General features: G+C 39.7%; 7 protein-coding genes and 2 long non-coding RNA genes across 19 annotated transcripts; 4 read left to right on the plus strand and 5 right to left on the minus strand.

Annotated features, from left to right (window-relative positions):
• Positions 1-353: 353 nt before the first annotated feature.
• On the minus strand, positions 354-20,517 carry LOC100708777 (canalicular multispecific organic anion transporter 1). Its single transcript, XM_025897625.1, has 32 exons — positions 20,048-20,517; positions 18,320-18,496; positions 17,628-17,768; positions 17,409-17,546; positions 17,104-17,226; positions 16,642-16,697; positions 16,304-16,559; positions 15,985-16,172; positions 15,498-15,675; positions 15,119-15,373; positions 12,777-12,842; positions 12,500-12,637; positions 12,215-12,361; positions 12,051-12,135; positions 11,866-11,932; positions 11,541-11,667; positions 10,760-10,936; positions 10,262-10,429; positions 9,853-10,036; positions 9,482-9,617; positions 9,237-9,339; positions 8,932-9,151; positions 5,799-5,953; positions 4,746-4,901; positions 4,462-4,661; positions 4,219-4,345; positions 4,001-4,102; positions 2,891-3,034; positions 1,812-1,970; positions 1,556-1,722; positions 1,109-1,303; positions 354-681 (listed from the first exon to the last, which is right to left on the minus strand). Exons 1-32 carry the CDS (start codon positions 20,090-20,092, stop codon positions 552-554), a joined length of 4,710 nt encoding a protein of 1,569 aa, XP_025753410.1. The 5' UTR covers positions 20,093-20,517; the 3' UTR covers positions 354-551.
• A 2,329-nt stretch (positions 20,518-22,846) lies between these two features.
• Positions 22,847-29,588, minus strand: cutc (cutC copper transporter homolog (E. coli)). 2 transcript variants are annotated; one of them, XM_003441197.5, is made up of 9 exons: positions 29,431-29,588; positions 29,161-29,239; positions 28,850-28,909; positions 27,507-27,716; positions 24,878-24,913; positions 24,530-24,663; positions 24,380-24,407; positions 24,179-24,284; positions 22,847-24,031 (listed from the first exon to the last, which is right to left on the minus strand). In XM_003441197.5, the coding sequence occupies exons 2-9, from the start codon at positions 29,228-29,230 to the stop codon at positions 23,920-23,922; spliced, it is 756 nt and encodes a 251-aa protein (XP_003441245.1). In that variant the 5' UTR covers positions 29,231-29,239; positions 29,431-29,588; the 3' UTR covers positions 22,847-23,919. The 2 variants fall into 2 exon arrangements, with proteins under 2 accessions (XP_003441245.1, XP_005474220.1); XM_005474163.4 differs by having other exon boundaries at positions 29,344-29,504.
• Positions 29,589-29,748: 160 nt separating this feature from the next.
• Positions 29,749-35,382, plus strand: cox15 (cytochrome c oxidase assembly homolog 15 (yeast)). Its single transcript, XM_019366841.2, has 9 exons — positions 29,749-29,949; positions 31,110-31,291; positions 31,392-31,514; positions 31,654-31,840; positions 32,424-32,591; positions 32,714-32,795; positions 33,658-33,811; positions 33,959-34,073; positions 34,157-35,382. The coding sequence occupies exons 1-9, from the start codon at positions 29,875-29,877 to the stop codon at positions 34,286-34,288; spliced, it is 1,218 nt and encodes a 405-aa protein (XP_019222386.1). The 5' UTR covers positions 29,749-29,874; the 3' UTR covers positions 34,289-35,382.
• LOC100709045 (Kv channel-interacting protein 2) lies at positions 35,097-141,743 on the minus strand. Of its 8 annotated transcripts, XM_025897818.1 has the most exons (10): positions 141,473-141,743; positions 140,899-141,263; positions 40,140-40,238; positions 39,282-39,406; positions 39,086-39,155; positions 38,645-38,715; positions 38,327-38,434; positions 38,009-38,113; positions 37,812-37,874; positions 35,097-37,557 (listed from the first exon to the last, which is right to left on the minus strand). In XM_025897818.1, exons 2-10 carry the CDS (start codon positions 140,969-140,971, stop codon positions 37,510-37,512), a joined length of 762 nt encoding a protein of 253 aa, XP_025753603.1. In that variant the 5' UTR covers positions 140,972-141,263; positions 141,473-141,743; the 3' UTR covers positions 35,097-37,509. The 8 variants fall into 8 exon arrangements, with proteins under 8 accessions (XP_025753603.1, XP_005474216.1, XP_025753602.1 ...); XM_005474159.3 differs by having other exon boundaries at positions 140,899-141,743; XM_025897817.1 differs by lacking the exons at positions 140,899-141,263; positions 141,473-141,743 and adding an exon at positions 86,381-86,806.
• Positions 141,744-145,298: 3,555 nt separating this feature from the next.
• Positions 145,299-145,819, minus strand: LOC112842052 (uncharacterized). The gene is made up of 2 exons (XR_003213644.1): positions 145,547-145,819; positions 145,299-145,452 (listed from the first exon to the last, which is right to left on the minus strand). It is a non-coding gene; the product is annotated as an uncharacterized LOC112842052 (long non-coding RNA).
• Positions 145,820-153,094: 7,275 nt separating this feature from the next.
• LOC112842051 (uncharacterized) lies at positions 153,095-154,147 on the plus strand. Its single transcript, XR_003213643.1, has 3 exons — positions 153,095-153,255; positions 153,853-153,915; positions 154,020-154,147. It is a non-coding gene; the product is annotated as an uncharacterized LOC112842051 (long non-coding RNA).
• Positions 154,148-202,389: 48,242 nt separating this feature from the next.
• Positions 202,390-204,555, plus strand: LOC109204711 (uncharacterized). Of its 3 annotated transcripts, XM_025897814.1 has the most exons (4): positions 202,390-202,880; positions 202,929-203,094; positions 203,225-203,507; positions 203,594-204,555. In XM_025897814.1, exons 1-4 carry the CDS (start codon positions 202,652-202,654, stop codon positions 204,224-204,226), a joined length of 1,311 nt encoding a protein of 436 aa, XP_025753599.1. In that variant the 5' UTR covers positions 202,390-202,651; the 3' UTR covers positions 204,227-204,555. The 3 variants fall into 3 exon arrangements, with proteins under 3 accessions (XP_025753599.1, XP_019221807.2, XP_025753600.1); XM_019366262.2 differs by having other exon boundaries at positions 202,390-203,094; XM_025897815.1 differs by having other exon boundaries at positions 202,390-203,507.
• A 32,313-nt stretch (positions 204,556-236,868) lies between these two features.
• hps6 (HPS6 biogenesis of lysosomal organelles complex 2 subunit 3) lies at positions 236,869-242,656 on the plus strand. The gene has a single exon (XM_005474158.4). It carries the CDS (start codon positions 237,271-237,273, stop codon positions 240,064-240,066), a length of 2,796 nt encoding a protein of 931 aa, XP_005474215.1. The 5' UTR covers positions 236,869-237,270; the 3' UTR covers positions 240,067-242,656.
• Positions 242,657-244,181: 1,525 nt separating this feature from the next.
• prom2 (prominin 2) lies at positions 244,182-260,247 on the minus strand. The gene is made up of 25 exons (XM_003441087.5): positions 260,123-260,247; positions 258,336-258,481; positions 257,211-257,522; positions 256,120-256,184; positions 255,585-255,790; positions 255,293-255,413; positions 254,793-254,856; positions 254,573-254,662; positions 252,596-252,792; positions 252,075-252,149; positions 251,658-251,721; positions 251,392-251,548; positions 251,153-251,305; positions 250,950-251,073; positions 250,753-250,841; positions 250,011-250,095; positions 249,738-249,875; positions 249,575-249,643; positions 249,396-249,488; positions 249,237-249,290; positions 249,027-249,107; positions 247,979-248,047; positions 247,775-247,864; positions 247,520-247,632; positions 244,182-247,411 (listed from the first exon to the last, which is right to left on the minus strand). The coding sequence occupies exons 3-25, from the start codon at positions 257,443-257,445 to the stop codon at positions 247,363-247,365; spliced, it is 2,481 nt and encodes an 826-aa protein (XP_003441135.1). The 5' UTR covers positions 257,446-257,522; positions 258,336-258,481; positions 260,123-260,247; the 3' UTR covers positions 244,182-247,362.
• Between the last annotated feature and the right edge of the window lie 3,863 nt (positions 260,248-264,110).

Here is a 264,110-nt window from a genome sequence, read left to right on the forward strand (position 1 = left end):
TGAGTTTCCTAGCACAGACCCGGTTTTTAAGTATAATCCACAAATTTTCAGTAAGGTTGAGGTTAGGGTTGGGAAGACCATTCCCGATGCTTAATATTAGCATGCTTTATCCATTCCAAAGAAAATTTTAAGAGATGGATGTAAGTGGATGCAGTGGCCTAATTAGTATTAATTGACTTCTTTATTTGATTTTTTAGTTCCTGGATATTTCATACAGATGTTGTGGGAATGATCTCACACAGGCGAGATGTTTGCATGTTGCTGTCATATAAAAATACAAATAAGTGCACAATCATAAACTGATAATATTGTGTCAAAAAATTGTTTTTTTTTTTAATTAAAACCAGTTAAGAATGATTTCAGAAAGAAATTTTATTTTTCACACATAAAATGCGTTTTCCCTGTGTTGTTCCCTATAAATACAATATATATGTCAGTGTTTCTTTACATAAAAGTAAAATCCAGTCTTCACAATGTAACCTACAAATAAAACACATGCACAAAAAAATTGTGACCCTAAATCTTCCCTAAAAAAACAGTATAATTATAGATTATAAATTTGTGTTGCTTTCTAGTGTTATCCCAGCATCCTTTGCCATGGCGTAGAAATGGCCTTCTTTTTCAAGCAGGTTGCTCGGCGAATCAAATTCCACTATTTTTCCAGCATCAAGCACCATTACCCTGTTGGAAAGAAGCACAGGATTTAATAGTAGCCCACTGAGAAAAAAAATAGATCGATTTCCCGATTCAAATCGATTTTAATTTGAATAATGCGATATTGATTCATTAAATCCTGAAATCTGTTTTTTAATATAAATGTATTTTCCAGAAACTCCAGCTTAAAGCTTACCAAACTATTTCAACAATTGCCATAAAGCTGAACAGCAAACAATTAAAGAGCAAAGGGATTCCACAAAAAGGTGTACATGTTGTCAGGTGCTGAAAGACGATATTTTATAGATTCTGAAACTACAGATTTTGTCACTTTGACCAAAATTCACTGAGCCAGCAGCAAAAGAAGACCAAATTTATGCTTCATGTTAGAAAAACATTGTCATGAATTCCAAAAATTCTATCCAAAAATGATAAGGGAAAAGCTATAACTCACCTAGAGCTGTCCATGATACTGTGCAGGCGGTGGGCGATGGTAAGGACCGTGCAGTCTGAGAACTCTTTGCGGATGGTGTTCTGAATCAGGTTGTCTGTCTCCAGGTCAACAGCTGCCGTGGCTTCATCCAGAATTAAGATACGTGACTTTCTCAGGAGTGCTCGAGCCAGACACAGCAGCTGCCTCTGCCCAACACTGGGAAGATCGTATTAAAGCATTGATATCTTAAGAGAGTTTATGCACAAAGCACACAAGGAACTCATGTGTATATGAAAGTTTATACATGCATGGTTTTTGAAAATTGCATTAGGTTTAGACTAATGAAGTGTGGAAAAGGTATACATCTAACAATGTTTGCAGTTTATGTGCCAACATTCACTAGGTTTGAGTTTCAAGTCATCATTTTCAAATGACCACAGAGGCCATATTGTTAATTTTATTACCCACCTGAGGTTTTCTCCCCCTTCTGCCACTTCATGCTGTAATCCTTCCTGCAGTCCTGATACATAACTCTTTAAATGAGAGAGCTCCAGCACTCTCCAAATCTCCTCATCGCTGAACTTGTCAAATGGATCCAGATTCATCCTCAGTGACCCCGAAAACAAAACGGGATCCTGTGCACATGGGATTAAAAATGTCAGTGTATTTTTTAATAATATACTTAATTCTTTGACAAGGTTATTGTCTATATTGATGTATATACCTGTGGTATAATCGTGAGTCTGTTTCTCAGGTCATGCAGGCCTATTTTAGAGATATCTACATCATCAATGCGGATGCAACCTTCAGCAGCTTCAATAATTCTAAACAGGCAGTTGGTAAGACTTGATTTCCCAGCTCCTGTGCGACCAACAATACCGATCTGAATGCAGTGAGAGAAAACACATAAGATCAAAATAACAGCTGGCGCATATTTGAAAAAAGTTTTCATAAACTGTTGTGACAACAGGTTAAGAAAAGGCATTAAACATGTCATGTTAAAATAAAAAAAGGCAGCTGGTATTTTATGGATGGTATAATTAATTCTGCTGACTGTTGATAGTTCCACAACATAAGATGCTACATCTTGTTCTTTTATATGTTGTTCCAATACAGACTGTCTTTTCTAATGTGTACTTTGACTTCACTGTATTCAGGGTGTTCACATTGTGTTCACTTCACATTATCAGTGTGTCATTTGACATTTTATCTTAAAGATAGGCTAGTTACACATTTGGATAGCACAGTTGTTTATAGTATAGAGTGATGTACAACTAAAGACACAAGCTGACAGTTTACATTATTTTTTACTGTTTGTTTAAAATTAATTATTGTCATCACTGTATGTTCTGTGGCTTTTTTTTCTTGAGTAAATAATTAATAGACTGGACTGTAAAACATCAAAAAACTAAAGTACAGAATGTCAGTGCTTTACAGGTCAAAGTTACATCAAAATACAAATTAATCTTTTTCTAAAATCAACTAAAGTAAACTTAAAGTCTACCATCTGTAAGGTACACTTGAGAAATCGCTATTATTTTTAAAGGCTAGTGAAAGAGAAAAAAACAAAGCAACCTCTATCCAACAAACAACATTTTTTACAGTATTTGAATCTGTATCTTGTGTGAAAAACACATTAGATATTGTTGTCTATATCTTGATCTATTTGATAAGAGGTTATTCTGTAAATCATTAACATATTAATAAATCCTGCATGAACTTTATACATGCATGCTCTCTCTCTTTCGCTTTGTCTCTCTTTCAGATATGCACGCACACACACACACACACACACACACGCACCTTCTCAGTGCTGTCGATGTCACAAGTGATTCCATGCAGCACTAAATCCAATTCAGGTCTGTAACGCACTTTGTAGTTCTCAAATTGCACTCTTCCTGCCTCTGGCCACTGCTGTGGGGGCCGAGTGTCAGTTACCCAGTCAGCCTGTAACAACAAACACAAACAGAATAAATGAGTAATAATGGAGACGTTATCAAGACTAGCTAAGATAACCGCTGGAATATGTCTTTTCTTTAATTGAAGCACTCACATATACATACAAAGATATTATAGTAATATCAAAACCTACATAAACATGCATTAAGCAACAAAATTGCAACATTATACTTGAATTTGAATTGCCACATATTTAAACACTTGTAACCTGTTATTGTAATGTACATAACAAAGTCATAATAAAACAAATGTTGCCAATACAAACAAAGTCAAATTTCTAACATAGTTTTTTAAAATAAAAAGGCATGTTATACAAGTCTGACCTATTAAAAGATTGACATTATTTGACCTTGAAGAGGAGATCAGCGTTCCAAAGTAACTTGATATTTAGAGTCCCCATTATTCATTCCCTGTATACCTAAATGTTGTCAGTACAATCAGTGGCAGTAGCTGTGGTGTTTATATGGTAGTATTATATGTTGACCATATACACCAAAGATTCTAAGACTTTTTGTCCATTTTCAACCAATAAATCATTAAGTTGTCCTTGAAGACCTTGGTGGCCGTAACCAAATTTGAGTGGATTGTTAACATGATCCCACTGTAAACTCAAACAACAAAGTTTAATCAAAATTCAGTCAATACTTTCCAGCTGTCGTGTTTACAGACAGAACGGCAAGCATGTAAATGCTACCAAAACACATAACCTCTTTGGCGGAGGTAACAATGTGTCACTATTCAAGATCAGCAGCTAAAGCCCAGTGCACATGTGCGATATTGTACTAAAATGTATTATTATTATTTTTATTATTGTTGTTATGTTTTTATCCCTGTTGCATTGTGGGGCTTACAATGAACTAACAGCCTGAAGGAATCTTGAAATTCATGCCTTATTAAGATAACAGTAGAGTTTGATCTAATAAAAAGAACTGTCATTAAAAAACTTCTACATACCTCATTCTCAAGCTCAGTATATTCACTCACTCTCTCCACAGCTACAATATTGGTCTCCAGCTCTGAGGTCATCCTAACCAACCAGTTGAGGGTCTGGGTTACCTGCAGAACAGTGTAGAATAGAGGTCAGTATTTACATTATTGCTGGATTTTAGTATTACCACAAACATAAACAGTGATGAAATAATGATAAAAGTATGAGTGTTTTAGTGACTCACATTAAGGGCATATGATATAGACAAGCCAACCAGGCCACTGTCAATAGAATCTCTGGAAATGACAGCAAACAGAGCAGAAAAAAACACCACCAGGTTTCCAACAAACTCCAGACGTATGGCCAGCCATCTGTTGAGTAAACAAACCCCAAAAGTATGCACAAAGAGAAATGTTAGGGTTAGTTTTATGAGCAATTTACATCACATGCTTATTTGTGTTTGCAGGTACACTGTTCAATATCTGACCTGTTAGACACAATCCACGGGTAAACGCTTTTGAGGTTTTCATCTATAGTTACTTCATTGTGTTTAAGAAACCTGTCTTGATGCTTGTAGGCTCTTATCACTGACAGGCCGGACACCGTCTCACCAAAGTGAGAGTATATCGGTGAGCGAGACACCGAGTCCAGTCGGCGCAGTTGTCTTGAAGTGGCGACATAAAAGCGCTAGGTGTAGAGAGGAAGACAAAACAAAATCAGTTTCCTATTCTTAGTTAGTTAGGCAAATCTTCTTTGCCTTGTTTGGCTTACCTGTACGAAGAAGTAGATCACTGCCAAAGGAATGATGACTATGGCAAAGAAAGGAGTTGCCAGGCAGATGACAAATAGCGTCCCCAGTACACCCAGAAAACACAGGAGCCAGGAGCGGAAGGAATTAGGAATGGCTTCATCTATGGTAAAAATGTCCTTTAGGACAATAGTTGGAAAGTTAGTATTTATTAAAACACAAGTCAAGTACATTTCTATCAATAGTGCATGTAAAAAGATCAAAAGTAATTTTAAAAACGGTGAGATTATAAGTGTAAATAAAAGGAAAAAAGTGTTAAATAACACAACAAAACACAATACCTGCTGAAATTAGGAACTTGGTGCAAATGTCAATAAAAGGAGGTGTTTTTTGTGGGGGTTTTTATGGTTTATTCACCAACTTTTTTGTGTACTTTGAAATTTGAGGCAAAATTGGTATATAAATATATATCAAAAGCTAATATAATTTTTTTTTAATTTAGCTCTTAGTATGCAGTGGGTGAGCTATCTCTGTTGATAAATAGAATATAGTAAGATCAAACTGGTCAAAGACTGCTCAGCACACTGGAAGAGAGAAGGTTCTAGAGCTAGATGAAATCCTAAAAGCAAAGGTTTTGTAAAAGAGTTTAAAATAAGTACAAGGCGATCATAGTGGGTGGGTAAAACAAGATAAGAACACAAGACCTTTGGTTTTTGTTAGATAGGTTAGATATAAACCCTGTTATATAAACTGAACTATGACTTGTGACACTGCTTTCAAGCTACTCAGAATACATTAAAATAATCTAATCCTGATTTTTTTTGTACTCTAGTTTCTACTAACACCTGTACCAATTCCAGACAGACCAGGGTACATTTGTGTATACTTGAGGAGGCATTTGAGAAGGACTGTATGCAAAAGTTTAAGCAGAACTGGGGAACATTCCACTTCCACTATTAATTTTGAAAAATGGAATTAATAAATAATTGCATCTTGTACTTGTAAACATAAAAGCCACAGGATGAGAAAATAATGGAATGATTAAAAAGTGAAAAAAGGTGAAATACAAACGCTACCTTTGCAAAGCGGTTGACCACTCTTCCAATAGGTGTAGTGTCAAAGAAAACCATGGGAACTCGCAGGATGTTGTTAAGCAGTTTTGAATGCAGGATACGAGATGCATCGACAGAAGCATTTGCTAGGAGCAGTGTGCCGAGGAACACAAAGAGACCTGCAGTAAAAGTAAGAGGGTTTCTAAATTACTCTATACTCTTCACAAAGACAAATCCACTTTGAATGGAACATTAAACATAAGACTCAGGTGTGCTTTTTATGCCATTTGCAACAATTACTTGTGCAAATTCTAACTGTCTAATGTTAACTGGATTGGACCAAGTTTGAAAAATCAGAAATTCCTAATGACAAAGTTTAGCTTGTAAAAAAGGGACAAATAAAATGACGAGGTACAAAATTTCAATGTACACCTGAGTCTGTCTGTCTTATGCAGAGACAGTTACCTTTGTACATCTTAAAACTATTAACATGATCCACTAATTACTGCTGAGGAAAGTGCTGAAAATATACCCCTGCCTTTAATATTTCAGAGAATAATTACTGTAGCTGTGTTCTCTTTTACTCTGAAGAAAAAAACACACACTCACAGACACCCACTCTAAATCCTCTTTACACTAATTACCTGTTAGCTAAATACTTAAGAGTTCCTAAAATTAGGCACCACGTTAGCACCAGCATTATTCTGAAATGTTGAATAGGGCTACATCATTGTATCTTTTTCATTATGCTTTATCCATCACTGAAATCTAAATGAGATACTTTATGGTTTAAGTACTTGAAGAACTGCAAGCCTTCAAGTCCTACTACAATTTGCAAATATTATGCACATCACTGAATAATATTTTAAGTCCAGAATGTGCCAATAACTGTCTGCTGGAAAAACCCAAGTATATCAAGCATATGGTAAGCATAAGACTCTGTTATTGAGAAACAGAGTCAATTTAAATCATTATAAAACATGTTGCACATCGACTGGACACCATGTTCCTTTATTATTTTAATATCCAGTCAAACTGAAAGAAAATCTTTAAGCAGTATAAAAAGAATACTGTTAAAGGACAAATAAAGAAAGAACAAGAACATGCTTTAGGAATTATGTGTTACGTGCTGTCCCCTTGTGTTTGCTTCCACTTTCCTTCTCTCCTCCTCTGTGCTCCTCTCTCACCTTTTTCACTTATGTACTCCTTCTTTCTCAGATGTGTCCGCCCCTGAGCTTCTATTTAAAGGAGGATAGAAAAGGCTCTTGCTGTCCTTCACTCAGCCCAACCAGCTCTTTAGCATCTTTCCCAACCCATCTTTCCCAGTTTTTTACACCATGAGTAGTTTAGCGAAGGAAATTCCAGGTCTCTTGCCTCATTGTGTTGCTTCCACATCTTTGTTTCTTTCGGCCAGGCCTCCCGACCATTAGTTTATTTTATTTTCTGTTTAAATAACACAGCTGTTAGTGAGAAATTGAATCTCGGGTGTGGCATGCTCTTTATGTGAGTTAGATTATTAAATGAGAAAATGAACAGACATACGGTCTGTATAGCTCGCTTAATAAAATATCATATAGCTGCAAGAAGCCAATGGGGATCAAGAAATTAAGCTGGGGACAGTTGTCATGGCAACTTGATCTGATCATAGCATGGCTGTAGGAAAAAACAGTCTTTGATAGGGGCAACAAGACCACAGGATTTAAAATTGAATACCAAATGACTCATAGCTTTAATACCCCGACTATGATCTGATTGCCTCATTATTACATTACTGAAAGCTTTGCATTGTTATGGACAGATTGCTCAATAGAATAAAATCCATAGACTGATGATAAGCTCACTGACACGGGTTTTTAAGAATTAAGAAAATCAAATATAACGAAATTCACAGGAAGTCATTTGGCTCAGAAGTTACATGTTATACGTTGAACTGATGGGAAGGCTTAAGTGCTAGAGGTGAAGATTTAATACAAATCTCTTGATTTGCTTAAATAAATCCAAATATGATAAAGAAAGAGTAGAAATTATTATGACTGTCCATGCATGTGTTAGGATCCTTTAAGTTTGATGGTTTTGGCTTTGATTTTTATTTTGGTTTTGTGAAATGTTTTATGTTCTAGTCCTGTGGTATTCTGTCTTTTGAGTTTAAGTGTACTTCCCTTGACCTCCCAAGTTTTGTTATTTATATTCTTAGTCCTTAGTTCTGTAACTGTCTTAGTCTCCTCTTCTGTCCTTGTTCAAAGGTTTTTGTCAAGGTCATAGTGTATATCTGTTTATGTTCTCCGTTTGTAATATTTTGCTATCCTCTTCCTCTTCTGTGGTCCTTATCACGTCTCCCTTTCTCTCTCTGTGCTCTGTCTTTGTGGTTGTTCTGTTGGTTGTCCCAGGTGAGTCTTTCAGTCATGTCTTTGCGTTCTGTTACTCTGTTTCTGTGTCAAGTCTGGGTCTCTGTCTTTGAGTTTGTTATATTTTGTGTCTTATTTTAATGGTCCCTTGTCTCTTTTGCATTATGTTCAGTTTTGCTTTCTGTCTTTCGTCACTTAGATTCCTCCCAGCCCTGACTCCCTCCTGTGTACTTATTGTCTGAGTCTCCCTCTGGTAAGACCAGTAAGTGTCGGATTCCCGTTTAGCTTGTGCTTTGGTAGTTTTGTATTTTACTCCCTGAGCTCCCGGTAATAAAGCTGTTCAGAGATTAGTCCTGTCTCTGTATCTGCAATTTGGGTCAGCTCTCTGCCAGCCACACACTGACACATGACAGCATGGGCCCCAAAAACTCTGATTGCTGTAAGTCTGTAAAGCTCTGCTATATCTAAATGACTCTGTACAAAAACAAATCTGCATCAGGACAAAAATTATGTTGATGCATAATGTGTTTTTGTCATTTTACCCCAAAGTTTATGTCTGAAGTTGTCTTTTTAAGATATCCCTGACAAATCATTAAAATGTACTCATTTATACCCATCTAGTTCTTAAACATGACCTCCTGGTTAAAACTATAGTACATATAAAAATGTTTAGGTTGATATAAACCATGATAATAATGATTGGATCCCACATTTTACTGTGGGGAATTTTCCTGTATCCAAGACATACGGTTCCTTGAAGTTAACTTGCATGAAAATATTTGCAAATAGAAAAGGAACGACTGTTCAGTTACCCTGAGCCACTCCAAGAGCTCCGAACACTCCCACTCTTGTGTCCCTCTTCCAGGAAGGGTATGTCGTGTTGTAGTACTCCACAGAATCACCGGTCCAGTCACTCAGCCACAGATTTTGACCGACGAAAGCAGCGGTCTGGATGAAGTAAATCACAAAAACCATGGCAGAATATCCCCAGCCCATGGCTCGCAGGTACTGCAGGAACACTGCAAGCTTCACCTGGAAATCAGTGGGAGACGGCACTCAGGAAACAGGCTATCATTTGTTGTAATCATGTGATAGTTGTACAAAAACATTATGTTACCTGTCCTGTTTCCATAGTTTCCTTCTCTATAAGCTTCTGGCCTTTCTTTTGTTCATCAGCATTTTCAGATTTTTTTACTGAAGTATTTCTTCTTAATCTGACACTAAAAAAGGTGAGAAAAAATGATTTGGTAAAGCATGATTAAACGATCATATATTGTCCCTACATGCTGCACATACTGACAAATACGCTACTTGAGACAAGCTGTTTCCCTGGTTTCACTTATAACTTTAACAAGCTCCTACCTGCCATTGCGCTGGCTGCGGCGGATGCTGTTTTCTCGCTTCAGTGTAAGAGAAACAGTGTCCTCCAAAGCACTGTCAGGTTGGGCATCGTCTCCATCTGGGATGAGATCAAAGTCTTCTGCGTCCTGGCCCTCTCCTAAAATAACAATATACATGGGTTTTACATATATGGCAGTAATTTATGGCACTTGGGTTAAATGTGTGAACAACATCAAAACAAACTTTTTGTCATTGTAAGAGATGGCAAAACAAAATTTAATTCATTCATATTTGTGATGTATAATTTTAGCATAGGTTTTGGTTGTGCAACTAAGAAAATATATAATGTGTGCAGATCATGTTGCTAATATACTAAAAAAGGTTGTAATCACCTGTTTCTGAATTTCTCTGGTTGCTCTGCTCGGTGGCATATGTGTCGAGAAACTTAGAAAAAGCTCCTCCACTGGCACGAAGGTTTTTATAGGATCCAATTTCAGAAATGACTCCATTCTCCAAAACCACTATTTCATCCACGTAAGGCAGGAAGCTTATGCCATGAGTCACCAGGATACGAGTCTGTATGGTCAGAGATTGCATTGCAGATAATTTCCAAAAGGTCCATTTATGAATTTTTAAAAAAAGTTTTGTTTATAATGTTATGTTATAAACATTAATGTTCTGATATTTGTCACCAATGCTAAAAATATACCTTTGTCAACACCATAAATTATACCACCATCAAATAATAGCTATTTTAATATGAAATATTTAAAGTTGATCACAAAACGAGCAGTCAAGCACCTTGTTTTTAAGTATTCCACTGGGTCCAATAACTTTTTCAAAGAGATGCTTTCCTACATGAGAGTCCACAGCAGACAAAGGGTCATCTAATAGATAAATATCAGCCTGACTGTAGGTCGCTCTGGCTAAGCTCACACGTTGCTTTTGACCTCCTGAGAGGTTGATACCCTGAAAAGAGAAGAAAGGAGCAGAAGAGAGAAGAACAGCAGAGACAAAAATAGGTTAAAAGAACCACACAGAGCTTAATTTTAATGGAAAAAAACTTTTCCTTCAGCACCAGAACAACATTTCAATATAGCATTAACCCTGTAATGTCAAGTGTATCATATTTGATACATGAGTTTTTCAGACCTCTACATTGTAAATATAATTTTTTTTCCCTTCTAAAAATATGACCACTAAATATTTTACATACAATATAAAACCATACACACAATCTCTATAAAGATAAAAATGTTTGTGTAACCTAAAACCTGAACAATTCAAAGTTCAACTCACTTTCTCTCCGATCTCAGTGAGGTCTCCTCCAGGCAGCAGCTCAAGGTCTGGGGCAAGAGCACAGGCCTGTATGACGTCTTTGAACCTCTTTTCCTCATGAGGAGATCCAAACAAGATATTATCCCTCAAAGTGGCATTTTGAATCCAGGCTTGCTGTGGCACAAAAGCAAGAGAGCCCTGGAAAGAAACACAGTGAAACTCAATTGCTGACGTCTAACCACACTGTTATCTTACCATAGAAAATTTGGCATTCATACTGTTTTTCATCCAGAACAAATGCTACACTTGCTAGGAGGAAAAAATATCTGAACTAAAGATACTTGTGTAAGAAAAAAAAGACATACAAGAAACTGGGATTACATTTCTCAACCTTTTAAAGATTTAAAAACATCCCCAGAACTAATGGGTTTCCTTGAAATCTTAAGGTCTGTACATTTTAATAATTTATGTTTTGCTTTTTTAAATATCTTTGCTCTCTTTAATAGTTTAAAAACTTTAAAAGTTTTTTGCTGTTGATTGTATTCTGTTTCTTGTTGACTATACTGACCGTGTACATCAATTCCATACTTTTACTCATCAAATAAGCCCAGAAAATCATTGAATCAACAATGATTCAATGATTTTGGTTTTGTAAAATGTTAATTTCAGGCTCTTCATTTGATACACTAAAGAAAATAAATTTCAGTATTGCTCCACTCATGCTTTGTTCTGAATTTTGTATTTTACATATTTTTTTGTTTGTTTTATTTTTTTATTGATAGAAACGGAAAAACGGCATTACCTGAATATTGATAAAACCTTTGGTACTGTACATCTCTCCAAGGAGGGCTGACATGAGAGACGACTTTCCTGACCCAACAGCTCCCACTACAGCAACCAACTGACCAGGCTTAATGTCCAAATTCACACTGGACACACATAATAAATATGGTCATTACTGTAAAAACAGTAGAAAAAATACAACCCTGTTTTGTAAATGCTTGGAACACAGCGTACCTTAGCCTTAGCCTTAGTTTGAATTTAGCCAGACAGGAAAAACTTAGCCAATGCTAACGAAACATCTGAAGAGGTTAAATAGTAACTTTTGTTGAACAACACAGACATACTCTTTCAGCAGAGGCTTTGCATCTTTTTCCCAAGCAAAGGAACCATCACATACGCTCACAGCAGTGTCTAAAAAATGAACACAGACCAAGACAGAGCTTAACAGATGATCTGCACATGTAATAAACTGTGACTAAGCTTCAGTCTTCAGCTGTAGAACAAGTGCAAATTCTAATGGTGAACATACTGAAACTGGGGTCTTGGCGCACAATGTCACTGTCGATGTCTTCCCCTGCCAGAAACTTCTCCAGGCGCTTCTTAGACACTGCTGTCTGAAAATTCAAAGAACAGGTTAAGTGTGATTTTATCACAGGCTTGATACGTGTGCCTCCTGTAGGTCTGTTCACTTACTTGCACAATGGAAGCAATGAGCATGGGCAGCATGGCAAGAGGAAATCGTAGGATGTTGAAGAGAGAGATGGAAGTAAAAGCTTTCTCGGCAGTTAACACATTATCCTTGCTCACACTAACAAATACTGCAAATGTGGCCAGAGAAACCTGCAAGTACAGACAGTTTAGGAAAAAAGGTTGTTTAAGATAAGATAAGATAAGATAACCTTTATTAGTCCCACACGTGGGAAATTTGTTTACCATTTGATTCTAGTCTCTACAATGACATCCTTTCACAGAACTCACCAGAGCTGGAGCAGAGCTGAAGATAAAGGTAGAGACGGATGTCAGGTAGGCAAACTTCTTCATGACTTTTAGTTCTTCCCCTCTAATGTCTTCCACCTGCTTCTGGAAGGATGGCTCCCAAGCATACAGCTTCAGAATCTGGTGAGAGACAAAAGAAAAAGGTCTTATGTGTTTCTGTACTTTTGATTTTGTGGCTCAAATTACTGCTTGCAGTTTCATGAAGCATCAAAGCCTTACATGTAAGGAAGGCATGAATACACTGAACAAAAGAGCTCACCTTGACCCCATTTAGAAGTTCATTCATGATTTTCATTCTCTTATCTTTAAACTTCATGTTCTCTATCTGGAAAGAGACACAATGTAGCTCATGTTAAACAGGGAAAACAGAAAATTAACAAAAATACTTTGTACTATAAATTTCAGAACACAGTTAAATTAAATAATTTGAACAGCAATTTTCCAACATTTTTTTAAATGTTGCCAGTACTGCATATACACCAAAAGATTGAAGATATCAATAATGCAGACTTTCAACTTTAATTAAGAAAATTAAACATTAAGTGTTTGGAAATTAAAGCCATTGTTATTTATTGTAATTTAAAGTAAACAAAAATTTCAAATATAAGGATTTTTTTTTTAAAATAAATCGACAATCATTTTTTTAGTCCATGGATGCTGAAGTGTATAACCCATGGACATCACCAAATGCTTTATTTCCTCCCTTGAGATTGTCTGCCAGGCCTTTCCTGCAGCCATCTTCACTTTTTTATTGCACTGCAAAAACTCAAAATCTTACCAAGAGTATTTGTCTTATTTCTAGTCAAAATTATCTCATTACACTTAAAATAAGACAGAATCAGCTAAAGGGCAACATTTCAGTAAGCTAAAGGAACTTGTTTCAAGACAGTAAATCTTAAAACTAGACAATTTTCACTTGTTCCATTGGCAGATTTTTTTACTTAATACAAGATATTTTAGCTTGAAATAAGTGAAAAAATCTGCCAATGGAACAAGTGAAAATTTTGCAGTGTGTTTGTGAGTCTGTCTGCCTTCATCTTTGTCTTCAGTGGGTGAAAGCATGCTCTATAGGGGTGAAAGCAGGTGACTAACTCGGCCACTGAAGAATAACCCATTACTTTGTCTCTAGAAATTGTTGAGTTGCTTTGGGTCATTATCCATTCGCACTGAACCGGTGTCAGTCAGTCAGTTTTGCAGCATTTCTTTGAATCTGAGCAGACAGCATAGCCCTGTATACCTAACAGTTCATCCTGCTACTTTCATGACCAGTCACATCATCAATTAACACATCAATAAACAGTAGCAACCCAGTCCCACTGGTAGCTATACATATCCTTGCCATTGTCTCCATCATGTTTAGCAGATTTCTGTTTCTCTACTTCCTCATTTGATTTGCCATTTTTTGTAAACTCTCTTAACAGTAGACTCTGACAATCAAAGGAGCTTGCAAAGAAAAGTGTCTGGACTTCTTTAAGTTGCTTGAAAGAAGTCCAGACGCTTTTCTTTGCAAGCTCCTTTGACTACGATGACCTGGATGACTGAGAACCTTCACAGACTCTGACAATCATACACATACCTCCATCAGAATGTTCTTGACTTGGTTAGTTTATTGAAGCTTTTTTTTCTACCCAAGGAAAAACAAATGAAGCTTATATGGAAGATTATTAAGGAACATTTTTAGTCACACGTCTGTCTGCTTCCCAGGTGTTTGGTGGCTAATCAAAGCTTTACATCACTTCCACTTTCTCACACTGTCCAGCTCATTGCTGACATCACTGGTCTAGTCCAATCATCTTTCAACACCTCTATGACTTAGGTTCCACCCAAGCCTCCATCTTCATCTCTACCACCAGCTTCTAGACCCTGGTGGGTCCTGCCATAATTCCTATTACCACTGGGTTTCCATTCTTCTGTGACTGACTAATTGCTGAATAGCTTAATGAAATCCTATATATCAATAAATAATGTTCAGTTTCTTCTAATGAACTCTGCTTATTGAACGATCATTTTAATACTGCTATGCTTACTCTGGGCCTCTGAAAATGGGGACTTTAAAAAAGGTTGTAATTCCTGAACAGTTCATGCAGAAACTTTGTTAACACTCTTGACTTAAACCTGAAAGTCTGCTGTTCAATAAATGGTAAAATGGTCTGTATTTGTATAGCGCTTTACTTAGTCCCTATGGACCCCAAAGCGCTTTACACTACATACAGTCATCCACCCATTCACACACACACACATTCACACACTGGTGATGGCAAGCTACATTGTAGCCACAGCTGCCCTGGGGCGCACTGACAGAGTCGAGGCTGCCGGACATTGGCGCCACCGGGCCCTCTGACCACCACCACCAGTAGGCAACGGGTGAAGTGTCTTGCCCAAGGACACAACGATCGAGACTGTCGGACCTGGGGCTCGAACCGGCAACCATCCGATTACAAGACGAACTGCCAACTCTTGAGCCACGATCCCCCCAATAACATCTCAATTGTGGATTTAAAGTCCACTGTGGTGGTGTACAGAGGTAAAACTACAAAAATGTGTGTCATTGCTCAGAAACCTATTGAATGTACACACAAAGGATTTGGCAGCTCTGCTAACCTGGATTTTTCTGGCCTTGGTTGCCAAAAATCCATTGATTGGAACCAATAACACCATGACTCCCAGTCCTGCCAACACAGAAGGTCCTAACTCCAGCCACAGGAAAACAATGGATATGATGATCTGCAGAGGGCAGGACCACAGCAGGTGGATAAAGTTGGTCACATCATTGAAGCGCTGGGCATCTGCTGACATCAGGTTCACCGTTTCCCCTACTGTTGATTCCTTACGAGTGTCATTGGACACCACTAATGCCTTAGAAAAAGGATATAAAAGGCATATCAGCCAAAAAGTGGGTATTGCGTAGCATTCGATTTTTTTCACACTAAAGTCAAACAAAGGTCATTCTATCACTCCCGTTTTGTTTTTTGTTTTTTACCTTTTTGTACACAGCAGCCATAAGTGCAGTGCGAACCTTCATTCCCAACACAAAGCAGCGCTGGAAATACTGTTGCAGGGTCAGAGACTGTAGCAGAGCCACTACCATCAGCAACACTGCATACAAATAGCCCTCCCAGACATGTCTGGATTTGTCCTGAGTGAAGGAGACCATCAATCTAGGGGAAAAAAAGATAACTTATAAATATAGCATCTCAACACTTGCTACTATATTTCCTTCACTTATTTCCTGCTTCCATTTTAACACTTATTTAGCAATTTTCTCTTTTCATTCAGGCACTCCTGTTATCAGTTGTTTAAACAGATCAATGAATAGTGAATAGTTAACCCAAAGGCTTTGACAATGTTGATTTTAAAAAACCTTCAATGACAGCTAAATGGATTTATTAAATGGGCAACACAAGCAACGCTGTTCTTATGTGTTTCTGTACTTTTGATTCTGTAATATTTTGTAATACTTTACTCACTTAAGGAGCTGAGGACTGACAAAGGTTAACACATCTTGCACAAGTTTGAAGAAGGCAGATTCAATCAGAATCCATTTAAAGGTCTTGTAAAGGGTGGGAATCAGCCATGAATTGGGATAGTTCTCTTCCTCCTTCTTTTTGTCCTTTTTCTTTTTCTTCTTTTCATCTTCCTTCTTCCCCCTTTCCTCCTAAAAGAACAGATTGTTTAAGCACAGTTGATGAGATTTATTCAGAAAAAAACATAGTGATGTTGATTAGTGGTGTGTAGCTCAATATAGTGTACATGTGTGTGGAAGTGTTTTTGTTTGAATGCTCTCACCATCATTAGTACATCCTGACTGACTCCTTTCCCCAGACCACTGGAAAGGCCATTTTGCTGTGGGTCTTCCTGGGCACTGTCTCTGGTTTTAGCTGATTTCTTTTTCATCTTGTTCTGGAAGCGGACCCTAGCTGCATCCAACTCAGGCTTCATGAAATGCTGGAAACGCTCATTGATGAAAGCAGTGCTATCACTCTCATTCAGATCCCACATGTCCTCCTGAACCAGAGGTTGTTTGTAGCCTTTTAAAACCATACTGTAAAAAACAAACAGAACTTTGAAGACACGGAGCACACATGTAGATGATGTTAAGATTCCTATACTGACATTAATGTTACCTGTTTAACCAGTTGAATGTGATTCTGCTCAAAAATGGTGCACCTGCTTCAGGATTCTGTGGATAAAAAAAAAGGTGCAATATATCATATTTAACCTCCTAGGACCTGGCCTGCACATATGTGGACATCACATTTTGGGTTGTCTAGACCAAAATACTAAATTTTGCTCTACAAGGGCCTGATATCCACTTACAAGGACATTATACTGCTACTGTTCTATTGAAATTTAAAGCAAATGTCCTCTTAAGTGGATCTCATTTTTCTCAGAAACAAAAATCAAGAAAAAAAAAAATCTGGTAATTCTTTGTTTTTACATTCATCAGGTCCCAATCAGCCTAAATAGCAAAGAAAAACTGAAAATGCATGACATGAAAGAGTTCAGGTCTTAGGACGTTAATCTATGCTTATGAACTTAACCCTCTGAAAACAAACAAATAAAAATGAATAACAAATAAAGGGTACCTTTTTTATAAAGTCTTTAGCTTCTGGGGGGATATCAGCCACAGTAGAAAGAACTAGTGCAATCAGTTCAAGCCCAAAAGAAATGTAGAAAAGGCTGAAACGTGGGACATCACGGACCTCGCCCTGAATACCAAAAATGAGAGAAAGAAAAACTTTAAAGGGTCCCGAAGAAACAGAAAACAGTGTGTTATGGAAAATATGGAGAGCTAAAAGTCAATCATATCAAGTTATTGCACCATGTCTGAGTAAATCTACTATTTGCATTCTGCTTTAATTCCAACTTGATCAAATGTCTTCACTCATACCAGTCTGAGAGCCTCTCGTAGGAGGGTCTGGAAAGGAAAGATGTCACACACTACAAGGAGTAACCAGAAGAGGAAAAGAGAGGCAGAGTCTATTGCTCCTTCACGTCGTAATCCTTCATGGCAGAGCAGGACAAGGATCTAACAAAGAAGACACATCACAACATAAAAAACACATCCTTTCAAATTTAAATAATTAAATATAAAGGTTGCTCTATTTACCCATGTGACTGCAAATAAAACTGGATTTGCGTAGTATACACCAGCATTTGTTGAAGATTGGTCACTGTTTGGACCAAAATCTTCTCCTAGTGTGACTCCCAGGTGTGCTATGGCCGTCAGGAACAACAGAGACACCACAAGCTGAAGGAAGAAAACACAGACCAGACAGGAGAATAAATCATGTTATTCCATTAAAAAATGTCTTTTCATAGATTTTAACCAGTACTGTGTTTTTATGTTTTCATGGGAAAACAAACTGAGTTCTTCCCTTCAAAGTTTTGGAGAACTGATAACAGATGCCTGCCTTTATGCTGAAAATACAGAGTGCAGGAATGACACATCTCTTTGTTCTTCTGGTGTGAATCTCTTGGCCTTTCCATGCCAGAACAGCACATACACAGTATATGCATTTATAATAAACTCACAGACCTAATTGGAGAATTTCCCCTGGACGTGTTTGTACAAAAAGATGTACAAACTTTAATTGCTGAACCTTATCTTACATTTACCTTCTGAAAAAAAGCATTTAAAATGTGGACAGAAAAGACCATTTTTTTTCCATGTTAAGGTCCAGAATGCAGATGTGTGGTGTGAACACGAAAAACATTTGAAACCAAAAAACAGGCAGCTGGGTTATAAAATTAAGCATTTGTGTTTTTGATGGGATGTCTTAATCAGAGAGTATTTCTTACCTGTTTGCAGATGTAAAGCTTGGACAGGTGCTTTGTGTTTACTTTTGGCCTTCTAAAGAGAGCCACCAGGTGCCACGGGACAAAGAGCCACAGGAAGCCCAGAGGTATCCAGACAAGAACTGTCTGTTCCACACATACTGGGAGGTCTGGGTCTGGTCGCTCCAGATATGAAGCATTCTGAAGGGCACATACAAACAAACACACATGCATAACAAAATCCTGCTGCCCTTCTAAGGCAAATCTCATCAATCTCCTACCAATATTACACCACAGGGACAGACTCAGAAATGTAATCAACAGCGATTAAATCCTAAGTCCCTGCTAACTGCTTGGTGCAGATGTGTAATGTGCACTTCTGGACTAGAGAGTGATGGAAGGAGCTGAATAATGAGGACTGTAATGTGTCACGAGAACAAAAGACTCTGAGAGTGTAGGCGTTTCAAAGTTTTCTAAAAGCATGACTTAGCTTTTCAAGTGGTCCTCCGTCAACCAGTTATTAGGAGAAGCCAAGTTCCCTAACACAGTCTTAATACCAGCTCTAAGATGAAATATGGGGGGTCTAGCGGCTGTGTGTGTTTTTATTTTCTGGACTGCATGGTTTGATATTTGTTAGTGTGAAGGCCTTTTAATGTGTGCAATCGTGTGTATGTTTTATAAGCAACATGGATTCTTTAATAAAATTCACTCTGAGGAAAATAAAATGTACACTGCGGCAGTAAAAGTTTTGTTTTAAATATAGCCTGCCTTTCCGTTTATCACAGATTAAAACGTTTAATGTGTACAATTATTTTTTAAAAAGGCTAGAAATGGTGAGTGGTTTAACTATCGTCAGACCAAACAGTTCAAACTGGAAGTATAACATGGAAGCTTGTGTGAAAAAAGCAGCAATCCTTATCATCTGAGAAGCTCGGACAAGAAAAAATGGAACATTGTGTGTTTTCTTTTTGAAGGTGGCTAATAGCGATACATAATAACTCTTTTAATGGCTAATGTATTACTGTATTAACGAACTTGTCTTTTGAAGCAAACATCATGTGACTGAACAGACACATATCTGAATGTACTTTAACAAGTGCTTTTATTTAAGAATCTATAATAACACAGAATTAAAGCTGTGGCTCAGTCACAGGTTACGTCATGTCCTAGTGATTACTGCCCTGTCACATATTTACTATGTGTAAAGCAAAGGAAATGCTGATGCTGCTTATGATAAAATTCTGTATAAAACTTAATCATTTCTTTTTCTGTATTCTTGGAACATCCCCTTCATGCGTCCTATGAAAAATAGGAAGCATGACCTTCTATAATGATAATAATGAACAGCTGTTCATTATTGTGTAATCTTTCTGACAAAGTCTTCAATGTATGCTGCCTTTTAATCTGTCTCAAATGGGTTAGATTTTCTCTCTTGTCATACAGTAGCATAGAAAGAAACACAGAAAGGACTCCAAACATCTGGCTACACTATGACATCAGCAGGTTTCTGGCATGATGTTTTAAGATATTATTGTGTCTATCTTTTGCAATTCTCAACTTATTTTCCAGACAATTTACTTTGTAGGTTACTAAACATATGTGTTTGCATCAGCTTATTGAGTGTTTTTTAATCTCAAGAGGCTAAAAACACTGGAGGCCAAAGTAAATCAATTTACCTAAATTCTTCAAGTTTTCTTCAATTCTTCAAAGTTACTTTTTTACTTCTTAGTTATTTCTGTTTGTTAAACTCACCCAAAAAATGGACCCACAGTACTCCTCCAGAGCTGCCGCACACATGCTTTACAGTGATGGCTTCAGTCGACCTCAGCTGACTGGAAAACCCGACTCCTCTCACCCTCTGCTCTGCTACTGCTGCGTTTGACTCAAATACTGCTGCTTTCTCCTCTGTCCGCCCACACTCCACTGACAATTACAGGATGTGGTTGTGAAGGACTTTGATCCATGAGGCTTTTAAGCTGAAAGAAAAAGTTGCCTGTTCCCTCTGCAGAGAAAAGACAGTTATAGTAGATTGGTGTAAAGAATAGAAGAAGAACTGATAGTCGTGTCCTGAATGCTGATTTCTTTCTTTTTAGGCAGACGTTCTTTAGTTGGATAACAGTGTCTTCAAAAAGTCTACTACAGCTCTCCTAATGAGCCAGTGAGAACATTCAACAGATTTAGCAAAGTCATTGAGCATCGAGCTTTGCACCAGCACAAAGACACTCCTCCACACTCACGTGTCTGAAGTTCAACATTTCGTGCAGATGGGTTTCGCACAAAAGAGAAGGTCTTGCATAAGTTTTACCATGCAGTTTTTGCAGTGTTGGGGGACAGCCCACCAAAGGGCATGTGTTTCAGGAAAGGGAGGGAGTGGTCTCATTAGACCCCTTTTCCTGTTATGTTTCCACTTCTCCTCAGCACGTCTTCAGTCTCTTCTGAACCGAGACTCGTTTGTGGAACAAAAGTCAGATTCAATCGGATCAAAAGCAATTTGATTAGATTTGGGTAGTCATGCATTTGAATGAGGCTGCTGAAGGTTGAAGCTGCTGAACTGTAAACAAGCTGCAGGCTGTCAAACTGCTAACTAGTGGAGCTGTTTCTTTCTCGTTTGCAGTATTTGTGTCCCATTCTGATCAGGGTGCATGCTCCAAAACCAAAGAGCAATGTAAGATTGACGATAGATTAACTTTCATTGTCTGTGCTCTGCAGAACTTCTACTAAAAGTTGAGAGCTTTTAGTAAAAGTTTGTGCTTCTGTCAGTTGTGTTGATGGACTACTTTTGTAGGAGAGAATTTATTCTAGGCACCAGAGACTCAATCACCCATAAAATGAAAAGAATCATCACTGCTAATAAGAGTGAGTCTGTCTACATAGGAGGGAAAAAAATGCAACTGCTTAAGATTAAGAAGAATCAATAGGAGGTTTTGACAAATCAATAGAAGTTATGTGTTATGCAAACCTCAGACACTTCCCAAGAAAGCAAGAGAAAACACAAAATCACTTTTGAACTTCACCTCTGTACATACTCCTAACCATGCTCACAACTAATGGCAGACCAATAAACAACTTGGTAAACAAGATTATCAGTGAATTTTTCAATGGAGATTTCCTAAATTGCAGTTGCAGTTAAATGAAGAATCAGCATGACACAGGGAAAGCACGTTAAGCAGGGAGGTTATTAAAGTGCGTGACAACACACAAGTGTGTGTGAGTCTTTAACTGATTGCCATGGTCCTAAAACTGGTTAATTATTAAAATGTCCGGTAACATCACATGACTCATTGGGTGTAAAGCATCAAGGACAGCTATGTTACACGTGAAAACAACTCATGTACGTCGTTATCCAGTGTTTATCCAATTACAGGACTTGATTTTAAGATATCTGTACAAAGGGTAGGACACTCACAGCAGGAAAAAAAAGATACAGCTTTTTCAGAGAAATGGTAAAGCTGAGTGTAACAGTTTTTAAATATGATAAAAGTAAAACCCGGAGATGTAGATGAATATTTGAATAAACAAACTCTTCTCTGACTTCAAAACTTTTCTGGTTCCACTTATATATGTACATATATACACACATATGATTGTTTTATCTGTCATCAAAACTCAGAATAGCTTTCCTTTATACTGACACTTAGACTAAACTATTACCAAAAATGTATTTTAATATGAATAAACACTCGGTACTGCCCTTATAATAGAGGATAGAACGTTTTGTTCACTTGTCAAAAACTTTATCTTTTTATTTTTTGTCTCTGACCAGACGCCAGCAGCTGATAAGCAAAGATAAGCCAAACAAAAACTGAATAATAAAATGTCTGTGCAGTGTGTCAAAAGTCAAATAAAAACAATTAAAGAAACTAGCTTTTAATATTTCAACCAAGTCAAATTATTTTAGGGAAAGCTTATCGTATTGTGTATAATGCAAAATATATATTTTTTTAAAAGACAGAAGATGTAATCTAATATGAAAATTGAGGCACATCCATGAGGTAGGTTCCTGAATTAATTGAAAAGTCAGATGTCCTGGTTTTCATCACAGTTCTAGTTTGGAGATCATTGCAGTGTTTGGATATAATAACAGACTGCAAAGTGAACAGCACATTCATGGTTTTAAAGCTTCATAACAACCCAGTCAGAGCTGAAAGTGTAGCATGCTTCTCTTAAAACATACAAACAGACCTGTATAGCATGACTTGTTGCAAGTTGCTACGCGTTAGTATAAGTTATTAAGGCTTCAGTCATGTTTCTAAAGTGTTGTGAGAGTCAAAATTCTTCTTTGTTGTTGTTTTTCATGTGTTTCCACATCATATTTTGTGGCTTCACAGCATAGTGCTTAACATATTTAACACAGAATTGTATTTAAACACAGCTTATAAGTTATATTTTGATTGTATTTATTTACTTTTTTGGCTCGCAGCAGTTTGATGTTTCAGATATTTACAAAGTCAATTCAACCTGGCGTGATGAAATATGACTATTTAACTTCTTAACCTTACACCCACTGACCTTCAACACAAGTGTTAATAAATAACACAAAGTAAACCTAACTGTTGAAATGTCTTTTATTGCATCAGGACCAAAGTAATCAAGTCACATTGTTTTTATTGAAAAAAAGAAGAAGAAGATGAATATGAACAGAGAAAAAACAAAAACAGGAAGTCACAACTCTGCATTATGTATCACTTTAAATGGGGAGTTATGTAAAATGGATATTTTGTTTTGCCATTTTAAAAAGCAGTTATCTTTCATTAGGAAATAATACATATTTTCAGTGTAGAAATCAACTGTAGTTGGACATACATGGGGGCATTACTGTGGCAATGTCATTTGTCAGTGTGCAGAGAGTTGTGAATCTGTTTGACCTGGATATGTAGTCTGTTTTATGAATGCCTTTAAAAAAATAAAATAAAATAAAAAATCTGTTAAGATGTGAGACCAGAGGTTCATGACTGTGTAAAATAACAGTTTGTGCATACACAGATCATCAAAACAAATCTAAAACTACAATGAAAAGTTTTTACCTGTGTAAAAGACTCAATATGTGAATTATACACTAACAACAAAAAAAAGAAGAGTACAAATGGCCTTATTATTATTGAAAACTTTACAAACTACACATTTTTTCAGCTTTTTACCGCTTCTTATACTCCTCACAGCTGAGTGGCTTTTTAAACATCTCATATTTACAGAATCTTTTACACATACACCCAAAAAGTGAACTTTTACAGATTTGTGTACACATCTCCTGTATGTTTAAATTATTAACACATTTTAGCAAACCTGTTTTCCAAATCCTATAAATCAGACTGCACATCCAGACACATGAGCAGTTCTCTATGCACATTATTGGATGATATCACTAAAGAAGTGCTCCCATATATAGACATTCGCTTTACATCATATTATTCACAGATACTCTGAGATGCACTAATGTCTTTTCTCTCCAACCCTACAAGGACTGATTCATTGGTGATTTTATATCTTAAAAGAAAAAAAACAAAAGGCAGAGCTTTCTGGCGATTATGACATTTATTTATGGAATTTAATCAGTACACATCAGTATTATTACTCATGATTACTTTTGAGGTATATTTTTTCAGTCTATCATGACTGTTACACAGTCACAAGGTATTTTTGGCTATTGCGTTTAGAGTTCGGACTTTGCTCACATCTGCCACCTTCAGGCCGTACTCGGGTGCTGAGAAAGAAGCTCCCATTGAGACGCAGGTGTTCCTGCACAACGTGAAGAGAAGAGAAGAAGAAGAGATTTATAAAGAAAAAAAAATGATTAGATCGACATGAAGTTGCAAGAAGTCTCCTAGTGCATGCAACCAAAGGGACAAATCCCACCTCTCGCCTGAGACTGGAAAATAAACACACCTGAACTTCATTGCAGATTCTCGGCTGGAGCGGGCTGAGCAGTGAAACTCTTGAGCCCCTGACCCCTCTAATATTCTCTGCAGGTTCCTTTCTGTGATACCTCCTCCTGTTATTAAAACAAAAACAGTGGCAGTGAATAAATAAATAAGGTTGTAAAAATACGCACATAAATAACAAAGGAGCAATGGCGGAGGCACTAACCTGGCATTATGATAATTCTGCCCTTAGCCTGTTGAGTAGAAATGATGTGAAAATTAAAGGTTTTATGAAAGATCGAGAACAATAACCTAGCAGCTATTAGAGTTTCATATGTCTGGATGTAAAGAAAGACATTCATATGGGTCCACGTACTTGATCAACAAGCCGTTTAATGAGAGGCAGTCCCTCCAAAGCGGAGCTGTCACAGCCACTAGTCAACACACGCTCGAACCCTAACGATATCAGCGCCTCCAGAGCTACTGCTGGGTCATGAACCATGTCAAAAGCTGCAGTAGGATCATGATTAGTGTCATAATAAAAGCCCAGGCTTAATAATATATCATTAAGACGTTCTATACCTTTCCGGAGCTATACCTGATAATAGCATTATGCAAGGCTTTTATTCCATTAAGAATTTGTGATGCTTTTTAAGTGTAACTGTAGCTGAAAAGACTTTTAAAAGCTTAAAGGTGAAAAGCACTTTGAAGGAGAAACTTTTACCTCGGTGGAAGGTGACAGGCAAGGGACGGGCAGCAGCTAGTGTGCAAAAAAGTAAGAAAACAAAAGAAAGAAATGGAAAAGTACAAAATGTCAAACAAAAGTGCAAAACTGTGAAATACGACTTGTATATTTTCCTACCTTTATGAAAGCCATCACTCATAGCCAGCTGTACTGCTATACTCTATATCAAAGATTGTTGGCTTCACTTTTTTGTACTGCATATTGCAAGTAACAATACAAGGATGGTGACAAAAACTTGAGATAATATACAGTGTCTGATTTTTGGAGGTTAGCCCTACCATGTTCTGAGGTCTCAGTAGGACCTTTGGAAATATGATGACCTCATGGTGCTGGTTGATTTTGCTTAACATGGGTCACAAATATCTTGTGGAGATGTAGTGCATTTCCTTCTCTGGACAGCTGACATATGACGGGCTAAATAAAACCTTGTGTGAGATTAAAACTGGACTACCAAGCCTGCTTCAACATGTATCATCATAACAAGCTGTGTCCCATAATAAATTATCTATATTTGCATAGTAAAAATACAAATATTGGATACTCAAGCCTACTAGATCAAACTCTCTGCACTCCTGACAACCTGTAAAATTTTCCTCTTTCACAAAAACAAAATTACTGAAACAGCCTGGTGTCTGTTTCAATGTTATCCCTTGACTAATGGCAAAAATACAGTGTCCATCAGCTGATTGGATGATTTGAACTTTTCTGGTATGCTTTTACATACATGTGAATGGGTTATTCAGACCAAAACAATGTAATTTAATGAATGTTTTGGAGGTAAGTGAAACAGTGTGCAGGAATTACATTCAATTGTTTTGCACACTATCATGTCTGCACCTCCTAATACAGTTTCCGGAAGATCTTTTGTTGATCCCTTAATAAATAATTAACTCAAGTTAAGGTCAAACGCTCATGTTTAGACTGTAATTGCTTTAGGCCTTGTAAAATTATTGGTATTCTTTTTAAGTGAAAACGTGAAGAATGAAGGGTACAGAAATATTGGCTCTTGTGTGTTTTGCCAGCTTTTTCAGAACTTTACAATTTAACAGCAAGTTCATGTTTATTTTTACTTTTTGTGGCTAAATAAAAGGTACCACACTGAAGGAAATGGAAGGAAATCTCATGTGACATGATTAATATAGAGACACAGTCCCGATCAAAAGTTTAAGACCACTTGAAAAATGGCAACAATGGCCTGTTTCAGTTTAAGCGTTGTTTTCAATAAATTGTAATCTCAAATAAATGTTTTGTCTCACACCCATTTCTTCTTGTTGCATGTTGAAGCTCTACTTGGAAGCTTGTTAAGACCCAACCATGCAAAATACGATTTTTTTTTGTGCTATTTTTCAACTTTTGATCGGGACAGTATTATTGTTCTGTCTTATCACTGAAAAGTGACCAAAAATCTTGGACATAGCAATTAAATTTCTGTGGCTTGTACATTACTGTGATAATATTTTGCATTTCTGACTTGCATTTCATTTTTAGGAAAGAATATTGAAGTATTAGAAACAATCTGGGGATACTATTTAGAATAAATCACAAGTCTCTACAATATAAACCAGAAATATTTAATTTTAAAAGAAGGCATGTTTTTGTGTACTTTTTCTAACGGTTGATGGTGTTTCCTCAATCTATCGAACTGATAGCTATAATTCTCATAACTATTGGTTTATTTTTAGTGTTACTCTATATATTCTGTCTGGCCTTTTCCTTTTAAAGCATTACCAAGTGCTTTCATCCTATGGGGGGAATAAACGCGCTATCTGTGTTTGGATTGCCTTAAACCAGATACAATCACCTTTGATGGCTCTAAGGTCAGCATACAGCAATGGTGCCTCTCCAAAATGGCGAACATTTGGTCCGACATTTGGAAATGTAGTTGGCACCTTGTAGGTGATTGTTCTTTCTTGAAATGGGTTTTTAAAAAGGCAACCCACAGCTAGCAGCCGAGAAGGAGAATAACATGTGAAACGTCTGAACAGCAGCACGCTTCTACCCGCACTCTACGTCTGTCAAGTCAGATTAACATCCATTTTTGACTTGCTGTGCAGTAATAAAGATGGATTTTGTTCACCATGAAAAGCGACTTTCATCTCAGCACACCTGTTTATTTGTCATTTCTTAGCTTTCCACGTGTGCAGCTGGCCTTTTGTAACCTTGTTGCTTGTATGGCCACCGATTTACTCATCATGTTGTCAGACCACCACTAACTCATACTAAATATGGCACCTCTCACAACAACATGCTTTAAGTCATGTGAGAGCTCTTTTGTGAATGACATAACACTGAAATAGCAAACAGCTCCTTATTATAAGTGACTTATTATTTTTCAGCCCTCACAATTTTGAAATAATTTATGAAAGAGCTATATTGCATCTTTTGTTGGTGATGTGAATCATCCTTAGATTTAAATGTAGTGACTGAACGCTTACACATGATTTTGCTTCAAATTGAATGTGAGAAGGAACAACCTCACATCCTGCATCTTTTCAAATGTTTCCCTTCTGATTTAGTGGAACTTACATCACTGAGAGCATCCTGCTCATTGTTATTTAGAGTTCTGTAATTGCTAACAAATCAGGCCAAATATATAAAGAGACCATACCCAATAACTCCATGCAGAGCTCTGCATCCACCCGTCCATCTTCTGTCAAGGCACCCAGAACTAGTCCATCGGCTCCTTGGCTCTTCATAAGCTCTATGTCCTTCCTCATCACCTCCACTTCCAGGTCGGAGTACAGGAAGTCGCCCCCACGAGGGCGTATCATTACATAGATGGGAATTTTGACATACTGCTTCACTACATGTAGCAGACCTGCAGTAAACAGGCGGAATTATGTGTCATGCAACAAATGCCCAGGCTTCGTATATAAAATAGGATAATGCTTAGTACAGACTATGGACTACTGAAGTCATAGTCAATTGGGTTCAAGTTATAAAGGCATTATATGTATTAATATGAAACTACAAATCAGAGGGTGGAATAAAATTGTTCAACAGTGGTTGCAGTATTGGATTAAAGAGTAGGTATGTATATTACACATTCATAATAAACTGGTATGGTACAATATAGGGGAAGCAGTGGAAAAGAGAACGTCAAAAGTAATAAAAACCAATAATAGACATAACAGCTGACATAACATCCAACATGTCTATGACTTTATCCCACCAAACTGAACCAGTGTGACCTTTAGAGACATGATGACAGCAAACCTGCAGAGAGGGCGGTAAGAACGGCAAGGATCTACACACTTTTCTTCCATGAACTGGGCTGCAGTCATATAGAAAGAAACTGCTTAGGAAGGTTTCTAACCAATTGAAGTGTGTCTAGGTGGCATAACAAGAGCCAATCGAGTTCTCTAAATACTAAGAAAAAGTTTGTATTCTTTTATTTTACCTCCCTTAGCAGAGGCCGCACTGGAGCATGGTTTATGAAAGAAAAAGACATAATGACATCCCATAATTCGAAGAGATGCACTACCTGACTATTTTTAAAAACAAACATAGCCATAATTAACAGTTAACACATTAACTGTGTATTTTTATTCTATTTTATGTCATAGTCTGCTGATGTTTAGAATTTTTAAAGGCTATATAAACCCCCAGGTGACCTCTAAACATCATACTCCTACTTTTGAAGTAGAGCTGCGTGTAAGAACAGTCAAATTCTATGTGCATCCGGTTCTTTTTTCCTAAGTCCTTATTAAATCTCTTTTTCCATGGAGGTCATAGTAATGTGATCGGGAAAGGGTAGGAAGTCTTTTTGACCCAAGCCTTGTCTGTTAAATAGTATTTAAGGATTTTCCAGAAGATGGCAGTAATGCAACTTGGCAGGTTCCAGTTGACTAAAACCTGAAAGATGTGCTGGTGCCTGATGCGACAGCTTTTTTTTTTTCTTTTCTTTTTTTGCTAGGGGTATATGCAGATGCTAGAAGAAATCCTGCTCACCTAGACTCGGAGTGAGCCCACCCTCCAGAAGACTAGAGCACAGCTCAAGTCGACCCGCACCTGCCAGGACAGACAAGTTCAGATTACACCTATATAGACTTTTACAGCCTGTAATCTTTGAGGAATTAAATAACACTGCATGCCAATTTAATACTCATGGCAGAGATATGTCTGAGCTAGCACTTCAATATTATGCAACCTTTAACTCTGTTTTTAAGTAGAACTGCCTGTGCATGACCTCTCTAGCAAGCACGCCATAGTGAGTTTAGTAGTACGGCATGACAGTGTTCACTACTGTTCACTTTACTGACCTCCTCGTTCAGCATTGACAGCAGACTCCACCGAGTCCACGCACACCTCCATTAAAAAGCACTCTGCCATACTGACAGTCTAATAAGAGACAGAAATACAGTTAGTGAGCAAACAAGATTACGTGAAAACTCCTCAGTTAACACGTTCATTCATCTTTAGGTTTTAACTACTACTACAGCTACCTGTTAAATCCACGTCTTATCGACTCATGGAACCGTATCAGTCGTTTATAAACGATATGAAGTCAGGTCATGTTTTGTGAGACTTACTTCAGCTCATACAGCTAGTCCGTAGATCACCGTTTTCCGGGTCGTTGAATTCAAAACACGCGATTAGACGGGTGAGAATATATAAACGTTTTAAGATGTATTACTGGGCGATATGAGCCGTATATCCGCCCATGCAGGATACGCCTGAAAGTAAAACAAGCCCCCCTCCCCCCAAACGTTCTAGTCTGTGGAATATAATTTTGAAAGCCAGGTATATTTTTTAGATGTATATATATTTAATTTATGTTGAGTATGTTTTATTCCTGACAAAGAAAAAAAACATGCATTTTATTTAGTGAGTAAATTTCTTGTGACGTCAGAAGGTCAAAGTTGAAACTGGCTGTTAGGAAACCAGCCGGGTGACAGCACAGTAACAAACGTGCTGAAGCTTTTGCAGCACTGTTGGATAACTTCAGCACTAGCGACGAGTCTTAGAGCACAGAGATGTTAATTTCGTCGTTGCGGACAACGATTTTTTGCGGGTGCAGAAGTGCTGGAAAGGGCTTTCAGTACAGCACCGTGAGTATGACTTGTGTTAGCCGCTAATTTTAGCCAATAGCTTAAGTAAGCATCATTGATAAGCACTGGGAAGGTCACACGCTGCCAGTAATATACACAATATGTCACATTACACATCTGTCAGCTCCTCTTTGTTCAGCTTTGTTTTTAGTATTTGTTTGAATTAGTTAGGACAGGTAACACTAGCCGTCTAGGTGTACTCAAGAGTAGTCACGTCCGCCAGTTAACTTACATCACCCATGTCTAGGCAATGTAAACTCTTAGATAAGCATTTGAGCTGAAAAATAAATTCAGAATGGAAGAACTGATATCATAAGCCCTTTAAGAATGCTTTTGATTTATCAGTAACTAAATTTCCAGAAACGATTGTGATATCAAATTCAGCAAAACCGACTTACTGCCTTTTTTTTAAAGCTTGAAGTAAAGTAGGTTAATTAGGTCTTACATGTCTAAAACTATAGAATCACCTTACATGGGTTGTGCTTTCGTAATTTGTTAACATGCTGCTTATATGTGTGTGGTGCACTATATAGGAGGACAGCTAGACACTGGTGAGGTGTGGGGTAGCAGTGACAGATGGGTTCAAGGTGGTGGTGTCACAGCATCCAAAGCCACAGTGAAGAAGAAAGTGCAGGCAGTCGTGGATGTGGGTGGAGACCAATGCCAGGGGTGATTTGTGACGGATAAGATAAAACTTTATTAGTCCCACACGTGGGAAATTTGTTGGGTCACGGCAGAAAGTGCAAAGTTACAAGCAGCAAAAATGAAGAAAAACAGTTGAATAGAATGAGATAAAAAGAATAACATGCAATATAAAATAGAATAAAATACTATGTTTCGTCAGACAAATTACACTTAGTGGTATTGCACGTGTGTGTGTCTGTCTGTCTGCATATGTGTGGTCATCTGCAAAGTCTTTGTTGTGGAGTCTGACAGCAGATAACAGGAACAGCTCCGGCTGAGCAGACAAAATTAAAGAAGAAAGGTTGAGATGGGTTGGACATGTGCAGAGAAGGGATAGTCGATGTACTGGATGAAGGATGCTGAGTGTGAATGACATTTAAAATGACATTTTTTTTTATAATAAGGTAAAGTTGAAGCTTTAATGCTTGCGTTGTCCACCATCATTTCAAGCCCGTTCTCTCCTTTATTTACATTAGCGTTCACCGCTTCGAAAATGGCTCTTGAAGAGAGGTCACAGCACCGTCACAGTGGAGGGAGGAACGTCCACTTCAGCAGCAGCTTCTGTCCCCAGTGCAGCCTCAAATCGCATAGTGGGTCGATGGTTACTTGGCTGCAGTGGACTGGTGGTTGGGGCTATTGTCTTGGGTGGTGTCACAAGGTACATATATTTTAAAATTAGCATTTCTGTATGTACTACTTACTCACTGAAGTACTGTTAACAGGCATTTACTACATTGCTGTATTTATTTTTTAATTAGACTGACAGAATCTGGGCTTTCCATGGTTGATTGGCATCTGGTGAGAGAGATGAAACCACCACAGTCAGAAGCAGAGTGGGAAGCTGAGTTTTCAAAGTACCAGCAGTTTCCAGAATTCAAAATGTAAGGTCCCGTTTTTCAGAATCACAGTACATAAAGGCCTGATAAATTTAATTAAATGTGTCTCTGTGTTATGTGTTGTTCTGGTCTCGACATGCGACAATTAGTTAATTTGGTATTATTATGTGTTTTGTTTGTTTAGATTGAACCATAACATGACTTTGCCAGAGTTTAAGTTTATCTTCTACATGGAGTGGGGACATCGTATGTGGGGCAGGCTGGTTGGCTTGGCATACATCCTCCCCACTATTTACTTCTGGAAAAAAGGATACTTCACTCGCTCCATGAAGGGAAAAGTGCTGGGTCTTTGTGGATTTGTCTTCTTCCAGGTAAGACACAGCTGTGGAAATGAGAAGATCACTGGAAATAATCATTACCTCACGCCTGATTTAGACCTCTGCGGTGCATCTTTGTAGAGCCTACATCATAACCTGCATAAGTAGCCATTGGTAAACTTATTTGTCCCTCAATGCTTTCTACCTCTTTGTGCGTTCTCTCACTTACATTCTGATACTTGCATCTTGTTTTCACACTGACATTGCTGACATTTGTGAGTCCTTATATTTTATGCTATAATTATCATTTCGTATATTGAGAAGTTAATCTCTCACTGACAAATTTAAAAACACTGGCGTAAAAGTAGCCAGAATTGTACAGAAGGAATCAGCTGTAGTGAACAGGCCAGTCACATTAGTTGTGGTCTGCGTCGTTAGTTTCAGATGGGTTTTGGATTTACGTCAGAGCTACAGTGTAGACTTAAAACTGAAGCATGAATTCCCAGTCACTTGTAGCTTTTTTTTTTTTTCCTTTTTCTTTAAATGGGTTGATTGTACTAATATTTAATGACTGTCACCATCAGGTTTATTATAAATGTAAAGTAAGGAATGTGTATACATGTGTTTGTTTTGTCAGGGCCTTCTGGGGTGGTACATGGTGAAAAGCGGGTTAGAGGAGAAGCCCGAGTCTCATGACATCCCTCGTGTCAGCCAGTATCGTCTGAGCGCTCATCTCGGTTCTGCCTTGTTGCTCTACTGTGCCAGTATGTGGACAGGGCTTACTCTGCTGCTGCCAGCTCACAGGGTACAGAGGGACTCTCTTACCTACAGAAAAATACAAATGATAAATTCTGGAGAAATGTAAAGTGAAACAGTCTTTTTCTTTTCTTTTTTTTTTTAACTTGAATGATGGCACCTTTTTCACAGATGGCAGAAACCAAAAAACTCATGCAGCTCAGGAGGTTTGCCAAGGGTACTGGTGGACTCGTGTTCCTCACTGCTCTTTCAGGTACTGCTGGATCTTAAGTGAATTCAGTGTCACAAATGGGGTCACAGAATCTGTCTACCAAAGTGCTGCTTTCAGTCTCAAGCCACTTTGGGGAAACAAAGTGAACTACCTGTAACTACAGCAAAATTGCACAGAAATTTCCTCAAAAAAGCAGGATGTTAATAGTGAAGACAGCCATCATAGAAGCATAGGTGTTCTTTAAAGTGGCACTTGTTCTGACAGAACATAGGAAGCTCTTGGTAAATGGCAATGATGCTAGAGGAGCAGTTAGAATTTGACATGTGCATATGGTTTTCAGTCCCGGAAGAGTAGGAGTCCACAATACATCCTCAAAGTGTTCTGCTTATTTGCGTCTGTGCAAAGCACAATATGTTACATAAAATTCTTGAACTGTAAATTCACAACAAGACTGACTAATGAATACAAGAGTGACAGTCACTCAGTCATTCACGGTAACTCACAACTGACTCCATTAGAGTAACTCTAATTGTATATAGTGTAGCATTTCCTCTCTGCACAGGTGCATACTATGCCAGTCACCTCACTGTCTGTATGAAGCTTCACACTTTGACTCTGAAACTTATGGTTAAAGGAAAGACATTTGGGCTGGTACCCCATGTAATGTTTTTGGGATAAAATTTGAGTACTGTATCTTGGCTTTTGGTAAATGTTGAAACAAAAAGCTTATTCACCTGGTTTGATATTAATTGAAAGGTCTTTAGTAAAATTGGCTCTTAGAGGGCAAATGGGTTGAGTGGTTGTGCAGAAAAGTAAAGCTATGTAATTAAAGGCATTACAAATGTGGTTTAATCTCTATTCGTGGAGATGTATTTGAATCATTTATGCATGTACCTTTACACAGGTGCCTTTGTTGCTGGTTTGGATGCTGGGCTTGTTTATAACTCCTTCCCTAAGATGGCAGATAGATGGATTCCTGATGATCTGCTGGCCTTCTCTCCGACCCTCAAGAATTTCTTTGAAAATCCCACCACTGTGCAGTTTGATCATAGAATTTTTGGTATGCTATTATAGCTAAAAAATGTTGGCATTACATTGTTATTATTCTAATTAAACACAATTTTTCCAAGTTATATAACTCTTTTAGATTGATGTGTAATGAAATGTTAATATGTACCCCTCAAGATGTCTTTTTCTTTTCCCAGGGGGATTACTTCTCTGACTGCAATTACAGGCCTATATCTGTTCTCAAGGAGAATGATGCTTCCCAAGAGGGCTAAGATTGCCATCAGCCTCCTGGCAGCAATGGCCTATACACAGGTAGGCTGGAAGACACTGTAATTGCTATACAAATAGGTCCATTACCCTTCAGTATAAACAAATTGTGCTTTTGTGCTTTTCAGGTTGCACTGGGTATCGCCACGCTGTTACTTTATGTCCCCACTCCGCTGGCTGCAACTCACCAGTCTGGCTCAGTGGCTCTTCTCTCGCTGGCTATTTGGGTTCTGGCAGAGCTTCGCAGAATGCCCAAGTAAATTTCTGCTGTTTTACAGACAAAAACCTATCCCTGGTCGCTGCAGGTCAAAGTTTTAAGAGGCAGTAGTGAACTCGGCATTGAGAGGAAAAACATGAAAAATGAGAAGAGTTCTTTATTTAATGATGGACTTTTCTGTATATGCTGAAGCATCTGTCCAGTGGGGTTTGTCAGCCCCCACTTAAAAAGCTCAAACAATGTCACCACTGCACATTGCAATCTTTTTTTTTTTTTTTCCCCCAATCATGAGTAATAGAAAATACAACACAAGTTAAACTTTATTTAAATAAAGATAATATTCCTAAAGAGAAAAACAAAATCACATTCATTAAATTCAGTTTTACTTGAGATTTTTTCCACCGGTCATCCTTGCCCCACTTGCTGTGCTCATGATACTTTACACAGGAGAGTCATTAAAAAAAAATGCATCAAGGCCGTCATCAGGAATAGACTCAAATGACTGCAAAAGCTTGTTGCTGTCAGAAGAAACCAACTTGTGAAGTGTTTTGCTGTGCCGGAAATTTCACCAGAACATGCAAAAAACAAACAAAAAAAACAATAAAATTTTCAGCTTTAATAACCTGACAGTTGAAGGCTGTGTACATGGTTTGGAGTCAGCCGGTTATCTTCAGAAATGTAGACTGAATTACTGTTTTTGTTGACGTTCACACTTTTAAAAAGATTTTGGTTATGAAATTGTCACATGGTCGGGTGAATCTGCATAGATACTACTGCCTGTTAGTGGAAGGAGACCTGGCTCCTGGGATGGTTTGTGTAATTATGTATATTTAAGTTGTAAACGTTTCCTGTTGACATTATGATGAATCATAATTTGAAAATTATTATGGACATTGCCTATTTCCCTTTTTTTGGACTTGTCACAGATGTGGAAAAAACAGGAATTTATGATGACTCTCCCAAAGCACTGAAAGTGTACCAGAATGAACAAAAGCAGGTCCTCACTTAAGCTGATATACACTGTTTTTTTTCCTGCTGTGACAGGTCAAAATGTCAAACGTTATTGCTACAGGTACTTTATCTCACTGAAAGGACTTATTTTAATAAAGACAATTTATGTATAGTCTGATAAATTCACACGCCAGTCCATTTTGCATAGTAACTGTGTTTTTTGTTTTTTTTTATTATCTCTGTACAAAATATACACATTTTGAATATGTTATGCAACCAGTTTAGGCTAGCTAGACAGTCAGTACCACGGGTTAGTAGGTTTTCATTGTTCTAGACACAGTACATGCGGGTATAGACAGGTTTTCCTTGTGTTTGGGGAAAAGAACACAACTGTGGGCAGGAACAATCGGAGCCAAACCATTCTTCCAGAAAGTATAAATGTAAAAACTGCAGAACATAAAAAAAATAAGAAATTGCAGGGTTGGAAGTGCATATTTAACCAGGGCCGTTAGTGCACCCTTATAGTGTGCTCTGAGAGGAAGGAGACGTTGGGTGAGTGGGGAACATTATTGCTATTTCATGTTTGTTTCAGCTTTTAAGACACTTGCACCGATTTAATTACGGCCCGAGTGCCTTACATCATCTTACATTTGTGTTGCCTAGTTCTAGTGTGAAAAGAAGCAAATAAGTGGTTGCAAATTGCTCTAAAATAATTAATCTGAGCCTAATGGATGGGTTCACAACCTAAAATTGCACTTGACAGCGTGCAGGTAAACTACATGTAGTCTACCTCTTTTATCTCTGATTGCCCCTTGTCCAGCTTGATACCCAGTAACTCCCTCTTTCTTCACCCACAGGTGGGCTAAATGTCTTACCTTAAGTGGCTTTATGTACCTTTTTAATTGATATCTTCTCTTTGGTGTTAGAGGGAGAATAAGTGAACAATGGGGGCACAGAAAAAAGAAAACTGCTATCAAACCTTGTCTTGCACTTGCTATACACAATCACTTTATGCCTCCTTGAAATGGAAATAGTCTGATTTAATACAAAAAGGGTGTGGAGACTGTTGTTTTTTTCAAGTGGTAGAACCTGTGACAACCACATGACATTTCAGATTACAAGAAGTTCACAAATACAATCTGCAATCTAATAAACTTCTCTTTGAATGTATATTCATAGACTAGTACGATTGTGGTATGTCATTCCCATGTCGAGAGAAGCTGCTAGGGTTAAAACGGCTCATTAAATTATAGTGCAATCCCCACATTGTACAGCCTAATATCACACCACTGGGAATGCTAGAAAATGTACAACAGTCAATAGACAACTACTGTTAGGATTGTAATAGTTTGGAAGGCCGGGAATTACTCTACCAAAATCCTGTGAATGAAGGTGGGTGTTGTGTCACAAAAGTCTTACATTTGTAAGACAGATGACATCTCCTTCTGTTACACATGCACGCACACATACACAAAGGGTGAGGCACCTGTGAATGACTAGGACAGCAGACAGACGAGCAGACTTTGGAGTATCTCTGTAAATACATAATTAGATATTAGTGACATCATCATGCTATATTGAAATCAGTCCCTTGTGGAAAAGAATGCGTTCGGAGCTCCCTCCGTAAGACGGGATCGCTCGGATCACCAATTTGTTGGTTGCTCCCTCAGGAAGTGTCTTTTTCTCTCTTGTCCACCAGGTGGCCGTAGATTCATTTCTATTTTTATGGCCAGGAAATGAGCCATGAGTCTTACGGCTCCAGGAAGGTGTTACCCACATGCACAGAGGCAGGATCAGGTTCACAATGCCATCTCTCAGCCATCACGGAGGAAAGGGGAAAAGTGATCTGAGATCAGGGTTTAGGGAGAGCATCCTTCTTCTGAGTTCAACCAATAAAAGGCTGTGATAGTCCCTCCGTCAGCAAGAGCAATAAAAGTTCAAATAAAACAGGCAGGGGCTGGTTGGGTGTTAGGTGTGCAGGTGGCTGTGAGCCCACTGCTTGCTTTCTTTCTCTGTGTCTCTGGGATGAAACGTAAGGTTCTGCATGATGAGGATGGGCGCTGGGGACACTCCTTTGTTGCTTGGAGGAAGCCACTGGGGGGTCCAGTTAGAGGGAGGGGGCCCTCTCTGTGTCCTCAGGACTCAGCTCTCAACAGAGACACGAGCACAAGCTTGCAAGTCGGGAGACAGCCACACACACACAACACACATGCAGTCAGACTCTTTCTCTCTCTCTCTTCAATCCCGAGTCCTCTTACACACCCACGCACACGTACCCCTCTCTGGTGCCAGTGTCCTCACTGGTCCAGATGTTTAGATGACATTGTCAAACAGCTGCATGGACTGCATGATGTTCTCATCCTACACAGAGGCAAGAGATGTGCATAAGTTTATGTGCAATTTGTGGTTTTATGGAGAGTTATGTTCAGAAAATAGTTCTTGGTCAGGTGCAGTGATTTCCTAGAAAGAGCAAGACTAGATGTCTCCCCTGACTTTCTTTATGCTACAATTAGCTCACTCTCCAGTTGTAGTTACGTGATTAGCGTGGTGGGATTCTAAAGAAGTGCATTTCCTAAAATGTTTTCAATACTCCTTCAGGATTTGGAATGGTCTACCTTTTTGCAAGACTCAATGAATTCATCTATGGTTACCACCCCATCTTTATTCCGGTCCATTTTCTGAAATGAAAATACAACAACTTTTTGGCTAACAGCATCGTTGTTTTCCCAAAAACAATATTGGTGCCATCAATATTTCTCTGCTTTTAAACAATCATTAAATGAGGGGGAAAGAAAACATTGCTATGTTTGACCTGGAAGAAGCTCTCCACATGTTCTCTTGGGGCATCGTCCTGCATGGTGGGGTATGTGTATTTCCCCATCATGTCATAGATGGACTTCATGATGTCCAGCATCTCCTGTAAAGTGTATGGAGAAACAGAGAAAACAGTATTGAGAATTTCCAATAAAAATGATTTTTTTTTTTTCATTGTGTGATGGAAAATGTCATGGATAGATATTCTGACAGAAACCTCCATATACTTGCAAAATACTGATAATGAGTAATCATCAGCAAGTAATTCAAAGGGACCAAGAAATCAACAAATCCAACACAATCACATGTGTGTTACCTCTTTGGTGATGCAACCATCCTTGTTCAAGTCATAGAGGTTGAATGCCCAGTTTAACCGGTCATTAATGGTCCCTCTCAGGATGATAGACAGGCCAAATACAAAGTCCTGCGACATAAGCGGGAACGATTTCCTGCATTGTGTTATCTTTACTTAAATGTTGACACAGTAAATAAAGCCAAACCTTTATCACAGCCTAATCTGGGTGTACAAATACATATTTGTGTGGAAACACAAGTGATGACAAATTTCAGAAGAGCGCACGTTTTCCTTTATTCCTCAAAAGAAGCTGATATGTAAGAATAGAATAGAGCTTACCTCGAAACTAACCGAGCCGTTTTTGTTCGTGTCGAAGGCTTCAAACAGGAAATGTGCATACATACTTGAATCTGCAAAGGTAGAGACTTACAGTAACCCGTGTGCCCTCAAAACATGTCTTTGAACAGCTGCGATTAGCAGCAGTCTAAATATAGAGTAGATATAAAAATAATTTCAAATACAACTGGAGGCGAGTGGTTAACATTTCATCAACCTAAATATTGTGAAATGAAAAATCACTTTGCCTCTCCGCAGTGCACATACCTCAGTCCAGCCGAGTAGACTTAGAGTAAGATAATTATATTCGCTTCACTGTCATGACAAAAAGCTAAATTAACATTAACAACTGTTGTTTGAACTTTTATTTTTAATTTAATTTTGAAATAAATTAAACTACTGGCACTGTTGGACCTCTTCGTGCTTATTGTTGGGAGAACTCACCTCCCTGAGGGAAGAACTGGGAGTAAATGTTCTTAAAGTTCTCCTCATTTACCACACCACTTGGGCACTCCTGGGAAAACAAATAAAGAAAATAAATTTTTAAAAATGTAAACTCATTAATTCCCATCTTGCACAGGATATGCACACATGCAGCTAGAACCCCTGTTTTCTTACTGTCTTCTGTAACCAGACCTACATTTTTGAAGCCCCTGTAGAGGACTTGGAGCTCCTTTTTGGTAAACTTAGTTTGCTCCTGCAGCTTGTCCATGCTTTCAGGGCGATGGCACACAGTGGATAACTCAAAGTCATCTTCCACGCTGTCTGTGAGGGACAGATAAGTTTTAGTTAGCATCTACACCACATTAACCCCCAATGTAGCCATGACCTGGCCAAGATATCTAGCTGAAGTTATCAAATGGATCTTGAGCTTATCATAAAGTTTAAATCTTATACAGAAGACATGGAGAACATTACTAATTATTGTGATATTTTAATTAAACATAAACACGATTTTCCATACATGGCTGTGAGATTACTAGCGCTAGAAATTTCCACACATCTTTGTAGCATCTTAAGTATTATCTGAAAAGCTGAAGCAAACTACAGACAACGAGTGGCCTGTGAGGAAGTGGAAGAAGAGGTTTATCACTCATAAAAATGGAAGAGACATTTAAAAAGTTCAAAGTAAAGACACTGCCAGATATTTCTTATTCCATTTGCATTCTAGCTGGAACCTATTAGCTTTCACCTGACTTTGACCTCTGTACTGTAAACCAGGTATTTCTGGTATATAAAATACCAACACACACACATTCCAGTACCCAAATATATGGCACACGCCTCAAATCACAAAAAGAAAAACAGCTCTGACCCACAATCCACAACACCAGATAGTTGTAGAGTTTCTGGAGTCTGTAAGGGTGTATGTGGATTTATGTGTAGCCTGAATGTTTTGATGTGACTTTATCCACACAAGCGTCTGCGCCAGTCTTCTCAACTGACTAAAGAGGCAGGTAGGAGAAAGCAGAGATGTATAGAGTGAAAGAGCACTTGCTTTGACTGATTGAGGGGGTAGTCGAAGGCTTGCAGCACGGCAGCAGTTTGAGGAATCGCTGCTTTATGGTTTTTTTGCTTTGGCTGGGGGAAGGGTTACCTGAAATCACCAACCATAGCACAAGAGTTAGATACACATACACGCAAGTCTGTGATTTACACGCACACACATGCCTATAAAGTCATGCAACGGACAGATTCAACAACAGACGGATTCATGCTGCTGACTTGGCTTAGCAAAGGGAGACCACCAACTTCAAGCTGTAGATAGTACCACCTGCACTCAGTTTCACCCCAATAAACACACAGTTTACCCCATAAGACTGACTTGTATCACGGTGCCATATCCAGTACACTGACTTTAGAAATATTAGTGCCGAGTATACCAATTCAAAACATAAACCAGTATTGTACTCACATTCAGCTTAAACAACCACTTAATGGTAATGGAAAGCAATTTGCAAGAAGGGTGTACAGAAAAACAACCTCAGCCAGAGCCCATAACATCTACCAGAGATTGTTTTGTGTGTCACGAAATGAATATTAGTAGACGCAAAACACATTGGCACGGATAAACCTGGGTACTTACTGCAAAGAGGTCCACATATCCCTTTAAGGAGGACCCCAGCAGTCTGAGGGATGAAGTAGGACATGATGGACTGAAATCCAACACAACCACAGCACCCCCACTGATTTATCTCACCTTTGTTATGTCTCACACTGTTATCTCTCTGCTCTGTGGAGCAGGGGCTCTGGCCCTCCTGACAACATGTGGCTCTGCCATCATTTGCAACCAGAACAGGCAGAGCCCACTCTCCAAGCATACCAGATTCTCCTATCGAGCAGTCTCACAGAGGCTCAGCCATAGGCACAAGGGTCTGCTTGTGGGCAAGTGTGGGGTTTTTTTGCAAACAGGCTCATCAGCTGACAACAATGCAGACGTAACAATCAAATGCTTCACGACCAGTGAAATGTGCAAAAATAAGTCAGAAAATGTCCAGTGTAACCCACAAAAGATTAATCATGGAGTAAGTGGAGCCATAAAATGAATGAATAAATTAATGACCTTTATGATATTTTAATATCTTAACTTCCAGAAACCTTCAGAACAGCTATTAAATGGACCTTGAGATGAGTGTTTCATTACCTACTTGTAATTTCTTCATAGACTATTGTTAGTCTAATTAACAGTGTGTATCGCTCATTATAGTTCATCATATTCAACATAAATAGCAACTATAGGTGTCAAAGAAGTAACGACAGTGTGCAATACATCAATTTGAAAGAGACAGTAAAGAAGCATACCAACAATGTATGAACACTAGTTACGCCTACATTGTTTTTAGTGCTCCAAAATCAGACATTTTTTGTTATTATAACACTGAAATCAACATATCAGTACAGCAAAATGCTAAATCATAACATTTCTATGACTGGAAACTCTCTTGGGTAGCATTACAGATTACAGTTTGAACTGATCAGCATGCGTTATACTGATATGAAGGCCAAAACAGAGACACAAACAAACAGAAATGAACAAAAAAAACCGCTGTGATATCTACTGCCTGTGCTCCACACGGAACACTGAGTTTTAAATACTTGTGAGACCCATAAAAAGCCAAATCTGCTGGAGACTGTCAGTGATTAGATGTGCTTGTTTAGAGACACATTTTCCTGGCTCCCTTTTAAAGCCCTCGCTCCATCTTTGTTATTTTGTCTGTATTTTTGTCCTTTTCTGGCGTTAAAATTTCTTGTTGTGATGTCTCAGTAAATGTGCTTTAGATGTCATGGCTATGATTCTCCTGAAATAGAGGTATTTGATCTCAGAGGCATTAACCTGAATATGCACACATATCTATCTATCTATCTATCTATCTATCTATCTATCTATCTATCTATCTATCTATCTCTTTTTAATATCCTCCATACTAACAGAGTCCTATGTCAAAAACAAGTAGGTTACTCCACTCCTTGAGCTACTGAAGACACGTGATCAATTTGTTCTCTAGCCTTTGAAGTTGAAATTGTTTTTTGAGTGGCACTGACAATGAGACCAGAACTTCTTTCATTCTGGCCTGAGTAGGCAGAAAAGTAAAAAAAACAAAACTGTGTTCCTCGGTTATTGTGCAGCATCACGATGCTCTTACCCAGCATGCCCTGTAGTGATTGTGCAATTAGAGCGCAATAGTTTCCCTCAGGGCACACTGACAGACCATCACAACACTTCAGGAAGTAAGAGAACAGCTCTATTTTTAGTAAAATGGCAGCAGCACATTTTTGGCAATATTTAGTAACTTTTGAAGAAACTTCATAAACTCGAGAACTCTGAGGATTTTCTCAAGGAATGCAGAAAATCACGTGTAAGCCCTGAAACACAGGGAAGACAGCAAGCATCACGTATACACTGTACTGCTTAGTGTCTGTGAAAGTCCAACACTGGGACTTTTAGTTATGATCTCCAGGAGTGAAGCAGTGCAGAGCTACATTTTAAAAGTGGTTCGGTTAGTTCCCCAAGCACCTTTAGTTTTAAATGAGTCCGGGGACCTTTACCTTTACTTTCCACTTCTCCTTCGTCTTTTTCTTCTAAACTGCAATCAAGCTGGTTAGTAAGGTTGGAGGCAAAAGACCACCAAAAAACAAAAGAGAGAGAGAGAATGATGCTCAAAATCAGTGCAGCAGAGGAATTTCCCAAAATGCCTCCACTGTTACAGCCTTGCTGTCTGGTAAAAGCTTGACTGTTCCAAACAGCACAGTCCCAGTCTGCCATGCAGCCTTAAAAATGTGTGGCCTCAGGGTGCGCTGGTGGCACACATTTCACATAGCTGCAACCTGCTGGTTTAATTCCTTTATTGCATATAATACCCCTCTGTCTCCCTCCCCCATTCTGTATCTGCTTCACTACTGTACACCATCTAAAAATGTTAAAATGCCCTAACCTGCTCGCCCAGACGAGAAAAAAAGAGAAAAGGAAATCTGCACTCTTTAAGCCGAGGCGTAGACAAGCATGAAGACACCACCAGGGTGGCCTTTCTCAGACTTCCTAAAACTCTCCCTGGAGCTTTGCAGTGTCCTCTCCAGAGAACACTGTAAAGCTCTTCATGACGAACAAACTGAGTTTCACTTTAAATCAAAACAATGAGAATATTTTAAAATGCAGGTCCTCATCGCATTAATAAATGTCACGTACAGCCTGTGGCTGATTATAATGAACGAGCTACTGAATGGGCTGCAGTTCTAATACTTTGAACTTATATGTGACATAGAGAGACACAGATACACCAAGCATACACCAAACCTCATAAAAAAGATCTCTCTTTCTCTCTAGCTATCTCTCTCTCTCTCTCACACACACACACACACACACACAGACACACACACACACAGACACACAGACACACTACACAGGACTGTAAATGGGTGTGACAGACAGAACAGCTAGGCAGTGAAAGAATTAGGCTAAAACTACTTCATGTTAACCTCAAACACAGAAACACACCATGAATACACATGCAGACGCCTGCCTCTCCAGGTAAGTGTTCTCTTCCAGCTGTCCCCTGACTATATTTATCAATTTAACCCTTTCCGTGCCTCTGTTTTTCTTTTGAATAATTTCTCTTACCTGTCATAGAAATGTCGATGAGCCCCAGAAAGTGCATCAGTTTGAGGGAACTGCAGACCACCAGGAGGATACCCACAGTCTGCAGCCCCTCCACCTCCCACTTGTCTTGGAAGAACAGATGCATCCTTCCCCCCCTTCCTCTCCCTCTTTTCCTATCACCAAAAATCTTTCTCTTGCCTAGGGGCAACCGTGCCCCCCCCTCAGTTTCCAGCCCAGAATGCAATGTCTTTGTCTTCAGTCTCTCCTCTCAGTCTCCAGCTATATCCCGGCGTTCGGCCATCCTAACTCCGCACAGCTCCCCACCCGCTGTCTTCACTGAAGGTAGATTGTTATTCTCCTCGTTTCTTCTTCGAGAGTGGTAAGTGCGTGGCAGCAGGAATTTCGACTTGCTACTCCACCCCCACCTCCTCTGAGGCTGTCAAAGGTGGTTTAAGTTCCAGGTGAACTTCGGACAATGCACTGTGTGTGTCCTGGCAGGTTGGTGGCAATTGTTTTCTGACTCTCTCTGGTTTTCTTGCTACTGACTCAAACTCTCTGTTCTATCTGCCTGTCCTCCCTCTCTTTCTTGCCTTACCTCCGTCACTCTCCTAGTGCTGTGTCCCTCCCCATGCTTAATTGGGTCAGTGATGGAAGTGAAGGGAGGAAAGAGGGGGATGAGAAATGGAGGCAGGGGAAAGGATAGAGTAGTACTACTTGTAGGTAAAGAGGGGAAACAGAGAGGGGGAGACATGCGAGAGATAGATGAGAAGAATGAATGGAGAGATGAGAGGGGAAGAGAGGAAGGGAAAGGAGGGACAAGAAGGAATGGTCAAAGACAAATAACGATGAGAATAGCAAATGCAAATAAAACCCAAAACAAATAATCACTCCAAAAGAGGCAGCTATGGGAAATGGAAGGATAAATTTAGGCGGAGAAGAAGCAGGAAAAGACTTAACATAAGGGAGGAGAAAAACTGTGACGACAGAGTGGCAAAGCATCTGACCCAGCAACGACTGTGGACAAACTCACAGATGTGACAATCTCCCCTGAGTATAAAGTCAACACACAAACACACAGCCTGGAGGTGAAATCTGGCTATCAAATATTGCATTTGAACTCCAGCACAGCGTGGAACATTTCAGCTGGGATGGGATCTATTGCTGTCACATCTGGCACACTGACATCCAAGCACAGACAGACACACTGAACGGGAACTAGAAAAAAAACAAAAAACAACACCCTCCCCCCAGAAAATAATGGATTTGATGTACCAGAGTGGATAGGAAACTGATTTAGACACTTAACCTTTCAACAAGGTGCACAAGGCATGAGTGAGTACAACAGGTAATAATGTTATGAGCCTTCTAAAGCACAGTGTATAAGGGATACATGATCAAGGAAATTATATTTCTAAGTGGAATTGAGATATCCCAGCTGAACTGATATTGGATCCAGTCATGACCTTATTACTATAAGTGGATCTGTTATTGGCAAGATGCGGCCAATCCACACTAAAGTCATTTTCTTCGTTTGTCAGTGCAAAAATTGACTGTCTGTACTGCTAAACCTGAAATTAAGTAACACCTACAACTGATTACTGTGAGTGCTGGTAACAAGAAAGACGTACTGAGGCATAAGAATTGCAAAAAGTCCTCCAAATGAAATGACAAAATACGTAATTCATAATCTTGTTCCACAACAATGCATTTCTACATTTTCTAATAAAAAGCTCCTGTCAGCAGGGCAACATTATTATTTGTTTTCTTATTTCAGTAACAAATAACTGCCGCAAAAAAATTTGTTTTCTTAACTGCTACATGGTTCAGATGTTAAGAGGAAAAGTGCAATATATATTTAAATACAATAACTACTTACAGATAGAGAAGGCTCATGGTCATGGCTAGGAAGGAAGCAATATTAAGTTTTTATAGGAAACAGGATGAGAACAATGGTCTTGTGATACCATGAACCCAATCTCAATGTCCACACTCAAAGACTTGCAGACTTTGAAGTTCGTTACAGCTAAATCTGTGAGGCCTTAGGGCTATCCCACTGTCAAACAGTCAGGTGCACAAAGGCTCTTTGGCAAACATTTTGAGTCCTGTTTGCATACTGCATTTGTGCAGACTGTGCCTTTGCCAAGTTCATTGTGATTTCACTTTAAACACACTGTTGCAGAAAGAAAGAAGAAAAGCAAAGTTTATGTATTAATCTTTTTTTATTTTTCTTCTTTTTTTTACATTTTTGTTTGATGATGAAGTTTGAAAAAACTGATAAATTATTTACAATAGCTTCTTCTCTCCACTCTTCAAGGTAGGAGACAGGAAGATTTCAAATGACAGTTAAAGTACATAGTTGATAACTTGCGTTTCTTTGCCAAGGCAGGCAAGTGTTTTGGGAAAGTAATGTCATCTACTCACTAATCCATTCACTAGTGCTATACAAAAAGGCAACCGAGTTCATGTTCAGTGTCAGAAACTGGGCAATCACTGTCAACTAATGTTTCCATTATTCTAAAGCAGACATTTAATTTGTGATGTCAAGAAGGGAACAAGTGTTCATTAAAATAAATGTCTTCACAGGTGCTGTTCTATAAATAATCTACATAACGCATTGTACGCTCACTGGATACATCATTAGGTGCATCTGTTCAACTACTTTAAAATGGAAATATCTGATCAGCCAGTCACATGATAGCAATTCAGCGCATTTAGGCACATAGATATGGTCAAGACAACCTGCTGAAGTTCAAACTGGCCATCAGAATGAGGAAGATTTAACTGACTTTGAATGTGGCGTTGTTATTGGTTCCAGATGGGCAGGTCTGAGCTGTGTACTGGAATTTTACCACACAAACACCTCTAGGGATTACAGCAGGGATGCCAAACTCATTTTACACTGAAGGGCACATAAAGCCCACTTTGATGGGACTTAAGTGGGGTGGTGATGAGTGAAACTCACCTTTCAGTCTTCACCTACACATTTAATCCCTGAGATATCTTAATATAAGATAAAGAAGGGCAATCTTAACAGTACATCTCAGTTTTTCTACATCATAAATGTGTAAATTGAGAGAAAATCAGCAGGAAAAATCTGTAAAACTTCTAATAATGAAGTTCAAAAATGTATGCCCGCTTTCATATTTTCCAAAGCCGTCCAGTGGGAGTCGTTGCCAGGCCAATTGTTGCCCACAGGCCTTATGTTTGAAATGCTGGTTTAGACAGAATTGTCTAAAAAAAAAAAAGAGTAGATATCTAGAAATGCCATGTTGATACCAGAGGTCAGAGGAAAATGACCAGACTGCTTCAAGCTGATAAGAAGCTAAAGTAACTCAAATAACCATTTGTTACAACTAAGGAGAGCAGAAGAGTGAGAGAGAATGCAGAAGAGCATCTCTGAAGACTTAACACATTGAACCTTGAAGCAGATGGGCTACAGCAGCAGAAGACTACACCATGTACTACTATTGTCAGCTAGGAACAAAAAAACTGAGACTCATCAAAATTGGACAACAGATGGCTGGAAAAACATTGTCATGTGGTGACTCTTGGTTCCTGCTGTAACATTCAGATGGTTGGATCAAAATTTGGTGTAAACAACAAGAAAGCATAAATCCAGCCCGCCTTGCATTAGTGGTACAGGCTGCTGCTGCTGGTGTAATGATGTGAGGGATATCTTCTTGCCACACTTTGGGTACCTTAGTTGCAACATAATTCACTACCTGAGTATTGTAGCTGACATACCTTTATAACCACAGTATACCCATCTCCTGGTGGCTGCTGCCGCAGTCACAAAGTTCAAATCATCTCAAACTGGTTTCTTGAGCATGACAGTGAGTTCACTGGACTCATATGGCCTCCACAGCCACCAGATCTCCATCCAACAGATCATCTTTGGGATGTGATGAATGGGAGATTCACAACATGGACGTGCAGTCGATAAATCTCCAGCAACTGTGTGATGCTGTCATGTCAATAAGGACCAGAATCTCTGAGGCATGTTTCCAGCACCTTACTGAATCTATGCCATGAAGAATTAGAGCAGTTATGATGACAAATGGGGGTCCAGCTCAGTACTAGTAATGTTTAGTTAATGAAGGGACGGTGAGTATATTAACTTACAAAGAATACGCAACATAACTTCCTAAATACTGTGATATAAAACTTTCAAATACAGTCAGGAGTCAGAGTCAAATCAAGGATAAAAGTGCTACAGATCAAGGCTGGTCATACCTATCTGTCATTATCTCTTACCTACAGTATTATTATCCCTGTCATATAACAAGACTTTGCTTCTCTCCTCCATATTTGTTCAAACATGACGGCTCTGTGAGTCCAGGAATATTCTAAGGCACTGACTTTTGATCTTACTGGTGCAGTTGCTTCTAATAATGGTAACAAAGTTTAGCTTGCTTCACTGTTGCACTGTTTGTATCCCCGTATGCACTGATTTGGTGACTTGTAAGTCAAAATATGTCTAGACATCCAGGTAACTGTAAAATCAGAGCGGGCTAAATTTGGTTGAGAAGTGAGGTTTTTTGTAGACATCTGAAATGAATGCAGCACATCCTTTGTTTCACCAGCATTTCACATTATATGTTTTCATGTAGCGCAGAAAAAAATATGATTATGCTTTTATAATAAAAGTTATGCAGAACTCAAACAGGAGTTTGCATTTACTAAGCCAGGCAAAAGATGAGAGGACTCAAATGCAGGAAACCAGCAGATAATTTTAAAACTGAGAGCTTTTGACATGAAGAAGTGCTGATTTGATTATTGCTGCTGAAAAACTGGGAAAAAAATCTAATTAAAGAGCAGAAGTAAAACCAGCTGGGTTGAGTGATTGATGTGTGATTTCAAAAGAAAATAAAACGTAAGCAAACAGAACCAACTAACAGCAACGGCAACAAAAAAATAAGACTTCTCTGTGAATCATTTTTAGTTTTAAACTTTTAAAGTACATTTAAATGACAAATTCACACTTTACATGACAATGCCAGGAGACACTGCAATTGTTTCTTGTCAATGACGGCCCTTAGCGACCAATTACCAACTGACGCTGCCATCTCTCGAGCCAGGCCATTACCACGGCTTAAAACAGAATGGCTTTCACAACGTATCTAACAAGCTGCAACTACAATGGCTGGAAATGAAGCAAACTGTTAATTTTAATGAATTTTCACTTTCAGTTTGACACTGCCTCCACTCTAGCTGTAAATTTGGGAAGAGATTTCATCTTCCAAAACCATTTTCTTGGGTCCAACATAGACACCTGAATCACAGCTCCTTTTTCAGTTGATACTCATCCTCTGTAATTACAAAAATCTAGTTTTAAGAAAGGCTCAGAGCAAGAAAAAAAATTAAAAATTAGACTACTTCTTCCATCTTCTTCGTATTACTCCTCCTTGGGTCCTTGTATTGCCTATTCATTAATCCTCCCACAACGCTCGGTGGCCCGATCATTTTTCAACTGAGAAGCTGTTTCATGTCACCGTAGAAGATGAATCAATTACCTTGGTGAAGTGAAGGGGGTTAAATGGGCTGGACCCGGGGAAATGCTTGCACTGATTTTGGAAATCATTTTGCTAAGCTTTCAGGAGGCTTTAAGGTTTGAATGTGTCTCAGATGGCCAATGACTGAAAGCTATGATTGAAAGTTCACTCGCCTGCTGCTATTCCCTGGCCCCTAAACGCATCATGTCAGTGATACTCCCACCACCACCACCAATGCTCACGTATCGATGCTCAAGGAGTTATGCTTTGAGAACGTCTGGATGCAAATTTGACTAGAATTTGATACCTGTCCATGTCGTAGCTAGACGAGCCAATATTATCTTTGATGGGGTTATTTTATTTTTATTAGCTACTGATAGCTTCAGGATGAGGTGGAAAGTTGGATTTACATATACTTACAACATACTAATCTCCAAATCAGTCACACTGTGAAGCTTCTCTGCATTTAAAAGTTTGGTAAACAACAAAATCCCGATTAAGCTCCTCACACAATAATTGTCACTTCATTTTTAATCAGCTGAGGTCTTTGCAGTCGGTGTCCAACAGAGTGTTTCTGTTTGTTTGGAATCTGACAGTCTGTGTGATATAATTAGCAGGGTAGTGGTTATCTTAGATACTGCTCCTTTTTTTTATCCCCATCTTAACCATCCATCACGTCTGAAGGTGTTTAAAGGGCAGTTTGAGAAATCACAGATGAAAGGGTTTGGGGTTTTTTTTTTTTTTGCCTAAATTGGTTATGTGTCATACAAACAAGAAGGTTGAGCTCTAATGCATCCCGAGGGATATAATGACAAACATTTACTTGGGAGAATTCTAATCTACAATAAATGGTGACACCCTCACACATGCGTGCACACTTAGACTATAATAAAATGTTGGGTTAATCAGTCTTACTTGATTAGCCTCTGTGAGGCATAGTTTGCCCGAGGCCAGACACACCAAGTAATTGAAATACCTCCATATTTAGACGTCTACCTGGGCAATTATTCCTCTCAAAACTGATTAAAATGTCTAAGAGAGTGCAAGGGGGGAGGGTAATATGTGTGTGCGAAAGCGTGCAGCGAAGGAGACACAGAGGAGGTCATTGACAAATGGTGCTCAAAATTGGCTAGTGTGTTTCCAATTAGATAAGTGAAATAAGAGATCCATTTGCATAGATCATTAGCTTTTGAGGATATTTTTAATACGGCGATGGGGGACAAAAACAGATTCTACTGAAGCCGAGTCCTTTCAGTATAAACTACAGAGACCAGCTAATGAACAGTTTTCTTTAGAAAGTGCACACAACCCGGTGACACAGACGGATCAAATATGTTGTCTGTTTGGAGGAAATGAGACGTACTAATTTATGTTTTTGGGAAACATCAGCAGCATCCGAATGCTAAGTTTGGGAGTATGTCTTTTGTGTGACATTTAATGATAGGGACTAAAGTTAGGATCAACCAGAAAAGCTTGATCTGTTGCAGTTTATGTATAATAAATACATGATGAAAGTGCCAAAAACTACTGTAAGTATATAACTAGTCTTAGTTGTTAAATGATCGTGTGTAGGTTAAAAAAATTTAGCTGATCTGTTTACAGCTCATTAAATAAAATGTGTTTAAGGTCTTTAAGGCACAAAATTGACCGTTTTTAATTTTGACAAACTTTAGATTGAAGCTATTAAGCGGCACACCTGTAGAGGGCAGTGCAAGGTAAGACATGTAACTAGCAAAACAGCAGTCAACAATGCTGTTCAACTCTTGGTATGCTCTTTCCTTGTTGCTGTCCTTGATTTAATCCAGCTGCAGGGAGCAGTTTGAGAGAAATGAAAGATCACAAGCTATTAATGATTTCCAATGCCATCTCTCTCTCTCACACGCGCATTGCCTGCAAGATCCGCGGTTGATATTATGGCATTGTCTAAGATCAAAGCAGCAGCAGCCCAAACAGCATTAAAGTTGTACTTTGAACCTTCTGACACTCAGCTTTCATGCCTTTTTCTAATGCATCCTGTGTTTGTGAGTGGTGTAAAGCAGTCAATCTAAATTGGGTTTGCATCGCTGACAACAATCCTCTAAACCTATTTCTATCAAGTCATAAAACCTCTGCTCTGCTGTTTCCTGCCAGGAGCCAAATCAGGAAAACATCCTGTGGGTCGATACAACAGAAAAAAAAGGGGGGAAAAAACTTCAGCTAAGAGGGTTGGAATCTCAGCACTCCAAAGGTTTGGTTTCAGCTGTGGAAGGATTTGTTTCTAAAACGACCACTAAAACAAGTCTTAAGTTTAAATTAGTGCCACAGCAACAATATTACGGAGCAAAACAAACTACTTTCTCAGCCAAACAACACATTACTATGCTGGAACACAAGACAGTGAAACATGTACTTTGAGGAAAGCTCAGCCAGCGTGCAGCAACTTACAGGAAAGTTATCCCAAATGCTTACTGGTATCCTGCCATGAATAAAGATCAAATTGGCAGTTAAATCAATGGCAGAACGACAGCAGCCTGTAGCCTTCTTCTGTTGTTATAGGACAGGGTAAATAATGTCTGTCCAACACAAAGTGTTTTATACTCGTGAATCCTGCTGCCAGGTTTCTGTGGCCTTGTTAATACTGTAATGTAAGAATAATGGCCAGAGAAATTTAAAAAAAGAGAAGAATAAATAAAGAGCTGTGCCATCAGGCAGATATTTCAATCTTTACTCCAATTTACATTCAGCCCATTGGGGTCAAAACCAAGCAAGACACAGTCATAAAACTTTACAGATGTGTGGCTGAGACCTGAATTATTCACGACCATTTGCCCTGATGGTTACCTCTTATATTCTAATACATGAAAGGAAAGTGCAGCTTTACCACAAGTAATGTCTGCAGCTTAATTAAGTAGTTTTAGGAGTAATTGTTCTTACCATAACCACAGCTTACTGTCTTCTATCCCAGCATAAGCATTGCCATCTCAGAAACCTATTTCTTATATTTTAACAGCGCCTGTGTTGGCCCGCTATATGGCTTCTTATACCAAAGAGCAGGGATGTCAAATTCCTTTTAAGGTGGGCCACATGCAGCCCATCTTGATCTTGAGTGGGCCAGACTGTAGAAAATCCCATTTCCCATTAATTTCCAGGTGCATTTTCAGTTTTTGTGAGTTCTTATTTTATTTATTTATTTTAGTGTGGACACATTGTAAAGAAAACTGAAATTTCTAGAGTAAATGGTTAAAAAACAGGAACTTTTCTATGATTTAATTGTTTAGCTCTCATTTCATTAGTTTGGTGTTGTATGAATGGCCATGGGGGAGGTCTTTATCCCTAGTGCAAGCTTTAAAATTTATGAAAAATACAGTTAAAAGTACAAATTTTATAGCCACCTTAAGATTTTTCAAAGATGTCCAATGGGCTGGATTGTAGTCTTTGCTGGGCCATTTCTGGCCCCCAGGCCTTATGTTTGACATCCTTGCCATAGAGCAAGATACAGTCTATTCAGCTGCTGCTTATCAGCTGGCAAAGCTACCTCAACAGAGGATCATCATTTTGTACTTTGATTCAAAACAATGCTACCAGGTTTAGTCTGTCTGACAGATCTGCTACAGCTGGGTGGGTGAATATTTCATCAAATATTGCTGGTTTCTTTTGTGCCAGAGAAACTGCTGAAGCAACTCAGAAAAATCAAATTCATCTTGAAAACAGCACAGCCGAACATTAACGGGTTAAGCTGCGCAGCGGAAAATGGTCTTCAGATATGAAGCTAAGCCGCGCTAATGCAAATCTTTCAAATTATAAAAAAATGACAGATTTTTTTTTCAAGGTTAGGTTTGTGTGTGTGTGTGTGTGTGTGTGTGTGTGTGTGTGTGTGTATTCATTAGTTTGTTCTCAATGTTATCATCTTTCTCCAGACGTGTGTCAGAGGAAGACCAACGGAACGTCAACAACTTCTGTTCTTTTATCCACAGAGCACCTGCCATACAAATACAGTCTCTCATTTACACACACACACACTTACACACACACACACACACGACCGCCATAATGAAATCAGGGGATGGGGAGCCAGAGAACGAAGACAGACAGTGACAAAAGCAGAGAGGAGAAAGAAAAAATGAAGAAAAAAAGAGAGATGGAGTGAGGGAAGGATGCAGAGGAACAGAGAGAGTTGCGTATTAAATATCCCCTGTCTGATCCTCCCGTGTCCCAGGCTCTCATCTTCTTCCTGGCTAGCCATCAGAGGGGCAGAGACAGAAAGAGGCTCAGACAAGGTCAACAAGGACAGGCTCCTTGATCCATGCTGCACGTTTTTTGCAGTTTATAAAGTTTGCCACAATCGAGATTATCCTTGTCCAAACCACTGATAAAGTGTCTTAACTGCTATTGTTTTAAATTTCTCCAAAAGAGCCCAATGAAAAGTCCTTCAACAATTCACTGCTGCAAAATATATGACTTTCAGATAACATTTTTAAATGTGCTCTTGGTCTGATATAATATAGGGATGGTCCACAGACCCTTATACTGGGTGTGAAGCAACACAACTTACTCTTAATGGACTGAATGGACTGCAAACACACACACAAACACACACACCCATCTGCCCTCATTGTAATTGCCCCTCTGTTGATAGGTAAGCTAATAGAGAATGCAGCCAGCATGTGTGTGTGTGTGTGTGTGTGTGTGCGCATGCATACGTGCCTGTGCTTAGACACAAATAGGTCTTCTGCTGACCGCTAAGCTTTTTACCTGCACTTATCCATCTCCTTCATGCTGTCATCATACTTTCTTTCCATCAAATAGACACACACAACCAAGGATCCTAGCCAAATGGCCAAATATCCTCTTAAGCATGAAAAAAAATGATTTGCCTAGCCTCACTGTAGACAGGAAGAGGATGTTGTTGTAGAATGGACCTAAGATATAGTGTTTACCAGAGAAAAATATGCACATACAAATATCTGACCATTCAGAGTATTAGAAACCTATAGATTATTAAATAGATGATCCATTATTATATAGTTTATAATTATACATTTAGTAAATGTATATGTTTTATTGTTATCACGTCCATCTTCTTTTGAGAAAAGTGTACTAGAAAATACAGTATTTACAAAATTTTTAAAAAAATCTTTTATGTCTTATTTATATGATTTACCTGTTAGTAATGGTAATATTGCACTGAAATGTATGTAATTGAGCAATAAGAAGCAGGAAACTGGGTGACATAATGTGGAAATCAAATCCTATTAAGACGAATTAGTAAGTGCATAGTAACTTACTGGTAACAATATAATATCCTGCTTAAAATTTTTTATTAGTACATTAGTACAAAGGCATATAAACCTTCATGTGGTCAGGATATTAAAGTATAAAAGCTTTTTGTTTTTTCCAGTTGTAGGTCTTTTGATGTGAGCAGAGCAGTTTACTCTTCTATCTATCTATCTGGTGGTGACAGTGAAGTGCCATTCATATTTAATAAATATAGATATGTTTGTCTGGTCTGAGGTTTTCAGCTGTAGAAATATTTTTATGAAATTTAGGAAAAACGTATAGTTTTGCATTTTGCAGCCCTGGTTGCTTGTTATTACAAATACATTATCATGTATTTCTATATAACTATAACATTACTCAAAGTTTGCTTTATTATATTTTTACACGGAATTTACATGGTATTTCTTATAAACTACCAAACATATTTTCAGGTAATAATCCACAGTACTAATCATAATATTTACATGGTTATCTTCAATGAAAGAATGCTGGAGACAGAAGGTGGGATTAATTCCAGCAATAAAATATCCAGTACTATTATATGTAACCTCATTTTAATGAGGTCACAACTGCTTTAAAGTCAGGTTATAAAATGTTAATGCACAGATGTAACAATTTTTTGGGTAGCAGTTTGCAATAGTGATACCAGGATATATTACTGTACTCTTACTAAATTTGTTTCCACAATATTATTTTACATTCCACATTATTTTCTATGTAACCCAGTTACATAGATTTAGGTGTAATATTACTGAGTTATAAGTATTGCTGATACAAGATATTATTTGGTTATTGCTTGATATTATTTTGATAGTTAATTGGTAAAAACCTGCTACATTATTTCCATATAGTAACATTCCACCTGATTGCTCAACTATTAACAATAATAACAATAATAGTGCAACCATACTGCTAACACTATTACTTCTATTACTGCTACTACTAAAGATACTACTAGTACTACTAGTACTATTATTGTTATTATTATTATTATTATTGTTATTTCAGGTTGTACCCCACCTCTTACAACCCTGAATAGGATAAGCAAAAGAAAATGGATGGATGGATGGAAATAATAGTAATAATGATGATAATAATAATAATAATAATATAGGCTGTGGATCAGCCTTGGATACTGCCCTCTATAAAGATGCAGCCATGGTTGTGAGGAAATTAATATTCCCTTACAAATTATTTCTTTACATGTAAAACACTGAATGTTTTATTCAGGCTATGCTTTGTAACAGTTATGGTCAGTTGCACAGAGTAGGTGAATACCTGGATGATGATGAGTTTTAAAAGATTTTAAGCGACGCAGCTAACAGAGGAACTGCAAAATGTAAAGTCTACTCCAAGTCTTCTGTCCAAATTGAAGCTCTGCTGTGATATTTCCCCTTGGATCGACCACAGGACTCTGAACAAAACAGTCCTCACATTCTTACTCAATTGTGCGCACCTCACCTCAAAAATCATCACATATTCACTGAACCAAAGTGAAACTAAAAAGTAAAAATGACAATCTCCAGGTTGGTTTGACATATGGTTCACATCCCACTGTTAAATCTGGTATAAATTGATATGAGACATTAAAGTATCAAAGACCTTGCAGAAGTGATGAAGCAGCACTTCAATATGTCCCTGACACCCGCTAACTCACCCAACCCGGTGCCAGGCGAATTTATTTGAAAATCAAAGGCTAAAAGAGGCTGTGGTGCATGTGGCAAGATGCCACACCTTTCATTCATGAAGCGAGTGAGTATATTACAGCACAAACAGCAGGCCCTAGCTTACTTACTATATAAATACAGGCCATTTTACTTGTAGGATATTAGTCACTGATATTCTCAGAGAAGCAAATCGGCGATAGAAATAGGCAGAGTAAATAAACTTATGTTTATCACAGGTGAATACTTGCACAGAGATTTCTTTTGTTTCTTGAATAAGTTAAAGTCAACACATTCTACTCAAAGAAAAAGGTGAAGGTGGGGGAAACTGCAGTGTTGATAAAAACTCTTCTCAGGCATGCTGCCATCCAGCACAGACCAGCACATCCCTTCAATTTCCACCTCATAAACTTCCAAAGAACACACTCCAGCCATTAGCCATTAGCTTTAAATCTATCAGAACCTTGTAAACTTCCCGACCAGAGTGCACTTCACGCATGCTGCATGCATCCTCGATAACAAAAGAGTTTCCTCTCCTTTTCTCCACAAAAGTATGCGCGTTTAGTTTGTGTATACGCGTTTAATCACCGATGGGTCAGTAGCACAGCTCATTAAAGTAATGAGAGTCACACAGTCTCCTTATTTTACTGGTCTCGCTCTGTCTCACCAGAAGATGACTCAGTATGGGTACAGCAAAATGAGTCTGGCAAGAGGGAGCAGAAAAAGAATTTGAACCACAATGAATATTTTATTTCTTTTCTTCTTTCTTATAAAATATCAGTTTTGGAAAATGGGGAAATAAATTTTACCTCATTTCATAATCTCATTTTTCTCCAATATTTCGCTTAATATCCTCAATCCCCACTGGTAGCTTAGCGAGGGGGTAATCCTGAGGGAGACAGGTACTAATGAGTTTAAATGGAATGGATACTTGATCAGTGGACACAGTGCATGCTGGTACCATAATCTAACTGTACTGGAAGTTGCATTTGGCATGAACATAGCACGCATACGCTGAGACTGAAGCTGGTATATCACATGCTCATATATGGTTTGGACCTAAACTCTTCAGTGATTCTGCAGATAGTCTGACTGATGCATTCATTCTGCCATCTGGACTAAGTTCCTCCATTAAAAAATTCATTAGCTAAAGTACTCACAAGGGAGTTGGCACACACGCACACACGTATTTATTAAGGCGGCTACTTTCCATAAACCATGGTCAAAATATGCAGAAGACTGATGTCCTAAGTATAATGGAAGAATAAATGGGATCTCCACCGTGTCTTTCTGTGTGTGTCTGTCTGTGTGCATGCTTGGTATGTAGAGTGCTGTGTGTAGATGAGAGGTTTCCAAGAGGAACTTTATTGAGATGACAGAGCTGTTGGCACACCTTGACTACTGGGTGCAGTCCAGCTGGTGCATCAGGGATGAAGAGTGTCTCCCTACAGTGTAGCATCCAGAATAATACACCAGAACTTTTAATCTGTGAAGGTTTTAATATTTAAAGCACTCAAAAGTGGAGTAGAGGTTCTTTGGTACTAATGCTGAGAAGAAAATCTTGTTAGAGTGCTAAAGTTACTTGAACTGAACAGAGCGCTGTGGGCAATGTGCAGAGGAAAAAACAAGCAAACAAACAAACAAAAAAACCCCCAGATAATAGGGATGCGAATCCCATCTGTCCTCTTGTCACCAACAGATGAAAGATAAGGAAGTGCAAACAACGTAAAGTAGATTGGAACTGGAGGGGAGGGGGGGGGGGGGGGGGGACAAAACACAGGTCACCCTGATAAGACAGGCCAAACGGGGCCTTGGTGTGTGGTGACAGCTCCTGGAGGTGAGCCAGAGAATATATTGACCTTTTTTCTTCAATAATAGGCAGGTCCTTTTGTATTTTGTGTTGTAAATGTATCTCTCAGTAAATATTACATTTTGTTAAAGTGTTAAACACCTTTAGTACTGCTTTGGTACAAATGATTCAGCGATCAGAAAAGCACCAAAATTTGTTTAGTGAAAGACGGATCTGATTCAGGTTTGTCTTTCTCAAATAAACCCAACAAGAAAGAACACTGACTTGAAAATGTTCAAAGAAAATGTTCCATATCTCCCTTCTTTATCCAACTATACATTTAGGTTTTAAGCTAATGAGAGTACAAACAGTAAGGCTGACATTCCCTCAGTGAGACAAGTGCCTCTACACTGCACTCAGACCCACTCTTTCCATAGTGATATCGATTAAAGGGTAAAAGCACACACCCCTGGGGCAGAGAGGCCACACACACACGCGGCTAAAGTTACTCTGAATGTGTGTGTGTGTGTGTGTGTGTGTGTGTGTGTGTGTGTGTGTGTGTGTGTGTGTGTGTGTGTGTGTTTGGGAAATGAGAGAGTGTGTTGCATGGCCCACTGTTGCACTCGTAACCCAAACCCTTGGAAAGCATTGCAGCTCATTCAGAACCAGAAGAAATGCGTGGTGCAGATAAAACTGTTCATGCGCTCACTTATAAAACGATACTTGTTTGTACATCAGAGAACTCAATTTGTTTATGTTTATATAATTATTTTTAATAGACAAAACTCTGAAAGAAACAAACAAGCATTACCTTCCCCACCGACAGGTTCGAACATCCCAAACTGCTCTAAGACTTTGATGAAGAGACCCATGACCAGCAGCACCGCAATCACCTCTAACCCGTCCAGATTCAACATCTTGAGAGGCCGCCCATATGTCCAAGTCAGGACGTGTAAACCTGTCCAGCTGTCCTCAGCCTGAGCAGTTTGTCCAACTTTAAGCTCAGCAGAGTTGTCTTCCACCGTCTTCCTCACTTTTAGTCACTTTGATGAAGTCCAAAGTGTTCTAACTTCAGAGGGATTTTACAAAGTGAGGTCAACTATAACGATAAGCGGCTGATAGCTTGGCTTGATGGGCGTTTCTCTTCTGTCCCCCAGAACCTTTCCTCAGTCCACCCCTCTTATTCCCCGGTGAAGGCCATAACCACTTAAGCTACAGGCTGTCACACAGAAGTCCAGAGTGTCCCAACTGTTGAACTAAAGTTCTTAGGGGGCTTTTTCCCCCTCCCTTCTCTTTCTCTTCTTCCAGGCCCCCCTGCCTGCCGAGTGATGGAATCTAGGGATGCGCTGCGCCTGCTAGTCCTTTGGCAGTGGTTGTCAGGAAGCAAGTGTTGTGAGGGGGGAAGAGGGAGTGAGTGAGAGAGAGGCGGCAGATAAAGAGAGGAGGAGAGGATGAGAGGGAGATGGCATAGAAAATGAGAGGGAGAGAGACAAACAGAGACAGATACACACACACACACACACACACACACACACACACACACAGCAAGGCAAATTGTTTGGGGGAGATGAGAGAGTTGAGGTATACCCTCCCTCTCTAGCGACATTACCTTCATTGATTTGCCTAATGTGGTTTCCTTGGTAACTGGGAGAGAGTGTTTAAAAGCAGATTTAAGTAATGGAAAGAAAACATATTTATGTTCACCTTAATTCATCTCAAATGTGTGTTTTCACTGTAGAGATTGCAGCATCTGTTCTGCAGACGTTGTTCCTGTCGGTCGATAGAATGTCTCGTTAACTTTTTTAATGTGTAGCTACAAGGGCTCAGATTTCTGGCTCTGGTATAGAAATCCTTAATGCTTCTATGAGAAGAATGTCAGTGTAATAATTCAAGGTACATGCTGGGGGGGGGGCATGTTATGTACTTTACAAACATGTTATGTACGGCACAAAATTAGCCTACATGGCAGAAGCGGTTGAGAAAGTTCTGCAAGAACGTCCCATTAGATTACTGTTAGCTATTTCTTTGACTTTAACTGTACTCAGGTAAATAGTAGACATGCTATAAATATGCTAGCTATTGCTATTGTTGAAAGGAAATGTTTGGGCTTTCTCTACATTTTTTTCATTGGTTATCATGTTAGCTTTTTTGCAACCTGGGACCTCTTTTGCTAGTTTGCCAATTTTGATATCCAGGCTTTGACTTCCTGTTCTATCCACGGGTCACAAGTTGTTTGCAAACTGCAGACAAATTTAAAAAAGATAAATAAAAAGTCAAATCATCACCAGACAATAGCTGCAGTTTCCCCCCCCCTTTTTGGCTAATTCTGCCGTGCCTTTAATCTCCACACAGGGTCCCTGTTCGAACATGACTTTTCAGTAGAACTTAGATGAACAATTGGCATAGTTGCTCATCCAGCTCTCAATCCCCCACACTTCAGAGTTTACTGTAAATGTGTGAAGTCCAGAAAGAGATAAGATTGGCTTTATTTCACAAACTAATGAGGATTAAAATCAATTGAAAATGACAAATGTGAGCTTGTCCTTGAGCACATATTGGGTGAAGACCCACTAGGTTACCAACACTGTAGCAGGAATAGTGATTCTTGTAAATTGTAGATGGACAACAAATGAATCAGCATGGCATGAGCTCATTGGTCCTTTGGCCAGATGAACTAACCACAAAGCTTCCAGTAATGAAAATCTTGTCCTTTGTTTCGAAAATATCCATATTGACATATCTGTTGATAGAGATAAATCTTTCTATAGAATTGTTTTGACTTGTGGTCACCAACCATGAGTTATCCATAAGTTAATCTTATATTACTAATGGCTGTAGTTCAAATGCTTCACACACAGTGGAGGATTTATGACAGAAAAATGTGTAAAGTGAATGAAAAAAAACCATCATAAATGTGCGGTAATAAAAAAAAATTGGCAGACTAATTAGCTCTTACTGCCAAATATTTGAGATCAGTTCTTGATCTTTTTTTTTTTTTTTTAAAGAAAGAACAACATATCCTCTTTCATAAGGACTTGCTCAGTGATTTGGTAATTGCATCACCCCAAAATATTCAGTGTTTGTCAGTCATCAGCTCAGGTTTGGATACCTAAAGAATCAACTTGAATCTGTGCAGGCTGTTACTGTTACTCACCATCTAAGTAAATTCTGCCCCACCCTGAATAAGTCCCAGAGAGGGTATCGCTTCACATTATGCTGCAAAAATAACAGAGCTGGGGGGAAACGGTATGTTGCTTCTCTGTCTTATTGTCCCACCGTGCTTCCCATTCTGTCTCTTTCTTTGGAAAGTGGAAGGGATGAGAGAGGCAAGACAGCAGCAGCAATGTGCAGTGTCTGTTTTTACTTCTGCTCCTGTTTCTCTTTCTTGACATTCCTGTTGCTACATTTTCAACTGGGCAGTGCAGTGGCATACCTCATTACTGTCACATAAACAGCGCCATCGTGGACATGGTGGGTCACACAAGCATGCACATTTCAGACAAGGTCACAGGAAACCTATTCTTGGCTGACGTCGCTTTTTACATATGCAGTGTCAAAGCCGAGAGACGCTTCACCACCGTACCTGTTTTTTTTTCTTAATTCTACAGCAGCAGTGTATAATTTGTATTGAAGCAGAGCTCTAATTGCAGACATGGTAAATGTAAACAGAGAAATATTAAACCACTCGCTGACAACAGAGACAGAGCGAGGGAGAGAAAGAAACCTGAGCCCGACTTGTTGGTTAAAAATGATTTCTCTGCCCACTTATATATTGAAGAGGTGCCATTCAAGGGGATAGATGGGGAGAAGTGAGGCAGGCTGTTACAAGACACGTGGTGGCAGGGGGAAGTAATGAGAAGTAAGAAAAGACAGAAACAGAACAAGAGGGTACAAAGGAAGGACAAACTGAGGAGCAGGAGTGACTGAGGTCAGATTCCTCTGTGTAGCGAAGTGCAGAGGGAAGAAGTATCTATTCTTTATTACCCTCCAGCATCTCTCGCCTCCTGGAGGATTTTTCACCTCATTCTGGCTGTCACCATAGAAAATTGGACCCGCAGATGTGTCCTCTACTCCTCCGCTATCCTCCTACCCTACTTTCTCTGCTATTTCTCATCAAATCTACAACTCCGAAGACTTTTAATTTCAAAAGAAAGGACGACCCTCTCAATCAAAAAGCTCATTAAGTTCAAAAACTCGGCGCAACAGGTCTCCAAGCTCCAAAATTAGAAGCAGTTAGACTTCGAGCTCCATCACACTACAGTGCCATCTACAGCTTTGACATATGCAAATACTGTATACTGCATCAACTGTTTTGCCACTATTTTATGAATGGTCATTAGAATAGAAAATACCCTTAAATGTGTCTGAAATATAAACAGCTGTTTTTATGTTTTTCATGTAATGTGTGACTGCTTTCTTTATGTTACAGTATGTGAATTGCATTTATTGATATCGTTTTGCAATTAAGCTTCTGTATTAAACCAAAAAGTATCTAGATATGCTCACGCTTCAGTTTAAGAGCTGTCCAAATGTTGTGCATGGTGTTCACAGCCCAGTAAAACCATGAAATAAAGGCCTGATCCATGCAGAAGTAAAATAGTCTTCTTCTCTCTGCAGAAAGGCTAGTATTAAGACAATGTAGACACATTTTCAACTTTCAATTTATGAACTAAATAAACGTCACATTAAAACTTCAAGACAGTCTTTGAGAACTTTTATGCATGTACACATATGGCCCATTAACTTAAAATGGGTAAGAAAATGAGAGATCCCACAAATATTCTGTCACGTTGTAGTTTACATATGTTTATGCATCTTCAAATTATAATAAAAGTGGACTAAACTGGTTTGATATGAACAAGAATAAACTCCATGCATGACTCACTAATCCATATAGTTAAAAAAAATCTCTATCAATAACTGTTTTTTTCACTAACCATTTGAAAGGCAATTAGTTGAATCTGCAACAATGTTAGAGAGATTAATCTATAAGATGATACAGCTTCTAGTTTGCTACTATAGATATGTAAATCTATAGAATATGAATATCATTTATGAAATAGTAGAAACTACAAATAGTAGGGAGTTATGTGGAGGACTTTGCTTAACAAAAACCTAATTTCCATACAGTCTTGTAAGTGTATGGTGCCTGAGGTTACTTTGTGTGTTCCCTGCTGAGACATCGCAGACTAATGAGACCTTAAAAGCCAAACCTTATTTGCTCTCTTTTTCTGGTATGAACCATATTATGAGAGGACTGGAATCACTTAGGTTTAAAAATAAATCACAAACTTCCCAGCCTACTATTGATTTTTCCAAATTTCTTCTGCTGCTAAATATACCGTGAGAGATGTTGTGAGACATAAGCACTGAGGGGAAGCTAGACAACTGATAGGCGCTAAACTGTGGAGAGTGTTGTTCTCATTTGTACTGATAGGTTTACGGCTTTTCTAATAGACTCGAGTGAATTTACTGACGTGTGTCATCGGTATTTATGGATTCTTTCTATATGTCAAACTTAAGACTCAGGGGAGTGTTATGGATGCGTGAGCTGACATTTGAGATCAGATCATCTCGGGGTACATTGATTGAAGGAATGAAGATTTATGACAGGCTACATGCTTATATTGCTCTTAAGGGCTCTATGGAGGTGCTTTGCTATATTGACCCTATCATGTATACATGACTATTGATCTCTGCATTAATAATGCTTGACTTAATATGCTTAAGAAAAAATACACACACAAACTTTTTTTGTTTCCACCTTTTTTAACATGTAAATATAAGTATAAACATAAAGTATGGATGTTTAATCACTATAAATTTGCCTGTATAACCAAACACGTCATCTTTTCTGTAACTGTCTTATTATGTGACAGTATAATCAGTAAAAATACTACACAACATCATTGAACAGGTCTGACTTGGGGGGGGGGAATATGGACGTTCTTAAATCCCAGATCAGCTAGACTGGGACATCTAGTGGGCACAAAGGGCAAAGATCAGGCTTTTTAATGCTAAACCAGACACTCATGCGGACTTTTAGGCATTAAGGGAAGAAGCATCACATTCAGTTCATTCTCCATTCAGTTACATTATCTTACTGTATAACATCCATGTAGCTAAATAATCGTAGCTTCTCCTTCTTTTTCATCCATTGCAATAATTAGCCCAACTGACACGCCCCTCACTTCCCTCATACTGTTAATATGTTATGCATGTTAGTAAAATTATAATACGTCAACAATGAATTACCAACAAATAGACTATTCTCCAATGCAACAATACCTCGCTGATTTCCTAAATCTCATTTTTGTTTTGTTTTATCTGTAACATTTTGCTTGTCATTAGCATGGAGACTAAATATGAAGTGAAATATCCATTCACTTGCCATTCCTACTAAATCTGCCATGTTAAAAGGGAATTCCAGTGAGCCAGAAATGCAGTTCCATAAGTACCAGAGCTGTAAATGGCCTGCACTTATATAGCACCCTATAACGGTAGCTATGATCTTCAAACCACTTTTAAAGTGTTTCTCATGTAACAGATCCTGGATTTTGGTGGGTCCTTTAAGTCTTTCATTAACCCTTCAATAAGTTTATGATACAGATTTCAGCTTGAAATAGCACCTTTAACAAACCAACAAATTTAGAGAATGGGATCTACAGAAATCTTTAAATCTTTCTTAGAGTGACACTCACCTTTCTTCATGAACAGCCAGTAAGACAGAGGGAATATGGAAATGAGGATGAATGCATAAAAACCTCCAATGCCCTCCTCGGAGTTGCTCATTATGACCAGTGACTGCAGAGCCCACATACCCAACACAGGTGGGCAATGTTTGGCTTTGTATTATGAAACAGCTGTTTTTTGTGGTAGCACAGTCATGTATCTCTTTCTTTCCTGTGGGCGTGACATAATGGTTTTTCCCATGTACTGTGTGCACCTATACACGAACAAACATGTCATCATACACCACCTGTTTTGATAAGGCATGTTTTTTTTCACCCTCAGGTTTCATGTACTAATGAAAAAGGTTAAAAAAAAAGACACCTACTCTCAATTACCTATTCAGCAAGAGTGAATGAGTCTCTCTATGTCTTTCATTTATGTCTAATATGTGCACTGACAGTGTGTTTTGTAAATTACCGTTGATGTATTATTCTCGTTATGCCCCGTGGCAACGCACAATGGATGTGGAACGGTGACAAAACTCTGCCAGCACAGTGCACAGGAAACAAGTGCAGCAACAGAAAATGGCAACACAGCTGATTGAAAACACAGAGATAAGAATGTAGGAAATTTCCAATTTTCAACTCTCCATGCAAAAACAAAAGTACAAAACCAGTCTGGTGCGCGCTGGTTAGAAATAAACAATGTATTATTTATACCATATCGTATTGAATGCAGAATGAGTGAATTTTCAGTTTCACAGTGCCGGCGAGCAGGTGCTGGATGGTGAGAAAACCTACTGGGAGAGAAGAAAGAGAATGGGAAAGAACGTTGTGGGGGGAAGAAAGGTAGACTGTGAGAGAGGAAAGAGAATTACAAAATATCGCAAAAGTGTGCCTTACTACTGGAAAGTGTGGGTGTACTGTGAGCTCATGGACTGCAAGAGGGAATCACAGCACAGAAACGTAAAATAATCAGCCACACACCTCCTCACTGGACGTTTTCAACAAAACAAGCGCAACTTCAAAAATCATCCACTAGAGGTCAGTGCAGATTAAAGTATTTATAGATATTTCAAAGCAAAGAATGCACACATGCCCTCTTGCACATAAAATAAAAGCTACAACACACTTGAATGTGTAACGAATGTTCTGGTAAGTGGATTTTATATGCCCTTCAAATGTTATTTACACACGCACTAACCAGATAAAAGCATGACGTTTTGAGTTGCTGCCAAATCATTAACATCACCTCATTAGCTTAACCTTAAAGTCAGCCATGTGTACCACATTACAAATAGGAAGACCAACTGTTTTTCCTGTAAATAACTTAGACTCACAGCTTTAATCTACCATTTTAAAAATAAAAGACCTGACCAGCAACAAAACGCAAAATAAATTCCTAATTACAGCAGGTTTAATACCTTCTCTGATATCTTCCCTGTTAAAGAGGTTGACTGCCAGTTGAATTCCTTTTTCATTACTTTGACTGACTCATACAGCCTAGGCAAGGACAAATATAATATAACCCATCTGGTGATATCTAAATGAATGTCTCATGGACAACAGGACAATAGGACAATGACAGCAAGCACGTGGAGCTGATGCCACGCTGAATCAGCAGCTAATCAAAAGGCACAAAATGATCCAACCTGTACCAAAGGACAAACCTGCCTGTACTGCACACGCAAAGCCCTGCAAAGTCACAGAGGGGGGATAGCGCACTATTGATGACCACGGATAAAAATGCATTAAGCGCAATCACATGCAAACACAGTGGATATTGGGAATCTTTACGTGCACATAGAGCATCTTTGTCTACGAGTCAATACGTGCAGCCGGTTGTTTACATCGGGAAATCACATATAATGTAGATAACAGACGAGAGGGGACGAGAGGAGAGGAGAGGAAGCCATGATTGTCTCAGACAGACAGGCCCAGTCAAATGCTCTATTGTGTTAAATCTGTCAACTGTCACCAAAGAGAACAAGCAAGAGAGAAATGGACTGACAGAGGGTGAGAGACATAGAGAGGGAGAGAGAAAGAAGCTGTCGTCATGGACACAACGCACAGCATCAATTCCCCAGGTCTGGGTTGAACATAAAGCCACACACAAACCGGCATACACACACGTACAACCATCTATTTTCACCCTGCCCCACGTATCCCTTAAAAAGGACACAGACAGGCATCCAATTTTATCTCTTACATTGTGCCAGTGAATATAGCACATACGGTAACACAGTCAGAAGCATGTACACAATGCTGCTTGTGCTTCATCACACACGGCTTAGTTTGTGAACCGCTGTCTCTCTGATATTACATTGTGGACCTGACAAACCATATTAACATGGCTGGGAAAGCTATGGCAAGCCATTAGCATTCTGCAGAGCAAACACACATACAAACTCACGCATGCAGACTGAGTGGTTATTTCAGAAAAGAGTTGAGCATCCCTTCCAGAGAGTAATTATTTCTAATCCTTTTTCCTGCTACTCTCCCATCCTTTGAGTAAATATACTTTACTACAGTTGTCTGAAGAGATGTCCAAATCCAGGCTAAATAAAACCTTGCAGTGTGAATGGTTATACTCCTAATCAGCCATTGTTTTCTAGATTTCTATGTTAATCTTGATCTCATTTATTTTCATGTGACCCGCTGTCTTCATAGTTAATTTGATGACAGTGCCCTAAAGTTTTAAAAGGCAGCCAAATTACCCCCATTTTCAATATGTAGACATGCAGTTGTCATTTGTCCCACTATCTTCTTCAGTAACTGTGAAAGTCAGTTCTGTTGATCATGGACTGTTATGTAAACTAACAAGTACACGATGTAAGGCTGTTGAACTTGTGAGCTCAACCAGTGCAATTACATTTAAAATCATTTTCAAGTAACAGGATTTTTTTTCAGTAACAAATAGTCCCAACCATTGGGCAAGTAAAAGAAATTAGATTTTTTTATGAGAAGGAAAAATCTGAATTCTTGAGACCAGCCACACGTTATCGGGGTGAAAAGTAAAGTGCCTCAAAGTGCTTGCTCAAAAAAATCTCCTGTTTCCTATGAAGTGTAAGTTTCTATAAGTCTGTTCATTGTGATATGATCGTTTATACTCACATCTTCTGATCACTTTGCTAATGCTGGCGTTTAAAAATAGTCCTGTCATTAGAGTAGAATAGAATGCCATTTATTGTCACTATACACATGGATACAGGGATACAGAGCATCTCCTACTCAGTGCAGGGGTGAGGTGCATAGTTCTGTGGCACTATACATATGAACATTATTCAAAAATATCAAATGTACAAATATTGGGGAAGAAAATAGTGTTATATATTTACAGTGTGGATTTAAGTAGATTTCAGGTTCCAAAAACAGGACTGTCTCCCTAATCAGGGTTTAAGTGCAGAGGCACGTGTCATAGTAAAATATGAGAGCTATACATAGATTAGTATGTAATTACATCTTCCAATAAATGTATGCATTCTCCTAAACTTGTGTTTCTGAGGGCACCAGTGTGTGAAAGCCACCTTGTTGCCACACAATCTTGAATACAGCGTTTTATATATGTGGCTAGAGACCCGCCACATGTGTCTCATGCCAATAGAGAGGAGACGAGAACATTAGTAGGCGTTCTAGTGTCGTGGAGGAAAAGTTTAATTCATGCCTGCATCTTCTGTTTATGTTTTTTAAATAACCTTTTTTTATCTTTACAGCTACTTTCATTAAAAACTTACTGGCAGGCCATTATCTGTCTTCAACCTTTAGTGGAAAATATATTCAACTCATTGGACTGCTTTAATGCTGCACGTAAAGTAAGAACAAACTTGCATGTAGGTGGAAAAAAAATTGTAGACAATGTAGACTTTTCAGCTATCACATTAATCAGTTAAGCATTTTAGAAATGTACACCTGGAAATTCTTCCGTGTACCACACAGCATAACATGCAGCACTTCAGTTGACTTGTGCTGGCACTGAATGAGACAAATGAGTTAACTCCAACTGAAAACCTTGAAGTGCACAGTGAGTAATCAAGTATTTCTCTTGACTATGAAAAATAAGCTACAGAGAGGACACAGACACAGTCACCTGATAAATCCATGCTGCCCCTTTTTCCCAAAGGCAGGTAGGAGCACAGGTCATGATGCGATGCACACGGTGGAGTGGGCCACAACAGCTATAAATAACTCCGAGAAGAATCAGATTTGGAGAACCGGAGGTGGGAACTGATGAGATCACACATACCCATATGTGTCGGTGAGCGTGTGTGTGTGTGTGTGTGTGCGTGTAAACATGCAACCGCACAAAAGGCCTGGATCAGAGGAAATGGAGATGGAGTCAGACTGACATCATGCAGACTCGCAGACAGATGAGCAGACAAAACAACGGAAAAGCAGCAGAACACAGATCAGGATCAGGCTGAAAGCATCACTGTGACTGAGAAGTGACACTGAGGTTACTACAGCTAATAAAAAACTGTAAAGGAGCTTACTGTAGTAATAAAAAGTATTACATTCATAAATGAAATCAGTGTTTATTGAACAACAATGTCCCTGTATTAACTGCAAATCAAAGTGGAATTGTACAAAGACAAGCTTATAGTTTTTTAAAAGTATACACTTCTGTATTTGAAGTGCATGAGTGAATTTGATAACACTACCACGTTTTCAAAAAGTTTGGACAGGGACATGTTTGCCACTGCATTGCATCACTTCTTTTATCGATGTCTGGAAACTGAGGAAACCAAGTGCTGTAGTCTTGAAAGTGAGACATCTTCCCATTTTTGTTGATACAGGATTTCATCCACTGAACAGTTCTCCTTTGCCATATTTTTCATTATATAATGCTCCGCGTGTGACAGGTCTGACCTGAACTTAAGCTGGTGCAGATTGTGCTTTCGCTGTGTCTTGCTAAAACTCAGAAAGGAATTCCTGAATAAGACATCATCTCAAACACAGCATATCACTCCAAACTCTTTATATATTGTTCCACATTAATGGTAGAATTTCAATTTCTGATCATACTAAACACAACACAGTTTTGCAAGCTGGACACAGATGAGCGGTTGCTGTTTTAGATCTTGTCTTCATTTTTTTCTCTGCACTGCAGTTTTAACCCGTGTTGAACATATATATTTTATATATCTTTTTCCTTCAGCTACCTTTGCAGCATGTTTGCTTTTTCAACAATTTTGTTTTACATTTTTGCCTCTTTTCAAACTTTTTGAAATGTGCAGGCACTAAAATGTTATTATTTCAAAAACATATACAATTTCTTGATACATTTCTTCTCTTGGTCGTATGGAGCTTCTAATATCACCATAACTTATTTATTCACTAAACCTTTAAGGACATCATGCGTTTACAGAGTAGTTTCCACAGTGACTAAACAAGTCAAAGATACCTGGTTTGATCCTGGGAAGCGACAAATGTCTTTGGGGTTGTTCACTCAGAAAACGAGTAAAGGAAGTGTTGCTAAGGCATCCAACAGGTGCCCATCAGGCTCACTATAAAAGAGTCCTCAGAGGCCGAGGCTCTCTGTTTAGGATAAAATCGTGTAACGAGTTTATTGTTGGACAATTTTAGCAAACAAAACAGACCAACAAGCATCAACCTCTTTGGGGTTGTGTCAGAAAGGGGATCCACCATATAAAACATCTTAAGACCCCTTAAGAATAAGCAGTCAGAAGTGTCTTCTTTATATGTCTCTATATAATAACACATGATGGGTTTTGTCTGCGTTCCATCTAAAAATGATTTGAAGGAGTTTGGCTTTCACAGTGCTACTAAGCCTTAAAGCCCAAGAAGACATTTAGGAGGGAGAGCTCGCAGTATTTTGTTTTAAGATGAGATTAAAAAATTGTGTACTTTATGGTACTGCCGACCACTAAGGGTGTAAGAGTCCCAGACATGATCAGACTTAATAAATGAACCACTTTTCACTGTCCTCCTTTATTTATACTGAACCTTGGTCCACTGCAGTGAAATGCCAGAAATTACACTGGCAATAATTTCCAGTAGGAAAGTAAAAATAACAACAAAAAAAAAGAACTTTCTGCAATTTTTTTCTTCATTTTTGAGCATCTGCGAGTGCAGCATGTGATCAGACAAAAGTTTTGTAAAGTTGTATCGGAATATGTCTTTGCTGAACCATGAAAATATCCAGCTATAAGACGACCACCTAGAAAGACACAAATGCACAAACACCCACCCATGCAGGCTCAAACACACACACACACACACACACACACACACACACACACACACCTAGAACTGACTGACAGACATCAAACTGATGCAGAGCTAAAAGATGACAGACAAGTGCCACTTGAGAAAATGACAGGCAAGTGAGACATTTACACTGATAGAGAGAAGAAGAGGGACACTGAGCACTGTCAGTCAAGAAGACTGGTGAGGAAGTCTCTTAGTGGGGTATGATATATTTATTTGTCTGTTAGTTATTTATAAAATGCTTTTTTAGTTTTATTTTCTACCTTTATTTGTCTAAAAGAGTCACAAATGCTTAAGGCTTTTTAAATTAACAAAAAAAGTAACTCTTTAATCAATGTGGAAATCAAGACTGTGATATAACTCAATAAATCAACCATCAGTTTGTGATTGTTTTACACTAGTCAGACAAGGCTGTGGAGTAAACATGCATTACACTTAGGGCTGCCACGATTAGTCGACTAGTCACGATTACGTCGACTATTAAAATCGTCGACGACTAATTTAATAGTCGACGCGTCGTTTGAAGCTTTGTAAGATCCCAAAAGACGCAGGAATAAGTAGTAGTATTTAAGAGTGTAATAACGGACTGAAACAGAAGATGGCAGCACTGCATGTACAAGGATGCCAGCTGCCGTTAACCCCGAAGAAGAAGAAACTGTGTCCCAGAATTCATAGCGCGGCCCAGCGCAGTTGTCAACAATGGCGGCAGCTAGTTAGTTTTAATATTACTCTTATTATTCTTTCTGGGTCACAAAATAAACGTTTAACATATTTTCAGGTGAGAATGTAGCTGTGTAAACCTCAAATATCTGCTTAGTCTATCAAGACACCACATATTTTCAAAAGCGCTCCGACGTTTTCGGAGACGTCTGTTACCCACCAGCTCGATAGCGAGCCGGGTTTCTAGGCTCATTAGAGTCGGCGAGAACACCGGACCCCCGGCAAATCGTTTTCAAACTCACCGCCGTCTTTCGCTGCTCAGGTTAAACATGTAATATAAGTCACTTAGATAACTTAAAAATGTTATTGTTTGGCTTTTTTTTTGTATTTTATTTGTTCCTGAGTAAATTGGTTTGGCTGAGAAATAAAGTTATAGTTTTTGCACAGATGAATAAACGTCAAGCAGACAACTGATTATCAGAAGTGTGAGATGCTCGAGAATATACTCCGGTGTCCTGTTATATTTTAGATAGCAAGGAGCAGACGGCTGAGTTTATTAAACTTCACTGAAACAATCTGCAAATTTCATTAAAAGTGTAATAAACTATCATCTTGTCTTTATTTTTAGTTAGCACATACCTTAAACACTTCAAGCTGTAAGCTAATGATAGTTATATAAGAGCAGACGCATGCTGGTGCAATAAGCTGTACATTTTACGTCCAATGGATGCATGATCTGATTAGTCGACTAATCGCAAAAATAATCGGTGACTAGTCGACTATCAAAATAATCGTTTGTGGCAGCCCTAATTACACTAAATGTTAATGTGCTCTGACATTCTGTGAAATTGATTATTATGGGCTGATGCTAAAACAAATTAATCTAAAAAAGTCTAAGCACAGAGACGGAGAGCGAGAGAAACATGATGTGTGAAAGATCTGTGCACAAAAATATTTAAAACTTTTAAGCTTGAGTATCACTTCGCTCAAACACACTCTTAGTGTCAAAATGAATTCTTTCCTATCTGCCCCACTTCAGTCAACCTCCAGTTCTTTCTTCCCATCCATCCACTCTCTCCTTCTCAGCCTCTCGCGCTCTCTCTCCCTGTCATATCGACTGGAGGTCAGCAGCACTCTCTCAAGGTCGTATCTGTCTGAGACCGACCCTCCTCATGCCCGGATGGCTGAGTGGAAGCGACAGCTCTGTCCCAGCTGGGGTCCATCAGACTTTTAGTGCCTCTGACCACCAGTCTCCCTGGTGGATAGCCCTGAAGTGCACCCTTTGTCCTCAGCGGCTGCTGTCTATTACAGAAAGTGTCACACAGAGACAAAGGAGGGAAATAGAAGGTTGGCTAGAGGAGGGATAGAAGAAATCCAACTAAATATTCCTTTAAATGACTCAAAAACAAATTTAACATCACATAAAAGAAAGATGCATTTCAACTTTGAAATTCATCCTTACAGACTCAGCACCACTGAATACTTATTATTATTGGCATCACTTTCCAAGCTCACTGATACGTGCACAAAGCTGTTATGGTGCCACCTCTTTGGTGGATGAGGTAAAGTTGTCATGTTTACTTAACTTTAAATTAAGTTTTTGGAGAAAATTTACATGATTTACAAAAATCAACTGATAATTAAAAAAAAATTAAAGCAAAAAGGCCAATTAATGTACCTGTGCTCAGATTCCCTTTGATTTATCTCACTATATGTTACAATAAACATATTTCTGGGGGGCTTCGAGGTGAATATTGATTCTCTTAGATCTTGTATTATGGACAGTTTTGTGATGTGTATTCATACTTTTTTTCAGACATTTTATAATATATTACTATTCAACAGGTTAATAGCAAACTTTAAAAACGTTCCTGGTGTTCTTAAAATCGTCAAATTCTGCTGCAACATCAGGTTTCGCTAAAAATAAAAATAACACAAAATTCTGTCCTTATTGCTACTTTAATTATACTTTGTTCATCTGTATATTGAAGAAAGAATAACACAAATGTTCAGGTGGATACTTCTGTACACTACATGTCTGTGAAGGTTCTCAGTCATCCAGGTCATCGTAGACTAAGGAGCTTGGAAAGAAAAGCGTCTGGACTTCTTTGAGTTGCTTGAAGACGTTTCACCTCTCATCCGAGAAGCTTCTTCAGTTCTAAGGGTCAATGGTGGAGAGTCCCAGATTTAAACCCAGTGGGAGTTTCCCCCCAAAGGGGGACAAAGGACCCCCTGATGGTCCTCTACCTAATCACATGAGCCAAGGTGTGAAAGTGGGTGTGGGTCCCAATCAGCCAGGGTTTCGGGTGAGCTCATTGTGAAACCTGGCCCCACCCTATCATGTGATTTCCTGAGGTCAGATGGCCCAGGATGTGAGTGGGCGTTAAGGCGTCTGGGAAGGGATCTCAAAACTGGATTATAGATGGCAGACAGTTGGTGTCGTAAACCACCGCCTCTGTTCAAAGATGGTCGCTCACAGTGGACAGAAATGGCTTCTTTCACTCCTCTTTCAAACCATCTGTCCTCTCTGTCCAAAATGTGAACGCTGGCATCCTCGAAAGAGTGACCTTTGTCCTTTAGATGCAGATGAACTGCTGAGTCTTGTCCCGTGGAGGTGGCTCTTCTATGTTGTGCCATGCGCTTGTGAAGTGGCTGTTTGGTCTCTCCGATGTAGAGGTCTGGGCATTCCTCGCTGCACTGTACAGCATACACCACATTGTTAAGTTTGTGTTTAGGAGTTTTGTCTTTTGGGTGAACCAGTTTCTGTCTGAGTGTGTTTCAGACCCAGCAACACACTCAGACAGAAACTGGTTCACCCGAAAGACTGGTCCTCCAAGGGACAAGACTCAGCAGTTCATCTGCATCTAAAGGACAAAGGTCACTCTTTCGAGGATGCCAACGTTCACATTTTGGACAGAGAGGACAGATGGTTTGAAAGAGGAGTGAAAGAAGCCATTTCTGTCCACTGTGAGCGACCATCTTTGAACAGAGGCGGTGGTTTACGACACCAACTGTCTGCCATCTATAATCCAGTTTTGAGATCCCTTCCCAGACACCTTAACGTCCACTCACATCCTGGGCCATCTGACCTCAGGAAATCACATGATAGGGTGGGGCCAGGTTTCACAATGAGCTCACCCGAAACCCTGGCTGATTAGGACCCACACCCGCTTTCACACCTTGGCTCATGTGATTAGGTAGAGGATCATCAGGGGGTCCTTTGTCCCCCTTTGGGGGGAAACTCCCACTAGGTTTAAATCTGGGACTCTCCACCATTGACCCTTAGAACTGAAGAAGCTTCTCGGATGAGAGGTGAAACGTCTTCAAGCAACTCAAAGAAGTCCAGACGCTTTTCTTTCCAAGCTCCTTAGTCTTCTGTACACTACTATAATAATCTATTGGTTACTTATGAGGTTCTCTTCTTTGTATGTTTAGTAAGCCTGCAGTGAAAGCATGCAATTTAACCTCAAGAAATAACGCTGTCCTAAAGGTAAAGGACCCAGCGTACATGTGCATGCAGCAGTGGGAGTGAAGCTGAGAGATCCCCGAGGCATTTAATAGCTATAGTTAGCTTAGATTTATCCACTGCTCTGATAGCTATAGTTAGCAGTAAATTTATCCACCTGCCAAGGGAAGTTGTCAACGAGGGGTGGGAAATACACTTTCATTGAGTTAGTTAGCCTTTAATGACTGAGGGACTGGCTGCAAAGAGCTGATTAGAAAATTAATTATTTATCAAAATACTCCTAAAAATTTCTCCTGAAAACTGAAAAAGTGAGAACAAGTCATTAAGGTGTAAATTAAATGATCTGAATTCCAAATCAGGCCTTCATGTATCAAGTCGTTATGTGTGAAGCCACGTCTGTAGCTTTTCACTTCATTTATGTACACTGTGTCTATTCATCGATTCATCAATCCCATGGGCAGCAGCAGAGTAACATGAAAAGTGTCCCTGCTTAATATTGGAAAAGATAACTACTAAGCATCATTTAGACTTCATTTTTTTTCTTTTTTTCTTGGAGAATAACTTACATTACTAAATAATGTAATGAATTATTCATTTCCAATGTGAATATTTCCATTCACTTTAACACTGCGAGTTTTGAACTACTTCACCCTCTGCTGACCTCCCTTCTGTCCTGGCCAGCATGGCTGTTGACAAAAACAGGACAAATGACCATACTATGACCATACCTTCAGTCTAATTCACTGCTAGCTGCTGAAACCCTTGTTACACTAAGCTCTGTGTTCATTTCAGTGTATGATAATGTCACAGTTAAATTTAAGCGCTTTGTTTTTTTAAATTTTTAATGTTCTCCTAAAGAGGGTATTTCCTGTTATTGCTGAGATTTAAGTGCAGTAAAGGGTATTATGGGATTTCCCTAGGGGGTTACACTGAGGCTCAACAACACAATCTGTCACTCTGTTATACATACAAGCCAGTGTACCTTTAAATGCTCATAAATTCAACAATCTAATCTCGATAAACAGCACTGACTTTCTATATGAGTGTCAAAATCCATCCATCCAACCATCCATCCATCTTCATCCGCTTTATCAGAGGCCGGGTCGCGGGGGCAGCAGCCTAAGCAGAGAAGCCCAGACCTCCCTCTCCCCAGCCACCTCCTCCAGCTTATCCGGGGGAACACCAAGGCGTTCCCAGGCCAGCCGAGAGATATAATCTCTCCAGCGTGTCCTGGGTCTGCCCCGGGGCCTCCTCCCGGTGGGACATGCCCGGAACACCTCACCCAGGAGGCGCCCAGGAGGCATCCTTGTCAGATGCCCGAACCACCTCAACTGGCTCCTTTCGATGTGGAGGAGCAGCGGCTCTACTCTGAGCCCCTCCCGGATGGCCGAACTTCTCACCCTATCTCTAAGGGAGAGGCCAGCCACCCTTCGGAGGAAGCTCATTTCTGCCGCTTGTATCCGCGATCTCGTTCTTTCGGTCACTACCCACAGCTCGTGGCCATAGGTGAGGGTAGGGACATAGATCGACTGGTAAATTGAGAGCTTCGCTTTTACACTCAGCCCCCTCTTCACCACGACGGACCGGTGCAGCGTCCGCATCACTGCAGCCGCAGCACCAATCCGTCTGTCGATCTCCGGCTCCCTTCTCCCATCACTCGCGAACAAGACCCCGAGATACTTGAACTCCTCCACTTGGGGCAGGAACTCATCCCCGACCCGGAGTGGGCACTCCACCCTTTTCCGGCTGAGAACCATGGCCTCAGATTTGGAGGTGCTGATCCTCATTCCCGCTGCATCACACTGCGAACCGTTCCAGTGTGAGCTGGAGGCCCTCACCTGATGAAGCCAACAGAACCACATCATCCGCAAAAAGCAGAGATGAGATTCTGAGGCCACCGAAGCGAAAGCCCTCCGCCACTTGGCTGCGCCTAGAAATCCTGTCCATAAAAATTATGAACAGAACCGGTGACAAAGGGCAGCCCATCACCCACCGGGAACGAGTCCGACTTATTGCCAGCAATGCGAACCAAACTCTTGCAACGGTTGTATAGGGATCGAATGGCCCGTAGCAATGGGCCAGACACCCCATACTCCCGCAACACCTCCCACAGGACACCCCGAGGGACACGGTCGAATGCCTTCTCCAGGTCCACAAAACACATGTAGACTGGTTGGGCAAACTCCCATGCACCCTCAAGTATCCTTGAGAGGATAAAGAGCTGGTCCAGTGTTCTGCGACCAGGACGAAAACCGCATTGTTCCTCCTGTATCCGAGGTTCGACTAGCGGACGAACTCTCCTTTCCAGCACCCTGGCATAGACTTTCCCAGGGAGGCTGAGGAGTGTGATCCCCCTGTTGTTGGAACACACCCTCCGGTCTCCCTTCTTAAAGATGGGGACCACCACCCCGGTCTGCCAGTCCAGGGGTACTGCCCCTGATCTCCACGCAACATTGTATAGGCGTGTCAACCAGGACAGCCCTACAACATCCAGAGCCTTCAGGAACTCGGGGCGGACCTCATCAACACCAGGGGCTCTGCCACCAAGGAGTTGTTTAACTGCCTCAGTGACCTCGCCCCCGGAAATTGGCGGGTCATTCCCCTCATCCCCAGACTCTGCTTCCTCCTCGGAAGACGTGTCAGTGGGATTAAGGAGGTCCTCGAAGTATTCCTTCCACCGCCTGACAATTTTCTCAGTCGACGTCAGCAGCGCTCCACCAGCACTATACACAGTGAAGCCAAAATCATTTGACATAATGCGTTTCACTAAACTTCCAAAATGCTCATAGTTTTTTGGTATAGATGTAAAAAAAACACTCCACATATTAATGTCTGAAAATAAGACACAACTGCCCAGAAACTACTCTGCTCAGCATTAAAGTTCATTTGACTACAAACTACACAGTCATGTATAATTATCATCATGGGAAGACAGAAACCAGAGGAAACACAAGAGTTAGAAGGATAGGAGACACACTGAGGGACAAAAACACAATTTTTACAAGATGTTTGTGTTGCCTAGAGATAATACAGACACAATTTTGTGTTGAGCAGGATTGGAAAAATACATTGAGGGAAGTAAATAGATACAAATGATTGATTCCTGTTTTCACTTGATTATGAGTGAGCATCTCTCAGTCCCATCCAAATATGCCATCTATGTGACAAAATGTACTTTTGGAGCGCAGAAGCATCTTAGCCATATTTGTATAATGCAAAAACACATTTTGTTATGCATCATTGAGCACAGTAGGACCCCGGTGAGCTTGATATACATTCATAATGGATAATTTATTACAGTAATGTATGCCTCAGCCTAGTAGCTACAAAATCTGCACGTTCAACAAGTATCGAATACCACAAAACATAACTAAATGCAGCAACAGTGTAAGTGTTTATTACATTAAATAGCCATTAACGAGCCTAAAATAGCCTCAATGGCCATTAGCCATATAGGCAAAAACTACTTTCTAATCTTGCTGCTCATACATGCCACCTCTGCCTCTCTACCCAGGAACTGGAACTGCTGCTGACTCCCACTTATCACTGGCTGTCTCTTTCTTTTACCACTTCTGCCAGTTTTTGAGCACTTTGTCATGTCACCACCTGCAGTGATTAGTTGCAGGCCTACAACCAGGCTGTGATAGAAATTGGCACTGGTGATCCGGACTGTTTGCAGACTTGCCATACTACCATCCTGTGCCATACTACTGATGAAGGTTTGGGGGTCAGGGGAAGTGTGTCAAAGGCTGCCCTGCTAGGAAAGCTGATCAATGCGTTGCTCGACACATAACTCCCTCCCATGATGTCCGCTGGCCTCCTAAGCCATCCATTTCCTTCTTGCTGCCACATACATCCATCTTTTGTTCTTTTTCTTTAACAAGCAATGCAAAACCTAACACGTAAACTCTAGATGAAGAATGAATTATGAACGTCTGAGAAGATGATTTAAAATACATTGTTGGTTCGGTCATGAAATAAACTCTAATCCAAGTTTTAGAAAAAGAGGATTAAAAATGAAAAAGCCCTTTCCTACAGTTCCTCCTCTTTTTGCCTACACACTGCATTGAATTTTCCTTTTCTCCTTTCTCCAACAGTTACTTCTAGTTAACCCCCCCTCACTCTCATCACCCCTCACTCAGACTGCTACTAATAGCGGTTTATTTTTAGCACATGTGAGGTGTGTGTGTGTATACACATGATGGATGAAGGTGATGTTTCACACCTTCCTCATGAGGGGGAAAAAGACGGCGGTGGCGGTGGATGGGATGAGTGGAGGAGAGGTTGAGGGCGAGGCAAAAAGCGAGCTCGTGAGAGGACACATGCAGAGACAGCTCTTACTACACAAAAAGTGAAGGATTGAGAGAGACATGGCTCACACCTAAAATCCCCACTGGTGCGGCACACTGATCTACAAGAAGCTGAAGATCAACAGGCCACGCTGAACCAGATAATAGTCTTCCTCACAGAGATGAGGGATGACAGGAGCAGCCTTATGGACCGTACCGTCCAATTAAGAAACAGTGCATTAGCTTAGGGCAAAAACTGAAATTTAATCACATGCCAGTTCCTGCTTCTCGTCTTTACGGTCAAATCTCAAGAGAAAGTTGGAGAGCTGATCAGAGGTGAGAAAACTCATAACCTACTCTGAATTATGCTGGAAGTGGATATCGAGGAGAGAAATGCAGATGGTACATCACCTGACAGGCAGAGCAAGTGAGAGCACTGACTTAATCAACGTTTGACGGAGCGAAATGTGAACAGCATGGAGCAGATTAGGGCTAAAACAGAGGGACGGGTGCCAGTAAAAACAAAGGATAAGAAAGCAAGCAACAGATACACAGAGGGATTATTCGGCATACACAGAGAGCACAAATAACTACAAACCAACTGTCGCTTTTCCTTTAATAACTTGATCTGGAATGCCACTGCATGTGCATATAATTGGCAGCACGTGTAAAACAGAAATGTAATTTTTAAATATAGCTCTTCAAAAGGGAACTTTTTTTCTGCACATGTTTCGACCTTGAACTTCCACAAGGAGTTTATTTTTAGGCCACCGTTTAATCTCTTTTCTGAATCTGCAAGTCAGGAGGTGTCAACAGCAGACAGAAACAGAAGCGAATAATCAGCACAAGCAAGTGAGAATTTTCACGTCTGGCGACAAAACGAGCCTGATCTTAAAATGGGTGCGAGTGCTGAGACGTGATAGAATATGTTCTTTCTTTTTTTAATTTTCTATTTACCCCTTATGATTTTTGTCGCTGTCTATCTTTCTTTCATCTCACTTTCTTACAGACCTTTTTTTTCCCAGTCAAATGACAAAAACACTTCTCACATCATGCACAGCAGTGAGTAAAATAATAATACCCTAAATGAAGTGGGACAAAATCTTGTCAGGGTCTGGATATATCTCTTTGTTTCTGCCCCACAAGTTATGTCTTCTGAGATCTGATGCTTAAGCACTACTTCCTGCCGCGTTTTCGTATTACCTATTATATGAGGCACGACCACGCTCTGCCTGGCAGAGGGTCTCCTTCACCCCACAGTTAAGCACACAAACAGGGGACTTTAGCTTGGAGTAAGATATACTTGTGGTAATGAGCAATTCCCTTTCCACTGTGAGTGCCATTACCACACGCTGTAATATGACTTAATGCTCTCTATACACATAAATATAGCAACGCTAAACCCCCTATAAGCACGTGTCACAGTTTGCCGTCATAGGGAGCCCATGGTTTTATTTATTATGTCTAAAAGTGACACACTGTGTCAATTTTTTATCAAAAGTTGGGGAAAGTGATGGACACGGGTGTAGCGACATTTTTCAAAGACAAAAGGGATGGTGTTAAACGTATAAGGTATAAATCCAAACCAAAAACTCACATAGTTCTCATCTAATCAACATGCTGACCAGTTATGACTTATCTTAAGCCTTTAAGTGTTGACTACTGGCTATAGTGGCTGCAAACAAGTCAGCCCGTGCAACTGCGCGCACATGGCCTGCTACCAGAATAACAGTATTAAAGTTTTCATAATAAAATAAAGAATGCATTGAAATTCAGCACCATTGCATGCACACAAATACACATGAAGCAATGCCAAAGCTCACACCAAGCATATTTTATTCATAAGTGAAAGGTTGATAACAAAATCTCTTTGGTCATGGCCACAAGTGGGTTGCAAAGAGAATCAGCTTCAAGGTATGAGAGCTGAAAAACAGAGTGTAAAGAAACGTGTGTGTGTGTGTGTGTGTGTGTGTGTTCCTCTGGGCATGCATATTTATGCACGTTCTCTTGGTGTAGAACTATGCATGCCTCTGCACGAAAAAAAAGGCGGAAGTGGCACGTAGAGGAAGAAAATCAGACGTTATTAATTAGACAGTACAAAGTTGTAATGGCTTTTCAAGGAAGATTAACACCAAGTTTCATTTGGAAAAATGTCAGAGCCCCTAACAAATGACTCATACTCTGGAAAAGGAAATGAATGTGACTATTTCTTGGTCACATTCATTGCACAGGATGCACAGGAAGTCCTTGTGAAAGTCTCCTGTAGTAAGAAAGGTGCAGTGGTGGAGAATGCAGTGTATGACATTAATAAGTTACAGGAAGCTGGTGTCTGCACGCGTATGATCTTGATCACCTTAAGAGAATTAATTTGCAGCAAGGTGAGGTATGTGTTGCTCCTCAGCGCACCAAACACATTAATCTTCAGACATGAAATATTGATTTAGGGCTGTTTATTACAACCTCAGGCAATTTACAAGTCAAAACATCGTGTTTGTGTACAGTTACTGTGGAGTAAAGCCGTTAGTGGGCAAGAAGTCATTTTTTAATTTGATGGGAACAAATTTGTTGTTTAGCTGAAACAGAACAACAATGCCTTCAGCTACAATTGAATGTATTCCTGTAAACAAGCTGAAAATACACTGATAACTAAGACAAAGTAGGTTGTTTAACAGTGTGATCAGTGAGCTATTGATAAGGCAATAGATCTAGACGCTTGGCAATAGATCTAAAGAGGGTTTTTTTCCCTTTTTTTAGAGAACACACAGCTATTGGTACAAATAAAAAAAAATTAAAGGTTTAAGGATTTTCTTCTACTCACTACTTCTTCACAAACCAACACATTTGCCTTAATTTTGTTTTCTAGATCTAGAGACTATTCGGTGGCTTGCTGGTAACCTCTGCACCAAAACCTCCTTGTGATTGTTTTAGTTGTAAGCAGATTGCCGTGGTCTCCTATAGGTTGCATGGAAGACACCGGCTTGTCTGGAAACACTAGCAATTTCCTCTTCAAGTTGTAGTGAAGCATGAAAAAGTGTAATGCCAAACTTTTGTAGGCCAATGCTCTCCCTTTCTGAGTTGCATCATACCATCCAGAGATTAAATGTAACTAAATGATCTTGCATAAAAGTTAGATTTGCAGACAAGTCTTCCATGTAAATTAATGACAACTGCAGCAACCTACTAATGACCAAATCAATTTGCATGTAGGTGTTTTGGTACCTACATGCATACCTCAACTTCTTGCTAGCGACCGCCAACAATCTCCAGCAACCTGGTGGTTAACAGGGATCAATGACTGGTCTCTAATCTTGAGCGAACTGCCAGAAACCTCCAGCGCTGTGCGTTCCTGTCATGTAATAAACACAACAATATTGTGTGGGTACTCCTTAACTTGAGACCTCTGGGGCTATCCTGTGGGACCACAAAAGGTTGGAAAGCCGTACTTTGGATTATGTGGGTTGTATGCTGACACCTTTGTGGAACATAATGTGAAATCTCAGTCACATAGGGATCCAGTTCAATTTGAAGGCCATCTCAGGACATTCCTCATCTATAAGACTCTTTAGGTTGCTGATAAACAGGGATGAGAATTGATAAGAACTTAGATTCCAATTCCATGATCGTTGTCACTTATCGATTTGTTTCCTTTATGATTCTCTAATCAATTCTCATTGGGTTCTCATTGGCTCTGCTTTGGGAGTCACCCCCATCTCTAAGCAGCATATCAAAGACATTACAGTTATGCAAATTAACTGCATGCTGTGCGGTCAAATGTTTGTGCACGTTGGTATTTCCCCTCTTTACAAGAAAAAAAATCATGTGAACGGGCCTGCTTAATGTATGCATTTTTATTAGGTGGTGCAAATAGGTTAGATAGTATTTAAAACATTTTAATTGCACAATACAGAGCTTGTCCCACTATTAGATAAAGGAACACAAACAAAGCTCCAGGGAAGAAGAGGAGAAAAGGACACACAGAAACACACGGACACATACACGCACACTAGAATGGCCTTGTTTACCTTGGAGAAGCTAATGAAACAAGCTAATTAGTGGGAAACGTGGAGTTAAAAAGGAGGGTGATTAAAAATGACTGTCATCACTAATGCATACACCAGCGTGGGCTAACAACACACAATCAGCTTCCTGACCCTTGTGTAGGTCTGTGGTTGAAGAGGCACAGGACTGTGATTAATTGACAGAACTAATTATAGACACATGAGTCTTTTCAGAAACATGCTGTGTGCTACCAGTAAGGGTATAAGCATAAAAAAATTAGAGTTTTTCCAAACATGGTCCAGCAAACTTATTCACTGAGGTGGAATAAAAACACCTATTAACCAGGGCTTTCTTAATGTCATCAGTCCTTTTCTGCATAAGTTAAATCGCTGCTAGGTTCATACACAGTTTGATAGCAGTGCAAAATCTGTCTCTCCATGCCTGACTTAAATGGCATGTCCCTCAGCACCTTGGCACAGCCAAAAATGCTACAATGCCCAAATACCAAACTATGAATGGCCTTGATGAAATCCCAATGTAGCACAGCCATTATACAGTTCAGCCCTTTCTGGCTCCCACTGCAATGAAGCAGACATCTCTCTTTTTCTCTCTCTCTCTCCCATTGGAACAGACACGCAGGAGCCAGTAGTCATGGTAACTCCATTCTGGGTAAACTTAAGGATGTGTATGCACACACACGCACACACACACACACACACACACACACACACACACACACACACACACACCGATTTTAATAAATACTTCATAGATGGGAGCGAATGTGCTTTGATACTGCAGTAGCTAGTTAGCTGGTTAAATAGTTAGCAGCTTCTTTTGCCAGGAGACTGTCAGACTGCATCATTTCCTAAAGTTGCTCTGTTTCTGTTTGTGCCTGTTTCAGGGTGCATGCACCAAACACATGTCTACTTCCGGACAAGTTTTGAATATCAATGAGTACAATTATTCCAACCTTTTCGTAACAAGGATGTAGACGGAAAAAAATAAGCACTTAAATGAGATTTGTTTCATTCCTTCAAACATTGTTACACCACTCTGAAAAGCCCTGGCGATACTGCTGTAGCAGAGCAAGTCTATGAGGGTAGTGTATGAGCCTGATTATCTGTTTACACATGGGAAGGGAATGTGGGTATGGGCTTGGAATGGTTACCACTTTTGCTGCTTGAGCCTATGATGGCTTTGTTTTTCTGACCATTGCCCCTAAATTGTATTTTGGTCCATGTAATTTCATTTTTTATAAACTCTGGTGGTAGTCTTCATTTCACGTTGTGTCTTATGAGTTGAATTTTAGCAACAAAAAGCGAATGTTTGTGCATGACTGCTGGAACAATACAAAGTTTGATGTAGTGTCTGTGCTGTAGTGCTTTGTTGGTAATTACTTTAGTTACTTTAGCAGTGTCTTTTTTTTCTTGCTGTCAACACATCCCAAGAAAACATCAAAATCACCAACGTGTTAGTCCATCTGTCAATGCTTTTCTATTTCCCAGCAATATCTGTGCCATTCATCCCCAAGCTTGTTTGTGCAAACTCAAAGGCGCAAACAGTATAATTAACAGCCACTACAGAAACTTTTACTATAATATTTGCCCATGAAGGGCCTCCAGCTGAGGACGTCAAGCAGACAACTAAGTAACAACCAGGTAACATTGCAGATACTGGCACAAGCTTTATTTTCAAGCTTTTTTTCTGATGATGTAATCTTTTGCATAGACATTTATGCAGCAATTATTAAACCTCAGAGTGTTTGAAGCATCCCTCAAAATCTTTATCAGCACAAATATTTGGTATAGTTTCATTTCCAGCAAAGTGTTTTTGTTGTGATGAACACACACTCACACATGGGTTACAACATGTGCATTTATATGTCTGTGCTTTCTCCACGCATGATAAGCGGCTGCATTCAGATCACGAACATGAAGCTCTGCAGTTGTCAAAGTCTGAAGAGATAACGAGGAGAAAAAGCAGAGGTGGAGATGAGCAACCCGGTTGTCAAATTAGCATTCACACACTGCTCTATTGACAAGGTCATCTAAACGCAGCTTTACCTCCACCCTCAGGATCAACTGCTGGGATTCAATAGAACCACCCTACTCTGTTGTGTTTTCCCCAAGGCAATGTGAGCTGCTGCTCAATATCACTCGCAAGAAAAAAAGGAAAATGGGTGTAAAGCTTAGCAGCAGGCTGTCAATAGGCAACATTATAAAGGGTGATTTCTGGAAAGGACACTCTTTAGCCAGCACTAAGCCCAGGAGGACAAAGAGTACGTGGATGCTAAAGAAAAAGGACCTTCTCAGTATGACGAAAAGAACTTGACTGCGCTTACATAATTTTATTCTAATCTCGCTCCCCAAATTAGCATTGTAAAGTTCTGTGCAACTGTGCAGAGAAAGCTAGAGAGGGAAGGAGGATGGGGATGGGTTAGCTGAGAGGTGGATGAAGGGCTGGGTAAAAGGCAGTGTGTGTCTTTCTTCCACTGAGAGTTTCTCAATGGAGGTGGAATGCCACATGCTTCCAGAGAGCAATCTGTTTGACTGCTAGAGAGCAAACAGGAGGAGACAGAAGGACAGAACTGTGAAGGCAGGACGGAGGAAAGCAGGGATTGAAAAAGCAGATTGAAAGAAGGGAAGAGTGAGTTCATTCAAAGCCAGCAGCTTTCTAATTCTCACTGTGAATTCATTATTGATTCTATTATTATGTGTTTGAATTGAACAAGCTTAAACAATGTATGCTCACAGGAACATACAGTACACATCATTGCAGAGGAACCATCTTAAGGGTCTAAGCCTTGCATGATCTTGCTGTCTAGAGAGGAAAAGAAAACACTTAGATGTACTATATACACATTCAAACCCTGCAAGTTCACTGACATGCTTTTAAATAGTCATGTTTAGGATTTATGCCACTGAGGAGTGCATTTACTCTTGTAGAACAAAATCTGAGCCACACACACAGACTAGTGACCTATTTGCAAAGATCTCAAAACACACATCAGCACCTCTGCTATAAACACAGCAAACTTTAACTTTAGACCATCTCCACCTGGCTGCTGCGCTCAGCAGACCCAGCAGCGAACCTCTGGGTGTGGAAGTGGAAGTTTTTGGATGCCTACCTTGGGTGAGCGTTCCCATGAGAAAGCGATAGAAATAGCGAGCCACCTTGGTGAGCTGCCTCTTGCACCTTTTCCTGCACTGGCTCATCTTGGTGCAGCTGAGGAGGTGGAGGTGATGATAGTGATGGTAGTATTAGTCGACTTGTCTGCCAGGGGAAACGAGCTCTCAAGGTAGGAGGGGAGGCACAGAGCACTGTGAGTGAGTGTGTGTTTAGGTGTGTGTGTTCATGGAAGTCTGACTGCCGCTGCTTCTCTTCTCCTCCTCCTCCTCACTCACCGCTTCTCTTTCCTCTCTCTGTCTTGTCTTCTCCCCTTTCTCTTCCTCTCCGTTCTTCTCTCCACCTGTAGGGCGCTGTCAATCAGCCGGCAGCACTCTGTCTCCTCCCCCTCACGTTCTGAGAAGCCCTTTTCTGGCCTCTCATTGGTTGGGAACAGAGTGTGGCGGAAAATTACGGACCAGCGCACATGTGAGAGAGTGTGTGTGTGTTTTTCTCTTTGTGTGTGTGAGAGGAGTATACTATAAGGAGGCCGGCTTGACTGGCAGGTGGTGGTGCTTTTTTTCTAGCTGCTTTTGCCACACATCTTATTGATGCTATTTATTTTCATGCATCTCCAGTCATGAAACGTGAGAAGACAGCCTGGGAGAGCGTGTGTACATCTGTGTATGTTTGAGCCGCTAGGAGGTTGAGTAAAGCGACAGAGAAAACTAAGCAAACTCATTAATTAGCATCGCACGTCACACTCCTCTATCTGCTTTCCTGCTCATTAATGATATTCGTAACAGTGAGAGGTAAGTGAAGAGGGCAGGAGCAAAAGGGAAAAAGTGAAGTTACATGAAGAGACAGGTAGGGAGGTGGAGATGGGGCAAATAGGGGAATGCATTAATAATATCTTCACTCCCTTCTCAGCGTGGTGCAATTTTAAAAGAGTGGAAAAGCTTGACGAAGGAGAAAGAGGCTTTTTGGACAAACACCAGCCCTCACCAGCAGTCGATGAAAGGATTATTATCTGGCGGCAGAGAAGGAGGAGAAGTGGGGAAGAGAGAGGAGGAGCTTTTAAATCCTGCGGGATTGAGAAAAGAAATGTATTTATGTAAAGCCTTTCTGTCTTCATCCTTATCATTCTGGCTTCCCTCCTGCAGAGTCGCTCAACAGGGCGACACACTCAACTCGTTTTCCCCGGTGTCACATATTTATTGTTTTGCCCTCTACAACTCCCACATTAGCCTGCTAAACTGCTGCCAATCCACCTTTATCCCCTCACTTTCTCCCTGATGCTGAATTAAGAGTGATTACAGTTACCTCAGCAACCCCAGACTCCTTGGATGTCTGTCTGTTCTTCAGGTCAGAAGAAGGAAAAAAAGAGAAGAAAATCAATCAAATGTCAGATGCTTCCTCTAAATGCCTGTGTCTTTTTCTGTCGGCTCTGTGATCTTGTCCTCGTTTAAAAGTCAAAGAGAGAGGTCAAAGTATAGAGTACAGGTGAGCATTTGACAGTGAGAGTCTAGAGCAGCTCTGACAAATAGTGACATAACCACGTAGTGCAGAAGGACCTGTTTCCCAGATTCTGAGCAAATGGACTTAAGAACATGTGGGAGAGCAGATGGAAAAGACTTTAAAAAGGTTTTTGGGACTCAGTATTAAATGGTCATATAAGGATTCTTACTACTTATTGGTTTTGACTCCTGGCTTCTTGGTTCAGTGATCTCTAATGGTTCAAGTAAGGATTATCTCTCCTATTTCTGAGTGTGTGCGAGCCTTCATAAATAACTGCAGACAGTGTGTGCCGACCGAGGTATACCATAAGAAGTTTGTGTGTGTCCTTAAACTTTCCAGTCTTGGTTCAACAGTGCTCTTTTCAGTCACAGGTGGCACAAACAGCTACTGAAAAATTTAATAATCTCCAAGCTCTGGATTAAGTCACAGTAACTGCCACCTCAGGTTTGCTTGCACTGACTGTTTATTTTGGTTTCTTTCTAAAAAAAAAAAAAAAGTTTGAATAAATACTTTCATTTATGTTATTAGAAAGAACAAGCAGTGCGATGGTAAAGTACAAACTGTGTCCAAGAAATAAACAACTGAATGAAGGTCTTTACACACTGGACAAGTAAAATGCATTCATGTAAATATTTCATCTGATAAAAACATGTTTCAGAATCACTTGTAATGCAGCCGTTCACAGCAACCACGTAATTTTGCAGGGCAAATTTGCAGCATTAAAATTTTTCAAACCAAGCTTGCTTTTTTTTTTCCCCCTTTAGACATTTTCAGATCCGAATAAACTGATCTGACCAATCAGACCACTGCATTTGGTAACAAGTATGCTGTAACTTAAAATGCGCACCGGTGGCAGAAATAGTAAAATAATACAAGTTTACCTCAGACACACAGCTAGGTCTACTGGCTCTCTAAAATTGTTTTTCTGCCTCCTCAGATTTGGTCCCAACTTTACCAAAAAGAGCTAAAACTGCCCAACTGACATCCTAAAATATACCCCCTGGATCAAAAAGTTCTCCCTGCTGCTTCCTTATGTAAAGATTGGATAAACTCAGAATATCAGTTAATTCATTTTCTTGTTTAGAAACATTAGGACCAGCTCATCATTGCTTGATATTGACTTCATTTTTTCCATGTTTTTAAAGACAAATTTTCTGTGAAAAGGCAATGCATTCAGTGAGTATATAGACATACACAAGTTTGGATCTAAAAAAATTCAGAATTTCACATGTTTTCTTAAAACATCTTCAGTTTGTAATGACCTTTATACTTCTAACACAACACTGACTCTTTGCAAGCATCTGCACAGATAGTAAACTAACTCAAAGCTGGTGAAGAACCCAGTTAAATCAGAGTGCATGCCAACCCCAGCCCACCTGAGCGGGATCTTCAACAGGTAACAAAAGCTGTTTTAAGCAGTCAGGCTTGAAGCCTCTAGTCATTTCTACCTCTACATATTTCATAATCTGAATCACTGTGATGATCATTTTCAAGTAGTTTGGATAGGTTTTCATGTATGTACTGAAATACTCAAAAGGAAGATCGCATTTGTGCCCTTCACTAGTGAATTCACTAATGTGGATTTGTGTTGCCATGTTGGACTGTAGCCTCAGGTTTATATTGTTAACTGGTAATTGTGTGACAATGCACTTCAGCTCATGCACGGAGTAATGCAAAACCAAGCAGCAAGTAATGTTACCTTCTCTGGAGCATAATTAAGTAATGGGCAGTGTTATTCTTAAAAAAAAGTAACAAGTAATGTGCAAAACATTACTTTTTGAGTATCAAACCCATCACTGGCTGTGAAACATTAAGTGATCCAGACTTAAGTCTGTAATTTCAGAAGCAAATGAAGATACCAAACACATATCAAGTATTGACAACAGCTAAAGTAACCAAAGAAATTCTAGTTGTAAAATTGTGAAAATGGTAACATGTTAACATCAAATCTTTAGAAAACAGATAAAACATCTGAGGTATCAGTGCTTGATTCTGCTACTGTGGGGAGGGTTTGTTTTGTTTTTAAACAGAGCTTAAATGTGTTTTGCAAGCTCTGAAAATTTTGTGTGGCAATCTGCAGTACTTTACACGTTAGGAGTGATTTTGACAATGAGCAAAACTTTGTTCCACCCCTATGTATGCTGAAGGCCTGGAACTCAGACGTTTTCATTATATGAAGGTCAAACTTTGCATAGCTTCACTGAATAGACTAAAGTTGTTGTCTGGGTAGATCAGCTGATTCTGAGGGGGTCAGGTGAGCAACACTCACTGATTTCCCATGAAATAAGATTATCTTCAGATAGTTATTGTATCTGAGCTAAATGATGGTCAGCAGGATTATAACCAATAAGATGACGATGATCCTTTTTTGTCTTAAATATAAACAGGCAGGCATGTGATGATCAAGACTCACAATGTGGACAAAAACCCAGGCTTTCATGCACACTGCTCCTCTCTCTAATCCTATAAATAATAGAGCCGGCTAGATTCTAGGAAGAAAGAAAGCAGCCTCTCATACACGCAGTTTAGCCTAAAAGTTAAAGAAGAACTGAAGCGACAGATTGAGTGATCAGTGTAGCTTGAAGAATTAAACATTAATTGCTCGATGTAACACACCATCTCCCGCCGCACATACACATACATAGACATACACATTCAGGGTTGCATGATCTGATAATGACAGGTTAAAGTTTAATAAAGCCAGCTTTTCTGTCAAGGGATGAAGGAAGGAAGAAAAAGAGACTAATTATGATTTATATGTCTGGAATTTTAAAGTAAGGCAAAGAGTACAATAACTTCAGGCAGTTCTAAGGAAGAGCATAAATAATGTGAAAGATACTAAAAGTAAAATAAAACTAATTAAAAATGCAAAAGGGCTCTAAAAGCAGAATAAAACATGTGTGCATTAAAGTACACTGTGTCATTTTCTTGTAAACAAACAAACAAAAATAAATGTACTTCATTCACTGTTAGTTTCTACAATAGATTATGCATATCCTCATAATCCTGTACGTTAACATCCATGTTTACTTGTAAGCAAGCGAGCCTTTTTTCTGCAGCTATGTTTCTCGGCTTGTTATCACCACCTGTTGACATCATAGAAAAACTTCTCCATCGCTGTAGTAGAGGTCAAATACTCCAGATGGTTACCTTTTATAGGTACCATCAGTCAGACACAAGGACAGCATTTATGTTTGTAATCTGATTTCACCGCTGACCCAATCAAAGTGAGAATTTTTCAACCTTCTGGGCCTTATGTCTTTCATTTTGCTGCAAAAAGTCTTAAATGCTGCTTAAATGCTCTTAAAAGTTAAAAAAACAACCACAACAACTTTATTGTGTTGTGCTGCAAAATAAACCTATTGTCCTTATATGAGGACATACTTTTACAAAGACAAATAGCTTTGTTTTCCAAGGTGATTACATCCAACTAATCTCAAGTACGCATCCCAAACAAGAGCTCAGGTCTCAGGCAGATAATGAATTGATCTTTTGTTGAGTCAGTCACAAATCCTATTTCCTTTTCTTAGTCTTTTAGTTACTGGAATATAGAAAATTGTAGTTACCATTCACACTCAATCCTGAACATGAATTTGTCTGAAATTGTGAAGCAGAGCTGCATGACAAATCAGGAGTTGATAGCAGCAGTGACATTTTGGAGGGCATTAATGGGCTGTTTACCAATATACAGGAGTCATTGATATTGTTGCCTTTAAATCAATCAAACAGGGCTTGACATAGAAAGTTTTGTACTTATTAGTTTCACTGTGGAGGAGAAGTAACATGTTAGATTTCTTTTTTTCTTTTTTTTACACTGGTTTGCTATTTTGGCTGTAAAATTTTGAAACTTCTGAAAACTTTGTGTGAAAGGATTGTGTACATCATCTAACTTTGTCTCAGAGTTTCACCTTGGCTGTGACAAAAACTAAACATTAAAGGGTAATTTACCTTCTGTCATAATCTCATTTTGGGATCCGTGGTTCTTATAGAAAAGCTTCACTTGGTCCTACACCAAAAGCTTTTATCTCCAGCATTGACAGCAGGGGTGAGGTACAGCCTGTCAGACTCTCTGCTTGTACCTGACAGCTTTATTGAAAATGTATAGAGGCTTCTCTGCAACACTGAGGCACCATCAGCTGAGCAGCAGTAAAATTTCATAATATCTACTGTATACAAAAGCCTGTTATCCAACAGGAAGATAAAGAATTTCTATTGGGGATATGAAGAAGTAGGAGGAAGGGTGAGGCTGCTCAAGTATAAGAGTTCTACATCCATTGTTCATTTAAATCCCGTGACATGTGTCCAGCGTTTGTGCCAAGACTCAGCCGCCTGTTCTCAGCGCATGTACATGTGCCTTTTTGCATCTATTTTTTTCAAGTGTTTACTTCCAGGACTCTGACTCACCACCAGCACCAAGATGTCCAGGGTGTGAAAGCAGCACAGCCAAACACCGGCAACAGTCCATTAGCAACTATTACCATAAAAAATCAACACAAACAAAGAGCAACACTTCACACTGCTGGCCCAATTATCAGCTTCAGTCAAATTCCAGTAACTCTTAATTATATTCTTGCAAGGACAAAAAAGCAGTTACTGTCTCAACACGTCAGTAAAATAACCATAAAATATAAAAATCGGCAGACGGCGAAAGAACATTGTGGCAGACAGATAGAGGGGTCAGAGACATAAGAAGAAAGATGAGTTCAGAAGCATGCAGAGTTCCTGCACTTAACCTATTGATGAAGCTACAGATCTAGGCTAGATGTTCATTTGAATGAACTGTCAGTAGGAGAATTAACATAACTGTGTGACTGATCTCATCCTTTCACATCCTTTCTGTTTATACGCTCAAAACTTAAAAACTATTGTATTTAGCTTCATAGTGAATAAAATAAAACACTAAGAAAAATGCTATGCAGACTTTATGAGTGTGTGTGTGTCACAAGTGACAACATAATGATTTTCCACAGATTTGGATTTGGTGCAGCAGTCTGTGCAGGCTTCCACATGAGCACAAAGGCACACAGGAATGTTGGAGGGCAGATGTGACACTGACACTCAAGTATCTGGCAAAGACACACACACGCACGCACGTACACATTCTCACATGCATTTGTTTTTAACACTATTTATGTGGCAGGCAAAGGCACCAGCTGGTGAAATCCACTCAACACTCTATTCACTGAGGACATGTGACGGTGGAGGGAAGGAGAGGAGAAAGAGAGAGGGAGTGGGAAGAGAGGGAGGAGCAAGAAGGAGGCACAGGTGGAAACACTTATCTTCAGGGATGTGTGGTTAAGGCTTAAATGCAAACAAAAAAGCAGGGAAGTTTTCACACACACACACACACATATATAATCCCAGACACACATCCTGTCCTTCAGGTTTGTAGAACCCCATCTTCCCAGAATCCTGTGTGTCCAGCCTCCAGGCTCGCGTCTTACACTGTATTAAAGATGTAAATGGATTTATTAACAAGCATATCAAAATGCATCCTTCATATCAAATCATCCTCAGATTACTGAATACACAGCAGCTTATTCTGCTTGGTAATCAAAACAGATTATGACGGATACACATGCAAATAGCTAGAAACTAATATTATGTGATATAAAACTGCCCAGACGGTTTAAGGTTAAACAGTATATAATGCAGAATAACAGAACAGTTAAATGAGCTACAAAATCATTCGTATCCATGGAGATGAAAGTTACTTCCTTATAGAGTAGTGACTGCATCCTACAGCCTGTTTATTTATACCCTCCCCTTTAATATGCTGTGAGGACTCTCAAGGGCTGCAAGGATGACTTAATGCAGAATGACAATCCACAGTGAAGTACAAGTTGGTGAGAGTCATTTGGGAAAGGGTCAATATGCACACATATAGAAGCTTTAATCTATAATTGAAAGTTTACCTCAGATAAGCCAAAGCAAAGGAAAGCAGGAACCACAGCAACTCGAGCAAACCTTCAAATATCACACACTCTTGATTTAAGCAGGACTAGCCTGCAAATATTTTTATATGGTTTTATTATTACCCCTCTGTGGCATGAATTTTAGTGTAAAAAATATTTCACCCTATTTTTTGAAAGCTTGTGTGTCCCTGTTGATGTAACAGTCAAAAAATTTGTACTCCTCACCTCTCCTTACCAGAAACTGGTTTATTGCCTCAGGGAAACACCAAAAGGTACCAAAATCTCACAGTTTTCCATATAATCTCATTTAACAAACATGTAATTTTATATTTTAATATACTTGTGTTCCCAACTCCAGATGAACTGTGCACACATCATTATGTACATACACACATTATTGCTCACGTATGTCTGACCCTCGACTGATCCCTGATCCCTGAAGCTGACTCTGGGGTCTGCTCTTACTCACCGTCACTCTCATCACCTTCACTGTCCTCACCCTAACGGTCCAATCACATCATTTCCTCAATGCATGATTTGAGTACTTACATATCAAACTACTACATCCTCTACTGCTTTGAGTGTTCTCAAAACATTAACACAGACGTTCTCCTGAGGACCCCAATCCAAGCTCAGCTCACCTTATTCAAATGATCTCCTGGGTATTAAATGATGCAACTGCCTAATTACACGATGGTCATTTGGATTAAGTGTGTTGTAGCAGGGGAACACCTAAAACCTAACACGAGTGGTCCCAAGGACCAGAGTTTAGAAGCACTCCTTCAGCATTATTGCCTGAAGAAAACTGGTCTAACTGCATAATGTTGCCCTGAGGAAACAAAAAAAAAATGTTGTAATAGTAATAAATGAAATCAAAATCTGAGTTTAATCAACCAAATCTGTTCCTTCACATATTCATGAACATATTTTTATATTTTTTTAGTTATTTCAATTTAAACACATATTAAAATGATGTTAGTCTAAGCAATAACTGGTACTGGGTCCCATGTGGATTAGGTTCCTGAAGGGATTGCTTCACTCACAGGTCAAAGGTCAAGTGTTCTGATGCGTATTGCATCATTAAATAATAAATAATACCATGCCATAGATGATTTTAGATTTTAGTGCGCACACTGTGTTATTCACAGAATCATAATCAACAGATTTGTTTTGTTCTTGCTAGTAAGATGTACTGACTTACATACTAACAGCTGTTCTCAGTGATGCTGGCATATAAGTACAGTTCCTACATACATGAAACTCCCTGATCTATGATTATAAGAAGCTGTCATCCACAAATATTTACTAAAATAGAGCCCATCTGGAGATGGGAACACACCAGATTGTTGTTTCAGGCCAATGATTACTGAGTACCTATTACTACTTTATACAATATTTTGTCCTCTCAAGTCAGCATGTGTCCATCTTTAAACTCAACTTGTGATTTTGTCTTGAACAGCTGTTATACGGTCATGCTGACAAAGCCTGCCAAAGAACAATTGGCGTACACTCACATGGTGAAAATGATTTGTACCCCTGTGTCAGCTGGTTACTATCATACGATCATACAGCAGGTGAAGATTTATAAAAATCGGTCAAGTCCCAAAAATGTATGGGTGTTGGGTGCTGCGCATATACACAAACATGCATACAAGCTATAAATATGTCACAACTAAATTAAACAAATAGAATAAGACAACATTTTTTATGCGTCTGTCATGTTTGAACGCTGTTACCCATCTCCTGAGCTAGTGCTGAGGTTTCTTTAACAAATGCTTCAATAGTGCAGAATCTGACTGTCCTGTTGCAGAGCAAACACCAGCACATAATCATTATGGTGTTGCTGACATCTGCAGGCAGAAAACTGCACAGCCACAGCACAGAGCACCCATCAGCCCTCAGGGCAAACAGATGGACTGAGAAGGCAGGCACATGGGAGAAGAAACTTAAAAACTTCACAAACCCATACACACACAACTAAGTTTAACGAAGACCAGAGAGGAAGAGAGGCTATTAATGAAAAGGAAACACTTTAAGTAACTAATGATGCATGGCTCTTCCAGCTGGAAAAGAAATACCACGGTAGAGCACTTTAATTTGATCACTAATGAATATTCATCAAAAGCTGTTTTAAAGATAAGAAATATTGATAGTGAAATAATTATTCCTGTGTGCATGAGCAAATATTTGCTCGTGTGTTTGTAGGCATGTCGAGGCTGAGTTGCCCCGACATAATTTAAATGGCTTCGATATCCCGGATCTGAGTCCCTTTTTTAATTATGCGAGATGCACTTTCATTGAATTAAACCACATAAGGAAAGGCACTACATCAGCTTTGGAGCAAAGGCTGTCATAAAGATAACAACAAAACAAAATAAAAACTATTAAAATATACTGAAATAACATTCTGATCAATGTACCACTGCACAAACATTTTTTTAGCTATGATATTTTGACAATTATATATACACTTTCATTAAAAAATAGCCACAATTAAATTTAGCACTAGAATAAACACATTTCGTTAAGATGCTTGTACTTAACAGGGTTGACCAGTAGAGGGCAGACAGAGCTCAGTAAACTCACAGACATGGTCGAGCATATCAAAGCTACTGCATATCAAACACATTATATTATATATAATTATATCATATAAAAATAATCATTACATTCATTCTGTATTTCAATTTTGGGGATGATAACAGACAAAAATGCAAACATTCAACACTTCTCTTATCTAATCTCCACAAATGTGCACATATAACTAAAGACATTTTATAGCTTATTATCTATTGGATTGATGTCTCCCATCAATTTACTGCCTGTCTGCTTTTATAAGCAATTAATCATCTCGACTTCTGAAAATACAGTAGCGGTGTAACTGAACCATTTCAAAGGCAAAGGCAAAGGTTAACTGTAGCTGAGATATTTATCTACATCAACCTACAGCAGAGCAGCAGCTTCTGATTTAGGAATTAGACTTTTGCTATGCTCCCTGCTCTGGGCATCAGCTTCATCTGTAAATCTGCATCAGTTCAGTGACGGTAAAAAAGGTGGAAAGGTCATGAGAGGACATGCTGATGTGTCATATGAAAAAGAATAAAATCATACAGGAATCAAAACACCGCTACATTTGTCAAAAGCTAATCTTGGTGTTTGCTGTGGTTCAGATGAAACGGAAACAAAACAATAAATAATAGATTGAAGACACAACTCCCTTCCACTCTACCCTTCTCTGTGATTACATAAACATACTCTCTTCCACTGGTCCAAGTGTTTATACCCTTTGGGAGCTCACAAATTCCCTTAGATAAAGTCAGGAATGATGCTACTACAGTAAGATGGAGAGGGTACTGACCCATGGGAGACAAGAGTGACAAATAAAGCAATGTAATAAGGCAAAAAATGGATTGCTGGGCCACAAAGGCCATAAATAAACCTAAGAGAAGACCCTGTACCGTTTGCATTTGTTTTATTGCAAGACACCAACCAGTCAGTCATCAGTCAGTCAAGCCTAACATTTCAAGACGGGAGCCACACGCTGCTACCTGCACCTGCGTGAAGGTATTAAACATCACTGAGTGACAAAAGGTCTCTGATAAACTCTTGCGATTACTCCACCTTTGCCACATCTTGCTTCCCTCTTATTTTACATGTTACACCGTGTATTTCTGAAGCCGACGCTATCTTTCTTTCTCTGTCACACCCAGCCTCTTGGCTGCTTGACTGCTGTTCTTCCCCCCTGTCTCTCCATGCCTGTGTGAAGGCAGGCAGCAGGTGTTTTGTGACTGGAAGATCAGAGAGCCTCAGAGAGATGGAGCCCCTGTGAGCCAGGCTGTGTAGGAGGAGGAGAGAAAGTCTACACTTTCATTTTCAGTCTGCCTTCTCACTGCTACAGGAGAGAGCTCTTATCCCTCCCCCAGACCAACATCACCGCCAGTACAATACAACTGCATGTGTCTTATCGATATTATGTGCTCCTAAAGACTGAGTGAGGAGCCTTTTTTTTTTAGAGAGAGAGAACGGGAGCTACTTACTGCTGGGGTAAGGTGTCTCTAGGGAAAAAGTCAGCGTGGGTTGCACACATGCATGAACTAACATAGCAAATGAGGGGGAGAAGGGCGAGGGAGGGTTGGACGAAACAAGACGAATGCGAGCCGTTTCCGCAGGTAGAGCCAGTGAAAACATTTGGAGTCACACTAAAATACAGGATGACTTTGATCTCATTAAATTTATCACTTTTGAGGTCACCCAATTTCACAGCACTCCACTCTCTGACCTAAAACTAGTTTCAGGGATGCTGACTCAGGACACTGCTTTACTGCTTTACTCACTCATTTTTTTTGTTTCTTTTTTTTCTCCTTTTTTTACTATAGGTTTTTGAATTATAATACATTAGTATCCATGTAGTTGCAGTAACGATTCCAGAGTTAATGGCAGGAACGCCCACTGAAGCACATCGTTTGTAAAAACCTGCTTCTTTTTTACTTTGCCTCTTTCTCTCTCATCTGCTCACTTTTTCCCAAAGCAGCAGCCAAAAGTGCTCAACTGTGCCTTCCTTGTTCGTGTATTCTACATTTTAAAGTCAGGTGGGAGGCTTCCAGGTTATGAGTAAATAACAGAACATAACATATGCTTTGGTGTAAAAGTGTCTGACTGTCCTACTTTTAAATACAGTTAGATCCAGAAGTTATTAGACTTTGACATTTTTTGTGTCACACACTTTCACCTTTGCTCAATTTAGCAAAAATAATGCTGTTCAGGATAACTGTTCAGGTAGTACAACCGTTTTGGAGTTGATTTAAAGTAAAACACTTGCAATTGGTAGCTGTTCAGTGGAACTCTTAATATGGGGTTTGAATAGATGTTGATGCAAGTGTAGGAGCCAATAATTGGTTGAAAAAAGTAAAAGTAAAGTTCAGAGACAGAAAAACTTTAGGAGTGGCAAAATGAACAATGCATTCTTAAAAAGAAGGATGAATCCTAACTTATCATCATTATCCAAGTCTACACTGAAGAGACGCTGTCATGAGTGGATATACAGAGGGTTAAGAACAAGATGCGAACCACTGGTTACACTTAAGAACAAGAAGGACAGATTAGACTTAAATAATCTTTGAACAGATGAAACCAAGTGGAACTTGTACCAGAATGATGTGAAGAGAAAAATACACAGAAGGAGAAAAATAACTCACGATTCAAGGCATACCACAACATCAAACATGGTGGGGGCAATGTTATGGCATGGACATGAGTGACTCCCAGTGGAACCTGGTCACTAATGTTTATTGATGATCTGACCGCTGATAGAAGTAGTAGAATAAATTGTGAAATGTACAGAGCCATACTCTGCTCAAATTCAGCCAAATGCTGCAAAACTGATGGATGGTGTTACACAGAGGGAATGGAAAATGACCCAAAGCATACTGAAAAACCAACCCCAGAGTTTCTGAGGACCAAGAAATGGGATATTATTATATAAGTAAAAAATAAGGGCGAAACACTCACTACAGAATGTTAGCATATTATTATGTTAGCAGATTATCACACCAGAGGGGACATCGCACCACCTTACTTGATCTCATGGGGGGTGAAGATGTAAACAAAGAGACTCTGGTGCAACAATTTATTGTAACATTAGCAATACAGCGCATAAGCAGAAGGCCTAAATGAGTCTGTATTTGATGCAGTGAGCAAAGGTTGTCTCTGCTTCCATGAGAGCTGGATTGAGATTGTAAAAATTTATATCTGTTAACACTATACTAACATACATCAGCCTCAGATTGATATTGTTTGGAATTATGTTTAGTTGCACTTCGTCCTTGTGACATATGAAAAAAAAAAAATGTTTTGCTCCTGTTTAGCTGTTTAACACTAACAACTACAGTAGCTTGTTTTACTGTATTTTGCGTCTGCAAATTTGAAATACAAAAACATACAAAAGAAAACAACTTGGAGCTGTAGCATCATTAATCAGACAATGTAGGCAAGAATATCACAGTAGGTTTATAGCATGCGAAAAAAGTTTTGAATGATAATTAAATTATAGTGCTGAAATGCTGAAATGTTTCTGTGAATTTGGAAAACTAAAATAAAACATAAATATAGAGGAAATGTCCTTAGTTTTAGTATTTGTTAGTCTGGTACAATTTGTTATTACAACTTTGCTGATGAGCATTTAGTGGACGTGTTTATTGAGACTGGATGTCTGCAAGACTGTGAGTCAACTGCTCTCAAACAGCTCCCTGTTTTTATTGTAATACATAATGATTCTTAGTTTTGAAAACCAGTATACAGTATCTTTTTTAAAACTAAACTTCATTACACACAAAGTGAGTTGCAAAAACTCAACACAAAATTTAAAATTTTTCACATCCAGCTTGTCGTGTAATGTAATGTAATGTATATATATCGCACGTAGCATGGTTTTTTTGGGGGGGGGGAATTCCTCCACAAATAATTAAAAAATGAAGTCAACATCAAGCGATGATGAGCTGGTCCTGATGTTTTAAGAGATTCTGGGTTCATCCTAATTTTCATGAGGAGACAGCAGGAGGACGATTTTCATGGTTAGATCCAGAAGCTGAAGCTGAATCACGGATGCTTTCGTAGATATTTCAGGATGTCAGTGGGGTATTTTGAGCTCCTGTTGGCAGATTTGGGACCACATATGAGGAGGCAGAGATATTATTTCAGAGAACTGATTGACTCTAGCTGGGTGTCAGAGATAAAACAGTATTATTTTACTTTTTGTATATCGAGTACTGAGGTGCATTTTGAGCTCTGAGTGCACTTGTTGCCAAATGCAGCAGTCTGATTGGTCAGATCATGTTGTTTGGATCCAAAAAAAAAACCTGGAAAAATTGTGCTTGGTGTATAAAATAAATGTTGCAAATTTGTCCAGCAAAATTACATGGACGGTATGAACGGCTGCATTAAGAATAGCAAACCCACACTGACAACTAACTGAAACTAAACTTAGTTAAAAAACAAAAATTAAAAACAGTAATAACTGTTGTGTAACCATAGGCAGGATAAAGACATAGTGACTGTGATGTCACAGTTTTAGGCTCTAGCATCGATGACGTGGATGAGTTATAAAACAAATTCACCCCACTCAAAGCTGTTATGATGGAAGGAAACTATCCATAGAGGCCTAAAAAAAGATTTGTCATGCTGTTAAGTTGGGCATTTTAGCACTGAAGCCTATGAGGACTGACTCTCTTTTGGAGCCAGCATCAAGTGGAACCTAGAAGAAGTACAGTTTTTTCCACTCCAGTGTTGGTTTCATTTTTCACCTCCAACCCTTTAGTCGTGACCCTCAGTTGAATGTATCCAAAATTAGCTGAGATAACAAATTCAGGTACAAAATAAGAACTGCTACGCCCAGTGTGCTGGTGGAGTAATAACTTTTTTGTAAGTGACCGCAGTGAAATCAAAATAGCTGCTTGTGTGGATTATGCTGATGCGGACATACACATTTGTAGTTTTCGGGTATAAGCCTGAGCACCTTTTTGCCACAGAGCTGCTCTATCCACTCTGCCATTCTGGTGCCTAGGTTTCTCATTTGTGAGTTTCCTCTTCATTGCCTGCCTCTGTTCCCCTCATGGCTTCTCGAGAGCCATTAACCAAGAGGCTCAGTCTGGTGTGTCTGATGAGGACAGCTGCTGGGTTAAACAACCCATCTGTATCTAAATGATATAATCAGTTCTAATAGAACAGGGACAGATCAGTCCCATAGCTGTCAGCCATCAGGAGGACAAGAGGTCACCTTCAGCACAATTTAGGCACAGTCCACCTGATTGGGAATCCACAAAGAGACTTTGCCTGAAGCTGTGAAACTGTGAAACTGTCTATTTGTGCAAGTGCTCCGTGTGTGTGTTTGTATCAACGTGTGTGTGCTCGTATGAGCTATGCATAAAGTGGGAAGAGTGTCATTTGTCTTTCAACAAGCTTACAGAAACTTTTTACCCATGTTCGATGCAGCAGGGCAGCCACAAATTCTGCTCAGAAAATGAAGAACTGGATGTGGGTTATTGATGAGAAAGTATTTGTGCCCTGCACCTCAAGGGGATAATTCATCAAAAAGTGTCAGTCCAAAGGTTATACAGGCATAAGAGCATGGTAAAGCCGCATCTAAGCAGGGTTGTTAGAGTGACTGCCCCGAGACAGACAGAGAATACATTAATCCCGAAACAGCCATATATCCTGGCAGAGTCTCCTCAAGCAAGGCCCAAACCTACACCTTCCCACTCACTGACAAAAAACAGCACCTAAAAAAAAAAAATGAGCAGAAAATGTCAAATACCTCCCACTCTCTAATTTCTTACCCTTTTTTTTCTCTCCAACTTGACAGTTCTTCCATTTACGCTCATGTTACATGTTTCATGAGCCTGATTTGATCCTCACTGAGAGCACTAATAGCAGCTTTGATCATGACAAGTGCAGCACTTATGCTACACTACTATAATCACTAACTCTCCCTAATGTAATCCCTCACTTCTCTTGACACCATCTACACTTTCTTAAGGAGGCTCTCTTAGTCTGCCTATCCAGCAGGGCTGCTGCTGAACTATCCACCCCCCCTCTCAACTCAATTTTCAGAGCTTGCTCTCATGTTCTTGCTGGGCTACTTGAGTGCTTCCACTCTGCTATTTCTGCTGAATGAGTGTGCGTGCAGAAGATCCCGCTCTATGTAATGGTGTGGTGGATCACAGCATCTAAAACAGAAAAGAATGAGGTTATGGAAAATGTTTTTTTCTCTGCTTATCCATCTCTTTCTGTGTCTCTAGTTCTCTGCCATGTGAGCACAGATCTAGAGGTGAATCAGGGTGAACTGCATCCCACTTACAACAACACAGTGATGAAAGCCTAGACACTCAGCAGACTCTGGAGCATTTAGACAAAGCTGACAATGTAAACGCAAATGCACTCTACACAAACATCTTTCAGGCAAAAAAGAAAAAAATGATGTTAGAGTTGGATTGATTCCTGGAGGGTGCTGAACGTGTCGCCTGAAAGTCTTCCCCTAACAAGCAGCTCATCTATCCTCCATCGCTGTAAACACAACTGTTATGTAAGACACAGAGGACAGCGAGTCTGTGCGCGTGTGGAGGAGTGTATGCTAATGTTAGTACTCGCGTACAGTATGTGTGCTCATACGACTTGCTTGTTTATGTAATGAATGGTAACTCCAAAGAAAGGAGCCCGAACTGGTTGAATTCACACCATCAACCGACAGCTCTTGGGAAATCAGTGGGTGGATGGGTATGGATCGGTGACAGTAGGCGAAGGAGGGCAGACAGATTGGATAGGGTTCACTCGCGATCACACTTTAATACTCTTATTCACTCCGTGTCTCTCTGAGGAATTCTTTTTCTTCTTGTCTTCAAAGAAACTGCAACTGGTCTGAGTGATTAACTTTTTTTTTTTCCAACAGTTACCATCTCTTTGGACCTGAGCGTAAAAAAATCATTATCAGTATGTACTGGGGAGGTGGGGATAGACTTCAGATAGTTTCAGTGTGCTTTTGCAACAGGTTTAGCAATGAAAAATGACACGATCAAATATTTTAATAATCACAGTGCTGCTCGCTTATAAGAAGGGCTTCAGGCACTATCAGAATAGATGGTGTTGCACCTGGAAATGTGGGCAAAAACTGATCATATCCATTATTAGTAAAGAATTGTAAATTTACAGTTAATTACACTTCATGAAAGTGTTATTTGATTGTTAATGATAATTAAATATGTAACGATAATGTGACGTATCATGGCTGATAAGGGGGACTAACATAACATTTTACTACATTGTATTTGTTCATGTCTACCAGATGTTACTGGTGTTTGGTACTAAAGGCTTCATTAGTGATCAGTTAGCCTATCTATATTACCAGGCTTTCAAATACTACTGCCCTTCCATAGATGCTGGATTCTCAGATACACGATATTGTGCAAAAGTCTTGAACCACCCCTCACTTCTTGATAAGTTACTAGGAAATTGGGTAAAGGTGCAGCTGTTTATTGAAACATATCCAAACATGGAAGTACATAAGGCAAAAACAGAGTGTATACAGTTCAAGCTTGGAAGTCAGTATTTGATATGAACACCCTGACTCTTTAGCACAGCCTGGACTCTCTAGGGCAAGCTTTCTGGTAATTGATTTAAGTAGCCTTCAGGAACAGTTCTCTGGGCTTCTTGGAGGTTCAAAGCTTTGTTTTTGATGTTGTCTGCCTGTTGCTCCGTTCTCTCACACTGTCTAATTAATTTAAGTATTATGTAGTATGCTTTTACTACATCTGCAGAGTGTGTCAGCTCCTCATTCCTTATGGCACGGTTATAGAGAGTATCCTGTGGGAACAAAATCTCTGGACTTACCTCTTTGCCTCGCCTTGGCCCTTTTGACAAATTAATCAGTACTTATACTCCTGTGACCTCACCATTGACAATAATCCAGTTAAACTTTTTATCCAGAGTCCTGCATTTGAGACCTTTCCAATTCCTGACAGACTGATCTGGGAAGCCAATGGACTCAGTGGACTCTATCCCGTTCAGCATGCTTTTACCAGACAAAGAGCCTTGCTCGGAAAACACAATCAGGTGTGACGCCAGCTCTCCAGTTAACAGGATGTATTACTTCAGCAAATGGAGGTGAAGGATATTTTTACATCCTGTGTGTTCACAATTAAAATCAGCTGCAAAATCTCCATCGTCTTCCCCTCAGTCTGTCATAGCACAACCAGGGCTCAAATTCAGCCTGTGGCCCCTCCACTGACACCATCTGCTGAGCCTCCAGATCCAGTTCCATAACTGCTTATTTATTTATTGTGGGGCAGAGCATTAAGGTGGGCTCATATAAAAGCAAATGGAAAACTTTCTTATGCTAATTTTGTTAAGTTTAAAAGTGTGTTTGACAAGTTTTGATGCATGCTCAATCATCTAGGTAAGGAAATCCCACAAAGTTGATTCTGTTCATCTGGACTCAGCATTTTCAGTGGGAGAAACGTTTTAAACTAGCACCATAGGCCAGTGGCCACTCTTTCAAAGATGAGGATGTACACATCCTGGATAGGGAGCAAAGCTGGTTTGAGTGGGGAGTCAAGGAGGCCATTTATGTGAAAAGGGAAAGGCCATCTCTAAATCAAGGAGGGGGCCTAAGGGTATATCTTTCACCACTTTACAGTGCTGCGATTGCAGCCATTCCCCAACTCTCTGTGAATGGTACTCATGGCCAATGATCATTAGTCTTTTATCAGTGGTTTTTGATCAATAGTCATGACAATTTGCAGATTATAATGTTATAAACTGATCTCACAGCCCATTGTTCACCAGTGGTGCTGGTTTTAGTCATTATGCAAATATACTCTTTATAAGGTTGGGAAAACCTGCAGTCAGCTGAGGCTGAAGAAGTCACTTGGATGAGTGATGAAATGTTTCTCCCACTGAAAACGTTACGTCCAGATGAACAGAGTCAACTTTTTGGGATGTGTTTGACAAGGGAACAAAGATTGTTTTGGTGGCCATCATTAGTTAAAAGGCTTTCGCACAGTACAGAATGCACAAGGTGTCCTCTGGCATCAGTAACAAGGGACTCTGAGTCATAACAATAATGAGGCTGGTCTCACTCCCAGCCTTTCAGTTATGGCATGTTTCAACACGCAGGGTCATGGCAATGAGCAAGGATTTATTAACACAGACCAGGACACTGTCTTAAACCTTTCCAAGTAGTGCTGAAGCTTAAACATCGAACACCAAACACTGAGTGAAAGGGAAAGTAAACACAGACTGAGGCAGAACATGAACAGTGGTTTCCAGGTTCACAGTGTTGCGATCTACAACATCACACTTATCAAACAAGTGTCATTAAATAGCCGTTTCGACTTTTTAATAGCCGTCCAATTTATGTTGATGCACAAGATTGTTATTAACCATACAATGTTTTATAAACATCAGCTGCGACATTACATACCATACAGATGCAATTTATGGATGGTATATTAAACAATAAGGAAACATGAATCATTATTCATATTGTATCGTCGTGCAGTGTCACCTTACAGAGAAAAAGTTCGGGGGGATTTCTTTGTGTTTGAAAGATATGAAAGTTATATTAACGGGTAATCTGTATTGATGAGTGTGTGGCTGCCTGTCATTCTGTCAGCCCTGTGTATCCATTATCCATTATGTGCCCTCGCACTCACCTCATGACAAGCAGGGATAGGCTCCAGAGAATAAGATTAATGTTTGTTAACAGTGCACAAACTATCAAAATTTCCATTAATTATTGCTGGTTATTAGTAAATTTGACCATAAGTCTAATAATTAGATCAAATTTAGTAGAAATATATGATTACGTATTCCTTTTATGTCCTGCTTTGGGATTTAAGTTTCAGACACTTGACCGGCACATCCTATAAATGATACTTTTTTATATATTGACACTTTCAGCACTAAAGCTATAGTGTTACATAGAAAAGCATTTTAATAGCACAACCAGGCCTCAACATAAACACTAAAGGCTTTTCACTAAGCTTGTTTTCAGCAAGCAAAATGAAAACTAGACCACATTAGGATAAAATAAAGATCCGATTTACATGTTTCTTACACTTTATTTGCCAGGCTAACAATAAATTTAACCAAAGTTTATTTCCTCGATGATTTCAGTGACCAGCAGTCCACCTGTCAAGCAATACTTTTCGAGGCTCCCCGGTGATATCCTGATCTCTGCAAAACCATAAAAACAACAGCTCAATTCCAAAACCACAAAGAAAAGAACAGCCCTTTGTCTTTTCATTAGTCTCTGTGACAGACGTGTATTTGATGTCTTACAGGGATAAAGAAACAAACAACTCTGTAAAGGTCTTGTCAAAGCAAGAGGTAATGAAAAAAGTCTGACTCTGTATGTTCACGAGTGTCTGCGTGTTTTACTGGAACATGGCAATGACTCATGCTGTTGTTGTTACAGCTTCTTTCCATATGCCCTCCATGCTGTAACAATAATGCCTTCATTATAATGTATTCTTCTGATTTATTATGTCTTCCCACCAACTGTCTTATAACTACAGCTCCCTACTCTCGCCCCACTACCAATGCAATTTTCTGCTCCAGCAACAATTAAACATCTGCCTTCCGGCCTTGTTCTGGGTTGTTTTCTTATAATACCTTGCCAATTATTCAAAGGCAGGACATATGTTAGTGCAACTTAATATTGCAAATCAATAAATAATGAAGCGAAGAAAGTCAAACATAACATTATTCTGATTTATTCATTTACTTATGGGATATTGCTCCAGGTCAGTTAATTGCTTTCCCTGCTGATGGTTTTTCTATTACATTGTCAATCTTCAATATTCTTTCTTTGTCAACACTGTCATATAACACCTTTCTGCACTATTCCTTTATTGTTTTCTTCTTAAATATAAATCCTGTTTTTCTTTCTCCTGCTGTTCACCTTCTTTTGTTCTGCATGAGTGACAAAGAAGGCAGTGCTTCAGAGGATGAAACATGCAGGGCAGCAGTTGAGAAAAGAAAACTCTCAGTGCTTCAGAAGTTTTCTTTATCCATAATATATAGTGTAGCTGATATTAAATGCAGCTGTGCTGGTCTTTGTTCCAGATTCTCTAAATCTGCTGGTTTCAGTGTGAACTCCTCTGCTGAAAAACCTCCCCCAAAGTACTCTACAATGTGAAAAGGCTGCAGCTCCTAAAGGATGCTTTGGGATTTTTTCCTGTCTTATGTTCATTTATCCATTCCCCCTCTTATCGACCCATCTCTGCCAGCCATTTTTTTTCCCTTTTACACCCACTATCTCTGACTCAATCTTTTCTCTCCCACCCTTTTCTTTCTGCTTTTTAATTGTTGACACACACTTTGGAAGGATGGACAAGGACAAGGGAAGAGGGAGATGAAAATGCAATGGAGGAAATGCAAAAGCAATTAGAGACAGAAAGACACGGGCGGGCATTCACACAGTGCTCCAAAAAAGAAAACCATGAATGATGCACTAAATTACACACGCAGTTTGAGCAGTCTGTTGCTCTTATGCTTTATCTCATTCCCCTCTTTTGTTCTTAAATTCTTCAGCACATACAAATGATCTCTGCCTGCTTCTCTCTGCAGAAAAGGTATTCTAAATGACACACACTCATGCTCAACCAGATCAAGAGAAATGATCCTTCTGATTCATGCACAAAGAGGGCCAGGAGGTGGTGAGGAAAAGGCTCACCCACTCATGCAGACACACACAAAACATCCTAAGAGGATGTCAGAGAGTTTTACATCGTGGTTGATTTAACCAACCTAGAAATTAGCATACACAAGAATGTGAGTTTTTCTTTTTCTTTTGCATTGGCAGATTGCCTGGGGAGAAACAAAATACTCTGACAGCCTGACAAACAAGAATGGATATGGTGAGCTATCACCGCAGAAGCAACTTCTATTTTTGTAGTGCTGAGGCGACATGTTTACTGTGATAGATGGCCAAGGACAGATGACCACAGCACTTTATGATAGTACACCTACAGCACAGAAAAACAACATATTTCGTTATTCAGAATGAAAACAGTGGAGCTCAGAATGACAACAACTGTCATTGCATGTGATAGATGCTTTAAAGACTTCCCTGCAAGCTTAAGCTTTACACAGCCACTCCCCAACAGGTATATGACGATAACAAAATATTCTGTTAGAATATGATCTCTCTTTTTTATCATTGTCCAATGCCTAGATATTGCACTATTTGCCGTTCACGACATTTATTCCCCTCAGCCTCACTTGTGTTCTGTGATAGTTTTAAAATGCACAGTAACAGTAAACTACAAAACAAAGTACCTATTTAGCTCAAGCATCTTCTAATTTTAAACAAGTAAACAGTGTAGTAACAGCATAGAGTAATCTTGTTTTCTTTATCCATTGACTTTCTAATTATTATTTAAGAATTCATCCATCCATCCATTCTCTTCTGAGACAGACAACCACATTCCCACATTTGGCCATTTTCCTAACCTCACTATGTGCATGCCTGTGGGAGAAGTCGTAGTACCCACAGAATACCCATTAAATATTGGATTTCAGATAGACATGCAGTTCTGGACATCTAGGTCCACAATTTGGATGTCCATCCAAGATCTAACTTGGATGGACATGTGATGTTTAACATTTTAACTTTGGACTTTGCATTTGAATTTTTTGCGTGTGATGTGGACGTCTATGACAGGTGCAAGAAATTTTCATGATTAATAAATGTAATATTGTTTCATTTACAAATATCAAAATTGTTGGTATCAACATGATACATATGAATACGGATTGAATACAATTTATCATGTGTTAGCTTATTGATTTATTCAGTACATGTGGGGTTTTTTTTTGCTATTTTACATTTTCCTGTTTTTCTTCAACTGGTTTATTTATTTTAGTTAATCAACTTCTATGTTTGTAACCAGGTTAAAACCGTCATTTATTAAAATATGTTGAAATATTAAAAACATTGAAATCCATGTTAAAATGTAATGGTTAAGTATTTAGAAAGTATTTGTTATTTTGGAATTCCTTTCAAAGGGAATACAATGTGTTTAAAGGAGTATTTCCATTCTATATTCATTTTTACAAGTATCTTGTTTTATTCTGAAGAGCTTTGTAAGAGGAAGTACATGTAGTTGTGATCACTACCAGGACTGAAGTTGTGAGGAGAAGTTTGTGCCAGTGTGTATGTACGAACTAGACGATCTTCTCGACAGTCTTTGTGGATGTGCAAATTTTTCAAATTGCCTGTGAGAAGCTGGAGACATTTCTCACTTTTGTTTTAGCGTGAAGCGCCCATGCCACTCTCCATCATTCCCACATAACTTTTTCTTCACAGAAAACAAGTCCTCCACCCTCTGGAAACATGAGACTACATGGCCTGTAGAAACAGCATAAAAATGACGTCTAACATGAGTCGAAGTTTAACATTGAAAAGATGTCCACAACAACACATTTTAGTCCGTACACGGAGGTCGTACAATCGACAACACTAGATGTTCAGTAGAACCTGAAAAAAGACATTGCCTGGCATTACCAAACAACCCCTCCAGTGGATCAAAATTGGACATCCAAAAATGACATATGTGAGACATCACTCCAATATCACTTTGCACAGTGGGGAAGAAACCATGCAGACGTAGGGAGAACATGCAAACTCCACATAGAAAGGATTTGAACCCATGATCTTCTTGCTGTTGCAAAGGTGCTAATTCATTGTTTTAAAAAAGATATTTTCCATCTTTAGTTATAAAAAGGATTTTTTTTAAAATCTATCAACAAGCAAAAAAAAGTTGACAGAGTATATTTACTTACACTGACCACTTGTACCACTTGTAGGTACAATTGGCAGAAAAGCCACTGAACCATAAGGAGGGGAATGGCCAGACTACTTCAAGCTGTTATGAAGGCAACAATTAAAATAACCACTTGTTACAACTAAGCTGAGCAGAAGAGCATCTCTGAATGTATGATACGTCAAACTTGGATGCAGATAGGCTTCAGAAGCAGAAGATCAGACCAGATCTCACTCTTTACACCACACTCACCAAAACAGAACAACAGAAGATTGGGGGAAAAAAAACAATGTCAAGTCTGATAATTCTCAGTTTCTCCAATTTGGACGGTAGGGTCACAATTTGTTGTACGTAACATGAAAGTATGGTGGTATAATCGTGTAGGAGGTGTTTTCTTGGCACACTTTGGACCCCTTAGGGTCCATCTTGTTAAGTGCACATATATTTGTTTGATATTATTACTGCTGACTCATAACATGCCTCAATAGGGTCTAACTAGCTAATCGGGAGAGTATGAGTTTCTTTTAACTTTATATGGTTGCAGCCCTCTTTTCAGCCAAAAATCTGCTGATGCTGAATGAAAAGGCTGTAATGCTGACACAGACAACTGGTTGTCATCTGAATGATTCGAGTGTGACATCTATTTCTAAAGACAGAAACAGACACCCCTTCCAATCTTGAGTTATTGGAAGCAACTCAGACACATGTCCAACAGGATCTGACTGCTCACACACACACACACACACACACACACACACACACACACACACACGTGTGTCTGTTTGAACATAAATCACGCTCATAAATCCTGAATGAAGTTTCTATTTCCTCCTATATCTCTCAGGAGACAAAAGCCAAACACACTTCTACAGTTGGCAGTTCACTCAAATCGCACACACACACACACACACACACACACACACACACACTTATCTCACACTGTCTGCAAACACACAAACTAGTAATAAAAAGAGTGGACTATCAAGGAGAAAAGACAGCAGGGAGCAAGGAGAGGATTCAGTACAGAGGGGCTGACTAAACATTTTACTGGCCATAAAAAAAATAATGTCTACTTTTAAGGAACACCTCTTCATTATGAAATGCAACCAGCCTGTGAGTATGTAGAGCTTTGTCTGTGATATTCATATGTTCAGTCCTTTAAGCTGTGAAGTAATAATAAAATAATAAAAGTTTACAGATTTAATGTTTTAATGACAATGTGAAAGATCATGTCATGTCAGCTGCACTATAGTGAAAGAAACACTGTGATACTTGACAAGTAGGGAGCACCGATATCACAAAGGCTCTTTGTATGGAGCATGTAGGTGTGCAGTTTTGTATCTGGGTGTCACAAAGATTATAATTTAAGAGGCAGGAAGCAAAGAGCACAAGTGTGACATTTTAGCACAAAGGCCATTCTGCCACCTACTGTTTCTGTGTGTGGGACAGATTTTCTCAAACGTTGCCGACTTGTTTCTTTGGAAATCAACTCCCTGTAGATCAGCTTCCAGCACACTGACTGTAGAGCACAGCTTACTGTACTATAGTGTAGGAGGTAAGAGAAGAAAAGAGAACAGAGCCGCTACACGCGACAAAACTTGTGCATGCATGTACCGGATTCTCAAAGCTAATTACATTTTAAATGTGATCTGGCGTTGCCTGGCTCAGTGGGTTTGATCATTAATATTACTACTAAATACTCATAATACTCACAAAAACAGCATGCACATCAAAGTAGCCATTCTAAAAGTATTCATATGACTAAACACTGTAAAATTCTTAAAGTTGTTATAACTAACAAGAATGAAAAAATAATGAAAGTAATGAAAATACCATTTCTTTCTTTTGATAAAAATCACCCTTTTTGACACCATCCAAGTAGGAGTTAAGGAGTTCAAGGAGGACCTTTGTTGTACATTCTGCTACACATATAAACTGATACACATAATTCAGTCAACACTTACACCAAGGAGCTAACCATTTATACCAGATCTGAGCATTGCATGGCCCCCGGGCCATATCTGTCCCTTCCATTGTGCCTGACTGGCCCATGTGAAGTCAATGGAAAATTAGGTTTCAAGCATCAATAAGTATAAATCATGCAGCATGTCCCATTTCTGACTCCAAATACTATCTGATAGACTCCCTATCAGAGAATGGTTTACTGTTTTATTTATTTATTTAGCGTTGCACTGTGATTGGTGCTTTTATCTTGAAGGTAACAGCTTTTTTTTGTACTTACCTACATGTGTACAAGTGAATGCAGTGAAGTTGTTGTAACAGACATTTGTGAACGATGCGAGTTTGCTAGCCCTGAAAAAATGACTGATGCAGAATGTGGAGTTTTTAAGCAAGAAAATGGACTTCAAATTATATATTTACTAAAGTCAGACATAAAGCTGTGTGTGTTTAGTTGTAGCGAGCACATCGATGTATTTAGGGTTATACTGTGTAAACTTTTCACCACTAGATGTCAGTAGATTGCTGAATGCAGTCTGTTTTCTTACCCTTCCCAATTCAAGTGTGTAAGCCTAGCTATGACAAATATGTTTTAGTCAGCCATAAGAGTTCAAGAACTATAAATTTAGACTGCTCCCCATAACAGCTGAGTCCAGCTGGCATGTTTCTACTACTGTTTGGATCAGATGCAGATCTTCCCTAGATTTTTTTCCCCTATCTGTGGAAGGCTGTCAGTCCACTCAGCTGTCAAAGCGTCCACCTATATTTACTCAGGAAGAGGCTGTAAAACTTGTGTGTCCATCCTTGTGTGAAAGGAGTACAATACGGGTCAGTGAGTCAGAGAAGCTCACTTCTGACCAATCACAGTGATACTGAGGTGAGTTTTTAAGGATGTGCTGAACTGCTCGTTTTTTCCTCTGTTAGCTGCTTTTTGCCGATGTTAGTGAAACTTTCTTTGGATTGGATGCAACTTTGTTGGACTTTGACGATTAGGGAGCAACCTCTCATACTATGTGAGAATGTAATTAAACTGTTTATCAGAGGGTAAGTGTGATTTTGAGGACACTAGGGTGACCATATTTTGATTTCCAAAAAGGAGGACACTTAGCTCAGTCATTAAGAACTTGCTTAAAGAAACATATTTAACATATTTAAACGATGCCTTCTCTATGCGGTTAATGAATTATGAAATAAAATATGTCATATAGGCTTTTACAAGTCAACAAGTGCACAAGAAAAATAACATAAAAACCTCTGGAATTAAATAATGGTACATTAATAATGCCTCATCTGCATAAGAAAAATTACCAGTACTGGGTCGGTATGAGGGCTGGACTGGGACAAAAAATTGACCAGGGCATTTTGACTAGAGACCGGCCCATCAGGTATTATAAGAAAAGCCATAAAGCCTTTGAATGAAAACAAACGCTGTTGTGACAGTGATGTACACTGTCTTGTTGGTATATGTATGATTTCTATACATTTTACATCAGATGAAAACTTTGGTTGTAAGATTCAGATAATTATTTATTAAAAGCTAGACATTTTAAATGAGAATAGGAAAGAAAAGTATTTCTTTGTCCCCCCCTTTCCCTGTTAATGCCCTACCTGGCCCCCTAGCAAAACTTTGCTAGACCCGCCCCTGCACAGTTACCAGCTGTCAGCTACATAGAAAAGGATCCTGGTGTTATTTGTCTCTCAGAAACAGTTCATAACTTCCCTTCAAGTCATTCATGTCACCTAAAGGTAAACCTGTTTCTCCATCACCTGTTCAGCTCTGATGATTCAGTAAGGACATCTCCTGGTTTCATCTTCATGTTTCCCTCTCACCACATATCCAAACCGATATCATATCACTATCAGTAACATCATAGCACCCGCCCAGCTGTATAGAAACTCCGTCATGCTAGCTAGTACGTATTACTGGTTATTGTAACTGACTGTAAAAAGTCAGCACAACGAAAATATGCCCCGGTATGTCCGATGGCCAGTCCAGCTATGGTCAGTACGAGGGAAATTTCTTTTGCAGTTCGTCTGAAAAGAAGCACTTGTGCTTTGGGATCTTTTAAACATCATTAGGCGCGTTGCTGCGCGCTGTCAGTCCTGTTGGAATATAGGAAAACCCGGACTTTTTTATCAATCTCGAAAATCCCCCCGGACGCCCCGGACAGAACATGAAAAGTGGACATGTCCGGGGAAAAGAGGACAGTTGGTCACCCTAGAGGACACTCGGTCCTAACATTTTCTGGCATGTTGTTAGCTCTTGTTCTTGTTTAACCTGCTTGTTGTCCAGGGATGAGAGGGTCTCCCAAGAACAAGTAATTGTGACTATATCAGAAAAAAATAGACATGTTTAGGTACATTTTCATGCGCTAGAGCCCTGACTTCAGTTCAGGAGATGAGGCTTGAAATGAGGAGGAAGTGAGGATGATGTTTTATCCAGATGACAGACACTTTGGCTCGTTCCTTCATGTTTTTGCTTCATATCTTGAGTCCGAAGGTGCAGACATGAATTATAATTTGCCTGCGAGTTCTCTTCTCCTCTGCCTTGGTGTACTAAACATGTGGCCGGTCTCTAGCCACATATGTAAAAGCAATTAGTTGGAAGAGGATGGTCTTCCAAGCCACTATATTAATATTTGGCGAGGGTGCATGGTGGGGTATTACTTTATGACCATCAATCTATGTATATTTATGAGTAAAATGTCGGGTTTTTTTATATTACATAACCTAAAAAAAATAAATAAATACATAAAAAAAAAATCACATTATAATGCTAAAATAACCAAAAAGTGATAAACACCTGTCCGCTGTCCTTCACATTTCCACTTCAGACACTGAGCCTGAATTGAATGCACATTTTCAAGCCCAAAAGACTGAACAAGAAAAAAAACATATAAACATATAGTCTTACCTGTACCAGTTTTATAAAGAGATTTACTGATACTGTTTGGTTTCTGTGTCATGTTTGCCTTGTTTAGAGTTATTGCTTTGATTTCGCTCTTTGCATTATGAATCTAGCTATATTTTGTTTTATAGAGAGTTTTTTTTTCTAGGCTTGCTGCAAGAGTCTTCTGTTCTTGCGTACTAGCTGGTTTCTGTTTATGGTTATTCATATTTCAATCCATGCTATTCAGCTTGTTCTTGCCTCCCCTCTTGTCATGTTGATGTTCTCGCTGTGTTTTAGTTACTTTCAATTTTATTTTTGTGAGTCTCTTCTGTTTAGTTTTACTTCCTCCGTTTTGTTTTCTCCAGTTAGTTCCAGTTACGTTCCCTGGTGTTTACTATCGCTCAGATTATCTTGTGTGTGCTTTGACAGCCTTTGTCTTCCCTCATTTTTTTTGTCATCGTGTTTGTTCCAAATGGTCTTCCCTTGTGTGTCTCTATTCTGTTTTCTGGACTTTACTGCCTACTGGACTTTTGCTTGCTGAAATAAAGGTTTGTTTTGTTTTGATAAATTCTGTGCTTGAGTCTTTTGTCATTTACACAGGAATATTTGTCAGATAAAGCTCTTAAATCAGAGCAACAAGGAAATTACGCTGAGACAGCACATTTAGAAATCTACAATATATTGTGTTGTCAAACAAAATAAAAGTAAATAATAGGGCAAGTTAAATATAACAAGAGTTATACATCATGCTAGTGAACAGTAAGTCACAACACTGATGTGACCTACAAATACTTAAACTTCTTCAACTACACTTTTTTTTAACATAACCATTCAAGTTCCATCAAATATTTATTTCCACTGGATCATTTTCCAATTTCACATAAATATTGTACAAGACACAATAGAAAAGAAAATGAGAGTTTTTATATAACCAGTGTTGGGAGTGTTGCAAAAAAAGGAATGTATTACATATTACTCATTACTTTTCTTAAATTTACATTACTAAATTTCTCCCCAGAGAGAGTAATTTGCTACACTACTCATGAATTTACTTTTGCGTTATTCACAACAAGGCCCGAAAGACACTGTCACATAATTACCACTTAATATAAACTACAGGCTACAGTCCAACATGCTGACACATACCTATCCTAATAAAGACACACATACAATCTTGCTTTTACAGTTCAATTGTGAGCACAAAGCTGGCAACACAAAGCAATGATGAAAACCTGCCCAAAGAGACTTCTAAGAGATCACCACACTGAGTCTACAAAAAATATGTACAGATAGAAATGGAGGCAACTGCTTTTGCCTCCATTTCTGCTTTTGCTGCGCATTGAAGATCAGACTCTAGCATCTTTGCTGGGGTTGGCAGACACTCAGCTTTAACAGCACCCTGGGTTCTTAGCTAGCTTTGTGTTAGCATGTTGTCTGTGCAGATGCTTGCAAAGACCTGATGGGTCACCTAACAAAGTTGCTTCTGTTGACCTTTCATGCAATAAAAATTAAGGTTACTCCATATTTCCTCTCTTCAAAAGTTATAGACGCCTCACCTATTGCCATCCTCTATGCACATGGACCAAAGGCAGCTAATTGTAGTGCAAGTGCATTGTGGCCTGTGTGTTTGCGGTGTGGACCCAAATGCAGACACGGGAGAGAAGAACTGAAGTTTAACAAACGGCGAGCCATTTATTTGAGGCTGATGTCCAAAAACATTAAAACAAGGCAAGGCAAATCAAGGGAGAACTAAACAAAAACCTAAACTAGGAAAGAACTAAACTAGTTATGGAAACAACGACGCAAGACATAACATGAAAACTGAACAGGAACATGCAAAACATGAATGTGAAAAAGTAAAAACATGAGCATGAACCTAAGCAGTAGTAAGAAAAACTCTGTGACCTGACGTACAGACAACCCGACACTGAACAGAGGACGACAGAGGATTTAAATACACAGACAGGTAATGAAGGAAGTGGAAACACCTGGGGAAACAAAGCTGACACAAATTAACATGACGCCATAGGGGAAGCAAACTTAAACACACTAAGCATGGATATACAAGACTTTCAAAATAAAACAGGAAACACACTGGAACGTAGACATAACAATACAAGCTTGACAACAGAACATGGAAACACGCACACGACAGACTGGGGAAACACAGAACGCAAGGAAAGACACATGGGAACAGATAATGAAGATGAAAGCATGGGCATAACTAAACGTTAAATGTAGAGGGCAAGAGACTTACACAGAAGACAGGCAGAGACTCATAAATACGGAGACATGGATGAAACAAACTAGAATAAATCACTCAACTAAACCCTAAATAACAAAAGAACTTAACATTAATCCAATCCTACATAAGAAAAACAAAAATACAAAATAAACTCAAACATGGAGCCTACAGATAGCTAAGAAACAACATAGTTGTAACTGTAATGTGATTTATGAATTTAGTAACTCATTACATTAATGTGTTACTGAAAAATAATGTGATTAAAATCGTGTGCTATTTTGTAACTACTTTGTTGCACCAAGTTATTCTTAGATTTTTTACAACAGCCACAATACATATGTTGACTAAAGATAGATATCCAGAATGAAGATGTATTTTGTTTCAATCTCTTCAATGTTAAAATGCCCAACTTAACAGCAATAAAAAGTCTATTTATAGCCTGGTAGAAAAATGGCTTTGTTTCTGTGGGATATTTGCCCATTTATAACAGCTATACAGGGTTTATTTATTTAATCAACCCCATATCGCCGTATTTTGCTAAGGCTTAAGTTAGTGGTTTGGCTGCTTTGTTTGATAGTTGTGCTGAGAGGCAGCTGTAAACAGCTGGTGTCTGCTTGGTTCCACCTCCTCTATTTAAGTCATTGAACTGGACCTTTACACTGTGCCTGAGCTATTGAGGCTCTTAAATGAAATTATCTGACAAATAGTAATAATAATAACAATAATAATAATAATAACAACAACAATATGGCCTGCTTTGTAATACAGCCCACTAAAAAAGTCCATCCATCCATCTATCCATCCAGCATTAATTAGCAGATAAGTGAGACTGAGTAATGCACCCAGACAGTGCAGTTCCTAATCAAAGTTGGTAGTATTTCCTGATAACTAAGCACTTCACCCTCTCATCCAAATATGGTCACTTTTATTGTGCCATAAAAAAAAAAAAATAGCTAAACCTAGAGGTAGATTTTCTTCTTTTTTTAGTTTCAGTAGAATTTCCTCCAAGTGTCTTCATTTTCACATCAGATTTTCTCCTTAAATAACCCCTGACAGATTTCAGCTCCTGCATACCCCAGAGAACTGCAAGCCAGATCGCTGTAACAGCCCAGCAGGTGTTCAATAACAAAGTGAACTGCTGTGGCTGTGACTGCACTGTCCTTTAGAGAGCTTGAAGGAGGCACATCTGTTCTGTTCTGCTGGGTTTCGCATGGATTGAATCAGCTATTTGGATGCATGTTAAGAATATGATCATCTAGCTACTGACTCTACAACCTATTGGACAGCTAGAATTCAAGCCAATGAGACTAGCATAAGAATCCAATCTAAAACCATCAGCCTGATGTTGTGTCGTTCCTGCTGTATTTATCTGCGACACCTTAAAGGCGGGTCGGTGAAAATATTGTCGGACATAAACCGGTCCGTGGCGCATAAAAGGTTGGGGACGGCTGCTCTATAGGATGGTGCTGCTCAGCTTTAGAGATAGGGTGAAGACCTCAGATATCTGAAGGGATTTCTGAGTAGAGTTCCTGCTCTTTCACACTGGTGCTGGTTTAAGCATCTAAATAGGAAGCCTTCTGGAAGCCTCCCTTTGCAGTTTTTCCACACCACTCTTGATTGGATGTGATCCTCTGTTTGTTGAGCAACTCTAGGTGTACCTGTTACTGATGGACTGCATTGCTGTTGTTTGCATTGCTCCCTCACTCATCACACAAGGTTAATTGTTGGAATGACCTTTATCTTAGAAACACCTCAGAGACATTAAAATCCTGGCAATACTGTCAACATGGAGAGACCACAAATACACACAGTATGTCTGATAGCATCCTAATACTAATATTTGTTGTGGAGCAATGAAAAAGTCCAAGAGATGGAATTAGATTGTGTGACGTGTCAGCCAGAAAAAGTATTAAATATTGCTGGATTTTGGCCAGCTATTGGACTATGTGTGGATTAAATGTCTCTCTGAATACAAACAGCGATTACTGAGAAAAGTGTTCATATCAAATAAAAATTCCAGTAAAACAAAAGACAGGTACTTGATGTCCAAGAATACAATGAAAAAATAAATATTAATACACATCCAAGTAGGTTTTAGAATCACAAGTTTAACAAAAACAGTGCAACACACCGTGGCTACATGTAGTAGTAGTAAGAAACAAAGGGAATGAATTATGTTTATTAAACAGAGACTCCTGTGGATAGGAACCGCTGCCCCTGGTATTCAGGTAATTCGAAAGCGACGTGAAGAGCAGCATAAATAAAGGCATTTTTGTCCCCTACACTGCCACCACTACCTGTTAAGACTTCACTTTTATTAGAAAAGGCCAGAGCACAGCGGAAGTGATAAGAAACTGTCAGAGGATTGTGTGGGTTTAATTAGGGAGGGCTGGGGAAGCATGTCTGAGGAAAATCTTGAAAGACAGTCCAATTACTAACCTACGTCGGTGAAAAGTTGCTTTTTTTAATCAATCTGTTACATCCTACTGAACACAATCCAACGGAGTGTTAAAGTTGCTTTAGGCAATATCTGGTCACTCGGGGGCAGCATGGCTCAAATAGTGCAGCGGGTTATCCACTAATCATAGGGCTGGAACTCCAATCGTCCATGAGCCAAAGGCTATTTGGACAAGATACTTTTAGAACAGAAGTTAAAGCAAAAAAAAAAATTAAAATAAAACTAAAAGAGTGACATTTACCATTTCATCTTATTTAAGAGTTTCATGGGCTGCCCCCTAGTGGCAAGAAATAAGCCTAAAATATCTCAGTTTGTAGATTGCTAGATGCTTATCTTTTTTCCCCAGATGCATTCTGTGATGGATAGATACTCCACTTTGGTTTAGCAAAGCTTTATATTTAACAACTGTTTGTTAACCCTGAAAAGTATCATGCTGAGCTGCAGCATCGTTATGAGCTCCCCTCCTTTAAATACAGTCACATGAAGCAGTATCGATATAGATATTATGCTGGTTTTGACATAGTGACTGACTTACATTTACACTCATCTGTCTCTGATTAAGTTCCTTTAAGGTGTTACAATGTGATAAGCTCTCAGCTACTCATTAATGCAACTACGGCTGAGCAACAGTTGCAATATAGACAGGGAGAGACTGTGTACTCATGTCAATTATGGCAGGCTTAAGCAGGAAATCTGCTATGGTTTATCATTTTCTTTTTTTTATTGCTGCTGGATGAGCTACAGACAGCTAACTATCAAAACCACCAACCTTTCGATTAGTAGATGACCTGCTCTACCCCTGAGCTACAGCCAAAAACAGAGAAGGAACGAGACTGTGCTTTTGTCTTTGCTCTCTGCTTACTCTAAAAACAGATAATACAGACAATAGCAACATGTACAGCGTGTTTATATGTGCACTGGTACAATGGTGCAGAGTGCAAAACTGTTGGAGTAAATTATGGAATAAATAAGTGATCTATAATTGATTATATACTGTTTATATATGGGGACAGTAAATACATAGAGCATTTGGGTATGTACAACTAACGTAGCATATGCAGCACGCTTTGGTTCACTACCAGGTATGCTGGATGTTTTAGTGGAGACAATATGTGAGTGATCTAAGTGTTTATCAGAGTGATGGTCTGTGGAAAGACACTGTACAGATGTCTGGGTTTTCTTGGTGTACAGAGCTCTGTAGCGCCTACCAGACGGGGGGAGTTGGAACAGGTTGTGTCCAGGGCGTGACGACTGAAGTCCTGAATGGAGGGCAAGTTTTTTTCTTCTTTGCCAAAATCATCTCAGTGATTGGCTCGAGCTTCTGACCTCTTGCACAAACACACTGGCATATGTGCTACTTGTTGCTGCCAGAGTTATCTCTGTTCCACCTCCTCTGTGTTGATTTCAAAGTAGTTGTTAGGAAAGAAGTAAGTAAAGATAATTGGCTCATACAGGGGACAACCCTCCAGCAGTTATGGCACCTCACACACACACACACACACACACACACACACAGTACAGGTGGTTCATTAAGATGTTTAAGTGAGTGAGGAGAATGGGGGAATAGAGGCTGGCTGTAATCATTAACAGCCACAGGCAGGTGGCATTACGAAGTATAGCAAAGAGAGCATCTAATGACAATTTAACGGGGAAAGACCAGCTGAAATCAGGTGGACAATATTTCCTCATTAGTATTTTTTTTCCCCATAATGTCCACACAACTTGTAGCCATGAAATCTGGATGAGCTCCATGGATGTGTGTGTTTGCGTACTATCTGACAGTGTTTGTGTGTCATTGTGCGCCTGAAAGCGTGGTTTAATTGTTTATGAGGGTATGTGAAGCATGCCAAATCACTGTCCCCCTGTCTTTTAGTGCTGGGAAAGCTAGAGGGAAGAAGAGACCCCTAGATCCCCAATCCAAACCACAGCTGGCGAAGGGCGATAAGACAAACAGGCTGCCCCATCAGGGCACAGCTGAATAGGAACAGAGGAGAAGAAGATGAGCGGAGAGGAGAGGAGAGGAGGTGAGGAGAGAGCGAGGTGTACAGCAGAGAAATGTCACAGTTTTGTAAGATCTACACAGGGATGTCTACATGTCTGTGTGTATGTGTTCATGTGGGCGGGTGTTTGAAATCGTTCTTTCATATTGCGCCATTAGCCAGTGCCATTACACAGTCGTATTTCCCATCTGTCTATAACTTTTTCAAAGAGCGACACTCAAAAGGCCGAATTTCAACAAGGTCAGAAAGACACAGGCAAAGCGACAGAAAACAAAATCTGGCAAGAAAAATCCCCCCATTTGTCGAACAATTCAAGTATGACTCACACATAAAAGAAGTCGATAACAAGAAGTGGCTCGATTGCGTATAACGAACAACGTGTCCTGGAAAAAAGGAAAAAGAAAGAAAGAAAAACAGGTACGGAGGAAGATGGAGAAAGTACAATGCACAAAGTTCATCTGAAGTTCAGTTTGGCAGTCTGACAGAAATTTTCACCCATGTTAAGGCTTCATTCATCTCACACAATTTGCACGTCAGTCTATGACGAATGTGCATTCTAAATCAGATGGCTTCAGTGATGACTGTGTGTGTTTTCAGGATGTTGCAGGTAAACACATAGGTAGCAAAGTCGACAAAAGACGATGATGTTGAAACAGAGGCTGAAAACATAACCAAGCGCAATTTTGCAGGTTATGTCTTAATGCATTTGTTTATGTGAACACAAAATCTCTGTCTGCACCAGAGCATATCTCCAACATCTATAATACAATGGGAAAAGCGCTCCCACTTCAGCGAGTTGAGTGGAAACCTATACTTTGACACTCCGACACAGCAGCTGTCTCCTTGTGACAGAAAACATTCATAGTCGTGCAGGCTAGAGGGCGAGGAGGATGATAGAGGAGGTGAGGATGAGAGAAGAGGCGAAGGGATTATTGTCATAGCTTTCCTATCATTCCTGCCACAATGCAGGTTGCAAATTCAGCAGAAGAGAGAGGGATGCTGAAGGAGATGGGAAGCAGAGGGGAGGAGGATTCCCTACTGCACTTTGACTAACAAATGCAAGATAACTGTTGTTATCAGCATTTCAGAGGCTTCTCAAATTCTTAAAGATGCATCATTTTATTTTGGAACCACAAGAGAACAATGACCATTACAGTATCGATCACGTCCTCTCACCGTGTCTTTCTCTCCTAAACGTCAGACTTTCTTCTTATCGCACCAACCATCAGGGTAGTAAGAGCAGCTGCCGAAGCCTTTCATCACTTTCCTCCTCTCTGCACACACCCACACATTAAAAATGCCATGAGATACTGCTTTTCATTGCAAAGGTGTTTTTCGAATTTCCAGTGATAGCTTCGAAATTATGCTCAGTCTGTGTATCTTATCAAGCATGGCGATTTTGGCTGATCACACTGACTACCCAAAGTACCAGATTCTATAGTCTACACAAGACATTAAAAGAAAACATTTTTAATTGCATGAAAATGTCACAAATTATTGTGGTAAATTAGCTATGAACTAAGGTGTAATGAATACAGGATCACTAATGATAAGCGATCCTATTCATTATGGAAAGAAAATGGCATCGTGCATAATCAGTAATGAGCAGTAAGAGCAAAGCGTATAAACTCGTCATTTTAAAGTTTGAGCCATTAAAAAGGCAACGAAGTACCAATCATTGCTTATTAGAGCAGAGCGGTAGTGCAGTACTCATTGTTCCATTCTATCTTTAGTCTGCCTATCAAACTCAAAGCTAAGTGAATGGGGGAGCAGGAGCTTGTTTAAGAAGCTACTGAAACATAGCGGGACAAATTCATCTCTGCTGCTATAGCGTGAAGCAGGAGAAACAGACTCGGGAAAGTGGAACACACACCTGTCTGTTTTTTTGTTTCTTCTCCGTCTCTGCTGAAGGCATACCACACATACTGTACTCAAAATCTGTCACAAGCTCTGCTGTGTGTTTGTCTCTGTCACTGTCTCACTTAAAACACAAAAGATGGAGAACTGAATAAGAGGACAACGCATAGTTTCCCCTCGCAGGTGGAACAGAGTGTCTGTCACTGACTCAAATGCACAAATATACAAAACAACCCAAATGTACAACGCATGCAGTCGGCAGTGAGGCTTATAGTGGCTGCACACGTCAGCGTGATTCATCCTTAATGTAAAGTTCCCATAGAGATTTCATAGAAAACATTCCTTCAAGAAGAGAGCAGCAGGACTAGTAGTAGTACTAAGGTTGGGAGCAATTTGACAGCTTCCCATACTTTCCCCAAAACACACTCCCCCTAAAACCCACAGACCTCAATTTACTTCTCTACCTCCCACACATGGCCTATATTTGGGTAACAAAGCTAGTATATTAGCAGCTGCCCAAATACATTTTGACCCACTTTACCAACAGTGGTGGTTCATCAAGACATAATCAGTTATCTCCAAATCCCCAAACTGAAGCAAAAACAATTGGTGTATAGTGCACCTCATTATCCATTGTCAAGCAGCATGATGCAAAATAAGCAGAATTTAGCTCAAATGAGAGTTTGACAGTAATTTTTGAAAATGCCTTATAAAACCTAACAAATCGTTTCTATATTTAGGCTGTTAACTCCAACGCTGACTCTTTTCTGGGCTTCTGCAATGGAACTGAGTTAGGTTTAGAGCAGTTAAGAGAAAATAACTGACATTGTTACCAATATAATTTAGACTAGCACTGGGGCTGGGACTGGTATACTAAAATATTTGAACAGAGTGATATAATCAGTCACATACAGTTAGTACTGGATTTAAATCCTCCTTCGCTGGATCATTAAGCTTCAAGAAAAAAAAGACAAACACAAACAGTTCATTAGGAATGTCAATTACATTTTATGCAACAACCAGGCCCACCTCATTATTTGAGCACTTCATTCAAGGACAAAAGGGGGAGGGAAGCTAAAAATATTTCCCATAAGCGTTATATTCATACAAAGCCAGACTAAGAGGTAGGAGAACAGTGATAGAGCATCTTTCCAGCTGCTTGGAGGTGATGACAGAGAGCAGCTGTGGCATTATAGTTCTGAATCAACAGATCAGCAGGCATCAGTCTCACCTCCAATGTGGGTCCGTGTTTCTGTGTGCGTGTTGTGTCTGCTGCCCCTCAATTGACTGACAGCTGGAACCTCATTCTACTCCTTAAATGGATGCCGCATTAATCTATAAAACTTTTATTTGATTTTCTGGCTATTGAAGCAGATACAGTACAAGACTAGATGATGCGAGTGCCTTCCAGGTTTGAAGTTATTTCATTTTCCTCGAAGAATTGACCTACAGGGTCGTTTCTGAGCTTATTAAATTGCTTCTGCCCATGAGTGTGGCGATGTGTGTTTGCCCTGATCAAATCTGATTACACCTAAGCCTTTCTTTCTAGGATCCTTGATAGAAATGAGTGTGCATCGGATACAAAATGATCTGAGGCCGGGCAACTTGTTCCCGTTTTGAGATTTTATACGACGATCACAAGATCAGTCTCTCTCGAGTGCGCGTGTGGGCACTTTCTCTCACTTGTAGGAGACTGGGAATCTTTGATCTCCTTTACTCAGAGCTCTGACATTTTTAGTATAAGCCCTCAAGTACAAATTAACAACCACTGAGATGCAAATTGAATAAGCTGTTTTTAAAAGACCACATCAACTTATTTACACAGTTTAGTGTATCATTATCATATGATAATCATGATAATGATGAAAATGGCTCATAATTTTATCTACATACTCATTTTTCAAGCTAGTGCAATAATTGATATTAACATCTGATTATAAAATATTTTTTTACATAAATAAAATGCATACATTTTAAGATCCTATTATTTTTCTTTAAATTGATTGTGAGAAATGACAGTTGCACAAGTTGGAGACCAAAGTTATTGCAACTGCATGCAATACACTGGTAATCTTGTTGCCTTTAGATGGTTGTTTCTCAGATGGGGACCAGGTCTGCAACCACTCACAGTCAGTTGTTGTCCTCAAAGCAGCTTTGGTGTGTCAAGAGATGATAAAATACGGTAGGACTGAATGAGTCTGCTATCCATGTGTGATTGAATGGAGTCAAGTTGGCAGTTACATGCAGTTTTTTGTAATAACATGGTGATGGAACTGTAATAAACCAGCCAAAATGGCAAATCTGTTGCTGTCTGCATAAACAGAAATGTATATAAACTTACTTACTTTCAGAGTCAAGCCAGAACCTCTTAGATGTGAAACTCATCAAATACAGAAATTCCTCCACAAATAGTAACATAGTTTTTGCAGGACCATGATATAACTGCTATAACCGCTATTGCAAAGACACACATATCAGATGTGTTCATTGCCACAGGCTGACTCAATTGTGCCATGTTGGTAATCGCAGCATTTGCTAATCTCTCTGACTGCAGTGAGTCTGAGTCGGACTGCAATTGTTTGGAGACAGCTTGCACCCCAAGTTGCAATTTAAAGGGATCAACCAAGATGTTGATGGGGTTGTACGCCCAACCTCTGGGCAACCAGTTGGTTGCTCCAATTACATCCAGTTGGTATCCAACAGCAAAAATAATAATGATAATAATAATAATAATTTTTAGTTTTTTTTTAAATCAATCACTAGGCAACCACTGATTTATCATAGTCACTAAGTGGTTGCTGTCCTATTTTTTACTTTTGTGTGACTGAACCATAAGTGAATTAAATGTCTGGCAGTTGAATAAATCTCCTGATTATTTTCTGTTTTAAAATAAACATGTTTTGTGATGTTGTCTTAAATACTAAAATAAAGGCTAACCAACAAACAAGAGCAATTTGCATAATAAAAATCATGACGTTTTGTGGATATATAACACATTGTGCACACTGTGTGGATGTATGTGTGGTGGAGCCCATAAAAATCAGCACACTTAAAAGTGTGATAATGACGCAGTTTCCACGGCTGGTGGTCATTGTAAGCTTAATTTTCAGGCCTAAGAACACCTGCTGTTTCCTTGTCAACTGAAATTTAGCACAATTTTAAAAAGCTGAAAGCAATGAGTGCAAATTATGATCTGTAACTTTTTTCTTTCAAATGGAAAACCTAACACAAACAACAGCCCGGTAATTACTGGTGTCTGGTCTTACAAAACAATTCTAAAAGCACGTTAGGATTCACAAACAATTTGATGAGGAAAATTGCAACAATTTCCAAAGTGTAGACAAGTAAGACAGGCAGGGCAAGAGATACACAATTAAAGAGAAATAACAAATAACTAAAAACTGATTAGAAATGAAATGTTTCTATGTAACATCATATGAACATATAATCATACCAACATTATTGTGCGATAATTTTTCACATATTCTTCACATTGGCACCGCCCACTCTTAACAGACTGTTATGTAAAAAATTCAAAACTTAGCATTAATAATAAAATGAAGCTTGTCACATTAGAAATGGTTCATCCTGGAAGTATCCCAGATGGCCTGTTGATATTGTGCTGCATATGTCACTTCTTAGCACAATACATACAGAATTTTCTTCCATTATTCATCTGGAGAGATTTCCTCCCATGTACTTTAAGACTGACTCATCACTCACAAATAATGTCTGACAGGCAGAAAGATGTCTGTGTTTCACTTCTTTAACTATATGACCTTAAACAGAATTCACTGCACTGCCCTTATTCAACTAAACGGCTAATATGAATAAATCTCCCTTAGTGACAAACAACCCCTGCACACACACACACACACACACACACACACACACACACACACACACTTCATGTAATATGCCCAGTACACTCACAACTTGTGCTCACCCAAGCACAGGGACTGGAGATGAAGCCATTAACTTTATATCCACTTTAATCACTTTTCCCACCTCTGAGAATGGGAGGAGAGGAGAAAGGAGGAGGATGGAGAGGAGGAGCGAAGAACAGAAGAGAGCAGAGTGAGTGGAAAAACCTCATTACTGGTACAGTGTCTCATTCATAAAAGTAGAGGGGGGGGGGAATAAAAAAAGGGGAGGTGAAAAGTGAAGACATGAGAAAAAAAACTCATTTGTCTCATGTGCAGTAGATGCAACTTGAAAAGGAGGTCTGGCAACATTTCTGCTTTAATTTCTATTTAAACATCATCTCTAAAATGTGGATTTACTGTTGTTTTTAGCATGTGGATATAGGGAAAAACTCACCTTCAAGCTAGAAAGAAGCAGAAAGATGCCTGTCTGTAACTCATTTAATTATATGACCTTAAGCCAAATCAGTGATGTTAGGCTTCCACCAAGGAGGACACTATAAACGAAAGCCATAATCATGTGTTCAAAAATAATAAATAACACCATCCACACACATGTCCAAGTATTTGAGTAACAACTGAGTCACATTAAATTATATGCTCAGAGTAATGCTTATTAGACCTCTGTAACACACTCTCACATTCTGAAACAGCTGGTGTGCACCTCCCTCGCGAGTTTTTCTACTGAAAATTGAATTGCAAATTGTCCACTGGCTGATTAAAGGGGAAGGCAAAGTTTCTCCACAATAGCCTAGAGGCCCAAGGAGTTGCCAGACCTGCCAGTTCATAAGCTGCTGGTGCAACTGAATTATGAAAATAATTTCCAGTATCCACCTTGATCTGTCCGAACCAGAAATTAACAACTTCTTCCATTGCCCATGCTCCACCTTTTCAACAGTTTTACTTATAAAAAAAAATAATGGTCCAAGTAGTATTTCTGTCTGCTAACAGACTGACAGACAGACGGCTGAAACATGACACACATAACTCCACTTACTGGATTTGAATTTTGGTAATGTATTATTATTACTGACTAGAATTCATGGGAAATATTGAAATAAGTCATTATTGTACAGCTAATTTATTTTGTAGACATAAGGTTATTGATAAGTAGCCAAGTAGTGGCTATAAAATAATACAATTCAGTGCTTTCTTCCTCATATCCTTTGAGTCAGCAGCTTCAGGTTACATGGAAATTAATTAAAACGGGAAGATCCAAGAATGATTGGAAAAGTATTTCCCATATGCATATGTAAGAGTCATAATCGAATACAGATGTTATATAAACAGGAAAAGGGGATTTAATATAAATATACCGTCAAATAACTTTCCTGATTTTTTACTTTGTATTCACAATGAATTAACAAAAATGTTCCTGTTTATTTACTGTGCATTAATTACTAGATTTTTGTATTTTCCTTTATAAGTTACAGGTAGTGAACTTATTTTACAGGCTTAGAGTGAACACACTACAGTAAACAGGATGATTGGCACATTAAAGGCTTGTAAGAATTATCCACTGAATATAAAGTTATGGCTTTAATCACCCCAAACTGTGCTTATCCTCCTAAGTGCGAGTCAGGACAGCCCCACCATCAGTAATGTCTCTTTTGATGTCAAAATCCAGCAGAGCGTCTTTTTGCCGTCAACACAGATGAAAAAAATAAAAACAGCCCCATATTTTAGCGCATGAATTTATTTGGGCCTCATTAATAATCGTTAGCCTTCTTAATGACTTTTTGAGTTTGCAGCAAGTGTGTGCTCTACTTCTCCTTCAGTCACCCCGATTTGGAAGCATCTTTTGGCTTGAAACAAAAAAAAAAATAAAAAAGAAAGAGCGAGCAAATAAAGCATCCTTCAGACAGGCACTTTTCTACAACTCTCTACAAATATGATTTTTATTATGGCTTTTATTTAAACATGCAATATTAGATGCAAATGATTGTAATCATTAAGCAGTTCATTTCCTGCATTCAAGAGTTTTTGTTTTTTTTAATGCAGTAGTTTGCGCCTTTCCCCTCCATTAATTTAAGGAAATGTTACATATCAGAGGAAAAACAAGAAAAAGAAAACATCATGCAACACCTGACAGTTTTAAATTATATTTGAGTATCACTCTAAACAATTAAATAATCATACTACTATTAAATCCCTGCTTAGCCAGATCACATATGTACATTTTCTTTTCCTTTTTCACTTTTGTCCAGACTGGAAATTATTCAAATAAGTTTACCAGACAGTCTAATACAGTAGGTTACATCTGTGCCTTTATGAAGAATGGAAACCTGATAAACCAGTTCATTCAGTACATGAAATACTGAGCAAGCTTTTTCAGCCAGCTCTTATATTCTCCACTTTATTTCAAATCTTACTTTCACTGAAATGATCCTTTTATGCATTTTCTTCTCAGAGTCCACCTTAAGCTTTTTCAAATGGTTTAAAATTAATTAATTAGTTAATTTAAAGGTCAGTAAATGTATCATATGAACATTAATATAGGTATTTAGACAGTTTACTGTAACTTTTAGCAAGCTGACTATGGAGATACTGGCAGATGAATGTTTATAACTACTGAAAAATAATAAAGAAGCTTTTTTAGGTGTTATACCGTATACAGCAGAATTCTTCTGGCAGGTTGTCAGAAGTGTGAACGCTAGTGTGACATCAGAATGTCAACTTAATAAGTTAAAACTTTTGATCATCATATCACAGCAAAAAGATGCCACTGTGAGGGATGGAGGGGCATGACTCTGAAATCATAATATCTGCTTGTTCCAGCCATGTAGCTTCATCATCTTCACTGCAATGTTCACTGCACAAAGAAAAGGGCTCAACAGGAGTTCAGATTCAGAATCAGAATGAGAGAAACTTTATTAATCCCACAGGGAAATTGTGTATGGAAGAATCAAGAGGAGCCGACTGATCGATGCTGAGGTACTTTTTGTATAAATAGTTCCTGTTGGTGACAACAAAGGTTTTACTCAAAGAAAGAAGAAGTGCTTTGTAACATGTTTACCATTTCAACCTGCAGGCTTTTACAGATATCACACTGTTTTGGTCGGCACTTGCTAATGGACTGCTTGGGATCCTTGAACTAAGCTGGTGATAAGGACATTAACAAAGTATCTATTAGAGGTATCTGAAAGAGCTTTGGATGGAGCTGAAAGGCAGAAGGATGCTTGATGTTTATTTCCCCCGATTTTGCAGGATGAAGGCTCCTGGGACACAGAGTGTGGGTGGCTGTCTGAACACCAACACACAAGAATATATTTACAATTAGGAAATGTACAAACATTCTCATTTGAATTACTGCAGACAGGAGACTGGAGGCTTAAAGGTATCTGCCGCTTTGCAGGATAGTTTTTAGAATGGAACACTAATCATTTTTAGCTGGTGTGAGAGTTTGGGAATGGCACTTCTTGTGCAGGGGGAGACTGTGTAGGAGAAAGAACTGCAGATGGAGCAGGCTAGAGTTTTGTGATGAGTCAAATGTCTGCTAATTAGGGACAGGTCAGTCTCTGATTGGATTTTTCTATACATGACACAGAAGGATTTATGGGATTCATAAGTCTGAAACTCGAGCCAAATAGGTGTCAAGCTCATCTCTGCATTCCAGATAAACTTCACATAAGGTGTCTCTAAAGGCACCAAAGGTAACACTGAATTCTGCCAGAAGGTTGTTTTTAATATTTGTCTTTTATAACTTTCAGAAAAATATCTACAGTCCATAAATCTTTTGATACCAGCTTTAAAGTTGCATAGCAGTAACTTCACTAGATTGAAAAATGCAAAAAAAAAGAATGGGGATAAGTATTAGTGTGATTATTATAATTTCTGAATGAGGAAGTCAGGCGTGGCATAGAAGTATTTGACGGTTGTGGAGGACATGTATGAGGGTAATGAGACAGTGGTGAGGAATGCGGTAAGAGTGACAGATTGGTTCAACGTGAGGGTAGTATTACATCAGGGATCGGCTCTGAGCCCCTTCTTGTTTGCAGTGGTGATGGACTGATTAACAGATGAGGCGGGGCAGGATTCTCCGTGGACGATGACGTTCACAGACATTGTGATCGGTAGAGAGCGGAGGGTGGAGGTGGAAGAGAGGCGCGAAGTGGAGATATGCTGTGGATATAAGAGGAATGAAAGCGAGACAGAATACACGTGTGTGAATGAGAGGAAGACAGGTGTAACAGTGAAGATGCAAAGTGTGGATGTAGTGAAGGTAGATGTTTGAGAGGTGAGCAGTGAAGGAGAGAGCCCAGGCAGGTTGAAGTGGGTGGAGACGAGTGTCAGGGGTGATTTGCGACAGAAGGATAGCAGCAAGAGTGAAAGGGAAGCTTTACAAGATGGTATGAGACCTGCTATGATGCATGTCTGCACTGACGAAAAGACAGAAGGCAGAGCTGAAGATGCTAATATTTCTGTTGCGAGTGACAAGGACAGGCAGAATTAGAAATGAGTACATCAGAGGCACAGCTCAGGTTGAGCAGTTTGGAGACAAATTTAGAGAGGCGAGGCGGAGATGGTTTAATGGTTTGTTGGTAGATGTGCAGAGGAGGTACTGTATATTGGACAAAGAAGATAGAGGGTTGGGGTTCTGATTACCTCTGTCTTCATGAGATAATGTTGCTTGTTTTTATTGTACCTCTCTCTTGCAGCTTTTGGGTACGATGCTATCACCAAGGTTCTGCTTAAACTGGATGTCAGTTTTGGTGTATTGCTCTTCCAAAAAGCTTCTGGTCTTATAATACGTGGGAGCTGGAGGTTTGCCTATCTGCTTAATTCTTAGAGCAACCCTTGGGGGACTGAGGCTCAGTTTCAGGAGTGATGTCAAGTTCTTCCCTGACAATTGAAACTTTTTCACCCTAACCCCAACACTAACCCGAAATAGAAAAATGAAAGTTATAGAAATCAACAAAGGAAGATGGTAATGTCACACTAACCAAAAAGGCAAAAAAGATCTGAAGAACCAGAAAACTAAATCAAGAAATGACCTGAGAAACCAAGAAAGCTGAAAAGGATGGGAATGCATGGCAATAACAGCATTGATATGTCAAGAGATGAGTGATGGGAAATTTGCAGTTCTTACAGATTGCCGTATTTGGAAGGCATTTAGCTTAACTATTTGGCTCGCAGGCATTTTTTCTTATATTATAAAAAGGTAGAATTTGATAAAAGTCAGGAAGCTTTTTAGGAAGGAAACTTTTCTCACCCGTTTCTCTGCCTTTCTTTAATATTTGAAATCATCATCATTCTTTGTCCTTCTCTCAGTGCTTTCTCCTGTTTACAGCATGAGGTTCAGGTCCAGCTTTTCTAATGTCAGGGACTGTTGCCCTGCTCCAGTCGGTAATGATCCCGTTGCTGTCACAACTGTCACTCCAGCAATCAATCAAACCTGCCTGTGTGTGAGTTTGCGTGCCTCTGTCTATGTGTGTGTTGATTAGTATACTCCATTAACTCTTATGAAATTCTGGCGCCAGGCCATGGTGCCTGGGGAAAAGCACTTATGGAACGTCAGGTTGCTGTGTGAGTAATCGGTTTACCAGTGCCAGAGGGAGATAGCAAGGGGAAAATAGGATTTTCAAGCCCCACAGCCAACAAGCAAAAACCTGGAGCAAACAGTGTGCAATGGAGATGATTAAAGCAAATGGATTTTCAAGTATACAAATATGTTGTTAGTCCTTTAAAGTCTCCACCTTTGCAGGTTACAAGTGCATAGCTTTGTGTGTATACCTGATAGTATAGGCCGGTTCAAGACACAGACGTGGTTCTGTGAACATGAACATGGAAATCTCAGCTCAGCATTTCACCCTTTCCTAACAACCTCCTCTCACACATGGCATACTTTCTGGAATGCATTCGATGTTGTTTCCTCGCACATGTCACAGTATGCATATTTAACTCACTGAGATTTTTGGCTGACTTCAGCATCTCTCCTGGGATGAGATAAAGACCAAGCTGTCAAATAGTGTCCCCTCTGACAACCTGGCCCCAGGCTGACAGAGAAGATATGATGAAGGTGGCCATTTTGGGGCCAGAGCAAGGGCAGCTTAGGTCTGGCAGGGAGCTAATGATGCTAGCTTAATGATTTCTGCTCTGCTGTCAGATGACAACACCTTGCAATGTAACAAGCAGATACAAATTGGATTCTCGTCTCCTATAGTATTTCATCCACCTGCATCATTTATTCTTAATTTGTTTGTCCTGCCAGCACCGAGTGTACATTTCTGTTTTGATACAGGAATGAGTCATTTTCTTCTGGGATTTCAGGGATCGGATCATTGAGTGTGTTTTCATTTGGTGCAGTGTGTTGTCTTGAAAGATTTTGCTGGTTTACGGTCTTTTTGTGGTTTATAACTTTACCATTAAATCTCAGAGATTGCCTTAAAACCTCAAATGAAAAAACAATATATTTTTATTTAGAGTTTTCAGTAAATCTGTAAGAATTTTATTCAGTATCTCAAGTCAAAGAGTAACTCTCCTTCTGGTTTAGAACAGCAAAGCATGGAGCTTCTCATTGGTACCGAGCAAAGCAACAGACAAGATGCTCCATTAAACTTGGCTTGATTGGGCTATCAGTTAGAGACTGTGTGCACCGAGAGACATTGAGTTTATTCTGACTGCTAGGCTAACTGACAGATATTGACCAGCTTTTTCCCACTGTGGTTCCTTCGTTTCCCACTATGTGTTGCTCTGCTTGAATGTGTGTGCGTGTGTGTGTGTGTGTCTGTGCTTGTTATTGACTACAGCCTGTCCAAAGTTCTGTCAAAACTAACTGATTGATTGTAAAACCAGCAGAATTATTCTCCCACACTACTATCCCTCAGGACAAATTAGTGTGTGTGTGTGTGTGTGTGTTTCATCTTTATGTGTGGTGTGTGAGCGTATGAGCATTTGCTTTGACAAGCTTCCCCTAATCACCTCCACCTCTCTTCTCATCGCTCTGATTGTACTGTCAATCACACCAACGTTGTTTCTCAGAAACTTCAGTAGGATATTTATCAGTAAAACCTAAATTAGTTTTACTTAATTTTTCCTTGTTTGAGCCATCTCTGCTTTTCACTGACTGAAAAACACACGCGCACCAGATCGGCAGATAATAATACACATTATCTTCTTTAAAATTCAATTTTGCACACATGCACCGTTTGAATGAGCCACCAGATTACTCTGAAGTTAAAAAAGGACATGGGGGAAGGCAGTAGCACACATCCTCTCACTTCTCCAGACATCCTTTCCCCTGAAAGACTCAGTCACGCTTACCCTTCAGACATCCTCTACACAAATGTCTACAGGCTCACACACGCACAATATTCTCCTATCTTCCATCTGATATGCGCAGGATGATAACCCCTAACAAGAGAGAACGCTGTTATATACATGCATACAATAGAATGAGATCAAGGGCAATTCTGTGTATTATAATCTGTAATCTAGATTATAATATACAGAACTGCATTGTTTGCTTATTCGGCGGTCTCTCTGACTTCCTATACCGATGAGTAAGTTCCTGTCTAATAGAGAATGGCTGAGCTAACGGACAGAAAATAATTTTAATGCAGATCAGATGTCATGAGTGACACCACAGTGAGGCATGAGGGCGACACACAGTGAGTGACACAGGGTTCTGTCACACTCAGAGACACTTTCTGTCAGTCAATCTCTCGCTTGTTGATAAATATCCCTGACAAGGTAACAGCATTGGACTGATTTGAAGGGGGGGGGGAACAACCCTCTGACTTCATACGCTGGATTAAATATCTCTTTCCATGTTTTTTCCTCGTTGTCTGTTAATTCCTTCATCCTTAGCCTGAGACGCGCATTGACCATTCCCATGCAAAGGCTGCTCCTTCATTCAACCTTCCCGTCTCCTGTTGCTTTGTTCTCCATCCTCTGAAGTCTTTTCCTCTCCTTTCCCCCCTGTAGGTATTTATAAATGAATGTGTTTACAGAGCAGAGGAGAGGGGGTTGGGGAGTGGAGGGGGAGGTGAACAGAGCTTATTTTAATTAACAATCGCCTGGCCCTCCGTAGATTTGGTCAAAGATTAAAACTCGTTAGGATTGATTCTTGCCTCCAGCCTTATTAAGCTATGGCCCCGCTGTGGCTTGACATAGTTGGAGAGGAGGGAAAGCAGGATCAGGGTGAGGGAAAGAGTTTGGTTTGAGGATAGCTGTAAAGGGATGGATAGTTGTAAAGCTGACAGACACGGGAAAAGCGAGCAACAGAAACTAAAAGATTATTTAGAAATAAAAATCATAAATTAGGATGATAACATTTCCATTGCAATACTCAAACATCTAATTTACTTTTCATTAAAAAGCACAAATTTGAATGTCAAAAAGAACTCATGTCTCAGGTGGGCATTTTTCACATTACTAGACAAAAGCGATTGTTAGGAAATGTGCATTAGCAGGATTTGATTGGCAGAATAAGCTTTTATAATAGGGCAACCAACGCCTACAGAGTGCCGAAGAGCACTGCTTGAATTTGCTTGGCAAATGCATTACTGTCTGAAAACTAATTCATCATCTTGCACTTTGCTTCTGTCCTTCCCTTGCCACTTTCCTTCCTTCCCAGCTTTCATTATCACATCCTTCTCTCCTTCCCTCAGCAATGTAACCAGTGTGACAGATAAGCCCTAAGTGAACCACTCTGAGCATTTCTTTATGTAAGCATACGGTCAACTCACGTCGGCAATTCTGGCAATTCCACGAGGAACCTGGGCTGAGGAACCAGGGTGAGATCCCAAAAAAAGACAACTAGTGTCACACATTTCCTGGCACATAAGATGACACATTAAATCAAGGCTTTTAATTAGTGCCACTGGCCATTACAGTTCTAGCTGCAGCAAAAGCTGCCATGCCTAGAAGGTGACTCTAGGCTAAACTCCCTTTGACAAGCTCAATTATGAAGGCAGTCTTTCCCCTGAAATCAGTTTGGTCTGACAGTTGTAAATTATGATTTTCACCATGGGGGCTTTGGCTCCGTCAGGACTCTGAGTTATGTGTCATGAGGCTTCCAAACCATCTAATAACTTTTATGTCAAAACCTCTACCCTCTCTCACGGCTATCTTTCTTGATCCGAACAAAGCCCATCCTGACTTTAAGCCTGGCACGGCTCTCAGTGCTAGTGCTTTTAACATGACTTATTACGAACAGTGTGTGTGTGTGTTTGTAATAAATAATCTGTCCAGATTAAGTGTGCAATTTGTAAGACCATGACTTTTAAAGGTTAAAGAATTAAACACTTCGAAATTGAACTATTATCAACAGAATATTAGCAGATAATTTATGTAAAAACAAGATACACTAATCGCGCGAAACATTATGATCACCTGACTAATATTGTGTTGGCCCAAAACAAACAACTGCGATGCACTGTATATTCTGACACCTTTCTTTCAGAACCAGCATCAACCTTTTTCAGCAATTTGATGTACGTCTACATCTGTTGGATCAGACAACATGGGCAAGCCTTCGCCACCCACGCCACCGCCCCATGACCCTGTTGCAGTTCACTACTTCTGTTAGATTCTGACTACTGTAAATGTTCATTTGCTCTCTAATATATTCCACCCACCAACAGGTGCCATGACAAAGAGGTAATTAGTGTTTATTTCTTCACCTGTCAGTGTTCATGTTACAGTATGACTGATTGGTGTATATGTGTACTATGCTGCTCAGAAATCTACTGAAGAGAGTCAGTGTAGCGTCAAGTTAACCCCAGACAGAAATGAGACTAAGAAGAAGCAGCGCAGCAGATCTTTTTTACAGTATTTTGACCACTTGTCAGTCACGGTGAAAGACAGGCAGTATATGAATGGAAGGTAACAGTAAAGGCAGGCAACAGACACTGGGCAGCAGGCTGAGTGAGAGAGAAGATCAGTTTGCTGCAGTTACTGTATGCTTTCTTTTAAACTCCAAGGGAGTGACCCCTTTCCTGGTAACTCTCTGCAATCACCTGAGACTGTGCCAGTTGTTTTGACGTCTATAAGCTATAAATTAATTAAAGAAAAAAGGATCCTAACCCTGCTGTCTGCTATTGACCTGTTCTACAGTAATGCATTCTACATATTGCACCTTCAGTAAGAGGCTAAAAATTGCTCCTTGTGGCAAGCTAAGCTGGTGTATTTAAAATTAATAGTTCCCTTTTTGTCCCTTTTGTAACTGTGTGTACATTTTCCTTTATACGTGTGTGTGAGTAAACGTTCCATTTTGTGCTGACTGTTGAAAGGTGGGCTATCGGCTCAGATACCTAAAAATGGAAGATGATCGTTTTCTGACATGTTTGTCACGTGTTTTAAATCCTCTGAACACAAACACATGCATACAATATTTTCTATCTGTAGGTGTCATTCAGGAAAAACAAATTCCATCACACAAAAAAAAACCCACATCAAGCGCAGAGAAAATCCAACCTTTTTCATAATACAAAAATCTGATTCTCAGAGTCCAAGGTGATCCCTTAAACCCCATCATCCAGACATGCTGTCAAATGATGCACTAATAAAAAAATGTTCCCCTTAAACTGAGGACAGGTTTGAGAGACAGAACTACAGATCATTGATAATAAAAGTGTGAGTGGCAGGTTGGATGTGGCAGATGATCCAAGCATGAAGACAGAAGGCATGAAAGAGGATGAAGGAGGAGCAAAAACTAAACATTTTGCTAAAATTTTTAATACATGACATTTACCAACCTTGTCTTCCACTTCAGCGCACCGACTCACACACACTAACTCTATCAAATCACTAGCTTTTTGATAGTATTCTGGATTTGGGAGGGAGCCAAGGGAAGCTTTAATAAGTTGAGATAATAGCAATATGCATATGCGAAGACATTGTATGTCTGTGCGTCTCTGTCTGTCTGTGTGATTTCTCATGTGTGTCTGTAGTTGATATGATTCCTCTTGAGTGTGGATTGTGAGGTGGAAGAGGAGATTACTGCACCACGCTTCTATAATTACCTCTCATCTCTCAGCCAGTGCTCTTACACACAACGGGGAATGCCAGGCTACCGCACACTCCAACACATGCACACACGCAGTGGGGTGCACTTCTGTACAATGCTGCAGGCTGAGAGGGAGTTATTTCTAGAGGGCTACATTTCACTCAAATTGTGATTGGAGACCGCCCACACTGCCTTTAAGCAACACAGGTCAGCTTCGCTCCAAGCACGCAAACACACACACAGAGACGCACACACACTCATCCCGCTGAATCCCGCTCAGCAGCTACTGGTAAGTAAGAAGAATGACTCACCTGTAACCGTCCTTCCCACACACACACACACACACACACACACACACAAAAAAAAAAAAACACCTAAGAACCCATTTTCACAAGTCATGCACACACATCACACTGTAGACTTTTTCTGCTTGGTCCCAATAATGAAGAAAAGTCTCCTATCATCTGTTCGGTCTCTGCTGCACACGCTCATGTGCACTTTGGGCCACTTTGTGGTCATCTGCTTCAATGATATATAGAAAAAAATCCCACAAACTAAAGAGCAGCTGTATTATACATACAGCATACAAGTTGCTTCACATTTTCTTGGCAGGAGCGTCCCTTAATCACCATGCAAACTATCAGGACTAAGTATGACTTAAAGTTGACAGCGACTTGCAAAGATGAATTAACCATGCTATTCACAGCTTTGAAAAAGTCGTTAATAACTATGCCAGAAGTAAATTGCTCCAGCACAGTGAATGACTTAGTACCGCTCTCTCTCCACCTTTGCTCAACTATTAAAATAGCAATATGACTTCTTGTGGACAGTCAGACACAGGGGGCCATTTTAACAAGCCGAAGTGAAAAGAGAGGAGGGGATAAAATGATGGATCTTCTGAGAGCTTAGATTAACATTACAGAGAGTTTCATGTCCTGCTCTGTTACATTTCTAATCTGATTCTTATCTACATCAAACTCACATATGAAAATTCAAGGCAAAAAAAGAGAGAAAGAAATGCTCAAAGAGGAGAAAAACAAGAAAGCTGATGGGTGTTTTTAAATTCAGCAGGAAAAAAATAGTTGCTTTGAACTTTCAACAATGGCCAACAGAGAAAGTGTAGCTGCTGCTTCTTAACTCGCCCACGCATACTGTACATACCTGCACACAAAATATTCACAGCACGCACACTGTTGCAGACACTAACATCAGGACCGCAGCAATCTTTTCCTAATTTAGGATGCATTAAAATTGTGACAAAGCATTGCTTAGCTGCTAATGCGTGGAAGAGTGCAAACGAGATTAAAGTGTCCCCTTCGAGCCCGAGGCATACAGCTGTCTGGACAGGGACAACTTCCCTTCGCAGGCCTGAGATGTGTTCAGGCATGAATGCGAGCAATTTATTTAGGCAGCTGGCACTTAATAAGCAAAACGGTGCACACATAAGCAGGGAAATGCTGTGAACACGCTGACTATATTTTGACAACTGACGGCAACAGAACATCTCGCGGGACTGCTTAGCTCTCAATGGGCACACACACACAAAGCATAGGTATGCGCAGGGATGCTCGCTTGACACTCGATAAATTGGTTCATTATATCGCTGTAACACTAATGTGTGCCGAGTCTCATCTGTGCTGACAAAGTGCTACTAAAGGTGCTGTCTCTAGCTCACACGCATACATGCACACACAACAGTTTTGCTTCACTGTAGCTGGCACTATTGGCCCAAGTTGTTTACGCATAAATTAGCTCCATAAGAAAACCAACACTGATATCCTGATATTAGCCGCACTTGATAAAATATCAAGTGGTCCATTTTCAACAGGTCCAGACTTGAACACAATAAGAGCACCGAGACATCACAGGTTCCCATCTAAAGTGATAAAACACCAAAAAGAGAGAAATGTGTTGGAACTCCATAATCTGGCAACTGGCTCCGGTCAGCCAAGTGTTATATACCCGCAGCGCTTTTAGCACCAGTGGACACAGAGTAAGGTGGTCCCCCCATAGCTGAGCCAAGCCAGCAAAATCACACAGTTGATCACACTTAACATTCTTGCAGAAACAGCCCATCATTCACCTACATTACGCACCACATTACGCAACTACAGCGACATGCAACATTGATACATTTAATGCTTTTTTGTCTTTTCAATGCACTGTTTCAACTTGTCCATTCTGTCACTCTTTTAGCAGAAAAGCAAAAAACAATAAAACTACTTTAAAGTACTGATAAAAACAGTTATCAAAGTATGAAACGTGATATGCAGGAAGTGGATGCCCTTCGAAGAAAAAATTTCAATTTTTTTTCAAAAGGCAAAAAACATAAAATATTGAAGCTATTCATTCATTTATTTATTTATTTATTTATTTTTGAACAGTCTGGTGAACGGCGGACAGGTTGCAACATTTCAAAAGCACCTGAAGTTCGTGGTTTTTCACAAAATATCGACCTGCAGCAAATCATTCAGCATCCACCGGTGTTATAGAAGCCGGTTCACTCACCCGTTAGCTGGTCATAGGATCCGTCCAGTTCTCTGGAGTCCGACAAGCTTTGGTCACGGTTTTTCGCCTTCATATTCCCCGTGTGCGCCGGAATGTGGAACTGTGGGAAACAGCTGATGATGTGTTGACGATTCTTGCGAAAATAATTGTGGTTTGTTTTTCGCCTTTGCTGAGGATGGCTACAAGTATAATGACATTAACAAGTCATATTTGCTTCGTCATAAAGGAAAAGGGAGAGCCCCGCGTGTGCCGTTAATTCGCGTGTCTGTTCCTGTGTGCGCTCTCGGCATCCAGAAGCTGAGTGAACCAAGAGCGCTCCTGGTCGCTCCTTTCGCTTGGGCTGGCACGCGCGAGCACACACTTGGCTGTATACACGCGCACACGCAAACAGAAAGAGAAAAGAAATATCAGAAAGATGAGATTTGACTGGAGGTCTTAAAACATGTAAAAGGTGAATAAAGTGTGAATATGAAAATACGGTGAATCCAGTTTCCCCCCTTCTCCCAGCATTAGAGCCTTTTTGGCTTCATTCATGCAGCATCTCAGTGAGTTGGTCCTCTGCCTGAGTCTTTACCATTAATATCACCATCACATCCTCTTCAAATGTTCTCCAGAGCCAGAGCCAGGTCGGATGTGTACAGAGACATCAGCAGGAGCAACAAGGAGCTCAGCGCTGCTGCCAGGCAGAGGTTCTGACTATATCTGATCTATAAATACTCACTGGCACTGGGAAGCCTTGTGTCTATGCTTTTTCTTCCTCTCTTCTCTCCTTTTCAGTGTCTTTGCCTCATTTTGCCTCACTCCTGCTCACTTACCACAGTATGACATTTGGTCACAATCTGTCAAGCAATCTGTCTTTGATGCCACAGTTTTCCACATTATATCAGGGGTTGCATCAATAATGATCTGTATCCTTCTAACCACGCGTGCATTCATTGGCTCCATGCATGAACAGTTGCAGCGTCATCCTGTGTCACCTACTCTGCGTTTTAGGCGATTTAGATGTTTGTGCCACTTGCACAAAAGAGCGCTGTTAACTGTAGTGACCTAGGTGCTACAGATCCCATTCACTATTATGTTTGCTCATCCAGCCTGCTCTCAGGGGAAATCCTTTGACATGTGAATTAGAAAAGTGTCACTGAACGGTTGTTTGCATGACTTCAGCTTCATTTGGGCTGGCTTAAGTGTTCTGTCTGCAACTGAATATACACATTATATGTGCATTTATCCCACGCAGTGTGCACATTGTGTCTGCAAGCAAATTGTTAGGGCATGTACCTCTGCACTTGTCTCATATGTAGTGTAATGTGACGGTTATGTAGAGGAGTGCTGCTGATGATAGCTTGTTTCTGTAACAGATGATTTTGTTCCACATTAATTTTGAGGTAACTCAAGTCTTTGCTATAATTTATTCTTGTTGGACTGCCCTTAAAAGTTGGTGATTTTAGTTTAGCCCTTCAATTCAGAAAGCAAATTTAAGAAAGTGCTACTGTCTTATTATGGAATTAAGGCGTTTTTCTAATCAAAAATAAATAAAGTATTTGTAGAGTACAAAAAAGGACTCCATTATTAGTTTTGTTTCCCATTAAGGCGTTCAGTCTATTTTTCAGCTAGAACTGCTGGCTGACTGGTGCACTGAAGTGAAAGTTTTTATCACCTCCAACTCAAATTTGAATAGGAATGGAGCCAACTCCACCCCTGCCTGCAGATTTAATAACATCCATATAAACTTTGTGATCACTTCTAATCGCATTGACACAGTTTCGTGGAAAGTTGTGGAGAAAAAAAAGCAAAATGAAAAAACTGGAGTATCTTATCTCTTATTGAGATCCTCTCTGTGGTTTTATAACACATGTCAATTTCTGTGTTCTTGTGTGTTTACAGACCAAAAGACACATGGGGTGACAGTTGCTACCTTAATAAGCACTGGAAAAATAAACATGTCTTTGGCCCTGGTATATTGAGGTAGCTTGTCTGGGCATGTCTTTATTTTGTTCCTCTACTCTTTTTGCCACTTGTTATTTTTTTAATACATCTCCAACAACAGAAAGAGACCTTAACACTGCTTCTTTTACCTTTGCTCATTTGGTCAAACTTGGGAGCAGCAGGTGCGTGAAAACCTCCTCATATGTGGCGCTCTGGCTACTCATTACCTTGCAGATGCCTGCATGGCTGTTTTATCTGTTAGCATTTATAATTTCATTGTGAAGTCCACCTGAAGGGCACCAAAACACCTTGGAAAAGAGGTGAGATGAGGTCATGAGCAGTTGGATGTTCCCCCCGTTAAGCTTCATTTGAAACCTGCATGCTACCAATAAACTGAGGGAGCCCAGCAATAACCACAAGGCCTGCTTTTTCTGTCATCTAATACCAACAAAATATTTCACAGATACGGACAATTGGATAGTGATTGGATTTCTGTGTGTGGTAAATGAAATGAGACAAGGAGAGGTGGATTCTAAATGAAGCCGAGGAGGGGTGTGCGAGAATGAAGGATAGGGGAAGTGGGGAGATCGATTCATGGCCAGTTAGAGGGGATTTTAGTGATTCAAAGTTAAAATAAAGAAAATGGGCAAGTCGCTGATGAGAAGGCTGCCTGTGACTGCAAAGTTAGCCATGTAGACAGACCTAGATGTGAATGTGTGCACGTCATAACTGTGCAGTGACCCAGAGACAACCTTGTTGTATCCCAGAACAGAATAGCAGGAACCAGGCATGATGCCAGCTGGGTAGTGAGGTCTGCTGCTGTTTTGTTAGCAAGTTGTTGTTTGCATCTATAATTTTAACACCAGAGACCATCAGGGACAAACAAGAGTTTATGCATGCTTCTAATTCAAGATAATTTCCTGCTCCTCAACTATAAGGAGACGGCATTTTTCATTTGCCATTTTTGTGAAAGGCTATTGAACTTCCCTGACACAACTCTCGGGATTATATCTACATATGCTAAAATGTACAATAATCTCCTCTTATGTCACAGCCCGATGTCAGTGTGCATGTGAAAGAAGCTGCACATTGCAAGATAGAAAATTCAAATCCAACCCGAATTAGCTGCTTAATCCGAGCCAACCCATAAACCCCCAGCACCTTGTAACCAGATTTTTCACACCTCAAAGGCTCAAACAGGTTACGGACTGTGCTTGGTGTCTGCATGTAATTGATAAAAACTCAGAAGTAGGAAAGCAGAAGAGGAGAAGAAAGAAATGGCTGTTGAGATGCACCCTCTGGCTCCCCCTGCAACCCCAAGGTCAGTCCCCTGTCCTTGGTAACTCTTTCATGAGCCAAACTGCACTGTGAATATTAATAGCAAAAAACTCTGGGAACCCCAAACAAAGATTCATGCATGTTACTCAAGAAGAAAAGAAAAAAAACAAAACAAATAAGAATATAACAAAAAGCACTGTGACAAAAACTATTGGTGTTTTTTCCTCAAAAACAATATTAAATATTTGGAAGTATTTTTTGCAGTTTCGGTAGGCTAATGGGAGAAAAAGGGTAACGATTCTTTGCCTGAACACTTCTGCAATTCAGCACAAAAAAATGGAATAAGAAGGATTAGCTTAGAAATAGCTGTCACTGAGTATATTTCAAAGCCTGTAGCTTCTCACAGTAGAAAGAAAACCCTCCTTGTTAAGCAGCATTAAATAGAACTTCAAAGATCTAAATGACACTTCCCTTCATTATTCACTGCAGCCAGCAACCTCCAGCACAGAGCTGACAGTTTGCCCTCAGTCATGCAGCCAATACTGAGTGAGTGATTGATGACGTCCAGTGAGACACACAGACACACTCATGCATGCATGCACGCACATCCTCCAAGTACAAACTGAAGCACACTTATATTTATAGCAATATACACTTTCACATTAAATCATAAATCGGAAGAAAATATACAAGCTGAATATTTTTATTGATATAGACTGTATGATTTGTTGAGAAGATAATGACACAACAATGGTCAGTGAAAACCAAAATCATCAACTTTTTGAATGATTTAAAATCATCAGTAAAGTTTATGACCTCTAAGTGCCTGAATGGACTCACAAAAACTGGGCACGGTCTTGACAGGATGGCAGATGGTGTCCTGGGGGATCTTCTCCCAGATCTGGATCAGGTCATCAGCGAGCTACTGTATAGTCTCTGGCACTACTTTGGGCTGATGAATAATGCGATAGAGGTTCTCACTTGGATTCAGGTGTGTGCAGTTCTGGAGGAACCAGAGTACTTGTGCAACCTGACTGGACTGTAGGTACCATCTGGTGCCATCAGTCACAGAAACACTACCTGAAAGCAAAACTATTCACTTTTTGGGGTGTTGTTTTGTTGTTACCTCTCAAGTGCTCCTGTTGTCACTTTCATTAGTAATTGAAATGGATTCACAGCAGCTTTTTCTTCATAACCAGACAGAACGACAGATTGAAGTTTAACTGACTTTGTGTTATATTGTTTTGGGGTTTTTTAAGAGTTTCTTGACTTCTTTTGGCTGTGGGTTTTCCACAGTGCCTGCTCTCCTCCTCTGGGTGGAGCCTTCATTGTATCTCCCAGGATTCCCACCTGAAGCCAATTTGAGCAGCTGTAATTATGACCAACGTTCTCTACCAGCCTTTGTCAGAGTATCTGCTAACTTCGTATCACAGAAAATACCTACCAAACCTTGCCATAACCTCTCACTCCTGGATGCTGGTCTCCTCTGCTCACTCACAGCTGGTAACATTGCTTTGCATGCTCTTTAGCTTCACCTGCCTTCCTCCCTGCACCTCTGCCTTGGATTCCTTGGAACAATTCTCCACTGGACTCACCCAGGCCACTACCTCATGGCCACCCCCCTCTGGCATTACTTCACCTGCTGACAAATGCCCTAGACCACCAGCTCTACAATCACAGTTTGCTTGTCAGAACTGTGCGCCTGTATCCAGTCACATTTCAGCCCGGAGCCCACTGTTCATATATATTGCATTTAATTATTCCCAGTCTAGAATCCCATAGCTCATGTTAACTATTCATAGGTTTGTTCACAGTTTAGCTCATAGCTCATGCTAATCACTCAGTCTTGTTCAGAGCTTTAGTTCTTTATTTCCAAGATGCCTTTCATATGTTTCACTTTGTAAATAAAGCACTCAGTTCATGCTACAGAGTGCCCGTGCTGCATCTGCTCTTGGGTTTACTTCTCGTCTCTGACAGCCGAGCCGTGACTGTGGCCCAAATTGTTTGTAAATTTTTTTTTAAACAGATATTTTTAAATAAGATCCACAACTTCTTCTGAAGGCCTTCGAGAGGTCATTAGACGTATGTGATAACAGGAAAGCGAGCACCTAATCAGGAGCCCCTAATTCAAATTTCATGGATTTCAAGGTGTGATAAATGTAGGGGTGTACTCGGGTTTCCATGTGATTGTTTGGTAATTTATTGAAATTATGACGTTCAGTAGAAATATCACATCATTTGTCTGAGCAAGTCACTTTTATTTATAAGAAATGTTTATCCAGATATATCTAAGAAGTTAATTATTGCCATGAAATGTATTTATTTTTATATATATGAAACCTAAATACAGAAGCTGAAAATTCCAGTTGTTTCATACATTATGCATTTTTATAGAGTTTTAATAACCAGGGCAGTAGTCCCCAAACCATATACTGTCATCTAAACTTTAAAAGAGTTGCAGATTCTCTTGCTAGCTCATTCCCAGTCCTTTAGTGGTTTATTCTGATCTTCTTAACCTTGTACTAATAGTTCATTCTGTTTTCATCAAACATGCTCTGGGCCTAATCCAAAGTGACTGTGTGCTCTCACTCACTGCGTGTACCCACCGTGCTCATTCCCTTCTCTCTCTGCATCTTCATCCAACCCCTCCTCTAAGCCGCTGATATGCAATTATGCAATTCAGAAAAAGGACAAGTGTGTGACCTTCAGAAAACATGAACTGATTCCCTCTCCACGTGTAATCACACTTGACTGTAATCGTTTTTATTCTGTACTATGACGCTGTCCCAGTAAAAGAAGAAGAGTGTAACCCATGACCCACAGGTTAGTTTAGTGTTTCAAGGAAGGATTCAAATCCTGATCGTTTTTGACAGATGTCAGCTGGGCTGCAGCTACCGACGTCACCTTTTGCCTGAGGGATGACATCCCCCGAGACAGAGTGGCACACACATGCAGTCGTGCCATAACTTGTCTGTCATCTCAGTGGCGCAGTGTGGGTGTCTGGGAATTTATAACCAACCTCTTTCCTTGCTGTCTTGCTATAATGTAACCCTGCTTTTGCTTTAGGTCTAGAGCACCACAGAGACCAGCTGAATAATGTTGCATATCTTTATGTTTAGTGGCCCCCAGGCAAGAAAACCAGGCGGAATAGAGGCTTGTATGAATTACTCATGAGTGTAAAAGTATAAAGTGCATGCTTTCGTTCTTTTTCTTGCTCTCTTTTTCTCGAACTCACTGTCTTCATTCATTTTTTTTTCCCCTTACAAGTGTTTTCTGCCTCTTTTTACAGTCTTCTCTATTCCTGCCATGTGTCTTTGTGAAGTCTGTCCCAGACACGTCCTCTCTGACCAGACAGTGGAGTCATTATGTGAAAAAGGTAGGCAAACAGACTCACACAGCCACACACATTAAGGCTGGAGCATATTATTCAGAGGTGCCCTCTGTGATTGGTTAATCAGCAGACAGTTGGTGTTTGCCCAAATCGTTCATCTTTTATGTGCCGTGTTCCTTTTTCAAAGTCATTCGAGTCATTTTTAGAAGGAGCTAAGTTCATAGAAAAAAATATTTTCGTTTTTATTTTATGAGGCAACCCTAAAGTTTTGGTGCTAAGTTGTGAAAACAAAATTGCTAAATACATAAAATTTTGGAGGATACAGAGGAGAGGTAGAGGATATATTCAGCAATGGATGCTGATAATGGAGCTGAAAGGCAGGACTTTAAAAGGGAGGCTACAGAGAAGGTTCATGGATGGAGTAACAGAGGACCATGAGGAGCTTTAGTGTGACAGAGGATTTAAGAGAGAGGGTGAGATTGAGGCAAATGATCCAGGAGCAGCTGAAGAAGATGAAGAGGACATATTTTGGAGGATGTTGATAAATAACATAATTACAGAAGCATTAGGTTTCCTCAAAAAAAAAAAAAAAAAAAAAAAAAAAATATGTTCTGACTGAATGCCTGCTCCTCTATCTCACCATGAAATGCAATGTCCCTCAGTCACAAAAGGTTAGCAGCCTTGGCTGAACATCGAGCCCTGTCTTTCTTTTCCTTTGTTACCGTCATCCCTCTCTGTGCTTTTTTTTTTCCTTCTAAATGTATTCAAGAGGCACGCTGTCCGAAAAGATGCACATGCATAGGAGCATTCACTCAGGTACACATGTCGTTCCTGTGCTACCCAAGCTAAAAACAAGTGGTATTAAGTGGACCAAGAGGCTGTTGTTTACACCAGAAACCTCAAATTGATTTGCTTATTGGATACCTGATTGCATTGCTCTCAATTTAACCATCCAAGATGAAACACCGCTGAAATTCAAAGTTAATAGGCATGATTGGAAGCACACAATAATCACTTTATAATCACCTGATGTTTTCTATTCAGGTGTAACAGTCAATGTTTAAAGTGATTCTACATTGATTTTTTTTAAGAGCACTGGCTGGTTTCATGTTCACCTCATAGCGCTGATGAGATACATGTCCTTCCATCAGAGAAATGTAACCCCAGCTCATGTATTCAAGCAATAGCAGCAACCAAATACACTGGATCCACATGTCTATAAGGATGTAGTCAATCATACCGAGAAAGAGAAAGAGGTGGGTTTAATGTCAAGATATTGATTAGAAAGTGAATCCACAAACATCTGTTACCTATTCAACGGTTTTCCACAGCAATCTTATTATCACTTCCTATTTCCCTGATGTGTCATTGATCCGTTGCCTCAAATGAATTGTCTTAACGTTATAAAACCCATTCATATTTTTCATCAGTGTGCCATAAGTGCAAATGGTTTTAATGTGTTGGACAAACACTCAGAATAACAAATCGCCCTGGCTTCGGTGAGGATGGCTAAATAGCCATTAGTAGGGGAGAAAAGCCCATAAAATCATCCTCTGATAGATCGCTTGGGTGTGCTTGGCTGAAGCAGGCGCATGGGTTTTATAGGCACGAGCAGGGGAGGGAAAAAAAAAAAAAAAAAAAAAGCCACTAAGGGAGACGAATGGAGAGCAAAGACCGGTGAGTAGATGCGGGATATGATGGAGAGAGCAAACAGGAAAAATGTCAATATGCCGAGCAGACAAAAGGATGGAGTCTGGCGGGCCGGAAACTCTCTACCCTGAAATGTGTTGTCCCATTAATGTCGCCCAAGGGCTGTTTTCATGCTGCAGCCAAAGTTGTTGATAGTGTGGTGGAGGGGGAGCGGGTTTGCATTCCTGCTGTTATAGCTCAGTCTCTCTCCACTTGTCTCCGCAGTGAGAGACATGAGCAGCAGGCATCTGAATTACCACTACGTGGTGAGATGATTTCCTCTCTCGTGATGCTCTTAAGAGCCCCCCCCCCTTTTTATCAGGATGCTCTTTACAACATTGCCGGCTCTCTTACTCATTGTCAATCTAATTACTCTGACCATCTGTAAAGTGGCTGCGTGATCAGTCTGCCATGATACCAGCGCAGAATGAAAAAGATGAATGGGAACTATAGAAATTAGATTTGACTCCATAATATATTAGATAATTCTAACTTCAGCATGAAAACTTAATGGTCAGAACAGCCTTCTGAGTCAAACCCAGCGACACAGATAATGCTCGAGTTAAGTGATTCAAATGCATCGTGTCAAATCAGCCATTGTTTAGTGTGTGTGTGCAGTGCGCCATCTGTTTGTATGTACCATTTGTGAACGTGCATGTGTGTCCTAGGGGTGTTGAATAAGTAATGCAGAGGCGCCTAATGAAAGATAATGTCTAGTTAATGATCTGTCAAAATGAAGTGTTTGGTTATTGAAGAAGGGATCATCTCAGGCTTTAATTTCCACCCTGTGACTCATATTGGAGGATATTACTTCTATGTACACACATATTCACGTGTACATATAGTACACACAAACAAAAGGGAAAAAAAATACAAATACATTTCAATGCAGAGTGCATAATGCTCAGGCTTTGCCAACGAATGTGCGGGTTTGTTTGTGCCTATACGAGAAGTGCCGAAGCATCTCATCAACCACTTCAGCTGCCTGCGGATTAACAGAGGAGATGGAAAGAGAGCACAACAGCCAAACCACCCATAAATGGCCATCTAGCCAACAGCTATGGAGGAAGGATTAGCCTCTGCTTTATTCACCAGACATAGCTGTCAGGAAGAGCCCTTACTGCTAATCTTGGCAACAGCTTTCCTTCTCAGTGGGACCAAGCAGCTACAGAATAATTCTGATTACTTGAAGTAATGAGTGTTGCTGTGATTTACTATAAAGAGACTGAACCGAAACAATGCACAGTCAGGCAGGCCACGAGTGAATGGACTCTTGAATGAAAGACGAGCTAAGGGACAGCACACGTTAAAGTGGATAAACACTGATAAGGTGATGAGTGAAAAGATGCACACGGCTTTAAGCAGGGAAAAGAATTCTCAATGAAGAGGTCGGACACAGGTCAGACAGATGGGAATGCAACAAAGATTGACTGAGCTTCTCTGTGTGTGGCTGGTTATATTTACTAATTCATCAAAATTTTAATCTCTACTTATATCAATATGTAATTTCAGCTGTTAAATTAGGCAAAAATTAAATGCATGCATTTCCTAGAGAATATGAAATTTTGCTGCTTCTGTTTTGTGAACTAAAATGTCATTAATAATAATAATCGCTTTGTTTGAATCTGTACTGTATTTCATCTCCTTTATGGGGGACACTTCCAGAAATAAGATTCCAATGGGACGCAGGCTTCCCAGTTTAAAGAATGATGACAGGCGACACACAGAGGTAATCTCTGACACAAGCACGAACAGAGCTAATAAACAACATTATGAGACTAACACGTAGTAGATGGATTAAATTGGAGGGAGAGACAGAGGGAATTGGTGGACTGCCTCAATTGAAACAGGCTTTTTCAGGGAAAGCAAACAGGATGTTGCTGGACAGAAAGGACAACTCACAGAGTGGGGAAAAATGATGGAAACCAACGCAGGCACAGGACAGAGCAAGATACAGGAGATTCCTTTGATTTGCTGATCAAGATAAAAGTCATGCATCTTCTAAGACTAACAGAGACAAGGAAGTGGTAACTATATTAGGAAATGGCAGTTTTTGTGTATTACAGCTGGGTACATCAGCTTGCAAAAGCTCATCTCCACATGTAATAAGTAACAGACTAATAAAGTACTAAAATTCTACCACTCAAAACTGGAACACAGACAAGCCATATCATATACTGTATCAGATAACTGCATGAAATGTTCTCCAAAAGGCACCAATCCCACAAAAAGGGTTTAGAGCGTGCAGAGATGAGAAACCAATGAGTCATGGCCACCAGTGTCGGTGTCCACTAATACTAATCGTACAAACTTTAAGCTGTGAAGCAGTTTATATCAGAGAGTTATAACATCCAACATCACCAATCTGAAGCAAAGGAAAGAATTTGTTAGTCCACCAAAGCTTTTATTTAGCAAGAAAGCTGCATGAAAATGAAACACTGCTTCTTAAACACAGCTGCATAACCAGCTTTGGATAAACCTATTTTCCCAGCCTTGTCCAACATCTAGTTATTGCCTACCATGTGACTCCAGAATCCAACTCCTGGGGTCTGGTTTAAGCACAAATCAGTCCGTCTTCTCCACAGAGATTAGCGGTATTGCATCCTGTGCTGTTGCTGCTGCATAACTTCTTTGGCTGTCTTTTTAAAATCACTAGCTTAAAGCTAACAAATGTATGTAGATTCAGTTAATTTTACTGTATGTTATGCTCGTCTCACTGGGTTTCCCATGGTCATTTTAGAGATGTTGCTGCTGCTCTCCAAAACAATAGTGCCAGACACAAATTACTCCATGTGAAGTTTTCATTTTGTTTGTTTTCATTTATGACAACATATCTCAACACATACTTATAAAATTTGGTGAAGATATTTATCCGGTTCAGTTGCCACACCATTAATCCTAATGACTTTAGAGACTTTTCCTTTGGGAGATTCACATTCATGCATTCTGAGAAAAAAATATTCAAACAAACTGCCATAAAATGTGGTTCAGACATTCATTCCCCCTTTAGATGAACTATAGTAACTCTGGTCATCTTTTGCTGTAGCAGTTTTTGGTGGATGACCAAAAGTCAACAGCATTCGTTCAAGCTATGCTTCACACAATGTACTATTATGATGAATGGAAAATAAATGCAGTGAATACATCAGTATCTTTACATTTCCTACTTTTTAATTATTTAACAAGCTGAGATTTTTATATCTTTTGTAACTGATAATATGCTTGTTTTGTCCATTTAAAAGGAAAATTGGAGCAACATCTCTAAAAGCTCGTTTAGTGCTAGGCAAAAGTGTGTGTGTTGAATTTTTCACCACCTAATGTATGCCAGCTGTCTAAGCTTCGCTTCCTCTTGTGGTGCCTGAGACACAAACTCCAAACCATAGCTGCTCATTACTGATTGCTTCATTCACACTGACCACTGGCCTCCTAATCAAGTGATAGACTTCTGGGTTCTGTACATACATAAAGACTTATACTGACAGACAGGATATTAAATCAGGGCTGGCAGAGCACCTGTTTGTAGTATACTTACTGTGATTGATAAGACACACGGTGCAAGTCTGAGGGAAGCTGTCTGATCATTTTAGAGTAAAAGACATGAATTTTGTTTTCCCCTCTGGTTATTTTTCCCTGAGGCTCGACCACAAACTTGGGTTTAATAAAGATAGGGAGCCACGTGTCACGGTCCTCCAGTGCTCCTGTGCTGGCTAGCTTATTTCTATGTTTTCTCTTCTCTTTATTGCTCGCTTTCTCTCTTACTATTTGTCACCAACAATCTGTCTCAGTGCTGGTGAGTGTGCATGTTTGTATATTAATCACACCTGTGTTTTCAGGGGCGGGTCCTCCTCTGGTTTCCCAGCCTTGCATTCTGCACACCTGGAAGTAATGAACTCACCTGTTAGCAATTACCTGACTCCCAGTCTCCTACTTAAGAGGAGGGACGACACTCAGTTGATACCTGATTGTTGTTTTTGCCCTGTGACTTTATCTTAGCTTCTGTTCTCCTCTTTGCAGAAACCTGGAAGTGGAAACCGTGAGTTGCCGAGAGAGAGATTCCTGTGGACGTGTCTGTGGGAGCCCTGGCCCTCGCTAACTGAAACTTCTTTGTCTTAAGCCTTGCACCTTTAATTATTGTAAATAAATGTTTTGAACATTTGTCCCAGTTCTGCACATTGAGTCCAGTCTGGACCACTTTTAAATGTTTGTGTGGAAACTGTCTTTTCTCATAAATGCAGCTTTTTCTTTTTCATCATGGAAATTTATTTATGTCGATGTTTTCTGATTTCAGCCTGCTTCACATTTAATCACTATTCTTTAAACGACACAGCTCGAAACTTCCCCGTGGTCTATTGATTCACAGACGAGTATGCACTGTGATCAGTGTGCTTTGCTATCCATAAAGGCTCCATCTCTGTGTGTTGTCCCACTTAAGATCGGCATTTTACTTTGTGTGGTCAATAATATTATAAACTAGTGGCGTGTCATCACTTTAATTTATGGAGACTGTGTCCCTCATCGACACCGGGGAATTTAAATGGATTCCCTATCCACTGCAGTGCAACCCAACTTCTGCCCCAAGGCTTCCATCTGTCCTTAAATGCCACCACACTGTGTGTGTGGGCTTATAATGACCTAGCAGTAAAGAATGCACATGGGATATATGTGACACCACTGGCAAAGCAGAGGAGCCATTTCATTGCATCTCACTGACTCTCACAAATCATTTGCAGGCTGAGGAGGTCTACTGCATCCTGAAGAGCTGCCAGCAAAAGATTTCTTAAAACAAATCTCATGTAAGTTGAGAACAGTTAATATTTTAATGATCTAACCTTTCTTAGAGTGAACTAAATCTACAAGGATTCCACTTATCCCAGCTATTTTCTTTTGTTATTTCTAGTCTTAAACAAAATCCAGTCAGATGCTCAGATGATCAGCATTCAGCTCAGCACCCTCCTGTACCTGTTGTGAGGGAGCGGTGCAAGAGCCAAGCTGGCTCAGGCTTCCTGCTGTTTCCTCCCACAGGGCCAGTGGCGTGTCTAGAAAATTTTTGTTGGGGGGGCCAGGTAGGGGCACAGATTTGGAGAAGGGTGGCAGATGTAATTTGCAGATAATGTTAAAAAAAAAATTCTACCAACTGTTAACCATAATTCAATAACCCTGTAAACCTAATAACCGAATGCGCTTTTAACTCTTATTAGAATGAGGTTTTAACCACTACGGTGCAAAGTTTTTAGATACTGCGCTGATGAAGTAGAAAAGATACAATCAGTGCTTTGTCAGTGTTTATTCAGCAATCAAGGACAGCAATATTTGCATAGTATTTTTACTGACATATAGTGCACATATGTTTTGGGCAAAAATATTTTTGAATATTAAAATACAAACATTTTTAACATACAATTGCCAAATTAGCCAATGCAAAACTTTATCTGCCTCTTAAAAAAAGAAGATAATTTTCTTACAAACTGGTGTTTGATTTTGAAACAGGAAAAAAGTGGGGAAACAAATGAAAAGACTAACATTTGAATGAAACCTGAAAGCAAGTAAATACTTTCTATGCTGCCTTATGGTAAACTTTGGTAATATTGATGTATAAAGAACAACACTGGCTGATGATGAAATACAGTCAGCTGGCATGGTGACACTGCCAGTATTAACCTGCAGGGCAGGACTGGGACAAAAAATTGGGCATTTTGACCAGAGACCGGCCCACCAGGTATTAAAGCCATGAAGCCTTTGAATGACAACAAACGCTGTTGTGACAGTGATGTACAGTCTTGTTGGTATATGTATGATTTCTATACATTTTACGTCAGATAAAAACTTTGTTCGCAAGATTCAGATAATTATTTAATAAAAGCTAGATATTTTAAATGAGAATAAGTAAGAAAAGTATTTCCTTGTCCCCCCCTTTCCCTGTTAATGCCCTACCTGGCCCCCTGGCATAACTTTGCTAGACCCGCCCCTGCACAGTTACCAGCTGTCAGCTACGTAGAAAAAGGATCCTGGTGTTATTTGTCTCTCAGAAACAGTTCATAACTTCCCTTCAACTCATTCATGTCACCTAAAAGGTAAACCTGTTTCTCCATCACCTGTTCAGCTCTGATGATTCAGTAAGGACATCTCCTGGTTTCATCTGCATGTTTCCCTCTCACCACATATCCAAACCGATATCATGACCAGCAGCTTTACAGCTGTGGCTCCAGCAAACATCAGCTGATACTAGAAATTATTATTAAATAAATTCTAACAACAGCTGATCAAGCTTAAAGGTGCTGCTGTTATTTAGCGCGACATCTGCTGGTTTCCTCTTTCTGCAAAGTGGGCGATAAACAAACAAGAGAGAAAAGCCGATCAGCTGATCATTGATCAGTTTCGTGATTGAAGTAGCAACAGGAGAGGGAGGAGAGAGAATGAGAGAAGAAGAGGCAGCTGTGCAGCAAAGACACAGAATAACTCCACCTTTGTGTCTTTTTCCATCCTAGCTGAAGTCCGGGACAAACTGCGTCTCTTCTCAGCTCAATACGAAACGTGTAATATTTTCTCTGAATGAGGGACCATTCCATTTTTAAGGAGCCGTTGGCAACTCTACAAACTAACCTTATGAATAAAATAAAGTTCACCATCAGTAACATCACAGCACCCGCCCAGCTGTATAGAAACTCCATCATGCTAGCTAGCACCAGTACGAGTTATTGTAACTGACTGTAAAAAGTCAGCACAACGAAAATAAACTCCACCTAAACTTGGTTTATATCTGACTCAGATAGACTGCAGGTCATAACTTCTTACCTGAAGTTCAGTTCACCTGACACTCGGACTGGCGGCTGCCTCGGGTCTCTCCTCCTGCCTACCCTTCCCTCATCCACCTGCTAGCCGCCGTGGAAGCTCCGCCATGCTCGATGGCCAGTCCAGCTATGTTAAACTGTTAATCTTTCGCCGAAAAACTGTTTTCTGTGGTGCTGTCTTTCGTGCTTGGCTCTCCTACCTTTGCTAACATGATGCTCATAGCAGAAGCCGATGCTGCATTCACGTACACTCGGATATCTGAGCTTCACTGTGAAAACATAATCGTACATTTGATATTTCATTGGATTTTATTGTTTTGGCTTCGGGGTGGCACCTGGGGTGGCCAGTCTGGTTGGGGGGGTGGCCTGTGCCCCCCCAGGCCACCCCGCTGGACACGCCACAGCACAGGGCAGAGTTATCATCAAACAGGGACGCTTCACTGGAGTTCACCCGATCTCTGTCACCTAACCACTAGCTTAGTGCCACATGGCCACACAGACTGAAGATTAGGAGACAGATCTATATGGAAGTAGTAGATGTAGTGTTAATCAAAACACAGGAAAACAAGAAAAGCTAGCCCCAAATATACCCTCTATAATTATGCTGTTGCTTATTTCTTTGTTGTGAACACACACAGCTCGGTTCATATAATTTTGGACACAATTTTTGTTATTTCAGTTGGTTATTTGATGAATATTGCCTTAAACTGTTGACTTTCAACTTTATTTGAGGGACTGGATAAAAAGAAACCTAATCTATTATCTATTATTGAACAATTCTCTATTTTTAAGGTTCAAAGATAGAAATAGAATGAAAAATATCATCTAAGATTGCACACAATGTGGCGACCATGTCTACATCACCAAACAATGTCTTTACTGCAATTGTCTCTCTACCTACCTAGTTTTTCCCACAGTGAGATAATCAAGTTGAAATCAGGTGAATGACTCACTCCACTTCTTTATCTCCAAAAACATTTATGGTGTGCTTTACGTCTTTGTCCATCTAAACTTTGAAAACTGTAAAATGAATTTTGATGTATTTGATGAATATGAGCGCAAAGTTCAGGTGTGTAAACTTCATCATTTGTCTGCCATTTATCCAGGCAATGGATGATCACCTCATCACACTGACACCACAGTGTCTTATAGATGATTTTGCACATTTTGCATGTCAAACCTCATCTTCCTTTTTTTCTTTCCCGTTCATTTAGTACAGGCTAATCATAGTATCATGTGTCCACATAGGAACTGTGATCTGCTCTGAGCCCCTTCTTGTTTGTGGTGGTGATGGATGAGTTCACAGATGAAGTGGGGCAGGGTTCTCCATGGACTATGATGCTCGCAGATGAGATTGTGATATATAGTGAGACCAGGGTGCAGGAGGAAGAGAGCCTGGAGAGGTGGAGGTATGCCCTTCAGAAAAAAGGAAAGAAAGTCAGGAGAAGCAAAACAGAACACGTGCATGAATGACAGGTGTAAAAGTGAAGCTACAGGAAGATAGGTAAAGAGGTAAAGTTAAAGGTAGATGAATTTAAATACCTGGAGCCTCTGGAACAAACGGTAAATGTTCCAAGTGTTTTGTTTTTGTTTTTTTAATTTATGTTTAAGTTAGGGTTGCTGTAAGCTAAATTTAGGTTACTCATGTCAGTTTGCTTATGATAGTTTTTAATAGCATTAGCTAACTTCTTGGCTAATGCTTCCTGAATTGCCCAGACAACTGGATTGGTCAGTTGCAATGCTCATCCTGGAGCATGGAAAAGATCCTACGATTATTAAACACTGCTGTCTTCTGTGTATGTCTAGGCCGTTTATGTTGCCAAACATTTTTCTCAGAATCTACCAAACTATTGATTTTTCCACTCCTGCTGCTCTCTTTGATGGATTTTTGGGGGGTATTTTTTTCCAGCTTCTTTTGCTTGCATTGAGGATACCTTTGATCAGGTGTTGTGGTTTCACAGCTACATCTTCCCAATGCAAATGCCACCTTTGGAATCATTTACAAATCTTCTACCTGCTTTAACATCAGCAGTCTACACTGGTTTTACCAGCATAGCTCTACATGCCATGATATAGATATATTACAATATATATTAGCAATAATATGGATATGTAAGTATATTACAGAAATGGGTATGTTATAATGTACACGGTATGAAGTATGTTATGAATATGCTATAACTATAAGTATGTACAGGCTGTAGTGAGTACAAGCTATATACAGGCTATGAACAGGATATAAATATGAAAAAAACTATACAGAAATATGAGATATACAGAAATGTGAACTATGCAAGTTATAAACAGTTGTAGGATTAAAAATTATTGTATGTACAGAATGATTATTTACACAGAACTATACAGTAGTGCAGTTAAGATAAGTGAGATATGTGGATAATTTCTACAGAGGCTGTATAAAGTGCTAGTGGTTGTGAGTGGTGGTTCAGTCCATGTTATTATTGTGTGTTTGAGGGTACAGTTCTCCATTGTGTGTGTGTGTGTGTAGGTGGTTGTGGGTGTGTGTATGTTCAGTCCATGAGTTTAACGTGGGTCAGATGTCAGGAGGCAGAGTTCAGGAGTCTGACAGCTGTGGGGAAGAAGCTGTTCCGGTACCTGGTGGTCTTAGTCCGGAGGCTCCTGTAGCGCCTCCCAGAGGGCAGGAGGGTGAAGAGTCCATGTGATGGGTGACTGGGGTCTTTGATGATTTTCCCAGCCCTTTTCAGACACCGCTTCCTGTAGATGTCCTTTATGGCAGGAAGTGGTGCTCTGGCGATGCGCTGGGCAGTTTTCACGACCCTCTGCAACGTCTTCCGGTCCGAGGCAGAGCAGTTCCCGTACCAGACTGTTATACAGTTGGTCAGTTGGTCAGGATGCTTCTCTGCTGGAATACTATTTAAACATTATACATTTTGCTGCAGCTTGAAACAATCAAATCTAGGGTTTGGAATGCGGATTTCAAGTTTAAAGATCACACAAACAAACATGTGTCTTACATGAAGATGCAGTGATTGAGCATAACAGATTGGAGAAGATTACAGCACCTGGTATTGCATAAACATATTATTTTGATTTTGTGCAAGGCTGATGATTATTTCCCATTTTAATATTTTTAATGATAACATTATTAGGTTTTTAATGTCCCTTATTGCAGAATAAAGATCTGTTATGAAAATTTGGTTTTGTTTTGGTTTTATCTTTAGCTCCATTCTAAGAAAATGACCAGCTTCAAGAGTTGTCAATGTAGGACACATACAGTATGTCATGCTGAAATGTAAAGCACTTACAATAGAAGCCACTACAAGGAAATGATTCCAGCCTAATTGATGCAATTTATGGCATTTTTTTCTATGCTGACTGATATGCTGCTCAGTGTCCTTTGCTCCCTGCTTTTAAATGAGATGTCACTCTGAACATAAACACAAGCTACATGTGATGTCTCTGATGTGTATCTGTTTCTACCTGTGCTGATGCTACCATGACTAAAGTTAGCAAAGCAGCAGTAAATATGTGAATCAAGGCAGAAGGATATACTCAAAACTGAACAGAATCTTAAGAATATAAGACCACGAGCACTGCAAATGTAACAAAAATATGTTGACATCAAATGATATGTTATTTGAAATCTATATGACACAAGGACACATCTATTTTTTTTATTTTTCCAATTTATTTTTTACCCAATTGTCCAAATTAGTCTGTGATTGGCCTTAGTGTCCCAGAAATCATATTTATATACAACTAAATATGATTCAGCAAATATGTTTTAAATGGGTGATTCCTCACTTGATGACGAATCATCCATTTCTATATTTGCTGAGTCCTAAATTTGATGCCAGTGAGCTGTTGGTGTTAAAAAAAAGGTCCCCAAATCCCCCATGAGCAAGCACTTGGCGACAGTGGAGAGGAAAAACTCCCTCTTAATAGGAAGAAACCTCTGACAGAACCGGGCCCAGGAAGGGGTGGCCTTCTGTCTCGACCGAGTGGGGTTCAAATGCTCACTGGCAATTTAGTTGTATATAAATATGATTTTTAGGACATGATGTTGGGGCCAATTAGGTAAAAAGCCTAACCAGCCAGTTCCGCTTCTGCTTCTTCTTCTTCTTAATTGGCCACATCTCTGGCAGGCTCTTAACCTCAGTTTCAAGTTCAGCTACCTTGGCAGTAAGTGTTTTCTGTTTGTCTCGTACTTGTTGCAAAGATTCCTGTACAGACAATGTAGCTGACTCTTCTTTTTCCATCTTTTCTTGTTCTGTGGTGTCTTTTTCTTTCGGAGGTTTTTCTTCCAGCGGTTTCTGCAGAGATGTTGAAGTTGATGGCACCGAGTCCTCTTTTTCCATCTTCTCCTCTCCTCCAGTGTGTTTTTCTTTCAGAGGCTCGGATTTTTGCTTTTCATTTGCATCGGCAGAATTCTCTTCTATTTGCTCCTGCTTGATTTTAAGGGAGGGAGCTTTGGCTTCTTTCAGCTCTCGCTCAAGAGTCTCTACCCTTAAATCATGAAGGGCCTTGTTAGAGCAGAGCTGGGATTTGAGGTCACTGATTTCTGTGTTGCGTGCCTCCTGCTCCTGGCTATGTTTAATGGCCTGTTCTTTGAGCTGATCTTGAGCTGCTAGGAGCTGTTTCTGGAGCATCACTATCTGCTCTTGTTGAGTCCTACATTTGAGCTCAAATTCAGCCTCCTTAGAGGACATCAGGCCAACAGAGTCCGTGTGTGAAGCCTCTGCGTCTTGAGTGGCAGACTCCACAACACACTGCTCTGTGGTAGGGTGGCTGATTTGGTCCTGCAGGCTTAGCATCACCTCATCAAGTTTGAAAACTACTTCATTGTCATTTGTGAGAACCTCTGTCTCACTGGTGTTATTTGGCTTATTACAAGAAGCCTCCTCCAGCTGCACTATGAGGTCTTTAATCATTTCCTCATGGTTTCTTTTGTTCTCGTGGATTTGTGCATGAAGGTTGTTCACCTGAAACTGGCAAAAAGAGGCCCTCTTGTTAGCAGCTATCATTTTCCAGTAAAGGCTGTTCTGATAGCTTTGGGAGACTTGCAGTTGGTGTCTCAGAGCAGTAATCTCTTGCCATGGATTAAAGTGGACTCTGTCCTGATGGGGTCTAAATGTGGGCTTGGGCTGATACTGCCAAGTCCCTCCATTAGGCACAGGGTTTTGTCCACTGGGGTTATTAATGTTTCCCTCTGTCTCCATCTTCATGTCCTCCTTTGCTTTTGAAATAGTGACGGGTCCAGGGTTTTCCCTTTCAGAAGTTGCATCAGTGTCTTCTGACATTTCTGGGGTATCTGGCAATTCTTTATTTCTCGGGTTTGTTCCATCAGCCCTGTTGTTTTGAGCTTCTAGAAGAGCCCGAGTAATTGACCGAGTAATTGGTCTTCTTGGTTCCACAGCCACTCTTTTCTCTTTTTGCTTTTTGGTTTTCTTTGGTTTTACAACCATTTCCTTTTGAGCTTGTGGCACAGGAGACTTTTCAGGATTTGGTCTTCTGGCTTTTTCAAGCTCATTTTTTGGTCTTTGCAAGATTGTTATTTTTGGTGTGACGACCATTTCTGTTTGTGCTTCCGCCATTGTAGATGCTTCAGCGTTTGCGTTTCTCTGCGTCTGCCTTGTCTTTGTTTTAACAACCAGGTTGTTTGGTGTTTCTGCCATCCGAGATCCACTAAAGTTGGTTGAATTTGTCCCCTATTTATGGATTTTGCCAGTAGAATGTGCACTGTGACATCACGGGCTGTTTCTTTGAAGTGCTGTTCCTTTGAAGTTCCATGATTGGAACAATTCAAAATAAAATGCCCACAAACCTACTGTAAATGAAAGGCTTTTATTTTGTAGCACATTCCGAATTAACACATTAAAAACTACTCTACAGGAACTGCAGTAAAAAATAAAACAAAACCAAAATACAAGTGTTAAAAAAACCTCACCAAAGTAGAAGACGACTGTTTAGTGGAAGAGTATTCGACATTTTAGAGATTCTCACGCATAATAACTTCTTTCATAATTAGGGCAGGTAGAAAATTTTTGTATGTCCTGAAAGATATTTATGAACAATATCCAATGAGAGTTACTGAACGTCTGTAGGCAGTGAGATCTTGGTGGTTGCCAAGGCGACAGAATGTCATCTATGTTTTGTTTTAAATTCCGGTTCATTGCTGAATCTAAGAAACAACAGGCTATAGAGGGAGACTTTAATAGAGGTTTACTAACCCTTACTATACTCAAAAAACAGATTCAGGTCCTTCTTTCAAGGAACACATACAAATTGTGTTAGTTGTTCATAAATGTAATTAAAAATTACCAAATTGATTTGATTTTCTTTGTGTAAACTTAAAATTATTTTAAACCAGCAGAGGCTGATTCTGAACACAAAATGAATGAGATTGTTGGGGCACTGGGCGTAGGGGGAGTACATTTTTGCACATGCACATTTGTATACTCAAAGAAAAAAAATTCAAGCCTCTCTTTAAGCCGAAACTTTTTTTTTTAATCTCACTCAACATAAATGTAGGAATCCAGCGTTACTGCAATTATTATTCGTGTGGTGAACCTAAATTATTTTCTTTCAAAATGGTCTTTGTTACAAGAACACAAAGTTATTAAGTTAAACAACGGTCCACCCTCTTCGAAAATTTTGCGCTCTTTCAGGATCACCTGAATGAATGCAGCTGCTGTTGGCCTCTCTGTACTTTTTGGATAAAACTACACCTTCAGATAAGGTAACATATTCATTTTTCATATAACCAATTGTGTATTTATCTATGAGTTGAATGTAGAGCACTGCTATTTATCCTAGAAGCTTGTAACAGTTGTTTTTTGAACTTTTGGTGGTGCTACCATTCTCTTAGAATAGAATAGAATTCAACTTTATTGTCATTGCACTTGTTTCACAGGTACAGGGCAACGAAATGCAGTTTGCATCCATCCAGAAGTGCTTTAGCCATGTCAAGTTTAAGATAGTAGAGAAAAAAAATAGAAAGTTAAAGATTCCGCAAATGTAACTTAACTTTTAGACAGTCATTACTTTCAAAAGATGTTTTATTCCATAGGAGAATTTCTTATTTAGCACTTAAAAATGACTTTTCAGTAGTTCAAGTTTCCCTGTAAGCCATGACGTTCATTAGCATCCTTTAAGTCTGGTGTCATTAGTTGCATGAAATTAGCCATAGCTGGTCCTTTAATGAAGCGCCAGTGTGACTCTAAACCCTGTATTCTTTACTAGCTCTGTATTCTTTAGTCTTTCTAGCACAGATTGTGACAGTTTTTACCCAGCAGACAATAAGAAGATGTCACACAGTATCAGAGGTGGTGTCTGTCCCACAATCAGACGCACACTGTCAGTTGTTAAAAGCTGCTCTGGTTGATGTGGCAAACAGCCTCACACACAGATGGCAAAATCAATCATGAAAATCTCTAGAAACACACACACACGTATATGTATATAAGCACATTATTTATGTGCACATATATATTTTTGCTCTTAGCATAAACAAACATTATTTTGACTAACGTCAGACTAATGATGCAGTACTTTAGACAGTACATGCAAACATAAGCATTCTAAAATAAACAGTAATGAGAGTCAGATGTATTATTACCCAGGGCAGCCATTAGGCAGAGATTTGTGGGAACACTGTTGTGACGAGGGGCGGTCTTCACAATCAATACACCAATTCCACCATACTCCCTCCCATTAACTCCAGATATTTACGTCTGATTTGAGGAGCTGAGGTCGTTTGTTCTCATAATGCAGATGCAAAACAAATAAAACCCCTGCACAACAATGTCCAAGCCAAAGATGCAGCCGAAGAGACCAATTAAATATCCTTGTTTATTTTTTTATTTTTTTTAAGTGTAGAAATGCAATTCAAATTCAGTGCACATTAGTGCTATATACATCTACTACATGATAACCCTGTGAGCAGACTGTAAAGAAAACTGGGACCCTTAATAAATTCAAATGAATTAAATATATTGAAAATAAATTAAACAATTCAAAAAGCAATGAGGCAAAATTGTGCACAGCACCAGTCAAATTTTCCAGTGGAAGCATTTCATGAAGACATTTTTTTCTCCTCTCCTCTCCTCTTTTGTTTTTTGTTTTTGGTGGTTGGATGTGTATAAAGGGACATTTAAAAAAAAAAGAAGAAAGATCTAAGAATCCACCAACTTCACGACCCTGATTTCACATGTCTTGAAGGATGCATAGGCTCAGTGAGAAGAAGAAAAAAACAAACAGGAAGAAAAACGAAAGGAGAAGGATGGCTGGCAGGGGTGAGGAAGAAAGACAAAGTGAGAGAGCACGCAAAAGCAACAGTAGTGGTGTGATAAGGGAGTAAGCAGAGCTCAAGGCTTGAGATGACAGGTAATCACTCACACACAATATGTTCTGACAGCACAAGAAACAAGTCAGAAAAGATCCCCCACGCAAACAAGCAGTACCACTCAAAGTGACACATGCATGCAGGCATTCCCACACAGAATCACGCAAGACAGTCCTCATCGATTGTAAATCAGAGACTGGCAATATCAGACAAAAAGAAACACCAACTTTCTCCTTACAAGTTGATTGTTGGAACTCAGAGGATCCCAAGTGTTTAAAGTGTCTGTTGACTATTAATGTACAGTATTTAATGGTTTGCTGGTTCTTTTTTAAGTAGATACTGATGCATCAGGTTCACACGATAAAAGATTTGAAGCAAGCCAGGCAGAGTATCAGGATACACATAATTACAGTTAGGCAGGGCTTTCACTTGGTACAAATAGGCAGCGAGTGTGTCTACTTATTGTCTTTGCATAGCACAGAGCCAACAAATCCAGAGTGTGCTCAGTGCCCTAGGCAGAGAAGCAGATGTGCCATCCGCAAGATGAATCTACTCCACAAATAAATCAGACCTTCATCGAGTTTTCTCTGGAGGATTAGATTTGCTAGGGCACACCTGCGTACTTACACATAAAGACACATACAGTAGCCACAGTACAGTATTTAACTAAAAAACACTCATTTAGTGGCCAAAAACACATACAGACATGCAATCAAATGCTCAAGTACATGCACACACACTCACACACACACACAGGGACACAAAGGTGCAGACATTACATAACACAGACTCCCCTTCTAATCCCAGGGTGGCTGGAGTTCCTCATTCTCCACCTCAGCAGAGAAAAGTGATAAGGGAAAGAAAGGCTTCAGTGGATGAAATTCTCTTATCTAGTGTGAAATCTCTCAGAAAAGTGTGTAGATTAGTCGCCCTCTGTGCCCATGAGCAATGCACCGCTACATCCGCGCTTGAAGTGATGCTGAAGGTCAAACTTTAACAATGTGAAACACAGGCCCGGCTAGAACTAATAGATATGCATCAACAGTATGAGCTGGTGGCATAGATGGAAGATTAAATGATTAAGTTGGGGACAGAGCTTAACCTGGAAAAGATTAGGAACTCCAGAATACATCCTTAATTTACTTTTGTTTGAGTACAATACCCCTGGAAGATAGCATTTAGGAGATTACATTTCAAAATGTAGACTTAATAGTGATTAATTCCTCAAACCTAAAAATAGGTTGTTTGAAAGCAGACTGGACTACAGCACATGCATACAGTATGGGTTTTTGATTGAGTTGTTATTGCAATATGAAATATATTGTATAACCTAAAAAAAAAAAAACCCTAAACTCTGAAAATGTGAGAGGACACAGAGAAAACAGGTTGACAAACAGACGAACTGACAAAAGGCTGCTGAGAGAAACTTGCTGACTAACAGAGCACAGCTGAAACTAATCAGGGCCAGGAAACACAGCCGTAAAGGCGACAATTAAAACAACGAAAGGTGTACAAGTGAAAAAAATAACCAGAACACACAACTGCTGAGGGAACAGAAGAAGAAAAACAAAACAAAACAAAACAAAACCCTATGAACATAATACTTTCTAACCACGGAATATTATTCTTCGGTTCAGAGTGGAAAAGGATAAACCTCTTTCCACCTATAGTACTGTGCACAAGTCTGTAGCCACACAGTTCTTTATATTTTTCATCCAATGAGCTAGACTTTGCTGAGGGGTTTAGTTTAGTCATTTTTTCCCCTTTATTCAACAGTGGAGCAGAGAAGGTAGACAGAAAAGTGGGCAGAGAGAGAAAGTGAAGACACGAGGCAAAGGGTCAGACACAACACGGGCCGCTGCACTTCTGCCATTTGTTATAAGGTCACTTTCTCTCCTACTGAGCTAAACTGGCACCTTTTTTACAGCTTTCGATCTTGAGTAGTAGTTCTCCTGGCCTTCTGAAGGTCCTCCAAAGTTTTTCTTGGGACACTGGCCCCTTTTGCACTCATTTTCAGTTCAGTCCTTGCACCTGATCATTTTCAAAGGAATTTTCTTTTTGACCCATGAATGATTCAAGCATAAAAAAGGCCCCTAACTCAATGGATGAACCAATGTTGTGTCTGCACGTAACAGACAAATTACCAAAAAAACTTTTTAAATTGAAAACATTTAAACCTTTTTTAAGCACTTTGTTGGCAAAGTTGTAAAAAGATACAAATTGTTACTATTTATTTATTTGATTTTAATTCATAGTTTGACAGGCATCACATAGGTTTTTGATCCAACAAGATGATTTCCAAAAAACCAAAAACTTGCATTGAACAAATGGAGGGCAAAAGAAGAAGTTATAGAGCTAAAAGCTGTCTACAGCAGATGAATAGTATCTGAAAGCGTTGTCCCTAAGAAATTGGAAAAAGACCTGACACAGGACATGAGAGATGTATCTGGCTCTTCAGTTGATCCATCCCATGTTCACCACAGTCTCATCAGATATGGTTTCTGGGGAAGGGTGGCTGTCAAGAAGCCACCCTTCACCAGTATAGCACTTCAATATTATTGAAGAAATGTAGGATCATCTTGACAGAGAACAGAACAAAAGGCAGCCAGGAAGCAAAAGAAGAGCTTTGAATGTCCTTCAAGAGGCCTGGAGAACTATTCCTGAAGACTACAAGACATTACAAGAATGCTTATCTAAGAGAGTTCAGCCTGTGTTGAAAGATAAAGGTGATCATATAAAATATTGCCTTTCAAGATCATTAGAACTGTACAATCTCTGTGTTTGCCTTTTATACTTTCCATTTGTGTTTTGCACGTCTTTCAACAGCCTGTTGCACTTCTTTCCCTGTGGTAGGGTTGTGGTTTTTGGCTCCGCTGCAGGGGAGGGGTGGTGCAGCAAGCTTGAGGGGCAGCACCAGAGAGGCTGATGGGGCAGCTGCACCTCATTATGTAATCACGGCTCTCCTTTTTTCCCGTGACGCCGGTACCTGGGGAGATGTGTGTGGTGTTGGCTGGGGAGCTGTCCTGCTAGAGCCAGTGCAGAAATGGTATTCATTACTAATAAAGATTGTTGCGAACCACGTCAGTGTGTCAAGTGTCATGACTGGGATTACATTCTCATTTTCCTAACAAAATTTAAAGAAATGAGGAGTGGGTCAAGACTTTTGCACAGTGCTGTATGAATTGAATTTTTGTTTTTAAGTTTTGCCACACATCTACAGCTTCCCCACTGACTGTAGTATCAACAGTAAAGTGTGTATTTATATCAAAATGTTCTAAATGTTCATAATTTCTGCCCACTGTCTCATCCCTGTGCATGTCTTATTATCTTCATCCCTTTTATCTCCTGCTAGGCATAGTAACCCTTGCCCACTTAAACTCTTACCTAGCCATTAGTAATACTATTACTAATCCAGGAAAATGAAGATGTGTTCAAATATCTCTTATCATCGATCAAACTAAAGTGTCACACAAAAAAAGCCCACGAATCTATTGTTAGATTGTAAACAATGAGTTGTAGGAGTAGTGTTTAATCATAGCTGAGCTAACAATGCAGCAATGGTGCTTTTCATGCAGTTTATATTTAGTTCACTAGCTGCAATGAATCAGCCACCTCATAAGTATTCTGGCTGCTGCATTCAGTCAATGATGAGGAACTCATGGAGAAAAAAAAATGCTTTATTCAGGAGTCTTTGATGTATGCAGCCACTTCAGAGAATAAGGTGTAGTTTCAAAATAAACCTAATGACTGCTAACAACATCCGTCATTTCTTCTAGATTTCTAAAGGCACAAGTTTTAAATGAAATGTCCAAGTTTAGCTTTATTCTTTGTCATTGAAACTCTCCAAAGTCCTCCTGGGCTACAATTTAATTTCCACAACAAAATGCATTAAGAGTGAAACTAAACTAATTAAAGTCAGAAAGACACAAAGCAAGAGTGTATTAGAGCATGATACAAATGGTGCACAGCTGCAAAAATAGAAAAGTAAAGCAAGTCCTCGAGATTGAGTTAGTTTCATCAAAAGCTGGACAGCGTTCCCTTTGGCGGTGACCCTGGGTCTGCTGTTGATAGACAAGGGAGAAGAAAAGAATGGGTCTGAGCAAATGAAAAAGAATGGGGATACAATACACGGAGCAGGAGGGTAAAGAGAGAGAATGGAAAGCAGGAGTTTAAGGTAAAAGAGTGTGTCAGGAGGCATGAGCAGGTGGAAGTTGAGGTTAAAAATGAATGGCACACAAAAGAAAAGGAGAAGATTAGAAAGAGGCAGCAGAGCCTTCCTGATATATTTCCAAGAGGAGGTAAGTGGAGCGAGATTAAATATTTTTCTTGAGTCTATCTTACACACAAGTTTGGTATCAATTTGCAGTCAACATCATTCTTTATGCGCTCTGAGTTGATTTCCATTATTTTTAAGAAGAAAATCCCCCCCAAGCAAAAAAAGGTGAAAATTCTGTATTTCAATCCATAAAGGAAAGTTGAGTAGGCACCATATATTGCTATATTTATTTTCTGTGACTTCCACTGTGATTTCCTTAGACGCATATGCAAGACTAGATTAATTGTGTTGCAGCATAACATCTTGCACACCTGCTCTGCAATAAACAGCAGACTTCATAAAGAAATACAACAGATTTTTTTTACTCATGATATCAACAAATCTGGGTTTTGTTTAGTTACCAATGCACAACCAAAAACTAACAAGCAATTAACACCAAAATACAAACAAACCAAAATTTAAGACCAACACAAAGTCATCAGAAGTGTTCAGTCCTGCGAGCCTCACCTCAGAGTTCCTGTACTTTTGATAGGTACTACACCCCAAGTGGTGATTATTAAAGGGGTGAAATTATTTCCCTGAAATGTAATTTAGACCCTGCTGTAGTTAAAATGCACATCCTGCAACCGCTCCCATACTCTCTGGGGAAATTTCCTCTAGTGGAAACGTGGTTTAAGCTACACAAAGACCTCATCAGTCTCCAAAAACCAAAGCAACCCTGAAGTGGAAGTCCACTATCCTTTTGGCATCAACAGTTCTCCTCTCACTCCCTCTTATCCCTTGTTCCTGTCCTCCCCCTCTGGGAAGCCCATCGAGTTGAGGCATTACAACCCCCCACCTTGATAAACGAGCTGTGGGAGGAGAAATCTACAGTTGTGCAGAGCAGAGCAAAGTATTATACATGGAGAGAATGGGGTTATGGATAAGGCAGAGTGGAATGAGAGGAACAGAGAAGAGATAGCTGCTGCCTTCAAAGATTAAAGTGGTGGCTGGTCACTGGCCTGTGAAATACAGACAGCGGGGTTTTTTTTTGAAGCAGCAGCTCCGCTAGCCAAGATCTCCCCGGGTATAGAGAATCCTCTTGTCTGCTACTGGCTATAGTTCCAAAGGATGTGTGTCCCTCCTAATTCCACTGTAAATCTGAGAATTGTGAGCAAAAAAGGGATTTTGAGGGTAGTTTCCTAACAAGGGAAATCTCAGGGGCGTCTTCCATCTGTTCTGCTGACTATTTGTTATATGTCTCAATATTGCCATTACTTTTTTTTGACATAACAGTGGAACAGTACTGCAGTGCTGTCACGTTTAATGTCAATGCTGAAGGGGTAGAAGAGCTGTCTCTTGCCTAAGGTCTTTCTTGCCTCATACAAGAAAGCACTGCATTTCAAACGACACTGCTGGACTAGCGATTGTGGCTCAAGAGTTGGGAGTTCGCCTTGTAATCGGAAGGTTGCCGGTTCGAGCCCCGGCTTGGACAGTCTTGGTCGTTGTGTCCTTGGGGAAGACACTTCACCCGTTGCCTACTGGTGGTGGTCAGAAGGCCCGGTGGCGCCAGTGTCCGGCAGCCTCGCCTCTGTCAGTGCGCCCCAGGGTGGCTGTGGCTACAATGTAGCTTGCCATCACCAGTGTGTGAATGGGTGGATGTATAAAGCATTTTGGGGTCCTTAGGGACTAGTAAAGCGCTATACAAATACAGGCCATTTACCATTTTAGTCGGTGAGGATGTTATTGTTTGTTCATTTCAGTCAGTTTTCTTTCTTGCTAACTAAAGTAGAACTAAAGTAGCTGCTTAATTAGTTCAGCGACGTCTTGATCAGGTTAAAAAATATCTCACAGCATTCATATGAGCTACAAGAGACTTTAGTAAAACTGTAGCTAAAATGCTTTTGCATGTAGCAGCAAAATCAGTTAAACTGGATTTTCAGGCTAATTCTACATTCAAGGATAATAAAAAAATCTGCTCTAGTTTTTACTAAACAGCAATATCACAGACATCTTTAAAGGACTGGATAAAATCTAAATTGTTTTTGGCACTGTTTGCATCAGCATCCTACTAAAAGTACATTTGGTCTTTAACTATTACATTGATTTGCATTATGAGGACCAATAACGCTTCGCTCTTCCTCCTCTTGGTGACAATCTACAATGCAAAGTTATCAGTCATGCTCAACCGTACTCTGCCATCTCACCATTGCCCAAAGGGAAAACAGGGCTCTCCCCCAAATCACATCTCTACACCCCCTTGAGAGTTAAAATGGCGTGTGGTAAATGTGCAGGGGCATGTGGTAGAGCCATTTACACATGGCATTTACTCAATAAATGTGCTCACTGGCCTTTGGATAATGCACACTCAATGATTTTGGCCCTTTTTTCTGGCAAAGGAAACTAATTTATCAGAATTATTTGGAGCACAATGGCAGATACACTCATTATATGGGAAGTCAGACTGGTCCGAATGGTGGACGACTGCTTTTTGAGACGAGAACAGGAAGCACATTTTTTCTAGCTCTGTTGGGAAACTTTCTCTGTGGATCCACACAGAATGGCGTCTTTGTCATGGAAGCTTTTCTCTTATATAAGAGAAACATGGAATACAATAGCTATAACCCAATTTCTCTGACAGCACTTTTCACACATCCTTTTTTGAGGTCATCGTCCATGACAGCTTGAGTCTTGGCTGTTTCTCAATAGTTTATTTCTGCAGTAAAGACGCTGGGAAAAGCCACAAAGATGTCTTCAGTCATCCTGAGTTTATGTCCTCTGTAGCAGCAAAACACAGAAAATGAGCTTCTTGGCAACCAAAACAGTTTTAGTGCCAGCTAATTCACAGTATAAACACACTATAAATGGACCTGAGGATCACCAACAGTACAATGTAAACATCCTGCTTGAATTAAAACAAGTTGTGGGTCTAGGGTCTGAATACAGGTGTGAATACAACCCCAGTTGCAAAAAAGCTGGGACACTGTGTGATATAAAAACAGAATTTGAGGATTTACAATCCCCATAAACCCTTATTTTAGTCACAATAGAAGATAGAGAGCATATCAAATGTTTAAACTCAGAGATTTTACTATTTCTTGAAAAAATTAGCTCATTTTGAACCTTTTTTTGAAAGGTGTTGATGCCATCAAATTAAAAATGAGCTAAAATATGGGTTTATGAGATTTGCAAATCATTGCATTTTGTTTTTATTTACATTTATATACACAGCATCCTAACTTTTTTGGGAATTGGAGTTGTACACAAATTATGACAGGCTTTTAAAGAATCAAAGTGTTATATGTGGGCCGCTAGAGTACTTCATTTTAACTCTGATTTAAATGCTTCAGTTGAGTGCTTTCATTCTGCCCTCTCCTGCCTGAAGCAAGTGTGAACAGGCTACAATATGAGCTGGTATTGATTGCTCCCAAAAAACAAAAAAATCACTCAGGTGGGAGGTTTTTAAGAGTTTTTCCTCTACCAGATTTACCATTGGCAAGTACTGTATTTGCCTCACTGCTTTGGGCTGGCATGACTATGTGTCAGCAGAGTAAGAAATAAAAATTTGATATGCCCAAGAAGAAAATCTTGAATGGAGATTTATTTACTTTGCTGAGGGATTGCACTGTTCACCCTGCAATGTCACCATAGACCTAAAACTTATTCAGTAAGCAAACATCAACCTCTTTTTTAAACTGACACAAATTTTCCATTGAGGAACTTTGCTAATGAAGAGAGCAAAAGCCTCCATCTATGACTGAGCAGTTTTCAATTGGAGAATCCAGTTTCTTAGCCCAGAGGCAGCATGTCTGGTGAGGAGTAAGACCAGGTGCATGCTTGTCATTTCTTTTTCAACACTTTTGGGAATGAAGTGGTTCCCCAGAGCTGTTATTGCAGTCTGCTTGTTCTGAGATGTCTGAGGTAAAAAAAAAAAGAAACACTGTGGTGGATACCAGCATAAGCCAGCACAGAACGCAGGTGCTAGGATACGCCAACACAATCTTCACTAATCATCTGGATCACTCACCAAATTTGCCTCCCTGTAACTTCATCCACTTCACAAAAATGAAAATGAAGTTGAAAAATCAGCTGATGAAATCCAGCTTGCATGGCAAGTGAGTGAGAACCTCTCAGGCACACATACAGAGATTTATCAATAACAACTACCATGCAAAAGGATGAAATCCTTTATTATTAACACTCAGTGTAAATCTTCACTCTACATCCATTGTCCAGTTCATAATACTTCTGTTACAGACACGTGATCCTTTGCTTTGTTTGCTTTCTCTTCCAAGTAATTTCCTTTAAAATTTGATGTGTGAAAAAAAGAAGAGAAAGGCAAGAAAGCATCATTGATTTCCTTTACCTTCATCTGCACACTAAAGGAAATGAACTAAAAGAAAAAGAAAGACAGTTCTGATGGAATAAGAGAGTGTGTTTGAAGAGGACGTGAGCGGGAATAAGACAGAAAAACAAAAGTTGTATAAAGAAGAAAAAAGGGGACATGAAGAGAATCTGACAAAAGCTCGTTCTTCCCGTCGCATCTCAGTGCAAATACAGCACAAAAACAAAGAGAGCAGCAACAAACCTTTTTTAGTCTCTTATCGCAGGGGAGAGAAAATTGGACACAAAGTAATCTCAGTGAACCTTTATTTTACTTTGTTACGGAGAGGAGTCTCCAAAAAGGAAGTAAGCCTCAGCTTCCTGACTCAATGTAAAGGATGAGAGAATGTCATCTGTGTGACGCAGTAATCATCTCTAATTACTGCTGCCAAAGCTCAAATCCCTGCTATCACAGTGAGGCTTAGCTATACTTATCACATTCTCTACTAATTGGATCAGTTTGATTGAACGCGAAGGGTTATCATTTGAATTTATCATTTGACATTGAACATGCAAAGCCTACAAAAACATACATCAGAGTTTGGAAACTTTTATGTGCATTTATATAAAGACGCAATATATATGAGGAAAACTAATAAGGAAATTAATACATCATTACTAGATAGTGAAGAAAAGTGCACCCTTCATCATTTCTAAAGATTTTGCTTATCGGGACATAATAAAAATGATCTGATCCTTAGCTGGTAAAATCTATTGAACATAATCCAACTGCTTACACAATGCAAAGGAGGAAAGACATCAGCACTGATCTCAGAAGCAGTTGTTGTTGCCCATCAATCTGGGAAGTGCAATTGGGACATTTCCAAATAAACTGAAGTCTGTCATTCAGCAGTGAGAAACATAATTCACAAGTGGAAAAGAGTTACATTTCTGATTCTGCAGGCCTCAGCTAGTATTATTCATGACAGTACAATTTAGAAATAGGCCGAATCAATGTGGCTTGTTTCTCTGTACAGTGGCATGTTTAGAAAAACATTAACACAAAGATCCACTGTCAAGCATAGTGGAGGAGGGGTGATGATTTGGACTTTGTTTACAGGATGTGGTCACTTTGTAGTTATTCAGTTGACCATAAAATCCTCTTTATTATTCTAGAGTCAAATATGAGGACATCTAAAGCTTGGCTGAATCTGTGTCATAGAATAAGACAACAATCCCAAATACATAGCAGATTTATAACAGAATGGCTGAAAAAGAAAAGAATCAAGCTGCTGCGATGGTCCAAAGACCAGACCTCAACCTGAATGAAATGCCGTGATCTGCAACTTTGTACAGAAGAGTGGGACACAATTCCTCCAAAATAATGTGAAAGGCTGATAAAGTCTTTCAAGTACTTCAAGTTATGGCTACTAATGGTGGCGCTACAAGCGACTGAATCATAGAGACTTATACATTAACAACTGTATCTAGTTTTAGATGCCTTAGAGATGAGAATAAAAAGCTGTACAAATTCTCCTAAAACGTCAAAACAAATATGTACACAGTTTTACTTTCAAACTGAGTTTTTAAATAACTAATCAGAGCTGGTGTTATAGGTTAAGTTATCATGAAGGATCTAAAGATCCATGGCCTTGTGTATGCAATACTGCACAGTTTTCATACTGTGAAGAAGGTCGCAAAACGTAAAAAAAAAAATGTGAAAACAGAAAACAGAAGTCAGAAGACTCCAATATTTGGTGGTTTGTCCTCAGAATCAGTAACAGATAAGACTGACTGGCAGTCAGTGCAGTCAGCTCAGAGGCCCGTGCACTGGCCCTAATGAAAAGGTGTGAAATCAAAGTGGATGTGAAAAAGCGAGTTACTGCTGCTATGGGTGGGAGCAGAAGAAAAACTGGAGCTGAAGCAATATAGCGAAATGGGGCTGCAGTTGGAGGAGAAACTCTCCTATTTAGCATCCTCCCAACATGATAGGGTAACTCAAACAATTGATGTATATTAACAAAAACGTTGCAGCTGTTAAGATGTTAAGAACAGATTTATGGCTGATGACCAGGCTGGACGTGCTGAGTTACACAATATATTGCCAATTTATGCCACAGATTGTAATCTAGAAACTGGGGGTTCATGTGCCAGAGACGCTACCTAACTACACTACAGCCTAACCAGAGTCAATCCAGTCATTCACGAGAATTTCTGGCTTTATTGATGAGAGGCAGCAACTAAGACAGAATCACAAGGTAATGGTGAATACTGTGAAGGCTATCTATAGAGTATAAGGGGAAAAGAAGGGTACCTTTGATGACATATGCAACCTATTAAAAGGACTGGTTAAAAATACATGCTAAGTCTGAGCTTTGTGTATCACATGCAGATGGTACTGTATAGTTGCTGCTTGGCTAAATATAAGGCTTATGCACTGCTCTGCTCCTTTTAGTCATGGATGTCTGTGCGCCTCAGCAACTCTACGGTCTGACGTGCGTTAACATTTCCGTGTCACATACAAAGAGAAAACTGCCCACTTTCTTGGTTTGGCACGGTGAGTAAGGCATGTAATTTGTGAGAAATTAGTTTCACTCGGTTTTCATTGTGCTCAGTAATCCAAGCGATGGAAGATGGAGAAAAATAATTTTCCCCCAGCGTTCCAAGAGCTATCAACTGAAAATAATGATGCCAGCGAGGTTCTGGCCTTTCTGATATTAGTCATTATCTACATAAACCCCATGTTTGCAACAATTTTGTCACATTAAAAGGATACCTAGAAGGTGAAACACTATAAAACTGTGTTCTCTAGAGTTCAGTGACTGGAATGGCATGCACTGAAATTATCAAATGTTTTGACTTCCTGACAGCTGTTCTTCAGAACATACTACAACATATTCCTCAACTTCTTAATAAAATGTGCCCTCTGTAAATAAATCAAAGAAGGCCTTTTTTAATAATCTATAAGATTTACATCATATGAGAGCTTGCCTGGAAAGGTGTTGAACCTAAAGATTCTGTTGAATGAAAATAGAAACCTAGTAGCTACAGTCACTGTAGAAGCATCAATATTTCAACTTTTTGCATGCACTTCATGCAAAATGAACGACTTAGAAGCTTTGAAAAACACATAAGCATGTAATGGGGTTTTTTCCCCATACAGCTATTTTTTTCCGTTCATTTTACTCATTGAAGGAGGTGGAGGCAAGTTTATGTATTTTTAACTGTACAACAAACTCTTCTGCAACCTTTTCTCTCCATTCACTCCCTCTTTCTTCTTACAGGATCTAATTTGGGGTTGTGAGTAAATATCAAAATTTGCGCAGAATTTAAGTGGTTATCCTGTAAGCCTGAAACACATTCTATAAACATCTACAGGAGCTGTTAACCAAATATAGTGTAAAATACACACACACAAAAAAAAATCAGCTGAACTGATGGTGGGTTCCTTACTTCTCTCTTACCACAGTTCTTATTTAACTTAGCCTGACAAGACCTCCTCCCACAGCATTTACTCAGCTTTGGACTCACTCTGGAAGGACATGAAACTTTAAAATAGAGTACTGTTAGTTATAGGGAGAGAGAGAGAGAGAGACCAGGGAGCTTCTGCAGCTTCATTTCTTGAAGAGAACAAAATTATGAATAGCTGTATTTTTTGGTGATTTATGTGCATTCATTCTAAGGGTCTGACATCTCTCCTCCATTTAAGGAAAAGCGTGGGGACAATACACATCGTTTTTAAGGTCTTTCCTTTAGCTTTGTTCATGTGGCACCAATCTGAGCTCAAAGATTTTTTTTAATGTGTCAAACAGCATGGCAATTCCGGCTTAATCCTTCTTGCACTTGTCCTCCAGCGGAGATTGATCCTTTTATCAACAAAGGCTTAAGCTTTTGTCTCCGGTGACCTATCTGCTTTACATCCTTTGTACATACAGCATGTACAGCTTGCAGGTAGGCTCTTGGTTTGAATACCAATAAACTGTTCAATAACACAGCCTGCCTTCAGTGCATCAAGTAGACACCTATCACATTTAGTTTTCGATCTAAATGCAAAGACAGAACCAATCTGATTTATTCCAGAGTGTGAAACTAGTCTGTCGTCATTGCTGCGGTTTCTCACGAGAATACCAAATGGAGCAACGAGTGGAAGAGTGGAAGGACAAAAATGAGACAATGTACAAAACAGACAAGAAGAAATTAAAAGACTGTGTGTGTGTTTGCATGTGTGTGTGTCGGTAAGAGAGAGAGGGTGATGACAAGAAAAACTGAAGAATGGCATGATGCACCCACACCAATCTCAGAGGTAGATGGCTAATTAATCTCTCAGCGGGAGTGAAATGCCAAATTCTGAACCTCAGACCCAAAACAACATTGGGAAGCGAGAGGAGGGGGTTGACAAAATATCAACTGGAGGATGGGAACTGCAGGATATAATAAGGAATTATAAACCTGGAGAAATAATAAGCACTTGAGAAAAAAACTGACAGCTCTTGGATTTTTCAGTTGCTCATGACTTGTCAAGGCCGCAGATTGATCACGATGCTGGGAAGGAACAGTGGATATCTGGATAATCAGGAAGGATGGAATGATATGTACCTGAGAGAGTCCTCAAGTTGAGCTATGAAGTATCACTCAGCTATGAACTGTACTCAAATCTAGCAGCTTATCAAAGTCAGTGGTCAGTAGATTCTCACTAACTTTGATAAGAATCATCGACTTTACTGAATGACATTACAACAAATTTCCAAATTCAGTTTAAAATTGTTGTGATATTTATGCTGCAATAATAATATTCTAATAATGGTACAGAAAACAATGAAACAGTATGAAAAGATTGGTCACTTCAGAATGTAGTTACATTTTTACCATCAGACTACTGTCAATAACTCATAATGACAGGATGTAATAAATACTAATTTTAGATTTTTTTTTCCAATTTAATAAAAATCAGAAACTTAAGCCTCTTATTTAGATACAGATGTTGGGGTTCAGTATGTTAGTTGTACTATGTTGATTTTATTTTTTTGTTTCTTTTTGTTTCGTCTCTCTCCCCTGATGCCAACCTGTGATGGCTGCCAATCCCTGAGCCTAGTTCTCCCAGAGGATTCTTCCTGTTAAAAAGGAGTTTTTCCTTCACAAAGTGCTCACTCAAAGCGGGTCATCTAACTGATGAGATTTTCTCTGCATTACTGTAGGCACATTATATTACAATTTAATGCGCTTTGAGGCGCCTGCTGAGTGTCAAACCCGCGGTCTGGGAGCCACTTGCGGCCCACGTCACCCCTACTTGCAGCCCGTATATAGACGTGAAGAAATATAATGCAATTTGGCCCTTGAAGTGACTTTTTTTATTAGGGAGGATTTGTTTGTTGTTGAGTGCAATGTTAAAATAGGTTCTTTAAAAAGCAAAAAATTATTTAATATGAAGGCACAATGAGCAGTGAGTACAAACATGTTTGGGATTGGCTGTGTTAGTTCAGTGAGAAAGTTATTGTAAAGGAAACAATTTTCACTAGCAGTCAAAAACTAATGTGTACACTTATGTCTGGAACTATTTGGGGTGTACCACGTATGTAGTTTCTATCATTCATACAAAATCCTATATATTTAAGAAAAGTAGCCCTCCAATGAGATAACAGCGTAAGCAGTGGCCCACAGATCATTTAAGTTTGAGACCTCTGCTCTACAATTTATAAATTTGGAAAACACACACACACAAACACATACATATATATTAAATCCTTCTCATGAATTTGCAATTGCAAAAATATGGAAAAACTTTGGAAATGTGCTTCCAAAGGTTTTCCATATTTGTGCAATTGCAAATTTATGAGAATGATTTCAACCAAAACTACAGTTTGTGTGTGTAAGTTTGCTTTTACAGCTGAACTCTTGCTACAGTCTCACTCTCGAGATTTGTTTCCAACATGATCTCTTTATATTTGATTGCATTTATTGTTATGTCAGTTATGACTGCCCCCCTTTTTTCCTACTCTAGAGAAACACCTCCATACCATGAACTTGTCACCATCATGTTCTACAGTAATAATGATATTTGACAAGTGGTGAGCAGTGCTTGGGGTGCTATGTAGCCCTCCCTCTTGGCTGAGTATTTTCTTAAGCTCTGTAATAGTGATTGTTAATTCCTCCATGCTTAGTTACTTTTATTATGTAAATGTAAAATAAAAATTCCCAGTGTTTCTTCCACATCTTCTCAATGTACCCAGGAGCACAGTCAGAGCTTTAAGCATATATAAATAAATTGATCTTTGCGTCACCATAGCTACCATGAAGGTCAAACATTAAATCTGAAGCTACTATATCTAACATAATGAAAACCAAATGTAAACTACTCATTTTGAACATTGTTTTCCTGAGGTGTCTTCTCCAAGTAAGTTGAGAAGTTTGAAATATGAATATATTTTTAATGAATGTGTGACTATATCGGACCGCTCTCCTGTGGCCCCACCAGTCGCAGCAGGAGCTGTAGAGGTTTATACTTGTATGCCCTCGGTTTGGTGCCTGTAGGTTGGGGTTTTCACAGGTGACAAATACGGTTGCTTCCCTATGTTTGCTTCCCTATGTCCCTATGTCTTTGAGAATAGGTCCTAACTGCTATTTGTACTGGATGGGGTGCTTGGAGGTGCCCCTACTTGGGACTCCAAAGCCCTTCTGGAAGGGTGTGACTGGGAGAAATGGCCTGTCAAATCAGTAATTGCAGTTAATGCATAACAAGCACCATATCTGAACATAAGAGCGTTCATAATTATACTTGGCACCAGGATGCTTTCGGTCACAGGTCAATGATCAATTTTGTGATCATATCATCAGACTTCATGCCATATGTCTTGGCCACTTGGGCAAAGACAGGTGTAGCGCTCTCACCTGATTACCACCTGGTGGTAAGCTACATCAGGTGGCAGGGAGGATGCTGGATAGGCCTTTTATATGCAAACACCTAGTGAGCGTGTCCTGGAAGCACCTGGCAGAGGTCTTCAACCTGGAAACACTTGGCAGAGATCTTGGATTCCCACCTCTGGCAGAGGTTTGACAGCATTCTGCCGACGCTGTATCGTCCTGTTTTGGTCCTGACTGTGAGAGAAATGCTTTGTATTTATTAGTCAATCTACAGTCCTACCCTCAGCTATGGCCACAAACTCTGGGTAGTGACCAAATGAATGAGAGCTTCTTCTAAAGGGTGGCTGGGTTCGCCCTTAGAGATAAGGTGAGGAGCTCAGTCACATAGGAGGAAATCAGAGGAGAGCCTCTAGTTCTCCACATTGAAACAAATCACTTGAGGTGTTTGGGCATCCAACCAGGATTTCTCCTTGACACCTCTGAAAAGATCTTCCAGACATGTCCTACTGGTCCTACTGGTCAGATGAGCTTGAAGAGGTGGCCAGGGGAAAGGAAGGACTGGGTAACTCACCTTAACCTACTGTATCCACGATTCAGGCCTGAATCATAGGCAGGAAACTGATGGATGGATGGATGGATGGATGGATGGATGGATGGATGGATGGATGGATGGATGGATAGATATATATCCTGGAGTTTAAAGAGAAATTCAGTAACACTTCTAAAGTAATTATCTTTATGGCTGGAGTACTTCTGGCTACAGCTGCGAGTAACAACTGTAATTTCTGCTGATGAAATAGTTGATCAATGCTGGCTTAAACTGCCTAGCCAGCTGTCCATTTTTTCCCTTTTTTAATCATTTCTCTTTAATAATAAAAATAAGCATAAAGAAATTAAAGAATCTCTTCATTAGCATGAGAACATCACCAATCTTGAACTGAATCCAAAATGGAGTAAGCTATCAAAACACAGCCTGAATTGAAAAGGTAGATTCTTCTTCTTTTTTCTTTTTCTGCTGAGCTGCTGTGTTAAAAGGCTTTAAATTTTATTCATGTTGTTGTTCTGAACTTTTATAATAACCTGAAATATAGAGCGGGAACCTAAAAATAGAACCGAGCTGAGACAGGAAGGAGAAACGTAAAAGTCTTATGAAGTATGTTAATGCTCTCAGCTGCTTTTCCACACTGTCTTGCTCTTTGGTTTTCATGCACATCAGCTCTCTACTCCATCCATGCACACATGCGTGTATACAGAGACATGTGAGAACTCACACATGATGATAGGAGCTTGATGCTTCATCCATCTCTAGGAAGTCTCTGTACAAGCACAAAAGCAACAGAAAACACACACATACACAATGACATGCACATAGTGTCAAATACAAGTCAGATACATCAAACTTTCCTACTGTGACTAGAAAAACACACCAAGGGCATTTCTCACTGGGTTGCTGACTACTCCCCAGATAGTCACTGTACTCTGAGGAAACTGTTGCTACACTTAATGAATATCATCCACTTAAACATGCATGCAGACATGTCTGCACAAATGAACACAGATGAGCCTCGCTGAAGTTGAGATTGTCAAATCAAACCTTAAAAAGGTGGTCCATGGTAGCACATGTACTAGAGCACACACGCAATATACAAAAATGTGTAGAGAACAAGACAGAAAATATTTAGGCCTATTAATGTTAATGCTGTGTATTTATATGCAAAGCAATCTGCGCTTTGATCACAGGAGAAACATTGACAAATTGCATCTTATAGTGTGATAGCATTTTTCTAATTACCTGAGGCTATCACTGTAGATTGTGATCCATGTATAATGCACACACTCAAACACGCACACTCATTAGCCACTAGAGCTGTGAGCAGGCTATCACTCTACCCCATCAGCTGTAATAGGTTTTCACAAACAGCATCACCAGCCAAGCGCGCGCACACACACACACACACACACACACACACACACACGTACACGAAAGACCAGTCACACCTGAGGGGATTCATTCTGCTGTTGCTATTTTTGGCTGTGAATGAATCGCATCTCTCATAACTTGCATTATTCAAAAGAAATCCAAAATTCTTCTGATTGAGAGAGAGCGTAGAAAAATGCCAATGGGTTCTGGGATATGCAAATGGTGTCTCTTCAGAGTAGTGCTTACACACACACTGGCACACACACACAGAGCAGTAGAGCCATAGGCTTAGCTGTCCCTATGACAAACGAGGCTCTGAGCCCACAGCTATTCAAGAAAGGTCTGTGGCCAGACTACAGAGAGGGAAACCCCACCACTCCCCTTCCCAGTCCTTTCTCAACACACACACTCTTTTGCTGACTACATTCATTTCTTTTCTTTCTGAAAATGTGCTGTATTGACGTGACAGATCAAAATCATCAGGAGAAATGAACCTGATATTATATTACCTGGATCCATCATATATACACCCATTTATCATTGTAACTGTGTAAATGTGCTGCAAGTTAGGGTTTGAGTTTGGAAAGTTCATCAGGCTTGCTAAGGTCTGCATAGGCTTAAACTATTAAAGGCCAACAAGCACATTAGATGTCTGCACACACTTTGAGATCTTCTCTTTTGAGATCTCAGCAGACAGATAATTTATGTTGTGCTGACTGAGCAAAATTATAGTTTGCAGTTTCCTTCTGCCTTACATATTGATTATGTAAAACATTATGTAATTACATTGATTATCTCTTTGACTCTCTCTCACTCTCTCTTTCTCAAGTCCAGAGCTGGGCAATTAATTTGAGTGGCCACATGAGAATGCTATGGAGGGCCACACCAATAAGCTAAACTGAATTCTGTTTAATAATAATTTAATATATTTAAAACGGCTCTTATGCTACAATATATAAATGGAGAAGTAAAATAGTCATAATAAAAAATGGCAACATTTTATCACTATTTAATCAGTGTTCATATTTTGTCCCATTTCAGCTTCCTCCATGAACAAATCACTCCCTGTCATAGTCCCTCTCACTGAGCACATTGCTGCCAGCTCCTCTATGATCTCAAACTCTGTTATCTCACATAGAAAGATAGCTGACTGGGCTTTGTCTTCACATCCAGAACCAAAGAGAAAAACACAAAATAGACCACTTGGTCTTTCACATCGAAAGAGCATCGGCAGAAGAGGAGAGGGCCACATTCTCAAATGGCTATTTTTGTCTCAGTCTTTCCCATCAGAGAATGTCTTACTTGTAGCAGCAATCTTCGGTCCTTCTTTGCCGTTTCTGTCTCGTGCTTTTCTTAGATCACTTGTATGCCCAGTAACATCAAGTCTAACACGAACGTCTGTTCCAACACATTTACAGTGAAACTATATTGGCTTACACACACTTATGTATGTTTTTCTTTTTTTAAAAGCAGTCACCTTCAAAATAAAAGCAACAAAAGCTGTGCTGTTGTTTTAAAGGAAATTGGGAATTTCCTGGAAAATAGTGGTTGGTGGCTTTCTTCAATAAAGTTCTTTAATAAAAGCTTCTCCCAAGACCCAAAATAAAATGTGACATATTAAAATGAGCACAGTCCATCTAATTAGACTTATTAGCCAGTGGCTGTTACTTGCAAACATGTTAAAAACATTTCGAAACAAAGTTGCTACAGAGCCACGAATCGATAGACCTGACAAGACTTAGAGCAACTGTCTACTCCACTATCTTGGAAAAAAAAATGCGACTGCGCTTCTTGTTCCACTGTTTCTCACATGAGCTCATTTCACATAAGGACAGAGCTGCAGGGGCCTGCATTAAATGGAAGACTTAAATGTCACGTTACTGGAGTGACTTCTATAAAATTCATCACTGGATGTTAATGGCTTAGAAATGTCACTCATGCACACTGCTTTCCAGAGGACCAAGGAAATATGTCTGAGAGGAAATGGGCACTGGCACTTTGAATGGAACCCATAAACACAAAGATCGCATCTCAGCTGCCGGTGTGCTTATCTGCCTGAAGTGTCTCAGGGGGGTAAGGACTGGAGAAATGCCTATATGCCTATATTTATATGGATGACAGCCTGTTTTTTTGCATTTGTGTGTGGTGGCTCCTTCAGGCTAACCGACACTGATTGTGTTCAGTTGTCACTGCACTTTTTTGCCTTTAGTGAGCTCTCTAACATTTATAAGGGTTAAATTAAATTCAGGTCTGCTTTACTTCTGCTTCTAGGACTATAGATCTATTGATTTTATTCAGTATTTAGAAATCTGCAAATTATACTGCAAATAGTGTGCATCATATTTCCCCAGAGCAAAAGGTGACATTACAGCCCAGCAGCCAAAGATCTGAAGGGGAAACCAACAAACAAATTTTTAAAAAATACTAAATCTGAACTTTTTTCTATATTTCACTCATGACACAAAACAGTCAATATTGATTCTTTTCATGGAGCTCACACTATTACAGAGCATTGTTGTCAGCTAGTTTTCACAGAGACACATGTAAACTAAACCAGAAGAACTATATTGGACCGCGTGGCTGGTGGGTTTGAGAGAATAGGTCATGATGTTATTTGCAGCTTATGTTACACATTTGTATCTAAACGCAGAGCAACAAATGTGAGTTATTTAGTTCACATTTAATATTTCCTTTTATTGCCAATGTGTGAATTAATTGTAAAATATAACATTTTAGTCATCCATATGTGTATTTTTTTCAAGCAAATTAATATTAATATTGTACAATTTTTACCTTTCCTGGTTGCAGTTAAACTGAAATGAATAAATAATGAAACAATATTCACATCTCGTTTATATACTGATGTTTTTGAGCATTTATACAATTCAACTTCCAAGATATTTTTTTCTTGTTGAACAATAGTGGCCATCTATTTTGGTAACGCTGAACTGGTGTATAATTCATGCACACTCTGATCTCTATTCTTCCTGCACACAGACCACACCTTTTCCTCTGCCTTATGAAATATCCATAAAGGTTTTTAAAAAATATATTGAAGTCGAGACTTGAAATATGTCATGTTCTGATTCTTCTTTGTTTATTGGTTATGCGTTTTCCCAAACAAGATGGCTTTCGGTGTTTTATGTTTTGTGTCCATTAAAGGACGAGGAAGGAGACAAAGAACATGCTGCATTAGCGCTGACTAAAGCAGATTTTGGCAAACCATAACTGTTATTTTGTCAGTGTCATGATATTACAAAAACATTTTCACAAATATAAAAAAATAAGAAGACGTAAGAAAAAATATAAAATGAAATCAATGATCCATGAAATAAAAAAGAAAGATAGAAAATTCAGAAAATAACACCTGTCTTTTATTTGGTGAAAAGGGGGAAAAAGGTTAAAACGAGGAAAAACAGGACGTGTCACAAAAGCACCGGTGACATTTTCTGAAGACAAATCATCCCACTTTTCAACCCAGCGTTTTATATTACTGTCCACCTTTCAGCGTGAAGTGAGAAGAGCCCGAGCGAAAAGATGAAATACACTGATGTGATGCAGCATCAATAAACAAGTCTGTCCTTTAGAGTCAAAGCAAAGCAATTTAGTAAAGCGTTCTCATCCCGGAGCATCAAATGACAGTTTTGGAAGTTGTCACCTGTGTGTTTATGTACAAGGTATCATTGAGCAGGGAGTGCAATAACAGTGCCAGCCGAGAGCCAGCGGTCCCCCTCTGTGTTTGGAGGTTAGAAAAGTAGCAGTGGAGAAACTCGTAAATTTATCAGCCCAGAGGCCATGAGCTTACGTTCCATTTTGATCATTTAGTTTGAATTATTTCCACTTTTTACTTTTACTTTCACTCACTGACTAAGTGTAGGTACAAAATGTTACTCTGCTGTGGTTTAGGTGCTAAAATATGCATGATTTGGTTTTAAAAGCACTTAATACTTGATTGCAGGTTTGAAAAAGCTGTGGTTTGGACTGAAATAAACCCCTTTGTAATGCTTGGCTTTGAAAGAACTGCATTTAAGTGAAAGCAGGCTTTGAGGATGTACGGGGTTTTTGTCTGTGCCACATTAAAGTCACCTGTATAATATGTAACATTTCCATATTAATAAATCACAAAAGTAGCCGGAGTTATAAATCATTTTCACTTCTATCAAACAGTTCCAGCAATATTCAAACGCAGAGAAATGTACGATCGTATTCAGTATCCAGATAGTGCTTGAAATAACACTATAACATTATTATGAATATTATCGAATGCAGCTGTGGTTTATTTCTCAAATGAATTCATCCCATTACATTAGCTACAGTTGCTGTATGAGTCATCAGCTTTTCACTTGGTAAGTTAGGAATTAATATTATGTTTAAAAAGCAATAACATACTTTATTTCTACTGTAGTTTTCTACACCAGAGGTCAAGGAAGCATTTACAGCCATTTTATTAAAAATAAAATAACATTAAGGTCACATAAATCACTAAATTTCTTTAACTCGCTGCTCACTTTAGGTATCATCTACCTTGATCTCAGCCTATTCCCACCTTCCTCTTCTTCTCTGTGGTTTCCCTTCTTCTCCTCCTGCTTCCATCTTCATTATCCTTTGTCCAGTATTTTCACTATCCCTCCTCTGCACATGTCCAAAATATATCAGCCTTGCCTCCAAACTTCGTCTTCAGACCTCTTAACCTGAGCTGTCCTTCTGATGTACTTATTTCTAATCCTCTCCATGCTGGTCATTCCCAGTGAAAATCTTTCCATCTTCCGCTTGGCTTTCCATCTTTTAGTGCCACTGCCTCCAAAACATAAATCCTAATAGGGCGTCACTATCGTCTTCAGTCTTGCTGCTGTCCTTCTCATATATTAAACCGAGTAAACTACTAGCACCACTATGTGTGAAAGACGTTGTAACTAGCAACTTTTTGTCGTCTGTCTATTAAACTATTAGTGTTTCTGATATGATTCTAATTTCACAGTTTCATGCCCCCCCCCCCCCCCCCCCCCCCATAACTATTCTGTTATTGTCCCATGTGTTATCATCAAAACACCAGAATGAAATACAGCTCCAGTCAATTCTCTAGATAATTCCAAAGCAATCAAAAAGCAATTTTTCATCACCAACATTTTTAAAAAGTACTTTCAAAGGGCACTATTCAAATATTTGAATACTCAGATTTGTTTTGGTTTTATTTTCTAAAACAAAACAACCAGTCACAGTAAGCAGGCATTAATATTCTCATTATTCTTTTGTTTCAATTAGCTTATCTGTAGTCACTGAAATTCACTGAAGTCTTCATCCACATTATGATTTTGATTCATGATGGATTATATCTGAACAGCAATGTGATCTCATGCGCTCTCTCTCTCTCATACACACACACAGTCTAGACCTACATGTTGATGTCATGTGCTTATAACTGTGTGAGATCAAAGTGGGATCAGTAGGAGGGCTGTAGTTGATAAAACAAGGTGTATTGTGGGGGCTTTGTACATATTCTCCCTGTGTCTGTGTGGGTTTCCTTTTGATGCTCTGGTTTCCTGTCACCGTCCATAAACACACATGTTAGGTTACATGCTGATTCTCATTTGACCCATGATGTGAATGTGCATTATCATGGTTGTCAGTGTCTTTCTGTAACCTGCATTTGGCCCTGTGTTAGCTTTGATGGGGTCCAGCCGCTCCAACGGCTCTCCTCCTTCTATCAAACTGGAAAAGCAATTAAGAAAATTGATGGATGGATGTGTTTTATGGGATGTCAGATTAATAAGTCTTAATGAAAAACATGTGATTGAAGATAACTGGTTGGTTTGTTACTGAAAATGAATGGTGAAATGAATGATACAGCTTCTTTTTTTTTATTTTGCTACCAGTGGCTGTACCTTTAGTAAATTTAATCTTCCTTTTCTTACCTCTGTATTTATGTGAAGAGGAAAAAATAATATTTCTGCTAGTTGTATTTTTAATATTTGGGTGTTTCGGGGGTTTTTTTTTAATCTGACCTTATGCTTTTTTCTCTGTGTTATACAACTGTGTTTACTTGGTGGGTTAGTCAAGAAGCAGAACTCAACGAGCACATAAAAACCTTATGTTGAAGAAGAGCAGTGTGTCAAATATTAAGAAAGCCCCAGAGTGACATTAGACTTTTAACCAAAATAAGCTAAACTACTGTTTGTTAATACCCAGTAACAAACTCTGCTTGCTGCGGTGTAAACATAGAATATAAATTTCATAAATAACACGAATAAATGGTTTTCACACGAAGTGCATTGGAATGCAGATTATATAAATCCAATGCTACTGGTTCACCCTAACCGAGCACCTAATTAACATTTGGTAGAAGAGTGGTTTTATAGACCTACAGTAACCTAACCTACAGTATTTGTTGTATTTTACTGATGCTGATGTTCGCACAGCATTTTACAACCCCTGTGAATGAAACCTAAGCATTCACTTACATACTGGAAAACTTAATCTTTGTGATCCAAGATCCAATCTGGTTAAATGTTTCCTCCTTGACAGACTCAAGAGGCAACTGAGAGAACAACTGTCTCCCCTTATCGCTTGGTCTCTTTGAAGGAGCAGACGCTCCTGAAGACTGAGCCTCAGATATTATGAAGACAGCTCCTGTGATATGATGAGGAGTGACATTTAGGAGTTAATGTCTTTTCTCATCAGCTGTTTCTTCACCCGGATTGGATGGATGTGCCAAGCTGTTTTCCATACTTTACAGAAGAAGATGGAAAGTTTGAGTCCACAGAGATGTCTGAGACCTTCTTTAAAGTCTTCAGAGTTGCTACAAAAATGTGCAAGAAAAGTACTAGCAGTTGCTGCTGGTCCAGCTGGTCCAGCTGTTGTCAACATCAGCTGGATGAGCAGGTGAGCACTGCTGACAATGACCAAAGAAAAAGAAGGTGGTTGAGAAATGACAGAGCTTAATGCTGGTGCAGGTGAGAGCTGTCGTTCTTTTCAGGGTTAAAGTTGGATTGGAGTCCACATTCTCAGCAAAGCAACCCGGAGATTTTTACTGTTTCTTTGCAAAGTTTGTTTTCAATGAAACTGAGGTAAGTTAAGGCTTACAGAAAGGGTGAAATCTGATGCAACAAGACAAGAGAGATGTGGTGTGTATGCAGAGTAAATCTCACTAACTTACAATTTCAGCGCTGGCAGGACCACCAATTAAAAGTTCTGTCAGAGACACAATATCAAGGGGACCTGCCATTCATTATACACACTGAGTCTTGACTTCAACTATATGGGACATTTCAGCAAAAGTGAAAATGGTTTATATTCAGGGAAAAACAACTTTTCAAAACATTATTTTTTGAAAATAATGTTTGCGGCTCCTCCGGAGGTTTCTTCCTCTTAAAAGGGAGTTTTTCCTTCTCACTGTCGCCAAAGTGCAAAGTCATATGATTGTTGGGTTTTTCTCTGTATGTATTATTGTAGGGTCTACCTTACAATATAAAGCACCTTGAGGCGACTGATGTTGTGATTTGGCGCTGTATAAAAAAAAATAAAATTGAATTGAACTGAAATTGAAAAAGTAAACAAACTTTTTCAGGTTTGTCATCAAGTTTGGCCATTTTTTCTATTGTTTTTTACATCCTTTGATGACTGAAATTATCATTCTGGTCAGAGCTGGATGATTCACACAGTGTGATAGTAATGAAAAACAAAAATAATTTCCTCTCTAAGCGATTAAGGCAGCAATCCACAGCCTGTAACCAACAGCACTGTCTTTCACCAATGATTAGTTGAGAATGATACAAATGTTATATTAACCAGTAGTATATTACATATGGTTACAAAAACTACAAACTGGGGCCGATTATGTATTGCCTCTAAAAAAAACCCCACTTTAATGTTAAAAGCGAGTTAAAATAGTAGTCTGTGAACACTGACTTTAAAATCATTAAAGAAGCCTCAAAGCAAATGAACTTTTTGTCTCTTTTATTGATCTTGTTTACGCACAAAAAGAATCTTGTGCAGTTTAAGTAGTAATTAAGTGATTTTACAAGCAATCAGCTAACAAGGTCTGTGCACTGTATTAAGAAAAACAACCAGGATGATCGAAGAGCTGCCAGGAAGAAGATATTAATACAGAAATTGAAGCAAGATTTTTAAAGGGCAGAGAGAGGCAGGCTGGCGTGAAAGTGAATGTGGAGAAGGCAGTAATTACATAATAACTATGTTTGAAATGGGGAATTGAAACTCAGATTGTCCACTGAGTCTTTCTTCATTTCACTTTTTCATTGTATTCTGACCATCAAGGACTTTTTTTCTGCCCATTAGATCCAATTAAGACCTCCTTCACCTGTCTCCCTGCAGGCTGTCCCGCTTTCCTTTTTTTCTCGCATCTCATCCATGCAGATCTTTATGCTTTGCTCCTCCCATCTATCCGACTAATCTGTCCTCTCATTCATTCATCTATTCTGTTTTTTCAAAGCTGGGTTAGGGAAAGGTGTGGTAAACTAATACTTAAAAAATATTCAGAGTGCAGGAAAGAAAAAAGCCAGAAAAAGAAACTAGCCCACACTATAACCTTTGTCCAAGTGGCGTCATGCTGAATCAAGTATGCTAATGGTCAGCATGCTGATTCTTTGGCAGTCCTAAGCAGCTTTCTCCTTCAGTTATATTCCCTTCTCTTTCGGTGTCACTCTCATACTGAGTCTCCATGCATTACACAAAATTTAACCTCCACCTACAGACATCAATCTCTTTCTCTACCTGACAAACTCTCACCCACATGCAGGCCCACCCATACACTCTCTGACATGATTCCAGCTACAACAAGCACTTGAAAGAGTCCACGAGATAGAAGAGGGAGAGCTTTATTTTTTTTAACTTTAAAAATATACACAGCACACACCACAGGCACAGGAGAAGCTGTTGTCTACCCTCTTAAGATTAGCTCCGGTGGTGTTGGTTTCATTTGCAAATGAAATTACTTTTATAAATAAGAACTGTAGGTGTGTAGTCATAGCAACCTAACACTTTGCTGAGAGAGGATACTTTTTGTTTATCTGGCACCAACATTTCTCCCTCTATTTTGTTCTGAAAGTGTTATTGCATATGACTCATTTTTTTTATTATTATTGATAGCCTATATTTAGATTCAATCTGTCTCTTTTGTTTTGGATATTAGCCGTTACTCAGCATGTTCTGAACTTACTGAATGTATCAAGAAACACTGAACAACCTTAATCGATCTCAGCTAAATGCTGTCTCAAAATTACTGCTGTGGTTAGTGTGTCTGATTAGTATACCTTGTTGTTCTTTAGCCCCAAACTCCAATAAGAACATCTTTAAATGCAACAGCTTGCCTGAGGGTGTAGGTGTGTGTAGGTGTGTTCATTATTAAGTGCCACATCCAGAGCAATAAAAAGAGTGGCTGCAGCTGATAGCCGATTTAATACCACCTGGAATGGGTAGCTTGTTGACACAGAAATTTATGAACGTTTTAATTGAACCCAATTCTCCATCTGCCTGCAATGCTGCAGACTAAATTTTACCTTTAATTGCAATGGATAAAGCATCATAAAAGCTGATGTAAGTGTCCGCGATCATTCTGCAACTTACAAAAGCCACAAGTACAAAGGAATGTAGTCAAAAAGTCAACATAAAAGATTTATATTCACTGTACTTTTTATAGAGCCGCGTTTGTATTCTTTACTATGTGCATAAAAGTAGCGGGAACGAGGCTGTTTAACACGCAGCATTTTGTGCATTTATAATTCATGCACAATATATTCAGAGCTGTTGTTTAAAGGGGGGAGAAGGATGTCACACAAGACGTCTATGGTCTCTAACTCTAAAATCTTTCCTTGTTTGCCACAGCAGAAAGAATCTTATACATAGCACTGGCATTACCTTGTAAAGTAGATATAACACTAGGATTTTTTTTATTTTAATACTGTTTGGGCTCCATCAGTTTGTGGGGAAATACAGAATACTTACCAGAAGTTTATTAGATACACCTTGATAGTACCGGGTTTGACCCACTTTTGCCTTTGGAGCTGCCTTCTTTCTTGATGGCATAGATTTACAATGTGTTGGAAACATTCCTCAGATATTGTGGTCCATAATGGTATGATGCAGATTTGTCAACTGCACATCCATGATGTGTGAAGGTCAGGTGCCTGTTAAGCCACATTTGAGTACAGTAAACTCACTGTCATGTTCAAGAAACTGGTTTGACATGATCTGCATAGCTCGCTTGCAATAAATGGTTATTTGAGTAACTATTATCTTCCTATCTGCTCAAAGCAGTCTAGGCATTCTCTGATAACAGCAAAGCATTTTCACCTAGAGAAGTGGCACTCACTGAATATTTTTTCTAAACCCTAGAGATAGTTGTGTGGGAAAATCCCAGTAGATCTACTGTTTCTGAAATACTCAGGCCAGCTTTTCTGACACCAACAACCAAAATCACTTAAAGCACCTTTCTTACCAATTCTGATGCTCAGTTTGAACTTCAGCAGGTCATCGTGACCACGTCTATATCCCTAAATGCATTAAGTTGCTGCCATGTGCCTGATTAGGTGTTAGCATAAACAAGGAGTCGAACAGATGTACATTAAACAATTAGACAAAAATTAGATAAATGAATACTTGAGCAGCAAATATGCATTTTTGGTGTTTCCTTTTTGTTGTTCCCTAGCTACATGGCAAGACTCACTCAAAAGAGTAATGCTGAAGCAGTACAAACAATGACCTTAATGATGCTAAAATATCCTGCAGAGCTGAGATCACATGCAGAGCTGGGAGATCATTCTCAGTGGGTGTTATGACTATAAGAAACATCTGTCACATTACATGCACTCACACACAGATCTACTGTGGAAAAAACATATTGATTAAGACAGCTTTATTGATTAGGATATACCTATATATTTCACAGTGGAGATAATAAGCTGTCTTCAGAATCACAAAGGCATGATCAAAGTCAGATTTTCCTTTCTAATATTTTTTTCTCTAATTGACTCAGATAAAATGCTGACTCAAAGGCTACTCACAGGTTATATGGGAGGATGCAAAATGTTTGTTATTCAAAAAGGGACACCACCGGGACTTCAGCAGTCAGACCATGAGACTGACAGATGCTGAATCTCTTTATTTTCCTCTTCTAGATGCTTTTTTTGGCACCGAAGAAGTCAGTAAGTCATTTGTGAATCATATTGTGTGAGTCAGTGATTTTGCAAACAGAAGCGCACGAGGCATTTGTTCTGAAGGCCATCTGCACCTCCATCAAGCTTGATAAGCCCCCACTGATACCCTTTGGCAGACAGGACATAGGCAGCAGGTGCAGCTTGACATCCAGCTCTGGTAATCACTCCATGAAGGCTGGCAGGGTGGCCTATAGGGAGACACCCAGGATCAAGCCCCATGTTAGGACACTTTCACCTCTGGCAAGACACTGAATCCCTACCAGCTCCACAGATGCAAAAAATAAAAATAAAAAATGCTTAAAAAAGAAAGAAAGAAAGAAAGAAAACAACTTATCCTACAGATAAAGAAGCACGACATAATTAGCTGGTCGCTGGGTTTCATAATTTGCAAATCTCAGTATGACTTCAGGGGTATTATTCTTATAAATCATGATTATATTACAAAATGCTATTCAGTTCTTTTTTGCATGGGTTGTGCTAACTGGATTGTGAACTTAAAGTATAGTTGTTTCGAACAGGTAGAGGGCTGCTGATAAGGGGGTTGTGTGGATTTGAAAGGCGGCACATTGCTTCTCTGTGGGTAAGCAAGCACAGAACTGAGTGGTGGCTTAGACAGCGCAAAGGCGAGCTTCACAGCGGGGGTAAAGGTGCAGGTGGAAGAAGTAGACACTCTGGCAGTCAGTACACCTTTCATCTTTTTCTTTTCACTTGGTAACCAAAGAAAAGTTGAGCAGGACCCAGGTGGCGCAGGTACTACATACTGTACAGGTGGACACGTGGGTGCAAAGGAAAGTCATCAGGACTGCATGCATGAAAGAGACGGCTCCTAGAAGGCGTAGCTGTTACAAAATAAAACAGTAAAATAAGGTAAAATAGCAAAAGATTTTGCAGCTTGTGTTAAAATACTAATGTTATGTAATTTTAAATTGGGAGAAGGGGGGGGGCAATAAAGGTGGACACATATGCTCCACTGGAGTTGAGCTCACTGTGCCTGACAACCATATGGGACAGATGCCACTGTACATCACATGTTCAGATCAAAGAGAGACACTGTGTGTGTGTGTGTGTGTGTGTGTGTGTGTGTGTGTGTGTGTGTGTGTGTGTGTGTGTGTGTAAGTGTGTGCATGGGAAGAGTGCAAAAGCGAAAGACAGAAAGTAAAGTAAAGTAATTCGTTCTTTATTGAAAGGTGCATCCCAACAACACCTATGTAGACATCTTAGGCTAGTAATTAGCCACGTTACCTGCAAAGATTGACATAGTATTAGCAACTTAAGATTATTTTGGTATCAACTAATCATCCAATTTTTTATTCGATTAGTCAATTAGTCAACGATTATTTGAATAACTCTTATCTTCCCTTCCTGTGGGCAAACCTCCTGATCTGGGTTCCAGTGTCTCACCTGGCCAAGTCTGCCCACCTGTGAATATCACACTGTTGTCTCGTCCCACAGCAAATTAAAATAATTACTCAGGAAACATATGAATTTGAAAATAAACAAATGTATTTTTAACATTACTCAATAGGACCGTAAGAATAAAAATGAAATAAATCCAAAATATTAGGTAATACAAATTAAAGTGCTAGTAGCATATAAACCAAAAAAAAAATTTGTGCAAATAGGAAACTAAAATAAAGAAATTACAAGTTTATAACAGGTTTCAGTCCAAAATAACAAGTTTCCAAAGTTTACAGATGATTCAGTTGATAAATTCATGATTGCAGTGGACATGCTCTGGGGTCAGGCTTGCTCATATCTTTGAGATGATGTTCCCAGCTGCTGACAACCATCCATAATTGATATGGCTGGCGCTACTTTCTTCTTTGTTATTATTGAGTGAAATCTTGGCAGACGATATTGGCGATACTGCCCCCGTAGGTTCCTGTAGTGTATTGCAGTTACAAAAACACATTTACATTTTATAGGATATGTTTCAAGAACAATAAATTTTATAGTCGATGTCATCAATTATGTCAACGAATCATTGCAGCCCTACCCAAGAGACAGTTTTGATGGCAATTAGCTTCAAATCAGTAATGTCCACATATCCAGCTTTTATTACATCCATGAGAGACAAGTGGCAAACGGATTAATACCTCCATCAAGAAAAAAATTATTTTCCAGACTAACTGAATAAAAAATAAGGCAGAGGGAAAAGTGACTCCCATGGATGAAAAACAAATGCATGTTCTGGATTCTGCTTGATGTGTCCTGTGACAACATCTAGCACAAGTTTTTTAAAGAGGTCAGCGAGGAAATCGAATAAGGTAGTCACTGTTCTACAGTCAAATTGAAATACATTTTTTTTATCTTTTCCTTTTTGAATTTGTTTACATAGTAACAAACAAACAGTAGTATAATTTACATTAATTTTGTATGATGTGCTCAATGCACCGTACAAAATAACCAGAGACGACTGTTTTCTCAATCTATTCAAACCCCTCAGGCACTAACATGCCTTGTACTTTAATGTCTTTCTATATTACAGTATATTGTTTGTCTGTATTGTTTTTTTCTATGTATTGTGTGTTTGGAGTTGTCTCGCTGAGATGAATTTGGTCATTATCACTCTATTCTTACCATCATCTAACACATAAACTGTTTTCTGCCCTGCTTTACTTTGCTGCCAGAGAGATAGAGAAGTTAGTCTAGACTGCAAGCTCTTTGGCTAAATTTAGAACTTTTAGTGGCTCTGAAGTCAGTGGATCACTTATAAATCTTGCATGGAAGGGATGAAAAATATACAATACTGTGCAAAAGTCTTGACCACTCCTTATTTCTTTTTCATTTTGCTTTTTAAGTGTTCTTGAGCAACTGTTCTCCAGGCTTTCTGGAGGTCTTTAAAAGTTTTTCTTTTGGCTGCTTTCTCACTAATTTCCCCTCCAGTTGTTGCACCTGATCATTTTGAGGAATGTTTTGTTGTTGTTGTTTGTTTGTTAAGCCAACTAATATTGACTCGTGAATCTTTCAAGCACAAAAAGGGCACCTAACACAAGAGATGAGCCAGTGTTGTTGTCAACACATAACAGGCAAGTTGGGAAAGAACCGATTTTAAATTGTAGCTTTAGGCCCTTTGCTACTAGCAGCCTTTGCAAAAACACATAATTTGTTCCAAGTTCTTTAGTTGAATCTACAAAAAACGCCAAAGATCACAGTTTGACAGGCATAAAATTGTATTTTTGCACCAACAAGGTGATTCCCAAAGATCGATTACCTAAAATCTTTGAGCAAATTGAACAAGTGGAGGACAAAAGAAGTGGCAGGCCTAGAAACCTATCTATAGCAAATGAACAGTATCTGAAAGTCATGTCCTTAAGAAATAGGAAAAGACCTGACAGAGGACCTGAAAGGTGCATCTTATCCATCTACTGTTCACCAAACCTTCATCAGAAGTGGAAGGGTGGCTGTCAGGAAGCCACACTTAAGGAAGGACATGGGGAGAGAGGGCTGGGGTGTGCAGCTCAGGTTTTATTGTGTAGCTCATAGTTTGATCTTGTCAAAATTGATTGAATTATGAGCGCAGAAAAGTACCATCAGATTTTAATCACTATGCAATACCGTCTGCAAATTATGTGCAACAGCTCCCTTTTTTTAGCATGAGTACAATCCCAAACACATTGCTAATACATTAAAAGCATATAAAAACACAATGAAGCATGGATTGGCTCCAGAGCCAAGAATTCAGTTGTTTGTTGTCCGCTGTTTTGACAGCAAACGGAACAAAAGACAGCCAACAACCAAAGAAGAGTTTTGAATGTCCTTTAAGAAGCCTGGAGAAATATAAAAATAATATATAAATAAGCCATAAGACTTAAAGAAATGACAAGAAAGCTTTCCCAAGAGAGTTAAGGCTGTGGAGAATGGTCATAATAAATATTGTTATGCTAAATCTTGTTGCGTTTCAAACTCTGTTTTTGCACTAATGCTGCATTTCCATGGATGTTTCAATAAATCACCTAGTTCCTCATTTATCCATAAAAATATACAGAAATGATGTGTGGCTCAAGATTTTTGCACAGTAATGAGCGGCAAGTATAGCTTTGATGAGCATCAGACTGAGTCTAGTCAAGAACGTGAACACGCTCTGCATGTAGCCGGTACTTCCCACAATACTAAAGCTGAATAAGGAAGGAATTGTGGTATATGTCTTCTTCCCTCTCTGTATTTTTACCTACTTATCTTTCCGCCAACACCAGTGAATACAGAAAGCCAAATTCTGCAATTAGAAGCAAAAAACCCATGAAGACATTAACTTGCCTTCCAAATGGCCAGGGACATTTAAACTAAGCTATTAACTGTTAACTGACTGTTAACTGTAAAAATCAGAATCATTGCCAAAATAAAATGCATTGACTGATGGGCCATGACTACGGCTCAATAGAAATTTCTCAGCATCATTCCACAGTGTTTAATAAATCCACACAATAATCACCAAATTTCCTGGAATTGTACTTTTTTTTCCAGAAAATTATTTTTGTAAAAGTAAACACATTCGGTAATTTACATTAACTGTTCCTCACCTTATGCCTCGGTGACAACACGCAGAGGCACAGGGGCATATAAGTGGAAGCCTGTCAGCAGCACACTCCCACCAGGATCTCAGTGGTCATTTGTGGGAGATTTGTGATTTCTCCACCTGGCCAAGAAACCCCACACACCCTTTGCCACCTTTCTTTCACCTTCTGCAAGAATTGAAGGAGATTAAGTGTCTCTGTGGAACACCGTGCCAAATTAAACATCTTCTCTCTATCTGTGTCACTTTCCTCTGCCTTTCTCTCCTTGAGCCCCCCACCCCACCAGAGACACACTCTCTCTCTCACACACACACACACACACACACACAAAGCTCCCACCACCCACACTTGTCTGACCACTGATTGCTTTTTCTCTCCTCCACAAATCTCCTCCTTCAGTACAAAACTGCTTGTTTTGGTAGGTGCTAATGCTTGCCCTCAACAGCCTGGGCTTAATAGCCAAAGACAAAGCTGGGGGATTTAGCCTGTGATATAAAACTTAACACTGAATGCACAGAAAGTCGTATTTATAAAAGTGTGCTTTTATTTCGATTTTTGGCTCTTTTTTTCTTTCGTTTTTCAACATAGAACGAAACAGAAGAATAGAAAGGGGTCAACTACAGGATAAAAACATAAAAAGACTGGAGTGAGAGAAAAAATAATAACTCCCTCGGTTCTTTCTGAATGTCACCTTGCACACAGTTTAACAAATACAATAACAAAACATTTCTGAGAGAAAATAATCACTGCTTTGAATGATGAAGCGACTAGCATGTGTCATTTCTCCACAGACAAATCAAATCAAACTCATTCATCAAACTGAACATGTATGTGCGCGCGTGCTGAGTGCGTGAGGGCATTTAACTGTGAAAGCATCCAATATTATAAACTCTAAATCGCCCATCTGTCCACCCCCAGCAGTCCTGTGCGCTTGTGTAAAATGATCAATCACTAGAGTTCCTAGTGGGATTCTAATTTCAAGGGAGATCTGAGCGATCAATAAGCATCCGAGTGAAGAGAGAAAGAAAGATGAAGATAATTTTTTACAAAGTGCCATAAAACCATCACTGGCTTCCGTGGATAATCAACTGCACTCAAAGTGTGCTTTTTCAATGACAGCACAAAAAGTGGTTTAAGGTTTTTTACAAACACGCACGCACTATCACACCAATCTCATGCAAGGGATCAAACTAGGGCTCAGGTACAGGATGCTTCATAATGTGGACAAAAGGATTGAAACTGTTGGCAAGCAGGAGTTGCCCACCGGAGACTCAAACCCTAGACTTTATATTTCAGAAGGAGAGACTGCAGTCAACAAAATCAAATATTTCGGGGTGGGGTTTTTTTGGCTACCTAGATTTAAAAAGTGGGCAGACACTGGTGAAGTAGTTAGCTTTGTGGAATCCAAAGAGTCAAGGATGGGGCCTCTCTGATTGGAGTTTGGATGTTCTCCTGTCACTGTGTGGGTCCTCTACAGGTACTGCAGCTTCCTCCCACAGTCCAACAGCAGGCTTGTTAGGTTGATTGGTGATTCTAAATTAGATGTAGGTGTGAATGCATGTCATGCACTAGCCTTGGAATAGACCAGCACCCTCTCTAGGTTGTACTCGGCCATCTTGCCCTTGACAGTCAGATAATATATATCATAGATAACCCTTGTATATTATCTGCAATGTCGTATATCAGCAAACTGGTTCAATCACTCTTTTTGAAAGTTCAGAGTAGTTTAAATCTCAGCCAGTGGTTATTTAAGCTGTTATCGCTGTATATTGTTGAATTTCACTGGCATTCCAGTGTCTCCAGTTGTCAAATTGGCTGCAGCTCTCGAGGAACTAATTGGAAGGTTGGTGATATGATCCCCATCTCCTTCAATCCACATGTAGGCGTATTCGGGTCCAAAATATTGGAATCCGAATTACTCTCATTGCATCCATCGTTCTACTGGTGTGCGAGTGTTTGTGATAGTGAAAGAGCATGTAAAGGTGTGGAATGAAAAGCTGTGTGAATGCGACTTGTAGTGCAAAAGCATTTTGAGTACTCGGTAAGAGTCAACAAACACCAGTCAGTCTTCATTTATGTACAAACCTTAAGGGTTCAGTGACATCTATGGATGCACAATATTGCAATATAATTTCCACAGCTTTGTGCTTGGGCCTCTATATTATCATGAAAAAAATATATACACTAGCTACTGGAGCCATGATGATTAGATTTAACAGTGATGGAGGTTTGGAGATTTGGGCTTGTTTGGCAGAAACAGGACGTGGGCACCTCGTAGTTACTGAATCGACCATGAAAATCAAATGTGAGGCCGTTGGTCGGACAGCTATAACTTGGTCAAAATTGGGTTACACAGCAGGACAATGATCCCAAACACACCAGCAAATCTACAACAAAATGCCTGAGAAAAAAAAAAGAAATCACGGTGTCGCTGTGACCCACTCCAAGTCCAGACCTCAGCCCAAATGAAATGCTGTAGAAAAAATTATTGCCCACACACACCTTGAGGTGACCATTGTTGTGATTTGGCAATATATAAATAAAACTGAATTGACTTGAACAAACTTCAATGGACTGAAGCATGTTTTTAAAGAACAGTTGACCCACATTTCTCAACAATGATGTCAGAAAAAATTAAGTTATCAAGAGAACTTAATTTTTTGGTTTCAGTCATTATGCAAATGTACTGTTTATAAGGTTTGGGGAAACCTGCAGTCAGCTGAGACTGAAGAAGTCACTTGGATGAGTGACGAAACGTTTCTCCCACAAAACGCTACGTCCAGATGAACAGATTCAGCTTTTGGAGATTTACTTTCCTGGATGATTGAGAATGCATCAAGACGTTATCAAGAGAAAGATTACTCCAAGTTACTGCTGCTAAGGTTTGCTCAACAAACTAGTAAACGATGGGATGTACTTCATTTTTCACAGGATTCTATGCAGTCATACGATTTAATCACTGCAGCAACTTTTGGAGATTCAGTTGTCTGTTTTAGGTCACGTGGGCATTCAGCAGATACATTTTACAACAGCACCAAAACATCTGCAACTCCTTTCTCTGTTTGAGCTTCTTCACCTCATGTCTTGATATTTATATTTGTCTCATAACATTAGCCACATATTAAAAAGGAAACAAAATGAGAAAAAAGGAAGATAGACAGGAGCAAATAGATAGAGAGGGATTAGAGTATGATCATCTTTTGCCCCTGAAGGAGAGAAATAATCAAAAAAGCGATGTTTCTTCATTAATAACTTTAACTTGAATGAGGATAATACTTCGATTCTCCCAAGCTAAGCTGGTGGAGATACAAGCAGTCGATCTAGGATGATCCGATTCAGACCACTTCATAGATCAATGAGGTGAACATCTTTCAACTGAGTACTTAACACTAAAGAATGAAATAAACAAACCAGTTCTAGCTTTTATTTTAACACGATGGATTTTTACTATTTTTAAACAATTTTAAAACATATCTTAAAGATTATGTCTCATACCTTTGTGATCTCTTTAAATTAATCACAGAATCTCAATATTACAAACCAACTCATCAAAATCAGATCTTTAATAATGATATTTTTGACAAAAAACTTTCACTATCAACACTCAACAATAACTTTTTTTAACAATATAAGATCTAAGACTACGTTCACGGTGTAATTCTTTATAAGAGAATAATAAAATATCGAGAATGTTTTAAATTAAATTGGTATTTGAAATTGGAATGTAAAAGGTTTTAGGACTCTATGAAGGTTTCTGACCACAAGAAAGCACTTAAAACCTTAAATGCTAAATAACACCTGCTCTGATTGCTCCTGTTGTTCTGTGCCTTAATAATTTGAACTGTGCCTGAACAAATAACACAAATAAATTAATACAGCCAGTCAGACTGTAGCCTTGGGTCTGGCAAGAAGACAGAATGCAGCACATTACAAGCAAACAAACTGCTTTGGCAGGGCTCCTAATGTATGAGAGTGCCATGATATGCTTTGGTGCCCTCAGGATACGTAAGTAATTCACACAGATGTCACGTAGGACTCATTCCTGCCTCTCTAACTTGTGCTCAGACAGACACTCAAGAATATGTAGATACTTCCTGGAGAGTCAGCCCAAAGACTTTCTTCACACAAATCACACATTTTGACTCACAACATAATTATTACATACATGAGTGACAGAGAGTCAAGACAGTCATGCAGCTAAATGAATGAAGGGGACAGTTTTATCTTCGTCTAGGTCAGTGTGAGTGCCAGGAAGCTGCAAAATCTGTATGGGGTAGAAATGCTGATCATATCATTACAACAGCTTCTAAGTAACGTGCACTGTGTGATACAAAATAAAAGTGAAAATGTGCAAATGACAAAAACTTCTACTTTTCTTCTTTGCTCAGCAACATGTGTGAGAGCTTAACATGTAATTTTTACAGCTTTTAATTAACATAATTTCCAAGTAGGCATTAGTGCTGTGCCCTGTTCAGAAATGGCTGCACCAACACGAACAGCAACTTCTCATTTTAATAAAGGCATACATCACATTTTGGGAAGTACGGTAATTTGCAGTAAATTCCCCAAATCTGTGTTTCACTGTGTGACTGGCAGGCAATCAGTTCAAAACTCAAGGAGGTCAGTGCATCCAACCAAGAATTATTTTCAGTGAAACATCAAAGATGTGTTTCCAAAATGTCCAAAATGTCAAATTATTAATAAGAGACATATCAAAACTCCCAAGAAAAAAGACACAAGTTAGAATGTGTTAGCCCTGTGGCAGATTACCCCTCTCTCACTGCAACACTGAGTTGGACAAGCAAAAGAAAATAGACGGATGTTTGCTCATTTTACAGCAATGTGAAAAGGAACGTTATCACCGGACCCTGTGCAGTCCTGTGAAACACTAAGTATCCCATTATTGAATTGATGGGATTTATGAGGATAAGTAGCAGCCAGGTGCTGCTATTCAAATGCATTTGATTAATTGATCATTAACAAGTGTGAACACCATTATAAAAGCAGATGTTTTGTCAGTTTGTTGGTCTCGTGCATTCAGGTGTGTGTTACAGTTTTTTTTTAATTGGTTTGGCGCAGTTTCCACAAGCAATTGGTACATTTTTCAAAACTCTTCGTACTTATATCGCAACAGATCATCAAAAGTGCACCTTTTTCAAACATTTCAGCATATTTCCAATTGTGTTAGTACAATACACATAATGGCAAAATATCCTTTTCACTACACAAAATAAGTGTTTCATCTAAATAAATGTTTCGTTCACAGTTACTGCCTTTCATAATGTTATCCCTATAAAATTTTTGATTTGCATCTCTTATCATTCAGTTTAATACATTTGTCTGTCATTCAATTCAACTGATCTTAATGTTTAATCAATGAATCATTCATTATGTCCATGGATTTTCAACTTGACTGATTGTTGTCTGGTCATTTGTAAGTTACACATTGCTGCAAGAGCTTTCAATCTAGAAATACTAATTGCTAATTGTTTCCCCCTGATGATCACAATTAGTTACCATATAAGTAGAACTGTGTTTGAGACTTTGCACTGTTCAAATATGGAGCAGGATAGACTCGTAGGGAGAGGAAACCTTCATCGAAGAGGTGGTGGTGCTCCTCGACAGAGAGGTGGGCACGGACAAAGAGGAAGAGGTGGTGGTGCTCAACGCACCATCATCTCTAATGAAGTCCGGGCCATCATTGTTGACCATGTGGTTAACAGAGGCTTTACCATGTCTGAGGCTGCCAGGTTGGTACAGCCTAATTTACAAAGGTCAACTGTCAGCTCTATCATCCAAACTTTTCGCCAAGAAAACCGGTATGTCTGCTATAGCAACTTCACTTCTAAAAAATAGTACCCTATTGTATAGATGAACAACATGTAATTGTCAGTTTACAGTAATGTGATTGGTAATACTTCAATATTGACAGTATATGATTGTCCTCAGAATTAACAGGAGACAACCTGGTGGTGGTCGCCCACGTGTTTTGACTGACCAGCAGGAGTTGGCTGTGGTGGACATGGTCAGGGCAAGGAATGACATACGGCTGTCTGAAATCAAACAGGCTATTGAGAACAGCAATGACACCTTTGCCAATGTGCCATCAATTAGCCTTCCAACGATTGCCCGGCTTTTGAAGAAGCACCAAGTTTCCATGAAACAAATTTACTTGGTTCCTTTTGAGAGGAACAATGTCCGGGTGAAACAACTGCGTTCAGAATATATTCAGGTACAACACTAAACTGGCATGCAATTACTGTAACAGTACTGACAACTATTAGTTGTAAAAAAAAACTAACTAAATTATCATTTTAGAGGGTGATGGAGCTGGACGCTGCTGTGAATCATCACAAGTATATTTTCGTTGATGAGGCCGGTTTCAATCTGGCAAAAACTAGACGCAGAGGACGTAACCTTATTGGACAAAGGGCTACCATCCAAGTCCCTGGACAACGTGGGGGAAACATCTCAATGTGTGCAGCTATATCTGAAGATGGTGTGGTAGGCTGTAGACCAGTTCTAGGGTCATACAACACTGAACACCTGATAGTTTTTTTAAATGAACTGGAGCAGGCCTGTCAGGGAGAAGACATCGTCTATGTTGTTGTGTGGGACAATGTCAGCTTCCACCATGCACAGCTGGTTCAGGAATGGTTTCAAACACATCCTCGCTTCATGACCCTCTATCTTCCACCATATTCCCCTTTCCTCAACCCAATTGAGGAATTCTTCTCTACATGGAGGTGGAAGGTGTATGATCGCCATCCCCATGAGCATGTCTCCCTTCTTCAAGCCATGTGTGAAGCTTGTGGTGATATAACTGCTGAGCAATGTCAAGCCTGGATTCGTCATGCCAGGAGATTCTTCCCACGGTGCCTGAACAACGAAGACATCCACTGTGATGTTGATGAAAATTTATGGCCCAATGTTAATGACCGGCTTGATTAATTGTGTAAAAGTGATGAGAATAAAATAAAATGAAAATATATTTTGCTTATGTAAATGACTTGTTTTTTTTCTCCCTTTTTCATGTGTGTGTGTGTGTCTGTGTGTATGTATATGTATATGTATAGTTATATAATTTTTTTTATGTCTGAACATAAGTGTAATATTTGCTGTGTACAGTTTTACAGTTCAGTTACACTCATTCATCACCAAGGACAATTTGAATCGCTTACCTTGTATTATTTTCTCCTGAATGAAATGATTGGTAAAAGTACTAAGTTGAAAAAAGAGCTTACTGTTTTGTTTGGGTGATTAAAGCAAATGTTCTCAAACTATATCACAGTGATCATGTGTTCTGATACAATGATTACGTGGAATGTAAATATGTGCAAATGCAATGAAATCATGACATCTGATTTGAAAGAATGACTAGTGGTGTTACAAATGTGATCAAATGTGAGTTTTGTACTGAGAGATTTGAAAATGCACACTTTAGTTATGAAAATAGTGCCAAACCAATTAAAAAAAACTGTAACACAATACCACAATCTCCTGAGCAAATTCACCCAAAGCTCGGACCAAGCAATGCTCAGGGAAATTGCAAAAAACCCAAGAGCTCCATCTCCGATTCTACAGGCCTCAGTCAGTGTGTTAAATCTTAAAGTTCAGGACAGTACAGTTAGAAAAAGACTGAACAAGTATGGCTTGTTTGGAAGGATTTTCAGCAGAAAGTGTTTTCTCTCTAAAATATAACATGGCAGCACAATTTAGGTTTTCTAAGTTGCATCAGAAGAAACTACAAGACTTGTGGAAAAATCTTATTTGGACAGACAAGACCAAAGCATAGATTTTTTGCTAAATTGCACAGTGCCATATTTGGTTAAAGGCAAACACAGCAAAATAAAGAAAACGCCTCATACAAACTGTCTAAAGTTTGTTCAACAAACTAGTAAATGATGCGGTGTACTTCATTTTTCACAGGATTCTGTGCAGTCCTGTAAAAACTCTCTTTTTCATATGACTGCATTATTGTTTTCATAAAGAAAAAGACTCATGGATTGTTTTGAGTTATGGAGGCATGTAAACCTGTCTAGACCAAAAGGGATGACTTTGCTTCAACACTCTGTTACAGCAACTTTTCCACAGCGGCTTATTGAAAGCTCTCTATATCATAGTTACTGATCATTGTAGCAGAAACAAAAAGTAATATACAAATCAGTGACTGGTGAAATGGCATTGTTTGATGAGACTTATTATAACTTTAAAAGAAACAGGAGTAGGAACAACATAATAATTACAGACAATTAAAAGCACTGCATGCCACCAGTACAATTGCAGGGATTAAGAAAGTGTTTTTAAAGAAAGGTAGGTGTGCGTTGTGTGTGTCTCCCTTCATGCATACCACAGACCGTGTTCGTGACTGTGCTCTTTAGATGTGTGCCTAATCGCTCAAACACAAAAGAGGAAAAGAGGGAGCTGCTGCATTATTAAAGACACATGCATCTATTGCCTCTGCTGACACGTGCATAGCCCTTTGTGCACTTGTTTGTGTTTGCAACTTAGAAATTTAGAGCATTATATTTCTAAAAATGGCTTCCCTTACTCCTGTATAATAACACCGGCTTCAGTTCAGACCTCTTTAAATCTGTCCCCCTCACTTATCTCTCCCACTCATCTCAGCAGGCTAGGACATGCGGTATGAACCTACACACCCTCTTACCCACACACAAAGGTCACCAAAGCACCAAACTCTCAGACTTATGACTTCTCCTGTATAATTCATGGGTCCAAATAAGAGCACATGAAATAATCATGAACGGGGGCCGTATTCACAAAGTCATCTGAAACTAAAAGGTGGCCCTAATTGGCCAATTTAGGAACAAATTCTAAAAGTAATGTGCTTTTCAGTCATGATTTTAAAAGCCTCTCTAAAAGCAATTCTTCAAGCACTGAAGCAAAAAAAAAGATCTCCCAGAAGAGGTGGAGCGCTGGTTAGGAGAGGATAAAATCATTCTTTACTACAACATAAAAAATGTTGCCAGCACTTGCTGAGCAATAAATGTCTTAATCCATCAGAGTAACTCTTCAGCAGCTATGGCATCACTTATAAATTATTACATCAATCCAGCAAATGTTGATCTTAAAATGATTTTTGTTCCCTGGTATTATTTGTCTGTGTGTTTTATCTCATTTAAAGATTAGCTGTGAGGAGAGATTAAAGCTATTATACTGATAGACCTTTCTGCAAAGGTACCTCTGCCATCCCTAAAAATATTTCACTGTAACAGCCATGTTTTTAAAGGGGAGGGGGGGTATTTTTAGTATTACGTATTTTAAGGGGTAAGATAAAACATTGTGCGAGTAGGGACTTGTAAGCTTATTACAAGGTTGCTGTTTACCTATGGATCCTGCAAACAGGCTTAATATCACGGGGACGTGTTTAACAAGCTGGGAATATTTCCCATGTTAAATGAACACTAAGGCTGTAGTGAAGTCACTGGAAAATGCCATATGTGATGTTTTGGGGTTGGACGAGTGAAAAAAGAAGAAAAAAAATGGAAAATATCCCCCATAAATGAGAGAATATATACAATGTATATATTATGTAAGCATTCATGTAGCATTAACTTTATTAACTTAATTCAAGATGAAAAAGGTCTTGCATGATGTCCCATGATGCATGTACTTATATGAATAGTTTACCACCACCTCTTGTTCCTTCCTCCGTCAAGATGATCCCGTACTGATTCACGAATGATCAAACTCTCTTAATACTTTTCTACATTCATGATTTCAACAATTTTGACAAGATCCCCAACACCACTCGCTGAAATACAGCCCCGAAACCACGACAGAGCCTCCACTGTGTTTTACAGATGACTGCAGACACTCGCTGTTGAACTCACGCTCCCGATCTCCTCTGTACACATTGACAACAATTTGAAGTAATAATTTCAGATTTATGTTCACTATTTAAGGCCTTGGCCACTCTGTCCACTCACTTCTGTCCAGTTTTCGTGTAATTTGGCAAACCTCCGCCTTTTCTTCCTGTTTCTCTTCCTTAAGAATGGTTTCTTGACAGCAACCCTTCCTCTGAGACCATTTCCTTTTTCTTAAGGACATGACTTTCAGATACTGTTTATTAGCAACACTGGTTCATTCTTTGAGTTAAGTGCCTTTTTCATCCTTGAATGATTCTTAGGTTAGTGTTAAGTGGCTTAACAAACTAACAAATATTCCTTTAAAAATGGTCAGGTACAAGGACTGGGAAAAAACTGAAAAAAAGAAAAACTTTGAAAGACCTTCAGAAAATCTGGAGAGCTACTCCTCAAGACCACTTGAGCACATTACAAAAAAAATCTGACTCCTTGAACACAAATAAGCATATAAAGAAATGAGGAGTGACTTCAGACTTTTGCTCAGTACTATAAAGGCTTTTTATATTTGACTTTCTTGGTTTTATTTATTGCAAAATTGGTACACTAAAACCAGATTTAGAAAGCATCATGACTTTCAAATACATTTAAAAACTTAATTAAAATCTAAATAATGCAAACAATTACTTTTCTTTGAAAATGGCGAGCTTAGGTTGAGCACAAACTAAGAAACACTGTCACTCGTGAGCCGAATTCAAAATCTTTTAATTTGCATCCCATTTCCTGGTAATTGATTTTCATTGCTTCATCAAACTCATCAACAGTGCCACATGCTGCCTCTCTGTTTTCCAGCTGTTCTCCTATTGTTCTTTGTACACAATATTTGACTCCGTCTTCCTAACTTTGTTAATTCTGCATGTGCATTCTTCCAATCAGATTAATGAATATTTATTCTCAGTGAATAAAACTGCAGCTTTTCTTTCAATATTGTTTATCTTGGAACATGAAACATCCATAGAGATTTGATTAGAGCAAATCCAGGTTTTTAATTATCCCAAACATGTCGATAATGAAGCTGATTCACTCATATTAGTGAGTGTTGGAGAATATGGCTTCTCACAAATAAGAAGAGGACAATATTAACCAAAATGCAAACGAAGGGTAAAACGCCAGCTATGTAGATGTCTTCTAATATAGTCTTCAAAGGATGAAGCATCTATTGATGTATAACTTTTGGAGGGATTTTTTTGCTTCCCCTACTTGCTTATAAAAAAATTCCCAAGACAAGAAGACAAGAAAATTCCTCACAATAAAATAAAATATGGATGAAACACAAGTTCAATCATACAGTAAGTTCAAATACCCACATAGTCACAACTGTTGAAATTTTTCTCAATGTGACTTCTAATTTTGTATTCTTTCTAACATGTGAGCAGTCCTATGAGGTGTCCTTAACATATACAAAAGAAAAAGTCCACAACGGACCACCCACTCTCATTTAAAGAAAAAAAGCCTTTAAGCCTTTGCCATTTTAAAGCTTATCTGTGTACATTTATTATACCCACCCAAACCTATGCGCTCTGACTCTGTCACACTCTGCAGCACTTCCACCTGCAGCTCAGAAGGTTTTCATACATTATTCTGTGTTCGTCTCCACGCCTGCTCGCTGGAACACTGAACTCTAAAAGCAGCAAGGAGCTTTTCATGGTGGCAGTTTCACCCCATCCAGTCCTAGCCGCACAGCGAGACACAAACACAACACGGTTTTTAGAGCAGTAAGCAAGGTTAGGACAGCATGCTAAACAACCTGCAGGACTTGCTTGAATCCAAGTGAATCACCGGTTTGATTTTGTCACCTCACTGAAGCTGAAAGCATTACTATATCTGAAAATGATTCTGCTATTATGAAGATATAAATTATTTTTAGTCCTCGGGGTAGTTTTTGAAAGCCCATTATTTTTCATTTTTCTTTTTCTACTAAAATATATTGTCTTTTCCCCCCCTGTGTACTTGTGTGTGTGTGTGTGTGTACATGAGTGAGTATAATCCATGAAGTGAGTGAAAATAATTGAGAGGAATTGTGAGCTGAGGCAGATTATTACAATTCACTTTCTTAGGCACACTGAAAAATAACCCAATTATTTTCTGAGGTTACTACTGGTGTTCCTTCTCTTTTTAATCACAACCTATGCTTGAAGACAGCCCAGCTCCAAAGCAGCACAAAGATAAAGTATCATAAAGAGAGAGGCAGAAGTTAAGTAATTCAAAGTCCTCTAATGAAAGGTAAATTTTGATTTACTGGTATTGTCAAGAATATTCACACTTTTCAGAAAACTCCATGAAATGTGCTTGTGTTTAATATGTGAGATGTCTTTCTTTTGTTTGCTCTTTTAATAGCCTCCTATATAATGATAAAGATGTCTTTTCGCACTCACACAAGAGAGAGAGAGATAGATAGATAGATAGATAGATAGATAGATAGATAGATAGATAGATAGATAGATAGATAGATAGATAGATAGATAGATAGATAGATAGATAGATAGATAGATAGATAGATAGATAGATAGATAGATAGATAGATAGATAGATCTGCACAAAATGTCAAAGGTAAGATAATTTTGTAGGCAAAATAGTATTTTTGCACAAAGAAGGTGATTTGCAATGGTGAATTTGGTGAATTGGAGGCCAAAATTTTGAAACAGCAAGCCTAAAAAATATATATACAGTTTCGGAAAGGCATGTCCTTAATTAACAAAAAAAAAACAGTCAAACAAAGATCAGACATAGGACCTGGGAGATGCATCTGGTCATTCATCTGAGACATACATTGTTTACTGAAGCCTCATCAAAAATGATCTCATGGCCCATTTCAGCTAAATGATAGCGCTAAATCCGCCTCCATGGTTAGTATTTCCTTGCGTAATCTTGTGCTCTTGTTTCTCCAGTTGCCTGTGCCTCCGGTTCATTCTCCATTTACCTCCGTTCTTACCTGGATTTCCTCTAACACTGGTTCTTCCCTCCAGCTCACTGCCTACCTGAATCTTCCTTCTAGCATCCGCTGCACCTCCTGTGGAAAATCTGGAAAGTCCCCCGCCTGCCCTCCTGCTCCCTGGCGCCATCCAGCGCTTCAGAAAATTGTGTCTGGACAATCGCGTTTCACTTGCTGCTCACCATCACCACCAGAGAACCACCCCTCCCACGATAGCCTCTTTAGCCTGCCTGCCATTTAAGCAATATTCTTTTATTCACCTCGTCATAAAACTCACCTATAGTCACTTGTGCTGGAACTAATACTGCTCTCCTCCCGTTGCAGTAGATCCAACCCTGTGAAGTTTCCTCCAAGTCACTCTGCCATTGATAATTCCTGTGTGAAATAAAATCAGTTAAAGTTTGAATCAGTCGTGTATTGAGTCTGCTTTTGGGTCCACCTTCGCGCCTCCCTTTCTGCCTTTTTTGCAGTTTTGTATCATATGTCTCCCTCTGTTTTGTCTTTGTGTGTGCTTTCTGTCTCTGATATTCACTTTCTTTTGCATTTTTGCATCCCTGGTTATGATTGTGTTCACCCTCATTAGTTTCCCCTCTGTCAGCTATTTTCAGCTACGCCTGACTCATCCTACATGTATGTCTCGTCTCTCCCTCTTTCAGTGGTCAGTTTGTCTGCCTTTGCACACTTTGTGGTTTATGTGAGTCACCCCTTCTGCACTTTGTGATTTTCCTGATAGCTGTAGTCATTAAAGCTTGTGTTTTGCTTGTTAAACTTGTTTCCTCATTTGGGTTCTTCTCATTTTGAAAAAACATCATGATCATTTGAGGTTAGTGAAATGGGGTTTTCTTCCAAATAAATCTAAATGGAGTGCAGTGTTGAGGTCACCACTGAAGAAAAGTAATGCAGTATGTTAATTACTTTCTGGAGAAAGTAATTTGTTACACTAGTCATTACATTTTCTTGTAAAATGTCCTGAAAGGCATTGTCTCATTAACCATATGAACCTATAGGCTACAGTCCCACACACCAATACAAATCCTTCTCCTCTTGAGGGCACACATGCTCTCTCTTTTAGTATTAAAGTATGAACACAATACCAAAAACACAAAGCAAAGATGAAAGCCACCACAAAGAGACTTCAAAGCAATCCTGTCCATGTTAGAAACGGAAGCTGCAAGCCTGACTGCTCATGTGTTTGTTACGCAAGTTCAGGGTCTGGCTGCTGGGCTGTGATTGGCATACCCATAGATTTATCATCACTCTGGGTTGTTGGCTAGCTTTGCATTAGCATGTTGTCTGTGCAGATGCTTGTAAAGAGCCAAAGTTGTGTTAGCATTACAATGGAACTGTTTCCGTCCTGCACTTTACCATCGTGCTTTTGCCCTCTGAAAAGCTGTAAACGCTCTTCCTCCTGCACACAAACTGAAATCTACAAAGGAGTATTTGGGCCTCATTAAGAAAAAAATATATCATTGTTTATCTTGATAATAAAGTCAATATTTAGAGATTAAAAATGTTTCAAGACAAACTTCCACAGCTGCCATACCTCCTGCAAAATGCATTGCATAGATGAGTTAGTAAAATCATACTTTAGTTACAAGGCAATTACTTTTAGCATATAAACACAGTGTGTAGATAATCATGAGGACGTTGAAAAGACGGTACGGAAACCTGCGTGTGGTCAGAAGGAAAAGCCACACAACCTTGGAAGAGTTGACTGGATTTGTACAAAACGAAATAACTAGCTATGGACAGATGCAAGGATACCAGTGGTTACACCCTCATGTAATATAGAGGATGATTATTATATCACAAGACACAATAAAACAGGTGGTTTGGAGGGGTTTTTTGTTTCAGTAACTCATCTGAACAATCCATTATGTAGAGGGTAAAGGAGCCGAGGCAGTTGTTTGGCTTGAAACAACAATAGTAATATCCATTTTGACTTTTTTTCTCAAAATAGTAGTAGTGGTAGTTTTTGTTGTTGTTTTTTCTATCCATGGGATACCCACATAATTTAAGAACCTCTGTAATGCAAGTAACTCCATAATTGTAACATTCTTGTAAATACCAAATTTAGTACAGTAACTCATTGCATTACTGCTTTAATGAAAAATGTAACATGATTACAGTAAGGTGTTACTGTCAAACGATGAGGAAGATTTTTAACAAATGTTATGTTAGGTCTGGAAGTAAAAGAAGACATCCTTTGACCACAAAAGACGGAAATGTATGAGATGAATGTACAAAAACAAAAGACTGGAGTGTAAGTAGATATTTTGATTTGATATTTCTATTTCGTTAAGCATGCCAGCAACAAGCCACATAAACACTATTAAGCTTGTACTGTCATACACAACAGTTTTAGTGTCCGTGCTCTTGTTTTGGGAAAAAGCCAAGCACAGCCTGAGAACCTCCTACGTTAACTCGGAGTGACACTAATTAATGGCTGCTCTAATAGCTCCTGCAAAATCACTTGGACAGTAAACAAGCTTTCAAGGTGAAACAATGACACTAATGTAATTTTTAGCAAGCGGGGGGGAAAGAAGACAGCCCCATGATGTCTGAACATTAAGAAACACTGTACCTGTCATTTCAAATGCGGTCCCCATCTGCTTAAGTATGTTCTCTATTTGCATCAAGGACCCTTTGGCCCTTATGAGCATAATAAAAGGAGCATGAACCACAGCGCAGTTAATGTGGTGTAGGAATAGATGTGCCAATAAGGGAGGCCCTGGTTCCTCATTAAACTAAAACAGACTCCCTGCTGTATTGGGTCTGACCCAAGTCACCAGTGTCAACAGAAGAAGAAATATAAACTTTAATAAGTCCTAACAGAACCTTGGAGAATATTGTTGTCCATATGTGAGGGAATACAAGACAATAAGGAAAAAGAAGGCGTTCATGATTGTGTATTATCCTTTGCATGTTTACTCCTGTGCATCTTTGCAGAGTGGGATGGATGGGGACATTATCTGTGTTCAGCAGTACAGAATGGCTGTACTATCATTGGAAAAGCACTGATCATTATTTTATCTCCCACAATGTGCCTCAAATTGCTCCTCTGATGCCACTGAGAATAGACCACAAACAAAGCTTCATGTAAACAGAGAGATGTGCAGAAGACGAGTACCTATAGGACATTAAAACCCGTCAGTCCACTTATTTTCAGATTTCACAGAGTATTAAAGAATGTAATCCATGTTATACATGAGTCTATATTGAACCACTAGACAAAAGCCTTCATGCACGCTTACCTTTAAGGACACACAAGTATATACACATTCACCTGACGCTCACCAAAAGCAATTACCAAAAATAGCTCTGGGTCATGACCGAAAGAATTACATTGGAGAAACAAGTGGCGGAAATGAGATTCCTCTGAAGGGTGTCTGGGCTCTTCTTTAGCAATAGGGTGAGGAGTTTGTTCATTCAAGAAGGAAGAGCTGTTACCACATCGAAAGGAACCAGTTGGGGTGGTTTGGGCATCTGATTAGGATGCCCTCTAGACATCGAATGCTTTGGTGTCCTCCTCGAGATAATCTGGAGGAGGTGGCTTTTACCTACAGCACTATGCCACAGTCTTCAGTCACACCTCATTTCTTCATATTTTGCTTCCAAGCAGTCCGACTTTCTTGGGGTTTTTTTTTTAAGTGATCATGACTCATGAGTGATAGGTGTCCAGGCTTTCTGAAGGTCTTTTAAAGTTTGTCCTTAGATGTTGGCTACTTTTTCATTCATTTTCAGTCCTCATCATTTTCAGACGAATGTTTTTCTCCTTGTTTGTTTGATAAGCAACTGGTATAATTCAAGGGTTGAACCAGTGTTCTGTCTGTTCATAAGAGACAGCTTAGCAAAGAATCCACTATAAATTAGTCTGGAATAAATAAATGAGACCAAGGATTCAGCGATTTTTGGGTGTTTGAGGTTATGTTTTAGAATTATCTCTGATTGGGTATTGGTCCACTTTTTTCCAAAATAGCCACTTTGATTTGTCTAACTAGAAATGAGTCATCCATAATGTTATTGGGCAAAATAGGAGCAACAGTAATGAGAGAAAAACAGAATACAATAGCCACACTTGTAAAGTTTCCATATAAATTTGGGGCAAACACTGAACAAATGTCAAGAAATGGGCAAAAACATACCCACTACTGTTATATGAACATTAGAAATGAGGTGCATTGACATTAATGTCCCTAATTCTCTGTTTTTTCTCGTCTAATTTGTCGATTGTTATCCTCTTGCCAGATTGTCTTGGAGCAATTTTGATGTAGAACTTTCATTTAAACCACATTTCAGCTATTTATTTGTTATTCACGGCACATCACATTTCTGTTTCTATACCAACTTTTACACATCAGCCACACTTAATGTCTTTTTGTTTAATTTTCAGCGTTTCTGCTCAGGCTCTTTGATGTGCAAATTGAATATCTGCATAAAAACAGGTCCATGGAAACAGACTTTACAGGTGAGTAAGCGGGAATTTGCAATGACTTCCTGTATCAGTGCATTGTTAATACCACACCTCTGTTGTTCTGCCTTAAATCTGCTGTGCTACACTGAATGAGGCACCATGTAACATTTTTTTCAGTTTGTCTCCTTTTTGTGTGAATTTTATGTTTGACCATGAAGAAAGGGTGTCCCTGGGTGACAACAGCTCAGTTATACATAGAGGGGTTTTTTTAATGTGTACACAATGCTGCTATTGACAGCATTTGTGTGTCTGCTTATGACACTATAGAGCTAATCAGAGAAGATACACAATGTTGCATTTCCCAGGCTTTTCCTAGTATCAGTCTCTTATCACAGCACAGCCACAGGTACACATGTTGTATGGGAGATGTTGCAGATTAATAGATATATAAAGATTTTTTTAAATAAAGCAGGACAAACTGTCTATCCAGTCATAGCTATATCTGCTCTGACGATAGCTACCACTAATATCGGGAACAGATAACAAATTGCCACGTAAACAAGCCTCAAATCCTGAGCCAACACTGTCTCCCAATAAGTCCAACTAAGTCAGACAAAACTGTTTTCATTTTTTAGAGAAGAAAGGCTCATTCCCTCTTTCACCTCTTGCTTCCCTCTGCCGCTCTCCACAGGATCTGTTGCAGTTCAGTGCTTCTCTAATGATCTCCAGGCAGAACAGAAAGTCATCCATAAGCATGCACACGGCCATAGTCACACACTCTCTCACACATACAGACACACATAGATATCTTGGTATCCTCAGGGATAATTGGAGAGAGTTCTCTTAGCTCACTGAATCCCAGCATCCTGCGTCTGTGTCTGTGCAGCTACATTTAGTGCTCTCTCTATGGCTGCCTGTACGTATGTGTGTGAGAGCGAGGTGGGGTGGCAGTGAGTTGGGATAGACTTGACAGGTGTTTTTAAGGATGAAGTGCAGCAGACAGCTTGTCAGTTGGATGAGAAGTCCGTATTCTGTGTATGCATGGATTCTTATGTGTGTGCATGCGTGCGTGTGTGTGTGTGTCGGTGGGTGGATGGGTGTGACATGTAAAGTGAAGCGTTAATGCTTGGTTGAGCATGTCGAGGGCCTCTACATGAAACTGCTCACAGCCCAGAAAGAGAAAGACAGAAAGATAGAGCAGGAAGTGGGAGAGAGAAGACCAAGGTCCATTATAATCCAGTAAAATAACTGTTAATCACTTTAAAGCTAAAGGAAAGTAAACTATATAAAATGTTGCCTGATTCTCCCTTGGCTAACACTTTCAGTCTTTAAATCATAATATTGGTGTTAAAAGTATAAGAGTCCAAATCCAATTCACAGTGATGTGAGCCGTACTGTATAAAGTGGCCACTGACCGCAGCTCGCAAATAAGGAGGAAATTCTGTATAGTTAGTCCATATGTGTATTACCCTGGTGTTTTTAACCGAATCACTGAAATATATAAAATCATTAGCTTACTTGCACTCAAAAGAGCTTTAATCATTGTGGCTCATTAGCCACTAAACTGACCTCTAAGGCAGTTCTCGTTCTCCTTTATATACTCACAGCTTTGTTGATTAAAGCAATGTTTTATCTGGCCATTATAACTTGGTCCTCTGCCTCCACATCACTGAAATTATATTCATTTTGCATTACAATAAAAAAAAGTCCATTACATCAAATCACACTTATTCTCAACCTTTTAGCTAAATATTTACATTCTCTAATATGTATATACTATAGTAGTTTTTATAATACATTCAGACTGCTTACCCATCCACAAGGTATTCACAGGAGAGCATGCACATGCTGCACATGAAGCTGTTTTATATGTGCATTTTACATGACATGAAAGATAATGTTTGATCGTGATCAAACATTAGAAACCAAAGCATTTCCCTTTGGTGAACTTCTCTGATGCTCTCTTTAAAGAACATAAGACTTTGTGCCCATCAGTACAAGAACATGTCGGTGAAACTCTTTTTTTCTTTTTCTTCTGGCACTTAAAAACGAGCCAGAGTCAGGATCAGACTCCGATTGTGATCTAACCTCAAAACCCAGATGCTACCCTGAGGCATGTAAGCCTCACATACTGTGTATATACACTAATACTGATTCTATCCTCTTAATCTAACTCTTTCTGTTAAGTTGATAGTACGTTGTAATTAAAAGAGAATTAATATCGCTTATTTTCCTGTCTTTTTGATTTTCTGCTATTTTAAAACATCCTGACACACACCAGCTTATCATACTGATGTCCCACCAGATTATTTTTGTATTAAAGCTTTCAGACAGTTAGATGTCTGATTAAGATACTAACTAAATCCTCCAATAAGCCTACAAAAAACTTGGCTCTGTCACACATGTTTTGATGTTTGATGCATTATACTGAAGACAATAAGCAGCTGTTATCAGTGTCATCTCTGAGTGTTTACATCAAGTGATTAATAATAAGATTCGACTGATCGTAGAACAATTTAAAGGCATACGCGAGTGTTTTATTACCTCAAAGGACAGAGATCAATAAATGGATTCAAGTGCTGCTTTTATACGCACATCTTCCAAAACAGTAAATGGCAAATTCCAACAAAAACTGACGTTTTCTCTGCATTTTACGCTGAAGGAATAATATTCAGTTGGCTGGTGATGACAGGGAACCAAACATGCACTGAGTAAGCTTTGGAAAACCCCTCTCATATTAGTCACACAGCATTTGAAATCAATCTGGCCCATAACTTGTCATCTCCCCAGATATTAGCCTAGTGAGCAATCAAATCCTTCAGTCCCAGTTTCAACAGCTAATGCCATGGTATTAGACTGCAGCCCACGTTTACCCCGCTCTGCCGATGGCGTCACTGCCAGCTCATTGTCAGACACTTTTCCAGCACAGAGAGCAGTGAAATCCCTGCCACAGAATCAGGGGAAACAACACCTACTTGTGGAAAGTCCCTCAAAGCCACCACATTATCTTCACAGCAAATATTAGTTTTTGTTAGAATAAATTTCTGAATCATTGAAAATGACAGGAAGGTCACCGCAATGGATGGCATCAGTATACAACACTGTTATACGAACTACACATTGCACCAAGGAGTGTCAGTTACTGTGATACCTCTTGCCTTGATTAGCCCAAGCATTTGAATATGTAGTCAGTGTGCATGTCCAGCTTATATGTAGTACATTGCCTATATAATTACATTATCACCAGTAAAGTGATTGAGAGGATGATTTATCTTTTCTTTTTGTTTGTATGTTTTAACAATTTAACGAATGAAAAGTAAGTTTAACTATAAAAATCATATGCTCTAAACAGGCTGTTGTATAATGGCAATTATTTATAGAAGGGAGATGCACGGAGTAAATCGAATGTATTACAATGTGGGACAAAAAAAGAGTTTTTGTGGCCACTTTGACTTGCAGGCAAATGCCAGTATCTCTAAAGCATATTTATGTTTTTATTATATAGGTAGCACTTTTAATACAATTATTGAACATTAGAAATACTAGAGTTTAGTATTTGTGAGCCATTATGATCTAGCTTGTATTAGTTTATAAGTCTGCACCTCATCCTCCCATCCAAATATGCTTACATTTAGCTCTAAAAAACAAGATGGCAACAGCTAAAATTATATTCGAAGCTTCAAAGCCCAAAAACTAACATGTGACGTCACTGTGCCCATCTTTTAATTACAGTCTTATTTATATAATTTAATATACTAAGCGTTACTAGAGCTCTCATCAAATAGTTAAGAGCACTTTTTTATTCATGTACTTGGAAAAATCTGAAGATATCGTAAGCACCACAAGCCTGCCTCTGTTCACTGTCTGTGTTCACTGTGTCTGTGTGTGTCACAATTTGAGCTTAATCACAGCATCTGTTGCTGTCATTGCTCTTGGATATAAACATCATCAATCACCAACCATAGTGACATTATATATTCGGGCTCCGATTTGTCAGATTATTGAAAAAATGTTATTGCATACACCCAGCATGCCATGAAATGTGGTTTTCTGGTCCTATTACAAAAATGATAATTCAGGTAATATCAGTTAGATCTTTTATCAAGATTATGAATGTGTCTGTTAGATTGGAGGGTGAGATTATATGTAACAATGTGGCAGTTTATAGCAGCCGTGTATTGCTGCTTTTGTCTTTTCCGTTACCTAAGATACTGTCTGAGTCACTGTTGCAGCTCGATGGAGATTTAGAAAGTGATGGCTATCAAGTGAAGAGGAGGTAAAAACAGCTATCTCAAATGTGTCCGACACCCACTCTCATCTACTCCTCTTACTAGAACTCCATCCTTTATCTTTACACTTCAGAGGAAAAAGAGAACAATGTGGTCTAAACCTTTGAGTGTTACACAGTGTTATTCTAATTCTTTTATTCCCCAAATGATTTCAGTAATCGATCCTGGAGCAGGAGCCTGTCGTCGCTACCATAGGGTGAGAGGCAGGGTGCACCCTGGAAAGACAGCCAGTCTGTCACGGGGGGAACACAGAGCAACAGACAACCATTTTCACTCACATTCACACCTATGGACAACCTAGAATCACCAGTTAACCTAACCCCACTAACTGCATGTCTTTGGACTGTGGGAGGAAGCCGGAGTACTGTGTAATTTGATAATGTGTAAAATGTAAATAAAAACATAATGCAAATCTCATAAACCCATATTTTGTTCACTATACAGCATAGAAACATAGCAAACCTTCAAACTGAGAAAGAAAGAAAATATGAGCTCATTATGAGCTCATCATTTTTGAGATGTATTGGGAACAATACATCTCAAAAAAGTTGGGATATGGCCATATTTACCACTGTGTAGCATGCCCTCTTCTTTTAACAACAGTCCATAAACATGTGACAACTGGTGAGACCAGCTGATGAACATTTGGGAGATGAATACTGTCCCATTCCTGTCTGTTATAAGATTCTGTAGGTGAAAAGGTCTGGACTGCAGGCAGGCCAGTTCAGGATCTGGACTCTACTGCTACAAAGCAACAGTGTTGGAATAGACGCAGTGTGTCATCCGGATGTCTTTTTAAATTAGCTTTGTCCCAGAGAAGAGGGACGTGTTTCTAAATCATGTTAGTGTATGGATTCGTCTTTACATGATAGAACTTGTAAAGAAGAAGCCACACTGTGCTCCTGGATGATGATTTCAGGAAGTGTTCCTGAACCCATGCACTGATTTCCACAATGGAATCATGCATATTTTTATTGCAATGCTCCTTGAAATCCAACAATCATGGTCATCTAATACTGATTTTTAGCCTTTTACCGCACTGTATAGGATGAGATATTCAAAGTCTTCACAATTTTACACTGAGGAAGATTATTCTGAAATTGTTCTACATTTTGTAGATGCATTTTTTTTGCTGATTGCTGAACTTCTTCCTACCTTTACTTCTGATAAACTGGGTTTGTGAGATTTGCAAATTATTGTATTATGTTATATTCACGTTTTAAACAGCATCCCAACTTTCTTTGGAATTGGTGTTGTACAAACATCTGATGCACCATGGGAAAACCAGCCAAAGCAACAGACTGAGTCAAACAATAATGAAATTAAAAAAAACTAGGCTTCAAATATTTATTGTATTTGTTATCTTAACTTAACTTTCTGCAAATATCTCTCTAAATTACTTTTATTGAAAAATTTCTGATTATAGAACGCAAATAGACCTGCACAGTATTTTTGCCTCAGTATCTCATCCAGCAAGGAAGAAAAGGGGAAAATCCCTACTCAGTCAGCACCACATGCCTAGGGGCGTGACCTGGCCGGTCAGCCAGCAAAATTTTCCTCTTTAGTGATGCTGGTGACTTTCCCATCTTTAGTCTCAGGCGATAGCGCTGTGGGGATTACCATTTCTTGTAAATGCAATGGAGTTTTAAGCAGATTAATTAATAATAATCATTTACCAACATGCTACAAGTAAGTTTTTATCTATTTAGTATTACTATTACTATCTATTCATTACTGAATCACAGTAATTCAAAGAACGGGCGACAGATTAGTATGGTATATTCAAGGAAAAAGTAATAGAAAACCTAAACAGACGGATGAAATATGTCTCTTGAATGTTAATCTACAATTTTTAACAATTTTAACAAACATATAAAGTAAAAAAAAGTAATTCTGGTTTTACAGTTTTACATTCTGTGTCACGTATATTTAAAAGAGTTGTTTAACATGAGCACTAACAAAGGTGTTCTGTTAAATGTTCACATGTTTTAGAGAAAATTGGTTATGGTTCTTTATAACGATTAGTCTCATGGGTGAAACGTAATTTTTCCTCTGCAATGTCATCCTTTACAAAATGTATAGGAGAAACAGGATTTTCCGGTGACCAAGCAAAAGCTCTTCATCTCAAGCTTATGCTTTGTATTCACTTTAAGTTGCTCCTGTCTACAGCTTCTTGGCGCAGAACAGAAATAGTGTGCGTGTTTTGTATGTGTGCCCGGTTGTCTGTCTGCTGGCCCTCCACGTGTGCATGCTGGTTTATTTGCCATATGCCAAGGGCTCTTTGAAACAGAGGCACCATTATCCATTCATCAGGCCTGCAGCATGAGTGTCAGCCACTTTCCCTGATCTACAGTCTAATTTACACCTCAGACACCGGCTCTCCTCCCTCTCGAAGCCCTTGTTGACCCAAAACAGGATTCACAACTATAAATCTACGAATGCTGCACCACTGCTAAATCCAGCTGGTCAGTATGAGCCTCATTTGAAAGGTAGATGTTTTGAAGCTATGCACTAACCTAATAAAGTAGATCAATGAAACCAGAGGTGACGATTTAAAAGTTAGTATTTAGTGCAAATTTCTATTTTAAAGTTTAAATCAATAACCAGGGGGGTTTTCAGAGAAAATTGGGCTCTCAGAAACAGCAGCTACAGTAAGAGACAAGTCTTACACTTTCTTTTATCCCTTACTTATTTCTTTCAGCACTTGTATTGTATCAGAGCTGTAGGACCAGATATTGATTGTATGCTAAGGACTAATGGGTATGACAAAAGCAATACGAAAAGGCTTGGAAGAGAATGACAAAACATTAAGAAGCAAAGTGGATAAAGAAGGAACAAATGAGAAAAACGGGCATACTGACAACAATATTCTGAAAGAGCAGAAGAAGAGGTCGCAAAAGAGGAGGAATTAGGGACAAGTGATGACAGATCAAAACCCAAGCAATGACATAATCGCTACTTGGTTTCAGTGTCTTACTTTGAGGAACATACATCCACTACAACTATAGTGAATTCAAATACAAGAGACAGTAAGCTAAGCATTGAGAAGTACCGGCTAGATATAGTCGGGCTCACCTCTACGCATGGCTTGGGCTCTGGAACTAGTCTCCTGGAGAGGGGCTGGACTCTGTCTCAGTCTGGAGTTGCCCCTGGTGAGAGGCGGCGGGCTGGGGTGGGTATTCTAATATCCCCCCGGCTTGCTGCCGGTACGTTGGGGTTTTTCCCAGTGGATGAGAGGGTTTGTTCCCTGTGCCTCAGGGTCGGGGAACGGGTCCTGACTGTCATCTGCGCTTATGCGCCGAGTGGCAGTTCAGAGTACCCAGCCTTCTTAGAGTCCCTGGGGGGGGTGCTGGAAGGTGCCCCACCTGGAGACTCTGTTGTCCTACTGGGAGACTTCAATGCTCACGTGGGTAACGACAGCGAGACCTGGAGGGGCGTGATTGGGAGGAACGGCCTCCCTGATCTGAACCCGAGTGGTGTTTTGTTATTGGACTTCTGTGCAAATCACAGTTTGGCCATAACGAACACCTTGTTCGAACATAAGAGTGTCCATAAGTGCACGTGGCACCAGGATGCTCTAGGCCGCAGGTCGATGATCGATTTTGTAATCGTATCACCAGACTTGCGACCATATGTTCTGGACACTCGGGTAAAGAGAGGGGCTGAGCTGTCAACTGATCACCACCTGGTGGTGAGTTGGATCAGGTGGCGGGGGAGGACGCTGGACAGACCCGGTGCACCTAAACGTGTAGTGAGGGTGTGCTGGGAACGTCTAGCAGAGGCCCCAGTCCGCGAGATCTTCAACGCACACCTCCGGCAGAGCTTCAACAACATTCCGAGGGAGACGGGGGACATTGAGTCCGAATGGACCATGTTCAGCGTCTCCATTGCCGAAGCTGCTGCATTGAGCTGCGGCCGCAAGGTGGTTGGTGCCTGCCGTGGTGGTAATCCCCGAACCAAATGGTGGACACCAGAGGTGAAGGGAGCCACCAGGCTGAAGAAGGAGTCCTATCGGGCTTGGTTAGCCTGTGGGACTCCAGAGGCAGCTGACAGGTATCGACAGGCCAAGCGGAATGCGGCTCGGGCAGTGGCTGAAGCAAAAACTCGGGTGTGGGAGGAGTTCGGAGAGGCCATGGAAAAAGACTTTCGGACTGCCTCGAAGAGATTCTGGCAAACCGTCAGGCGTCTCAGGAGGGGAAAGCGGTGCTCTACCTGCACTGTGTATAGTGCTGGCGGTGCGCTGCTGACGTCGACTGAGAAAATTGTCAGGCGGTGGAAGGAATACTTCGAGGACCTCCTTAATCCCACTGACACGTCTTCCGAGGAGGAAGCAGAGTCTGGGGATGAGGGGAATGACCCGCCAATTTCTGGGGTCGAGGTCACTGAGGCAGTTAAACAACTCCTCGGTGGCAGAGCCCCTGGTGTTGATGAGGTCCGCCCCGAGTTCCTGAAGGCTCTGGACGTTGTAGGGCTGTCCTGGTTGACACGCCTCTACAATGTTGCGTGGAGATCAGGGGCAGTACCCCTGGACTGGCAGACCGGGGTGGTGGTCCCCATCTTTAAGAGGGGAGACCGGAGGGTGTGTTCCAACTACAGGGGGATCACACTCCTCAGCCTCCCTGGGAAAGTCTATGCCAGGGTGCTGGAAAGGAGAGTTCGTCCGTCTCAATGAACAATGCGGTTTTCGTCCTGGTCGCGGAACACTGGACCAGCTCTTTATCCTCTCGAGGATACTTGAGGGTGCATGGGAGTTTGCCCAACCAGTCTACATGTGTTTTGTGGACTTGGAGAAGGCATTCGACCGTGTCCCTCGGGGTGTCCTGTGGGAGGTGTTGCGGGAGTATGGGGTGTCTGGCCCACTGCTACGGGCCATTCGATCCCTATACAACCGTTGTAAGAGTTTGGTTCGCATTGCCGGCAATAAGTCGGACTTGTTTCCGGTGGGTGTTGGGCTCCGCCAGGGCTGCCCTTTATCACCGATTCTGTTCATAATTTTTATGGACAGGATTTCTAGGCGCAGCCAAGTGGCGGAGGGCTTCCACTTCGGTGGCCTCAGAATCTCATCTCTGCTTTTTGCGGATGATGTGGTTCTGATGGCTTCATCGGGTGGGGGCCTCCAGCTCGCACTGGAACGGTTCGCAGCCGAGTGTGAAGCAGCAGGAATGAGGATCAGCACCTCCAAATCTGAGGCCATGGTTCTCAGCCGGAAAAGGGGGGAGTGCCCACTCCGGGTCGGGGATGAGTCCCTGCCCCAAGTGGAGGAGTTCAAGTATCTCGGGGTCTTGTTCGCGAGTGATGGGAGAAGGGAGCCGGAGATCGACAGACGGATTGGTGCTGCGGCTGCAGTGATGCGGACGCTGCACCGGTCCGTCGTGGTGAAGAGGGAGCTGAGTGTAAAAGCGAAGCTCTCAATTTACCGGTCGATCTACGTCCCGACCCTCACCTATGGCCACGAGCTGTGGGTAGTGACCGAAAGAACGAGATCGCGGATACAAGCGGCAGAAATGAGCTTCCTCCGAAGGGTGGCTGGCCTCTCCCTTAGAGATAGGGTGAGAAGTTCGGCCATCCGGGAGGGGCTCAGAGTAGAGCCGCTGCTCCTCCACATCGAAAGGAGCCAGTTGAGGTGGTTCGGGCATCTGACAAGGATGCCCCCTGGGCGCCTCCTGGGTGAGGTGTTCCGGGCATGTCCCACCGGGAGGAGGCCCCGGGGCAGACCCAGGACGCGCTGGAGAGATTATATCTCTCGGCTGGCCTGGGAACGCCTTGGTGTTCCCCCGGATGAGCTGGAGGAGGTGGCTGGGGAGAGGGAGGTCTGGGCTTCTCTGCTTAGGCTGCTGCCCCCGCGACCCGATTTCGGATAAAGCGGATGAGGATGGATGGACAGTAAGCTAGGATATGTCCTGTTAGTATAGTGATTTGTTTTTGCATTTATTTGGTTAACATCGATATTATTGGCCAACAGGAGCTATTTGCTGATTTATCAGTATTTGCATTTATTATAGATGATACATGAAAATTTAAAAAGTAAAGAAGAGATGAAAGAAACACCCTTCAACTCTATCATAAATGTTGACATTGCATATTCTGTCCACCAGAGGGCACTCTGCACTCCCCTGTTGCTAACACGTTTGGAATGACATGAAGAAAACAACCAGCTGTTCTGAGAAGAGCTTGGCAGAGTGCACAAGAGTAAATAAATAACTACAGATAACAAATGTTAGGGAAATCCATTTATATTTTGTGTGTCTAAAAGAAAAATATCAGATGATACATCCAATTTTTAAAAGGCTAAATAACAGTACGGTAAAAGTCCAGAAATATCTTTCTGTTTACTGTTCATAAAATTTACCCATCACATTAAATAAAATGCTTACCCAGTGGATTCTAATATGGCACTAACAAGTCCAGTCCAACCATCTGTATATGAGGTCAGACTTGAACATCAGGATGCTGAAACTAGCCTACCGAATTGGAGGTCACTTTGAAAGTTACATTAGCACTTTTTCCATAATTAAGTTAAATTAAAAAGGGGGGAAAACTCTCACTTAGTACAAACACAGAGTTTAGGTTTGTTACCCAGCCCTGGCAGAAAGATTGGGTTGAATTACAGGCTTTAGAAACGTTAAAGAATAAAATCAGGACAGAGGTTGAGATAGTTTCTTCTCACCTGAAGCTCCGCAGGCTAAAAGTTCAGAGGCAAAACTAAAGAGGCAACACGCTGACAGAGAGAGGCAGGAGAGAGAAGGAGATGGACATCGATTGAGGTCCAAGAGCGTTCGGCATCCCTTTCTCTCCACAAATGAGTCTCAAGGTATCTGCCTTCTTCATCCCCTGATGCCTCCCTCCTCTCCCTCTCTCCGCCTTTAACCCCTGCGTGATCAGTCTGCTCCCGGCTTCTCTACTGCCCACAGGAAATAATTATATCCATAGTGAAACTCTCCACCTATCTCTTCTGTCCCCTGAGAAGCACGTTCTTCCAATTAAGAGGTGTGCTGCATCTCTGAACTCATTCCTCTTTACTCCCATGGTGTCTAGATTTTGCAGTGTCTACTGATGGAAGCCAATTAAGAGGAAACGGCCTATACACAGGTAACGTATAGGTGTGGACTGAATTTGAATATTGTTACTGCTAAGTGTTGTTGACCGGTCTACAGCTTTTCTCAAACACTCTAAAGAATCTTTGTGGTTTATAATGTTTCTGACAATGCCCACCTAATGTGTGGTCATATAGCACTTTTCTTTCTATATGGCCTGTGGTTAAGTCATAATGAATGTGCAGTGTAATGTTGAATGTCTTCCCAGGGACCTAATTTATCAAGCAAAGGCCAACAGTGTCAAAGCCATTTCCTCATGAGATGCAGCCAAACAGCAAATAACTAAAAGAGTGTTTAATGTACACTGTGTGGCCATATGTACCTGAATTCCTTCAACCATCCAAGATAATGCAAAGTGTCAGGTCTACTATCCCTGCAAAATACTGATTTATCTGTATTTATGGGGTGCATACTTAATGGTTTTATACGGGAGCAATTTCAACACTGATGTGTCCAAATGACCCTGGAATATGCTTTTATCTGGAGCTCCAGTGTAACTGCAATTTCCATTTTCACTTCTATTTTTAAGGAAAAAAAAGGCTTTTTTGTAAGAAATGGTGATCATCATGTGAATTCCCTGCAGTGGTGCTTTTAGCTTTACTTTAAAATCCACAGACTTTAAATGGCAGCACACAGCAGCTATATTAAAACATATCGTGAATGACAGATTAAAGAGCATTTCTAGAATGTGCAGACTGGTAGCATACATGTATCCCCTGTGGAACTTCACAACCAGCAAATGTGCTGTAGTTCATCGTTCCAGTCTTGTTATTTTTGATCTTTCCCTGTACTAAGTGCTATGCTGTAAGCTTGCTGACACCTCACATACAGTACAAACAAACCCACAGACTATTTTTTATGATATATATGCCTCTGGTATTTGTCCTGCTGACGTTTATGGTATGATTACACAGCACCACTTCTTCTGCAGCAATAGTTAGCTTGACAACTATCCGAACACTGACAATTTCTTGTAATTTTGCATCTGTACAGCACCACAGTGGATTTAAAATCAAAGAATGTATGACTTTCATCTTTAAGGTGTTTAGCAAAAGTATTGCACTAGCTGTTTATAAATTAGAGCTGTTTGGGTTTGTTTTTTTTACTTGAGGGGTTGAAAATTAATTGGACAATTGACTGACAAGCAGTTTCTTGGCCAGCTGAGACCTATTCCCTTGTTATTCCATGAGAAATTAAGCAGATAAAAGATTGGGAGTTGATTCCAAATGTTGAACTTCTCTTTGGCAGCTGTTTGCTGGAACTCTTAAAAGGCGGTTCAAACAGTTGTTGATGCAGCTGAAGGAGACGATCATTAGGCTGTAAAAATTTTTTAAAAAAGGAAAAAAAGCTAAAATTAAGAAAAGAAAACCTTTAAGAGTGGCTAAATGAGCAATCCTGTACCCATTCTTAAAAAAAAATTAATGCACTGGCCAGCCCACAGCATCGCCTAAAGGCCTGAAAGACTACAAAACACAACTGAAGTCAATGGTCACAGAACTATTTCCTTTTTAAAAAAAAAAAAAAATTTTTTACAATACCTAACCAAGTTGAAAACACCCTCAAGGAAGCATACATATCATTATCAAAGTCAAAAATCAAGAGGCACCTTCATGAATGTAAACACAAAGGCTTTACAATGAGGTGAAAACCACTGGTTACCAAGGGCGTCGATTTGGCATGGACGGAGGGGACACGTCCCCACCAATATCCAGCGATTATTGAATTGTCCCCACCAATAATTTGATCGCTTCTTGTAAAAAAAAAAAAAAAAAAACCGATAGAAAGAAAAAAAATCGATCTGTCAGCGTCTCAGTCACCCAGCGGTGCAGAAAGAGTTAAATTACATTCTCTACTGGAGTCCGACCTCATGTGACAAATATGGCCAATGTGATTGGCTGAGCTTTTCAGGGAGCTCTGTTTAGTTTCAGCAGCGGCAAACCTGCGCTGCGAGGAGGAGAGGAGGATGGCAGCAAAGAGGAAGAACGTGCATATAAGAAAGTATTTTTCAAAGAAACCTGTAAGTCACTTAAAGCCAAGTTCACTCATGAAATGTGTCCGTCATAATAACGTTACAGGCTATGCTAGGCTTTGGCCCACATCAGTCTAAAATTGTATGCAACCATGAATTACGTGTTTTGGACACTAACTGCACAACAAGCAGCTCTATTAGTTCTCCCAGTCTCAGAGCAACATGTCTAATTTTGATTGAAACTGTAAGAAAAAACGGCAGCCTCGAGCAAGCCAGGATATTAGTTTAAAGAGGCTGTTAGAATTATATGTCTCTACGTTAAAATGTTGGTGACACAATAATTTCATCCTAGTGGCACTGACATATTCATAGGGTTAATTTTTGAGACAAAATATCATGAGGTAGTCATGATTTTGCAAATATTCCATACCACTTATTGTAGTGCAGTTTGCACTACAATTGTTTGGCTGCTGATGTAAATTGATTGATTAGTGTAGATTTGACAAAGAATCTGAATTGTCTCACTTTTTATATGGCACGAATCAATGTGTTATTTTATCAATATGTCCTAGTGCAGTCAGAGGGGAAAAGCCAGGGCCAAAGGTGAGGCACATCAAGCACAGAATAATAATTTTGTGGTCATCTTAGATGAGTTTTATGGACAAAAACCACCAGTTCATTTAGTGTTCTCTTAGTGCTAATGTATAAGAGAAGTTGGTGTACTATAACTGAAGTAATCGTGTTAAGATAAGATTACCTTTCATTTTGTCACAGCAGAAAGTGGACAGTGCAAAGTTATATAGCAAAAATTAGAATACAATAAGAATAATATACTGTACACAACTGTAAAGAATAGAATAAAATAGAATAAAATATACATTAGGATAAAAATAGAATACAAATGTTATATACACCTGAGTAAAAATACAACTTACAACGTCTTATGTGTGTTTGATCAGCTGCAAAAGTCTTTGTTGTGGAGTCTGACAGCAGTGGGGAGGAAAGACCTGCGAAATCGCTCCATCCCACATTTAAGTCCTTAAAGTCATATTCTTTTATTGTCTTGACTGTATTTGAAGCTATTTTTATTTTTGTATGATACCTGATTTATGTGGAATATGGCTGAAGTAAACTAAAGTCTAAAATACTTAGTCAGTCATTTGTTTAATAGTAATTTAACATTATATAATTCACATATAAAACTATGAATTGTAATTTTACGTGTTTTAATAGCATGTAGAATAGCATATGTAGGCAAGTATATTTGTCCTTTTTTATCAAGAAGCAAAGACGAAAAGGAAAAAAAAGAAAGAAAAAGGGCGGGGTTCGGTGGTTGAAACACCCGTCCCCACCAATGCCAAAACCAAATCTACGCCCTTGCTGGTTACAATCAAAAATTGTAACCAGTGGTTTTTGAATTGGGTCATTAGTGTTTACTGATGATGTGACTGCTGAGAGAAGTAGAGGGATAAATTCTGAAGTGTACAGGTCTATACTCTCTGCTCAGAGCGACCCAAATGCTGCAAAAATGATTGGATGCCACTTCACAGTGAAAATGGATAATGACCCAAAGCATACTGCAAAAATAACCCATGAGATTCTCAAAGCAAAGAAATATGATATCCCTCAATGCCCAAGTCAGTCAACTGATCTCAGACCAATACAGTTTGCATTTCTGTTATTAAGTACTAAATTCAATGAAGAAAGACCCGCAAACAAGCAGCAACAGCCACCTTCAGAGGAAACACAGCATTCAGTGATGTCCAAAGAGTATCAAGAAATGCTGTGATCAGTCACCCAAGTATTAAGAATAGTCCTTCGTTTGTGCTTTTAATTTTGAGCGTCTGAAAATGAGAGACGATGTACAAAAATATCTGTTTTTTGTTTAAGAAAAGCTGAAACTCTGAAGGTTAATCACATCTAGATTTAAAATCCACTGTGGAGGTGTACAGAGATAAAATTGCAAATATTAAAGGTCATTGTTCAAAACTATGTTGGCCCCACTCTTTGTGCCAAATTCTCAGGGTAAGCAGACACCAGATGTTGCAGTAGTTCGATGAAGTGGCTATAATAGCCATAATAATAGTACCAATCCATCTAGCAAGATTTAAGCAACTGGACTGGAAGCACCTCCTGCCTCTAAACCAGATTTTCACACTGCTCCTGGTCAAAAGGAAAACTGGCAGGCTGTCACTCACAGACTCACAACTCCAGTTTGAATGAAGTATGGTTATCTTTTTAGGAGGAATTCATGCATAGTCAGAGGAGTGAGGGAGGAATGATGTGATATCACACAAAGGAGAAATCAGACTTCTTAACCTCCCCAGGAAGCCACAGTACAGCATGCCTAAGCTGGTAATGCTCAATACCACGCTTGATTAAGGCCAGTGCATAATGCTGTCGGGAGTTTTAACCCTGCACCCAGTGAGACAGTTATGATGTAAACATGCCAACCATTTGGGCACATTAAACTCAACTGTTTGAGTTGTAGGTAAAAGTGAAAGTGGGAAAGGCAAACATGTTGGTAGAAATCTAAGTGTAATGGAGTAATGTAACAGTATTGAAGTGTGTTTCAACATGGATCTATTTTTTGTTCTTTTTCCCAATAATATTTTGTTTTTTCAACAACATCACTGCAATTACTGAAAAAAGAAAAATGTGAAGCTAACTTGGCCATTAAAATGTTCCTAATAGACACTAAAATAGATAGAGGGAAACTATTAAAGTAAAAAACAATTGTATGACACAGATTAGGAATTAATTAAAGGGATTCTAAATGTAATTAGCAAGGGAAAAGTCAGCAAGTTTACCAGGAAAATCAAGGTTTTTTAGTTGCAGGCTGACGATGATCTGATGGCAGCTGTCTGGCAGCTTGCTGGATGAGGAAGAAAACTGCATTATGCAGACGTCTAAGAGCAGAACATACAGTTCAATTAAGAAGCGCAGCGAAAAGAGATGGGAGGGAAAGAGAAGGGAGACAGTGCATGTAAACAGATGTTGCTGGTACCGCTTCTCTGTCTGGGCCATTATTACCACCTATAAAAGATTACAGGCATATAAAGGAAATTGTTGAAAGCACACACAAACAGTTTAAAATGTCACCGGGTTCTAATGACGAGGCACGGCATTATAATTTCACAGCTCATCACCTGACCCTCGTCACATATTCATCACAGGTTTTGCTTTTCTCTCCCTGTAAGAGGGCCACGCTTAAGAGAAAACGTGCTCAACACACGTTTCGCACACAAATAAAGTCAGAGTCGGCTCATGCTGACACGCTGTCAAATTCACCTCAGACTGTAGCAAAGGTGAAGGTCTTTTAAGTTACAGCATCAAGGTTTTGTGGATACAGGTGTAGCTAAATTAGGCCAACAACAGGGAGAAGACGCTCGGTGTGATCAAAGGCTAGACTGATACCCGTTTGAGTGCTCGACGTTGCGGGGACGAGGCGGATGTTTTTGAGAGACAAAAAGAAGAAATCTCATCTGAGAGTTTATCTCAACAGCAATTATGTCTGTGCTTCGGACAGAGATGGAAGCAGAGGGAAAGACAGGCAAAACTAAAGTTGTAGAGGAAAGAGAGAGCCAAGAGCATAAATACCAGAGGTTGAGTGAGACCTTGATATAATTTGAGTTTGATTAATGAAGAGGCAGTGAGGTGAAATGAACAGGAAATCAAGGAGGACAAAGCCGAATCCTGTTCTTTGATCTTCTAGTCTCTTCCAGTCAGACTTTGTGCACTCAAAGCAGCAGCGAGCGCAGTGACTCACACCTGTTTCTATAGCTATGAAACACAAAGGAAATGGAGTTAGGTTACTGGATTGTCACAATCACCGACTGAAGGAGGAGCTGATGGTGAAGTATATATACTCTGGCCCCTTAGATACACGTTACAGATACAGTTCAGTCAGTGCTCTGTACACTGTGATGGCGTGACCTTCTTTTATCCTCTCATGACCAGTTTGAGCTGCTGCACCATCAATGCACATACTGCCAATCCATGGTCACAGACAGTATTGCAGCTGCAATGACAAGGGTCATTTTGTGTGCTTTTTTATGAAGACTAGATGCAGAGATAAGAGACAAACAGGAGAGGAAAATAGCTCCCAAAAGAGGAGCACAGCCCGCAATGAGCCAAGGGCCATGAATCCGATTAATAGTGTGATGTGAGAACTAATGCTACTGCTGCTCAGAGTCGGGGTATGGATCATTGAGATAAGAGCCGCAGCTAAATGTGGAGGGACAGCCAATTGTAAATGGTCTGTTATCTAATCAGCCAATGAGGCGGAGTGTCTTTTATGAGCGACAGTGCTACAGATATGTCAGCACTGCCACAACCTCTCGGTGGAGTCTGTTTTAGGAACGTCAGAAGTTTCATTTCAAGGATTTTGCTAAGATCAGTTTTCTTCAATAGGCCATAATCAGGCCCAATAAACATTTTGGCACTAACAAAAAGACAAGAGGCCAAACTAAGGGGGGCAGAGTTACAGAAGAACAGACGTGTGCAGAGGGGAGATAGTGGATAATGTTGAAGATGGAGCAGCCAAGCAGGCGGAAAAGAGGAAGACTATGGAGAAGATTCATGGAAGTAGTGCAGGAGGAAATGCAGAGGGTATGTGTGACAGAAGAGGATGTAGGGGATAGGGTGAGATGGAGGCAGATGGTCTGCTGTGGTGCAGGGTGTAGCCGAAAGAAGAAGACGAAGAAGAAGACAGTCCCTGATATAGATGCTGCTGGGAAGTGCTCTGATGTTTGAATGTAATCCTGCTGAAAATTTAAAGAAAAATAAGCTGTAGATAGAAAAAGATTTGCCTTTCAAGGGGGACTATTTAAAAAAATCCATATGAGGAACATTTTTCTTACAGATTTATGGCAGTTATTAAATTTTCTAGTTCTCCAAATGCATTAAAACTTTAAATATTTTAGTAATGCCAAAAATCCTTACATTTAGCTTCTTGTTTAATATTCCGCACAATCCTATGTGACAAGGAGGATTTAGATCCCTTTATTCTTGATTATCATTTGTACGCATATTTTTTTTTAAAATGATGGACGACTTCATCTCCCACAGCAGGGCTGCATGTCAGCGCAGAGGGGAATCAGTGAGAGACCCCTGAAGCTCGAGACAAAATTCCCCAGTGAAGGTAACTAAAGAGAGACAGAGAGGCAGCGCACATGACAGCTTTTCAACAGCCAGAGCAAACTGACAGTAATATCCACGTGTTCTCACAGCAGACAGGAGACTGACAGCTGCAACTTTCATTTGAAACAGATGCACGGAAGTAGCATCTCACTCAAAGCCCAAGCAGGGCGACAAATATCTCTCCTGCACAGGCAATTTTTACCCCTAAATTGATCTCAAATGAAACCTAATCTAGACTGAAGTGAGCTGACAGGCATCTTCTGTACCCTGAGCACCAAACATTTGTAGCCACTGGTTTTCTTTTCTGCACCTTATAACTCAAAAAGGAAATCTCCTCTGCATCCAGCCCTCTTTGCGTCTCCAGACAAGCACTTTATCTTCCTGTCTACAGCACAGCAGACTAAACACACTCTCTAATAGAAGGCGTTTTTTTTTTTTTCCTTTGGTCCAAAGCAAGCCTGTCTGTAGGCGACTAGGCTTAAATATACTGTTCCAATAACGTACTGCATCCATATACTTTATCAGCAATGACACAGAGACATAATAGGACATAAATACACAGGCGCACAGACTACTATGAATGGGTAGCCTGTCTCCTTTAAAGTGGTTTCTGGCACAGCGGAGGCAGCCTATAGGAGCTTAAAGCTTTGAAAAGGCGACCCTGAGTTACTGTTCAGCTAGGTCAAGGAGTAGGTTTTAGAGGTAAAAGCCAAATATCACACTTTTCCTCAAACTTTGTCACCTCATAGTTTCAGACACTAACAGAAGAATATGTGAATTTGAGTACGGTGTAAAGATGCAGCTTTGTGACTAACACATCGTTGTTTTGGATCACCTGGTTGGTCAAACGTAGGTGGAAAAGTAAAAAAATGTCTCTCATCCAGCCAAATCAGGATTACCGCAGGTTTTACTGGAAAGCTCGAACTGCTTGGATGCAGTGACGTAAAATAGAAACAATAAAAGTCATGAGATTTAAGAGACCGGTTGAGCTAACTGCGGTCGAGAGAAGACAGCCTTGTGATGCTGGCTCTGTGCAGACATGTGATATTAATTGAAAGACACAGCGAGTGCTGTCTGGCGTGCTTCAGAGTAAGATTCAGTGCATTTGGGCACTCGGGGTAAGAGTGAGAATAAGAAAAACATCATCCATATACCTCAGTGGGCACTTTTCACAGATATTCTTTTCATTATTTTGTACTCTGAGCTTTAAAGTCACCCAAGTGCAGCGATTGAAGATCAATACTGCCTCCTCCTGGATATCAGGTGAACTACTGCACATGCCAGAACAAAAACTTTTATCTAGTGGTTTAAAATTTTGTAAAGACTGACCTGGATTAAAATCTCATAAATATGATTGTGCAACAGATAGCTCGATTTAGGGGCAGGCAGTGGAAGTTTCAGCATGATTTAATTATGTTATTGGTATCACAAGGTTTCCTGTTGATTTGGTTAATATTATCAAACACAAACAAGCTCAACAGGCCTTAATTTTATCATAGAAGCCCACATTTTATCACAATAGTGAGACTTCACTCAAGCCCGTGTGTATGTTTTGTCTCTGTGGACAACTTGACTAATTTATAAAAATAAAAGCAGCAAAATTTAGAGCTGCTTGAACACTCAAGGAAATTATTGTAATCAGCACCTTCTTAGATTTGTTTTTCTCGCTAAAATGCTGCTAAGATAATCTTCAGCAAAGCTTCAGAGCGGGCTAACTTGATAGCTCCTAAAATTTGCTAAGGCAGTAAACATGGCCTCAGTAACATGCAGACATTCACTTCCACTGAGTCACCGCTGAGCCTTTCACTCCCAGTGTAATAAACTGTATTTTCTATCCAAGCCAAAATTGTTTTTTTCTACCTGTGTGTGCTATGTTAGCTGTTTTTGAAATACCTACCAGGCTGTGTGTTTACAGACACTAAGCCTGGCCAACATCACCTTTCAAATCCTCCTGCAACCACACATGTGGTATTCGAGCTGGCTCGGCCTTTGGATGCTGATTTAAGTGAGTCACTTTCTCAGGTTTGTATGAACTCTGGTGAGACTGTTTATTGGCCGGCGGTCGCTTTTCGCAACCTTTTGCCAAAATGAACACGGATGTGCTGGAGCAGTTTCTCGCTTTGTGCCAGTTTAGATGGACTCTTGCCACCAGATCCATGGAGGTACATTGGTTTCCATAGTTACATCGTACTGATTTAAAAACAACCTTTTAAGAAAGCGTCCGAGCAGAAAAGCATTAGTTCTTCATGTGTGTTTAAGCTATTTCCAGCACCAGCGTAGCTGAGCAAATTCCCTGCCCTTATTTTTCTTAATGCACTGCAACAACATGTGGAACCACAGTCCTCCTATAGGAGCAAGCTGTACCACTTGACGGCCATCTTGAAATGCCCCCAGGCACATATGTGGATAGTGATTTTGATGCATTGTTTAAATAAACTTCAGCATAAACTGGGGCATAATAATTGCATGTAAACAAGCACCAGTCAAATCTGCGGAAAAAAAATGCTTAAAAGGTCTGCACCTTAATTCAAAAATTAAAGTTTTTAAAAACATCAACCACCAAGTTTCTATTTGTGTGTCTCTCATAATGTTTCTTGTGGAAGTACTGATTTCCAAAGGGCCATGTACTTTTGATTTGCTTGACCTTTCAAAGGTAGAGGTTAAAGTCTGCTACCAAGCTGGAACAGAAAGCAATTCAATCTCTTGCTCAAGGTGACACTTCAGGCCAAACTGAACATTGTCTGAATGTTATTCAGACAATATCGAACTGTTATTGAAGCTCCAAAGTTACTCCATTGTTTCTCTGTTGGGGGAAAATGGATGTAGCTGCAAATCATGTATACAAACAACAAAGTAAGCAAATGATTCACTAAGACTAAGACTACAGAATGAACTGTGTGAGTGCAGGGTTTGTACTAGTGCACAAACCCTGCTCAATTTAGTTGCCAGCTATGTTTCCAGTGCTGTAGTTAGTGAGAAAAACGTACTGTCCAATCACTACGACAGACAGACAGACAGATAGATAGATAGATAGATAGATAGATAGATAGATATGGTCCCTTGGGGAAATTAATTGCCCACCCCTGTGTTATAAAAATATTGAAGTAATTAATAATACAATAAATTCAGAGTAAAGTCATATTATAACACTGCACAGCCTACTAGGTGATATCAATATGTATAACATAACGTAACAAAATAAGACGAAACAAGTGCAATAACTAAAGTTACAGTTCTTACAAGTGTTTAAAACTATATGCAGAGCATATTATTATGGAAGCTTCACAGTCCTGGGTAATTGTTTCCATATTTCGACTTAACCTCCTAAGACCCGAACTCTTTCAGGGCATGCATTTTTAATTTCTCTTTGCCATTTGGCCTGATTGGGTCCTGATGAATGTAAAAACAAAGCATTAGGTGATTTTTTTTTTTTTTTTTTTACCTGATTTTTGTTTCTAAGAAAAATGAGATACATATATGAGGACATTCTCTTTAAATTTCGATAGGACTGGCAGTATAATGTCCTCGTAAGTGGATTAGGGCCCTTGAATAGCAAGATTTATTATTTTGGTCTAGACAATCCAAAATGTGATGTCCACATATGTGGATGCCAGGTCCTAGGAGGTTAATAACTCGAAATTCGAAGTTACTTTCTCAGAAGTTTGAGTTAGTAACCCGAAATTGTACTTTCCTTTTCCATAGACATAAGCAGTACGTATCACAGTTTTTGTGTTTGTGTGTTCCAGCTTTCACATTCAACACATTCTAATAAGTTAAATTAAGTGCTGTCAGTAATATTAAAGAAGAGTTTACAAGCGTATGTACCGGATCTCCTCACCATTTCCTGTACTATATGTATCGCTTTTGCTCTGCTGTCGCTCTTCTCCCTGCTCGCTCACGATCTTTGCAGCCGTGGCTCCTCCTCTTATGCAAAACAGCCCGAGTATCCGGAAATTAACAATCCCGTGATGTCAGGGGGAGCGTTAGCATAGCAGTGGAATGAGTAGAGCGCCTTTCTCGATTAAAACTTACTCAGAGGTCAGTTTTAGCGAACTGTTTGCTGTCATTGTCGTCGACAGACATGGCGTTACCGGGGGCGACGGCTGTCGAAGGACGTCTGCTCACGCACGGACCTTGAGGGTGAAGATTAACGGGATGCCATTCAGTTAGCTACTCTGGACCCCGATTATGTGCCACAGAAGCTAGCAGGCTAGTTAATACGCTGTGGCAAAGTATTTACGGGCAGCTGCTCGGTGTGGAAACGGAGGAATATGGCGGGGTTGGTGTTGAAGCAGCTGTCAGATTTCGGGGACTTTTCTCACGGTAAAGAGCTGACAGAGATACTCAGTCTGAATAACAACGAGCAGATAAACAGTGTTCGCATGAGCCCAGATGGACGTCACATCCATGTCGTCCTCCGCAAGCCTAAGGTCAGTCTTGTGACTTTTGACAAGTATGAAAGACCCCAGCTGGCTCCCAACCAGAAGAAACTGGATTTGTGCGTAAACGTGCCCATCGTGGATATTTTCTATCTGGAGCATCACGGCGGCAGCAGCAGCGGTGCAGCAGTTGTGGCAGTGGTTTATGAAAGTGGGAAAGTTGAGTTTTGGAAATTCCAGGAGTGTAAGTCTGGCTGGCATCTCCTGCAGACATCACAGCTGTGCAACAGTCCCCGGGCTAGAGTGGTATCTGTCTGTGCTTGCTCTAATCTTATCATCTGGTGCGAGGAGCGGCCGCCGTCAGAAAGCTCCCCTGTCCCCAGCGCCACAAGGAATAAGTTAAGATACTGTGTTTGCAGACGTGACTTTGAGGTGAAAGAGACGGCTGTCAACTTGGGAGGGGTGAAAATCGCCCTCCACAATAATCCTGACTTTACTGTGGTCAGCTCAGGGGAATATGTGCACCTTCTTCCTGACTTGAAGTCGAAGCCACTGTTGAACATCTCCAAATTCTTCCTCTCCTGGTCCCCTCGCTATGACTCCTTTACAGTCAGCACCACATGTAAAAACACCCCCCTTAAAAAGCTTTCAGCTAAAGAGTCTGACTTTATGAAGCTGGTAATCGATTGCTTAGGATATTTGTCAACTCTTGAACCACCTGAGATCTGTAGCTTCTCACCCACAGCCTGTGGAGGCCTCCTGCTGCTGCTCAGCACAGGCTGGCTCTGTCTCCTGCAGAAAGACGGGGTCCTGCGGCAAGTATACAAACTAGAAGACAACTGTTTGGTAAATTACAGCACTCACACTAGCCTTGGTATGTATGAGGACACCCTGGCACTACTTATGGGGCAAAACCTGCATCTGATAGACTTGAACTGTGGCAGAGAGCTGGAAAAGATTGTGCTGATGAGTGAAGCATTATTATATACAAACAGGGCAGATATGTGTACACCTCACCTGCTCTCAGAAACTGGACTTTTTGTAGTGGTGAGCAGGGGGACGGACTCCAGAGACTGCAGCTTCAGAATAAAGTCTCCTGGTTTCAGTACAGTGGAGAGTATTCATCCTGGAGCCCTCCTGGTCGAAGCTGTCTTTGAAGAGGCCTGTAAATACTACCAGCAGAGGAGCCTGAGCAGCACCCCGCTCACAGTGGACTCGCTGAAAAAAGGGGGGAGATTCCAGGCTCCCATCTCTTTAGCCTCCATCCTCTTCAGCTACCTCTGCACAGGCTTCAAGCAAAAGGGAGCACAGCTGTCCCAGAATGGAGGAGGTGGATGTATTGCAGGGCAAGACAAGCTAATGGGTTCTCTTGAGGCCGAGCTCAAGGCTCTGGTTTCGCTGGAGGAAGTGAAGGGGACTTTAGTGAGGGGTAGTGTTAAAGAGGTGGAGGCAGTGTGTGAGAGTCTAGTTGAGAAAGAAGTATTGAGGCTTCTGTCATCTCCTGAGCTGGATAAAGAGGCTCTGCTGTACCTCAACTCCATCTTCAGCATCTTTCCCTCCGAGGGTTGGAAGGCGGCGCACTCTGCTCTGCAGCTACACTACAACGGTGAGGGATTTCTGTCCAGCAGAGCTCCCCCCGATGTGTGGAAAACTGTTCTCAGTGCTGGTCTGTCATCCAGCCCTGTAGCCTCCCTGTCATTAACCAACGGGGGACCAAAACACAATTACAGCCTTAAGGTCGATTACTTTACAAACTGTAAAGCAAAATCTACAAGCTCCACTTCCTCAGCTGCCTTGCCTGTGTTTGAGCTCCTCTGCAGGTCAGTTTTTCATTTCCAGCCCAGCTGGCTGCCCAGATTCCTCGAGCTCGCCCAGAAGGAGCAGGGCTCGACAGGGTTGGGTCTGGGCCTGGCGGCTTCCTCTTGGAGTTTTTCCGGGGGGAGAGGAGGGGACTGCAATGAAAGCAACGTGCCACTATATAAACGAGCACTGTACCTTCTGTCCAGCTTAAACCCAGACAGAGACCAGCAGCAGGACTTAGAGGTGGAGCTGCTGCTGGTGAGTGGGCGACCCAACGCAATCCTACAGGCTCTGCGGATCCTCATGAGCAAGAAGCAGTGGTATCGGGTCACCCAGGTGGCCCAGAAGTGCTGTAAACAGAGTCCGCTGCTCAACAAGGAGATTTTCACTATTTTGCTGTGTGAGGTGGCCCATCACAGAGACCTGGATCCCTACCTGGACTTGCTGTGGACACTTTGCCCCGAGGATTTCACCGTCACCACCATCCTGAACTTGGTCCTTAAAAACCTCCCCTCTCCGAACACTCCCTCCCACTCCTCTTCTTTCCTGGCGTCCAGTTCAACCTCTTCTACTCCTCCTCCTTTCACAGACCCCCACAGCACTCAGTTGACCATTGGACTATTGAAACCACTGCTGAGAAAAGTGTTGCAGAGGGAGACCAAGCCTAGCCAGCGCTACGTGGACATCCTCCAGTCACCGTCATTCCCCCCTCCGGCACTGCCTCGCCAGCCCACTGAGCGGGGCGGCAGTGTCACAGACCCCCGTGCAGACTCTGATCTGTGCAACAACATCACCCCAGCTCTTCTTGCAGAAACCCCTGAACAGCAGACCTGCACTCAAACAGCTATTCAAAGGCAGAGGGTGGCTCTACCTGCTAACACAGTTTGAAGAAGAATGAATGAAGAACAAAAACTGTCTTTATACTCCCTTCAACACATAATCTGACCAAAGCGTAAATCAGAGTGTGATGACAATCATATTATAAAACAGAATAATATCAGTATGTTACAGGTACTATCACTGTAATGCAGATAGTATCGTATTTGATTGTATGTTTTGTTTTGTTTTGTTTTGTTTTTAAACAGTTGAAATGTGACTACTAGAAAATATTAAATGACTACTGAAGATCCTACCAGTGTAATAACTGCAGGTAATTTTAAATGTTTAAATAGGGATGCACTGATCCGATACATCGGACCATTAACTGACACAAAAGGCAGGATCGGGCATCTGCGGCAAAGATTTCACATCAGTGTATATCTCAGCGTATTTCTGTGTGCATGAACATTTTGCTCTAAGGAGCTTATTGCGGTCAATACGGTTAACGTCATCTTCACTTGGCCTGTCTGTCTCCTTCGCCACACAAGAGCAGAGGAGAGAAAATCCAGTGGAGACTTTGACATGAAGCTGAAATGAAACAGCTGCACATAAATCAGTCGTATACAATATTAAAATACTTCTTTTTTTAAGATATTTAAGTTTATTCAGCTTAGTTTCCTAGAAAGAAGGAGTCCCTGTTTTTATGTTTCATTTCAATAACTGAGGTGTGCATTTCCTTCATGTTGCTTTACATATAAGTTAATGAATCCTCTGCGTGACAAGTGCAGCTTAATAATTTATCGTCGATACTCTGTATCTGCAGATATCGCAAAGAAAGAAAAGTCGGATCGGTGCATCCCTACTCTTTATGTGTATAAACTGTATCTACAGTGTTATTTATCTTTTCAGCCTTAACTGCACGTCGATGAGAATGTTCTTGCATTGCGTAACTTTAACCTGTATGAGAATGCTATCAAAAAGTAGCAGTGTTAACACAATATAGTATGTAAGTGCTCAGTGAAACACAGAGCTGGTTATTCCTGAGCCAAAATGGCATCTGCCTCCACTTTATGCTCCACCCCGCTCTCAGATTGGCACTGATTAAGTCCTGAATGCGGATGTTCTTGTATTATATCAGAACAGCAAAAACAAAGCCACTAACTCCTGTTGCTGGGTTTTATACAAAGGTGTGTTCCCTTTTTTAAAAATAGATCTTGGCTAATTATAGCCGAGTATAGCTTCCTTTTACTTGCTCAAGTGCGTTTATGCAGTGAGTAATCTAATAGTCTGAATTCAGACAAGCTGACCTTTGTGGGTTGTTTTAAGCTAGGTATGGTTTGGCAGAGGAGGGAAGAAGGAAGGAGATCAGGGCTTCTTTTCTTTGCTTTTGGTTTCACATTTATGCTGATGGCTTCTGTTTGGTTTTAAGTTTCTCAAATAGTGTAAAATCTGTAAACCAAAACAATCTACGTGACTTTCCTTTGCTTCCATTTTCCATTCCTGTCACCTTTTTTTGGGTCACTCTAGGCTCCATCTTGTCTCCTCTGCTCCCTCTCAGCCGACTCCTTGGACATACCAAACAGAGTAGCCAGTAAAAGCAACTCACAGTTCAACTTTCAATTCAATTTCAGCAGTAATTCTGTTAAAATTCAAGTGCTTGTGGGACAGATTGTGACTCACACAAGCACCCTGCTGCTTGCATAAGGTCATGCATGTCCTCCTTTATGAACCCGGTGAGGGTAATGGTATTAGAGATGATAGCCCCTCGGTCTTATTGCCACTGCGGGTTATGCTCTGTCACCAGCTGCACTTTTATATCACAACAGTCAGTATTGGTTGTGCCTCTGCTTTGGGTTTTTTTCTGATTAAGTGCCATAAACAAGGGTGTATTTGTGTTCCCGTTGTGCTTAATGCCTTCTGTTGGAGCAGCCTATTAAGCTTGTTATAGTCAAAGTTAAGTCTCTGTCCATAATATTTCACTCTTCTGCTTATTTATTATGTACCAATCTTTGGAAGACTACTAAAATGATAAACCAAGGTCCTGTTTGGGTGAGGTTTTGAGAAAGTCAGACATCTCTTAGGTATTCAGTGACAATCAGACTCTAAAATGCTGCAGAAAAACCTGCGTGCCTTTTACGGTGCTGCTTCTAATTTACAGGGTAGTGTCATAGCTCAGTTGTCTTTTCAGTCTTAGTCATATTTTGAAGACATACGCATTTTTAAACTTTGATCAGCTCTTGGTGTGAAAGGGCGACTGCCCCTAACAGCTTCCTGATTTCTTTCTCAAGTCCATTTAATCAAGCGACAGTCATTCCAGGCTCTGCACAGCCAACAGACGTGTTAAAGCGTGCACAGCTCATCTAACAGATATGTTTCGACTCGTCTCAGATTCACTGGGAACTCCCTGACTTCCCCACAGAGGCCACTGAGCCTAATGTCACAACTGTTTCTGATGTTAATATTCACTCGCCTTAACCTTTGCTTCAGGTTGCTGTTGGCAAAGAGAAGCTCCTCCTGCACTTGCCCAACAAAATTTCACATCCACATGACAACTTTGTGTACTTTCGGTGATGCTAATTCTTAGGCAGTATTTGTTGAAGAATGTGTAAGTATTTATGAAAAGATGCTGTATGCTATTAAACTGAAGATGAAACATGAATTTGCCGTCTTGAGTTTTATGTGTAATTTCCTGCTCATTTGCATTTTAATAATACGGTTTCTTTTAACGGCCTCGGGAGACGTGCCGCTTGTAACATGCAGTGTTGTTGACGTTGGAGTTTTGATTGCACTTTGGTATCTTGTAAAAGTTTTGATTTGTTGTTTTGTTTTAGATTAAGCCATGCTGCTACAGAGCTCCGTGATGAATAGGGAAGTGATAGACAGCAGGCAGTTAAAAATTTGTGTATCTGTCAGGTCATTTTAATGCACTTTCCAAAACATGTCATTGGTATCTGCCTGCCAAGTCCTCCTTCCCACAGATTAAAGTAGTTCTGGTTTGTCTAGATCTGTCTAGTGCAGAGTTAACTCAACATGCCAGATGGTCTTGTGATCTTGTGAGACGCTGCTTTGCAAGTTAGCTACACAACAGACAATTGAAATGTCAAGACCAGTATGTCCTTACTTGTTTTTGGTTGGGGTTTTTTTTTTTTTTTTTACCTGTATTTACAGTTTAACCCAGCCTGAAAAACAAACGCTGTACACGCAGTTATTTGATCATTCATTTGATCCACTGCCCCATTCCCGAGTTTCACCATATCCCTTTTCTTCCATGGCAAATCCACTTACAGCTGCACTTGTGTGTGTGTGTGTGTGTGACACAGAGGAAGTATTTAGGTGTGTAAATATGCTGAAATATTTCCACATTCAAGGCCTGCATGAGGAATGTTTGTTCCGTTTAAGCATTCTGAATAGAGACAAACCATTTACAGTGCTTGCAAAAAGCAAAGGGAGGACAGGGTGCATGTGTGTCCCTCACAGCAAATAGGTGGTTTCCTCATGAGGATGTGAAGGTTTAAAAAAAAGTGCTAAAGACGCAGAGGGTAATAGGAGTCAAAACAGTGGAGAGGGAGGTGCAGAAGCCTGCATAACATGATACCTACCATCCCTCGGCCACTTATTTCCCTCCTCCTGTCTTTCTCCTTCACTTTATCTCACTTTTTTTCATCTAATTGATTTTTGCTGACTCCACCGTCTCTTATTACAAGGTGCCAGTGCTGTAATGCCATCGATTCACTTGTTCTAATTATAGATGGCATCCTGTAAACTATAATTCATCTAAACAGATGCTGGCAGGCTCTCCCTGCTGTTCTGTCCTTTGCTCGCCTTTGAGCAGCTGACCGCATCCTGCAGAGCAACTAAAGTGAATGCATCAGTAGAGGGATGGCCACATTAGAGCACTTTTTAATCAGAAGTATGCAGGGAGTAAAATGTTTTTGATCATTTTCAAACCTTTTAGCAGGTGATAAAGGTAGCTATCCACTTTGACATGACGCAGAGACCTAGAAACTGGAGTGAGTGTAAATGCTGACCTCTTAGTTTTTAATTATAAGCTGTACACTGACCTCATTATTTGAAACTTTGAGCAGTGAAAAAATGTTTATAATCCTTGTCTCTGAAACACAGTGAGCAAGTCGGGAACCTTAGCATCCATCATTCTGGACAGTGATGCCATAAACCACTTTAGGTCCATTTGTTCAGTTCATTTTTATTTCAAACATATACATTCACCATCATTTCATAAAATCTTTCCATGCAGTTGTTTGAAAAGGAGTAGGCAGAAGTATATACTTATTTAGCCCTACCCCCTCAGGTTTACATCATCATCTAAATTTGAACAACAAAAATGTATACAATGCCTTCAACTTAGAACATAACATCACAAAAAATATTTTCTCCTATTCATTCATGTCAAGAAGGTGAAATTATAGCAATGCTCTATTTGCAGGACTCAAATCACCAGTAGGACATCTTCAGCTTATTCAAAATGCAGCAGCCAGAATCCTTACAGGTACATGGAAACCTGACCACATTACCTCAGTACTGAAGGCATTTCATTGGTTCTCAGTGCAATATAGAATCACCTTTAAGACCTCTCGGGTCATCAGGTTCAGATCTTGTAACTGTTCTCACCTCGCATCTCAGTCTGCTGAGCGTGCTTTCAGTTACTGTGGAGCTGTCTGCCTGCTGATCTGAGATCAGTTACATCTGTGCATACGTTCAAAACCAGACTCAAAATCTTTTTGTTCCCACAGGCCTACAGTTAATGGGTGTTGTTTTGTTTTCACTGCCTTTAGGTATTGTAAAACTACAGTTTTTATGTCCTAAGTTTTCATGTAATGAAATGTCTGTGTTAGCCCTTTCAGAGACTGGTCACCCGTTCAGGGCGTGGTAGCTGTAATAGGCTACCAGATCAACTGTGACCATGAATTTGATAAGCAGAAGAGGAAGGATGGTTTTGAGTATAAGGCTTGCAAATTCAAAACCCATCCCTTTACCATTTCAAATTTGGCTTCCGTGTAAGGCCTCAACAGCACCTGCAAGCTAACAAGTTTGCGGATGACACACTGAGTAGAAGGAGACAAAGGTCTGTGTATCTGCCATTAACCAATTCCTGGTTCTCAGAGAACATGATTTGCATCATCATTTTCATATTTGAATTCATGTATACCAGACATAAGGTGCTAAAGACGGGAATGCATCAGAAAATATCTATACTAAAAGAGGTATGCAGCTGCACAAGCATTTGTTTCTTTTAATTCAAGCTTAAAGTTAACAGTGCTGTGAAAAAAGTACTTTCCCTCTTTCTGTTTTTTTTTTTGTTGTTGTTGGGGGGGGGGTGCATAATCGTCAATTTTTAACATTAAACATTTTACATAATTAAGGGAAAAGGTTATCCAAACCTACCTGGCCCTGTGTGAAAAAATTATTGCCCCCTAAACTTGACATCTTGGCACGAATAACTACAATCAAGCATTTGCAGTATCTGCACATGAGTCCTTACTTCTCATGGAACAGAACTGAAGCCGTCCAAAATTCACCTTTTCTCATCAGTCCATGGGATATTTTTTTTACAAAAATCTTGAGGATAATCAGGATGTTCTTCAGCAAATGTGAGATTTACCTTTATGTTGAACTGAGGCCTGCAGTTGTTAAGATGCTGCTCTGAGTTCTTTCTGACTTTCTGGATGAGTTGCTGATAAGCTTTTGAAGTAATTTTGGTAGGCTGGACACTCCTGGCAAGGTTCACCACTATTCCAAGTTTTCTCCATTTGGGGACACACTGTGACTTCCTGGATTCCCAAAGTCTTGGAAACAGGTTTGCAATTCTTTCAAGACCGATACATGTCAATGACTTTGTTTCTCAGCTGTTTTTTTATATCTCAGCATCATGTGTTACATTTTTGTAGATCGTTTAGCCTTTTTACTGTGTGATTATAGCTAGTGACATTGCACTTAGCTTCCAAAAAATGTGGTTAATCACAGTTAATCTGTGATTTCACATGAGAGGCATTTAATTTTTTACATAAGGCCAGGTAGGTTTGAATAGCTTCTTTCCCCTAATGAATGAAATCCTCGTTTAAAACTGCATTTTCTATTTACTCCAGTTATTTTTGGTTAATATTAGATTTTGTTTGATCTGAAACATATAAGTGTGGCAAATATGCAAAAAAAAAGAAAGAAAACAGGAAGGGGCAAATATTCTCATTTTCCACACGGCCTTTAGATGAACTAAGTTTGACACCCATACAGCGTGTGACTGCTTCATTGCAGTCACACTGTTTCACTCCCCTAAACCTCAGTCCAGGTGCCAAAAAAGCTTCCTGTGCTTAAAAAAAGCCTCAATCGAGCCGTTTCTAACATCTTCAAATGAAAGTTAAACCATAGCATTTTAGTTTTCAGCCAATATAAACCAGTTTCACTAATGGTAATCCATCCTGTGTCACACGAGTGAGTAGATGTCTGCTTGAATGGTCACAAGACACACCAACTGTTTGTGAAGAGAGTTAAGAGAGTCAAATAAGTCAGCATAAACATAAAAACCACAAAAAAAAAAGAAGAAAAGAAAAGAAAACTTGTTAAACTAGCAGTTTATAGAAATATTACCTATGGTTGCAGCAGAACAGATGATATAAAGTGCTGTGTAGCAAAAGTATTGATTACAAATCCATAAATCTACATCTATCTATAAATCAGCATCAATTCAAAACATCTCTCAAAAATCAGTTTACAGCAACATAATGTTAAAAAAAATGAAGTGGTTCTGTGTAGTTAGCAAAAAAAAAAAAAGTGTCGTGGTGACAAAAGTTACTTTTCTTGAGATGCACTTATTTAGTGATTCATGAGAGGGAAATGTGCTTTTAATTTTCAGCATTAGTTCAGTTACACTTAATAACTGAGTTAGAAATGATTAGGCACACCTTAGAGTCACATTCATTGAGCAAACTGCACACCGGCATTCATGCAAATGTATAAAGCAGCTCTGTTCACATATGAAATGCATATGAAACCTGTATAAAAACTTGAAAAACCATAAAAACTCTAATTGTAATACAGGACTTTAAATTTGCTATGGTAAAAACAATCCCTGCAGTTTCCCTTTTGCCCTGTGTACCCCTGAGTTATTTTAAAGATGCCATGTGAAACATTATTGTATATGCAGTGTAGGGCATTTCATAAGTTGCTTTTGAGTTTCCACCTTGTGGTGAAAACTGGATTTTTTTAAAGTATGTAACCTTTTTCAGACTTTTCATCAGAGTGACAATATGCCACATCTGTGCCGGAGTGCACCATGTTTTTAGTTTGTTAAGCAAAGCAACATTTGCGTCTGCAGTCTTTTAAAGCAGCGCTGCGCGAATGCCGTCTTTCTCATTGTTTCATCTGCGCCCGCGGGATGTGGTTCACGGTAACGTGGTTTCTGAAAAGACACATGAAGAGTCAAAGTCAAACGCATACAACCGCCATTAAATTAATCTGTCACGTCATTTTGACCGGTGCATTTTCGTAGCTTTTTTTTTTTTCTTACTCAAAGAAATCAGATTCCTTCATTCTCCTGTAGTACTTGGCCAGCTTGATAGAAAAGATGATGCCGGGGATGAAGAACATTATGCACCATCCCAAACTGAACCAGAAGGCATTCTGAAGAGAGAGCAGACAGCTTAAGACCATGCAGGCTTCATACAAATATAAACAAAAACAGAAATTGAAAGTTTAGTCATTTATGTTAAATGTATATTCCTCTCCAGGGTGTATTTTGCTAGGTGGAAGATGTGATCCTCACCAGAGATTCCACCATGTATGTGCAGACGATGACGTCAACAGAGTCTAAAGCTCCTGCCACCGGCCCACAGCGGCCCACCTGCTGCATGATCTGAGAGAAGATTGCATCCAGATTACTAACACTAGAAAAGGTACACTCAGGCACCTGCACAAGCACAGGGCGTTTATTTCAACAAGTACAGGCAAAGATTGAGTTAGACTTTACCATGAGTTTGGCCCAGTCAGTGTAAGCAGTGAAGTAATGCAGCTGACAGTCCAGAAACTTTTTGCTTTCCTAGGTGGGAACAAAAAAATGGGGTAAATTCCTCGTGTTTTCTCCCTTCTTTCCACTGACAGGTCATGAGGAATCAGTGAAATGCCAAAATGCCAAATCATCTTAGCAAATGAACTCCTTTTAAAAGCCTCTGAAGATGACCATATATTACTGCATTAGGATTATGATGACGTATGATGTGTGTAAAGGTGTAAACAGTGCATTTTATTCAATTTAGTCAATTTAATGTGCTTAACATATTACATTAAATAATTAGAGGTTAAGTTTGATGAACGTCCGCTATTTCCTGATACTGTTTTGAAAATAACATGGTATAACACTGATTTACAGTCAGTCCTGCTCCCGTAAATACTTATGAGATCATCAAATATGTATCATACTGTGATGGGAAAATCCCTGAACAGGTTTTTTTTCTTCTGTTTTTGTCCTCAGTGGAGAAGAGCAGACTTTAAACTGACTGCAACAGCCAGTTTAGGAAAGTCAGCTGATATTTACAGATAATATATGATAATTATAACAGTGTCAGCTCTTATCTCTTAAACTGAAGAACACTGTCGATGATTAACGACAAAGAGATATAAGTGGAGGATGATTAAAGTTGATGGATTTAATGCAGAGTGGGTCTGTTTGTTCCACTTTCTTGTGACACTGAGTTAGGAAGCAAATGTGTTTTCTGCAGGTTTAGTTTGCGCTATTTTTTTAAACCTTCTTCTATGACACAGTGAAAGCAAACGTTTTTGTTTTTAAGGCTCCTAAGACAACTTTCACATGACAAAAGACGGCGCTTAGAAATAATAAGGCAACGAGGTGCTATGTCCACCCTAACCCCTGTGGTTGTGGAACTAGTAAGCACACTGCTTCCACTACAAGCAGCACATCAATACTCACTGCACCTCCCCCCTGTTCCCAGTGGCTAAATAACTGACCGACCACATGGAGCACTTTTCTTCCAGCTCATGTGACTCGTGCCTGTACTCACATTCTTTACAATCTGAGTTGCATTTGTGTTGAGAAAGTCTTGTGCTGCTTGCACATTGCTCAGCACCTTGTCCACCGTTACCTGAAAGAGCCAGAAAGGCAAGCATGAGAAAAAATAAAAACATGAAAGATCAATTTAAAAAAATAAGAAGATGAGAATGAAAAAATAGAGAGAATGAGCTCTGCTTTTGACAGCTCCAGGCATACTCACATTGACTGTGACTGTAGTGTTTTCAAGGCCCTTGAGGCTTGAATTCACATTTGTCTATGGGCAAAAGCAGTCGATTTCTCTTTTTGAATTCCGATAACCAACAAAAGAATAAAACAACTCCCAGAATAAGGAGAGAAAGAAAGGAAAGACAGAACTTACCAGCTGTGGCTTGATATTTGTGTCTATGTCAGCCTGGATCCTCCTGACAATATTAGCCTCATTTTTGAGTTCTTGTTTAATATTATTATCAGTCTACAAACAGGCCAGAGGTTGGTTTGGTTAGCACATAAATTAAAGTCACATTAGTTTGTAGTAAAAGTGTAAAAGATTCCACTAACTTGACGATCAGCTAAAGTATCAAGGTCATTTGCTGTTGTATTCAGATTGATGCTGGAAATGGTGTTCATCTGAGGGAGATAAGTAATAAGTGCCAGACTGCATTAAATTGTACACATGCAATCATATAATGACAGTTAGTGATCGACACATCAAAAGGCCTACCTGCCGCATGACAGCAGTGAAATTAAAATTTTCAGTGGAGATATCTTGCAATTGTTTTTTAATGTCATCGCTCAGAAAAGTGACCGAGGGCAGAGTGATATCTGTGTTCTCAAAGTCCTGTTGGACACTTCCCGTGTACTGCGGGTGACCAGGGAGAGAGAAAAAAAAATGTATTTCATCATTTTGATCCGGTCAGCGTAAGAAAACAATCTGGTATGCTTAAGTCACATAGGGTTGTCTTCATTTGTTTGAAAGGGTGGCAAGGAAGCTCACCTTTGTCACATTTAGCAGGTCGCCAAGGTTTATGATTTGGGACAAATTGAGTGCTGTCCACAGAGCCTGGTTTTCCTCACAGTTTCTGGAAAAAAAACCAAATGCAGTAAGTGCAACTTTTTCATACAGTTGCTAATCAGAATGAAAGTTTTAAAGAAGCACATTTGAATTTATTTTCCTAAACAGATTGACATGTTTGGGGGACCAGGCTAAATGTGTAGTACTGCCAAAGACACATTATTTTGACTCTGTACACAACTGCTGTGGATTTTAAATAAAACGGTCAATATGTGATTGAAGCGTCGCAGGGTTTTCAAAACAATTACGCGTTAAGTTTTCAGGAATTACGCCCATTTTAACACACAGTCTCACATTTTGAGTCATAGTGCTATTACGACTGAAACAGATTCCTTTCTGATACCTCAGATTTTCTGGAGTAGCAGCTGAGTGTTTTTAGAACAGCTTCAATAACATTAGTCACTGACTCACTGTCATAAGGCTCTTATGTAGGCTGTGACTTTAAGTGCACAGACTCTCACTCTGGTGTTATGACATTAAAAGGAAATTTACCGTATTTCAAAATTTTGCTTATTGTGCTTTATTCATACATCCCGAAGTTTTTCTCAATACCCACAGTTTGCAGTTTTTACCGACTCCAATCATTTCGTAATTTCTTTTTTTATTTTATTGCTTAAGCATTTTTTTTAAACTACATGGAACATGTATATCTGGCATTACATACCTATAGATATCAGAGATACTGATGTTGATTTTCATTCCTGAAGACGAAGTTATTTGCGGCACTGGAATCAAGCCAGAACTATCTACTAACTGTAAACAGAAGAGGACATATATATATTTATATATACATATGTATATATATAGGACCATGTCAGTGTAGATGTATGTGCAGGTACATGTGTGAGTGTATATCACTACCTTTAGCAGCTGTCCATTGGTCCAGGATCGGCAAACCAGTGTGTAAACATTTCCACCCACCAAGAAAAGTATCAGCACTGCAATCATGAACAGCCAGGAGAAGAGGAAGCTGAAACCTGCACTCCTGCAATTACATCCAGGTCAGAGGTCAAAAAAGAACCAGGCCTTTGGGCATTATACCAACATTCAAAGCCAGTACTCACATCATGAGGAAGATGCCTCCACAGTCCGCTGTGCAGGAGCGCTTCATAGGGTCTTCTTTTGGTTTCAGACCCAGAGGGCCCAGGACCAAACCCAGGACGTTGCACACCACCACCAGGAGGACCACACAGCATAGGGTCACACACACGCTCCATCTGAAGAAGTATGCACACGTGATGACTGAGTTGTGGGTATTTCTGTCACTGATCACGCCGCAAGTTTGCACTTCAGGGGTTCTTACCTTATAAACTCGATGTTGTTGATTTGTGGCAAGATCTTCTGGATTTCAGTTTGTGTCGTGTTCAGTGTCCCAGACACATCCGTCAGCGCATTTAAAGGGAAGTCTTTTTTAAACTGACTGATTTGTGTTTTTATGCTGTCCAGCTGTTTGGTGCTGCCTAATAAAACACACAAGCTCAGTAATGCACACACACACATGCAGTACGCATATTTAAAAAATGGAGTTAGTTCAGAAAGTTTGTTACAAAGGCTGCAGCGTTTACTCACTTTGAACTATACTGTTGGTTTCATTGGTCACCGTCTGGGGGATGTTATTGAAATACTCCTCCACCTGAGTTATCATGTAAATAGTTTAAATATATTGTTAATATGCCTCCATTAAAAATAATATGACTATTGAATTTGCCTTTCTTTCAGTGAAAAGAAAAGTTGTTTCTATTGGTCACACAAATGTACATCACAGCACCCCAGCACTGCCCTTTGCTCAATGCAGCAGCAAGCCTTTCATTGCATGGTGCATACCAATGTATCTGAAGGTCCCTTTATCCTATTTCACTGTTTCAAGACTCCCTTGTGAGAGCCAGAGCCAGTGTGCTGGGAACACTGACATTTCTCGTGAGAAAAAACAGACACCAACAAACAGATGTGTTCTCTGAGGCTGTTCTGTCTGCAGATGTCACTCACCTTGTTGATTTGGGATGTGAGATTAGCTTGGTTGGCTTTATCCACTGCGGACTGAAACTCGCTCAAGCCGCGAGTCTAGAGAGAACAATGAGACACAAACAACAAACCTTTTTTATCAGCAACAACATGTCGGACCTCAAACTAACACAAGGTGGCAGCAAACTGCTGCAAAACCAACATTTGTGTCATGGAGCAGATGGACGGAGGACAGATCAGCTGTTCAGACAAAGTCATAAATGATTATGTGCCACATTGTCTCGGCCGGCATCAAACAGTGTTTGATTGCATAAAATGATTCTTCCTGGTTCTTCATGATAATATATTATAAAACCCACAGACATGCTGATTCTTTGTCTGTAAATCGGTCGAACCTGACTCATGTTTTCCTTGAATGACATTCAGAAGCTGTTTCTTTTTTCTTTTTCTTTTTTTGCCTTTGTCATTCAGAACCAATTCATCCATTCAGAAAGAAACAACAAAACAGGAATGAGTCATCTTGTTAACACAAACTCTGTACTTACATCAATGGTGGTATCCACTGTTAGTGACTTTAGCACCTCGCTTAGTCCGGTACAGTCCTGGCATTTTGGATCGGATAAAGTCTGATTGATGCTGTTTTTCACAGCAGTGATATTGGCCTGGACGCGGTCTGCGCTGGACTGCAGCTGGACCAAAGACGAGTTCATCGTCTTCAGTTGACGGCTGGTGTTTTGAATCTCTGCTCGTATGAATCAAATACACAAATATTAGTCTCTGTGTCTATTTATAAACTACATAAATATTCATCTAAAGCTGTTTTTATATAGGGGGGTCCCTGCTACCTTCCTTTGAATTTAAAAGCTATATAAGAAGCTAAAATTAATGGGAAATACTCACAAAAGCCAAGACAATGAACAACAGGAACATTTGTTTAGGGAGCTTTTACCCACCCTCTTTTTACAATCCTGTACTAAGCCTACTCTCTGTTACTTTGAGAGTGGATGTGCTCTGTAAAGAAGTGTGTCAACAAATGATTCAGCTACTTTGCTAAAAAGAAATGCTGGAAATCCCCATAGTGCAAAGGTCAGAGTCAGAGACACTTTATTTATGCCCAAGGGGCAATTAAGATAGATGATAGGATCCTTAAAAGAGATGTGTCTAGACTAATATACTAAAATTAAATAATTATAAATTAATAAACAAACATATCTAGGTTCCTTTTATCCTATTCAGAGCCTCCGTGTCTCTGAGCTGACATCCTGGAAATGTTTTTAATACAAAGAGTCTGATAAAATAAGCCGCTGAGAACCGGAATGTCCACAGCTTAGGTTTCAGCTTTATAGGATAAACCTTTACCACTGCTGCTTGTTGAAAGCCACAAGAAATTTTAATGTAGAAATGTAATGTAGTAATGTAGATGCTTTAGATAAACTATAAAGGTTTCTAACAAAGAATAAGCTGACTGAGGAACACTCCAGACACCATTATATACTGTACTGTGTGTACTGTGTACTGTGTATTTACTAGTTTTGATGCTTTTTTAACCCAAACTGTCAGCAGACGCACATCATTAGAGTTCATATGAGGGTTAGAAGGCAGTGTGATTGGGAAATCACAGCTTTTAACCTATAATCTCTAAAAGTCTAAAGTGAAGTTAATAAGGAAGTGCCTTGAGCCAGAATTCTAATGGCCAGCGATGTTTCTCGTTTCAAAAACAAGTGAGATTGTGTGAACTCCTATGAGAAAACTTTCCAGTGTTCTGATTCCTAGTAAAAATGTGAGAAGTCTCACACAATATTTGATATTTTTGTGTTCAACCAATTTAGAGTTAATAGGACAGATTTTTTTTTTAATTGTATGTAGGGTATGCTTTTGGGTGTGGCTTCCTTGTGACTGTCCAAGTTTCAAAATGTCAGCCTGTAAATTAGTACGTGACCAGAATTATTATACTTTTGTGTTTTCTAATTAGTTTTCATTTTGATGTCCTTTTGAATTTTTGTTTTTCACTTTTTTAGTGTCAGTTAGTTTCATTTTTCTCATTTTTATTAGTTCCGGTGTTAGCTTTAATCTTTTGAATTATTACTCTATGAGGGGCATGTGTCAAGGATAAGATTCAAGAAAATCAGTACAAGTATTACAATGAAAACCTTTTAAAAGCTAGTTTCACTGCTAGTTTTGGTTTTAAGTTTAGTTTTAGTTCACTATAACAACCTTATGTAACGTAAATCTTTTAGGTAGTCAAAGCATTGCACTTGCACTGTTTTTCGTTACTTCTGTGTTTGTTTTTTCTTAACTTAAAAAAAGAAACAAAAAAACACTAAATAAGTAAATAAAACAAATGCAAAGGTTTAGGGGAAAGCTGGATACTACGGATGTCAAGGTGAAAAGTATTTACAGTAAACTGTACACTGTTTTTGGGGGGGGGGGGCTTTGTTATCGCAGATCTCATGACAGGTATGTACATAAGAACTTTCATTATCACGCTGATGCAGGACTGAGCATGCAGATATGGCTCATACCTTGATCCAGAAGTGTAACGGAGCGCAACGCTCTGTGCAGGGTACCATTGAATTTACTCTGGATCGCTGATCCCAACTGGATTCCGATGTCTAAGACATAGAAAAAAAGTGTTTTGAAATGGTTAAACATGTGACCAGGGTGGGAAATGTATTGCAGCAGTTTGGTTGTACAATCTGCCGCTCTTTCTCTGCTCTTTCATTGTTAGTTCCTTTTTCTTACCTTGCAGGTTTTTTTTAACCTCATCCACAGTTTTGTAGCTCTCTTCCACAACATCGTTAATTTGCTGGAAATGGAGTAAAAAACGAACTATTTCAAACTGTGTACTTAAGATATGGTTCACAACACAACAAACAGAGATGACTGATTACATTGGCTGATCATACATAGCAGCTTTTGCAAGTGACGAACAACAAACAGCCCCATTTTCCATCCAACCTTTTCCCAGTCTCTTGTAACTTCAGATAAGTATATTGACAATGTGGAAAACAGCCGGTATTTAATCAGTGCACTGACTTCAAAATTGAGGTCTGTTTGCATCTCACACAAAAGCTGCAGACTGATTGCAGGAGAGCAGCACTTACTGTGAATAATCCGTAACAGGAACTAACAAAACAGTTTACGGTTAAGAATAAAGTTCAAGAGCAGTTAGTCAGCCGGTACCAATAAATGCTGTCACAGTGCTGTCAGTGTATTTCCACATTTCCAAAATGTTCTCTTGCCTGAGGCACATTGGTGAGGAAGGTGTTGATATTTTCAATAGTGTTTATCAGCTCCACTGGCCCCTTGTCCACGCTCACTTTGAAGGCTTCGTTACTTCTGAACATGCAGACATTCCCAGCTCTGCAAAACACATACAGACACAAACACAATTAAATTCATGTCACCAACGTATTGTTGATCTGAGCGATGCAGTGAGCCGTGTGCATTCAAGCTGTCTTCACTGCTAATTTCAGATAACACATCATCATTACGCTGGTCAAAAACTCCCAAGAGCAGCCTACACACACTCACAAGATAATGATGGTGGTGGCGAATGCACACCAGTAGAGCGTTCTCCTGCGGCAGTGAGTGGAGGATGACTGCTTCTGGTACATCTTCCCACCGCAGTTGCCACAGCAGCGGCAGCAGGCCAGGAAGAATCCAACTATGGGCATGAGGACGATGTACAGGATCCCGATGGCTATACACACCAAGAAACCCACTTCATGCACCAGGATCTGAACACGTAGCATGCCCACACACATACAAATGATATGTATTAGCGTTAAGGCATCACAAATATCAGTTTCAAAGCCAAGACGGCAGAACTGCAGCAGTTCTTTGTGACAAGCTGTGACGTCATAACCTGGTGGTGACAGTTCACAATCAAGTGGATCAAAGTGCTTTACTACATTTAATGGCCTTGAACAAAACACAAAGGGATGCTTTGAAACAGTCTCATATTACAGCCATCAGAGCTCTAATGAGGGTGTGGCCTTTTCTATTATTATTAGCACAAAGTTCCCGTTTACAGTAAAATATGTGGAAATCATGTACAGTGACTTACATCTTTGATGGCTGCTTGATCTGGCAGCCCACGTTGGAACTCTTTGACTAGCGTGACCACCAAATCTGGAAAGAAATTAAAGAGAAACAATTTTTTTTTAAGTACATGAGTGACCGATACAAATCTGCGCTGCTGGTTTCTGTCCTAGTCATCCACATAATTTGTACAAAGGCTAGAAGGACAATATGTCTTTCGCTCTGCACAAGTGTTTATTCTTTCTCATTGTAAAGGTGGAAACCTGACACCTTGCATCTTGCGGTGACCAGGAAACCTGGTCATTTAATATCTGTCAGCAACAACAACAGGCACAGGTGACTGAGAGGACTTGTCGATCAGGTGACCAGATAAATGTAAAATGTCCTTTAGTGTGTTGAAATGAATTTGCATTTTTTTATAAAACATTTGCCCATTGATAACCACTGGCTTAATCATTTTTTCCTAAGTAAGAACCCTGTTGAGCATTTTATCCTTATCATAACATTATTTTTTTTTTTAAATGAAACGCTGTTTGTTTAAGCCCTGGTGACCTCATGAAGATGGAAAAATCAGAGGACTCTTTATAAATGATTAAAGTGGTCAGTGTGCGAAATCTACTCAATAAACCATATCTAATACTAATACTGACAATCGTCGCTTTTAAATTGAGTCTGAACTGGTCAAAGGCAGGCTTTTGTGTAAACGTGCCTTCTTTTTATAAATCAATACTACATAGAACCTATTACACAGGTTTATGGAGCAATTGGAACAGACAACAGATTTGACACACCCCTGAGCCAGGATATGGGACCCTACAAACAACAGAGCGCATAAAGGTTAAATATTCACTCTGCAAAATGCAAGAATGCCCATTAACTTCTTACTGATTAACCAATTCCGTCATGTTTCTGTCTAGTTTCTTCGTAGCACAGAGCAGGAGTGCAGGGTAATAGTGTCTCACCTTTAACCAAACAGGGAAATTTTGCCACATGCAGAACATGAAAGCCAAAAGATTTTATTGTGATTTGAATAGTTTCTGTCTGCTCTGTGCACCTGTAGTTCAGCGTGCTGCTATACATTAGAAGAAGGCCGTAAGGCTCGGTGATGATACTGACCTGTAGGAAAGGCGTTTGGCTGAACTGTGTGGAGAAAGGATTGGACTATGGCTGACATAAAGCCTGTTTTTGAATTATTTTTGGCTGTGTCGTGGTAGTGAGGCTGGGTAAGATTCTGTGAGGCCACATCTGCATTACAACTAGTCTGAGAAAGGACAGGCTGGGTCAGGCTGACCCCGAGCAGCACCACTCCTACTACTCCGCACAAGTTCCTCATGTTCCCGTATAACCCCATGTTTGCAGGTGAAATCAGTCAGAGAAGGCAGGTCCACAGAGAGCTCAACTCATGGCGCAAGCTCTTCCTTGAAGCATCTGAAAACAGCACAATGAAACTGATAAATCCACGGTACATCCGCACAAGGCAGGAAAATTAGAGACTGAAGAAGAGACGCATAAAGCCACAGACTGAGTCACACAGACAAAAAGACAACAGAACAGTTTGTTACAGCCAGGATACGGGAAAACAAAAAAACACTGCTGGCATTTTGTAAAATGGGAAATTTGAATGCAGCGCATGTAGGTCTCTGATAAGAACAGTGCCCTTTAGGCTTCTGTGTTATACTATACTTATCAAGAGACCCACAATTGTGACCCAAAGGAGTGACCGTCATAATCACAGGAAGAGTTGGTAAAAATTAGATGAAGCCTGAATACTTTCATGGAATCGGTAACAGCTATGTTTATAGTGTAAACACACAAATAGGTATGTGACTCACATACCTGTATCCTCGCTGTTTATCCCGAAACCATGTTCGTCACTCATAGCACGAGACAGTAAATGCATAGAACTCAGATCCAACGTTTGAATATGACTGTAATGTTTGTGGAGGTGGAGCTCTTTTAAGCAAATTATATTATCATGATAATGCAAAGTTCTCTTTTCTTGTTTTGAAATGTGTCACTTTTATCAGTCTGCTGATATTTGCCTTACATACTGACACTTAACTGGGAAGAGTTTGAGCATGTCCTCCACGTCTAAACAGCAGCTGAGGTAAGAATGTGAACAAAGTGCAGTCAGAGTGAAGAGAGTAAAAATCATGAAGTAACAGAAGCGTAAAGAGGAGCAGAATGTGGAAGCAGAAGACAAAGAGAGATCATTTCGATCTTGTCATTTGGAAAACATACCTTTCTTGGCTTGAGCGTTGAAGGACTGTGGAGCTGCTCTAATCTCTGGTGAATCAGGAGGAGACTCTCCAGTCCCGCAAAAGAAATGTGATATGCTCCAGTCTTGTTGTCAAGTGGACTGTGTGCTGACTTGCAGAGAACTGGCACTGAAAAGAGAGGGAGGAAAAAAATAGATTGAAGGAGGGATAAAGGGAGGGTCGACGCGTGTTGTGTCAGGGGGAAGGAGGAGTTATAAAAAGGGTAAACAAAAGAGATTTAATGTGTTTCCCGTTTAATTTAGTTTCCTGTATTTTCAAATGCATTTAAGGGTACAAAGCAGGGATGTCAAACTTGTTTGTTTTTGAAATGTTTTCTTACATGTATAGTCGTAGTTAAATTTGTGGCGTGGTTTTATGTCCTAGAGAGGCGAAAAACTAAAACCAACAAAACAAAATCATTTTCAAGAAAATGTGTTGAAATTAGGAAATTATTTATCACAGAAAGTCATCTTTGGCCACGCAGTTCCCTCCCAAGTGAATCAGTTCACATCTGCAACATGAACCGCAAGGTGTGGCTTCAACAGAGGCAAGGACACAGCCCAAACATGTAGGAGAAGATGGAAAGGACACGCTTGGGAAGAGAAAGAAAAATGACTAAAGCCTGCCAAGAAATTCTCCAAAATATTTCAACATCGAGCATATTATTGGCAGCAGCTGAAAAATTACTTTCACTTTGGTCAAAAGATATACTGTGTTGGTAACAAGTCAAGACAGGACAATTTTTACACATACAGAACAACAATTGACAACAAACTACTTACAGTTGCACAAGAAGGAAGTCCCACTACACACCTGCATGGGTAGAATTCCCCGCTGTGATCTTACTGTTAATGTTTTTGCATGGAAAGAATCAACAGTGTTTTCTCAAACTTGTCCACATTTTGCAGGAAAAACATTTCCCTCTCTGTGTAACAAGCATTCACGGAAAGAGGAAAGGATTGTAAAATAGGTATGCATTTAATTTCCCTAATGGAAATGGAATTCAAAGAGTTTCTGTCATTTTGATTTCCTTTTTAGGTAAACTTTAACAATCATTTGCTGATTGTTTATAGGTGTTTTATCACCTATAACCTCAAGTTTTAGGTTTTCTGGTTTATAAGCCTGTCAGGTGGCTTCTATACAAGAAGGCCATCAAGACCTTGCAGTGCTTTGACTTGCTGATTATCCTTAATGATTGTGCGCTCTTGAAATAACATCACAGGTCATGTAATTCTCGGTTAAACAAGAACTGAGGGGGCAGATTAACAATATAACAATACTTTTCCCATTTTCATCAATAAGGGCAGCATATCGGGGAATTCATTTCCAAGTTCCATTCGCCAGCAAGAAGTCAGTGAATGATAAAATCCTTAAGGCAACACTAGTGACTCATCCTGTTTATGTCAATGCTCATGATCCTTCTCCTTTCAGCTTGTGAACATAGGGATGATTCTGTGACTAAAGAAGTTTTTGTTCGTTCAGGATAAATTGCGACAAAACTGAATGTACTTTAAAAAATTAAATATGTAATCAACACTCTCCGCTTTGCCTGTTTTACAGTATCTTAAGTTTATTTTCTGCTAGTTACCAATAAAGACATGCGCCGATCTTTGCTTAATTGGTAACCTATGGGTAACTATGGCTACATATACGTAATAGCCACACAGACTTTCTGCATTCAGACAGCATTCATCGTTTTTGTCTCTTTTTTTTTTGCCAAGAAATAGTGAAGAAGTTCTTTTAAAATGGAAAAAAAAAGAGATGACTCACCTCAGGAAATGCAGCTTGGATAATCTGGCATTTATAAACTCAAAACAAGGGCTGCTGTGTCTTGTTCATATTAGTCTTCACACTGTCTCAGCAAGAAAATTCACAGTTTGTGCACCCATTCTGCTTGCCTGTATGTTGATTTTCTTTCCAGAGGCTAGTGATTTTAAAGAGTATCTATTACCACAGAGAGATTTTACATATCTATAACCTGTGAATAAACAATAGTCGGCCGCACCCACCTGCTTTTCAAATCTTCTGTTTACCAAGGGAGAACAGTCAGGAGAAAGTAGGCGAGACGGTATGTTTGAAGGAAACAAACACATTTTGATTCTTAATTTTTTTTTTAATTTCAGACAGTGGATTAACTAAAGGGCAGCTGTGTAAGATGAATAAGGTTTATATTGAACTGTACATCATGCAAAGGGACTCTTTCAAAGCACAACAACATAAACTGTAAATGAGCAAAATAAATCCTCCTTTAAGGATTTACTGAAGTTATTTGTTGTGGGTGATTCTCCGACATGCAAGGCCGCAGGTATACAGCTGATAAAAAACAAAACAGGAAGCTATGGGAAAAAGTTGCTGAAGGTAAGTTATGAAGACAGGTGATGATCGGTGAGCAGTATGGCTTTATGCTGAGAAACAGCACTACAGACGTGATGTTTGCTTAGAAAATTTTTAATGGGGAAGTATAAAGAAATGTCAGAGGGAGTATTAGTGCATTACTGGATGTAGAGAAAACATTTGAAAAGGGTGCCAAGAGAGGAACTGTGGTACTGCATGAGGAAGTCAGGAGTGGCAGAGAAGTATGTGGTGCACGACATGTATGAGGGCAGGGAGATAGTGGTGAGGTGTGCGGTAGGAGTGACAGACGGGTTCGAGGTAGGGCAAGGATTACATCTGGAACCATCTCTGAGCCCCTTCTTGTTTGTGATGGACAGGCTGACAGATTAGGTCAGGCAGGAGTCTCCAGAGGGTATGTAGTTAGAGTAGGGAGCAGGTGGAAGAGGGGGAGGTATGTTCCTGAGAGAAGAGGAATGACTAAGAAGAAGCAAGATAGAACACATGGGTGTGAATTAGAGGGAGAAAGGTGTAACAATGAAGAAACAAGGAGCACAGGTAGTGAAAGCAGATGAGTCTAAATACCTGGGGTCACCCATCCGTAGCAATGGAAGGTTTGTGTTGATTAGTGAAAGGAGGATAGCAGCAAAAGTGACACTAACAAGACGGGAGGAGGAGCTGGAGATGGCAAAGTTGAAGAAAGTAAGATCAGGTCAAGTGGTTTGGAGACAAAGAGAGGCAAGGCTGAGACAGAGGGATGGTGGATACTGGAAAAAAGTATGTTGACACTGGAGTTGCAACTCAGTGGGGGAAAAAAAAGGGGAAGACCACAGAGAACATTTATGGCAGATATGCAGAGCTAGTGTGACAGAGGGGAGGATGTAAGGGACACGGTGAGATGAGATGGCTGCAGATGATTTGCTTTGGGTGCGGTCACCTATGTGTGACAAAACGCCAAAGAGCTTCCTCTATCGCCAGCAATAAAGACAACCACATTTTTCCGTGAAAATTCATCTTTATTGATACCATACATGAATTATCAATGACAGAAACCTGGCAAAAAAATATAGATATAAAACCACCCCCATGATGAGGTGCTACAGGAGCCAGCTATGGGTGCATTGCCATTTCATCTCTGTCTCATACGCCCTTATATTTCCCAAACAGAAAACACAGGGTGTTAATAAGTTGCTCCTAGATTCAATTCTGTGTCTGCCCGCTGAACTGAAACACCACAAAAGTAGACTAGGGGTGCTGGAGACGATGAATAAGGATTTCAACACAATAGCCTGCAGCCTAGTGTAGATTTACAGATGGCTTTTCAGCCAAAAAAGATGGAGGAATTTCTGACAGGCTGCGCACTCGTGTGCTCTGTGAGACCCCTGCTGGACAGTCTACAAATTACCATACAACAGCTGTTAGCTGGCATCTGGGTGATGTTGTTAGGCAACTTTTTCCCCATTTCTTTGCAAACCCTGACAACACAGCTTTAAGACCGACTTCCCCAAGGGTAAGATCCGATGTCAGTGGTCAACCTTCCTTTTTTGTTAAACTCATCTCTCAGATATTAACATTTATCTGAAAAACAGACATCAAATAGCCTAAAAACAAGACCATAAGTATTATAATTAAAAGGTTTTGGTCAATCCTATTAAATTTCAATAAAGGTCGCACCATTGTGGCACATTTCCAGCATCTAAGGAACTTGAGGCATACAACTGGATGACTTGGAGGTCAACACTTTCTGTCACCGTTGCCATTTACTGGTTTTCAAATACATCTGACGCTTCCACACCCTCGATGGCATTTAAATTCCTCCTCGATAATACTGAGCCAACAGAACGATGTGCAAACTGCATCTCCGTAAGAAACGCAACAGAATGACCTCCGTTGGCATTAACTGACTCAGCAGCCCCACAAATTCCTCCATATATCATCATGAATATTGTACAGGTGGGTTCAACCTAAACAGAACATCAGTACATAGAAAAATAAATACAGTTTCCTAAAATGCGGGCAAAATTCGTTTTTTAAGTCAGTGATTGTACCATTAAAAATCACGTTTAAAAAAAAAAAAAAAAAAAAACTTTTAAGAGGCTTTTCATCTCTTTACATTAGATTGAGTATCTCATAGTTCTAGGGAGGAATACATAGAATAACTTTTACAGAAATTACTACCTAAAAATATACAAGCACAGACACAAACATGAGGAGTAAAGCCAACAAATGATTCATTATATAACATAAAACAGCGCCGTTTAAACAGTATAAGAATCTTTACATGTAGCTCCTTGGTCTGCAGCTTTCTTAATTGTACTTAAAAACATTTCTGGGAAGCTTAAGTTAATACAAAAGTCTTATTTCTTATTTTACAACCCCATCAAAACTTGTTTTTAAAATATTTGAGTAGCAAATTTGATTTCTATCATTATATTCTTTGAATAGAGGACCCCCACCCCAATATAGAGATCTGAAGACAAAGCAAACAGTTCTGCGATGATAAGACAACAGATGTGAACCAGGTGCTCGATGGAAATTTACCTGGGGAAACTGGTTTCCAGTGTGCTACTCTGAACTCGCATCAGATAGTTAAGCACTGGCCCTGTTGTCCCCAGCCTGTTTTAGCACTGAAGCCAATGGGCCAGATGACAGCTGGATGTCTGAGACACATGGATGACATATCAAGGATAGACTTACATGAAAGTTATTTACCATCACAATAAGAATGATCTAACAGCAATATTTCTACATTAATATACTGCAGGTTTCAGATGTTTACAGTTCTTACATTAGCAATAATAGAAAAGGAAAAAAAATACACCGTCAATTCATAAGAAAAATAGATTGCCGTTAATAGTGGAAAACAGTGCAAAGAATATTCTGGGGTGTTTTTTGTTGGCTTGCTTGTCTGTTTATTTTTAGAAATTGTTTACAAAAAAAATTGAAAAACAAAACAAAATCAAAACAAGTCTAAAACATAGAAAATAAAAACACACTTCTGTTAGCGCCTGGTGCTCTGGTCCAGACACGCTGCATACCACCTTTCTCCAGTACCTCAATGTTTTATGCTGAAGGTGTAAGGTGACTGTGTTAGTGTGTGCACACTGGTGTGAGTGTGTGCGTGTTTGCATGTTTGTGTGTGTGTATGGGTGTGTGTCTGTCAGTGTTTGTGTGTGTTTAAGATTTAGCGTAGTGGTTCTCAACTCCGGTCCTCAAGCTCCGGCACTGTACAGGTTTTTGTTCCAACCAGGTCCTACAAAAACAAATAATTGAGTTTTTAAAAACCGAACGTTGAATTTTGATACTAAGAGTGCACACAGTTTTCTGCAGCCTGCAAAAACATATGTCAAATAAAAGCTAAGCATTCCTTCCCTGTGACATGAGCACAACAGAAACAGCGAGGTGCGAGGCTGACGGGAACGCACGG

This window comes from Oreochromis niloticus, linkage group LG13, assembly GCF_001858045.2.
Source record: "Oreochromis niloticus isolate F11D_XX linkage group LG13, O_niloticus_UMD_NMBU, whole genome shotgun sequence".
NCBI classification, from domain to species: Eukaryota; Metazoa; Chordata; class Actinopteri; order Cichliformes; family Cichlidae; genus Oreochromis; species Oreochromis niloticus.

Bases quoted from the DNA above. Each gene is read 5' to 3' on its own strand.
- LOC100708777 (XM_025897625.1), bottom strand. From the start codon at position 20,092: ATGTGTGCGGCAGCTCTGGAGGAGTACTGTGGGTCCATTTTTTGG. The intron at 18,497-20,047 runs GTGAGTTTAACA...TGTGCCCTTCAG, and splicing joins ACTGTGGGTCCATTTTTTGG to AATGCTTCATATCTGGAGCG. The intron at 4,346-4,461 runs GTCAGATATTGA...TTTACTCAACAG, and splicing joins CCGTGGATTGTGTCTAACAG to ATGGCTGGCCATACGTCTGG.
- cutc (XM_003441197.5), bottom strand. From the start codon at position 29,230: ATGGCAGAGTGCTTTTTAATGGAGGTGTGCGTGGACTCGGTGGAGTCT. The intron at 27,717-28,849 runs GTGAGCAGGATT...TGTTTACTGCAG, and splicing joins TGGGCTCACTCCGAGTCTAG to GTCTGCTACATGTAGTGAAG. The intron at 24,664-24,877 runs GTAAAAGTTTCT...ATCCTACTGCAG, and splicing joins GCCTGTCACCTTCCACCGAG to CTTTTGACATGGTTCATGAC.
- cox15 (XM_019366841.2), top strand. From the start codon at position 29,875: ATGTTAATTTCGTCGTTGCGGACAACGATTTTTTGCGGGTGCAGAAGT. The intron at 29,950-31,109 runs GTGAGTATGACT...TATTTACATTAG, and splicing joins AGGGCTTTCAGTACAGCACC to CGTTCACCGCTTCGAAAATG. The intron at 31,292-31,391 runs GTACATATATTT...TTTTTTAATTAG, and splicing joins GTCTTGGGTGGTGTCACAAG to ACTGACAGAATCTGGGCTTT.
- LOC100709045 (XM_025897816.1), bottom strand. From the start codon at position 43,881: ATGCATCTGTTCTTCCAAGACAAGTGGGAGGTGGAGGGGCTGCAGACT. The intron at 40,239-43,757 runs GTAAGAGAAATT...TGGTGATTTCAG, and splicing joins CATCGACATTTCTATGACAG to GTAACCCTTCCCCCAGCCAA. The intron at 39,407-40,139 runs GCAAGTGCTCTT...TGTCCCTCACAG, and splicing joins TACCCCCTCAATCAGTCAAA to ACAGCGTGGAAGATGACTTT.
- LOC109204711 (XM_019366262.2), top strand. From the start codon at position 202,652: ATGAATCATTCATTATGTCCATGGATTTTCAACTTGACTGATTGTTGT. The intron at 203,095-203,224 runs GTATGTCTGCTA...GATTGTCCTCAG, and splicing joins ACTTTTCGCCAAGAAAACCG to AATTAACAGGAGACAACCTG. The intron at 203,508-203,593 runs GTACAACACTAA...TTATCATTTTAG, and splicing joins TGCGTTCAGAATATATTCAG to AGGGTGATGGAGCTGGACGC.
- hps6 (XM_005474158.4), top strand. From the start codon at position 237,271: ATGGCGGGGTTGGTGTTGAAGCAGCTGTCAGATTTCGGGGACTTTTCT.
- prom2 (XM_003441087.5), bottom strand. From the start codon at position 257,445: ATGGGGTTATACGGGAACATGAGGAACTTGTGCGGAGTAGTAGGAGTG. The intron at 255,791-256,119 runs GTAAGTCACTGT...CTACGTGTTCAG, and splicing joins ATCAAGCAGCCATCAAAGAT to ATCCTGGTGCATGAAGTGGG. The intron at 249,108-249,236 runs GTGAGTATGCCT...TGGCTCTTTCAG, and splicing joins ACACTACAGTCACAGTCAAT to GTAACGGTGGACAAGGTGCT.